Here is a 288,358-nt window from a genome sequence, read left to right as displayed (position 1 = left end):
CGGCACAAAAGACACCTATTTTATCGATAGCTGTTGATGTGAGGATATTTTCTAAAATCTGGAAAGAATTAACATAGCCTTGTAGAGCGAAGACAATCAGGGATTGGACGTATCATGACTTTTTTTTTTTTTTTTTTTTTTTTTTTTTACAATGAGCAAAAAAAAAAAAAAAAAAAAAAAAAAAAGAAAAGACGGAGAAAGGCTAAGCTCCGCATTAGAAATAAGGTGCCTGTCATGTCTAACTAACCGTGTTTATTTTGCTGTCTGTCTTTTTCAGGTTTGACCCTGAGACACCTGCCAGTCTGTGCTTCTATCACCAGTTTATGGTGATAAATATTCTGTTTAAATGTTTGCAAGTCTGATTTTTACTTATGTAGGTTCTCAATTGCCTGAGATATTTGACTCTTAAGAAAACTATGAAGACTAATCTTGTATTTCTAATGTGCTTCTTGTTCGTTTTCCATTTTGTATTCCACCCTTTCAAACAACATCTAATCAGTCAACATAGTCGCTGCAGTTCTGAAACGCAATCGACTAAAACAGAAATATAGCAGCTCTCTCTGCATTTAAGGAGATACGTACAGACATAGACCTGTGCCAACAATTTCGAGACAGGGCGTGTATGCGTGTAAGTCCTCTCTAATGCTCTGTTAATTGCCTGACAGTGTTCCTGCACACACCTCTACTAATGTTCCACTTGCTATTCAGGCTACGCCTGCCCTCCTCCTCTTCTCTTCCTCTTCTCTTCAGCACGACTTGTCCCATTGCAGTGGCACCACCGTTCACTCACGGCTGCACAAGGTTGTAATGATGCCATTGTGTGAATCGGTAATGTGTAAATTTAAGCAGGGGTCAGCCGTGTTGATCACGGTGTTTCAGCACCTCGGACAGCGCCTCGTCTTTCTATGCTGGGACTGGAGTCTCAACGTCCAATAGTCTCAAGAAATCAGAGGATATTTTTCAAAAGCCGTCCCCTATAAGTCTCTTTTAGCTCTGAACGTGCCGCCACTCTCATTACACTCCCTGATTAAATCGTAGATTAGCCAGCAGTGGCCCTGCACACTCCTCACCAGCCGCTCGCTCAATATCAATTAGCGGCTGCACAAAAAGCAGCGTGTCGACCAGTGACCCTTCATCTGTAAGCTTCCAGCACTGGCATTAGTTCACTTAGTTTATAATACTAAAGATGTATCCAATCGTTAGACGCACTCAGAAAGTATAATATTTAAGGCAAAATGCATTCATATGTAACAGAATACAGCTACATACATCAGCAACATTTATTTTACATCGCATCATGTAGGACTATTTCTTGGCCTATCCCAGAGGTTTAAATCAAAGGGCAAAATAGAGGAGAGTAATTCTAGTCCAAGCAATGCAGTATTTTCTCTGTGGAACTCTGGATGAAAAATAATGAACAGTACGTGGACACAGAATGAAAAGCCTTTCAACCCAGCAGCAATAGGTCGTTCCAGCTTAGACAGAATTAATTCACATTTATCCTCCTCTCTGACCTTCCTGTCTGGGTAAAAATGAGGCTAATAGTTGCTGATTTCATTTATTGACCATATCAAGATATTTCTCTGCAACCCTCTCTCTCTCTCTCTCTCTCTCTATCTATCTCTCTCTCTCTCTCTCTCTCTCTCTCTCTCTCTCTATATATATATATATATATATATATATATATATATATATATATATATATATATATATATATATATATATATATATATATATATATATATATATATGTATATATATATGGTTCAGTTTACTTTATTTCTAACATAAAATATAATAATCTTTTGTGAGCTTCCTAATGTCAATTAAACAAATGGCATTCAGTTTGAACTTAACATAATTCATCAGAGGAGTTAGTTGCCTATAATATTTCATTAAGAGTTTTTACTAATATCTTCATGTTGTTCTAGTTTACATTTAAAATGTTGTCTGTGTTTTCAAGCAGTTTGCATCATAGTAGCCTAAAAAAGGTATCCAATATAAGAATAATAACTTTTATTGGTCAGCAGCAGTTGGCTGCCACTGTTCAGCACTCAAGGACCATTCTGGGGTTAATGGTCTTGCTCGGGGGCCAAAAGTGGCAGTCTGCGGTATTCAAACTAGGGAACATGCAGCCATTCCAAAATATAAGCCTCCTGCTCTAACCATTACTCTATAAGTTGTCAGGAGTGGGATCCAAACCCATGCCCTCATTGGAGACTGCAGTTTGAGTGCAGTACCTTGGACCTTAGCATTATTTAATATTTTTTAAATGTAAATATGATTAATTTTGAGCCATATTGATAACAGACATTCAAATTTAAACAATAAAACATCTTAAAGATTAACTTTACATGCTATCATTAAAAGATTACAACACCCCAGGAGAATTTTTTAAGTAATGACCTAGGGCCACCAGGTAGCAGATTAGAGGAGCTCATTTAAGATTCTCAGTAATCCAGGAAATGGCAATCTAAAAACAAATAACTAAACAAGGTTGGACTTTGTTTTTTTTGGCTGAAAACATTTCGTCTATTGTCAGAAGGTTTCTTAATTTAAAATTAGTGAGAACGAATCCCAACTCTTTCAAAGCTTTTCAGGTTGTGTGCTGTTCTGAAGATCTAAATCTATAAGCAATTTGGACTGCCCTCATGCCTTTGGTAGCCTAACTCACTGAGGGTGTTTGGTCACATGCAAGGAGGCATAAATAATTTTTGAACAGGGAATCAAACTTTATCGATACCAAAAAGGGAAAAACTTGTCAGAAATCCATTGTTTACATAACTCTGACATCACCTCCTTATATTATGTTATAAATATTGATTCATGTTGGAGCTATTCTATTTCATTTCCTCTTGTCCTGTACCCTGTTTATTCTTTCTATTATCTTTAGTATACTCTTGTGAATGTAATCCTTTGCAGGTGCCTGAAACTGAATATTTTTCATGTTTATAACTCAAGGTTGCTGTCTCCATTAAGAAATGTATGTGCATTACTATATCATGCTGCAACTAACTCCCCACATATTCCTTTTTAAGTTACAGTGTGTTCTACTGTAACTAGGGTCTCTTTTTCCAATAAAGAGTGAGGAAGACAGCAGAGGTGCTTCAGAGCGGAGGGAGATTGTAACTAATGCCAACTCTGCTGCTCTTGCCATGGGTAAAAATAATCTAACGTCTCTTGTCCTTCTTCCCCAGGTTATTTGAGAAGTGTTTGAGTGTTTAAACGTAACATTTAATTGGTCCTTCGAGCCGGATGCCAATATACAGTAGGATTCCAGTGGATGAGGTAAACTCCGGCTAAAGACTGTGGCCACAGCATTGAGATCCTTTTCCAGGAACAGGGTCGGCCTCACCTGCTGCATTGACAGTCATACCCCATGGTGAACACATCCCAGTCTCTAGAACCCCCTATGTGTTAGAAAGACTGGACTAAATTGTTCAAAATGGGAAAGAGGCAAAGAAAACCAGGAGACAAACTCCAATGTAAGGATTTGTTGAACAGCAAGAACCAGATAAAGTTAAAATAAATGGGTGAAAGAAAATCGGTTTTGAATTTTGAAAATATTGTTAAACTGCAAGAAGCTGTAATTTAGAAAACAAATAAAGATCCAAAATGTTGGACAAAGCAGGTTTCGAAGACACCTAGTATTGAATAAAAATAGCAGTAAAGAAAAGTAAAAACAGTGATTTAATCAATAAATCGATAAATAAAAATAATGAAGAGTTAGAGCCTGTGAGGAGATGTGTGTCGACCGGGCCTCCATGAGAGGGATGTTGTGAAGGAAAATATAGGTGGGGGCAGTGGTCACAGCTTACTACCAGGCGCTCCATACTGAGCGCATTTTTAGAGAAAAAAAAGAAGGATAAAAAAGCTTCAGCTGCTTCTGCTGCTTTTTATCATGGTGATGAAGAAAGAGGAGTAGAAGACATGTATTATCAGGGAGTCAGAGGAAAGTCTGATTACACAGAGAAGGGATTTAGACAAGGTCACAGAGATGAGTAGGTTCAGGAAGGGCGTTTGGCCTGAGATTGTCCTGAAATAAAGCAGGACCAATTTACATCAGCATGACTAGGTTCTGGGCCCTCGCAGCCAGAACTTGTCGAGCCAGACACAGCAGAGCCACTAGGTCTAGTTGAGATTCTTTTGAAAGTCCAGGATCTGTTAGCCATGGAAGTGACTAAACCAAAATTACTTTATTAGTCGATGGAAAATTCATTGCTTTCCTGTGTGACACAGGAATGTGTCGCACCAGATGTAGGTCCGCCAGCGGAAAACTGGCTTTCAATCCAGATTCAGAACCTGTCTGGATAAGAGACGTTTTTATGTTTTCAGACTGTCCAATTAACCTCTTGGGAAGAGAGGATTTACTGTCTCTGGGGTTGACTCGTATTCTTACTAGTGATGGACAGATTGTTGTTTAAAGGGAAGGAGAATTGCAAAAGGAGGACTTTTGTTTTCTCCAGGGGATAGGTCCTCCAAATTATTATAATTTTTTTTTACATTCTCAACAAACCACCATACTGCTGGATAAGGGTAAGAAAGCAATCCATCAAAAACAGAATAAAATGTCTGATCAAGACTTACATACTGCTCTGTGATATAAAAATACACAATGCCAAGATAAAAGGCTATGAAATACAGCTGGGTAAACTTACAACTATCAAAGTTACAATAACTTATGTTTACTCTGATGTAGAGAGTTCATCAGCTGCTGTTGTAACATTATCTTAAGAGCTTTAAAAACTAGGTAAAACCTGGGCACCACCACACGTATCCTTGTATAAAGGAAGAAATTAACAGTGGGCAGATGTGTGCAAAATGGTGCAACGTGGGGAAAATGCCACAGATGGGGTGGCAGCTTCTATAAATACACGGACCAGTTCTTCCACAGGGCTTACTTAAAAAGCTTTAGTTTGGACTGTAACAGCAGTGATCGATGAACAACTCAACTTTAGTACTTAAGTAAAAGTGTTGATACTCAGATACTCAATTATAAGTAAAGTTACTTGGTCAAAACATATACTTGAGTCAAATCGTTAACGTTCTCACTTTTGGAAATACTTAAGTATTCAAAAGTACATGCATTTAAAAGTATTTAAGTATCCAAGAATAAAATTAAAAGTTCTAATACAAGTACATTTCTGTACGATTTTCAGAGTAACTTTGGAGAACCTGTAACTTTCAGAAACTACCTGATGTACTGATGTTTAGAACCACTTTGCTAGAAATTCTACACCACTTGAAAAGAACTTCAGTATGAAAATAAGGACAGTTATTAGGCCCGAGCAGTGAAGCGCTGCGAAGGCTGTTGTAATTCGAATGTTTATTAATGAATTTAATTTAAAGTTTATTTATTTTGTCAGAAAGTTCAATAAAAACTTTAATTTGAAAAAAATTGGTTTTCGGTCAATTTAATAGTTGAGGCTTTATTAAGGTCCAGTTGCAGGTCCCATAATGCAAATTAAAGTTTTCACGTTTTATTTTGAGGTGACTGAAAAGTCACCCATCAAGGAGTACATTTTTAAGCATAAACATTCATTCTCAATTGCAGTGTTTCAATCTCCCCAATCTACAACAGTTAATGGCAATGTGTCTTCATCTTTCTGCAGCTCCTCCAGTGTCACTTTGGGCTCTTGGCTGGTTCTCAGGTTGCCATTTTGCCATTATCTTTAGTACTGGTAACCTAATCCTGTAGTTCTCCCAAATTTGACTTGCCCCAAATCCCACATCCTCCATAACCACCCCGCTCCAGACTGCTTGAACAAAAGCAATGACTACAGTAGTAGCCATTCAGAATTTTCCCACTTTCCTTGATGGGCCCTGGTCAGTTCCTCTACAATTCCTTTTTAAATGGTATTTGTACCAAAATATTTTCACGATTTGTGGACATTAAGATCTAAAGAGAAGCGTCACCTCCTGGTCAGAACCTGTAATTCAGTGAAAGGGTGGAGTCAGTAAAAAAAAAAAAAAATGCAAGAGGTCATTCCAGTGGCTGGAAATTTGGAGGGGATTTCACAGGGAGTTGGGCTGGGAAGGGCCATTTTGAATGGCTGCTACTGAACAGAGTCTTCGGTTCCTCCTTTCTTGCTCTCCTTAGAGTTCCTTGGAACTCAAGAATATGCACAATATTTCTTTCATAGGAGCAAATATTGAGGAAATGTTTAATGATATAATCCAAACTCACCTATAGTATTCAAACATTCTGACCAAACATTTTTGCACTGAGAGTCTTAATCATAAAATTGGTTTCTTTCCATTTTAAACAGCATCTGCAGCCATGCCTGCTCCAAGTTTTAAGATGCACACTTTGACATTGCTGCAACAGGATTTGAAGGATTAAAGCCTTTATGTATAAAATATTTTGATTGAGATGACAAATCTGCTTCCGAATATGCTGGATTAACAAAAGGTTGCATCCAATTCCTCTGGAATATAAAGATATGCTCTAAAAATGCCATTTCAGTTTGCCAAACCAGATCAACGTTCCTTTCGGTGCAATTGCGGATCTTGAGATTGCCAGCTTCCACTGAACAGCAGCAGAGCAAAAAGTAGCTTGGCTCCATATTTTGAGAGGACAAATGCTTGCGTGGAATGGTGGACTTTGAGTAAAGGTGTATTTGGACCTGTTATCAACATGACATGTGCGCCAGTGCTCCACAGGATGTAAGCGAGCAGGGTGGAGATTGACGTGGAACCTGGGGCAATTTCATTTTGTTCACTTCTCAAGAAACCTCTGGGGAGGGGAGTTGTAACCAAACTAAGCTTACATTCAGGTAGACATCAGAAAATATTGAACAGAATTTAATTCTTGAATATCAACTTCAGGATAACTGCCCTTAACTCATTGGGTTAATCAACCATTTCAAAGAGGGACAAGGAACAGTAGAAGAGGGTTTGTTCAAGTTTAATGTCACAATTCATTTAGTTTCCACAGTCAGAGCCTCCTGTCAGTTTCACCTGCAGAGGACATAAAGGTCAGTATCACAGTAAGGTTGTAAGCAGTTCAGAATATTCAGTCCTTACCCAATTAAAATTTCTGGTCTCCTTTAGCCCCAGGGTTTTGTGGTGTTCCAGGTTGAACAGTGTCAAACGTATCCTGGACATATTTTGTGTTGACTTGGTTGTTTCGTGCTCGCTTGTAGCCATTGCTGGTTTGGATGATGTAGGAATATGGGTACACAGGGCGGGGGGAAATCACAGACACAGGAATATTGAAAGCTGAGGTCATGAAGGATTGCTGGAAGCCATTATTGGAGGGACCCATTCTGAGTGTGTTAGCAATCATTGCAGAAATGGTCTCATCTTTTGCAGCTGAGGAGCCTCCATGAGATCCAGCACCAACACCAGAGAAGGGACCACCAATCGAACCAGAGACTTTGCCAAAACCCAAGTCAGCAGCAACACTGGAAACAGACCTAGCTCCACCTCTCATGGAGCCACGATTTCCTGAGAAATAGCCCACATCCATGAGACCTGTGCAAAGAAAGAAAATCCAAAGATGATTGTTCAAACACAAACCCACTCAGTCAAGGCATTAAACCAAAAATAGTTTTCCTTGGAGAAACTAGATAAGCCAGTTCATCCCTGAACATGTATACCCACCTTGTTTAACAGGCACACATGCTACAACATTGAGGAGCAGAAAGCCAACCCAGGAACTCCTATTGAGAAAAGAATGTTTAGAAAGTGCAACACCAAAAGTATCCATAAAAGATTAGAAAGGACAACTCACATGAAAACACACTGAAACACCATGATGACCTCAGATATTGCAACAAAGCTGGACCAGGCTGACCTCAGTAAGAGAAAAGCTTTGTGCTGTAATGGCACTGCTGCTGCAGCTGAGTTTATATCAGTGCCTCAGCTGCTCTAATTACCCTCATCTTGTTCACCTGGAACCTTGTTTCAGAAAGTGGGATTAACCTATTATGAGTAGAGAGCAGTTTTCCTGAGGTAACTTAATCCACCATTTCATAAAACAATGTTATTGTTGCCCTAGACTGTGCACACATTCAGATAACAAACAACTCTAGCCTCCTTACCACCAGGAGAGAAACTATTGTCCCATTATGCATAATTTTTTTTTTTACAATTCTGCTATCTCTCTGAGGCACTTAGAAAGCTGAAAACTTTTTTTGAAAAAAAAGATTTTATTTTTTAGACATCACATGTCTTCTACAGTGGACATCACAATTACATTCATTTGAAACTGAGCCTTGATGGCAATTAGTTACTCAGAGGGAAAAACTTTGAAAATTCAATAGAGCAATGAGTTTCAACAGAACTCTCCATCATCATTTTAGTTTATTTTCGCTGAGCTTATTTTGTATCAACTTCAAAAAGTTATTTCCCTTCTTTGAAACACTCAGGAACACCTTGTATTGAATTTTGTCCTCAGAACTCTCTGAATCATCTTCCTCTGATTCTCCATAAAACATTGGATCTTGATCTTCTTCATCAGACAACTCAATATATGAGTTTTCATCTACAATCTGCAATAAAATTTTAATTTTAATTCAATTCAGTTCAGTTTATTTATATAGCGCCAAATTCACAACACAAGTCATCTCAAGGCACTTTACAGTTCAACCAGATCATACAGTCAAATTGATTCAAAGTGTTCTATCTAAGGAAAAACAAGATTACTTCAAATGTCCACTACAAAGGACTTTTAAAAGTCATAGGGAAGTGACTGTTCTAGCGGTTGTATTTCCGAATTCTCCCAAGTGGTGCCCGACTTTACATGAGAGAATGAAGTGAATGTGATTGGTTGATTATTAAGAGGGCGGGTCTGTAAACTGCCATAAAACACCATGGAAGAAGAAGAAGAAGAAGAAAGAACCCTGGCCTCGGTGGGAGGAACGTTGGTCGTTTGGTGCATGGCGCGTGTTTTGAAGCTGCTCTGCTTGTGGAGAAATGTCCTGGGCCGTGAGTAGTGAGGAAACAGGAAGCGATTCTTGTGGGATGGAAGAGGGAAATAGTGACAATGAAGGTTGGAAGATAGCAGCATCAAAAAATGAGAAAAAGCGGAAAAAACAGAGATCAGTTAAAGGGGAATCTAGTTCAGAACAATCCAGTGATGATCAATCCATACATTCCACAGCACAACAAAATGAATTCAAAGTCATATTCAAAGTCGTTAATCAGGCAGACTCTTTTACAAACTGGAATCCGGTTCACTTAACAAAAACCATCAATAAACTTGTTGGAGAAGTCAGAGGTGCCAGAATTCTGTACAGTGGAGACCTGCTAATTAACTGCAGAGACAGCGCCCAGCAAGGCAAAGCAATACGTATTAACAAAATTGACGGGATAAGAGTTCAGTGCAGCCTAATGGAGAACAAAAAGATCACAGGGAGTCATTGGAGGAGTTCCTGCCTGAAAGAATTCTGAAAAAAGAGATTCTGGAAAACAAACAGCTGCATAAGTAAAACAATAAAACGTTTTCCTAAAACAATAAGCCATTCATCCTGAGAACATGTATACCCACCTTGTTTATACATGCTACTACATCTACAACATTGAGGAGCAGAAGCAACCAGGTAACTCTATTGAGAAAAGAATGTTTAAGTGACACCAAAGTTACATACAAGTTACGAAAGTCACAACTCACATGAAATACCACTGAAACACCATGATGACCTCAGATATTCAACAAGTGACCAGCTGACCTCAAAAAAAAGCTTGTCGAATGCACACTGCTGCAGCGAGTTTATACAGTGCCAGCGCTCTAATACACTCATTGTCACCTGGAACCTTGTTCAGAAGTGGGATAACTATAGAATAGAGATGCATTTCGAGGAAACTTAATCAGCCATTAATAAAACAATGTTATTGTTGCCCAGACTGTGAACATTCAGATACAAGACAACTCTAGCCTCTTACACCAGAGAGAAACATGTCCATTATGCATAAATTTTAATTTTTACAATTCTGCTACTCTCTGAGCAACTTAGAAATGCTGAAAACTTTTTTTGAAAAAAAAGGATTATTTTAACCATCACATGTCTTCTAAGGGACATCCCAATTACATCATTTGCAAACTACCTTGATGGCAAATTATTACTCAGAGGAAAACTTTAAAATTTCAATAAGCAATGAGTTTCAACAGAACTCTCCATCATCATTTAGTTTTTTCAGCTGGAAGTTTATTTATGTATCAACACTTCAAAAATATTTCCCATCTTGAAAACATCAGAACACCTTATTGAAGAAGAAGAAGAAGAAGAAGAAGAAGAAGAGGGCGGGATTGTTGTGGCGAAAGGTTCGCAAGCTTTTTGGTTGTATCTTGGAAGCATCTTGCTAACCAGTTAGCAACTTAGTGCTAGTAGGTTCCCAATGGGAAATTACATTTGGACCAAGTAGCACTAAATTGGTGATTTAGAAACGACACTGTCAAGGAACGCTATGGACAGTTGAAACATGCAAGAGGAGGAGAGTTTTGTGTCGGAGGTCGTGGATGAGTTTCCTCCGTCATCCATTTTTTATTTAGAGGAGGAAAGCGGTGACAAAGCTGTTGTGGAAGAGGACGCCAGGGCGGCAGAAGCTTGGTTTGGTGTAGAAGGCTTACAGCCATACGTGTTTGAGCCCTTGCCTCTCAACGTTGCCAGTTCTGTTAGCTTTACGCCTGCTGAAGACACAGACGTCCATCCCCTTGAACACTGGGATGAAACACAATGGGAAAGTAAATTATTCTAATTTCAACCGTTGTGTATAGTAGATGCGACATATGAATCAAGATGCTTTAATTTTGATTGTTTTTTCTTATTTAAAAACAATTAAAAAAGAAAACAGGAGAGACTTGACTTTCCTCACATTTTCACTCTGGAATAGAGGTTGAAGTTTGATTCTATTACCACAAGGTAACTTTGATTTGAGAACTCATCTTACTGAACAACTAATGCCTTAACAGAATGTATAAACTACAAAATGTGATTAAATCTCTAAAACAGCGTAGTCCAGATTCAGTCCTAAAGCCTGCAGTCTGCCATTTTGAAATTGAATTGCAAGATAGAAAAACAGCACCAGCAGATTAAAAAGCTAAGCTGAGCTAAAAGAAACAAGGAACTAGCAGTTTCCTAGAAATGTAGTGGAGTAAAAGTTATAAGTAAAGAAAAAAAGAAAAGTACTTAGGTACATTAATCAAGTAAATGTTCTTTGTTATATTCCACAAGTGTGTACCATTGCATATGGAAATCCATTAACATTCTCAAAAGGAATGATTGTTTTTGTTAACTGAATGAGAGGAAAAGCTTTTGCAAGTGGCTTCTGAGGGATTGTGTTCTAAGGGGCATTACCAGTACAAATTAGAGCAATCCTAGAGAATAGAAAAAATAGCTATCCTCAAAGCTCCAAAACCATCAGCCAAGAAACAAATGGTCTCATTTTAAGGCCTGACAAACTACTGTAGAAATTGTGTACCAAATTATGTAGAAATAGCTTCGCCATTATATAGGTTAATGTATGAAGAAGATTAAAAAATGACAATCCCTATTGAATTGGACTCCTGAAGCAGAGGAGGCCTTTTGCAGAGTTCAACAAAGCTTAGTGTCTAGCACAATTGCACAAGCAGCTGAACTAGTAGCTCTAACTGCAACATGTAAGTTAATGAAAAGGAAAGATGCAACCATTTATAATGATAGTCAGTATGCCTTATCCACAGTTCACACATTTGCATAATGCTAAAAAAAAAACAGTGGTATGGTTACTTCAACAGGAAAACCAGTAACACATGCAGCATTACTAACGGGTTTGTTAGCTGCTGTGAAATTATCAAGAACCATAGCTATATATACAGATGTGCAGCACACACTTCAGGGATATATATAACCTCTTTAGGAAATGCATTTGCAAATAAAACAGCAAAAGCAGCAGCCATGAGACAAAGACAGTCATTGATTATAGAAGAAAATGGTAATCTAGATTTAACGCTATTAAAAGACATACAACAATAATATCTCCAAAAAAAGCAAAAGATTGGTGGATAAACCTTGGTGCTAAATTACAAAATGGCATCTATGTATGAGCAGATAATAAACCTATCCTTCCAAAGAACTTACACACATGGGCAGATATACTGAGCCATGGTTTATCACATGTCTCAGCAGGAGGGATGGTATCACAGATACACTAAATTCTTATTTAAAAAAAAGTTGCAGTTATTAAAACAAACATTTTTTTGTAGAAGACGAAAAAAGGAGTATCTTTCCTGAATATAAAATCACATTTTTCAAGTAATTCATATGCATTTTATAGAATTAAATCAGTGAAGGGAAGAACTACTGTTTGATCAAAATAGATGCTTTTTCAAATTGGATAGAATTATTTCCAGCTATGCATTCAGATGCGTTGAAGGTGGCAAATGACATTATTCCTAGATATGAAATTCCTGAAAGTATATATATATACACTATATTGCCAAAAGTATTTGCTCACCCATCCAAATTATTGGAATCAGGTGTTCCAATCACTTCCATGGCCACAGGTGTATAAATTCAAGCACCTAGGCATGCAGACTGTTTTTACAAACATTTGTGAAAGAATGGGTCGCTCTCAGGAGCTCAGTGAATTCCAGCGTGGAACTGTGATAGGATGCCACCTGTGCAACAAATCCAGTCGTGAAATTTCCTCGCTCCTAAATATTCCACAGTCAACTGTCAGCTGTATTATAAGAAAATGGAAGTGTTTGGGAACGACAGCAACTCAGCCACGAAGTGATAGGCCACGTAAACTGACGGAGCGGGGTCAGCGGATGCTGACGCGCATAGTGCGAAGAGGTCGCCAACTTTCTGCAGAGTCAATCACTACAGACCTCCAAACTTCATGTGGCCTTCAGATTAGCTCAAGAACAGTGCGCAGAGAGCTTCATGGAATGGGTTTCCATGGTCGAGCAGCTGCATCCAAGCCATACATCACCAAGTGCAATGCAAAGCGTCGGATGCGGTGGTGTAAAGCACGCCGCCACTGGACTCTAGAGCAGTGGAGACGCGTTCTCTGGAGTGACGAATCGCGCTTCTCCATCTGGCAATCTGATGGACGGGTCTGGGTTTGGCGGTTGCCAGGAGAACGGTACTTGTCTGACTGCATTGTGCCAAGTGTAAAGTTTGGTGGAGGGGGGATTATGGTGTGGGGTTGTTTTTCAGGAGCTGGGCTTGGCCCCTTAGTTCCAGTGAAAGGAACTCTGAATGCTTCAGCATACCAAGACATTTTGGACAATTCCATGCTCCCAACTTTGTGGGAACAGTTTGGAGCTGGCCCCTTCCTCTTCCAACATGACTGTGCACCAGTGCACAAAGCAAGGTCCATAAAGACATGGATGACAGAGTCTGGTGTGGATGAACTTGACTGGCCTGCACAGAGTCCTGACCTCAACCCGATAGAACACCTTTGGGATGAATTAGAGCGGAGACTGAGAGCCAGGCCTTCTCGTCCAACATCAGTGTGCGACCTCACAAATGCGCTTCTGGAAGAATGGTCAAAAATTCCCATAAACACACTCCTAAACCTTGTGGACAGCCTTCCCAGAAGAGTTGAAGCTGTTCTAGCTGCAAAGGGTGGACCGACGTCATATTGAACCCTATGGATTAGGAACGGGATGTCACTTAAGCTCATATGTGAGTCAAGGCAGGTGAGCAAATACTTTTGGCAATATAGTGTATATATATATATATATGGTCCCCATTTTGTTAACCACATAGTAAAAAGATAGTAGTACTGTTTCACATAGATTTAAAGAATCATTGTTCTTACAACACCTTAAGTGTTTGACTAGTAAATAGAATGATTGTAAAAAAAAAAAAAAAAAAAGATTACACTGGAAAAACGATCTAGAAATAAGTAAAAAAAAATCTTAAATTAAGCGTATTTACTCTTAATTTGAGTAGGTAAATGAGATAGTTTGCCAATGGAATTTGTGTTTTTACTCTTAAAAAACGATAATTAGATAATATGCACTTGAAATAAGACAATGCAATTGTGTTTTCTTATTTTAAGTGTGAATTGTCTTGTTCCATTGGCAAAATGTCTCCTTTACCTCCTTAATCCAAGAACAAATGCACTTTAAGAAAAAATGACATATCTAGATTTAGATTTTTTTCCAATGTAAATAAACGTATTAAAGTAACTGGGAGATCTACTTGGAATCATCTATTGTAAAAGAGTAATTTTGTATGAAACCTCCGCCAGGGGAGGTGATTAAAAGTCTGGTGGTAAGATGGACTCAGACATTTAGAGTCTAGGTAGATCCGAAAGTCAGTAAAGAAAAAGAGGTAAACCAAACCAAGTAGAGGAGTTGACATTTCAGTTAAAATGAACTGGTTAAAGTGTTGCATGTGCTGTTTTATGTTCACTCATGTCAATAGTTCTTCTTCCTAATCGGATATTTGCATCCAAGAACAGAACAAAAAATTGATTGTTTGTTAACTGTGAATTTGAGCTCTAGGTCTCTGACACCCCCAACATATTTATATCAGTCTCCAATGGGTATGTGGGGACATCTAATGGTGGGGTACAACTGATAAGAATGTAGATAGGATCATCCATTATAATGCTCAAAGACTAGGAAATTGGACACAAAGTGGTTTTGAAGCGGTTCATGATCAGCGGGCTGCAACCTCCTTTATGGCTTTCTAGAGCAGGATTGCAATTGATATGCTGTTAGCAGAGAAGCCTGAGCAGAACCAGACTATTGGATGGTTGTTGTTGGAACTGAGGCAGACGAAGGCTGCTGCTGCTCATACCCAAGCCCAGATGAATGAGAGCCTCCCAGCTGGAGCAACAGCTCTCAGTACAAGATGTAGACGCAGCTGCTGTGGAGGAGTCTCCTCCCTGATGGCTCAGAGAGCCTCGTACTACCAGAACCTCCACACAGAGATGCCTGACTGAGTCAAAGAAAGCCAAAGACAAGCACAACGAGTTAAAAAGAAAGATTGCACAGGCAGCAGCACTTGAGACACAGCTGCAGTGGAAAAACTCAACGCACAGCCTGGCTGTCCTGAAGAACAACTAGCTTGAAAAAAGATTTGCAGGAGAAGATCAGCAGCGTTCAGCCGTACAAGATCCTAATATCCAAGAAGCAGAAAGAGTGCCAGCTGTCTCTGGAGCATTGTACACAGTCCAACCATAACCAGGGGGCTGAGCAACAGTATAGACATGACAGTCTTTTTTCTCTCTCAGTGTAAATGTATTTTACCTCATGATTAACTTCCAGTTGAAAATTATATGAAGTGGGTGTTTGAAGAGAAAATTTGAAGATGGTTAATGCATGATAAACAGGGCAGAAATGTTGGGGCTACTGTATTCTATTTCATTTTATCTTATCTTCTATTAACCTTGTTTGTTCTTTCTATTATATCTAGTAGCATCTTGTGAAAGTAATCCTTTGCAGGTGCCAGGAACTGAATGTTTTTCATGTGTATAACTCAAGGTTGCTGTCTGCATGAAGAAATGTATGTGCATCACTATATCATGCTGCAATTTACTCCCCATATATTCCTTTAGATTTACAGTGTGTTCTATTGTAACTAGGGACTCCCTTTTTCCAATAATGAGTGAGGAAGACAGTAGAGGTGCTTCAGAGCGGTGGGAGATGGTAACTGAAGCCATCTCTGCGGCTCTCCCTGCAGGTAAAAAACATCTCTTGTCCTTTTTTCCCAGGTTATTTGAGAAGTGTTTGGGTATTTAAACCTAAGAATTCATTACATTTTTGTTTTGTTCAAAAGAACTTCCAATATCCTCATTTGGTGTGGTGTATCTGATACAAGTATGAATTAAATGCAGCATGCTCCCCCTAAACAACCCCCAGTGTTCACTAACAGACAGCTTGTCCAATTAAAAGTGGCCATCGATTATAGATAGCAACCTGCTGGCATATGAGGGAGACATTGTTGGATGCTATGCCACTGCCAATATAGGCTACAGTTTGCCATGTTACTAACTGGAGCTGACACCAGCATATTAGATGTGGACCGGGTTAATTCTCCTGCAGTTGGCCTCTGTGTTGGCTCCACAGCACAGCGGTCTACCTGCCCGGTCTAAACACTGATCATTAAGTTGCTTCCAGCAGCCATGATTGGTGCAGAGTGGATTGTATAATTGATTGAAGAAGAAGGCTGATATTGCAGTTATTCCAGCTTCCATCCTGCGTCCCACTGGTCCAGCCAGTGTGGGAAAAATGTGAGATGTATTTAAGATCAAATCAGTTCTGTAATTCATCCTGCTATTGGTATATTCAGTTCTGGTGGAAGTTTATAGATATTTCACACAGATATGAATTCCAAATAACTTTTTCTTTTATTTATTTATTTTTTTTTGCTTTTTTTTTAAGTTAACCTGACTGCAATTTTTTTTTTTAATGGGCATTTTTTTATTTATTGAAGAACGTCTTTTATTCACACAGAGTTGTGCCTAGATGCTCATTACGTACTTACACTCCAATAAATGCCTGTATATGGACATTTTCTTAACCACTGCTCTGCTCAGAAACTGTTATCTCCCAGGCAAGTATTTGGTTTTAAACCATAGCTCATAAATAAATAAGAAAGATTAAGACATTCTGATCCAGAAGCTTATTTTAGCTTACTTGACCCATTAATCCAAGTTTTGATTAGTATTTTTTATTATTAATAGAAAAACCCAATTATGTCAGACATTAAACCAACTCATTCTCACTTACAGGTAGAGGAAAAGAATTTGGATGTAGTGGTTCTTAGTTCCGCTCACCTTGTGCAATGCAGCAATACCAGGGAGCGGTAGAACAAACAAAAAAAGATTTTTCTGCCACCATATTTGATGGAATAACTATGGTTGTCCCTTTGGTAAGGGATTCTTTCAGTCTAGTTGGTGACTGCATGACATTTGCGGTTTCTCTGTAGCAATCTGAGGAAGAGTTACTGATATTAGTGGAGGTGTATGTATACTGTATATTTTACAATCAACCCTCTGCTCTTTAGGGGGACTGCTGCATATCTCCAGCAATCTATGGGTACACCCTGAACAGGTCACCAGTCCATCAAATAGACAAAGAATCACATCAACTAACCTGATAATTTTGGACTGTAAGAGGAAGATAGAGTTCCTGGAGACAAATTGCAAACAGCATGGAGAAAGGACGCTAGGCCAGGAATTGGACCCAGATCTGTGCTATGCTGCATCACCATGCAGCCCCTTATATTTAACCTTGCATTCTTGATAAGACAATAATAACATCCTAGAAAAATGTTGGTCAAAGTAACTGATAACATTTAACTTTTGTAAGTATATGTAAACCTTTGACCAAAACTGTGCTTCAAGGATTTTAAATCAAAAAATAATTTAACACATTACCTTTAGAATCTTTAAATATCTAAATGCAAATAGCTCTTTTCTATTAACAGTGTGAAGTTTAAGAAAATGACAGCACCAATTCGTATGTCTACATGTACGAATAGGTCTTGTAGTTCATACTTATCCCGTGTTCTTTAATGAGAAAGGCTCTAAACCTAATTCCATTTTCCCCACTCTTCTATTTTCCAGCAAGCTGCTTTTCCATTAATTTTGGGAAAACATGGTGGCAGGTTCATTTAAAAGCCTCTGCTCCTCCCTTCTTATAAGTGTCTGGTCTCTGGAAAATAAGAAATGAAAAGCATGCAGGAGGTAATTTCATCATCAGCCCAAAAAGAGCCAGCCTATCCTTCTCTGAATAGAGCTTCTGGAGGGCGGGACATGGGAGCTTTACCTTAGCATATGTTAACTATTACAAGATGTCTTGATGGAACACAGCCAAGTGACTGGTAATTGACACAAAATATGACAAAGTGTTTGAGTCTATGTGAGGAAAGCATCACGTATAATGTGACTGATTAATGAAAGATCGGCCTCGAAGTCACTCAGCTGATTCTGTGAAAAATTACTTTTGTGTTGTCACTCCAACAAGCCCGGCAGGCACGACCGGAAAAGACTATTAGCCTGGAATCATTATCAATAGCCATATTTTCAAACTCTATTATGGCAATCAGGCTGGAATTTATTCAATAGATTTAGTTCATTTGGTTGTAATTGATAAATAATCAAAATTTATCAATGTACTTGCACACATTTCACTAACAATCAGGGAAAACTGCCCCATTTACCAGCTGACTTGGTCCAAATTAGAGCTAAATTGATGATCAATTAATCTTGGGAGGGGTAGTGTGCCGTGTTTAGGAGGGTGGCGGCAGAAATGTGGCAGAGAGAGGGGGAGGGAGGAGAGGAGGGAAGGAAGGAAGATAAAGAGAATGGATGGGTGTGAGAGTTTGGAGCTTGTGTAGTAAAAGACAAGCTGTACAGGCAGAGTGAGGAATGTGCTTAAATTACAAGGAAATTACAAGGATCGTATTTAGCAGCAGTAGGAACAATGCATGGTTTGGACTTTCATGCCACCGGTTTTATCACATTGCTTTCAAACTGCAGGGCTGACTTTTGCCTGCAGGCCTGGCTGTGAGTGAGGGAAGTATCAGGTAGATCAAGTCAGACTGAGCAAGGTCAAAGAGACTGATCCCATTTATTCTTTAATTTGCTGAGGCATTAAATTGCATGATGTGGCTTTGCCGCAGTTTCATAATTACCAGCACATGTTTCTAATTTCAAGCTACTCAGAGGCACTGCTGACCCAAGTCCTCCCACTTTATCTAGAATTTTAGGGGCACAGAATGTGTGTGAGAAGGTTATTCCCAGCATATAGGACCCCATAAATAATAAAATTATTCATAATCAGATCCTGTCTAAAATATTTATTTGGTTTTGCTGTGCGAACAGAATAAGTTTACACATTACATTTACATTAAATGACTTCTTTATACAAATATCTGTCTTATGGCATCAGTGTAATCTTGCAGGTTGCAGTGTGAACTATGGTTTTACTTTGCACAGAGTCTCATTCCCTTCAATGATGCATTAAAGCATTCTAATGATGGAGCTGCAGTAATAGACCCACTAATGACTTAAAAAAGAACATACAGGTGCTGGTCATAAAATTAGAATATCATGAAAAAGTAGATTGATTTCAGTAATTCCATTTAAAAAGTGAAACTTGTATATTATATTCATACATTACATACAAACTCATATATTTCAGATGTTTATTTTGTTTAATTTTGATGATTACAAATGACAACAAATGAAAATCTCAAATTCATCATATCAGAAAATTAGAATATTACTGAAGACCAATAAAAACAAAGGATTTATAGAAATGTTGGCCAACTGAAAAGTATGAACATGAAAAGTATGAGCATGTACAGCACTCAGTATTTAGTTGGGCCTCCTTTGGCCTGTATTACTGCAGCAATGCGGCGTGGCATGGAGTCGATCAGTCTGTGGCACTGCTCAGGTGTTATGATAGCCCAGGTTGCTCTAATAGTGGCTTTTAGCTCTTCTGAATTGTTGGGTCTGGTGTATTGCATCTTCTTCTTCACAATACCCCATAGATTTTCTATGGGGTTAAGGTCAGGAGAGTTTGCTGGCCAATTAAGAACAGGGATACCATGGTCCTTCAACCAGGTACTGGTAGCTTTGGCACTGTGTGCAGGTGCCAAGTCCTGTTGGAAAATGAAATCTGCATCTCCAAAAAGTTGGTCAGCTGCAGGAAGCATGAAGTGCTCTAAAACTTCCTGGTATGTGGCTGCGTTGACCCTGGACCTCAGAAAACACAATGGACCAACACCAGCAGATGACATGGCACCCCAAACCATCACTGACTGTGGAAACTTTACACTGGACTTCAAGCAACGTGGATGAAGTGCCTCTCTTCTTTTCCTCCAGACTCTGGGACCTTGATTTCCAAAGGAAATGCAAATTTTACTTTCATCAGAGAACATGACTTTGGACCACTCACCAGCAGTCCAGTCCTGTTTCTCTTTAGCCCAGGCAAGACGCTTCTGACGCTGTCTGTGGTTCAAGAGTGGCTTGACACAAGGAATGCGACAGCAGAAACCCATGTCTTTCATACGTCTGTGTGTGGTGGTTCTTGAAGCACTCACTCCAGCTGCAGTCCACTCTTTGTGAATCTCCCCCACATTTTTGAATGGGTTTTGTTTCACAATCCTCTCCAGGGTGCGGTTATCTCTCTTGCTTGTACACTTTTTTCGACCACATCTTTTCCTTCCCTTCGCCTCTCTATTAATGTGCTTGGACACTGAGCTCTGTGAACAGCCAGCCTCTTTAGCAATGACCTTTTGTGTCTTGCCCTCCTTGTGCAAGGTGTCGATGGTCGTCTTTTGGACAACTGTCAAGTCAGCAGTCTTCCCCATGATTGTGTAGCCTATAGAACTAGACTGAAAGACCATTTAAAGGCTTTTGCAGGTGGTTTGAGTTAATTAGCTGATTAGAGTGTGGCACCAGGGGCCATCAATTTTGAACCTTTTCACAATATTCTAATTTTCTGATATGATGAATTTGAGATTTTCATTTGTTGTCATTTGTAATCATCAAAATTAAACAAAATAAACATCTGAAATATATGAGTTTGTATGTAATGTATGAATATAATATACAAGTTTCACTTTTTAAATGGAATTACTGAAATCAATCTACTTTTTCATGATATTCTAATTTTATGACCAGCACCTGTATTCTAACAGATGGAGCAGAGCTAAAGGAAAAGTCAAGGTGTCAGAGAGAAGAGGGTATTTTTAAAGGCAGTAAAAACAGAAGAAGAAAAAACTTAAATAGATATATATAATTATAAGAGATTCTGTATGTGCAACATTATATTTTGTATTGTCAAATGTTTTACTTTTAAAGCTGTATTGATTATAATTGTATATGGATCTGTCCAAACTGCTTTTTCATATATTTTTTCTCTTTCAGGTATTTCTTCTGATCTGTATTTTGTATTATTCTAATAAAAACTATTAAAAGGCAAAAAAGGGCAGACATTCAATTAACATGATTTGATAAAAAATTGATAAACTCTATAAATTGACCTATTTTACATTTGAAGCTGCAAAATGGAGGAATAATGTTTCTCTCTAAAGGTCAACATTGTGTACTTAAAGCATATGACCATTAATAATAGGAATAAAGCCATAAGTAGAGGCTTTACTATAAAACATCAGAAACAACTTCAGCCAATAAGTTGCTCAAATAGATTTGAAAGCAGGTTTGTTTTTGGTTCAAATCCAGCATTTTCAAATATGTGTGTTTAAATTTTATTTGGAAACAAGTTCAAAGCCTTGCACATAACTTAAAATTAACATATTAAGTATGTAGGATGCGTAAATATATTTTGCTATATACATTAGAATTGCTTCAATGTCTAATATACATATCTCTAGATCGAGTATAACAATTACTACAGATTACACTGAAAAGTAATAGTGGCCATTAGACTACAATGGATTAACAAATACCTTTGGGTTCCCTGAGTTACATTCACTTCATTTATTCATACATACAGTCATAAACTTAGGATAAAGTCTGAGATTTTTAAGAATATCATTATTTTCTATTGGGCAATATGTTTTATTGTGGTGCATTGAGCTCAGACGTTAGAAAGACTTTTTTTTTTTCAAACAAAACCGACAAAGATAAACACAGACATCTGTAAATAGATTTTTGTAATAGATCAAACAAAGCACAATATTGTATTATATCATATTATATTATAGAGTGGGAGGAAAATGATTTATCTATTTACGTTTTTCAATGTTTTTTTAAAATGAAATGTGTTCAGTTGTAACCTTTTGCTGCTTACTTACTCTAATTTTGCTCATCTACACAATGAAAATCCATTCTTTTTCACAAATTAACTCAAACTCAATGTGAAGCAAAAATTCAAGTGTTGGAAAACATTCCTCATTAAATATCTTTGCCACTTTATTATATGAATATGCTTTGTTCTATGTTTTTTTTAACTTGAGCTGTGGTGCTATGCTTCTGCTGTCTCTGCTGTCCCGACTGGTGACTTGATCCCAATCTCTAGTTTTTAGCAGCTGAAACAGGATTTGCTTTCCTGTTATCCATTATTCAGCTCAATCCACCTTTCCAGCATGTCTGACCAAGTATCCTATTCCTGCTTAGGAAAGCATTCCCATAGCATGATGTTGCCATCACCATGTTTCACCACGGTGATGGCAACGTTATGAAATCAGGATCTCAAAATCCTGATTTCATGCATAGAAGCCTGAAATCAGTTTTAGATTTTAACTTGAAAGAGTTTTGCATAGATGCTCAAATGTTCTGTTTTGGCCTCATCTGACCAGAGTACAGTGTATCCCTTACATGCTTATATACTGTGCACAGGACTTTGTATGGCTTTTTTTTTTTAAACATATTTACCACTCTTCTATAAAGAGCTAATTTGGGGAGTTTATATAGTTAGGATTGTTTTCGTAATTAATGTATGTGCTTGTTAAATTCTTGTGATCCCTACCTGTTATGTGTTAAGGATCATGTTTTACCAAGCAGTTTGTACAATTAGAGCAAGATTTGAAAATGAAATGGAAGTATACAGACAGAGTGGATTATACTTATGAGAGAGCTCTGTCACTTTACATTTGGAGTCTCCTTAATCCAGAACACTGTATTGTTTTGATATGGCTGGGGCTAGATATGTCTCCTCATTTTACAAACATGTGCAGGATGTTATGATGTGACATGCTGTATGTATAAAAGGCTTTTTTAACTAGTACCGCTTTTTTATCTGGACCGACTTTTGAAGAAGCAATCCCAGTGGTAGGAGCTGCCATCTGTAACCTGAGCCATTTCTCTGGTCTGAATATGATTACAATTTTTGTCAAATATTGCTGTCATTTCTCATAGTAATTTGATACATAAACCTTACTAAGGTTTATTTAAAGTGTAAACAATAGGGGACAGAAAGCTTAATGACATAAACATAGAGCTTTGTTTTACAATATCCAGAAAGTATCTTATTTTTAACCTTCCCCAGCTTTATCCCAGACCTGTGATATTTCTCTTTATCTTTATGAGGCCATTTTTGTTCTGTCTTTCTATAATAAACATCTGAGGTCTTAACATAACAGTTACATTTTTATTGAAGTGTCATAATTAACACATTAAAGTTTTATATTAATAACTGACCACTGAAACTAATTGATGGTGGTGTTTTTAGGGGCAAAGGAGCAAAATGGACTGAATACATGAGCGGCATGTCTTTTAGTTTTAAAACTATTTGTTATCCTTTATTTTTGCACTTCACAATTATTCATTTTTTGTTGATCAAATCCTACAAATACTCTGAAGTTTAAAGTTAGTGGTTGTAATTTTGTAAAAAAAAAAAAAAAAAAAAAAAGAAGTTAGGGAATAAAAAATAATACCTAGAGGAGAATTTACCTCTATCACGGTCTTTTCTACTAATCTTAACATTATTTTATCATTATATCCCACTCTAAATTAGTGTGGGACCAAATGTACTCTCTAAGTGTTACTAACACTGCAACATGTACTGTGTGATAAAAGAGTAAACCATAAAAAATATTTATCCACAACCTTTTTCTCTAAAAACTCTTCGCAACCAGTCTAAACTGAATATGCCATTTTATTGATCAAAGATCTCTAGTTTTATTTCTAGTTTATTTCTTACAACTAAAACCAACAAAAACCCCTAAAAATTCTTGGATTATGAGACTGGGGCTGTTTTAGGCCCCCTGTTGGTTTGATGGCCCTAAGCAGCTGTTAAGCTTGTTCATGCCTTTAGTTATATTTGCCAAACATAAATAAATGTTTCAATACAAAATAAAAATTCAGTGCTAAAATTATCCAATAATTTATTTATTTATCTTTATATGGGACCCTATCCATTTTGCATGCCTAAAAACCACTAAACATGGTCAAAGTTTCCATCTCCGTGTGCTAGCTTTGGCTGTCCTGGGGTTATTGGTGCACCCTAAAGATGGATCAGTTGCAGCATGGGGTTAGAAATTGGCATTGGATAATGAGGTATTTCTAACCCTATACTGAGAACACCAATATGTAAAAAAGATCTATTGTAGCTCTCCGTGATATAAAAAAAAAAAATAAATAAATAAATAAATAAAAAACACCCCCACTCCAAAAAAAACTCGTGGCGCGACCACACCACATTCTCCGTGACACCAGCCTCTTTTGTCTCATTAAGGAAATGGCCCTTCTTTGCTGATTATTTTATTTGATGTCGTGATTACCACTCTGTGCTCCGCATCAAGAAAGGAGCGCGCACCAGGCGGAGGGCGGTTGGCCTAATTGAAGCATGAGATGCACCGTGTGGTGCGGCCCAGGTTGGGTGGCCGAAGAGGAAAGCCTATAATGTTTTTTTTTTTGTTTTTTTTTTACTGTATGTGTTTGGGTCTAACTGCAGTTTTGCTCTGCTTTCTGTCAAATAGCCTGCGCAGAAAACCTTGGTATGATTTTCCCCGCGTCCTGTCCCAGTAAATGTAAAATCGATTTTTCCCTTTAGATTTGTATAACTCGGTGAAGGCAGGTGCCTGCAAGGCGATGCAATGGGCCTGGAAACAATCGGCTCGCCTCCTTGTCCACATGTTGAAATTTTGCTGTGGTTAAAAAAAGAAGAAAAAACAAAAAACAAACAGACCCTTGCAACTGTTTTTGTTGAAACACGCGAAGGCCCATATGAGCAACAGATTTAACGCAGAGTGATTGCCAAAAAAGCGTTAGACACGGAATTTCTGATCTCTGAAATTGCTTTACAAAATTGCATTTGTTTTTTTTTTTTCCTCCCCTTTGGTGCGCTTCCATTAAAAGCGTCTCCTCGCTTGTAAACAGCCGTTCCGCACTCAGATGCGCCGCATTAACCCGAGAGGATCGTTGGTGAGTGTGTTTTTACTGGGGAAGATTGATGTGGTCCAGTTAGGGAGGCTGAGTGAGACATAGACCCATTTCGGGCGGGGTGTGTGTCTGTGGGTGTGCGTGTGTGTGTGTGTGTGTGGGGGGCTGTATTCAATGTTTGTTTTCTTTTGTTTGCTGTCTCTTGTAATAAACATGCACAAATTGATAATTTTGAATAATAATAATAATAATTACTATAATTACCACTATTAATATTATTGCTATTATATTTGCTATTTTAACTACATATTAACCCTCCTTATGTGACCTGATTAAAAAGAATCAATCAGGTCACATAATTGTCATCACAACAATATACAATTTTAAACTGCGGTTATCAAAAATTGCATTACTGAACTAAACAGATGATTAGTTGGTCGAGATTAAGCTTAATTAATTGAAAATTATTTATTATACCGCTTCGTTGTTTGGGGATTTTTTGTTTATTTTTTTTTTTTTTTGAAAATCAGTTATCTTTCTCCTCTGCATATCCAAAGCTACTGACCATCTCCCGCTGCCCAAGACCCTTCACTATGAGGAGTTTTGCTCTCCTCTCTCTTCCCACCTCTGTATGTTTGGGTCAAATGAAATCGAGCCTGCTCTGTCGCTGCTGATTGCTTCTCCTGAACCTCCGAGTGTTTATCAGCGCGCTCCCCCATCTCAGTGGACCCACGCGACAACCCATTTCTTTAAGTTTTCACGCTGTTCCATGCATATGGGCTTATACTTCCCTGCGCCACGAGGAGCATAAAAGATAAGCCTGCGTGTGGATCCACGGTCGGACGCCTCCTTTGTGTGGCTGCAAAAAAAACCTATTTAGTCCCAGGCGGTGGGCTATTCACGAGTCTTCCCCTTTGACATCTGCCAGAAGCTTCTTCTATAACTACCACAGTCTGAGGTAGTGAGCACAGATCAATGGCTGTCCGGTTAATTGTATAATACACCTACTCATGGACTTCTACTAAAGGGGGCATAGCCGTTTAGGGTCCAGCACGTCTGATTTTGTTTGAAGCAAACAGGCCTAAATACCTTTAATTGAACCCGAGCTGATGAAAAGTCGATGGGAGTTAAAGCGACCGATCACTAACAGCGCTTAAATCCATCTGTTCTCGTTTATTTATTTATTTCCCCGATTTGTCTCCACAAATCACCTGCCATTGGGGGAAATTGGTGCTATATTTGTTTTGTTTGTGCTCCAAGGACGAGGGAGGGAAGCGGGACTTTTCATGTCTTTAAGGGTGTGACAAATAGTTTATTTATCTATTTCATCTATTTATTTAGTTAGTAATGTATTTATAATGATAAAATAAAATCAGCTGAATAATGACCAAAAATATCTGCAGCTGGTACAAAGCCTAAAATTACATTTATACGTTTTTTTTTACGTTTAATCATTAAAATAACCCCATTTATCTAAGGATTACAATTTAAAAAGCTAACAAAGTTTTGATTTTATGTTGGTGATTAGTCCTAATGGTATTATGTTTTCTCATCCAAATAGGTAAAGTTTTCCCCAATCAGAATAAAGCCATTTTTCATTATGAGCATCTTTATCGTTTTGTCATAGCTTTCGATATGAGATTAAACAAATTATTATGCTGATTACAGTATTATTTCAACAGGAAAAGTTGATAGATCAGTGGATTAAATGGCGAATGATTGAATTGTACTGATTCTGGAGTTTGTTCCTGCATCTCAACGTGCGTACAGGTGTATATTTTTTTTTTTCATTTTTTTTTTAAATATAGTGAAAAAAAATGAGGAGGGGGGAGTCACTTCTGTGACATTTTCAAACTCATGCTCTGATTGGTTCTTATATGAGGAAGCTCGCGGCTTCTTTCAACTAATAGGCACCTCCCCGTCGCTCTAAAGGACATTATAATACAAGGGACCTCCTTTTTTAACCACAAACTGAATTTTCGTTCATTTAGGCGATATACTTTTTTAAATTGCCCCAAAGTTGCAGGATTTTTTCCGGAGCGCCTTTCGCCCTGGAGCGGTACGCTATGCTCTCTCACGCCGACCTCCTGGATGCTCGGCTCGGTGAGTTATCATCACTAAACCCCGGCCCGAAACTCCAGTGTAAGATTTCTACTTCTTGTTTGATGTTAATGTGTTATATAGTGTAGCTAGTTCATTGTATTACAATAATTACATTTTTTGTGATTTATTACTGACCTTAACTTCAATAATATCCATGTTTCATGTCAATTCAATATTCTGTATATATATTTAATTCTACTACAGCATTCAATTTTCTGTCATTTTTGATATGCTTAAGAAATTAGATTTTCCTTATTTTGTCTGAACTTCTACTTCTTCATCATCCTCTCAGGGATGAAGGATGCTGCGGAGCTCCTCGGACACAGAGAAGCTCTGAAGTGCCGACTGGGAGGTGGAGTTCCGGATCAGGGGCATCCGGGAGACATTGCCCCTGGTTCGGACTCCGTAGAGGGAACGACTCTCCTGCCAGGAGAGGATATCACCACCGTAGGGTCCAATTCTGCCGGCATGCAGTTGAATGGGAAACAGGAGCAGGAGAAGCAGCAACAGCAGCAGCAACCGCAGCAGCAACAGCAGCCGCAGCAGAGCTCGGGACAGCCCGCGAACCAACAGAAACAGAAGCGACACAGGACACGTTTCACCCCGGCGCAACTCAACGAATTGGAGCGCAGCTTTGCCAAGACCCATTACCCAGATATCTTTATGAGGGAGGAGCTGGCACTGAGGATCGGCCTCACCGAATCGAGAGTTCAGGTAAACAATAAAGTTTGAAGCCGTTGCTGGGAGCTGCTTTAGGCTTTGTTTCCTTAAACCACCCAAAAGTAATGTTTAAAAACCTGGGAGCTGGTAGGTTAAACTGGAGCATTTTTATTTATTTATTTATCTATCTTTAGTTTGTCGAAGGCTTAAAGAAGATGCCAAAATCCCCGATGCTTTTTAATCTAGCTAATCTATGTAAAACGTTCATTGCGTTCACTGTTTTCACTGACAAAGATTAATGTTAATCATATTACCTAATTTAGTTCAGTGAACCACAAACACTCCGTTATTCGTAAAAATAAATATATATTTTTGAAAGCTAATAGAAATAAATACATTTACCAGTGTGCTTTCAGCCGAGTTAAAAAGGCACCTAAGTTTCAGTACCCAAATGCAAGAACAAAGCATGCCTTTTTTGCCAAATGCTCTGTCCAAGGTGCTGAATTACTTTTTATCTGTGGATAAGAGTGTTACATCCACTCTTATAGTCACAATATTTAATATTTCAGCTGCGTGAAATGTCTTAGGTAATAAAACAAATTAGTTTAATAAAACTATTTTTTTCTTCTTCTTCTTCTTTTTTTTTTTTTTTTTTTTTTTTTTTTTTTTTACCAAAATATATTCATCAGTTTTAACCTAACCATATCCATTGGCATTTTAGGGAAGTTCCTAAATAAACAATTCGTATCTAAACATAAAATCCTTTTTAAATTGAATAAAGAATACAATTATTTTTAAGCTGGCTCTCTAGAACATATGTCAGGCAACAAAAAAAGTCAAACCATTACCAACTCATTTCAGTCTTCTTTATTACAGTGAATGGATTATTAAGCACTGATGTGAAATCCATGTAAATTATTCCTCTGAAAGCAATAAAATAAGACTAATCATTAGTCACCTTAACAACCAATTCTTTATTCAAAGCAGCGCAGATTGTCTCTGCATCCCGGCTCCTGTTGGTAAACAGTGCTGACCGTGCAGGTGTAGCCCCTAAGTGAACGTGCTGCTCACCCTCTGCATGCCTTTGCACTGTCTCTCCTTTAAAATGCTCTATCAGCGACGTCTTAATAGGAACTCGAGAAAATATATTGTACTTTTTTTAATGGAATGAGAAATTGCATTTTCTTTCCCCTCTCGAGTGTAATGGGTTTGGGTGATGTTTCACGGCTGGCTGAGCGGAATGAGAGCGAGATTTCACTTTTTAATACGGTGGCATCGACTCAGGCCTCGCGCGCGAATTAATCACATGCGAGGATGATGAATCTTTATAAAGCTCAGCGGTTGGTGCGCGTGCATTTCTTCTTAAACAGCTTTATAAGTGTAGGATGGGCATAATAAGCGTTATGTTTTATTTTTCAGCTTAAGCTAGTGTTTAGCCGATCATTAGCTACTTTATGGTATAAATTAGAAAAAGAAATAATGCATGTTAATGTTAAACCCCTTCTAAAAGATCAGTGTAAATGAGTTATAGCATGTTGTAGGGAGCTATTAAGCTTTATTTGATTTGAATTGCGCCACATATTGTTATAAAGGCACCCTATCTATCTTAGATGCTTTTATACAAAAACAACACGCATCATGCACAAACACACACACACACAAAGGATATATATATTCCATGTATAAGTATTTTAATCTTATTTTTTTCGTTTTTCATTTATTCATTCATTGATTCTGATTGGTAATCAGTAGAGCAATCACTGATTTTACATTTCATTATTTTTTTTATTTTTTTTAAAGAAAAAAATAAAATAATTATTAAAAAACAAGAACTCGTTTCGGATCTATTAATGTATCAATAAAAAGCAAGTATATCCTTTATAAGTTTTTTTTTTTTCGCTACTGTTGCAAACCTGTGTCTCTTAACAAACCGGGAGCCTTTTTTTTCCCTGTCATGTTCATTTCATTCTTTAAAAAAATAATAATAATCTTGAAAAATAAGAAATGAAAACCACCTGAATCGTCACAAGACCTTTATTATTATTATTATTATTATTATTATTATTATTAAAATCATCATAGGCGAAGTTAGGTGATTTGTTGTAACGGAGCCATAAGTCGAACTTAGTGCAAATGGCTTCAACTGCGCACTCATTTTTTTTTACCCTGTGTTCAGGTTTGGTTCCAGAACAGACGAGCTAAGTGGAAGAAAAGAAAGAAGACAACCAACGTGTTCCGCGCCCCGGGGACACTGCTCCCAACGCCTGGCCTACCGCAGTTCTCCGCGGCGGCAGCAATGGAGAACAGCCTTTGCTCGTTCCACGCCAACGACTCGCGCTGGGCAACGGGGATGCCCGGGGTGTCCCAGCTGCAGCTCCCGCCAGCCCTGGGCCGTCAGCCGGGCATGGCGCAGTCTCTCTCGCAGTGCAGCCTGGGTCCTGGCCCTCCGCCTAACTCCATGGGCCTCTCAAACGGTCTTTCCTCCAACGGATCCGGCCTGCAGTCCCACCTCTACCAGACGCCTTTCCCGGGAATGTCCGCGTCCCTCTCCGGCCCCACGAACGTAACGGGCTCCCCGCAGCTGTGTAGCTCACCGGACAGTGACATGTGGAGAGGGACAAGCATCGCGTCACTTCGACGGAAAGCGCTGGAGCACACAGTCTCAATGAGTTTCACTTAGTGACTCTTCTAATCATCTCCTCCAGATCCTCCCTGTTCGGCTCCTCGTCCCAGTCCTGACATGCGCCTTTCATATGTTTCTACTCCTGCTGTTTAGATCAAAATAAGAGACAGGAATGGAGACTAAAAGGGCAAAATAAAGTATCTGGAAAATTAAGTTTTGAGGTTCTTTATCTTGCTATTTCAAAAAGGACTTTATCAATACTTGATGATAAATGCTATTGTATGATTACTAGACTATAGGTCCTAATTAATGAGAGCCAAACAATCGTTGTATTAACATTTTCACTGAGTGTGTCTGTATACACACTTTAGTGTATCCAGGTGACGTGTTTTGTCGAACAGTTCTTTAAATATCGGTCAGTCCCCACTTCAACAGTGAGTCTTTTGAACTGAATCTCCTGAGTGCTCTCTGGGGAAAATTTGGCATCATGATTTCAAGAGAAATGGGCCCCAACTCACTCTGAGAACCCAAGTGTCGGAATGAAACCAAATCAAACACAGAAATGGGAAGAGAACCATGCACGCTCATTCATCTGCCCCCATACTTAGGATGTTTTGAGTAGATAAAACATTCTTGCTGTACACGCTGGTCTTTTTGTGACATGTTTTAACTTATTGTATGTGCTATTATTACTTGACACATTTCTTAAATGTTTGACCTTACATCAGATTGCACCATATTGACGGGTTTGTACCAGTTAAAAAATGAACAAAACTAATAAAATAAATTTTCAAGAATGTCGAAAAAAGGATTATGTCCTACTCTCTGTTCACTTTAACATCAGTTCACATTAAGATGGCAGCAGCATGCTGTGGGGATGCTTGTCTCCAGTAGGACTGGGAAGCTGGTTGGAGCTAAAAAAAAAAAAAAAAAGAAAAGAAAGAAAAAACAGCTCTCACAGATTGTAGGCTACATACGAGGTAATTACTATTACTCAGAGTCCTATGAGGACATTTTTGACAGATTTATAGTTAAAGCATCTCTGACTGTTCTTATGGTGGTAAGGATGTCTGGGCTGTGCTGTGACGGTCATTGCTTTTAGCCATGACGGTCACCCTACTGAGGATATTGACTGGACTCCAATAGCACAATATGTTCATAAGGAATATAATTTGTAAATAAAAAGTAGATATAGACCCACTGTTATTATGATGTTTTGTAACACAGAGCTAGGCTAACTGGCTCAGTGTATTGCAACAAAATTAATTTCAAAATATATTTGCGAAAAATGAAGCGATGGATAAGAAAAATGAAACGCATTTAAAGGTTCTGCACAGATTCGCATTGTTTAGTTATATTTCTCTCTCATACGAGTAAGATATGCGCTTAGCCTGGGAAATTTTAATTTAAATTATAATTTCCAAGACTTTTTGAATTTTAAAATGTAATTGAATGCATTCGTTTGTCGTTGTATTATGCAATTTTAGACTAGACCTATATGACCTAGCCATAGTAGCTTAAGCTTTTATTTAAGATCACTTTGAACTAAGGAGGAAGAAAGTTAGGACATTGGAATTATACTTAATATTGGCGCAATATATGCACCAAAAACGGGATACAAATTGCACTCAGTAATAACGTGGGGTGCCAATAATTAATGTTTACGCTTCTTGTGAAATCGTAAAAAAAAAAAAAAAAAGTAAAAAGCAGTTTTTAGAATTTCTTTAAAGTAGGCCTATTTCCTTAAGTTCATCATAACAAACAGGAATTACTTTTCCTAAAAATAAATACATAAATAAAAGGCATGCAGACTACTGACATGAATGAAGAAAAAACAAGTTATTTGTCAATGATGAAAACTATAACATTAGATAATTCAACCATTATTTACTGTGTCTGTCTGCGTCTTGGAAAACAATTTTGATGTTTTTTAAAGCCCAAAGGCAACTCTACGGTGTATGACGTCTGAGTCTGTTTGATCATTCGACATTTCCCAACGAGCAAAAATTGATAACACGACGTGATTTACGTCCAAATAACGTCTACATTTAGTTGAAAAGTAACAGATGAAAAGCCTTAATTTTCAAATCGTTGAAAACAATGACTATTATTGGAAAAACTGGGGAAAAAATCAGACCGACCAAACACATTTTAACAATGGTTTGGACTAAAAATGCCGTCAGTCAATATTGGACGTCTAATTGACCTGGTGATAGATAGATAGATAGATAGATAGATAGATAGATAGATAGATAGATAGATAGATAGATAGATAGATAGATAGATAGATAGATAGATAGATAGATAGATAGATAGATAGATAGATAGATAGATAGATAGATAGATAGATAGATAGATAGATAGATAGATAGATAGATAGATAGATAGATAGATAGATAGATAGATAGATAGATAGATAGATAGATGACACTTAATGTTTGATAGATTGGTTTAAAGAACCTTTATGATATAAAAATATTTCACCTGGTCGTGTTTTAATTTCCAACGATCCTGCTGAGACTAAGGAGCGGGTTTGAATGAGGTAAATAAAATTTTACTTCATTATGAAAAGCGGGCGGACCTCGCTTTCTGTGTCAAAGAGCATAAGTGTCAACTTGTGCCAGAAAATTACAGCAGCTCAAATTAATCAGCGTGTTAACCTCATCTCGTCGCCGCGGCGCTGAGGCCAATTTATGGTCACGGGATGGTAATTGATGAGATATGGCATTACCATCAGCAGCCCCGCTGCCTGTAAACTTATAATTGGAGTTTCTGTAACAATGCAGGGAGGTTAAACAAAGGATTAATCATAATTAACTAAAGTAATATTACCTTTTATCTAACTAAAGAGTTGGTTTCCACCTTTTCGATTAAAATACATAATTTTTTTGCAGTAATTTGCTACAATATTGAGAAATACCAAACCAACTATTAACCCTTAAGATGTTTTTACGTATTATACAGGTGCTGGTCATAAAATTAGAATATAATGAAAAGGTAGATTGATTTCAGTAATTCCATTTAAAAAGTGAAACTTGTATATTATATTCATACATTACATACAAACTCATATATTTCAGATGTTTATTTTGTTTAATTTTGATGATTACAAATGACAACAAATGAAAATCTCAAATTCATCATATCAGAAAATTAGAATATTACTGAAGACCAATAAAAACAAAGGATTTATAGAAATGTTGGCCAACTGAAAAGTATGAACATGAAAAGTATGAGCATGTACAGCACTCAGTATTTAGTTGGGCCTCCTTTGGCCTGTATTACTGCAGCAATGCGGCGTGGCATGGAGTCGATCAGTCTGTGGCACTGCTCAGGTGTTATGATAGCCCAGGTTGCTCTAATAGTAGCTCTTCTGAATTGTTGGGTCTGGTGTATTGCATCTTCTTCTTCACAATACCCCATAGATTTTCTATGGGGTTAAGGTCAGGAGAGTTTGCTGGCCAATTAAGAACAGGGATACCATGGTCCTTCAACCAGGTACTGGTAGCTTTGGCACTGTGTGCAGGTGCCAAGTCCTGTTGGAAAATGAAATCTGCATCTCCAAAAAGTTGCTCAGCTGCAGGAAGCATGAAGTGCTCTAAAACTTCCTGGTATGTGGCTGCGTTGACCCTGGACCTCAGAAAACACAATGGACCAACACCAGCAGATGACATGGCACCCCAAACCATCACTGACTGTGGAAACTTTACACTGGACTTCAAGCAACGTGGATGAAGTGCCTCTCTTCTTTTCCTCCAGACTCTGGGACCTTGATTTCCAAAGGAAATGCAAAATTTACTTTCATCAGAGAACATGACTTTGGACCACTCACCAGCAGTCCAGTCCTGTTTCTCTTTAGCCCAGGCAAGACGCTTCTGACGCTGTCTGTGGTTCAAGAGTGGCTTGACACAAGGAATGCGACAGCAGAAACCCATGTCTTTCATACGTCTGTGTGTGGTGGTTCTTGAAGCACTCACTCCAGCTGCAGTCCACTCTTTGTGAATCTCCCCCACATTTTTGAATGGGTTTTGTTTCACAATCCTCTCCAGGGTGCGGTTATCTCTCTTGCTTGTACACTTTTTTCGACCACATCTTTTCCTTCCCTTCGCCTCTCTATTAATGTGCTTGGACACTGAGCTCTGTGAACAGCCAGCCTCTTTAGCGATGACCTTTTGTGTCTTGCTCTCCTTGTGCAAGGTGTCGATGGTCGTCTTTTGGACAACTGTCAAGTCAGCAGTCTTCCCCATGATTGTGTAGCCTATAGAACTAGACTGAAAGACCATTTAAAGGCTTTTGCAGGTGGTTTGAGTTAATTAGCTGATTAGAGTGTGGCACCAGGGGCCATCAATTTTGAACCTTTTCACAATATTCTAATTTTCTGATATGATGAATTTGAGATTTTCATTTGTTGTCATTTGTAATCATCAAAATTAAACAAAATAAACATCTGAAATATATGAGTTTGTATGTAATGTATGAATATAATATACAAGTTTCACTTTTTAAATGGAATTACTGAAATCAATCTACTTTTTCATGATATTCTAATTTTATGACCAGCACCTGTAGGGCAGAGGGGAGAAAGTCTGCATTCTGCATGTGAATTTAAGGACGTTTATCTATAAGAATGATACACTTTTGTTTCTGATTTTAGTTTCTTTTTCTGTTTCATTTAAAAATAGGAGAACTAACAGCCCACATCTTTACCGAGAATGATAAATCTCAACCAGGAATAATAAAAAAAAAGTAAAAAAATAAATAAAAAAAGCTTTTATATTCATCAGTTAATATTTTAGTGTTATTTGACGCTCTGGTTCAAAACGTTGGTAAAGGAAAACTACGTTCTCTTTACTGATATTATATTTTTAGCTGAGGTTCTCTTATTTCTACAGGTCACGCACCCTCCACCAGCATGCAATTATGAATTCCCAACACGAGAGCTGACCGACCATCGCCTGCCCTGCTCTGACTGCTGCTCTCCCTGTCCACTGCAGGTATAAGCCCGACTTTTTGTGTTTGGTTGTCTTTTAATATCTGGGGAATCTAGTTCTAGGTTCCGGTTCAGCCCACCAGATCCAGCCCCATGCCGATTTCTGTGTCCTGGGCTGCAGTAACAGATGTGAAATCACATTACCCAAACGCTGCAATTAGTCTCACTCGCTCGTGGGTTAATGAGTTTGTGGAAATGTGCGACCCATTGCTCATTAGGCAATTTCTCATGCACTGATGAGAGAGGGAGAGAGTTGTGGTTGTAGCAGCTCAGCGGAAATGGTTTATACTGTATCTTGCTGAAGTTTTCATACCCCCGAACCTTTCCACGGATTGTCACGTTAAATTTCAAAGTAGTATTTTACACTGATTTCATTTGACATAACAGAAGTAGAAATTCCACATGATATTGAACCATATTTGTTATTTCAAGACAAAACTCAATGGCTTTATTAACTCTCTCTGCTTTGGTGGAATGAAATCCAAACAGCCAAACTGTGATAATCTATTCGTTATTTGGTGTACTCTTCTAGGTCTGTTGGAAATCATCATTGAAGATACAATTTGAAGACCAAGGGAAACACCATAGGCCACATATTTAAGTGGCCTATCGTGACAATAAGACAATATTCCCAATTTAAGATGATCATAAAACATTTTAAAATGATACTACACCTTTAATCCGTTGTAGAGGATAGAAAGAGATTGGAAGAGTAAAAAAACAAAACAAAAACAAATGTGTCTGTCTTGCTAAAATGATGGAGAAACCAGAGAATGAAATGTAAACATTTTTGTTGAGAAAGAGAAGTCAGTCAGTTTTGAGAAGATGGATCAAGCAATATAAAAAAAAATGTCCCGATTTGCAGTGTTTGTTGTTTCATTACATACATATCAATGTGTAAGCATTGCAATTTGTTGTTTTAACACAACAAAACACAGAAAATGTTGATAGAGTATAAATACTCTTGCAATGTAACACATTTTGTGCATAATCAATGCACAAAATTATTAATTCTAATAAGGCTAATTAAAAGTTTAAATTACTTTTTGAAAATCACCTATAACAAGGTATTAAAAATAATTTTTCTTTCACCCATTATTTATGCATTATTAATATTTTTTTTAATTGGTCTGATGTAATATCCTAATCCTAAATGTCATTTTTTTCATTCAGTATAAGCAGAAAGTCATTATAATTAACAAAAATAAAAGACTGAAAACAAGTTTTTGTGGAATCAGCCCATATAATGTGTTAAACTTAGTTGCTACACTTTTCCATTATATTGTAATATATTGCGAGGGACTATCATTTGGATGAGGCTTGATTACTTTGTATTGATAGTTTTAAGTATGATACACTTTGCTGTGAAGTTAGAAAGCTAAGCACAACAACTGCCTGAGTCTCATTATAGACTGATGCACTCACACCAGCCTAATATTTCCCCTGCTGTGAGGACAGATAGCCTGTTTGTGAACAGAAAACCCTGAGGCAAAGACCTGTCAGGACACAATGGAGGACAAATAAAGTACTAATTAGCAATCAATTACAAGCATGTTTCCTTCCAGCACCTTTTATCTGGTTAGTAATAGCGTAAGGCAGGTTACCAACACTCAACATACCCAGTCTCCCTCAGACAGAGACCACCTGCTACTTATACGCATTTTAATTTGCCTTGTGTGCTGTTGGTATTTTTCTTGTAGGTTTGAGTTAGATGATTTCAGGGATGTAAAGGGTAACCTAGTGATGCACGTTTTTACACATTAGAATGTAACCTCAGCCAGAAGGGAGATAAAGATAGAAAAACCCTCAGAGCGGTCCAATTTCAGCCATTAGAGGAAGTTGCTTTTCATGGAGTCTCTAAGAGCTCAAAGGATACTTATTCATTAGCCTCATCTGTTGCAATCAGTCTCTAAACTCCCCTTTGTTGTATTTCATTACTGCAGTTTAGTAGTGTTTTATTTTACCTCACAAATGTTTTTTTCTTAGTAAGTACCACTTGATAAGATGTTAAATTTTTCCTTTTTGGGGGGTATTTTGTTAGATTTCAGCTACACACTCAATTATATTATAAAACAGATTAAAATAAGGTTTTCTAAAAATGTAGAGGATAAAAAGTTTTTATTTTTAAAATATGTATTCATCCCCTTAATGTTGATACATGCATTGCAAACTACCTGCATTCAAAAGTCATTAAATTACTAAATATATCCACCTGAGTGTCAGAATGTCAGAGTTGAGTTTCAGTGAAGGAGTCAGAGGTTTGCTTGAAAATATTAGAGACAAATAAGTATTAAAAGACAAAACAACACAGCAGACACCTCACAGATGAGGCTGTGGAGAAGCTTATAGGGAAGGAGTCAATATCTTAAACTTTGATCATTTAACAGTACACTGACAATGTATTACATATTGATTTGGAATCAATCATCTGAGAAAGGATTAGGTATTGCAGAATGCAAACCTAGCAAGACACAGAAGGTAAACCTGGTGTCATGATCTGGCCTGTTTGCTCTCCCTTAATTAGTAATTCCTTTCACCTGCCCTCTTCCCTCCCTGCCTCATTATAATTAATTCCTCTCACCTGTTTCCTCTGGTTTATATTCAGTTCAGCCTGAGCATTCAGTGCCAGATCATTGCTTGTCTTTCTGTCAGTCTTTCTGTTCAGTTTTTATTTGGTTCATGTCCTGGATCCTGGCAGCCAGTGGAAAGAGGGTTTTAGTGTTTGTCTCGTCTCCTGATCGTCCACTGTTCCTCCCCTGCGGAGTCCTCTGGGTTTTTGGCTCATTATGGGGGGGGGGTCAGTTTTTATCTAAGTAAGCCTGGCTCCTGGGTGGAGACCAGTTTAAAGTCTGCTTCAAGTTCCGGTTCCACGTCCTGTCTCGGCTACCCTCTTCCACTGAGCCTGCCTGTCTGCACCTGATCCTGTCTGCTCCTGTGCGTGACCACCTGGTCATGCTTCTGGTCCCAGTAAGACTCTGAACCCTCCTGGAAGCCTGTGGTTGCATGGAAGTCTGGATCCTGCCACCTCTGTCTGTTCCTGTCTGTTCTGGATCCCTGACCAGGATCAGCTTCCACCATCACCTCTGGGACTGCAGCACTGGGACACTTGTGGTCTGGACTGTTAAACCAGGTAAGTGACCAACACAGTTAATCTTCTATTGGTTGATCGTGGTCACTTACCTGTGTTTCCTCCCTAGAGTGTCTGAGATTGGGCGGTGCCCCGCCCCCCCTGCCTGCAGTGTCCTCGAGCCACAGCTCCGCTTTTGTTTTGTTTTTATTTTAATAAACCTTTTGAACTTTCCTACTGACTGTCTCTCCTGAATACTGGGTCCATCTGTCCTCGGTTCATGACACCTGGACAGATTGTGCAAGAAGATCTTTTGACAAGCAACCACAAGACCACTGTTGACTCTTATCCACAGCCTATGCAGAATAATAGGTTGACAGGTTAGCTATCAGTAATGTATTCCCTTTACGTGACCTTTAAGGGAAGAGAAGTTAGAAAGTACTGTTCAAAGAAAGTCATACAAAGTTATATTTATCATTAACTAGGTGGAGGGACACAAAAACTGGTGTGACAGAGTATTCTGGTCAAATGAAAATATAACAAAACTTTTCTGTCTAAATGCAAAATCCTGAGTCCCATACATCTCTTCCACATCCCCTTTTTCAGCAGTAACATAGGGATCATCAGAGTCAGTAGGAGAGTGGCTGGGGGAACAGGGGACATCCTGTTAAAAAAAAGACAAAAGTTGAGGTTGCAAAACACTTGAAAATGAAGCATCAAATATGTAGTTCTAGTGGGATAACTACCATATAACTAAAACTACAACTGAATTAATCACATCAAATCATATAATGAGTCAAACTGACCCAGTTCAAGACCAGGCCTAAATGCAATGTTTGAAAATTGGAAATCAGGGTTTACACTAATTCTAAATCCATTCCGATTTAGCTTTCATTTAAATATTATGCAGCACTACGTATTTCATGAATACTTTTGAAAACTAGGTTTCATAATAGAATACAGTGATGGAGAAGATCTCGAAGAAATAATTTGAACATGTGTGCTGCTCATTTCACCATCTTTATCAAAGTGTTTCTCTGTGAAAAATACACACACACACACACACACACACATGAAATGCGACATCTGGGGGAAAGTGTGCAGAGAGAGACCACGAGTGCCCCTCATGATAACAACTCTGCATCTCAACAACCTACATCCATCATCATCACTGCTAACATCTGCTCTGAGCCTCAGCTTTAAATCTCTTTCTTCACCCCCAGAATCCTTTAACTCCTTACTATTACTCTCTATTGTTCAGATTTTCCTCACCAAAATTCACTTTGGACCTACTTTCATCAGCATTTTCTTAAATATGCATGCTTTTTTCTGCATTGCTCAGCCTAAAAAAGAAAAAAAAAATCAATATTTAATGATGATGTTATCAGAGTTCTTATGTGTAATTTAACCAGTGTCAGTATGAATGAGACTCTGTCAGTTCTCTGACGTCAAACATTTATTTTCTGTTAATGGATATTCCTGGTGGTGCACAAACTAAAGCCCAGTGGATGTTTGATTTATTTGTCAGTTTCTGTTCATGCATGCTCTCACAGTCATTGAGGGATGTATACACTGCACATTTTACTTTAAAAGCATACAATATTTAGCGTTCAATAAGCCTTTATAACCAAATGTAACTAACATATAGCACATTTAGCTGTTTGTTTCAAGCCTCAACTAAGTATGGATGCATCATCTGATCCTCGCATTTTCAGCTGCAAAGGCAATTATTTCACCTCTTCAGCTTTGGGAGCCAACATTGTTGAGAGGCAATAATCATGATAGTTTTCTCACTAATTTTTCTTCCAATAACAAGCCATTTTTAATCCAATTAGGGAGTGCTAACGTGAGAGGCATAATACCACAGCCCCTGGGACAGATGAGAGAATATGCAGGACATTTATCCCGACAGTCAATATTGGATTTCTCACTAAGCAGCTGTGCCTGCTTTCTCTGACATTCTCCACCTCTGCACAGCGATCCGTCCTGATTAAACCGTTTTTTTTCTGCTTTATCAACATTCATTACATGAATCGGTCATGCATGACTGCGAAAACAGAGGCAGAAAACTTACATGACTTAGTATTACAGTTTTCTGTGATGCTGCTTTGCACTTAACAGTTTAAACATGGATTAAAAATGACTAAATTTACTAAAAATAGAAAACAACTTTCTAAATAGAATACAAAATTTTAATATTTTTTAAAAGGAAAAAAGCCTATTTCTCACCATGACATCTATCATATAGGCGTAATATGTTAAAGAACAAAAGTTTAAAGGATAAGGCAACAACAAAGACAAGAAAAAGACTGCTTTAATTGCTAATGCAGCTAAAGATCGCCACCGTGTGGCAGATGTTTGTTGGTGACGTCACATATGGGCTGTATAATCTAGACATTTTGTCGATATATTTTACCACATCTCTGCATCATTTATATCTACTATAGCCATACACAATGCTCCAAAAATAATTATTTCATTGGAGGATAATAAAATGCAGAAAATGCATGAAAAAAGCTGATTGCAGTCAATACATTTATGCAGGGAACTGAATCATTGTCATTGAGTGCATTGATTATGTGAACTAATCAATGTTTATTAGGCTGGATAGGTGGCCAGACCACAGTGTAAGCTAGATGACAAAGGGAACACATTTACAAAGTGCCATAGGTCTGCCCATCCACCTTATACTAACTTCAAAGTGTGGGATAACTAACCAGGGAACATGCTGGCGAAGATTATCAGTCATCCAGGCCATAGTCCTTCCTAAAAAATGTAAAAAGTTTAAAAAAACACTACTGGACATAAAAAAGCCTCCTGGATATGAAGTGAAACTATTTCAAACTTGGAAAACAAATTCCTGTGGTTTGTTTTTTTAACTTTTTTCGAAGAACCAGTGTCGCGGCCTTCTGTTCCAACAAAAATAAAGTACCAAAGTTTCCAATGAAGGCCGTGGGTGGTAACAGGTGGTTTTGTTTTTGTACACACTTCCAGCTTGGCTTAAAAGGCAAGAATAAAAAATATATAAAAAAAAGAAAAAATACTTCAAGTGTCTTGGAACTTAGTAGAAACGAAATTTAATGTTTTTAAACTTCCAAAAAAGTGGTCAAAAAATCATTTTTCAAAACCTCCCATCCACACTAGACATTTTACCAAACATCCTCCAACACCTGGTGTGCTCCTAATCACTCAAATTAATGGGAGGGACAAACAATTAAGAACTTACTCCAAACTACTCCAAATGTAAAAAATAAATAACACATTTTGGTCCTAAATTAACTTAAATATATTCTATATACCAAAAGACAAAAAATAAATTTGTAGAAATAACAAATTACAAGAATTTAGCATAAATGGCCACAACATCCCGGCCCCTAATTCATGTCAAAGAATTATAACCAACATTTGTTTAAGTGGCCATTAAAAATAGAAAATGAATAACATTAGACATAACTTTTCAATATTTTTCTGTTAACAAAAATACTTCATTTAAACATTAACTTATGCAGTAGTCAATATTATACAATTTTTTTTTTTTTTTGAGTACATATGTCCTTTTAGAAAATAAAAAAGGCAAAAACAGTCAGTGTTCCATGATTTCCAAGTTCTTCGTTTCTTCATGTGCAAGGTCTGTGTGTGTGTAAAAAGTAAATGTAGCAGAATGAAATGTTTAGCATGTCAGTAAATGAGTATCAGTGTAAATGTAGAGCCAGAGGTTCCAGAACTTAGCTCAGTTGGAGACAAACATTTTTCCTTGTCTCTACACAGCCTCCAACAGGAGACATATTTTGTTGATTGGCTTTTCCAGCTCATTTGTTCTCGTCTTGACTCGAACACGTCGAACCAATCCATTTGCATCTGCCATGGTTTCTGTAATGCGTCCAATAGGCCAAGAATTTCTTGGTGCAGTCTCATCAACAACAAGCACTACATCATCAATGGCAAAGTTCCTGCGAGTCTTGTTCCATTTCCGTCGTTCTTGCAACATAAGAAGATATTCTTTCACCCACCGTTTCCAGAACAGGTCCACAATGTATTGGACTTGCCTCCAACGTCTTCGCATGTAAAGGTCCTCCTTTTTGAACAAACCTGGCGGCAGCACAGGCTTTCCTTTTAACTGGAGCAAATGATTTGGAGTAAGAGCCTCCAAATCATTGGGATCTTCAGAAGAAGGTGTAATCGGGCGATCATTTAATATAGCCTCCACTTCACATAAAACTGTGTGTAAACTTTCATCATCTAGTACTTGCTGGTTTGTGATGGAGTGCAGTACCTTTTTTATTTCCTGCACCAGGCGCTCCCATACACCACCATGATGGGCTCCATAAGGAGGGTTGAAAGTCCACTTTATTCCATCTTGTGCTAAGCATTTTTGAATTTTGCTTTGCTTTAGCTCTAACATGGCTTGCTTTAACTCACGATTTGAGCTGACGAAGTTGGTTCCGTTGTCCGACCGGATTTCCTTGACTTGTCCTCTGCGGCAAATGAATCTCCTGATGGCGTTTATACAGGAATCTGTGTTGAGAGAATGTGCCACCTCAAGGTGAACTGCACGACAGGTTAGGCATGTGAAGAGAACTCCATATCTCTTTACAATAGTTCTTCCTCTCTTCACTTCTATTGGTCCAAAGTAATCAGCACCAACATAGGTAAATGGTGGAAGATCAGTTGAGATTCTGTCAATGGGAAGCTCTGACATCTTTTGCTCACCTGGCTTCTGTCGTTGTTTTCGACACACCATACAGTTTCTGATGATCTTTCTGGCTAATGAATTAGCATGAGGGATCCAGTACTGTCGTCGAAGGGCAGAAAGCATGTGATTTCTTCCTCCGTGTCCAACCTTTTCATGAATATGTTGAAGAATGAGCTTTGAAACATGGTTTCCTTTAGGCAGTATTGCAGGATGTTTTGTTTCTTCAGGTAATGCTGCTTTGCTCAGTCTGCCACCCACTCTCAACACACCATCAATAACAACAGGATCAAGCTTGTACAGACTACTTGACTTCTTCACTGCACCAGAGCTTAGGGCATCCATTTCATTACCATAATGTTTTCGCTGCACAATGCCCACTATGGCTTCCTCAGCCTTGGACAGATCATCAGTTGTGAGCTGATCTGATTTATTGCCCTCTTTATCACACATTTGATTTCCACAGTGTGCAATTAGCAACTTTTTTTGTAGCATTTCTTTTAGTTTCAGGATCCATGCTACACATCTTTTTAGCTTTGTCCAACTAGAAAAGTACATCAAAAGCTTGGTGATTGGACACACTTCTTCCAGCACAGCTGCACATGTCAAGATTGGATCTTTAACCTCTGGATCAGCTTCCAAATGGACAGGTAATTCTTTAACCACTGCTGGCCATTGGATCTCAGATTTTGTGAGGAATTCTGGCCCACTGATCCAGTTGGAAGACTTTAAAAAAGAGCCAACCTTCATGCCTCTAGAGGCTGCATCAGCTGGATTCAACTTTGAGCTGATGTATCTCCACTGAATAACTTTTGTAAGCTCACGAATGATGGACACTCTATTAGCTACATATGTTTTGAACCGTGTCGTTGTGTTTGCAATGTACTGCAGGACGGTTGTGCTGTCAGACCAGAAGACTGATTCACTCAGATTGAGCCCAAGTTGAACTGACAGCATTTTGTCCAGTCGCACAGCTAAAACTGCAGCAGCAAGTTCAAGTCGTGGTATAGTGATTTGCTTTAATGGTGCTACCCTTGCTTTACCAATAACAAAGGAAACACACACTTCCTGTTTGCTATTAGATAGCCTAAGATAAGACACAGCACCAAATCCAGTTTCACTGGCATCACAAAAGTGATGCAGTTGTGCACTTTCTATTTCCCCAAATCCTTTAGGTGTAATGCATCTTCTGACACTAAAGCTATCAAGAAGAACTATGTCTTTGACCCATTGGCACCAAACTTGTGCCATTTCTAATGGAACTGTCTCATCCCAACCAAACTTGAGTTTGCACAAATGTTGAAGAATCTGTTTAGCAGGGAGAACAACTGGAGCTAAGAAACCTAAAGGGTCATAAATAGAGCTGACAATGGACAAAATACCACGTCTTGTTAGTGGTTTGTGCTTGTTTGCAATGCTAAAGGTGAAAACATCCATGTCAACATCCCATTGCACCCCCAAGGCTCTTTCAGTGGGAAGCTGATCCTGGTTAAGATCTAGCATCCTGACACCTGTTGCTCTGTTTTCCTCAGGGATCTGCAAGAGGACAGAACGCTCGCTACACACCCATTTATTGAGTCTAAATCCCCCCTTGGCACACACCTCAGTGAGTTGCTGATAAAGAGAAATAGCCTGCTCAACAGTCTGAACAGACCTAAGACAGTCATCTACATAGAAGCTGTGTCTGATTGTATTAATAACCTCTTCTGGGTACAGATGTTGGTTATCATCAGCAGTCTTTAAAAGTGCATATGTGGCACAACTAGGTGAAGAGACTGCACCAAAAACATGGACCAACATTCTGTGCTCAACAAGCTCTTTTGTGATGTCACCATGGGGCCACCAAAGAAAACGCAGGTAATTTACATGTTCCTGAGCAACTCTGACCTGGTGGAACATCCCTTTAATGTCTGTCATAAGGGCTATTGGACCTTCCCGAATACGAATGAGCACACCTAACAGGGTGCTAGTCAAATCTGGTCCCTGTAACAGCTCTTTGTTCAGTGATGTTCCAGCAAACATTGCAGAACAATCATAAACAACCCGCAGTGTTTTCTTACGGGGGTGGTAGACACCATGATGAGGTACGTACCACACCTTTCCTTCCTCATGTTCGATTTGATCTTGTGGTATGATTTCTGAATGGCCTTCCACATCAACATTATGCATAAATTCTTTGTACTCTTTAAAGAATAACTTATCCTTCTGAAACCGTTTTAACAGACATTGCGCCCTCTGCTGGGCCACCTGTTTGTTATTGGGCATTTTTACTTCAGGATTACGAAAAGGTAACTTCAAGTGATAATGACCATCTTTTAGCATTGCTGACTTTGACATGATGTCTATGAACTCTTTGTCTTCTACAGACATTTCAATAAGCTCATTACACTTGTGCTCTACAAAATCTTGGTTATACTGATTGACCAGCATTTCTTCCAAACTGCTTATAGAGATACGATTCACCTGGATAGAACCTGCAACACGTCCATTTTCTTCACTACCCTGATTGAGTGGACCATTAACAACCCAGCCAAGGCGTGTCAGCACAGCATAAGGCCCACTACCTCTACTGTTAACTATTTTCCAAGGTTCCAAAGCTTTGGGGGAATTTACACCAATGAGCAGCCCAATGCCAGCATCTATTGGTGTTAATTCAACAACTTTTAGATAAGACCATTTTCTTAAGTCTTCCTCTTTTGGGATGTTTTCTTTAGTCACAGGAATGGACTGTTGTGTATAAACATCAGGCAACTTCAAGTACTCATTTTCTTTTAAAGCAGCTACTTCCAAACCAGATACTTTATAGCTACTTACAGGTTTTTCCTGGCCCATGGTTTTTAGCATGATTTCAACCTTTTTTCCAGGTGCATTTAACTGCATCATCAAAGCCTCTGTACAAAAAGTTGCAGAGCTGCCTGGATCTAGAAAAGCATAAGTCTCCACAATCTTTGTCCCTTTTTCCAACTTTACTTTTACTGGGACGACTGACAGAACACACTCACTAGACCCGGCCCCAGTGTAACTACCAACATTCAAAGATACTAGAGCATTTGAGACTGGTGACCCTTTACTCTCAGCCTTAACTGCTTGATACCGTTTCTCTGTTGGTTCAATATGCAGAACAGTAGGGTGACTTTTATTGCAGGTGAGGCATGTTAGACGTTGTGAACAGTTCTTGCTCATGTGCCCCTTCTGTAAGCAGCCAAAGCATAAACCTTTACTTTTAAGGAATTCCACCTTTTCCTTGTTGGTTTTCTGCTTGAATGAGTCACATTTTTCCATGCAATGATTTCTATCACAAAATAAGCACTGAGCTTGAGCTACCTTTGTAACCTCATGGTTAAGCTGAACCTGTTTCTGTTCTGTAGACACTACATCAACAGAAGTGGCAAAACTACTGCTTTTAGTTTTAAAAGGAAGTTTTGATGGTTTTAAAGCCATCTTTTCTTTTGCAGTTTGACCTTCTCCAAAAACAGGATCTAATGCAGCTTTTGTTTGTTTTTCTAAAAAATCAAGAAGATCTTTAAACTTTGCTCTGCGATCATACTTTTCTGCTATGTCAACCACAATTAGTCGCCATTTTTCACGAAGTCTAAAGGGCAACTTTGAAACAAGAATTCTCATATTGGTTGAGTTTTCAAGCTCATCAATAAACCCAGCTTCATCCATTGTGTTGAAACAACCTCTTAAAAAGAATGTATAAGCTCTTAAAGCTGCAGCATCATCAGATTTTAAAACCGACCAATTCAGAGCTTTATCTATAAATGCAGATGTTATTTTTGCTCTGTTACCAAAGTTCCACTCAAGCTGTCTTTTTGCTTCCAAGTAAGCAGTTTGTGGACTCATGTGCATACAACTTCTCACTAGGGCTCTAGGCTGGCCTGTGGTAAACTGTTCTAAGTAATACAGCCTGTCTTGCATGTTATCCGTCTTAGTTTCTATTCCTTGCTCAAATGCCTTAAGAAAGGACCTAAAATGCAAAGGATCTCCACTAAAAACAGGGATTTCTACAGATGGCAGAAGTGACAGTCTTTGCTGTTTAACAAGCATCTCAGTGATTTCATTTTGCTTCTTCATAATCTCTGTTAATGCACTACTATCAGTCTGAGAAGATATTTGTCTGGGGCTTTCCCCTTCTGGTTTCACTTTTAAAGTTTCATTAAAAGGCGACTCCTGGGGCATTGGCAAAGATGCAAGAGTAGACAATCTTTTCTGTGTTCTTTGAGCCTTTTGAGCTGTAGCAGCAGGTATGAACTCAGTAGATGTCGCAGAAACTGCTGTATTGGCGACACCAGCGCTGGAAACATGACTTTTCTGATCTTTCATACTGTTGAAGATTTTCATCTTTGCATCTGCCTTCACCAGCTTGGTTTTTAAGGCCAATGCTTCTTTTCTTGCTTTTATCTGAAGTTCTTCCAACTCGATCGCATGTTTTTCTTGCAGCGCATCCACCTCTGCTTTCAGAGCGGCTCTTTCCACTTCAGCTTCCATCAGCGCCACTGAAGCCGCACGGGAACTCTTACTCTGCGCACTACTTTTACTCACTTTACTGGACGCCGTGCTGGTTTTCTTCATGACTGGTTTAGCTGCGGACCCAGAAAGCCTTTCAGAGTCTTTGCCGATCGTTTGCGCAGTCTGTGAGATGCTGTCATCTGGCTCAATGTCGCTGTCATTAGATGCTGCCTTTAATTCAACATCAAACATTGAACATACTTCATTCTTCTGTGCATCTGGATCGCCATCCATCCATTTTTCGATTTCATCCAAAAACTCTTTAAAACTGATCAGCTTTGGTTCGTACCAATCACCGTGATCGGTTTCTTTTTCATCATCATTAAGCAGTCTTTGAACTGAAGATTGCAAGTCCATAAACTCCGCTAAATAATTATTAAAGGTTATCATATGCTCGTCTATGGAGGATTTTGATTCTCCAGCATCAATTAAAGCATGAATGTCATTTCTCTTTCTTGTCAGCACGCCAAGTTTGGCTCTACGCCTTTTAATTAAATTAAAGAGTTCTTTTTCTTTTTGAAGACCTTCATCTTCTTCCATCTAAAACACAAATTTCGTTTCTCCAGATCCAAAAGAAAATTTTCCAAGACAAACTTTTCACTTTCAGTTCAGCGTCTTTGCTCTTTCCAACAAAGTATGGCATTTACTCACAAACTTTGCAGGTCTTCTCCAAGTTCTTTCCATGAAGTTTCAGTCATCCAAGTCTGATCATCCGATCTTCCAAGCTTTTCCAAAATCCAAACTTTCCAAGCAGGTCCAAAAAACCAAAAATAAATGATTTTTTGACTTAAATGTCGCGGCCTTCTGTTCCAACAAAAATAAAGTACCAAAGTTTCCAATGAAGGCCGTGGGTGGTAACAGGTGGTTTTGTTTTTGTACACACTTCCAGCTTGGCTTAAAAGGCAAGAATAAAAAATATATAAAAAAAAAAGAAAAAATACTTCAAGTGTCTTGGAACTTAGTAGAAACGAAATTTAATGTTTTTAAACTTCCAAAAAAGTGGTCAAAAAATCATTTTTCAAAACCTCCCATCCACACTAGACATTTTACCAAACATCCTCCAACACCTGGTGTGCTCCTAATCACTCAAATTAATGGGAGGGACAAACAATTAAGAACTTACTCCAAACTACTCCAAATGTAAAAAATAAATAACACATTTTGGTCCTAAATTAACTTAAATATATTCTATATACCAAAAGACAAAAAATAAATTTGTAGAAATAACAAATTACAAGAATTTAGCATAAATGGCCACAACAACCAGGGAAACTAAAACTGTATATTAAGGATACAGCACAGGCATGTCCTTAATACATGTTCTAAGTATGTTAGAATAAATGGCTTCTAAGCAAATCAATCAAACCATGAAATAAGTCCCTCTGGCATTGCCCCATTTGCAACTGTTGTTGCTGAAGTGTACTGAACTGTCATTGTTGACTTACAATAAGAAATCTAAAAGGTACTGCTGCCACTTTTTGTGCAAGCGTGTCCTATCACAGGAGATAATCTGCTTTCCACTCCTGGCTGTAGACATGACTGCTGAATATGCTCCAGGAAAGAGGGAATTTTCATACATTTCTTAAGATTTTCCCCCAAAACTGTTTATAACTACTTAGTAATTCAAGCCTCTAGACTGTAGAGGCTTGAATTACTAATTAATTAGATACTCTTAAGTAACCCTCAACCATTTTCTTTTAGGTAGGACAAATATATGTTTGTTCATAGGCCTATTTCTGTGATTGGCAACAAAATTTTCCAATGGGCACATAGCTTGTCGCCAACTAAAGTAAAAGTCTGTCAAAATAGCTCCAATTTACTTATTTCAATTTTGAACTCCTTCTACGTTTAGTCGTTTTAAAATACTCTCATTAGCTACCACACACACATACACAAATCCATCTGTATATAACATAGGTCAAAATATAAGTCAATTGGTCTGGCAGAGAAGGCTGAAGTACCATAACCTGACTCCGCCAGATGGATTTGTTCCGCACATCCATCTGGAAACCTTCCGTTGAAGTAATTTTGGGAAGGGGCGAAAATACTGGTTAGCTGATTGGCCTATGTTGGTGATAGACGGGCCAAATAACCAATCAGATCAACGAAGCATATGACGTAACAGAGCGACGACGAAGAAGAGCCAATTGATAGATCAAACTCTTGCCGAAACCAGTCGGGAGAAGAGCAAAAACATCTTTTCCTCTGAGAAAAGCCTCCAGAGCAGTGTTTTGCTCTTCTTTCAGTGAAGAAATACTCTGTAATTCCGATAAAACTTGCTCGATAGCCACGCTAACGCTAGTTTCATCGGCTGAAGCCGCCATGTTCTTTAGACTGAACTGTCGCGCTTCTCGTTGCGTCACACCTCAACCCGCCTCAAAGCCAACACTGATTAGACGTTCGTTTGGTGAACGACTCCAAATTTTCTTCAACGGAGAGTCTCCAGACTGATTAGCGAGTGAAATCTTGAAAGCCTGTGAGATCAGGATGGTCTCACAAGGCTAGAAGTACCAGCTGGATTCACATTTTACCATGACAACCTCTTCACATCCATGTCCCTTGTAGATGAGATGACACTGACAGCTATGGCAGCTATGGCAGCTGTGGCACGATGCAAGAATATCAGCTCCATAATGTTCCCTTCACAGCAATGTAGAAAGCATGATACTGATAATTCATCAACAGCATCAGATACAAACGAAAAAAGAAGCACTCAAGCATGTTTTTTTTATTCATTTAGTCCTTGGAAAAGCGAATAGAAGGATCTCCTCTTTCCAGAGGCTGGTAGCACACATCCTTCTCGTGAATCACGGGACAATGTAAACCAGTCGGTAGAAAATCTTTAATGGCAGTGGTGTTGACTGAAGTCACAAGGTTTGACACTGGCCCTGCAACACTGGAAGCAAGTGCAAGTGATGCAAGAATTGTAAAGGATGTACATTATTGGTATGTGAAAAGTGTGATGTGCCATTACATGTTGAACTCTTCAAAAACTAGCACATTGTATATATTATTTTGTTGTTATGTAATCAATGTTTATGTTGAAGTTTTTAGAGTTGTTGATTTTTATATAGAAGTTGTGTCATGATCTTGGCGCTGAGGACTAACAGGGCTGCTAATTTCATTCACCTACCTAACTCCATCCATTTTCTCATTACTGTTCATCTGATCCACCTGCTCCTGCTTCTATTTAACCAGCCCTCAAACCATTCATCAGTGCCAGATTATTATTGAGCCAGTGGTGAGAGTGTTCCAGTGTTATCTTTATTTGAGCCAAATATGTGTATTTTTTGTGTTTGGTCACTAGATGGGGCTGTTGGCTCCTGTGTATACCCAAGAGGTGACAGGTAGTTGACAGGTGTAGAACCAAGAAGAGCATACAAGTTTTTGACCACTGTGGCAGAGTCATTGTTAACACTGTGGCCGTTTATCATGGAACAAATGGATTTGTTGCACAAACGGTTCATCTGGCTGTATAACCTTAGCGTTTCTGATTACCTGATCCTGACCTGTTCTTCCTCTCAACCTATGAGCCTGCCTGTTCCCTTCTGATCTGTCTGCCTGACCTGTCTTTTGACTCCTGCTGGAATCAGCCTGTTTACTGAACTTGTAACTGCCTCCTGACACCGACCTGAAATTCCCTTCAGAACCTCTTCTGACTTCTAATCTCCTAGTTCTGAATCCTGAGCTTATCCTCAGCCCTGGCTTTGGCTTCAGATATGATCTCCTGCTTTTTCTCATTCTCATTTCTCTATCTATCTATCTATCTATCTATCTATCTATCTATCTATCTGTCTGTCTGTCTGTCTGTCTGTCTGTCTGTCTGTCTGTCTGTCTGTCTGTCTGTTTGTCTGTCTGTCTGTCTGTCTGTCTATCTATCTATCTATCTATCTATCTATCTATCTATCTATCTATCTATCAGTGAGTGAGCCTGTCTGTGTGTCTGTCTAACCCTTCAATTTGTTTTGTTTTTATTGTATCATCAACCCAACACTTCAAATGCATTATTTAGAGCTAAAATTTAATATGATATTCACGCCAACAGGGATTATAGGTGAAACAGTCTTTTGCAATATACTGTATAAAGGGTCCAGAAATGTAATACTATAAGTAGATCCAATTCAGATTATTCAAATTATTCAGATTATTGAAGATGAACATTTCCTGCAGAATATCACCTTGTTGTTATACTGATATGCACAGGAAACAACAGTTAGTCTGATACACACCGATGAAAAACACAAAATAAAAAGGTGCAAATATGGTCAAAGGTCTGTTGTAATGGTACTCTTCTATTGTTATTGGAGTACAAAGGCGAAATATGTGAAATTGTTTTCCATATCACCAAAGACAGGAGCAGCCAACTTAAACGATTCCAGCTCCAGCTTTATTTTTAATATATTTTATACATATTAAACATTAAAGGAAACATGTTTTGAATCAAGGATCTTGTTCTTTTTTTTTTTCTTTTTTTTTTTACCTTGAGTCAAATCTGATAAGGGCCTGAAGGTAGATAGTTGTAGATGTAATGATCTTTTAGTATTACATTATATGTACATTTTTATTCTTTTTGACATTTCTTACACATCAAGGTATCAATATTATCTATTCTAGTTGTAAAATTTAAGTAAACCAATAGCTGGTAAAAGCAAGGCAAACAAAGTGACCAACATCTACTAGAGTCCCCAGATTTCCTCCGAAGAACTCTGCTGGAAGGTAATTAAAAGACGAGTGCATTATCCATCGCTCCTCATTAATTCATTCTGACTTAACTACTTTCATTGGAGAAGGAATAAGGAGAAGGAGGAGCAACTGAGAAAATCCATGCAGACTTTAAAGTAATCTCTCTCTGTCAGGCCGGTCCAAATGGGGAGGGCCAGCTCATTATGGTCCCCACAGGAGATGAATGGGTCAGTCAGGCATTTAGGAGAGTAGGGCTGGACTGCTGCGTTGACAGACGGGTCCACACAAGAAGCACGAGGGTATGTGTGCAGAGGAGTGTCAGCACACAATAAAGAGCAATGGGAAAATACTTAGTGATATGTGCTATCTTTGCCTAGGAGCAGGTGCACTGAAGGAGGCAGCATGCTGAGCTGTAAGGAAGGGTTAAACGATAATGTCTGTTGTCAACAGTCTGCCTTATTTAAGTCTGGCCACATGGAGTGGCGATGGCCACAGTCAAACGGAAGAGAAAATCATAACACAAAACAAAACAAAATGTTCTGCTTCTATTTTCAAAGCTTTGGAGCTAAGCAGATATGAAGCTTGCAAATATTGCATTCAGCTAAATTAAAGCATAACATCAGATTTATTTGTTTAAATATAAAACCAGTAAAAACCCAATGTTTTTGCTCTAACATTTTCCTCTAGATGGCAGTAAAATCATTCATCTTTTTAAAAAAAGCAATGATGCTGGCTCTTTTATTAATAATAAACATAATGATATATTTTTTATTTTTACCATTAATATTATTAGATTTCTTCAAGCTCTGTTTGTCGAACAAATATTTTTACAAGACAGAACCAAGATGACCCCTACTCATCATGACATTAAATTCAGAAGGAAGACATGACATTTTGGATAAATTTGGTGTATACAGAAGCAGGAGATATGATCGTATTGATACTGGATGAGATCAGTAGATCAACATCAGTATTGTAAGAGATCTTAGAAATGTGTACAATTCTGGGGTGTGCTTTGCTGGCGCAGTGGTTAGCACACACGACCCATGTGGGTACCCGGGTTTGAATCCGGCCTGTGGTCCTTTCCAGCATGGCTCTCCCCCTCTCTCATAGCCCCTTTCCTGTCAGCCTACTGTCCATAAAATGGGCCACTAGTGCTATAAAAACTTACAAAAAAAGAAATGTGTACAAATCTAGTAGAATGTTGCTCTCTTCTTTTAAGATAAAATAGAGGGATTTTTTTATGACACAACTTTGTAACCAGATCATTGGTTCAACCATTACATGAATGCTAAAAAGCAGTGATTTGGAATTTATGTTTTTTTTGTGTGTTTTTGCATAAAACCATAATGCAGAAAAATTGCAGAAAGTCTTTTTGCTCGCAGTATTGATCAAAGTCATTTGTAAATTGGTTTTTGAATTGGAATTTTGGTTATACTTTAGTTTTCATTTCATCAAGAATTTGCCCCAGCTGGAGTTTCAATATGCTGCTTGAACATATTATAACAAGGTGAGGAAAACACATAAAAAAAAAACACTTTTTTTGGGGAGTATTAAGCTTAAGTTTCCTTTTGTTTTAATACGGTATGATATTATATGTAGATACAGTCAGTGTTGTTGACTGGCTTAATTTTTCATTTCATTTACCTGTCCAATTCTGCCTGATTTCCTATTAGCTCTCATCTGATTCACCTGCTCCTGCCTATATCTAGGCTGCTTGCATCCAGTCAGATTATTATTTTTCTCTCAATCCAGTGGTGAGAGTAGTTTTAAGTTCCTTGTTTTTTCTGATTTTCTAATCCTGACCTCTTCAGCATTTCAACCACTGAGTGTGCCTGTCCCATCTGGGTGGTTTGCCTGACCTGGCTTCGGACTCCTGGACCTCTGGGCCTGCCTGTTCTGATTTTTTTGCCTGAGCTTGCTTTGGATTCCTGCATGTTCTTTGGGGCTGAAGCATCTGGGACACACTGGGCGGCACCCGCTGCATCTTTTTGGCAGCCCAACGGATGGATCCTACCTCGTTCTCTGACTATGGACTTGAACTTGTATAGCAGGTTAGTGACTCACATTCATAATCTTCCTCTGTTTTACATGGTCACTAACCGTTGTTTTCCTCTCTCCAGAGTTTCCAGCCTCAGACACCCTAGCTGCTGCTACTGCAGATCCTCAGCCCTTCGTTTTAATAAAGGCTTTTTGAAATATCCCACTGTCTGTCATGCCTGGGTCTTTCTGTTCTGAGTCATGACACATTCATGAATAGAGCTACTTGTTTTTGTTTTTTTTACTTTTACAGTAACTAAGCAATACTAAGTTTTACCTAATAAGCCTGAAGTGACTGGAAATTCAGCTCAAAAAAAATGTTTGGGTGGTGAACTTTGAACAAAATCAATTAATTAGAATCTGGATGAGCAGTATTTTAAACTTGTTGTTTTCTTGTTTGTTTGTTTTTCATATGGTAAGTTGTGCAAACAGAAACTAGGTCACATGCAACAATCAGGAAGGGATGGCTGTCCAGACTGGTAGTGTTTTACATTCAAACACGTCTGTGCCATATAAGTATGTTGTTCATTAGCTGAATGTCTCTGTGTGTGTTCATGTTGAACACACACAGAGACATTCAGCTAATGAACAAGATCACTTCAGATCAAGGCCCAGTGAATAAGAGAAGGGGGCCTGACATCTCAGGGTTGAAGCTCTTTATGAGGTGGCTGACGAGCTTCAACGCATTGCACCTGTAACAGCCAGGGAGACCTGAAACACAAACAGAGAGCTCTCTCATGAAGAGAGCTCCTAGAGGTCAGTGACCGTAACAAACATCATTGCAAAGGTTAAATGTCATTAGATTATCAAAATAATAAGTGTCCTTTGATGCAGTCCTTGAAAGCCATGTATACGCAAAAAAAAACTGACGAGAGCCAATTTTACTATTTGGAAAATAGACATATCACAGTAAACACAAAAGGATTGGCTACCTCTTCATTAACTGTTTTAAAATATTAATCTTTTGTTGTAATACAGTATCGTTGTAGTTTTGTTCATATGCCATTTTGCTTCAGTTACTCTTTCTTAATCAAGTCATTCTCCATATTTCGCTATGCTGTTTGATATTTACCTAAACAAACAGTAAATGTAGTCAGTTCACTCATCACATTTCACTTTTATTTAATCTGTTCTTTTATGCTATAGTTTTCTTTCCAAAAAAGTTGATGACTTGGTTCTGCCTCTTTAAAAGTTTGTGTGGTTTTATACATACACATTACACACATATTCAAGTTTTTCTATTTATGTTGAGACTTCCCCTTGACTTCTATTCATTTAAAATGCATTTCTGCAGCATAACCGTGACCCTTAACATAAAACTAAACATCACAGGTTCATACCCATAACCATAACCGCAACCTAAACTCGATTCACGCTTTTATCCTCAAAGTGACCACTAACCTTAAAATAGCAATTCCCCTTGTGTGGTCCAGGCGTTTGCCCCACATAGAGCAGTCGGCATGCACAATGTGCAATTTCTCCAAAATAAGCCCCAAAATGTGTCAAATATAAGAACACAGATATATTAATTAATCAATAATTAATAACCAAGAGATAGTGTCTGTCTTCAACTTATTGTTAATTGTTATTCTTAAGAAATTGAAATAATCAAATTTTTATTTGCCAACATAGAGCCAATTCACTCCAATAATAGAGACTGGTTCCAAGTCAGTTACATAAAATAAAATTTTATTTTAGCTTTAAAATACTGCAGTCAATTTGCAACAAGTTACCAAGTTTCCTGCATTCACTCCTCTCAACAAGCATCTAGGGACAGTCAATTACATTGTATCATTAAGTCTGTGGCAATCACTCACACTGAGCATGCAAACCTCCAGCAGAAGTTGACTCAGTGTGAGTGGCCATCTGCTGCAATCAACCGGGTGCATGACAGACACACACACAAAACACATAAGCATTGATCCAGAAATACTTTCCATGTTAAAGAAAAGTAAAGTTTAATGGCAGCAGAAGTTACTTTGTAAATTTTGTAAAAGATCTGCCCTCTCCACTTAAAAAAAATGTACATGTAGAACCCTGCACCTACTCCCGGGAGGGAATTACTATTAAATGCATGCAAGAGCATACACAGGCCTAATTTGCCCTTGTACCAGCTCTGTTATAAAGTCTCTGTTCTCATAGCTCATACAAGCTTACTGTGCCCAAATGTCCACCCTAACACATAACCCCCTAATCCCTCAATCACTTTATAGAGCGGGGGCTATATAGTGGACTTTATAGCGAACTCAGTTAACTAACTGGGCAGATGATCACTGCTATGTTCCACGTTGGTCACTTAACTACACCACATGGTGCCTGCGCCATCTTTGTTATTAGTTGCCACTGCCGGGTGGCGACAGCCTATGGCAACAGCGGGCCACTGTGATAGCAAATCCCATAATGTTTTGCGATGAGAGCTCTCCCCGAAAAGTATTCTGAGATATATCTGCCTCTTCTGAGGCCTTTCTTTACTTCTCATACACTTCATAGACACTTTTTCTCTTATGACCCTCTGTCATTTTGAAAGAACCATGGTGAAAAAGGTGGGCTTCAATGACTGTTTTAAACCATATCTCACTACACATATATGTGTAGAAAAAGATACCTAACTGTGGAAGAGCACATAGGACAGCCTTATGTAAACATATCACCTGAATGATTGACAATTAGGAGCACCACTTTTTTAGATGATCTGCCTGGAAAAAGAACATTCTCCACTATACGTTCAATATGTTAGAGCGCGAATAAATAAGCAAGCATAAGGATTTGGGTGACTTTAAGAGGTGCTACACTGAGATAACTAGCACAGATCATTTCTAAAATCATTGCTCTTGTGGTTTTTTCCTGCCTGTTGCATTAGGTATGAAAGGTGGTAGTAATAAAGCCCAGGGGTTGAACAGTGAAAGGTGCATGAGCAACCACATCTCATTGATACACCAGGGGGCGAAGACTCAATAACAATTAATTGAAGTGTATTAATATGACACTTTTTTTTAGAATCAAAATGGTCCATGTTGTTCTTTACAAGTTAACATAAAAAAGGAAGATGTCAAGACAAAATAGAAAAAACATTAAAACCTAAAGGCAACAAAATTGTAAGATAAAATAAAAAAGTTACAATAGTGTGATTCTAGAAAAGTTCTAAGAGCAAAAGGAGTAAAAGGCCTTTTGAACCGATGAGTTTTTAGCTGTCGTTCAAAGATTTTTATATCAGTACTGGATCATAGCTCTGGTGGTAAAGAATTCAATTAAATGCAGTTTATTTATATAGCGTAATTAACAGCACATGTCATATCATGGCATTTTACAGACACAATTCAACCATATCATACAGTCAAATTGTTTCAAGGTGTTCTGTCTAAGGAAAACGAGCTCATTGCATTGACTCCTTGACTCAAAGGCAATCCCTCACACCAAAAAAGCTTTTAGCGACAGTGGAGAGGTAAACTACCTTTTTACAGGAAGACAACCTACAGCAGGACCAGGCTTTGTGTTAGCAGCCATCTGCAGAGGCTGACTGGAGTTCAAGGAGAATGAAGCAGACATAGAGAAAAAAGCAGAGATACGAAAGACAGCTGTCAACCAGCTCCACAGGTGGCCTCATCCAGGAAAAAAACAGACAAGCTGCTCAAAGAAGGCTCCCATGTCAGAGGATGAAAGAGAGAACATACAGTTATTCACAGTCAGAGAAACAGGACTACACTGAAAAACAGGCCAAGCTCCAACATCTATAAACAAAGGTGTTGATTGTAGCAGCACAGCTAACATTTCTCTCCAGGATGGTGTCACAGCCAAACAGAAACAGACATGATGAAGCTACTATAAGCAAAAAGCAGAGAGAGCATAACGTCAGAGATTGAACTAACAAATTGTAGAGTGGGAGAATAGAGATAGAATGAAGCAGAATGATGAAAAAGGGGTTCTTCCCGTCTCCAGCAGTCCAAGCCTGTAACTAACTCATAACTATAGAGATAGCTTAGGACAACCTCAGCCTCTCTAACTATAAGCATTATCAAGAGGAAAGCTTTAAGCCTACCCTTAAAAGTAGACAGACTTTATGCCTCACGGACTAAAACTGGTGGTTTGTTCCACAGGAGAGGAGCCTATTAACTAAAAGATCGGCCTCACATTCTACTTTTAGAATATCTACATGCCCAACTTCTGCATCTAGTACTGGGGACAAGCAGGTTTATAAACTCCGGTAAGTGCAGGGCCCTTATGTGACAAGCAGTTAAAAGTTCATAACTATATGATGGAGTAAGATGATTTATGGCTTTAAAATCAAAGGGCATGATTTTAAGGTCAATCTCAAAGGGAACTGAAATCCAGTAGAGAGGGGACAGAAGACTGATCCATGGTCTAATCGAAACGGCAAGCCTCTAAATCCTGAATTGCTATATAAGTTGTTGCTGTTTTTAGCAGAAACGTCATAAAACAAAATGAGTGTCCATTTTTTTTGTCTATGAAAGACATATTCACAAATGGAAATTATACTTTCAACTGGGTCTAAAATCTTTAAGCATTGTCATGTACTCTATAAGAATGCAAACATGAATCTTTAATGTTTTTCTGTTTTTATTCATCACAAGATCACAACACACAACTTTTTTTCTTTTTTTATATAAATGTAAATTAGCATAATAAAAGGTAAAAATTTAAGAATGGAAGAAAATTTCACTGCCCGAATCAAAATTTACTATAATAAATTCTCATTTGCACACTCTTCACCCTGTTGTTTTTATAAGGTCAGTGTCAATTTATATTTCTTTGAGCTTACAGATAGGGATTTGTATCTTTGCTTGACTGAAAATAAACTATCATCTTTTTAATGCGAACATCATATCACCATCCTAGGTATTCCTATTTCTGCAAATCACAATGTTGAGGCAAAGGATGGTATCTGACTTTTGAAACCTATTCTCACACATTTTTCTGTTTTGTGGGTTTTGATGTGGTATTACTGTAATATAACGAAGCTTCAAGTCCATTGAGACAATATTTATTGTGAATTGGTGATGTATGAATCTAAATTGAATTAAATTAAACGATTACTATGTTACATATCAAATGTAATACATCCTTGTTGTATTACTTTGGTGAGAAAGGCTCAACCTAATGCGTGACATTTGATGAAACTGCCAAAGCATAAATACAAATCTCATAAGATACCATAAAATGTACATTTCCACAAACATCACGAAGCATTGCACTACCATTTCAGATCTTCAGATATTCTATCATCTTTAAGATTACCAAAAACAAAATATGCAACTAATAGGTTCTGACACCAAAGACTCTGTAGTTCAACTAACTATAATTAGTGGTCACTGGCTTTTAAGAGGACAATAATACCCCTTGAATAGGTCAACATCAGCATTGTGAAACAACAGACTGAGGCTCTGTTCCAGTATACATTCATTGTGTTCATTACAACTTTGTTTTCTCTGGTTTACAGTCCTGTGTGTGGCTTGAAAGACCTTCATCAGCGGGAGAAAATGTCAGCCATCATTAGCTGTGTATAATTGCACACACAGGGAGACAAATTTGAGAAAGTGAGTGCTGTTTTATGGGATGCATGAGCACAGACACTGACAAAACGATAATTTCCAAGTCTTTGATGCACCAGAGTTTGACCTTTCATACACACAGCACAAACATGGAAAATTAGTCTTGTACTAATTGGTTTGGAATACGGTTGCAAACTAAATTACATCACAGAACCTGGTTTGATGTTGGATTCTTGATTTTCTTCTTTCATGAATACTCTCTGGTCCTTCTGGTTTGTAATGATCAGAAGAAATTGTGGCTGGTTAACTAATAATTGTATTTATCTTCTGCATGAATGTCACAGATTCTATCACTGGCTTTGGAATATAGCAGATATTTTGTTTTCCAGTTAGTTAGAGGAGTGCTAATGATCTTATTTCTTAATAAGATCAATCTTATTTATCAAGAATCCCATAAAATCATTACTCCTAAGAGTAGGTGGGATGAATGGTTCAACAGAGCTATGGCTCTAGGTGAGTTTGGCAACTGTATTAAAAAGATATCTAGAATTATTCTTATTCTCCTCTATTAATGAGGAGAAATATCCTTTGTTTTACAAAGGATCCTCTTATACAGCAGTAAACAATTTTTCCAGACTAGGTAGGATTCCCTTAGGCATGTGGAGCGCCATTTTCTCTCCAGTTTCCAAGCATTTTCCTTCAGAGTGTGCAGCTCTGCATTAAACAAGGGAGCCAGCTTTCTATTTTTAAGGTATTTCTTTTTCAAAAGAGCTGTGTTGTCTAAGGCCGTACCCAGAGAACTAGCAACCCCATCAACAAAACAATCAACCTGTGTAGGGGAATAAACTAAACTTTTGCCCTATGCAGCACTGCTCACCGTCACAGAGGTGAGAGTTAGTGAAACAGATTCTTTGAAATGTATAACTTTTTGATAATGATTTGCTAAAGTTAAACCGTCTTTTGGGTGAGGAGAAATCTTTTCAAGTAATCCTGATGGTTATTAAAAAGTGGTCAGAGAGGACAAGGTTCTGAGGAAATACTGTTATTTCTTCACATCCTATGCCATATGTCAGCACAACATCCAAAGCATGAAGATGAGAATGAATTGAACAAAGCCAATAGTGTCTAAGATAGCATTAAAGGCTGCACTTAAGGTATCACCTTCAAAGTCAGCATGGGTGTAAAAATCCCCCACTATTATGACACTTTCAGTATTCAACATCAAATCAGAGAGGAACTCTGAAAACGCATATAAAAATTCAGAGTAAGAAACCTGGTGGACTGGCGACGTGTCCAGGGTGTACCACGCCTCTCGCCCATTGACAGCTGCAGATAGGTGCCAGCACCCCTCGCGACCCCAGTTGTGATTAACCGTGTAAGAAAATGGATGGATGGAATGAGTTGCCTCAGTTTTTCTCACATACTCCTTGTGCTGCAGCCAAGTTTCTCTAAGGCAACATTAACCAATCTGATTATCACAAATCAAGTCATTAACTAGAAGACTTTTTGAAGAAAGTGGTCTTATATTAAATAAACCACATTTAATAATTTAAACTTTTTCCCCAATTGGAATTATTTTCATTTTTATTATATTCTCATGCTCTCCTCTAATTTATTACATTTTGGTAATGGGCAAGACACTGTGTGGATCGAGTAATGAGTGGGTAACAGTAGAGAAGCTGCAGAGAGGTGTGTTAAACTATGACTCTGCTTTCTGGTCTGCACCCTGGGTGGTCAGGGTTTTGGAGGACTAATAAATGTGGCCAAATTCCTAGAAAGAAGAGCTGCACCATCAAAAGTGGGGTGAATGCCGTCTCTCAGAATCAGACCAGGCTTTCCCCAAAAGGATTGCCAATTATTATTGTAACCCATGTTGCTTTCAGGACACCACCTAAACAATCAGCAGTTGAATGATGACATTCAACTAAACATGTCATCACTGGTCAGAGTCCCACATTGTCTTGGCAAACTTACACACCGAAGCAACACTAATCTTAGTGATCTCCGATCTGCGTAACTCGGTGTCATTACCGCCCGTGTGAATAATAATCTTACTGTATTTAACCTTATCCTTAGCCAGCAGTTTCAGGTAGAATTTGAGGTTGCCCATTCTGGCCCCCAGCAAACATTTTACTATTGTCCCTGGTGTCTCTAATGCCTCGTTTCTGACTATGGAGCTCCCAATTACCAGAGTGGGCTTCTCAGTGGGTGTGTCAATGAGAGAGGAAAATCAGTTACAAATGTGGACTGGTTGGTGATGACCAGTTGGCAGAGATTCACAACTATTTTTTCTGTGTACCGTTATCCAATTGCCTGGCTGCTCAGGCACTGTTGGAGGACAACTATGTGGGGGGGCCTACTTTAACTCCTGGATGTTCAAAAGCCTTAAGGCTGGATTCCAACTCTGACACCCTCGCCTCCAAAGCTAAAAAACACAACACATACCATCCATTTTCCTTCACGCTTATCCCAGCTGGGGTTGTAAAGGGTGCTGGTGCCTATCTCCAGCAGTCAATGGGCGAGGTACACCCTGGACAGGTCGCCAGTCTATCGCAAGGCAACAGAGACTAACAGGACAATTAACCATTCACACTCTCACACCTAAGAAGAATTTAGAGAAGCCAATTAACCTGTAACCCTGTCATGTTTTTGGACTATGGGGGATAGCTGGAGTCCTTGGAGAGAACCCACACATGCACAGGGAGAACATGCAAACTCCATGCAGGAAGACCCAGGGCTGGGAATCGAACGTTCTTGCTTCAAGCCAGCAGTGCTACCCACTGTTTCACTGAGCAGCCCTATTAAACAAACATTATCACTAAAGGAGGCAGAGGAATAACTGAACATCTGACAAAGAGAGCAGGAGAGAGGAGAGGAAGAAGTAAGAGTTGGAAAAGAGTCAAGAGAGGGAGAGAAAGAAGCCATAACTATGCTAAGCTTCTAGACAGTTAGAGTTACTTAGATACAGAGATATATCACACACAAAAATAACTTTCAAAGTTAGGAAAACTATTAATTCATCTAAGCCTTCAACTTGTATGTTAGATCCAGTTGCAACCAGGTTATTTAAGGAAGTATTCCCTTTGATCTTGTCCTTCATTTTAGATGGGATTAATCTCTCACTGTTACAGGGATATGCACCAAAGGTTTTTAAGGTTGCTGTAATTAAACCTTTACTAAAGAAACAGTCTCTTGACCCAGATGGTCAGTGATAGAACTATATCCACTCTTCCTTTCTTATTTAAAATACTTGAGAAAGTATTCTCCAAACAAGTGTGCGGCCACCTACGGTACACCATAATGAACTTTTCGAAGAGTTTCAGTCTGGCTTCAGAGTTCATCATAGCACTGAAACAGCCCTGGTGAAAGTCGCTAAAGATGTTCTCATGGCTTCAGATAATGGACTTGTATAACTTTGCTCTCAATCTGCAGGTTTACTAGTGGTTCCTAGAATTTCTAAAAGTAGAATGGGAGGCAGATCTTTTAGTTATCAGGCTCCTCTCCTGTGGAAGCAACTACTAGTTTTAGTCTGTGATGCAGACACTCTGTCTACTTTTAAGGGTAGGCTTAAAACTTTCCTTTTTGATAAAGCTTGTAGTTAGATCGACTCAGGTTATCCTGAGCTTAGTTATGCTGCATTAGGCAAAGGCCTAGTCCCATTTGGTCCCTAGCACTCAATTTTGTGCATTCATGTGTAAGGTTAGTGTGTCCCAATAGTTATAAGAGCTAGGGGGAAGTGCCCCCCCAATGCTTAATATGATCCCTTCAGACCGAGTGAGATCGGGAGCCTACTTGGAATGGAGTGGCTTCCCAGAACTCAATCAGTGAAAGGAAAAATGCCGCAGCTGTTGAAAAGAACTGCACAAATGAATGGACAAAAAGTATATTTTACAATATATACAATTAACCACACATTTTTTTTTAAAACATGTTGGGATATCTTATTTAGATGTAAATACAACTGAATTCCCCAAAAGGAATACAACTGTTGTGTTAAAATATGAATATTGCAAAAATACACAACGCACGTGCTAACTTGTTTTCACTTGTATTGATTTTGCATTTCAGAGTTTATTTGCTCAGTAGCTAATTGCTCTGCATACTTCAGTTATAGTCACGTGATACTGCCGCAGTTGAAATTGTAACCCATCAGCTTCTCATCTCTTTGCAGATTCGTTTATTTCTTTTCAAACCATATGCATAGACGCAAATAGTACAACAAAAAAAACAACCCGAGCCAAGTTTTTCTACACAGCCAAACATTGACCTGTAAAACTAATGCACAGCGGCACTTCTGTTTGTTTGTCTTGACTTTTAATGAGGCCGCTTTTCTTTTAATCAAATCATCCACTGTCATTAGTTTCCAAGCCGCCAAGCATACGTAATACTCAAACATGGGTTTAAATAGCAGCTATTTCTAGTTTCTGATTAAAATGATAATTCTGCTCTGAGTAGCCTAGTCGGTGACTGTGAAGTTGGCCTGCCTTTCTGTTTGTGCAGCTATAAAAGCTGCGTACTCTCAGGCTGCGCAGTAACTCAGTCCTTTCTGCATTTCGGAGAACATTTGTGGAGAGACGCTCCTAAGGATGTCCGCGGCTCTGCGCGCTCAGCTCTTTCTCTGTCTTGTTTCCCTGCTATCTGGAATTGGACTCACTCGTTACATCGAGGTACGATCAAACTTTGAAAATGTTAAAATAAATCAGTCTTTAACAAAAACTTTGAAGAATAAACGTTTGTTTGGTTATAATGACTATGTGTGTACCATGCAGGACATCGATGCTTCGGATGGATTGTATTCTCTGATCAGTTTGGCCCAGAAAAGAGACTCAGAGGATTTTATTTTTCGCCGACCTCTTAGTAAGATCCCTTCAGAACATTTGTTTTTCTTTTTTCTTTTTTAAAGAGTAAGAGTTTCTAAACTTGCCGAATTACATTTAATTAAAAAGTATTCCTAATTTTGTAACTACATTTTTTTATGATGATTATGGTGTTTTGTTTCTGCGCCCATTCTGAGGAATTACAACAAAATCTTGTCCAGATATGCATTTGGCAAATCAAATCTGAATGACAATGTAGATATGTCTAAGTCTATTACAAAACTACAAAATGCATTCAGAAATACACAAATATGCTGCAATATGGTAAAATGTCAATAATGTACATTTTCAAACTGATTTACATCAGGAGACAGATATTTTGCCGTTCAATTATTCCAAGGTGGCATGTTGCAGCACATTGATATATATGTGTTTTTTTTTTTTTTTTATCAGCCCTCTCATCAGTCAGATGACTAATAGGCAAGCTGGCTGTAAAAAGACACCATAAAAAGAAGTATAGACCAATGAAGCACTGCAGTTAATAAAAGGAAGTTATTGATAAATAATACTTATTTAATTTTGTTGTAAATAGTGCCATTTGAGAAAATATTTATTTATTTCTTTGTTTATTTCTTTATTGATTCATATAGTATGGTACTTTGTTAATTGCACTGTTTCCCAAAATGCATTATCCAACCTATACATTTTCCTCTACTTCTTTGACCTGATGATAAGCCAATATACAGTATATGCATATATCAATACAACTAATTTCATAGTATTCTTAAACAACATAGCTTTTTCCAAAAAGAGAAAGACAAAATATACAGTGAGGTAAAAACCTGTATTATATTTTAATAGCAAATAGGAAGGAAAAACAGGAACTTATACTCTGCTGTTTATATTTGGAAATGTTTTCTTAGTGAACAAACTATTTTTTTTTATGTTTTGAGGCGTGGCTCACCTATCAAACAAGGAGTTCTCTGATTAAGTAAACAATTTCAAAAAGTAATTAATTTTTTTCTCTCTTTTTAATATAGTATTTGTGGCTATAGAAAGGGCAACTGAAACCTGGGACCAAACTATAGAGAAACCGTGAATTTCATGAATAATCGTGAAACCAGTTTGAAAATATCCTAAATAGGTCAAAATAGTTGCAAAGACTTGCATTGTCTTGTGAATTCCCAGCAAAACATCTCAGAAAATAGGGATATTTTATAAATACAATGCGCTCTGAAGTATTTGAAACTCTGTTTGTGTTTTTTAAAGGATGCTTGGACATGCTGGCAACTGAAGGCTATTTCACATTTGTTGCAACTCGGCCACAGCTGGCTTGTGCTGCCTTCATCATCGCTGAGCCCAGTGAGGTCATCATTCTTGAGCTCTCTGACGTCAGCATTGACTGCAGTGCTGGAGACTTCATTAAGGTGCTTTCAAGCAATTGCCAAAATAACCTCTGTTCTCTGAGCAAAGGGCAGTTAGTTCTACACATTCCATTTCATCACCTTCTATTGAATTAAAACAAATCCAAATAGGGATAAGGCAACGTTTGAGGGGAAAATACCACTGCAAAGCCTCTGTACTTTCCCAAGAGCAAATGTGGGAGGAAAACAGCTTCAGTTGGGGATCCAAGGCTGCCAGTAACATTTCCGTTTTGGTTTAAGCAGGCAAAACTGGAAAACGTTTTTTTGGCAGAGGGAAAGAATGAGAACATGTTTAGACTCTTTGGGTTAAAAATAGGGATTAGGGATGATCTACGGTTTCGGAAAAACAGCTGAATGAAAGACAATATAGCAGCCAGTAAATTAAATCATAGTTTTTTCAAGTGAAAAGCCAATGGTTTAAAGTCCAACACACAGGTTCTCATCTGCTGTTCATTTCATGTCCTGCTGAATGTAAAATAATGCGACGAAATGTTGCAACCCTTATTTAGGTTTATCCATTATCATAAATAAAGATTATCTAATTAATGTCAACTCAGATTTAAAAGATTTTTTTTTTTTCTAGCATCATCAATCCTATGACAACAATCTTCCTTGCTTTATACTTAGCCAATTCTCTATCTGTTCTTGGTTTAGATTTTTGACGGCTGGGTTCTGAAAGGTGAGAAGTTCCCCAGCAGCAATGACCATCCTCTCCTCCCACACGAGCGCTACACAGACTACTGCTCGTCTGCTGAATCAACAGTCTCCGGCCGGTCCTCCCAGAATGTTGCCATGATCTTTTTTCGCATTCATAGCCCTGAGAGTGGCTTCACCCTTGCTGTTAAAAAAGTGAACAACCCTTTCCGTGAGTTTAACAACTTAATATTCAATTCACTTTAGTTCAATTAGAAAAAGCTTCATTGATATGAAAGGGTAATGACAAGTTGTAGTAACTGAAAGTTTTTTTGATTGAAAAATAGAAATATTCCAAAGACATCTACAATTTAATGCCTTTGATCCATGTCATCCAGTCATGTCCGTATAATTAATAGTAAAATAAAAAATAGTGTTACAATTTTCCTTATTGTTTCTGATAGTGCTTGATTTCTCCCTTGACATTTATGCTCCATCAAGCATAAATTTATAATAAGGGAATCATATAAATAAAAATAAAAAGGATGCACTTGTTTTCTTGCAGCTTAAAGAGCACCATGTTAATACTGTGCCAAGCAACATAATCATTTAGACAAAGATGCAAAGATCCCATGAAGATTGCTTTCAGGGGATTAGAATTAAACATTTTAAGGTAAACAACATTAATGTAAAAGTAGTTATAATTAAACTTTCATAAATTTTATACAAATTTGACTGTCATCCGCTCACTTATTAATTTTAGTGGGTGGAAAAAAACTTTCTAAGTTAATCTTTTATAAATTAACTAAATGTTTTGACTACAGCTTGTACCAATGTAGTGTGAATAAACTGTGACCGGTTCAAGCTATGTTTTATCCTAACTTGTCTCATCCCTGGTAACACCCTGATTATGTCCAATTTGTCACATAAGGTATCCATGATTAGTTTCTCAGGTGATGATGAAAATGTTTGAAATCTGAAACCTCTCTTCCTGTTTGTGTTCATGTAAAATGTGTGTCTGTGTGTTGTGTGTGCAAAGCCTGCAACATTATGTCCCAAAATCCAGAGGGCAGTTTCACCATGGTGATACAGCACCAGCGCCGCAACTGCAGCTTCTCCATCATCTACCCAGTGGAGATCCGACTCACAGATCTGAGCTTAGGGGATGCCAAAAACAATGAGATCAGCCCGCTGGTAAGACTCAGATTGACAGAAATACTTCTTGTAGATGAAGGAATAGTTTGAGATAAAGAAAAAAAAAACTTGGCCATTGTGCTGGAGTTCTTTATAAACAAATTATGTTTGTTTGAAAACTTGCTAAAAAACCTTCAACAGAAGGTTGTAATTGATTTATTCTAATTTACTTTTTGAAGCGAACCCTATTCATCAAAGGCAAAGTAACGAGTTGCTGATAGTTTTTGATGTTGCTTAAGCAGGTAAGGCATTTACAAAATCTAAAGACATTTGTACAGTGCTTGCAAGATTTCACAAACCCTATTAGTGCCTGTAAATAATGCACTTTTTTTCAGATTTTGACCTTTAGTCTGAAAACACAACTGACTCATATGTAGTTCTTTTCAAGATTTGTTGGTCACTTAATTATAGATAAATTGAGTGTTTCCAAACACTGTATTTATTAAATTAAACAATAAAATTGATTTAAAAAAGCAGATTAATTGTAAAGATAAAAACATGATAAAAGCATACAATAAAACAAATAAAACAGTTGGACCACAACCTTAAATTAACGATGCCTTATTAAATAGTTTGACTTCAACAGTCAAAGGCAGTTTGAAACGAATTACCTTTTAACTTCGACTTTCTCGGTCTTCTTCTCTGAGTTTGCTCCAGATTAGCAGAGCCTAGGAATTAAATAATGCTTCTACTGTACTTCTGGGTGTACAGATTTATTTTTTTGGTGACTTGTTTTAAGAATTAAAAAAGAAAAAGACATGAACCCTCTGTAGTCAAAAGTCAATCAAGCCTTGACCTCTACTGTTCCCGTTGAATTACTGCCTTTTTTTATACATTGAAATCCTTACAGAAAAATTAGTGAAAGAAAATACATATGGTTTCTTTTTTTTTTTTTTTTTTTTTTTTTTTTTTTTTACAGTGTCCTGTCTGGCAAGGTGGCAATAAGAATAATTGTCTTGATGCCAAAAGGAGCCCAACAGATTTTACTTTCACAAGTGTAGCGGTATCGCAATTGCCATACCGCTCCACTTGTTTCATGTATATAAATTGCTTTATTATAATTATGCAGGGAGTTTTACAGTTCATATGGACACTGCAATGTAAGTAGAGCAGAAAAACAGAAGAAGAAGAAGGAAAAAGAAAAAGAAAAAAACAGGACAAAAGATGAAAGAAAGAGGAGATAGGAAGGACACAATGACAAAACATTTTCAGTCTGCTTCAACACCTGTAATGAGATGGAGAAAAAAAAAAAAAAAGAAAAAAGAACAGCACAACCAAAAAACATGGTACGAGATATACAATAAAGCAAACACCTTGAAACTATCACTAAAGTAATATTATTAAGTCTGACATGTACTCTGTGTTACCTGAAGATATGAATGTGGGGTTTCTGTTTGGAAGTGAATCTCTAAGTACCTGAAGCCTAGCACCTGTAGTTGTTTGTGAGGGTGAACTTGTGCATGTAAAGTTTTAACCATAGAAAAAAATGCTCAATAGTGGTTGTGGAGAGCCGGAGAGGCACACCCCCCAGAGCACTGAGTCCAGCGCCGGGAGACCCAAAGCCCCAGGCGCCCAAGGGGACCCCAGAAGCGAAGGCACCAAGGCGGGGCCAGCCCCGGAAATCAGACCCCACCAAGGCAGGAGGAGAGACAGCCACGAGGAAGACCCCCAGCCACCGCCATGCCGGCGCCCCGGGGAGCCGCGGGGACGAGTCCGCGGGCCCCGCCGGCAGCCGGCCACCCCGAAGTAGGGCCGGGCGCCGAACACCAGCCCCCCCACGGCGCCGACCGAAACGCCCCAGCCCCACAGAGCACCGAAACACGCCCCGCCCCCCCGCACCAAGCCCCGGCGACCGGCCGCAACACCCACCGCGACCGCACCACCCAGGAAAACACTAAGACGGCCCCGCCCCCGGCCGGGGCCCATGCGCATCCGCCGCGAACCGGCCACGAGCGCCGCGGGACCCCCCCCAAAACGCCCCCCCGGCCAAAAGCGCAGCCCCACCCCACCAAGACCGATGCCAACAGCGCGCAACGAAACACACCGCGCACAGAATCAGCCCGAGAGCAGAAAAGCCGCCCGGCGCAAAACCGCAAGAGGAGCAGACCGCAGCCGGCGCAACCACCCCCCCCAGCAGCCCGAGGGGCAGCACAAAGCCAGAGCGGAGCGAACCGCGCCGCCTCCCCCCCGGACGATGCCAAAGCAGCCCAGCCACGTCCGCCACCCCCCCCGCAGCCCGCACCAGGCCCTGACACGCGGCCAGAGCAGCTCCGCCGCCCCGGCCCCCCCACCACACGCCGGTCATAGCCACCCCAGGCCCACACCCGCCCCGCAGCCCCACCCGCCGCGATCAGTGGGAACAGAGCAGCCCCGCCATGCCTCCAGGAGGGAAAACCCACCCGAATACCCAGCCAGCGCAGCCAGCCCGCCCAGACCGGCCCCCCAACACTACCCCCGCCGGAGCCGCCCGGACCCCCACACACCAGCGGCGCGCCGCCAGCAGGACCCCCACCCAGCAGGCCCGCCTGCCCCCCGAGAAAACAGACATGCCAAACCCCCCAAAGAAAAAAAAGAGAAGAAAAAAAAAAAAAAAAAAAAAAAAAAAAAAAGGGGCCCCCACAATGCGACAGCGGACACCAGACACCGACCCGCCCGCAACCGCTCCCCCCCACCGAGGAAGAGAAAAAAAAAAAAAAAAAAATAAATAAATAGGTAAATAAATAAATTAATTAATAATTACAATTAAAATAAATAGGCAAGAGGAGAAGTGCGAGCGGAAAAACCGGAGCCCAAAACAGGACCCAAGACCCGCACCCCACCATGCCGCGCAGCTCCCCCCCTCCCCGAACCGATACCACAGAACCGGCATAGGAAAGAAACACCGCCCAGGAACCGGCATCGTAGCGAAGTCACCGGCACCGACCCCGAAAATCCCCGAACAACACCCAGCCCCACCCCGAAGCGGATCCAGTCCCAGGCCCCAGGGATCCGAGGCCCCAAGGGCACCCCACCCCCAGACAGGAGCCCCAGCAAAGCCCCGGCCGGCCGGGGCCAGTGGAGAGGCCGCCAGGAATGAGCCAGCAGTCCCCCGGGCATCCACCCCCAGCTCCACCAGTGCACCGGTGAGCCCCGACGCCAGCCAGCGGAGGGAGAGCAGGACGGGGGGAATGGGCTCCGCACTTAGCGGAGACTTGAGATGTATTTGGGAGAGGGTGCGGTTGAGACCCCAACCTGGGAAAGAAAAAAAAAAAAAAAAAAAAAAAAAAAAAAAAACACACCATCTCAATCATGCCTTCCCACCCAAGTGCCCCCACTCGTACCACAGGAAAAAAAAAAAAAAAAAAAAAAAAAAAAAAAAAATTTGAATAAAATAATAATAATAATAAATAAAGAAAATAACAACGCAGACACACATTCACACATAACACTCACATCCAATAATACCAGGACCAAAAACCCGGTGACACCGGTGGTCGGTCCCGGGACTATCGGATGACCCCATAAGTGAACCTAAAATCCGGATGTGAGGGGAGGGGAGCGGCGACACCGCCACACCAACCCATCTCTTTCCTGCTTCAAGCCCGGCCCCCCACCCCGCACACGGACCGGACCACCCCCCGCAAGAGCCCCCCCCGGGACCGGGGCCCACCCATCCCGCGCCGGCCACCCAACCAGAACCGCCCCCCCCCCCCCCGAAAAGAACAAAAAAAAAAAAAAAAAAAAAACCTTCAACCAGGCACTTCATGCCCCTCCATCCAACCTTCTTTGGGGAGAGCAGAGGTGACAGCCCCGCCACCAGCAGGCCACCTAGGCCCCGCAGCCAGCCCCAGCCAAAACCACGGACCAGGTGGCCCGCTCTTCCTCCAGGCCCCAGACTCCAGGCGGCAGCCGGAGAACAGGGGTGTGAGAAGACCCCGATCCTCACTGCGCCCGCTCGAATGTGGTGTTGTTGCGTGTTGCTCTCAGATGCAATTAAAACTGGGAGTACCAAGAGGGGGTGTCCGGCACACTCCACCCCCCCTCCAGGAGATAGACGGTGCCAGCACACCCTCCCCCTTCGACAACCCTCAACCCTCAATGTCTAGATGCGAGAGGGGATGGAGGAGGCCGACCGTGGTGAGGCCCATAAAATAAGCCCCCCCCCCGGTGGCCCTGACCCCCACCCCCCGAAAATGCCCTACATAGATGTGTGTTGTGAAAATGATGTAGATGGAAGTGTCTAAAATGCAAAATAAAATTGGGGTGGGGGACGTCATCAGAAGGTGTGGCCCTCCAGTAACGACCCCCTCCCCAAAAACCTACATGTGTGGCCGAGTGATGGAGCAGGCAGAGGGAGGATTTCGGGGATGGGGAGCAAAGGACTGGGGTGCCTGCTGCACTCCCAGGGAGCCAGCTCCCCCGCTGACTCCAATAGGCACCCCCGTTCCCCGAGAGCCCCCCCAGAGAAGGGGGCCCCACCAGTTTCACCACCATAGCCCGGGGGCACGGGACCGGCAGCAGGACCCACCAGCCAGCCGGGCACGGAGCCGACTCCACCCCCCCCCCCCCCCCCGTCCTGTCCATCCAAAAAAATAATAATAATAAAAAAAATAAATAAATAAATAAGTAGATAAATAAATAAAATAAAAAAAAAATAAATAAATAAATAAATTAAATAAAAAAAAATAATAATAAAAAAAAAAAATAATAAATAAATAAATAAATAAATAAATAAAAAAATATAAAAGGAAGATAAGAAAAAAAATAATAATAATAAATAAATAAATGAATAAGGGAAGGGACAATCCCAGCCGGCCAGCCAACGCGCAACACGCAGAGCCCCCACCCCGGACGAAGCCCCACCAGGGGGCAGCACGGACCAGGACCAAGACAGGGAGCCAGACCCAAAGCCCTTCAAAGATCTTCTTCCCTCTATCACCACCCCCCACCCCCCCTCCGGAGATGTAATCCCTCCCCTACAATAACAATCAAGCTACTCACCACACAAGCGACAGAAGACATCCAGGCCGAGATCATACCTACTCCCCCTCCCTCCCCTTCCCCCACTTACAGAGTGCAAACCCGTGAGGGGGTAAGCACTTGCCATAGGTGTTAATGTCCATGCCCCCCCCAGCCCAGCAGGCCCCGAGGCACCCCGGCACACCAGAGGCCGTGGCAGCAGGGACAGACAGCCAGGCGTACACCGGCCCAGAACCCAAGCAGCACTCCCCACAGAACCCGAACCCCCGAACCCCCACCGGGGACCCCGCCCAAGGGCAATGCGCCCCAGGGATCCCAGGCCCAAGGAGCCACCCCAGACCCACCCCGCAGTAGGGCCGGGCAATGCCCAAAAACCCCGGGCACCGGCGCCAGCACCCCCACCCCGACCCCGGCCCCCGAACGACTCCCCCCAACACCGGTCCCACAGCACCAATCCGAAGAAGAAGAAAGCCACACAACCCAGCTAAGCGCAAATCCCGAGCCCCACTCCAAGCCCCGATCCCCCCGCCCACACACCCCCTCCCACACAAAAAACAAACAAAAACAAAAACAAAAAAATTATAATATTCTCCCCCTCACCGGAGAAGAACGGCCGCAAACAAGCCAGTGCCCAACACCCACCGCCACACCACGAGGACCCCTCCACCCAGATGCTCCTCCCCAGAAAAGTCAACATGCCTGCCCTCCCAGGAGACAGGCAAGCCCGCCGAACAGGAATCCCCCCGGCAGCGCACCGCCGGCATGCGGGGGCCCGAGCAGCCCCAACAGAAACAATACCGGAAGGCCGACAAGGACGAACCGACGGCACCAACCAAGCCCCCAGGCGGACTCCCCCACCCAAAAACACAACGAAACCACCCCGCCCCCACCGACCACAGCAAACACAGCCGCAAGGCAAAGCAAAGGACAGAGCAGCCCCACCCGGCGCACGCCAGAGAGCCAGAGCAGCAAGGCCGCCCCAGCCGCCAGAAGCCGGCACAAGCAGCAAAAAGAAAGCAGCAGACGCGACCCCACCACCCCCCGCCGCGCCCGGCGCGAAAGCAGCACGACCCACCCCGCTCCGGCCCCGCACCGCCCACAGGCCGCCGAGAGGAGGACGGCCACGCCGGCCACGGCCCGTCCCCCCCCCGCCGCCCAACACCGAGCAACCCTCCACTCCCAAGCCGCGCACGATGCACCGCACCACGCGTCACCGGCACCCGCCCCAACAGAGCGAAGCCACACCCCGACCCGGGGGCACTCCAAAGGGACCCCCGACGCCCGCAACCCGCCCACAACAGACACACACGAACCCCGGCCACAGGCGCGACCACCCACGCCCCCCCCGGACGACGCAACCATGGCAAGCACCACGGCCAACCACCGAAACCCGGCACCGGAAGACGAGGCACGCCCCGACGCCCCGCAGAGCAGAAGCACCCCGGCCAGCACCACAAAAGAACCGATGCCCGGCGCCCAGCCCCACCCAGCAGCAGCACAGCCACCAGGCCAGTAGCCCACGTCCGCCACCACGGAACCCCCCAAGAGCACCGCACGCGGCCGCCGCAGGACCCCCCCCGCGGCGCCCCAGACCCCGCCCCGACGGGGGCAACAGTCCCCCGGGCCAGACCCGCCAGGCACCCCGCTCCGAGCACCCCCCCGAGCCCCCAGGACCCAAGGACCCCCGAACTAGCCCCCGCGCCCCACAAGACGCCCCATAGCCCCCCACTACACTAAGGGATGGAGCCGATCAAGGGAGCCCAGAGAGATCGGTCTGATGGGGATGCAGATGCTGTCTCAAGATTAATATGATCCAACAACAGATCTCTGTACTGATTGATGTTGAGTTTATCCTTACTCTTCCAATTCATGAGGATAGTTTTCTTTGCGATACATAATGCAGTGAATGCCAAGCAAACCGATTTTTTTCCCATAGAGCTTCCCTCAAAGTCACCCAGCAAGCAAACTGAAGGGGAAATTAGGATTTTACAACCCAGGCACAGTGATAGATCCTTACATACCTGTACCCAGAATCTCTGAACCGGCGTGCATAACCATAGCGCGTGAAAATAATTATCAAGTCGATTGCCTGTGCACTGTGGACAGATGTTAGATTGCGCAAAACCCATCTTGAATAATCTTTGACCTGTATAGTGCACTCTGTGGAGGATTTTGTATTGTATTAATTGTAAATTGGGGTTTCTGGTCATGTTAAAAGTTCTTAGACATATCTGAGCCCAGATGTTTTGTTCAAAGCTGACTGATAAATACTCCTCCCATTTAGTAATAGGAAGAGATATTGTATCATCCAGTTTAGTCAGTGTCCTGTATAACTTAGACAGTAGTTTGGGGGGGGTTAACTCTAGAAAATACATATGGTTTCTAACTATTTATTTTTTTTACTGCACACAAATCTATAATTTACGAAAATAAATTAACTTTTTCAGCTTCTGTCATTTTAACAATTACAAACTATATAATGATTACTTTACAAATGAATAATCAATAATAACATTTTAATTTGATTACTCAACTGATATTTAAGCATTTATGTCATAACTTTTTAAGTTAACATCTTGTTGCGTTAGAGAAGTTTTCAATTAATGGATTTTCCTCTGATGAATATGGAGCAAATGTGTTTCCAAGGAAAAAAGGATTCAAGGCATAGATTCTGTCGTTGTTTTTATATAACTGCTTGATAAAACGCAGATTTTTTGTATGGTTAGCATACCTCAATCCCACACCTGAATATATTTATTTCATCTAAAGTAACTCATGACATTTTCTTTTTTTCCAGTATTGCATTATCATGCATTTGGCTCTGTATTATACAGAAATATTTTACAGTTGTGAATATGTATAACATCCTGTATGCAGCTGTCAATTTGCATGCATGTGGCAGAATGTGCACTACACATGTGTCATTACAACAAAATCAACACAACTGCACCACTAGTATTGACATGACAATAAAAAATAAGACTGCTGGAATGCAATTATGAAGAGTTATTCAACATGGAAAGAAAACAGACAACTCATACAGCATTAAAATTTTATTCTGAGTCATCTTTTTAACATTTTTAACAAAACAAAACTGTGACATCACACATCACAGCCAAACGGATGTGTGCTGCTGTGAAGCAGATGTTTTCTGTGAATCTTCCAAAATGTATACACTGTTCAGATTTTTTAAATGGGAACAAACGTCAAGATTGAACAGCAAGGGACATCAACTGCAAATGATCCACCCTCATAGAAGTACCGTAGTCATTTTACTTTGTGTGTGTACTTTATCAGAGACAGATATGGCCAGGCTGCTCAGGATCTGGTGACTATGTGGAGCTGCTGGGAGGAAATGGAGTAGACACCTCCAAGATGTTCCCTGTAGCCGATCTGTGTTTCTCCCTCAGTGGGCTCGGTAAGTCTGCTACATCCATTTTCATTTCTTTAGCTCACATCACCATCATAATAGCTGCATTCTATTCTTTCATTTTTAACAGAAGCTTTCTATTTTTAATTATACCCTGACTGTTTTGTGTAAAGCACAAAAATGACCGTAATATAGCTTCCTGTTTTAGTTCTACTCTCTAAAACGCTATCAGGTCAGCAGTGAACAATGCTTTTAAATTGCTAGACGATGCAGAAATGGAATCCTTCAAAATGATAACATGCCACATGACGTAAACCCAAACATTTCCAATGTAAATTTTGACATTTTATGCTGGTTTTATATAACCAAAGCACTTATTAATTATTCTCTTTGTTGCAAAACAGATCCAACGTGGACTCTCTGTTGTAAATGCTCACAAAATGTATTATTTATTTTTTGAATAGCAATATGATCAAAGAAGTCATGTTACTATGCGTTTTGCACTGCTAGTAGGTTACATTTCAGATTTATGGAATGGCTCAAAAAAGGAAACATTAAACAATGTTATCTTACAAGATATTTTTGTATTATTTTATATAGAACACTTTGTGTTTCCCTCATGACTATTAGAGAGCAGTTAAAACAAAGACATTTTAAATGTCCTACTATTTTCTAAATAACCCAAACATGTGTCAGATGATGGATGGATGGATGGATGGATGGATGGATGGATGGATGGATGGATGGATGGATGGATGGATGGATGGATGGATGGATGGATGGATGGATGGATGGATGGATAGATAGATAGATAGATAGATAGATAGATAGATAGATAGATAGATAGATAGATAGATAGATAGATAGATAGATAGATAGATAGATAGATAGATAGATAGATAGATAGATAGCACGCACGCACGCACGCATGCACGCACAGTGGAATACTCTGTGCCACATACTTTCAAAGAAGTCCTTAAAATCTCCTTTCTTCTGTATTCTGATGCTCAGTTTAAACTTCTGCCTTATGAAGGGATTTTATTGCCTCTGTATTTATTTCAACAAGCACTTTTGTGTTATGCCATTACAGCGAGTGTCCACAAACAAAAAAGGAAATATATTTTAAACCTGGATGGCTGGAGAGCATCAATTCTATTTTTTGTTTTGTTTTTTTCTCTCTCACTTTTTTCCATTTTTGCTTTTCAGCCCAGATGAAGATAGGTTGTGATAACTCTGTGGTGAGGATGGTCTCCAGTGGGAACTATATTAACCGTATTAACTTCCAGTATCGACTACTGGATCAAAATGAGATTCCCAAACCCAGAGAGAACAGTCTGGAAAACTTCTGCTCTGTGGAATGAAAAGTACCAGCACCAAGGAAAGTACAATTGTGAACTTAAGGAAGACAATCACAAGATTATCCAACTTTTCTGTGGAAAACACAACTTGTGCACACAACTTTACTGTTTAACTCATACCATAAATAATAGCATTGTATTTTCCAAATGTTTTAGTCATTGTTGTAAAAATGCTTGTTTGATAAGCTATTTATTCCATTTTGTTTTGATGTTATTTCAATTTTTTATTGTTTCTTGATGATGCTGGATTGAATTGTTGAATCAGTAATGTGTGACATACTTGCAGGACGGAACTGGTTGCTCTAAGTTTTCATTTGTTTCTGTTTTATTTTACATTTCTTTAGTTCTTCTGCTTTTTTTTTTGACTGACAATATGAAAATAAATATGACTTGCATGATAAAGCACATTTTTACTTTCCGATTTTGTGAGTCCTTTTTCAAAAAAGACCTCATGTACAGAACCCTGATAAAATATTTATTTCAAAAGCCCTAATTTTGAATGAAATCAAAACAGTAAACAAAAAACTAATTCTACAAACAGTTTATGCATCACTATTCATACCAAAGGATTTACAAAGAATAACATGAAATTAAATGAAAGAAAAAATGTACGTATTGGTTTACACACTCGAAAATATTTTTTTAAGCCTAAACTTAGAGACTTAGACTACTTTTATTGTCATTTTGTATACACAGAGTGTATACCAAACGAAATATCGTTTTGTACAGCTTTCAGACAGTGAATGAACAGCAGCTTAGCAGTGAAATAAACATTTCCATTTCATAAAGTGAAGCAGTGATCAAATGTAAACAGTATGGGAGAAAAGACGTGGTGCAAAAATGCACTGATATGGAAGTTCAGTGCATTTCAAGACATATATATATATATATATATATATATATATATATATATATATATATATATATATATATATATATATATATATATATATATATATATATATATATATATATATATATATATATTTATGTCTTGAAATGCTATATATATATATATATCTTGAAATACTATATATATATATAGTGCAAATATGCAGTATCTGCTGGACCTGCATCGAATGATGCTAAGCCCTCTAAAATGCAAATAATATCTACAATCTCTCTGAAACTTATAAGTAACAAACTTTGATCAAAACCTGTAAAGAATATTATTTTCTGGCCTGATTTAAAGGAAATAGCAGTTTCTTTGACTGCTATAACAAAATTTTAATCCGTCATAATATTTTCAGACCCTAATAATTTCATTGTCGCTGATTTCATCAATAATTGATCCACCCAAAATCACTCGCTATGACAACTTGTGTGATTTAAGCTTCACTGGTCATTGGTTTTTAAAAAAGAGCTTTTTCTTCTAAGAGAATGCAGCACTTTGAATAATTAGTTCATGATGACACACTTTGGTTTCCAGGTATTACTACATGAAGAAGACTCCGCATTTTTGAGCAGTACAGTATGAAACATATCGATTATGAAATGTTGGAAGTAATATGGAAGACTGTAAGTTAAGGTGTAAATCTGCTTAGGAAATTCAAGCAGGGACAACAGTTTGAAGTAAATGATGCAAACTGGCCTAATATATATCACAAGATGTTAATAACAGTTTAAGTGCAATCTCTAAACTCATTTTGTTCTTTTTTCAAATGAAAAAAAAGGGTTCGTTTTACCACAGAGCTGCACCTTTGACCCCTCTCTCAAACATAGAGGGCTGATTTTTGAAGCCAAAGTTTGAGATTCATTGTTAGAAACCTTTATTTATTCAGGTAGCCTCATTGACACATATGTTCTCATTTACAGTACAGAAGAGATCTGTTATGCAGCTTCAATAAATAAATATTTTACACATATAAGTCTTTTTCTATTAATATTATTTTAGAAAGATATGATATTTATTCTGCTTTAATCTTTTTGGGAAAAAAACATTACATCATTTATAATTGGGTAACCTTTTGTGTTTGGATGTATAAAAAATACACATACTGTATAAGGAATAATCTATCTTAAAAATAAAATATGTATAATTGTTTTGCTTTAAGTATAATTTATAGAGGTATCTCTTTCCAATAATCAAGAAAACAATCAAGAAAAAAGGAGGATTTCTAGTAATGTGGAAAAGGCCCTTTATATAAATATCAGGAAATGTAACTTGAGTTATTTCATAAACCGTTACAAAGCCAATCATGTCTCTATTTGTGTAAGCCCAGTTGATGTAACTACAACAGTGTATAAAAGCCAAGAAAGGGCCCATCATTATAACGGGAGAATGATTCTAACAAACAAATTGTATTCATGACATAACAACTGAGAAATTAGTACAGTAGCATATTAACTAACTAACCTGCAGTGCATTCTTATTAGAAACCTATTGGTCTGTAATTCCTCTTCTCCAAATAATAAAACTGATCAACTTTATGTCAAGCTCAAATATGCTATTAGCTTGAGTTTTGTTTTGTTTGTGAAATTTCTTGTCTTAACAGAACAGACAGAATATCCTTTCTCCTAACTTTTAAATGCTTCAATTAAGACCACCGATTTCCATTTATCAATCTTCAGGGTTGCAGTGGGGCCAGTACCTATGTCCTGTGTAAAGTGGGGTACACCCTGGACAGGTCGCCAGCCAGTTTCTCTGTGGGAAGAAGCCGGAATACCTAGAGAGAACCCACATGCAAGAAGAGAACATGCATATCTTGGGCCAGGAATCACACCCAGAACCTTCTAGCTGCAAGGCCACAGTGCTCTAAGCTGCACACAGTGCAGCCCACAGTGTTCATTCTTAAATAAGACCAATGCTTTCTTTCCATATAACACCTTCTTTAAAGGAACTCACAGATTTGTTATACAATGAAAAATTCATCCATATTCTCCGACTTGTCCTGTCCTGTCAGGGTCGCGGAGGGGCCAGTGCCTGTCTCTGGCAGTCTATGGGGTATATACCCTCGACAGGTTCCCAGTCTGTCGCAAAGCAACAGTGAAAAATCGTATTAAAATTTTTTTTTTAAATAGGTTTTGACTCATTAGTTTTAAGCTTTGCTGAAGATAGACTCTTGTATGCACCCTGATGCTCTATCTCTCTGGTTCTTTTCCCTGAAAAGAGATCACTCAGGACAAACTCTTTAAATAATACTTCATAACTTATATGTATTAAAAAACAAGGAGACATGACATGAGATTCTGGTAGAAATTGTAATCTTACTCAGATCAGAGAAATTGCTTAGAATGCACAGGAAGCAGCTGCTCACCTCCGGCCTCACCTCTCAGGAAGTGGCCCCGATTAACAGTTAAAAAGGCTTTTATACATCTTCAGTCTGCCACATCATCTTATTTTACATCATACATCATTAGCAGATGATTAGACATCCATGACTTCAGCCTTATAAAAAATATTACACTTCGTTCTATGCTGAAGGACACCGCACTTATTCCTTTTCCAAATCTTTGCCACGTACAGAATAAAGATTATAACTGTATATCCAGAGAGAGGAACTGTCTTAATTAGATTAAAACAGCACTACTTACACGCAACAGGCAGCCAATACCAAGGTGTTATAAACTCACACATTTTCAAAGAAAATTATCCCAACAGCAATGACACATTATTTTCTGTTGTATTCTCTAATCCAATCTGTTCCAGAGAAGGCTTATGAATTCACTTCCACTGCAGTTGGTCAGTACTTATAGTGATAATTCAACAGAACCCAGAATAACATGCTGCAGTGTTCTAAATCAGTGCAATTAGTTTCCTCTCCATTTTACACCCAAATCTCTTCCATAGCTACTGTACAGCAAATCATTTTCTGTCCTGTTGAATATACACTCTTTAATGGGATTATCCCACAAGCCTCAGTGCTCCTATTTCCCTCAACGTCCTTCTCACTGGAATGCTTTTGATCTTTTCCTTAGGAGGAATTAATCTCAAACCTACTCAGCCGTAATGATTCAATTAACTAAGCGGATGTGTTTTTTTAGCTTGTTGGTTAAAATTTAACGTCAACAGTTTCAAAATGCAAACTGGATGTCATTGAACATAACATAGATTATTATTTGTTTATTGCAAGAAGCTCATAAGACACATTTATTTGTTAGATTGATGATCCGGTTTTTTATTTTTATTTAACATCCCTATGTCTTAAAGGTGCCTATTTCTAATTAATCCATAGTAGCCTAATGAATCCATATCAGCATGTTATTAAACATGTTGATATGGTAGTTTACATTAATATAAATGTACCACATATAGTATATAGCTATGTACTATATACACAGTGGCTGTGCATTAATGTAACACAGGATGTCTGGAGGAGCTATGATGGTGTAGCTTCTTAATGCCTCTGATGATATTACCCCCAAAGGTTATGGCAGAGGGATTCACACCCTCCATAACAGATATTTAGATATGGTCAGAGGGCCTTGTATAGCACTATATGGCAGCCTTGCTTCTGTTAATCTGCTCCAAGGAAGCTCTGGCTACAATGTAGCTTTGCCAATATTACTGTGTTAATTATTGAAAAATAATAACACAGAACAGGAATCGCGGGCTGCGGAGGATAAGCGGACCGCAGTGGCTCCAGGGGGGGTTGGGGCGCCACCCATCACTGGCAATCTGGGTGTGGGAGAAACACAGGTTACCTGGTTTAACAGTTCAGTCCATCCTCTCCGAGGAAGGCAAGATCCAGTCAATGGACTGCCAAACAAGATGTGGCTCAGAGTTGTCAAAAGTGTCCCCAATGCAGTAATCCCAGTGAGCAGGCAGGAGACCAATCCAGGTCAGAGAAACAGTTCAGAACTGGACAGTTCCGAGGTCAAGGAGTCCAAAGCCTGACCAAGGGTTCCACCCCGAACAGGAACCAACAGATCCAGGGTTCCAGGAATCCTCAGAGCGTTCAGGCTGGTTCAGAGTTCTGAGTCCAGCATCGAGCTCAGACAGACATGCTCAAATGAAGACAGGCAGGCTCAGTAGTAGAGGGGAACATAGACACAACCAGGAGACAGGAGACAAACACCAAACCCTCTTAATTCACTGGCTTCCAAGACTCAGGACATGAACCAGGACCCTAACTCTAATGGAACAAACATAAATAACTGACACAAAAACATAACACAAATAAACAAAGAATAGACAAATAAACTAAGAAATAGATGAATAATGATCTGGCCCCGATAGCTGGGCTGAACCTTATATATAGCAGAGGAAGAAGGTGAATAAGATCAATGATAATTAGAGAGCAGGGAGGCAACAGCAGGTGAATGAAGTGAGTAATTAGATAAGCTGCCATCATGACAGTGAATGTTTGCATGAATTAGTGAATGGATTAACGTAGTTGTGCTTTGGGGCTCTTGGACTTGTAAAGAGCGTTATAAAACCAGGCCATTGGCCATTTAACATAAAGTCTCTTGGTGCTAACACTAAAACATTAAAGTTTGTTAAGAGTTCAGCCCTTTTAGTCTACAAAATATTCTTGTGCACATTTAATATAATCATAGCATCTATAAAATAAATCCTGATCTCATTTAGGTTGAAATTACTGCAGGAAAGATTCTGTTTTAAAACACAGTCCGAACACACTTACCCTCTTTGTGGTTAACTGTTTCCCACTAATAGCATTAACAGATCGACTGCACGTCATTAATCTGCTGCCAGAAAAGGAAGACAGATTCAGCAATGCTATCTGAGCAGCAGGATATCAAAGGACTGCTTTCTTAGATAATTAAAACATTAATTCCTCCTGGCATGGTGCCTTTATTCATAAAGAAGGATCCGCCCTGGTATTTTGTTGTAAGCCTGTAAACAACAGAGTGGAAATGTGTGGTATTATTAGTCTACCTCTGTTGGACCTGTCTCCTGCTTCTCCGTCAGTTAATGAGCTTGGCCTTTTACTCCCAGATTAAATAGGTTGTGGATGTGAGGGATGAATGTCAGGGCAACCACACGCTTTCCAGCATTAATTGTGGTCTGGCTAAGATTAGTTTCTTTATTTTGTTTTGTTTTTTGTTGTTGTTTTTTTTTTCCCAGAGAAGATTAAATATCACAATGGTTTATGGTTTCATTTAGGATCACCATGTGATATGATTCGTTAGCTAAGACTGTCCCACTGATCTGACTACTAGCATTTTCTTAATTTCACTATATTTGCTTAACAGAAAATTTGAAAAGTGGCTACAGTTTAGGGTAGAACTGTAAATCCTTTCTCTGCTTTTATTATTTATTAATTTTTTTTTTTTTAGGGACATAACAGCAAACCTTTCCAGTGGTTTGGCAAATTATATTGTACTGCCAACTGCTACATCTAAACTACACCAACTCAATGCCAGAAGGATGCCCATCATTTGTCACTTTAATGAACATGCATTGACTGTTTCAAAATCCAGTTGCGGTATTCTTCGCAATGGCACATCGAACACTTTGAGTGATGCTGCCCAGCAATGGAAGCTTGTTTAAAAGATTGTTTAAAAAACCTCGTGACATTTTGGGGTCTTTTGTAATTAATTCTGCAGACAGTTGGTAAACCTGAATCTCAGCATGTACTGACCTTACTCTGTACTCTGACTGATATACTAGTTTTCTTGCTTGTGTTCATTTAGCTAAATAAATAATACTGTAGTTAACTCTGGATAGTTGAGATGTATTGAAATCATATCAGAGATCTAGAGTTTGTGAGAATTATTCATTCTTCTAATATGTTTATAGAGGCAGTTGGGTGCTTGATTTCTACACCTGTGGCCAATTGATCTTGAACATTGACCACCATTTAAGATTTCCCCATTTATGATTGAAACAAGTAAGCACAATTATGTAGTTGTGTAAAGCAATGTATTGTAGTGAGGTAATGATGAAAAATACCAGCTAAGTTGAAAAAAAAAAAAGACCATTATAACTCGGTTCATTTTTTTTTTCTTTTATTTTAATCAGGGTCCATGTACATGTATCAGTTGTACTGTGCATGGATTGTACAGTTAGTATGGTTTAAAATATTATAAGAGCAGGAAATTAAACAATGAACCAGAGGAGCATTTGTTCTTCCTCCATGTTCCAAGGGGAGATGTTTATTTCCTGAACTGAGAGATTGGGGAAGGGATCTTGATGTCCTGACCTCTCTCAAGCCTCTTCTCACACTCAATAAGGTAGTTGACGCCATCAATTACTAACTGTACCAGCTCGACCTGCAGAGGAATCACATAGAGTATTTCAGAGCATGGGCGTAGGTTTGCATAGGGACCATAGGGACATGTCCCTACCAAAATTTTGAACCGACCTAATTGTCCCGACCAATAATTGGATGTGAGCAACGTGTTTATAATTTACAGCAGTAGTTGTTGCAGCAGTGGCTTCTTTTCCTCTTGCAGCTCCTCTGCCTGGTCTCTCCTGTCCCTTTCATGTAGCAGCGCATGGAACTGTGCTGCGCTGTTTAACTCCACTCTCATTGGTTGTTCTGCCTTAAGTTCCGCCTTCTCTCTCTCTGATTGGCTGTTTTCTAGTCCGCGTGTGCTTGGAGCACAACATTGAAAATTTATTCACACTAGAATGCAGCGGTTACTACAATTAATATTAGGCTACAAAACTAGTCTCAATAAAAAAAATGAATATCATGTACACTAAAAAACAAAAACCTTTTTTTTTTCTTTTATAAAACGAAATATTCTGAGTCAGCCAGGAGTTATGAAGACTGCTGGAAAAATGGGCAAATAAAGGCTGTAAGCCATCAACATTTCTGATTCTTAGCCACAGCCAACTAAAAGAGAAAATGTGAGGGTTTCCTTTTTACCGATATTAAGTTGATATTACTGTTTTTATTTTTTTGTTTTTATTTTTACAATTTTGATATGATAACTGATCTAATTGCTCTGTGGGGAAAGGCACATTTTACTTTTATATTACTGTATGTTTTAAAGTCTCTATACTCCAGTTAATGATGAATCACATACTAAATTAGTTGACGATTATTAAAATAATCAATTAATATGATTCATTTTTTTCAGCCCCAGATGAAATACATGATATTGGCTACACAGAGTAACTACAGCCCAGATGTTCAACTTTTATAGTGAAGTTAATATTTTAATGAATGTATTATTTTGCTTGATACAGAGAGAGCTTGGTAGGTACAAATATTAGAGTGGTGTTTAACTCTGCACAATTCTATATCTTCAAAAGAAAATACTGTATTTACCTTCTCTCTTAGTCGTTCAAATGAAACCATTTTCAAAGTGGAAAAAAGTCCTGATTCCACATTCTTCAGAGCCGGTGATACTTCAAACATCTAAGCAGCATCGAGTGTAGAGCTTATAACATTTTTATTAATGGAGCAAAATGTTGCTTTTCTCTTTTAACAATGAATTCCTCTTATCAGTACGGATGCTCACATCGAGCATAAAAAAGGGCATGCATATTGCATAGCACCAATGACACCAGACCAATAGTGTCCCTACCAAAGTTCAAATCAAACCTACGCCCTTGTTTCAGAGGGTGTTCTTTCTGTAGCAATGATTACTTTTAAACCACTCTTAATATAGATGTTTCACTTTATCCCTGAGGTCCAAAAGTATGTTGAATTCAAGTGACTTTATGAAGAACCTTTTCCCCTATATTTTAGGGGGGAAATAGTATTTTAATACTCATCCTTATCTTCTATAACTACAGTCTGAGTTGATATTGCTTTGAGCATTGTGGAATACATTTAGATGAATATAGCAGTTCCTTTAATAAGTAGTTAGGAGAAATTATGTATCATTCCCTGAGATCAGCATTCCACTATTTTCTGAGAAGATAGAGCCCTGACCTTCCACATTTATGATATTTTTTAAGTGTTTGATTAGTAAAGCCTACAACCACACAGTCTAGTTAGATATTTTTCACTACTGATTGAGCAATGGAAAAAATAGTCTTTTAGCCTAAAGAGGCACTTCCCTGCCAGATTTAGAAGTTAAAGAGCAGGTAATAAGGTTATTCCCAGCCAACACCTGCTTGCAATGCAAAATGACCTACAAATCAGTATAAAATGTCTTAAAATAAGTGTATTTAACTTTAATTTGAGTAGGTGGATAATATTATCTGCCTATGTAATTAGTATTTTTACCCTTAAAATAAGACAAATAGATGTTATGAACTTTAAACACGAGACTGCATTTGTTTTTTTCTTATTTTAAATGCAAATTGTTTCATTCCATTTGCAAAGTCTCTCACATACCTGCTCATGTCAAGTAAAAAATACACCTAATTTAAGAAAAACTGAATTACTTAGATCTCATTTTTTTGCAGTTTGCAATTTGTACACTGACCTCAGTCTGCACTGTGAAAGTGATCTAGAAATAAGCAAAATGCTCTTAAATTAAGTGTATTTATCCTTAATTTGAGTAGGTCAATAAGATGATTGACCAATGGAATGAGAAATTGATAATTAAAATAAGATTATTAGACAGTATGTAACTGAAATACAGCACAGATTTTTTTTCCTTATTTTAAATGTAAATTGTCTCATTCTATTGGCAATAAAAGTGTCTCACTTATCCGCTAAAATCCAGAAAAATGCACTTAATTTAAGAAAAATTGAATTACTTAGATCTCTTCTTTTTTTCAGTTTGCGATCAGACCTCAGTCTGACTATACTAGCTGCTTTCTGGCTTTTAACTTTTTAAAAGTTTTACCTCTGATTTTCCCAGACGGTCGAGGTTGGAGATGTCGAAGGTGTCTCCAGTGGCAACAGTATCCACTCCCCCTGTTCCTCGCTTCTGTAGTCTCAGATTCTCAAGGATTTTTTTAAAGCGGGCGTCCTACATTTCAACCAGCACATAATCTTCACACATCAAAGCATTACATAATGGGGTAAGAGGTACTTGTGCAATACTTGTCCAACCTTGCTGAGAAGTGGCAGGCGAATGTGCACGCCAGCCCTGAGCCCCGTGCCGAGGTTAGAAGGGCAGGTCAGGATGTATCCCAAACGTTCGTTCCACATGAACTCCCATCCTCTCTCTTGAATAAGATGCTCCACCTTAAGGTTACAAATAAGTGTATTGAATAAAATTTTAATTTTCCTGTTTAAAAAAAAACAACCTCCATCACATCACACGTTTAAAAATAAAGGATTTTAAAGAGTTAAATGTGTTTACTGTGCGCAAAGAAGTAAATCTATTTCAGACCTGTTTAAGGCCTCTGCAGAACCTTTCAAACACTCGCTTCATATTTCCTCCCTTCTCCATGGATATGATCCTGGTGTGATCCTCCTCATTTATCCAGATCAAGAAATTTTTCTCATTGTTGTGCCTGAATCACATAAAAGAAATCTTGATTTGCACCTCGTCTGTGAATAGTTAATAAGAAATCGGTTGCATTACTCGTCATTAGATTATTATTAAAATCACCTCTATAGAAGAGGAAAGAACACATTAACCCTAAAGGAGTCTCTTCTAATCAGATTACCAGTATTCTCAGTAAGTGAAAATAATACCTTGTGATGTGAATTTACGCCAAATGTGTAAACAGGTTTGTCCTACTTTTAACTCCAGCCATTGAGACCCAGCACAGAAAAAACATTCAATGTCATCCAATTACTTGCTTCAAATTGGAGTTTTCCTAATGGTTTTACTCGCAGAGGGCAATAGATTCTGATGAAAACAATTGATATCGATTGCTCGTTAACTGAAAAATTACTGCAACAGTACCAATAAAAACTGCTACTCAAAATGGTAAAAGCTACATCTAAACTGTTTTCAAACAAGAAAAACAAAGAGAAAAGGTTTTAAATAACTTAACAAAAGATTATAGGATTGCAATAAGTTATTGGTTTCTTGTATTGTCAAATATCGGTGCTGCATCGGTATGAAATTGGTTAAAAGGAACTTTAGGTGGAATAATTTGAACAATTACATGATGGCCTTATCTGGTGGGTAATTATATCTACAGCACAGTTTATCTTTGGATAGAAATTTGACCTGTACTGCTCTTATGCAGTGTCAGGTTAAAGTGGGGAAACACTGTAAGAATAACTACATGAATGAGCTCCTAGATATATTCCATAATCTAAACTAATTCTATTAATATCAATTGAAGATCCAGTTTAGACCTAAAAGGCTTTTAATCATTTTGATTTATTATTAAATTCAATTGGTAGCTTTTACAGATGCCAAATGTAGGGCCAAGCAAACTTCATACAAGTCCATATTGTGTCAACATATGTTTAGATATTTACTGAAATAAGATAAAAGATATAAGGCTGAGCTTGAAAAGGCAGGATTTCCTCTAGACTGTTACATTTTACTTACCAGATACCACGAGCATCAGGCCAGTCTCTGGCCATCCCTGCTGCAGTGAGCAACGGTGATACAGGTTTATCAAACAGGAAGTGCTCCTGATTGGCCGGTGAAGGAACAGAAGAGTTAGTGAAAAATACTAGACAGCATGCTTCATAAAGGATCATGACCAAAAGCAGCAATGTCCTTGTTTGAGTGTCAACTAACATCTATTAGTCGCTGTTGCTCTGCATCAGTCATCTCCCCCAGGCTGTAGTATCGACCAGCTAAGTCTTCTTTCAGGCCAGAAAGAGCTGTGACAACCACACGCTCCACCTCACGGCGCTCAGACCGTGTGCATGCAGGTGGAAGGCTCAGTCCACGAATGCTGCGTCCAGTGCGCACACGAGATGACAACACGTAGCGCTCATCAAACACTCCTGAGGTGATCTGAAAAAAGGAATCATAGGTTACTCTTTGCGGGAGTTTCTATGAAATATTAACAATTAGGAGTGCCACCTTAGAAGCATCCAGATCAGTGGGGTGCTTCATTGTGTGAGGATCGTATCCATTATGTCTGTCCTTAATGACAGGGTCAAAGAGCTCAGCAAAAACCTATTAGGAAGAGAAAAAAATAAGCAAATATCTTTTGCTTAACAAAATTGGCAACAACAAGTTGCTGGGGTACAAAACCAAACCTCGTAGCTTTCTTCATCCCCAGCCACCATGCCGACAGTCTTAATGAAGGGGTGCCCTGGGTTGTCCACCCCTGTCTGGATGCACTGGTCCAGGCTCCAGTTGTTGGGTGTTACCTTGTCCCTCAGGCGGGCATAAATGGTTGGGGTCATGGCTGAAGCCATGCAGTTGTTGTGCTTTCTTAGGGCTGGATAATCAGCACTGTAGAAATGCATTTTAAAAAGTTTGCTGTAATCTGCAGTTTCAAAGAATAAATCAATTAGTGTATATCTATTTAACTAAAAGTATTTACTTAATGTTAGTCTGAAGTCAAATCTAGTACTGCTTTACTCTGAGCCTTTTAAACAATATGTTTTCCAGAAATGCACCTGGGGGGATAAAACCTCCTCCTTTCAGCTGCAGCAGTGTTATCACTGAGGAAAAATGTAGATGCCAAAGTGCCTGCTCCCATGGCCATTATCATGGCTGTGTTGCGGCCGGTGATCATGCGGGTGAAAGAGTTTGCCATGCTTATTTGGTCAAGGTTACCTGGCAAAAAGCAAAAGGTCAAATTCAACGTTTCACAATTCCTTCAGCCCTTGAGTTAGATCACACTTCCCAACTAAGTCGCTGTAGATGAAACATATTATGAATTGTTTGGTAAAAACGTCAACTTTGGTGTATATTTGTGTATTTGTCTTGACTTGAAATGTGTCAAATCATTCAAATAGATGCCAGAATATTAGAGAATTATGTGTGTTATTTAAAATTGTTTTATATATTTAGAAAATATCTAAATTATTTTGAATATACACAGTCCGATGATTGGGATCATTTGGGGTTTCTTTAGATTATGTTGCCAAAAATATTATTATATGAGATTTTTGTGGTGCAATGCAAAAATGTTGAAATACCTTTGACTATTTTAGCACGAATGCCCATAATTGTGGAGACTGCATTCAAGTAATCAGGACATCTGTCCAGTTAGCTGTCTTATCTATGAATGTGTAGCTATTGACCCAGAGTGAAAGACCGTTTAAAGGCTCCGGAAACCTTTGCATGGGTTATCATTAATGTATTTTTTCAAAGTATTATCATTTTCTAGAATACTGAATTTTGGGTTTTCATTATCTGTAAGATTAAAATTACGAGAAACAAAATTTCATAATACATAATTATGTGTAATAATTCTATCAGAGTTTCACTTTTTATTTTTATGCAACATGTCAATTTATTGAGATTTAGATGTATAAGCTTAATATAAAAGCAAATAAAGAAAGAATAGGCACTTAGAGAATGGGTAGAACATTTAACATAAAAGTCTTTTTAAATTAAAGGTCTCTTAAGCTGTTTTTTAAAGGCATCAACAGAGTCAGCCACATGGAGAGATCAGGCAGGTCATCCAATAGCCTGGTGGGGGCTGTGGTCAAAGGGACCAATCTCCTCAAGCATTATATTTTATTACAAACAAAGTAGGAGTGGCAACCTAGTGGTTGGGGCATAGAGTTTAGAATCCTGAGGTTTTGGGTTCAAAAGACTGCCACGCTGGGTCTCTGAGCAAAGACCCTTAGCCCCACAATGCTCCCTGGGCGCCGCAAATGGCAGCCCACTGCTCCCCAAGAGAGAGAATTTTGTTGTGATGTACTTGTGACAATGTAATGACAATAAAACACTGGGGGGAGAGGCAGGTAAAGACACAGAAAAGAGTCAAGATGGCATGCCGTGTGTTAAAGGTTTTCATAGAGTGTAAGAGTCACTTAAAGTAAAATTCCCCCTAAAGAGATTGTTAAAAGGAAGATTAGTTGGGATTTGAATCTTCAAGGTTATACGAGGAGAGAAAAGAGAAGAGGGTGAGACACCAGTGCCCTGTGACCCTTGTTTAAATACAAGAAGTCAGCACTGTATTTATTTATTTTTACATTGAACAGTTGTAGAACAATATACTAAGTTGAATCATATTAATCAAGTGTAGAAGACAAAAATGGAGGTTTGATAAAGATAACATTTCTTACAAATGTCAGCTAACAGATGGCTAACATGTGATCAGCAGGCAGCTTAAAAGGCTCTAATATAATTGGCTGCTGTGTAGACAGCGGGTGAGTTTATCCAATGAGCTACTTTCAGGTGAATGAAAGGGTGCAATCCTATTGAGTGCAGTCTATTCTGAAAATATTACCTTTCATTTATAATTAACATGTAAATCATCAAACTTTTAACACGCAGTGAAAAAAATATGATAACTGATATTGTGGTTGATTTAAAAAAATATATAGTTTTTATTTGTATTAATGGAGTAGTTATGGACTTATTTGTGGATAAGCACTTATTAAGTCTGGATCTATATCATGCTGCAAATTGGAGAGAAGGAAAGATAAATAAGCCAGTAGTGAGAATTTCAGGTGCAGATCACTTACCTTCACTCAGCTAAAAAGAGGAAGAGGTAGAAGGAGGCCAGAGAGTTTCCTGAAGCGAGGCTTGATCTGCAAAGTGAGTACAGACTGAAGAATGTGAAGAGGATCAGCGACGGATGTAGCTACAGCTCCTGGATTAGCCTCTGCCAGGCCATCAGATGGAAAATCCTCTTTCCTCTGTCACTCATAATGTATGCCTTCTTGCTCAAGTTCTATCTACTCTGAAACATGATAACTTCTGCTGTTTGCATAAACGAACTGAGAAAACATTACCGCACACCAAATACAGACCCACTGATTTATGCGTTTTCATTTATCATTCATTCCATTCATAACAAATCATTTCTGCTTCCAGAGTTGTTTCAGTTTAGCATTAGCAATCAAATATAAGACAATTGTTATAATTAAGAACGTTACCAGGTAATTGTCATAAGGACTTAGAATTAAAAACAAATATTCTTTGGTAAAACTGACATTACCTCTGAGTCTTTATTTTTTCAGATGTTTTGTTGTTTTTTGTTTAATTGTTAAATTATGTCTTAAGTTTTCATTAATTACTGAAGCTGATACATTGGGGTGTTTTCCAATATAGCTTATTCCTTTTTATATATTTATAATTCTCCCTTTGTGTTTTATTTTTTTATTTATTTTATTTTATCTTTTTTTTTTTTTTTTTTTTGCTTAATATGTCTTTTGTTCATCGTTTTCCTTGTTCAGCTCCCACTGGCCTTTTTTTATTTACATAGAGTCCCCCATTTCACTCTCCATCACAGTTAAACCACATTCTCCCCATTACACTCAGGGGGGTTCAATGCTGAGCTCCATGGTGGTGCAAAGAAACACTGTTTCTTTGTAGCATGAAGGTTCTATGTTTTGTAACCCACAAGGTTCTTTCTGCATGGTGTTTGCATGTCCTTCCTGTGTCTGTGTGGGTTCTCACCTGGTACTCTGGCTTTCTCCCACAGTCCAAAAACAGGAAAGTTGGATTCTTTGATAACTCTAAATTTCCCTGTGTGTTCCTTTTTGGCCATCTGAATGAGAACCAATTTTCTAATTTTATCAACAAAATGAGGTCCAATTGTTGTAAGCGAGTCCTTTGTTCTTGTCCTCACAAGCTATTTTGCTAGGTTGTAGGTTTAGGGCTTAAGTTTGAATTCAGTTTAGGCTTAAGAATAAGGGGAATGCAGTGGTAATGGTTAGTTTTAAGGCATTGAAAGATTTGAAAATGACTGTGATCAATTGAGGTCAACAGTAGTCAGTTTACTGGTGACCTGACCAGAGTGTACCTTGCCTTTTGCCCATAGCCTGCTGGACATAGGCATGGCCATGATAGACAATTAGTATAGAATGGCTGCATCATTGCCATTTTCCATTCAACCAATGGTATATCTCACTTCTTTCATTTTGTGAATTAAAATAATATTGAAAAAAGTGTTGCAAAAAACGAGTACAAATTGTGTGTAAGGCATTGATATCTGTGAACCTCAAATAGTCAAAGGATTATCATCTTAAATATTCTCAAATTAGGTAGGTAGGTAGGATTGCCCTGTTGTTGGAATGTAGTAAAGAGTTCAGCATGTTGAAGTAATGGAGCTTCTGCAGTGCCAAACGTAGGAGTCGATAATGCCATTATGGCAATTTTCTGTCTGAAAAGCTTTTTTTTACAAAATTTTACAGCAAGCATAGATTGTTTTCAATTGTTACTGTAGATTCGAAGCACTTCATTTGACCTGTAATTAAGACCCTTTAAGGCAGCCATAATAAAGCCTATATGTTAAATATTAGATGTAGCTACGGACTGTTTAATGAAGGTAAACATCCAAAAATGGTTTAAGTATGCTGTCTGCTGGATTGCAAATGCGAATCCCTTTGCACCTTCTTTGTAAATTTGCTACAAGCATGTCTGCACCCGTTTTCAGACACACAAACCAGTACAGAGACATCTAGGTTTAGTTACACCTAAATATGTGTATTAATTTATTAGTCTGATGTATTAGTCTAACATTCTGAGAAATGAACTGTGTTGTGTTCATCAGCTTGAAACAGAGAATCATAACACGATCGAAGAGTTGTAACAGTCTTGTTTAATTATTTTATATAATGTGTTTATCATAGTGAGAAGCGTAACTGACATTAATTATTTAATTAATTATCTTTTCAAAAACTTTCCAATTTACAGAATATGTTAGTTGGGAAAAATAGGTGTGTTTATAAATACTTTTAGGTGTAAAGAAAAACAGTATTTTAAAGACTTAAGCATAAATTACAATTACTTGAATGTTTATATTTTCTTAGTTTCAACTTTTTAAAATTGCTTACTTGCCAATTAGGTGTATTACAATTAGACTGGGCTTACAAAGTGGATCTTTAACATCACAGGTCTAGGTGCCAGGCTATAAGGTCTCCAGGTTACATCCTCTTGTAACAGTCGTAATTGTGTAGTGTCTCTTTAAGTATTGCTACTACACAGCCTCTCTGTAGAGAGCGTGGGAGAGTTGCAGCCCTGGACAGTAGGGCTGCAAATCTGTCAATTATTTTTTCAATTAATCGATTAATAATTGCATAGCCAAAGGTTGCTTAAAGATTTTTTTTTTTTTAAATTAAACCATGTGAAACTAAAACTTTTCTACTGAAGGAGTTCTTTTTATAGCATACTAAATTATATAAAATTGTTGTTTTGTTTTTATCATAAATGCTAATTGCTAAATGCTGCTCTAAGTGGGTTGCTCTGTCAGCTAAAAGCATGTTTTAGAGTTTCTATACTGTAGTAAATGATTAATCGATTACTAAATTAGTTGAGGATTATGTAAATAATCAATTAATCACGATTAATCCGATTGTTTCAGCCCTACTTGACAGATTACCACATAGACCTTAAACATACACTATATTGCCAAAAGTATTTGCTCACCCATCCAAATTATTGGAATCAGGTGTTCCAATCACTTCCATGGCCACAGGTGTATAAATTCAAGCACCTAGGCATGCAGACTGTTTTTACAAACATTTGTGAAAGAATGGGTCGCTCTCAGGAGCTCAGTAAATTCCAGCGTGGAACTGTGATAGGATGCCACCTGTGCAACAAATCCAGTCGTGAAATTTCCTCGCTCCTAAATATTCCACAGTCAACTGTCAGCTGTATTATAAGAAAATGGAAGTGTTTGGGAACGACAGCAACTCAGCCACGAAGTGGTAGGCCACGTAAACTGACGGAGCGGGGTCAGCGGATGCTGACGCGCATAGTGCGAAGAGGTCGCCAACTTTCTGCAGAGTCAATCACTACAGACCTCCAAACTTCATGTAGCTCAAGAACAGTGCGCAGAGAGCTTCATGGAATGGGTTTCCATGGGCGAGCAGCTGCATCCAAGCCATACATCACCAAGTGCAATGCAAAGCGTCGGATGCGGTGGTGTAAAGCACGCCGCCACTGGACTCTAGAGCAGTGGAGACGCGTTCTCTGGAGTGACGAATCGCGCTTCTCCATCTGGCAATCTGATGGACGGGTCTGGGTTTGGCGGTTGCCAGGAGAACGGTACTTGTCTGACTGCATTGTGCCAAGTGTAAAGTTTGGTGGAGGGGGGATTATGGTGTGGGGTTGTTTTTCAGGAGCTGGGCTTGGCCCCTTAGTTCCAGTGAAAGGAACTCTGAATGCTTCAGCATACCAAGACATTTTGGACAATTCCATGCTCCCAACTTTGTGGGAACAGTTTGGAGCTGGCCCCTTCCTCTTCCAACATGACTGTGCACCAGTGCACAAAGCAAGGTCCATAAAGACATGGATGACAGAGTCTGGTGTGGATGAACTTGACTGGCCTGCACAGAGTCCTGACCTCAACCCGATAGAACACCTTTGGGATGAATTAGAGCGGAGACTGAGAGCCAGGCCTTCTCGTCCAACATCAGTGTGCGACCTCACAAATGCGCTTCTGGAAGAATGGTCAAAAATTCCCATAAACACACTCCTAAACCTTGTGGACAGCCTTCCCAGAAGAGTTGAAGCTGTTCTAGCTGCAAAGGGTGGACCGACGTCATATTGAACCCTATGGATTAGGAACGGGATGTCACTTAAGCTCATATGTGAGTCAAGGCAGGTGAGCAAATACTTTTGGCAATATAGTGTATAACCTCATAATTGAGCAGGTGACTTTGCTGTAAGTCATTTTCTCTGGTGTACCTATACAATTATGCAGATTATGTATGTTTTATGTTCACTGTCTTGAGTAATGTATCATGTCCATACAGTGATATTCAAAAGGATCTTCCTTATAGTTGTTTTTCTATTAAAGAAAATATCCTACATAAATAAAAATAAATGTTTTTTCAAAACAAAACAAAAAGCTGTTATTGTTTTATTCCATTTAAATTTACAGAATTTTACTGCTGACAGCCTTAAATTAAACATTCTTTTGGATTCACCTCAACAACATGCAGAAAATAACCTGTAATTAATTTGGACCAGCAGCTTTAAATTAATCACTGTTAATGTTAAAATCTATTTGAATTAGAAAATTATGTGAATATCATCAAAGTTCAAATGCACTGAATTCAAAGAGAGAAAAAATACATAAGGCATGTTGTATTTATTTCCCTGCACCAACAAGTGAAAAATGTAAACATATAAAGTTAAGCATGAAAACAAATACACATAAAAAGTTACAACACAAACATAGCAATCTGCTACAGAGCTACAGACAAATTTCTAAAGGAGGAAAATTCCAAGACATCATTGTGTAACAACAGGTTGGTGTATGTGTGACAGCCCTGGGTTTGGGCCAAACAAGCGACAGACATGCCAGTTTATTTGGACAAAATAATATTTTTATACTTATTTTTTCAGCAGCTACACAGTTTATTTTCATACAGAGAAGCAGTCGATGGAGGTTTTGGGAGATATCCAGTCAGAAATGCACAACATGCAGCTGTTGGTTGTCTGCATGCAACAATATTTATCATATTAATATAAAAACTAAGAATGATCATTCAAATGCTACATTGTTTCAAACTAAGAATACATTTTTTTTTGTATGTTCATGAGATGCAAAACAGCAATTCAATATCATTACTAAAACAAATTAAATAACGTTATAATTCAAATAAAATTAAGTGAAAAACAAAACAAAAGGATTCACAGCATAACTTCTCTTATCAGTCCTATATCTAAGCTGTCATTTTATACGAACTAAATTATAGACAAATGTACTAAATAAATTAAACTGTAAACAAGGATCCCACTATCAGTCAAGCAAAGCTACATCTCAGAGAGAACTGCTCCTGCCTTACATGCAGTCAGCCACACATTCACACAGCGAACAGTTTACCAAAGCCAAAACATTACAATTGCACACAGATGCTGCAAATGCTTTAGGCTTGCAGGGCTAATTACAACAATCAAACAGTAGAGGGCGATGTTTGCTCATGTTTCGATGTTGCATCCTTTGCACAAACATGCTACAGTGCCATTCAACATACATGGCCTATTTTCTGATGAGTGTAGTTTTTAAAAATAAAATTGAAATTCATTGATCTTTTTTAGTGTATATTGGGGAATTACAAAGTGCTTTAACCAGACATTTAGTCAAGTATGCAGAAACTGACCTTCTTAGATGGAAGGCACTAAAAAAAAAATCTAAATTTTTGAATTATTCATCTGGGTAAGAAGTAAAAAAATTGCATTTCATTTGATATGCAATTATGAAATTTAACTCATTTTATTTAGATGCATCTTTCCACAATACATTTGAAATGAGCATAGTTTTTGGTCCTACTAAGATCACCAAGGATGCATATCGCCAAATAGATTCCTTGTGGTTGGAGCATGCTAAGTAGTGGTCTGGTTAAAGGCCATTCAAACAGATACATCCTAAGATGAGATCATGCAAATTTAATGCAGTAATGGTGATAACAGAAAAACATTTTTTTGGGGGGTGGGGCATGTTTACTTAGGGCATGCCATGAAAATGCACACGTGACATAACACAGACCAGAGCACAGAGACACAAGCTCAAACCTCTCTGCATTTCGACCTGTTATGCTACATCTCTGTTATCTTCATTCACTCCTTTCTCTGCACTCTCAGGCTCTCTGAGGAAGAGTGATGTAATGTGACCCACACTCTGTACTGAAGAAACCTATATGCTGTGCATCCGACAGGTTGCATCCAACCTTGGTCTGGTTGAAAACAATTGCTTACACACCCTACCAACCCGTTCTCTTCGCATGCTACCTCAATGTTGTGCAAAACAACTAATTTTCCACAAGTCCTGTCCCAATCCATTTCCACATTGCTCCAAAGACTTTCTTCCAGATTTTTCTTGATGGATTAGGATCAGGTAGGTGTTTGATCCTTCCTCAGTACATTCTCGAAGCTTAAAACAGAGATAATTCATGCAGGCAATCTGGGCTCGATCTTAAGTGAGAGATCATAGAGCGTGTCCTCGTCCATGGTCAGAGTCTTATCCATAAGATACTGAGTGACCTAAGCCAGAAAGGCAAGTGGGGGGGAAAAAAAGTGTTATTCATGCTGGTTTGGCATAGTTGCACCACATAGCTGAGAGAATTACATGTCTGAAATATTTCACACAAAAATATAAAAAATGACATGGGTGATTTTATAAGAGTTCTGTGTATTTCTTCAATAAACTGTTTCCAATGCAGACAGTGGTGATCCCTTTCCAAATTCTCCACATTTTGCTTTCCCAGAGTTGGGGTGGATGTCTTATCAATCATTTAATCCCTAATCCTTGCAATGGAATGAATGCATGTTTTGAATTTTAGCCTTAAGCATAAAAAATGTGGGCAGTTGGATAACAAATGAAGAAATTTTTAATTTAAAAGAAAATATTCACTCCACATCAAGAGTATCTGACAGGCAAGACTTAAAAAAATCTAACAAATACCTGACAGATAAGACAACATTTTGAGCTTATAGCTCTTAGAGAACTATTAAGCTGTTGCTGAACTAACATGAACATTTTAATTAATCCAAAGATATTGAAAAAAATAGTGACAGGATTGTAAGTAGGAAAATAACAAATTTTCCAACTCAAAACTGTCTCATTTGAAATTTGGTTGCATGAAGTTAAAAGTTGCATAAAAATGCTGTAAGGAGGGAGCACAATTACCCAACTCATCAGAGAATACCACCCGTCATAGTATCCAAATATATGCACATATTTTGCACTTTTGAATCTACTCAAAATTACTCTCTTTATTAATAGTTAATAATATTTTCTCTAATGCTAAAATATTAATCAACATTTTTTTTCCTCTGGACAGTAAAAACAACACATTTTCTGTAAGAAATGTCAAATTTAAATCTTTCCCTTTTAATTGAATGCAAATCTGCAACAAATTACTCCAGAAATTGAGACACTGCAGCACAAAATTTAAAAAGAAGTACCTTAGGTTGATGCTCTATTCTGTAAGGTGTCTGCTGAAACTGTCTGATCTCTCGGATGATATGTGATATCTAATGGAAATGTAGAGAAAAAAAATATACTTAATGAACAAAAGAAGCCCAATATATATATATATATATATATATATATATTTTTTTTTTTAATTTTTATTTTTTTTTTTTTTTGCTCAGATTTATGAGACTTTCATGCCTACCATCCTCATTTTGGAGAAATTAACAAGACCCTCCTCAGTAAAATTGGGAGTTCCTTCCTCGATAAAGGCCAAGTCTGTCAGGTACATTCCTAGGTATGGCACACATGGAGGGTTGCAGCTGGATGACAAGCATTTGAAAACAAATCAGTTGAAGTCAGAAGTATGTACACATATAATCTGCATTAATTTTTTTAACAATTCTGGACTTTCAATAACTTCAAAATGTAGCAGAACTTAAAATTAACTTGTGAACTAGATGGACAAGCTTGCATAGAAAATGGATGGATTAAATGGATCGAAATCTGAATTTATTTGACTTTTCCAAAGCTTAAGGTTGATTTCTTAGGAAGGCCATCCCTCATGGTTGATGTTAGATTATGTGTATTCTTCTCAGAACCTGCTAAGTAGAGCTTTTAACCATCTGGTTGTGTATTTGAAAATAAGTTGAAGAGCTTCAACATATATCATAAATAAATAAATATCGGAAAAGGTTTTTAAAGGGCTAAAATAGGCTAAGCTTTGAAAAAGGCTGACCTTGTAGATAATTTGTATATTAATATAACATATTCCTGTCATAAAGCGAGGTATGTGACCCATTCCAACCCTTTTACAACCATGTTCAATAAATTAGACCATTATTAAAAATATAATCCAGTTAAATTCAGTTTGTGAAACACATTCTTTAGATCAACAAAGAGTTTATTTCTGTTCACTATAATTATTTATCAACTGGAAGAAATCCATCATAAATTTATACCCAACTTTGTTTTCAAAAATTACTGAAGGGGTTTGTTATGTGACTAATGAATACTTAAGAACCCACCTTTAAACTAAACCTTAAAACCACCAAACTTAAAATGTACACAAGTTCAGATATTTTTTGGTCTTACTTTTTTAGTGTCTCCCTCAGGTTTTTAAATCTTCCCTCAGACGACACAGTCTTCTGCAGTTTATCCATCAGAGCTTTAGTCTATACAATACCACAAACACATTTATTTAAAAAGAATTACTTCAAACAAAACAAAAAAGACAGACATGCATGCTACATTAAGTTCTGACCCACTTATTTTCATTGCAGTGGTAACAATCATATTAATTGTAAACAGTCTCCTTAGTAGATAACTGGTTATCTGTAGATTGTGTTAAAATAAATAGGATTCACATTGAAAAAGATCCTAAAAGCATTAGGATCTTTTCACTGTGATGTCACAAAAAAAATGGTGGAAAATGTAAAATTATTTTTTACATGTTGCTTGTACCTGTTTGCTGACTTTAGCCCAAGTCTTCTTCAGACGGTAGATGGCGCTGCGATTGAGTGCAGATGTGATCTCCAGCACCCCGTTGTAGTTGTTCAGACAGCGGCAGATGTCTGCCACTGCAATCCACTTTTCAATAGAATTGGCTCTCGAGCCAACATCAGTGTGGCTCATAATCTGAGATGCCACCAGGTTACTCATCTGGAAAGGAAATAAGACGTTTTTAAATGAGTTTGGGGGCCCTAGTGATAAATGAGATATATATTAGAACAGAAACATAAGTTACATCATTAAAGTGTTGACTTGTTTTCATAATGTAGGGAGTCCTTTCATTCTTATCAACCTTCATCCAGCCCTGACCCAGGAACTCTCTAAAACAGGGGAGACAAAGACAAACTGCTAAGATCAGATCAGCTCTTTATTGTATAGCACACCTACCTGGGGGTTTTGCAGATGCTTTCCTCTGGGGTCTGGCTGCTTTTAAATTATTTAAAGAGCAACATTAAGTCACTAAACTCTATGACCCCTTTTGTTTTTCTACATATAACACATGGCAATTTATAGCATCGCAATAAAATGTTTATACTTAAAAGATCCATATCCCTGTCACAAAAAAACCCTGATAAAAAATAGAATAAAATAGGATTTTAACTTAAATAAAGTAATTCTTCACTAGCACTATTAACAGATAAAGAAAACTTTTCAAGATTCAATATAACTTTTATAACTTTTCAAGATCTAATAGCCATTTAAAATAGCTATTATCATTATAATCTTCACGCTTTCATGGCTTGGAACCTGTCTTTCGTTTACAGCCACTTATAAACTACCAGTAGTATGTGCAATATCCTCATTTATATATATGTGGCAGTACCAAAATACTCTGCACGTCTTATCAGTTGCACATGCAATTTTGTAGATCACCTGCAACTTGTCCACTTATTGCAAACACCATGTTTTCCAAAGAACTTAGCACTTCTTACATGGAATTCTTTAAAAATAAGATCTGATTGTCAGATGCAAGATATAAAAGAAGTAAAAACAGAAAAAGCAGCGGAAGTACTGTATAACAAAAAAAACCTTTGCTATGAAGCAAAGTTAACTTTCTCTATTAATAAGTTAAATAAACAGGTTGGCTGATTGAAAGCAAATTTTAAAGGTGAATCTGAAAGTACAGCTCTAGAAAACATTTGATCATAAAAAAATTACTAATCTCAATACCAAAGTACACAGATAATCTTAAGCATGTTTATAATTTTGCAGTGTTTTTCTAAAAAAGAGAAGAAAAGAGAGTATAATGAAAGGACTGACTCATAGGGAATGTTCCTAAAGACGATGTGATCCAGCAGGGTGATTTGCTCAGCCAGCTCCATTGCAGAGAGGGATTCAAAACACTCAGCCTTTGGGCAGTCCGCCTTAACACACAGGTGGAGAAAAGACTGATAAACAAGCACAAATAGCACCTTATAGATATTTAAGAGGGAGACATGATGATTGTCGTCTGGTCAGCAAAGGTTCTTTTTAGCCTTCTTCTAGTGGACTCCAGCTACAGCCTCATACAGCCACAATAAAGCTACCGTCTACCATTGCACTGGTTAGATATGACAGGCTAGAACCTCCCAAAGGTTAAAAAACAGCAGCTAATATAATTTATGTTTTTCAGCCTTTTCAGAATTACTTCTGGTGATGTTGGTGTAGCCAGTTTGTAGGTTAAAATGGGGTATTTTTATGATAGTGTGTAGTGCCTTGAAACCATTTTTTAACGCCTAAATCTTTATACAAAATGTTGCAAGTTACAACAATAAACATCTAATTATTCTGTCCATGCAGTTTTATGTAACAGGCCATAATAAGTGGTAAATATTTGTTAAATGTGGTAAAACATTTTAATGTTCTTAAAGTATACAACTCTCAAAAATGTGGTGGCAATTTCTACTAAGCTACTTTATGTTCAACTTTATGGAACAACTGCAAATACAGCTGGTAGTTGTTGGGGGTATGTCTCTTACAGTACAGCTTTGCTCATCTAAAAACTGAATCTTCAGATTAGCCAAAGCTCAATTAGATATTTTAGAGACCATTCCTGAAGATAAACGTTCATGTCCTCAAACCATTTCTCAGCTAGATTTTGGCCTTTACTTTGACTGGGCCAGATCCTTTAGCACTTTCTTTTCAGGATTTCTCTACATCTAATGCAATTCACTTTCTAATCAACTCTGACATGCTATCCTGCTAAAGAAAAATAATCCTCACAGCATGATGCTGCCAGTCTGTGTATATTAAGGCAGTCTGTTCTTTGCATTTGAAACCAAAAATATAAAACAAAAGAAAAACACACTGGTGTTCTTGTTTAACTAACTGATAACTAACTGGTCCTTGCATGGTTTGTGTATTTTTTGGTCATTGGATTCACTACATGAATATTCAAAGACCAGTTTGTAATCTGTTATGTAGTTTTGGTTCAATAACTGAGCAACAACCAACGAGTGTGTTTTTGTTTTTCTCAAGTTTGGTTCCCAAACGCAAAAACAAACTTCCTGAATATACACAGAATGTTTAATATGTTTAAACAGTCTGTCATTAATATGTTTTAATATGTTTCTACCTAAAGAACTTGGTAAACTTTAAATAGCATTTCTTGCAGCATTCTTTTAACAGCGGCTTATTTCATGCCTTGCTTGCATAAGGGCAGGGCTTACATGTGCAATCATTTTAGAATTATGTTTATACAGTATTTAGCAGCATCTTTTTATAACTTTAAATTGTTTTCTTTTAGCGTACATTATATTTTACATTTTTTGATTTGTGTTTTTTTCACACAAAAACTGTCTTTAAAAACTCTAGTTATCTCACCATCTGTAAAATATCCTCTATCCTCAACTGGGCATCTTCCTGCTCATCTTGAGAAAGGGCACTAAGAAAAAAAAAAAGGGAACAAAATAAAGAAATCTCTCAAAATGTATATTTAAAACAGTAATTGAAATTTAATGACAGAAACCGATTTATTTTGTTTTTCTTCTCAACATACTCTGGTGCTATGTGTTGTGTCGCACCTTAGAATGTTGGCAGTAGCTTTTCTCTCCTGAGGCAGGAGGTCTGGATCTCTTAGCACTTCCTCGAGGAGATAAATCACTGACATCTTCAGCTCCCCATTCATCTCAAAGTCCTAAGCACGAAGACATAAAGAAAACTACACTGAATTAGCTCATATTAAAAACAACTAAGCAATGGATGTAAGTTTATTCCACTTTTTCCATTGACTAGTTTTCCAGATGAGCATGTACAGACGTATCAGCATGTTTCCAACTATAGCAAATCCCCTCAATACAAATCTGTACATCATACTGTACAAGCTTCTTCCTATTCACGTTCAAACAAAACGTTTTTTTGTTTTTTTTTATTCAGCTTTAACCATCTCTTCTTCATCTTTAGCCCCTCTGGGCAAATTAACGTGAAAGCATGTGTAAGTACGGTATGAGTTTGCTGGTGTTAATAAGCCGACTAAAGCTAGCTTGTCATTGCAGTATTTTGTATTACTGAAGAAAAATACAAAACAACAGATCAATGTAGTTAGCCTGGAAGGACCTCCGTTAAAAGTCATCCAATTGGTTGGCGTTCAATCCATTAAATATTCGCCATTAGAAATAGGAGTTGGATGGGAGAGCTGGCTGTCCGGCTGAAACAGCAGAAATATTTTGTGAGTGTCTGTGTGCAAGCAAGCTGTTTACATCTTTTTAGCAGAGTGCAATGGAGCAGCAAGAGAACCCATCAATCACCTGCTTTAATTAGGCCACAAAAATGCATGAACATAAGCAGGAACAATCAGACCTGAACATAGCAGTGGGTGGAAACAGACCTGTGAGTGTTTGGAAACCCAGTGACGCAGCACATTGAGGACTCTGTTGGTGGCAGCTCTGCGGATGATGAACTCTTTATCACAGGTCCTCTCAGAGTTAGTAAATACTGCAAGGGAAAGCAAATACAAACAAAGTAAAAGTAGTTATGCATAACAGTTTCATTACACAGTGTTTTCACAGATTACTCATCTAACTAAAGTGTGAACCTGCCACATATCCCAAAGTTATGATTGTCTTAGTTAGAGAGCACCCCAAGGGAAGTGAAAACCTGTCCAGGGCCCAGAAAAGCAAAAAAAAAAGAATACATTTTTTTTAGAAAATATGTTTTCCAAAATGTCTGGTTTAACATCAGATATCTGTATCAGGAGCCATACCAAGGTGCTTTGGTAGACATAGCAAAGAAAAAGTTCTCTAATCACTGATGTTTATGGATAGTTTTTATTTTACCTCTAAATTGATCCAAATAGAGTATGTCAGAGTATTAGGGCCAGGCAAGAGATTTTTTTATTTTTATTTAGAGACAAAGTTGTAACATTACGAGAATAAAGTCGCTAGGGGAGTATTCATGAAAGTACGAGAATAAAGTCGTAACATTAAGAGAATAAAGTCGTAACATTACAAAAATAAAGTTGTATTTTATGACATCTCTTACAAAAAGCACTTTCTTCCCTAAAATGAGGAATTTCGACGATCATGTGAAGTTATACTTTGACATCAGTTTGAGATATAAGGAAATCTTTTAGTGCACCAGGATCAAATTGTGCAATATGTCAAAGTGGACTCAGGTTGCTGATTGGTGGTGCTGGTCTGCCGTCATATGCTGGTTGGAGCTCAAAGCTTTCTTTCTTTTTTCTTTTTTTTTCCGGAATGGGGGACAATAGTTGAATAAACTCAAAAGGGTATCTGTGCCCTATTTGTTGGTACTCGCCGATACCGATACCACCATTTTAGAGCTGGATCGGGGCCCTGCCTGGTACTGGTACCGTTATCGGTGCAACTTATGATGTAACTTATACATAATGATGTAACTTATGTTACCTAGTTTCTAAGAATAAATTTTTTTTTCTTAATTTAAAATCAATATTTTATTTTACAGAATTTAATAATTTAGCGCATTTTTATGTATTATTACTTTTTAAGTTTTGTGTTATTTGAATTACTATTATGAATGATTTATTATTTTCTTTAATTGGACTGTATGTAAATCTTCAAGCACAAGTATAGTTAGAAACCTGTTCTAAAGGAAGAAGCTTTGGCTAAGTTATACAGTAAATAGAAACAAGGATCTGTTTAAGGCTATGAGCATTTAATCAGTGGGTTGTTAGCTTAAGTTTTTAGTCATCCAGAACATGATGATTCTCAATGCTTACATAGGCAGGATAAGGTTATTTATATAGCACATCTCAGTGGCCAGATGATTCAAAAATGAGGGGAAAAAAAGGAAATGTACATTTCAGTTGAATTAAGAAACACAAATATATAAAGAGAAAAAAGATGAATAATTGAAAATAGAGATTAGCTGGATTTATTTACCACTTTCTTTTTTTCTTTTTTTTTTAACAGTGTCCTGTCTGGCAATGTGGGAATAAGAATTATTGTCTTGATGCCAAAAAGAGCACAACAGATTTTACTTTCACAAGTGGAGCAGTACGGCTATTGCCATAGTGTTCCGCTTGTTTCATGCATATAAATGGCTTTATTATAATTATGCAGGGAGTTTTACAGATTATTTGGACACTGCAATGTAAATAGAATAGAAGATGAAAAACAGAAAAAAAGGAGAAAAGATGAAAGCAAGAGGAGATAGAAAGGATATAATGATAAAACATTTTCAGTCTGCTTCATCACCTGCAACAAGAACAGCACAACCAACCCAAAAGCTCAAAGCTTTCTTTCTGAGAAACTGGTTGTAGTATGATGACTTAATTCTTCTTATTTTTCAACTTTATTCTAATAATATAACAACTTTATTCTCATAATGTTGCGACTTTATTCTTGTATTATTACGACTTGATTCTCGTAATGTTGCGAATTTGTTCTTGTAATATTACAACTTTATTCTCATATTATTACGACTTGATTCTCGTAATGTTGCGAATTTGTTCTCGTAATATTATGACTTTATTCTCGTATTATTATGAATTGATTCTCATAATGTTGCCACTTTATTCTCGTAATATTACAACTTTATTCTCGTATTATTACGACTTGATTCTCGTAATGTTGCAACTTTATTCTCGTAATATTACGACTTTATTCTCGTATTATTACGATTTGATTCTCGTAATGTTGCAACTTTATTCTCGTAATATTACGACTTTATTCTCGTATTATTACGACTTGATTCTCGTAATGTTGCGACTTTATTCTCGTAATATTACGACTTTATTCTCGTATTATTACAATTTGATTCTCGTAATGTTGCAACTTTATTCTCGTAATATTACGACTTTATTCTCGTATTATTACGACTTGATTCTCGTAATGTTGCGACTTTATTCTCGTAATATTACGACTTTATTCTTGTATTATTACGACTTGATTCTCGTAATGTTGTGACTTTACTCTCGTAATATTACGACTTTATTCTCGTATTATTACGACTTGATTCTCGTAATGTTGCGACTTTATTCTCATAACATTACGACTTTATTCTCTTTTATTATTACGACTTGATACTCGTAATGTTGCAACTTTATTCTCGTAATATTGCAACTTTATTCTCGTATTATTATGACTTGATTCTCGTAATGTTGCGACTTTATTCTCGTAATATTACGACTTTATTCTTGTATTATTACGACTTGATTCTCGTAATGTTGTGACTTTACTCTCGTAATATTACAACTTTATTCTCGTATTATTACGATTTGATTCTCGTAATGTTGCGACTTTATTCTCATAACATTATGACTTTATTCTCGTATTATTACGACTTGATACTCGTAATGTTGCGACTTTATTCTCATAACATTACGACTTTATTCTCGTATTATTATGACTTGATTCTCGTAATGTTGCAACTTTATTCTCGTAATATTGCAACTTTATTCTCAAATTAATAAAAAATCTCTAGCCTGGCCCTAATACTCTGTCATAAATAGAAAACATCTATATCAATTAACAGGTGAAATCATATATCAATCTAGTTTACCTGTCTCCTTAGCACATGGAAACATTTCAGCAATTAGAGTGGACTATTTTTGTTCTTCAAAATGGATTTGGTATTCGAGAAAAGCAGATTTGTGTTTATTTTCACAGGAAACTACTACAAGAAACCAGCAGCTTGTGTTAACTTGACGGTATCTGAAATCAGAGCAATAATAATAAAAAAAAGGTTTAAAAGAAGGCAGAACATGGATACAGATTTATTGTTCGCCTTCACACAGTGTTGATGCTTATAAAGCTAAAAAACTAAATCTCCTAAATTCACAATTAAATTCACAATTAAAGAAGTCAAAACAATGCCGCAAACTAAATTGTCCTTCCGTCACATCAGGGTGAAATGCACTCAATAGTTTCAATGGAATTGTGTTTTTAGCCATACAATAAAACACTCGCCTCTGTTTATAGCAAGCTAGTTTTATCATAAACAAAAGAGTATGCTGAAAACCCTTCCTGCTTCGAGACTGTTTCTATTATGAATCTTCTTAAAACTTTGTTTAATGGCATGGCTGTATGGTCTCATTAAAACACCAGGACATTTTATATTTCATCTCTTTAAAACCTACCTCAATCAAAGATTAGATTTGAAAATACAAAAAAATGTTGCACATAGTTAGAGCTGATGCCTAGGGGTAATATTTAAAACTTTTTAATACACATTAACCAGGGATATTAATAACTGTGGAGAGCACTTTAGGTTAAAATACAGTGATTGTTTTCATATTTAATATCTAAGAGTTTTTTATGCTTTCATTTATAATCCTAATAAAAGGGTTTTATTATCTATGAAATCATAAACACTTTTTTAATTAATGTTTCACTCCAAACGCATTAGATACATTTTCGTAGATGATGCTTTAAATTATTTCGGTACCGCATTTCACTTTTACAAATTTCTCCCAAATACATTGTATTTAGACCCCAAAAAAATGTTACTAAAGAATATACCATAACAAGAAAAGGGCCCTGGTGTAATATTGGACAAGATTTCAATTCATACAATTGTTAAATAAAATATTTTATTTCAAACATAAATTGCTCTCTGAACCAGAAAAAATAATCAAATTACAAGTTATATGAGACAGAGCTCTGTTTTTAGTATTCTTCATTTATTAAAGAACATGAAATAAATGGCTCAGTTCAAAGCTCCACAGCAGGTTTCTGTTCTGTGTGCATTTTGCATTTACCTGGCGGGGTACCATGTCCTGCTCCTGCAGTTGCAATAGCAAAGGCTGAGGCAGGAGACACTGAGCAGCGTGAATTCTCCCCAGACTGAACTGCAGACACAGACACATTATTATCAATAGTAGCAACACTGCTGCTGTTTTTTCCTTTTACAATCAAAAAGAAAAAAGGGCTTTAAATTACCACTTATCAGCATATCAGGATTACTGTGGCTCCACATAAGTCTCTTGCTGTTATGAGCCAAACCTTTATTGAAGTCTGAAATAATGTCTGCCGTGAAAATGTTAATCTGATCTGTTGACATTGTTTATAGCCTAAAGATAATTTGCTCTATAAAAAGTTAAATATAATCTATTTTAGCTTAAATTTCAAATTAAAACTTTTAAATTAAAAACAGTTTATCCAACATGAGCAAAAAGGTTCAATTCATTTAAATTAAGTAGTTAAATAATGTAGTGCTATTGTGTATCAAATGTCGTCTCATGGGACCTTTAAAAAGATTTTAAAAGGAAGATTTGGGATAGATCCATTCTCAGTTAAATGTTATCATAAATGTAAAAATAATTAACTTCATAAACGTACATGTGGACCTTATCACTGTATAACTTTACTTACAAAAAGGTGAAAACCACAAACAAAAAACAGTTTGTATTTTAAAAAAAGAATATTTAATAAGGATTAAAAATCTCCAAACTCAGATCATGAGGATAAACACAGAGATCAGTATCACCATCATTCTAACAAACATTAAGTCCCTTTTTACCAGTGCAGTCAATCAATGTCATTCTTGTGTTCCATTTGCAGGGTTGCTGCATTTACAACCATGCAAAAAATATATTCTTGAACACTTTTAGGAACTTGATCAACTAATGCCATCATATGGTTTGAAGTTTGTGATATGTTTCTGCTGCATGGAAGCTGCCACCAAGGTTGCTCTGCTCGGAAACCTGCTTGCAGACACAGCATTGCTCACCTGGCATTGGGGATAAAATAGTCAGGAGTGTGTTTGTAACAAATATAAAGACGCCCACGGACCTACCTCCAGACTGTCTGTAGCGGAGGTGGCGTGGTGTGGATGGAGAGCGACACGGAGACATGTCTCCTGCTTCGCTGCTCTGCGGAGACTCTGGGATGATTTTCTCCAACGACACAGATTCCAACACAGCTAGACAGGAGATCCATTTCAGAAGAAAAAAAGAAATGACAGAATGGGCTATAATAGTGACAACTAGTGAGGTTTTTATATAAGACAGCATTTTCATATGATTATGTTCTGAATTTCTTTTGTAATAATAATTTGTGTTATTATGAACTTTTTTATTATTTTTTTATTATTATTTTGTGTTTATTATTTTAACAAGTTCATAAAAAACTTGAAATTTCTGAGTTATGCATTAAAAAACTGTGCTTGAGTGCAATGAGATTTGAAATAGTTTGAGATATAATTTACTAACCTAACTGTACTTAAGTTACCCAACGTGCTGGGTCTCTTACTCCTTATGGTGTTGTTTATTCACAGATGTGTCTAACAAACCTCTGAGGCACTCATAAAACAGCTGGATTCATACTGAGATTAGGTTATGCAAAGTTTAACTCTAGGTAACCAATGAGAGCACTAAGCTGCACCATATATAGTTTAGAGGTATCAACGTATAGGATGTAAATTGATATCACATTTTAAAGTTGTTAATTTGCAAAACATTCTACGTAAAATAAAAATGAAGGGACAGTCTTATGGTTTCTGCTAATCATATGAAAAAGTATGCGAAATTTAGGAAGCAAAGACCTAACTTATAGCTACATAATACTAGAGGTGAGTATTGGCATGAGTGTTGCGATTCGATACATGTCGCGATACTTGGGTCACGATGCGATATTATCACGATATTGCAGTATCACTATATATTGCCATATTTTCCCCAGCTATCAAAATCAAATGATGAGATAAAACAGCAAGTGCTGTATATTTTCATCAGAAAATATTGATTAGGTATTATTATCCATGTTGTTTGGGGTTTTCTTCCACTGTGACTGCCTCAAATACAGATTTGGTGCTGCACGCACAGTTAAAGGGCTCCACAGCGCTTTCTGCCAGAGTGGTGGTGCAGAGGTAGCCCATTTTACCATCAATGTTTTATGTAACCATTTTTTTTTTTTTAAATCGATACTAAGAAGTGAAAGATCGATATTATATTGGGCAGCCGAATATCACGATAAATCGCCAAAACGATTATTTCCCACAGCCCTACATAATACTGGCAAAAGAAAACCACAAAATGAAAATACATGATGCTAGTTTAGTTAAAAAAAATTACACTATGAGAACTTTTTAAAGGCATATTTAAATTACTGGCGGTGCTGATATACTGTATATTGTAGCTTAGGTGTTTGGAGAGTTTGTTTTTAAGGATATGTGGAAATACTTCTCCTAATGCTCCGTCTCAGTTTTCCACAGAAAGGATCAATCCTAGGAACCTCCTCTCCATCAGCTGCTGGGATAGGGCTCTGGTCCGGCGAGGAGGGAGTCAGAGGAGCTTGATCCTGTGACGACTTGCCGTTGTCCGGAGGAGGAGACGAGGAAGTGGAGGGAGGAGAGGTCGCTGTTGGGGTAGGTGTCTGAGATGTCGGCGTTTGGGGAGTCTGTGCAGAAGTAGGGCTATTTGCAGCAGACTGGGAGCTGTTGTGGTTGAAGTTTGAGTTGGATAGAGGAGATGAAAGGTCGAGGCCTCCCACCCGGCCAGTGAGGGGGGTGTGAAGGGAAAGCTTTCGGGTTCGAACAGGGGAAGAGGTTCGGGACTGGATAGACAATGGAGGAGGAGATGAGAACTTGCGGCAGAGACGAGGAGATCGGTCGTTCATGTTCTCACTGCCTCTGTTATTTTGGTTTGTGGCAAAAAACAACTCCAAGGATCTAGAGAGAGGAGAAAAGCAATATGTTGGTAAAATAATAAGCAACAAAAAAGCAATAAAGAACGAGTTCAGGGAAAATAGGAGCAAAGAAACTTAACTACAGCAGGGTGAAGAAAAAAGTTTTTCTCCATAGTTTTTTTTCTAAAACTTTTTTCAAACTGTTTTTATTATAAGGGGAAAGTTTTATATGGGCTAGGATACTTTCTTCAATTGAATGTGTTACATGGGACTGGGAGGGCTTAAAGCTTGTAGTTATTGAATTTGTTCAGAGTGATTTATACTGAGAGGGCACAGAGTGGCCAGAGGCTGTTAGAGCAGTGACAATTTTTTTTACTGTGGTTCATCTGTATTTCATTACACTAAGCTGGAAATAAAACATACTTAAGGTTACCCTGGTAATACTCAGCTTTATTTCCCTAATGTTTACATACAGCCATTTAAAACATCACAAATATCACTTTGTAAAGCCTGGGTGATAAGTCAGCTTCAACAACATAAATGAACATGAGCTAAATACACCTCAAACAATTCTAAACCACAGACACTTTTCATCAGTTTATCCCTTGGCTCTGAGAAGCTTTATGGCAGCTGTCAGGTTAGCTTGGTTTTATGGCCTGAAACTGTTCAGGATCAATTTCCACTTTCCTTAGAGTTTGTGTTGTGCAGCTTATTTCCACAAAGAACCTCTAATGGGTTGAAAGGAGTTTATACTGGTGCACCCCACGTGGACCCATTTAGCGACACCTAAATGATGACGCTGCTTTAACAGCAAGTGATATAAATATTTTCTTTGAGTAAATGGTCTTAAAAACTTATTAATCTTCATAATACGTTTTTTCATTCATCAAACATAATACACCATACTTAATACATAAAATAGGAAAGCCCTTACTCTTGTATAGCATTTCAAAAGGCTGGAGTTCACAGAGTGAATTTTCTCTGGCTAGATTATCTACAGCAGAGTCCTGTATTTTCTCTCTTGTATTTGTTTCTTAGGCTCCCTAAACAGGTTTTTCATATGATTAATATCTGGGGACCAAGCTGTGGGAGAGGTTTATTTTGTATGTGTCCATTTGGCAGTATGGTCCTGCTGGCCCTCTAACAAGCATCTCAAGTCACTTCAAAGAGATACTGGGCCATAACATAACAGACTCCCCGGCATACTGAACAGATTTTATCTGACCAAATAACACAGTTTCAGTTAATATAGCATCAGAGTTCAAGCCATATGTTTGCGTTTGTAATGGTAAGAAAAATAAATTATGTTTTTAAACTTTTATGTTTACATTGCTGTAATGGTAAACTCTGTGAAAAGGTTTAATGTAGTTATTAGACTAACTGGAGATGTGGTTTTGCTGTTTCTTTAATTATGTTTGCTCTTGCAGCACACTAAACTAAAATCAGTGCAAACATTATCATACCTTAATACTTTTAATACTTATGGTCATGTATCCAATACAGTACATGGATCAGAACTTCCAAAATTTTTGAATTTTTATTTCCCACATATAAAGACTTTCTGAGAATCCCCACGTTTGATACCTGATTCTGTGCCAAAACAACAATAAAGATTAAAATTAAAGTTGATTTTTTTTGCATTTTGAGCATCCACAGGAATGTCTCTTCCCGCTGTTCAAAAGTTGAATGTGTCAAAAAGGGATTTGTGGGTAAAGTATTCATGCAAAAAAAAAAAGACATCTCCTTCACAAAAGTCATATGAAACCAAAAGAAGTTTAATTTTAAAGCAAACATTTTTAAAGCTGAAAGGGGGTTGGTGTGTCAGCAAGAAATTGTATTCTAAAGAGCCACAAGCAGAGTAAGTGGGTTCAAAGTTAAGGGGATCCATTGATGGACATAAATTATTAAAATATCATATAAACATTTTATCAAAAGAAATAAAGAAAAATGCTGAAAAGAAAGACTAAAGGAGGTCATATTGCAGTAACAAAACATGTTTCAATGTTGATGCAGATTTTAAACATTAAAACACATTTGAAAGTTTTACTCTTTTCGGCTCACATGATTCAGTAGAATGTCAGAATCAGATGAAATAGCATACCCAAACAGTCATTCAGATAAAGGGTCAGTCTAAGTCAACAATAAAGCCATGCATAAGTTGAGTATCAGACCATAACCAGAGGAGAGGAGAAGCAGAGAGAAGTGCAGCAGAGACAGCAGAGGAAAGACAAAGTTACTTGGACTGATCCATGGCTATCTTCTTGATCTTCAGACTGTAGTCAGGACAGATAGATGAGATGGATAGACGGTCAAATGAGTGGCGCTGCGCCCTGGAATATGGGTGGACAGGAGAGACGCATGACATTAAATGAATTAATGCTGGGATGGGACGGATGGATTTAGACAGAAAATCCAAGAGGTACAACATCTTTGCAAAATGTTCAGAGGGATGGTGTTACAACAGGGATGAATTATTCTCTTGTGGAACATGTGTGCCTGAGGGAGAAGGAGACACTGTGAAGAAGAGAAAATAATGACTTCTGAGATGATCCGTGATCACGTTTGAGAAAACCCAACACCACAAAGAACAACCTTTTACTTCTAAATTTGTAAATATGGGTTGCTATACTCCATGCTGTTTATGTTTTACATATATTGTATTGCATTCTCACAGGGAATAAGTTGAAATGCAGATGTAGAACATTTGACTCATCTCTCCCTGAGATGGATATGGTTGTAAATTTAGCCATGAAGCAATCAGGAAGTTCCTTTACCTGTACAATTGTAGTCTTTAAAAAAAGGTTAAAAGAATAAAAACATATCTCTAGTATAGGTTGTCAGAAATTTCTCATAATGGCAGGTCAGCTTTTTGTATGTTACCCCATGATATGAAAATGTATTTTTTGTACAGAAATGTACCTTTTAATCCCTATATCTATGTGACTAGTTTAGCAGAGAAGTAGTAAAATAATAAAGATACTGTTTAGCCATAATATATACAAACTGTATCAAGCAGCTTTCATTTAATCTTGCTGAAAAAGCGGGGATTAAAGCTTAAGATCTAGGAAAAGAGACCAGCTGCAGACATGCAACTCTTTCTAGTGCACCTCTAATGCCTAACTGGAACCATCTTCTTCTAATCCTGCAAAAACACATATTCAAGTGGAGTAATATACAAACTATGTCCTTTGCCACAGAAAAAACTTTTTTTTTTTCTAGTTAAAATAAAGAGCTAAGCAGAGATGTGGATAGGGCATAAACATTCTAATGTCACCAGAAATTTCCGGTAAAGAGACTTTATGACAAGTCTCTTTACCGTTTGGCATTGTCATAAAGTAGATCTTTATGACAATGCCAAACTAAATTTGTTGGAGCATCTATACTGTTTGGCCCTTCATCAAAAACATTATTTGTTTGAGCTCAGTGGCTTAATCCTGTAAACAGACTGAAGCACATGGAAGCCTAAAACAGTGCCCAACACCTGACTCTTTTATATAGTAAAGAAAAACAATTCAATCTAATCCCTGCAGTATATGCATGTGATGACCCAAGGAGTGATTTCATTACTGTATTTTTAGGAGAAAACTGTCAGACCTGATGGGTATGGAGGAAAACGGCTTCTTGTAGATATCAGCCAGTTTGTCCATGACCACGGTTGCCGTGGTGAAGATCCTATACGTATGTAGGAAGGTGTTCAGGAAGTCTATAGAGAGGAAGCGCAGGTCGGTCAGCCGCTCCAGCAGCCGCTCCACACTGGCGTAACGGATCTGGGGGACCTTGCAGGAGTTGAGCGTCTTGCTGAAGCAAATGTCAACATCATCTTTATGGAGGCGCACATCAGATCTGATAAATACACACGCACATACAGACACAAACACATACACAGAACAGCATGTGGGTGACTGCAGGGCAGCTCAGAAAGAAAAATACATTAAATGCAACAAAGCAAAAACACGGTCAAGCCAATAAAGAGAGAAACAAAATAAAGATAGAAATGAAAAGAAATACATTGAACTTTTAAGTAATACAAAAAATAAATTCACAGGTATACAGATCAATTAGTGTCAAAATGGTCACAAAGGTTTCAGAAGCAAAAACCACTTAGGTATCTGTGATTAAGATTTTGACATGCTCTTTCATGTCTCAGCATTTTCTTTAAATAAATTAATATAGAAAAGATTAGTCATAATTTTCTTATCATACATATTGTTTTCTTATTGTAATCAGGCATGGGTATCCACTCCAGTATCCTCATGGGATTATATTTCATAGCAAGGTATATACTGATACAGCATTTAAAGCAAAAGAATAAAAGATTATGTAACAATTTTATTTAACTACCTTCTATATATCATATTCTTGGGCAGCGGCGTAGGAAGCGGGGGGGACGGGGGGGACATGTCCCCCCCAATATAAAAGCCAGGTGGATATGTCCCCCCCAAAAATTGTACCGCAAAATATTAGATTTTGACATTTTTTTAACTAGCGTGCTTTTATTTTGAAGGCGCAGCATAGCGTTACGTCACTGTACTCCCCCTCCCCTCTCTGAACTGCTGAGTGTTTGAGCACTCAGTCAGCAGGGAGGGAAACGGCGACACAGAAATCAGAAACTTGTGAAAGAGGTAAAATAGTCTGTCGGGATGCTGCTATGAATATTGCCCATTTATAACGTTTTGTTTTTAGTTCACTTTCATATATAGAAACTGAATCTTTTTGGTTTAGTCATCTTAGTCTTGTACGGAAGAGGATTAGGGCCACTGGAAAAAAAAAGTTAACTGATTTTTACATTTTTTTTTTAGTTTAACATGGGGAAAAAAGTCAGAATTCTGACTTTTTTCTTCTGACTTTTTTCTCAGAATTCTGACTTTAATCTCAGAATTCTGACTTTTTTCTCAGAAATCTGACAGATGATTAATATTTCTAATCAATTTACAGTGTTTTAATTTTTTTTCGGGGGGTACTTATACAGATACATAAAAACAAGTAGGTCTAACTAAAAAATAACCAGAATATATGTTTAGAGTAAAGATTGACTAGTGTTTACACAAGCACACAATTTCAAATCTGCTGAGCTTGCTGTGCAAGAAAATGTAAAATATACGTATAAAGAAATATAACAGGAAGTACTGCTAAAACATAAACTAAATGTTAAATAATGTAGATATTGGTTTAAAAAATTCTTCAGATTTGGAAATTTGGAAGGAATACATAATTTTGAAATTAATCAACAAATCTGGTAAAAAATAAATAAATAAAAAATAAAAGTTGCACTTTTTTACTTGAGGAATTTGTTGAATAACTTCATAATTATGAGTTTAACTAGTTGGAGGTAATGCTACACTTCTCTGCTTCCTGTCCTGCTCATAAAAGGTAAACATTATAAACCCACCATTCATTTTCTACATTATTTGGAAAACACAACACAAATGTAATATAACAAAAGTATGTTTAAAAACAAACATGTTAGCATCAAGCCATAGGCATGTCTCTTTTAGAGACTAGCTCTCTTGTTTTAATGACCTTCTGCTCCTCCATTAATGAGGGGACCCCTCGGGTACGTAAAAAGTTGCCTAATTCTGTCATTTTCCACCAATGTGTCACTGGCCACCTCAAACAGCTCACATCTTTGTCAGTGAAGCTGAGTGCTCCACATCTCTGCCTTCATGGTGCCCATCTACATTAAGATCCAAAATTCTGAGATTAAAGTCAGAATTCTGAGAAAAAAAGTCAGAATTCTGACCTTTTTCCCGTATTAAACTGAAATTAAATTTAAAAATCACTTATCACTTTTTTTTTTTTTTCAGTGGCCCTAATCCTCTTCCGTAGTCTTGGGCTGATCACTCATCCAATATTTAACTGCTAACTTTCTCTAGACGTTTGCTACGCTAGCCAAAATGTTTTTTTTTTTTTATATATCTCATTTCAGTACAATGCCACCACCAACTAAAAGGCGGAAACAGCAGTAGGACTTACTCAGATTTTTTTAAAAAGAGAAACGTCAGTGCGAGTAACAGTCACCTAACACAACTTGTGTTGAAATTAGCCCGATCTGGGCGTGCGTTTAACGAGGATTTTTTTATTTTTTGCGTGGTTTTGATTCGCCGAAATTGACAGATGTTATACCTGCCGCGCTCCTGATCGTTAGTTAAAACCACTAATTAACCAACTAATTAACTTCTGCATCTTTATTTCCTCAAATAAACTGCTGGCTCCTCTTTTTACACTATAAACAGATTAACACAACATTGACAACTCTGTAGTTTTCTCTGTTCTGTACTGCAAACTGGAATTAAAGGCGCCATTTCTACCAAAGGTCTGGACAGACTGGCCACCTGTCTAGGGTGTACCCCGCACCAGCACCTCCCGACCCCACTAAGGGACAGGGTGCACAGAAAATGGAAGGATAGATGGATTTCTACCAAAGGTTTAGAATGCGATTTTGAACCAGATGCTTCAAAGCGCCCTGTCCGTAATTCTTCACCACACTGTCAGCTCCCTCTGTCAGTCAACCTATATAAATTCATTTTTGACCATTATTGCAAGTTTGACAAAATAAAACATATCAAACTTTGCACATGTGTGGCTTAGTGAATTGTTTTTAATCAAACTGAAATATTTGATTTTCTAGTGCGTATGCGGACACTAAATATGCTAAGGGTTGAAGCCCTTGAAAGACACCTCCCTTTGCTTAATAAAAGACTCCAGTCATTTTGTTTGGTGATATGCTCACATCTTATGAACAAATGCATTATGTAAATTTTAAATGCATTATTTTTGCAAGACACATTTATAAAGGAATAAAGTAAAAGATTAAATAGCCTTTTTTTTAAGTAGCATACTTAAGATATGTTTCTGTTGAATACGAATCTCAGATTTGCGACATGTGTCCCCCCCAATAGTAAACATATTCCTACGCCCTTGTTCTTGGGGGAGTTTTGGTCTGTTTGTTATCCAACATATTAGATAAGGAGTTTCACAGTTTCATATTCACTTTGTTGTAAAGTGATCTTCTAATAGCTGTAGCTATATTTATGTATGGAAGTGCAAAAAGATTATTGCACTTAGAGTGCCACAATTTTTCAGATTTAATAGGTTTAATTGGCAAAATTCAGAGAGTAGAAGAGCAATCAGTAAAAGTAGCATGAAAAATAAAATATTTTCAACATTTATTGATTTGATGCTGATTTTTATTTCAGTTATTTACAGAGATAAAAGACATGTTTAAAATGTAGGGGCCTGATCTTTAAAAATATTTGCTTGTTTTGAACCACTTTCAATCTTGTTTGCAAACCAGTTTTTGCTAACTTTACTGCATGTGTGCCCTCAGGAATATGCCGATCATATCCTAATAAGCAAAAACATTCTATGTTTTTGGTGGAGGACATGAATTTAAAATATTTACCAACCCTAAAGCAATTTATGAAGCCTAAAACTGAATACATCTATTTATAGTCTGTTTAAAATCTGCAGGTTAATCCAGACTGCATGAGTGCAAAATGTTTTTGTATGCTTCTGGTAGAACCACATTTTTGATTTATGAAATTATAAAAGGCTTTCCTGGTTTTCATTATTTTTGGTGAAGATGGAGGAGTTAGTGGAGGTAAATCCAGATCTTTAGAAAGTAAAGTCACTATATATCTGACTAAGGGGAGCAAACAAAGTCAGCTTTTCCAGGCTTAACATAAAATATCTTTTCAGTTTACCTTTTGTTATTTTGATCCTTTTATTGCTTTTATTTTGTAGCACTTAAGAGATACCTATGATAACTCATCATTATTAGTTAAACATGAATCCTGTCCAACTCCATGGTAGAACTTCTTTATGACCTCTCTAAAACTGCACATGCAATTTACTAACTGTAATGGCATTCCCCGATTCACCCATTGTGGCAAATCTTTCTACATGGAGGAGGTGGAGAGCGGAGCACTCAGCATGCACAAGGGAACACCACCAGCTCACTGGATCAGAGATGTATATCACAGTTGAGTCAAAATCCAAAGCCAAAAAGCTGAGGCTTTCAACAACCAAATTCATTTACATTTCACTTGACCGAAACATCAAATTCACCAGAGAGGACACCAGGAACATGTGAGAATATACGTATGACTCATGAGTTTCTGAGAATCTCAGGAGGATTTTCTCTGAAAATAACATACCAGGGAATTTCAAACCCTAGAAGACACTTAGATAGAAACTGGCTATTCCCAAAGACAGAACACCCAAACCAAGCTGAGCAGGGTTATTTATGTGTTCCAGCAGAGTGAGGACAGCTCAGACTCCTAAACTGAATAAAGCAAAGAACTACTCTAACACATTGTACAGCACAGGAAAGCCAGTAGTTCTGGGGAAGATTTTGCTGTATACTTGCACCTGAAGAACAAAAGACAGACCTTTCATGACTAAACATCCAAACTGTTTGGACAGAGAGGACAGATGGTTGGAAACAGGAGCCATTTAAGACATCTTTGTTAAAAGATGAAAATCCATCCTTGAACAGAGGGGAAGGGTTGCACTTCACATTCCCAAGCATCTCCAACTCTGTCCTAGAAATTTTCCAAAGAGATTAAACAAGCACACTCACCATGGTTCAAATGGCCAAACACATAACCCATACAAAACTACCGACTCTTAAGAGTCTGCAAGTGACTATTTGGGAGGAAGGACCTCCAGGTGCTTGAAGGACTGCTCTAATGCAAGCCAACAAATACTCCTGGATAGGTGTCCAGGTGTCCGAAAAACTGTGTGATAGTCCAGCTGCCTTCAATTTCGCATGTTTTGTGGATTACGTACATTCGTTCATACAGACATCCACACTCTGATGATGGCATGCTCCAGCCACAAAAGCCCCAGGAGACACTGACAATAGATGGAACTAGGGTTTGAACTGCTGACTCCCTGGATCTGCCACTGTCTGCCTGGACCTGTTTGCTCATGATCCTCTTTGCAGACACACCACAACAAAGCTACTTATTGCCTATGCATTTTTTTGAACAATGTAAATAAGTGCTCCTTGTTTGGAATTTTTGAAAATCAGGCCCTTGGGGGCTATTAGTTGTATGACACAGACTTGCATTTTAATTTTTTTTTCAGATAAATATTTATTTTGAAAAGCCAGGACTGAACAACTTCCTATTGCAAATAGTGAGATTTAAGCCTATTTCCCTATTGATCGTTTTTAAGGGGTGAAATGCTAGATAAATTCATGTTAAATTTAGGAAGAATGAACATGTTCATTGTACAAAATGGAATATTTTTGTCACCCTGCGGTTTAGATTAACATTTTACTTTCCTTTCTTCCTTGTGTTTTCTTGCAAATCTTACTTGAACTACCTTCTTATGTTCTGTCTTTTCTAACCTTCTTGCATATTTCTTTCTGCAGATTTGATATTTAAAAGATGAGAAAATATCTTCTATAAAGATATACTGAACTGCATTTTATATTCCAAAATGAAAGACTCTGAAATCTTGAATGGATTGGAGTATGGAATTTGTGAAAGAAAAATGTCTGTGACCTGAGAATGGATAATAATGGCTGCATAGCATAACATTTGCTTAATCAAGATAATGGGATGGATTCTTTAATTGTCTTTCATACCAACCGACTTGTCTGTAAGTAAAAGAAAAGTATTTAAGGGAAAAAGTTTGCAACCAAATACTGAAAATGTAGTCTAAGTTGAAGGTAAAAACTAGCATAAAACTCATATTACTCTGGAACTTTCTCTGTCATCAGATGATCATTATTGGGAAATCCAAGAAACTTTAAAGTTTGATACCTCTGTTTAGAAGCTGACCCATGCCTATTTATAACCCAGACTTGTGTCAACTTTGAAACTAATGTATTTCCATAAGTACTTTGCTTTTAACATGCAGATCACTCCAGCTGTAGAACATGAGGATATGCGTTGCTATTTTCACACAGAAATACTTACTTGATCATATGAGGCACAGTGACTTTTGAGTTTTCCTCAAACACACTGGTCATCAAGCCATTACAGCGGATATTATCAATACACTATAAATATGAAGAGAAAGAAAATTAATCAAACAAATGAAATGATTTGGTGAAGATTAGGTAGACAACTGGTGGAAAAAAAAGCAATTAATACCATCCTAATGTGGAGCAACTGTATCAAATAACAGTGCTTCATTGCTTTCTTATTTTTCCTGCTTTTAAATTATTACAAAAGTAGGGTTAATAAGGGAACGATAAGACAAGAAAGCAATTTATAAACATGTCATTGTATTTTGTGTTGCATGAATTAATCCAGTGTGACATGCTTGTCTGGTGTTACCTTGTTTGCAAGTAAAGAGGCGGCAAGCTGTAGTAAGCCCAGGGGTACAGCACCACACACTGTGTTTACTCATCACTAAGCCCCCTCAATGCCCAGCGGAGACATGCTCTTGCTGTTTGGCAGTGTTCTTGTTACTATGTGTTTGTATGGATCTATGTTGGTGTATTACCTGGCTTATATCACTGGTCCATGCAGCCTTCTCCTGCCGTGATGGTGCCAGCAGCACCACAGTAAATGAAGGCGAATCTGTTGGCTCCACCACCAGCTTAAAGTCCAGCTGACCAAACACCTGGCCAGCTGTTCTACCTGCATCACAGAGAAAAATAATCAGTTTTAAACTGTAGCACATAGCTTATTGCAATGGTTCCGAAATATAAAGCAAAAGCACAGAAGGTTAATTAAGCAGACCTTCTCCTGTTCACTCCTGACGATTATACATAAAACAGAGCATGCATATCCACATGAAGGCTTCACTCTTTATATTTATAGGCCTAATTACAAATCCTCCTAAACGCAAAAGGGATTCATGGGGAAGAGTTATCCTTCCTTAGTATTGAAAGATCAAAATCTGGTATTTAAGGAGATGAATTACTGTTCAACATCTAATTAACCTTCTAAAGTGATGAAGAGTCTATATAACCTAATAGTAGGTACTGAAGTAAAAAAGGAAACACTTTTCTTACATTCGTCATCATTAGCATCTGGTTCCTCTATGAGTGTGCAGTCGATGAGGGACAAAACACCACCTTGCTGTTAAATGAAGAAAAAAATAATCATTTTTTTTTCCAATTTCCCACTTATGTGTTGTTGCAAAACACGGTGTAACAGTGATATCACCTTTAGAAGATGCAATTTTCCACCAGAGCTGCGAGTGCAAACAAGGCAGTGTTTTGTGAAGAGAAAACACTGCCGCTCTCCCTCTTTCTTTAATGACAGAGAGCCCAGACGGACCTTGCTTAGTTTTCCTCGCTCCACAGATGGCAGCTGGATTAGAGAACCTGTGGAGGGCCACATGATTATATTATTATAACTTTTCATCAAACTGGTCCTATGCTCGGAGTTCACTGTATCAATCTTCTGTAGTATCAAAAATATGTGCAAAAAGGAAACATACGGCTGAACTCAGACTGCAAGAGCTTTCAGACTTTTAAACTGATATAGGGCTGCAACTAATGATTATTTTGCAAATCGATTAATCTGTTGATATCTTTTTTTTATAATCGATTCATATTCCAATAGCCAAAAGTTCTTTAAAGAAGACATCTTACGAAATTAAACCAGGTGAAACTCAAACCTTTTGAATTGAGGAGTTCCGAATAGAGTATATTGACAGACAAACATTTTTTTTTTATCTTAAATGCAAAATGTTTGCATATTTTTTTTACAATCTTTGTTTAATTACTGCTCTAAGTGGGTTGCTCTGTCAGCTAAAGGTATATTTTAGAATCTACACTCCAGTTAAACGATAAATCAATAACTAAATTAGTTGACGATTATTTCAATAATCGATTAATCATGATTAATACGATTAATTGGTTCAGCCCTAAACTAATACCAATGGTATTGACATAAACTTTATTCCAGACTTTGTCAGAGCCATGCTTTTTTTATTGCATTTTAGTGTTTGCATACAGAAAATCTCAGTCTGATTTCATGTCCAAGGCATTTTTCTGTCTTTAAAGACTTATCTCCTGGTTAACAGGCACAACGATAAAACCACTGACAGACTAATTACAATAATTATCTTGCTACAGCGCAATCTTCTGCAGTAGAATCTTGGATCGTGGCATTCCTCACAGTTGAAAGCAGATACACTCCCAGATTTCAGCGCTCCTTCTTAGCAACTCATTGTGTTTCAAAGCATAGCAGACTAAGCTTAGTAAACATAAGAACCTATTCGGTGGGATTAACTGGAACAACCCAGATCATCAAAGGGGAAATCCTGCAACCCACAGTCACCTGCTGCCATTTTCCAAGTCTAAACACCATACAATATTCACTCTGGTTCTATCTATATACTGCAGTGGGTCACAGCATTTTTATCAAAGCACATAAACAAGCAGTTTCACTATCACTAAAATAGAAATGTTCACAAAGTTGATCAGTTTGAGGTCATTTGATGATCTATTAACATGAAACTGTATGAAGCTTTTATTGTGTTTCTGGACTTTCAGTTAGAGCATCTGTGACAAACAATACTGAATCCATATTAAGTACTTAAAACTCAGTAACAACTAAGGTTCTGAAAAGTATGTTTTTATAACAGCAAAAGCAGTAGTTTATTTAGTTTAAAACATACAAACCCAGGCTGGGAAAGAACCACTTTATCTTGAAAAGGTAAAGATGAGACCATCTTTATGATTTTAACTTAAGATCTCGCTTTAAACACTGCAAACAGGATTTGAGACATGACGCACCCCTGGGTAAGTCCAACCTACAGTCCAAACAAGCTCCTTTTTTGGTGAACAGGAGATGCTGTTTAGCCGACCTGAGCGGCTGAGAAGGTAAGTATAGATGAAAAAGTTCAAAAAGTTAAGTTACTCAAAATTGAAATAAGAAATGTAAAATGATCTCCAAAATGCACATGCAACCAGAGGAGTTAGGATAGGGTGGGTGTCATGTGTTCTGTTTTTACAGTACTAGTTGTATTCAGCAGCGTTTTGAACAACCTGCAGGCAAGACAGTAATTACTGACTCCCCTAAAATGAAGCCCATTACAGGTGATCTAAGCGAGAGGAAGCAAAAGCATGAATTACATTTTTACAATCTCTTTGAAAATGGTATGACAGCTAATCAAAGCTTCTATTCTATCAATCTAAAGTAAACTTTATTTGAGGCCTTTTAATTGTCATTACTCAGCACTCATAAAACATCGGCAACTTATACCCACTTTTGATAAATGTACTTTTGTGAACTTAAATAATGTAATTAAAATTAATTTATCATCATCATTAAAAATCAAAATAAACTATAAAAAAAAAGTAAACTTGGTCTAAACCTGGGTATAATATGGATGTAAATGATTTTATTTACAATGGGGATCAGAAAGGAGAAAAAAAAGCCTTTCTAGTGGAGCAATAAGGTTAAAACTTTGTTAGCAAAGCATTTTTTAATCATTCAAACTAGTGAAGGTCAGTAAAAACAGATAATTTCTACAGAGACATTAGACAGCATCACTATGACCAGATGAGCCTATCATAGGGCAATGCAGATACAAACAACCATTCATGCACACACTCACATCTTAGGAGATTTTAGAGATGCCAATTAACCTAACAGTCATATTTTTGGACTGCGGGAGGAAGCCAGAGTACCCGGAGAGAACTTAAGCATGCACAGGGGATGCCAGAAATCAAACCCAGAACCTTCTTGCTGCAAGGTGGCAGTGCTACCCACTATGCCACTGAGCAGCCATGTAACCAGGATGGTACTTTTCAAATATGGAATAAAAAACTCTAAAACCGAGAGTTTTACCATTCCTCACAGAAATATGCTCATATGTAAGATCATGAATATTTAACTGAAACAAACGTGTTCAAAACAACTTCTGGGCGAGGTTCAGAACAGAAACAGCAACTTAAACTTTGAGCAGTGGTGTAAAGATTATGTATGCCTTTATTTAAATGAAAAAAGCATGTACAAATATAGCATTAATTGTAAAAGTGCATTATGTTGTACTCTATTAGAATTTGTACCGAAAAAAAGATAAGGTTGGTATGACTTGTAAACAACAAATACACAGTTTCTCATGTAGACCCCATCCAACACAGATCTGGTAATATAGTCACTACTCAAATATGCAATAAAAATTTTATAAACCTACAAACTGAAACAGTGCAATTCCATGATTTAAACCAGTCTTCGAGACTAGTGGACTTTTAAGAATGCAGGTACAACATTTATGAAAAAAAAAAAACACATAAAAAAATTAACAGCTTAAACTGTCCAACCATTCTCAATGATACATAAAATCTCTACTAGATATTTGAATAAAGGTATCTGTTTTTTTTTTTGTTTTTTTTTACCAAATAACATATATCTTATTTGGCAAACGATAAAAAAAAAACAGGCAACCTTCTACTAAGATTAACTGGAACCCACTGCTAATTCTTGGCATTGATGCCACATTTTCATACCAAGTCATGAATGCATTTAGGAAAGCAACTTCAAGTTCAGTGTGTTTACTTTTGAGCACAGTTTAAATCCATATATCAGTCCAATGAGCATTGATCAGGCTTTTGCAGTACTGTTGCACCCTGCACCCTGTGTGATCCTGTAACGTCTGGACTCGGAGTAAAGTTTATGTTGTATTATTAGCTTTATGTACATACTGCTATTAAACATATAAGGAAATCTAAGTAAAATTTACTCTCTCTCCAAAATTCATGTATTCAATTGAAAAAAAGGTTCAATTTTACTTCAGAAACTCTAATTTTTACAGAAAATAAATTATAGTTGTGAATACTCTAATGGAGTTTACTGCACCAAAAAGTTAATTTTTTCAGTGTAGGAGACTCTGGCTCTGGTCTGCAGCTGTCCAGCATGCAAGGTTTACAGATGTAACTGTTGATTCAAGAACTAAAACTTTCTCCCCTACAAATGTTTGCTCATGTTATATTAAAGGGAAAAAATATAGATCACAATGAATGGTTTGCCTATCAGGTAAAACACACTCCGTGGATGAGCAGTGCTGTGCACTGATGAAGACTCACCCTGTCTAACGAATGTCTGGCTGGTGTCCAGCAGGATATCGCAGCCCTCAACAATCATTCTCTCAATGGCCAGATTCTTCCGGATGTTTTCTGTGTCACTGACCTCATCATGCATCACTCTGGACACATAAGTAACAAATAATCTTAGTCTAAACAAGTAGTGTGCATCGTAAAATCAGAAAATGTTGGTAACACATACCTTGACAGTTCCTCTAATTTAGACTTGGCAAATTCAAGACTCTTACGTTCCACATGTTCGTGAGGTGTGTGGGCCAGCAACTCATGTAGTGTTATGATGTAACGAGGGATCTTTTTGGAGGAAAGAGATGGAAAAGCAAATATAGGACATATATATATATATATATATATATATATATATATATATATATATATATATATATATATATATTAAAACACACGATTGACAACATTTGTGATCTACCTGGAACATTGGGTATGTGAGAAAGGTCTCAAGCATCCTTCCCTCGCAGGCAGCGTTGGACTCATACTGCTTTAGCAGCTTGTCGAAGTCTCTGTTCTGCTTACAGTTGGCTAAAACTTGCAGGCTGTACTGATGGTTACGCACAAACTCCTGGTATATGTTTAGCATGGGCAGCAGGATGTCAAAAAGATCAGCTGGATAAAAAAAAACATACATTAAAAGTGTACAGGCTGCAGGCATAACCCTTGGAAAGCAGTACCTGTGTACTCTATTTAGGACATTTTATGTATTCTAAAAATAATTTCATTTTTCCAAAAACATCATCTGTCTTACTGATACTAAATTGTTTTCCATACAATGAATACAATAATTTTATAACTATCTTATGACCAGACCCGAATTATGTTTCATTAGATTTACTAAAAGTTTTTTTTTATATTCCTTACGAGACCACAGCCAGCACATCATTTATGAAGCTTAAAGATTTACCAAGAAGTCATCTAGGGAAATCGATGATTTTCAGCTTAACCAGCCCTGACCACCTGGAATGGCACATGGCATGTGCCTACATAGAGCTTTGTGAATTCCAAGGTCCCCAAAGTGCTTTACAGTACGTTTAGTCATTTTACCATTTGTAAACGCATTCACACAGTAAAGGTGGTGAGATAATTGTAGCCTCAGCTGGCCCGGAGCACACTGACAGAAGGAGGGCTGCCAAACAATCAACACCACCAGGCCTTCTGACAACAAACAGCCAGCAAGGCATGTGAAGTGTCTTGGCCAATTGTACTTCCTGGTATAGAAATTAAGCAGAGATTTGTTAGAAACTATCCAAAAACAAACTGCTTTCTGACAAAAATATTTTGAAGTCGCTCTAGTTAGTCTGTCTCTTTGAACATAGTAATTTAGTTTAGTTTAGTTTCATTAGTTTCATTATACAATTATATTGAACAGAAGTTGTGGTGAATTTATTCCATGTATGTGCAGTATTATCTGTTTGACCATGATTTCAGCTCAAATCACTCTTTCATTTATTGTTCTAACAGACAGCTAGTAGGGCGTGTGTTCATGAACAATACATATCAGCCCAAATTATGTTTGGTTAAATAAGGTATTTACCACCCCTACCGAGGAGGGCAATAAACGCTTTAAAGGATCAGAAAATATGAATTCCCAGCTGGCTGGGATATATAACAGTTATTCACAACATTAATATGGCGTCCAACCTGGATGGGCATTGAATTCACAAGATTTGTAATGTTTTTCCTATATCTTCTGGGGCTAAAATCTGTGTTGGCTGGACAAAACTATATAAAAGATAACAAAATATAAAACCTTCTATTCTTATCAATAAAGGCTTTTAATATGTAATGTAACCACAATTAATTTTCAATAATAGGCCAAATTGCAAGAAACAAAAATAGAAGACAAAAAAAAAAAACAACACACCTCTTTTTAGCGACAAACAAATTAGCTGCATAATGAGGGGATCTATTATAGGGTTTTGATATGAAAGATGCTGGAGATAAAAGAGTAGATTCTGCCTGAAAGGAAGAGTCACATCAGGTCGACAAGTTTAATCAGCGCTCTCTTCCCCTGTTGTAATTTGTCACTAGTGATTTCCCACCACATCTGTCAGCCTCTGTCTCCAGGGTGATGCTTATCTGCTCACGGCTCTTTTTTTAGGGGGTGAGATGGTGAGATGGATTTGGTGTGGATTGTTATTGTCTATCAAGACAAAGAGTCTGCTCAGTGCAGACTGAGATAGGAACATGGGTATTTTTGTGTATAGGGCTGAGTGACATCAACAGTGACGTCTGATTGAGAAATACTGAGACGGAAATCACTAAAATGGCAGGCTTCTTGTTACCCACCGCCTTCTGATAGTGAGAGCATGCGCTGTGTTTGTACATTCAGTGCCATATGTGAAGCCAAGTAACAGCTTACCCAACACCAGAGTTGGCCAGTTGGCGATCCTAGCCTTCAAGCCTTGATGGAAAATCTCATGTAGGAACATGATGGTCTCACTAAATAGGTAATAAAAACATCTTATTATGTGCTTTTTTTTTTCTCTTGTGTTACTGACATTAGAGAAAATTATATAAAAGCTGAGAAAACCTTTTGGTTTCATTTTTCACACGATATACCAGCACACCTGTTCAGGAAGATGCTACTGACATCATCATGACTGATTGGAGGTTTCTTTGAGCTGGCAGCCATTCTCAGAGGTCTAAGGAAACAATTGACCAGGATATAGAGCTGGTGGACATACCTGTTAAATACATATACATAGTTAAACGATGGTGGCTTAACAATAGTTCATAATAAGCAATGTTGATTATCTTGTGTCAAAAAAGTATATATAACAGCATGAGAAGCCCTATTGTAAATACAGAGTGGGATGCAACTGCATCCTGAGGAACAGGGCTCCAAACTGTGGTGACGTGGAACACCTCCAAATTGTACAAATAAATTGCTGGTGGTTGAGAAGACTGAAGAAGGTTATGGGTTACTTTGGCTGCAGCTATAATGTAAAACAAATTTGTCAGCTTGCAGACCAAGGAGGGAGAATAAACCTCAAAAGTTTGATTGCACTAGCCACTGGACTCTAAAGAAGTAAACCGATATGGTAATCTGATGGACTTACCAGTAATTGGTGGTTGCCTGGAGGACAGCACTTGTCTGACTGTACTGTACCAACTGCAAAGTTTGGTAGAGGGGGGGTTATCCTGTGGGGTTGTGTTTCAGGAGTTTAGCTTTGTTCCTTAGTTCCAATAAGAGAAACTGATTGTTTCAGCATTAGGAATTTACTGTGAGATTTATAATGCACAGCTGTTATACAAGAGTAAATTGTAAAGTCTGGAATTAAGAGGATTTCATAGCATTTAAAGTGATCATTTACAGAAATGTGTATAAATGTAACTTTAAGAGCTTAGCATCTAAATTCGGCAAAAGTGGAGCATAATTTGAAATGAACTCAACCAGCTCTAGCAAGAGCATTCAGTCTTATTGCAAGTCAGACTTTAGTTCTTAGTTTTACATTTATGCAAGAGTGCTTTGCTTTGGTAAGCAGCACTTGAATAAAAATGAGACAAATAAGGAGAAAAGGGATTTACTGAAATTGGTTAAGTTCAATTTAAATAAACTTTACAACAGAATTTAAATTGCCTCTACATTCACAAGGGAAAGATTTAGAAGTTAAAGGATTTTGGTATATTTAACAACTGGAATCTGTAAACTACTGTTTCAAGTTTAGAACAAGGACATGCAGAGGATTTATTTTCCTTTTATAGCTGTTAGTTTGCTGGGTTTAAAGATTAGAAGGACCAGGTGGACAACTGATGCCTTCTAGTCAATTTTGAAATCTGAGGCTGATACATGTCGTCAGGTCTACATTTAGTACTACCCATAAACATTTTGTCAGTTGGTGTTCTGAATATCCTTAGTGATCATTCATCAATTTTAATCAGTAAAACAAAGGCCCCAGGGCAGAACATCTGATATTTATAGTTTGCCAGGACACCAGATAAGCCATCATATTAGCAAAAAATAATAGGAATCACCTCGGACAAAAGTAATACAACATTTTATAATTGTAAACAAATTAATTTGCAAAATATATTAATATTACAATAAGCTAAAACTGTTCTCAAAAAGTCTTGATATATTCTTAAACAAACCTGCTTCTTTTAAACCTTAACTGTGCAAATTATAATTTATATTGTATGATATAAAATAATTCGATCAAAGAGCCATCTTTAAAACAATTTAATGTCAAATATATGTTTAGCTGCTTCTCCTAATTTAACTTATTTAAATGTATATAATTCAATCCAAAGTAAAATTACATTTAAAGAGCTCCAACATTGTTATCACAGTATTTCCATTGGAGATAACCACACAAGGGTGACAATTTAGATACAAATTATACTGTTGCTCAAGGCATAATGTATTTACATACTCTGTCTCTGCCTCCACCATATTGAAGACAATCTGGTTCCTCTTCCTCATGCTCTCTGCGTGAGGAGAACAAATATAGTCCTGGACAATGATTTTCCACTTCCTGCGACACAGCCAGCCGCGCATGAAACTTTGAACCTGCAGACAGAAATGTTGACAAATGTCAAGCTTTTAAAGGTGCCTGTAGATATGGAAAATAAGAAATAACTCTGAACATGATAGCATTTACCTTTCTGATCTTTTTGATGTCAGGATCTTCATTCTCGTGGTAGATGTGATAAGGCCGCATCCGCTCCTTAGTTTTGTTTAAAGCTACAATCTTTTAGGACAAAGCGTTTCAGATTATGTCACTTAACAAGCAGATCAATAAGATATATATTCATAATTTCTTACCAAAGATATTGCTAAGTTAAATAAATTTTTTGAAGGGGCTGATGGTGAATATTTGCATTGACGTAAATATTGACAGAAACCAAAAACAGCTGCCAGCTTCAGTGAGTGTTTAATCATTTCAACACAGATTTAGAGCTAAATCTGAAGCCGACTACAAACCTCAAAAGTAATCAAACTATATGCTAACAATGATAATGAAAACATTTTTGACATTAACTGCCTATCTGAAATAATGTTAAGTTTGACCTGCGGGGGTGAAGTTTAACCCAACAGAGATGAGATAATACAAATCTCCCTAAAGGAAGTTCTAAAAGCCTGGCCCACAGATTCTATCTCCAACCTTTTTGATAATCGAGATTTCGTGACGTTATCAAAGACATTTATGCAGTGTATGATCCTTGCTTTCTTTTCCAGTGTCAAATAGCCCAAACAAGTGCAGAGGGCTGAAAGGAAAGGGGGATCATGAACAGGCACAATGTCAAACCTCCAATTAATTGTCATGTCAGAGAAGTAGTCTGAGGATCCGATTCTCTCATACAGAAACACACACTTTTTTAAACAACAGTATTTCTTTAACATGCAAATGTGCTGTAATTCCAGAGCAATATCTAATGGAAGAAATGTGGGTGCTCCATTTTACTTTGAGCTAATTGGCTGAAAATCACAGTATGTACTCAGTTAGAGAGCACTCAAAGACATGTTGTGTGTTTTCAGCAGATATCAATCAGATTTCCTCCTCACTGATAAAGCTTGGACCTTCATTCCGAAAGAGAGCCAAGAAAGAAGCCGGGAAGCAAGCCTTTTCTGGCTAACAGCAAGCAAATCCTGGCTTTCATTTGGAGAGTGAGACTCAGAAAGCATCAACCTGTTCTGCATGTGACAAAAAGCATATGTAACTGATCATATCATTAGGAAAAAAAATAAATAAACATAAAATGGACAAAAAAAGAAAAATATTCCCTTAAATAAGTATTTGTTTGAAATAAAGCAAAAAACACATTTAACAATGGAGAAAACAAATGCATTTATAGAAAGTAGCTGGTCTGTTTGCTGAACTCTTTAAAACTATGTTCACAAAGTGATAAAAATTTAGCATTAGAACAGACACTGCAAATAAAGCTACCTTCATAGTTTTTATCACTCCCTGTTAGGGTGAGAAAAAGCACTTGAAATTTGATTGCATGCTGTCTTGCAAAATTTAAAAACTAATCAAACATTTCACTTTAAAAAAGACTGGATTTATTCCATGACATAAAAACCAATGTTAATGAATAATAAACCGTTTGAAATCACAGATGGCAGCACTTACTAGCAAAACAGCTGTTATTACTTTATATCACCCTGTAAAACCCCTAGTAGGAAAATAGCTCTTATTTTTTACTATAACATTTACTATAACAGCCAAAAATCTTTGCTTTGCTTCTGTTTTTTACCACAATCCCTGTAAATCTAGAAACAGGATCCGCACAGTTTTCTCTCACTTCACTGTATATATATTTTTTAATATAACGATATTGCTGTAATTCCCTTATCTAATTACCAATAAACTCTTCCCCTTGAAGACAAGTTTTGTTCTTGGTTTGGAGGTTAGTAGGGCTGGGCATCAACCAAAATTCAAAAACCTATTTGAATCAAAATTTCTTGATTCAGAATTATCTTGATTCTTTTCAATGCAGTCAGATCTCATATCGGATTGCTGTCATCAAAAAACATTTTTTATAGCAGTTACATAAATTATGTGACTGTCTAAGTATGCAACAAATAGATACCAGTATCAATATGGAAACATTAATCAGTAAATGGATAAAGCAATGTGTGAATTAATTGTAGGTCTGGTTTAGAGTTAGGCATGCACTAGCAATGGTTAAGAGATAAGTAGAAGGCTGGATTGAAGTACATTTTTTGCGTAAGGACATGGACCTGCACTTATGTTTGACATTACTAAGGCTTTTATACATCTTTATCGAGCTGCTAAAAAAAGATGGTGTTGTATATTTAAAGATGTTGTGTGGCTTTAGAATAAACTGGAAGCAGCATAGAAATAAACTCCTTATTGATACTCTGATTCCAGCGTAACATTTTTCACCCTCTTTGTTTCTATTTTCATCCTAATTAACAGCATCGTTTCCTCAGTTGTTTGGTAAAGCTTGATAAATAAGAGCAAACATATTTTCTGCCACACTTCTTGATCTTCATTTTCCCATTCACCAGAGCAAAGAAGAGCCAATCTTCCAAGTCATGATAGTAATAGTAGCTACTTTGTTTAAATATTCATGAACTCCAAGCAACACACATGTAGTACAAACGAAAACAAGCAACAAACAACACTAGTAATTCTTAATTAGAGCAATAACCAGCTGCACATTTCCTCTTAAGTTCTAATCCTTTTTTCATGAGCAGCTCTATTAAACATGCAGATGTTTTCTACAGAAACATACATTCATCAGCATTTTTCTTTGTTAAGCCAGGATTCCTTAAGTTAGACAATGAGTTTCACCACAAAAATACACATTAATGGAAAGTAGCACACTTGTTGCTAGAGGGGAAATTTACAACTGCCTGTGTGTTATTTCTTTTCAAAGACAAGATTGCACATGCAAGTAGGGTGTTTAGACAAGCCATTACAGGCACAAATGAGCAGACACCAAATTGGAAACCACAGAGAAGCTTTGATTTATGGGGAGTTTACCAGCTGCCCATTAAAGGAATAGTACACCCAAAACATGATTAGCCTTCATTTTCTACTCACCCCCATGCTGAACAACACTCTGGAGTACTTTTTTGATATCTCAAATGCATCTGGAGATCTGGGAGGCTTCTTGCTGTCTGCTGACATTCAAATAATGGAGGTCTATGGTGCCCGAGACAGAAAGGTCCATAAAAGTCCACAAAAAACATGTCAATATTCCTCCATACTGCTCGTCCAATGTATTCCAAGTGTCCTGAGTGGGTAGCATCCAGAATTTACTCGAAACGAAGTCATTTAGAATGTTTTTAGAGCATAAACAGTAGTGTATAGGATTTCCTGAAAGCGCGCACCTGCACGTTCATGACGCTACGGAAGCCGGCAGACCAAACCAGATGAAAGTGCGCATTCAGCGTCTGCTCTGCCAATAATGCAAGCGTAGAAGAAGAAATGTGCTGTTTACCTGTGCAAAGAAAGAAACAACGAAAGAAAAATGTCTGAGGACTTCAGTGTTGAGGAAGAGCATGAGTTCTTTGCCGAGCTGAATGTGCACTTTCATCCGGTTTGGTCTGCCGCGGTTTCCGTAGCGTCGTGAACGTGCTTTTAGGAAATACTATACACCACTGTTTATGCTCTAAAAACATTCTAAATGACTTCGTTTCGAGTAAATTCTGGATGCTACCCACTCAGGACACTTGGAATACATTGGACGAGCAGTATGGAGGAATATTGAAACGTTTTTTGTGGACTTTTATGGACCTTTCTGCCTCGGGCACCATGGACCTCGATTATTTGAATGTCAGCAGACAGCAAGAAGCCTCCCAGATCTCCAGATGCATTTGAGATATCAAAAAAGTACTCCAGAGTGTTGTTCAGCATGGGGGTGAGTAGAAAAGGAAGGCTAATCATGTTTTGGGTGTACTTTTCCTTTAAGCAAACAGCATTCCAACTGAAAAAATAAGACACTTCTAAGAGCAAAATTGAATTTGAAACGTGTCTCTGTGAAAATAAGTATAACTTTGGAGTTCCTCCTGGTTATGTCAGGGTCATACGTGTATTTTGAATAGTTAAAAGTAGGACAACAATCAAGAACTTCTTTATTATTGTTCTCTAAGAAGCATATTGTTAACTTAAATTCTTAAAAAGTCTTTTAAACAGCCATTTTTTTGCTGTTACTCTGCATAATAAATAAGGTTCATCTGGTATGGTATAGTACTGGCAAACTTCAAATAATTAAAGGAAGGATGAATGGAAAAAATGTAGAGGGACATCTTGGTAAAAATCTGCTGCCATCTACCAGGATGAGGAAGATGAAACGTGGGTGGACATTTCAGCAAGACAATGACCCCAAACACATAGCCAAGGAAAGTCTGAATTGGTTTCAGAGAAAGAATATAAAGCTGCTAGAATGGCTTAGCCAATCACCTGACTGGAGTCCAATAGAAAACCTATGAAAATAAATAAAGATCAGAGTTCATAGTAGAGGCCCACGAAACCCTCCAGATTTGAAGACTGTTGTTGTGGATGAATGGGCCAAAATCACACCTGAGCAATGCATGTGACTACTTTCTCCATACAGGAGGCGTCTTGAAGCTGTCATTGTCAAGAAATGCTTTTGTACAAAGCATTAAATAAATTTCTATCTGTGTTCACTACTTTTTCCCTGTGTCATATCACTTTGCTACATATAACTTTATGTTTGGGCATCTATGGTTTCTGATTTCTTTGTATGTGTGGATTGCATGGATTGTTACCAGTATCTGGTGGAAATGTCTCTAGAAATATATTTATATTTACTGGGAAAAATGGTGTCATATTTAATACTTATTGACATTTAACAATCACACAAGCATCACCACGCCCTCCGACCACCATCAGTAGGCAATAGTCTTTCCCAAGGACACAACGAGAATGAACACAAGAACTGAGGTTTGAACGACTAATCCTCTGGTTGCATGTTCAACTCTCACACACAACGCCATTGTCCCCCCAGATTAGTACACCAATGAATAAGCAACATGGCGTGCAGGTTCTGGCTGGGAGAGAGGCAGCTTGCATAGCTGCTTCTGATGATTGCAATTCATCTAAGGGTTTTTAATCAGATAGCAATGGAAATCAGTTGCAATGAACCAGAGAAACCTAAAAACTGCTGGACAGCAGGCCTCGAGGACCGATTTTGGGCAGACCAGGTCTAATTCAAGGGACATGTTAAAGGTAGTTCTAACAGAAAATTGACAGGGTGCACTGAATACGGAGGTCCGGTCCAGTCAGGGCACCAGTACTTGCCATCACTAAAAGCTCCAGCAGTGTGCAATCACACCTAGGCTATGAACACAAGCAATGGAAGAAGTTATTACAAATTGCCCACATCTCAAATTTGAGATGAGAGCTGGTTTGGCAACAAAAAGGGGGGGTGTATGGATACTCTATCCATCAATTTTCTGACACGCTTAATCCCAAGCAGGTGCCTATCTCCAGCTGTCTACGGGCGAGAGGTTGGGTAGACCCTAGAAAGGTCGCGAGTCCATCACAGGGCAACACAGAGACAAACAGGACAAACAACCTTTCACGCACTCACTCACACCTAGGGAGAATTTAGAGAAGCCAATTAATCTAAAAGTCATGTTTTTGGACTGTGGGAGGAAGCCAGAGTACCAGGAGAAAACCCACACATGCTCAGAGAGAACATGCAAACTCTATGCAGAAAGACCTCAGGCCAGGATGCGAACCTGCAACCTTCTTGCTGCAAGGCAGCAGTGCTACCCACTGTGCCACTAAGCAGCCCAGGGGACACTCTATAATACTGGAATTTTAAAGGTTCTAACTAAGACTAATCTGCAAAGGTTAATTTGCTCTGCAGATTGGACTCACCTGCTTCAGGGCAGAACAAATACATGATATAGAGATCATTTGCTGACTCCAGATCTCTGGTAGATGGCATTAACTTTGTACTGTTCCTGCCATTAATATGCTTCATCAGTTCGTTTTAAGATTTACTTCAGTATACACAGATAAGACATTGCTATTGGGCATCACCATGACGTTCTAAACCTAATTTACAGCAACATACCCAGTCATGTTTGCTCAGGTTTGCTGACCTTTTGGTGGCAGTGCAAAGATAACCAACAAAGCTAAAGGTAAATGTAGTCTTTGTAAACATCTCTCACAATTAGACTGTCGTGATGTTTGATTTTCCTAATCATTACAATACCTTTTTTTAATAATCCCACCTCAACACATTTAACTTATTTTTTTTCTTGCCTTAACAGTTTCAAATATGCTTAATTTAGAGAAAGGAATATTCCAACTGGTTTTGACCAGGGCAAAAGCATTTGTTCAACAAAAAGGATCAAAACACATGTTTTTTTTGTGTTTTTTCTTTTGCCAGGAATTCTTTTTTTTTTTTTCATTGTTTGGACTTTTTTTTCAATGGTTTTTAAGTATTAAGAGCAATTATAGTTTACTAAAGCAAAATGGGGAAGATCATCTAATTATTGTAAACTGCTAACTAGATTCTTTTAATGTGTTTGAGGGGCAGAGGAGACAGGGGAATTATTTTGATTGACAATGTGGTAAGGGTCTGTTGGGTTTTATGTGTACACATGAATGTGATTTACTGTGCAGCAACAGAAACAACGCATGTTTGAAGAGTTTGGCTATCGGAGTGGAGGCTGATCAGCTATCTTTATTGAAGGCCTCCTACACCCAGAAACAGCCAAACACTGCTCACGCCCACTCGCTCACTGCAATGAACAGAAAACAACCTACAACATAGACAGTGACACTGATATATACAATGTATAGGTTTCTTTATAGGCGCCTTTTAGCTTAACCCTTTCTGATTTGTAAAACCGAGACAGAATGCAGTGCTGTGTGGGCAGGTTGGTGAATATAAAACATGACTGAAAAATAGTGGGAAAAATAATACTTATGCAAGAGTCCTACATAAATTTTATTTCATATGCTTCACAGCAAACTAAAAAGGTCCTGAAAACTCAAAATCAGAGTATGTAACTAAAAATTAGATTAGCAGGCCTAAATATTACAATAGAAAACGCATTGATCAAATCAAACACAATGAAACTTAGCCAAAGGAAAAAGGCTGTTGATAGTGATGCATCTACAAATTAAGAAAAGGTGCAAACTAGTGCTGCATGATGAAAGTGCTCCAGACCGCTAAGAGGAAACAATCATTAACTCATTTGGGACCAGACCCTTAGTAACAGCATAAACAGGATTCTAAGAAAGATTAGTGTAAGTGTTTAGAAATATTTAAAGAAAAACTTGGTGAAAAAAACTGATGTCTTTTAGAGAGAATGCAATTTGGGGTCTGGTTGGCTATCCAAGTTGTACCCTTGCGGTCTACGGCACTTTCATTGTGCGAAACCAGTTTGCAGCTTTTCTTAACTTGCACTTGTTAATACCTCTTGTAGCCTTTTTTGGCTTTGTATGTGTTTTATGTGTTTATGTCTTTGCAACATCTATGCATTTGTAACGGGATTTGTGTTTACAGTATGTTTCCACTTTGCTGTTTTTTGCAATATTCACTGTGGTTGCAGCTTTTCTTGCAGTTAACTTGCAGTGTTTGCTATTTGCAGGATTTTACCTTTAAATGTGTTTTGTATTGTAGCCTAACGTTTGAGTTTTCTAGACACATTTTTAAGCTTGCAGGACCTTTTGAGTTTATGGTAACAGAATGTATTTACACGGCATTTGCACCCCTTGGCCACCATACGTAAGTGCAAAAAAGACAACATTTTGGTTGTGGCCGTTTGTCTGAAGCATCTTAATTAGCAGTTATCAACTTAGTGCAAGCAGGTTCCCAATGGTAAATTACATTGGGACCAAGTAGCACTAAATTGGTGACTTAGAAACGAAACTGTCTAGGAACGCTATGGACAGCGGAAACATTCAAGAGGAGGAGAGTTTTGAGTCGGAGGTCGTGGATGAGTCTCCTCCATCATACATTATTTATTTAGAGGAGGAAAAATGGGGATAAAGATGTTGTGAAAGAGGATGCCAGGGCAGCAGAAGCTTTGTTTTGCGTAGAAGGCTTACAGCCGTACATGTTTGAGCCCTTGCCTCGCAACGCTGCCAGTTCTGTTAGCTATATACCTGCCGAAGACACAGACATCTATCCCCGTGAACGCTGGGACGGAACTCAATGGTAAAGTAAATTATTCTTATTTCAACCACAGCATATATTAGCTGCAACATTTGAATCAAGATTTATATGACCGAAAAAATTTGATTGACAGATGACTGTTGATATACGATTGGCCGAATTTAGGTGTACAAGCTGACATATAACTAACTGGCCTGAATAAGATAATGAGAAAAAAACCCCCACAGATTTTAAGACAGGATATTTTTTTAAATCGAAATTTTCGAACTTTTCGGACAATATATTCTGATAAAGAGTACATTTATATACATGTTTAAGCCCGAATGATTTGAAATTTAGATATGACTTTCCTACGACTTAAAGTAATTTAATAATTAATTTTGACTGCTCTCTGTATTTATTTTTTCTAATTTATTTCATCTGTAAAAGAAAGACCAAATTGTAATAAATTCATTTCAATGATTTATTATCAAAACCACTATAAGATCACATTTCACAAAAAGAAAATATGTTGTCAAAACTCACTGTAAAAGGACCGTGGACCAGTAGGGAAGCTCACTGCCCTATTTGGGTGTTGTTGACTTCCTCTTTCAGTAAATGACATAAAATCCAATCAACTGGTCTCCACATGTGCATGATGGGATGGGTATTGGAAGCTATCACATATACTAACTTAACTTGAGGGAAGTTGAAACAACAAATGTAAATTATGCATGCATCTATGGACAGAAAAATGTATGACTTACCTCAGATTTAAGCCTTTCGATCTCAGTGTCCTGGTCCTCCAGCTGAGTCCGCAGCTGATTGGCAGCCACCTTTTCAGTCTCCACAATTTGCACAAGGTGGATGTACTTCTGCATCAGGACTTCTCTTTCAATTATGATATCTGAATAACTGCAAAACAGGAATATTTTATATGCAAACCACAGTTCTATTAGCACACTATGTTTTTAATCTGGAATAATAACACAGTGAAGAAAAATTCCAAAAAGACAAACACATCATAGGATAATCTGATCTTTATCATTTCCTAACTATTGAAATCTTTGGAGAAAACAGTAGGTCAGGAGACAATTCCTTTTTTCCAAAGATCCAGCCTCAGTTGAATAAATATAATAAACTGTGTTGAAACTGTACTGAGATTTCAGTAGCATTTGGATTGATTTTGTAATAGTGATTAAAATTTGCTTTAAATATGATATGTGAGCTGAAACATTAATGCACCTTAGGCCAGTGTTGGGAAAGTTCTCTTTCTACGTGAACTAGTTCAAAGTTCAGTTCACACATTTTAAAATGAACTAGTTCAGTTCATAGTTCACAATTCCAAAAAACGAACTAGTTCATAGTTCTTTTTTTTTCATTTTTTTTTCATATATTGCTCAATTACACCATAGCCTACTGTAGAACCACAGACAGCAATTATTTTATCAGTTGTAACTCTGAAACTGTGCGTCAGATTTCATCTTCATATCCAGTTTTGAATCCTTATCCAACCAGGGTTTACATTAGCATTGAGGGGACAGCATTTCCATTCACTTCACACTAGTAGCAGCTGCAGTTTTCACCCCTACAGTATATTCTCAAAAACATCAGGAAAAATGTGCTGCTTGAATGGTCTTTTTTATGAGTAATTATTAAAAGAAAAATAGGAAAGTAGTCTTTAAGGTGCAAATGTTTTTTTTTTATTTTAATATTTTTTTCCATTTGAAATTCCATTTCAATACATACTAAAAAGGAATCCTGGAAAATTATACCAGGCAGGTTTAACAAACAAGTTACATGGATAGTAAAACCCTCAAGAACAGGGGTCTTCTTTTCCAGACCAAGAACCCCCAAACTGATGGCGAGATGGAGCGGGGACCCCCTAACTATATATATTGTATGAAATTGTGTCCTATAGTCACTCTATTACAGATGGAGTAATGTAAAGAAATTAATTTCTCCCTGGGATTATTAAAGTTTTTCTGATTCTGATTCCTGGTTGATGGGACAGGTGTTGTGAAGGAAACGGTGCCCAGCTTGAAAGAGCTCCTGTGTGTCGCTGAATGTGAGCATTGATGACTGAAAGACATCTTTTGTCTCCATTTATCTGTTTACTACACTGTGTTGATTTCATGTTAATGAGTATTTAAAGACATTTCAATTAGTGGGGGGAAAATGCGGGGGGGGGGGGGGAATATAAAAATATCAACTAACCATGCAGACCCTCATGCAGTACCTCCGTAGACCCCCTAGGGGTCGCGGATCCCCTGTTGAAGACCTCCGCTCAAGAAGATTTTACTAACACAAACTGAGGGACCAGGCTGAGGTAGGAATTTAAGGTTACTGAAGTGCGGATTTTTTTACTGAAAGCCGGCGGGCAAACTTGTTGCCATCATCCTCACCGACCACCTGGTCATAAACCTGTTTTAAGTCGCCTCCATGCTGCTGTAGCTTCAACGCTGCATTTTGTTTTGATGACGCACGCGGCTGTAGGCTACGAGCCTGGTAGCTGCTGTTGCCAGATTGGGTGTTTTTCCCTCTACATATTAAGGCCTGTTTACGGTGTGATTTAGCCGGGGTTTCGCCTGGAGGGCTTTATAGAAATCTGGCAACCGATTGAAAGGAACTGAACTGAGAGAGCGTGCCGTTCACAGACACCAGAATGAACGAGTTCACAATAACGTTCATCAGGCAATAATGCAGTACGTTCAGTTCACGTTCGCCCAAAATATGAACGAGTTCATGAACTTTCGTTCAATGAATGCGTTCAGGCACAACACTGCCTTAGGCAAACATTAAAGGAAAAAACTAATGTAGAAAATGTAGTATATTCCTTCTAAATTACAGGAGTTAAGAATAAAACTGACAAGAATTTGATTTTAGTCACAGCATACTATATTTGGTTTATTGTGGTTTGATGGTCAGGAGCAACACAGGTCAGGTATAAGAAACTGTCAATCTTCTGTAATTAAAGCCATCAATTTTAGATCAAAAGTTCCCTGAAATCCTTTATTGCTATGTCAAATGCCAATAAAGAAGCTCAACTTAGCACACCCTCTGTATTTTTCTGGGAACAATCTTTATCTTTAATGTGAGAAAAGCCATTGCACAGATCTGTGATCAGAACAGACAGACAATTAAATGTGCTTTTTAAAGAAACATGAAAGATGTTGGGTTTTGAACAACAAAATAAGGCAAACCATCCTGGCTTTTAATAAGTTGAAAGGGTCAACATTTTTGAGTGTGTTTCAGTTAATCAGAAACCATAAGACTGGCGACTAGAGTCTGTTTAAAGATGCTTTTGTTCTTGAAGATCTAACAACTTGTGTGAATCACAGCTTTAGTATATTGTATTTAGCTAAAAACAGTGGCACTCGGCATTTTCTTTACTAGATATGCACTGATCCAGTTTTTGTTTCCGGATCCAATCCAATAGAATTATCTGGGTTGAGCGTATCGGCCTATATCTGATATCAATCCAATTCAACTGTTGGATAAATCAACGATATATCTTGCCATGTGAGTGAAGTCTTAAGCCTTTACATAAAGATGGTTAAAAGGGTAACAAAATGACACAGATATAAATGCACTTTCTATTGATGAGCAACAAAAAGGCACAAATAACAGTAAGACAGCATAAAGTGCTTTGTATTGGATCTCTAGCATTCGATTTCAAATCACCAATATCTGATCCAGTTGATTAGCTGATATTTGAGCAGACATCCGATCCAGGTATTGGATCGGTGCATCTCTAGTCTCTACCAGTCTTACAAGTCTATTTCACCTGTAACATCAGAATCACTAAATACCAGTTATTAGATCTTCACTTTTTTCATAAACAAGATGAAAGAATCCATTAACTGCATCAGTAGTTTCAACAGTACTCAGATCAGCAAATCTGGGTTCAACCAACATACAGCATTCTCATTCATTTACCTCTTTTCTTCCATTCTGACTCATGTTTTGAACTTTAGGAATAGGGTCAGAGAATCACTGATGACTATAATGTTTAATCACAACAGAAATCACCCTTGTATGTATGATTTAACCTTATGTACAGTACCTTGCCTGCTGGATGGCCTCAACCCATTCATCACACTCATTCTCCTCATCCGTCCGCAGCTCCAGAGGTTTCTGTCCATCGTGGCCAAACACAATGAGGAAGTAGTGCTAAAAGAAAAAAGAAAAAACACTCAATTAGATAGTAAATACTAGATCAAATATTTTGCTTTATAGCATTACTTTTTCCGCTTCATAGCAATAAAGATTTGGGTTTATCAGTCGGGATGAGTTTCAATCATTAGTACATTTTATTTGCAAACAACTTTCCTATTCAGGTTTTCAACCGACACAATTTCAGCAATAAGCTGGGTGCACACTGTAAATATTGCAAATGATTACAATATCAAATCAAATATTATTAATGTCCCATAAGGGAAAGTGAGCTGATATTACAAATTAGGTTTATTTCCACTTTGGTGCTGTGTGTGGATATGTAATGGGAGGGTAGGTGGGAATCTGCGGGGTATTAACATGTGACAATGATAAGAGTGCAAAGGATTATGGGGTATTAGCTACAGAAGAGATCCAATATCAGCTGTGTGATTTTATTTATTTTTTTGTAAAATTTGAACAGGATAGGTTAATATATATGGTTTCTGCTTACGTTGGTTTCTGCGTATGTTGGGTATCAGGGCTGAAATCAACGTTAATGTCGGATACTGATATAATCATAATTATGCACTAAGCATCAAAAGTTTACACTTATAAAAGTCACATATTTTTTCCATTTGTATTAGGCAACAAACAAAATTAGTAATACATTTTAGTCAGAAGTACCTTTCAAGAGGTTTCTTCACAAATACGGATGTGGTTATTAGAGTAAATGCTATTATATAAAAACAAGTGAAATAAACAAGTAAACTAAAGGTCGTGGAGAATGTTGAAAGTAAAGATGTCCTTAATAACATCTATTCTTTATTATACCAGTCTGGGTTATTTAAAATGCTTCCATAACAAATTCGAAATCGGAAAAGCTTTTCATTCAACTATGTTATTTACCGTGTGTTTTCATGATTATGATAGAAGAGGCTGGTGTGAGGTTTTAGAAGTATGAACAATGTCAGGCTGAACAATATGGAGCGGAAGCATGAACAGCATAGGCGAGTCAACCAAAAAGCATTGCACCTGACATCTCCTGACTTTTTATCTTCTTGGCATTTTATAACTTGTGTCTCTGATGTTCCCCAATTAAGCTAAATACCAGGTGCTGCAGCAGAAATTCTAGTGTCATGAATGTCAACAGCTTGTAAGCCTAAGACACCAATGGTAAAAGCTTGTTTTAGTTTAAAAGGTTTCTTTGCATAATATTGTCAGCAGTTAAATTAAAATGCTTTGATGTGCGTAACTTAAGATTACTTACCAAATTCAATTACATCTTAATTAAAATAAAGTGCTTTCTTTTATGAATTACAGTGCTTATATTTTCTTAACTTACAACATTTGCAGTATTCCAGCAGGGGATCTGCTTTCATTCAGAGTGGAGAGGAAACTTAGCAGGAACCTAGCAGTAGTTACAGTATTATAAATTATTTACATTATTTCCAAATAAAAAGACTCCTATAGATGTACTGCAAAGCGAAGTCTCAAAGATATGTTTTGAAATTAAAGATACCAATTAGGTTATGCATTTACTGATATTAAATCCCTGATTACCTTGACAGCAATATAAATTTTATCCCAATGGGAATAGCGACCAAACCTGACCCGGTGACGGTAGGCGCGCCCCGTGCTTCCCCCAGCCTGCCTTACCGGGCAGGTGGGGGGCAGCTGCCATTACCGGGTCAGGTTCGGTCGCTCCATCCCCCACTGGCTCCCTCCCCATGCAGGCTAATCCAGACCCAACCTGATTTAAAGCATTTATAAATTACTCCATGTCGTCTGACGACATTGTCTAAATTCACTTGCCCCGCTTCTCCTGTTAATATGGTAAGGCCCTCCCAAGCATCTGGGACCAGGCTGCACATGATGCAAATTAGCCAATGAGCTGTCAGTATGGGTTGCTGCTGTGAGCCAATTTTAGACACAGCAGGCAAACCTGTGGCAAACCAGGCAGTGAGAAAGGAGAAAACGATAAGAAAAAGTGAGCAGAGAAAGTGTAGACTGCTGCAAGAACTGCGGTGAACTGGTGAAAGAAAAATGAAATGACCCTGCACATTTTGAGTATGTTTGGCTCAACTTGGTGCTGTGAAGCAGGATTCTCCACCATGACCATAATCAAAAATAAATATAAATCCAGGCTCAAAATTAGTACTTTGATATGTGCTTGAGAATAGCTTTGTCACCATTCAAACCCAGGTTTAAAAGCCTTGCAGGGCAGCCTAAAACCCACTGCTCTCATTAAGCCATATAAAAAGGAAGAGAAAACAAACAGTTCAGGTGTTTTATAAAATATGTGAATCAGGAAATTGTCTATATACCAATATAATTTTTATTCTTTTCTAAATTGTCTAAATTGACTATAGAAAAGACTTCAATTATATCAGGACTCTGGCACAGATTATTTTAACATGCAACAATAGCACTGGAAAGCTTGGAAGCAATGTATTGATAAACAACAAAGAGGGGTAAAGGGAAAATCAAGATTTATAAAACAAATGTTGGCATTGGATGATTATTTAAATAAAGAAAGACAAAGTGAGGTAGGACTGATGATTCAACACAGTCATTTGCTCACTGAAATAAACATTGTGTCGCCTGCGCTTCCCCTCTCTACCAGTCTATTATCATCACCATCAATTAGCCTGTTCTCAGCTGGCCTCTTCCCTCTCTATCACTTTACTGTCTGTCTGTTTTTATCAATATGAGTGTGAACGTGTTTTAAAAAAAACACAGGCACATGCCATCACAAACAAGGACAGAGACACACACCTACAGTAAAAAACACACACATATAAGCACGATGTGATGCAATAGAGGTTTTTATTCAAATGGCTGTGTCCTGGGGCAGTGGGTTACCAGAAGAGCTGCTATTCTTAGTCAAGGAAAACAGAGAAGACTGAACTCTTCATGGACTCTCAGCGCTCTATCCTCACTTCATCCATCTATATCCTCCTCTCTCTCTATGGTTGCAGTTCACCTATCTTCCCACTCTACCTCCTCTGCATTGCTCAGGCGGTATCCTCGCCCCTCTTGTTGTCAAAACCTACTCCTCCTACTCCATCTCCTTTCATTCTTTCACCTCTTTATGTTCCTTACTCTGAAATAGAACTCAGTGAAGCAAATGGGGTTCAGAGAAAGGACGTTTGCCCTGTAGGGTTATAGACGGACTTAGGCCCTGCAGTGGGGAAGCGCTGAGAACTAGGGAAAGATCACTGAAACGTGAAAATTTAGAGACCCTCCTCCATCTTTATCTACATCTCATTTGTCCTTATCCTGCTTATTATGTATCTGTAATACAATTCAGCATTCAGCTGCGTGTTACTACATCAATAATAATATGAGATGTGCTTGGAAGAGAGAGAGAGGAAAGAAGGGCAGAGATACACACAGTAATATTTCCTAACCAAGTATATATTTCCTAAATCTTCACTGACCAATGAGGAAATATTCCCATGGCAAAGCTTCATTTAATTCTTTTGTTGTGTTTTATACTTCCATTTTCTGCTATTTGATTCCACCATTCATTTTTAATCCACTAGTTTCAGAAATTAATGGAAAGCAGAAGCTTGTACTTCCATTGCTGTCTCAGTTGAGTAGGATGTCTGTCACTTCTTAGTATCCACAAAATCCATATTGAATTCCCAAACTGATTGTTTGAAAAAATTGACCCATTGAACATGGGTTGATGTCACATCCGCCAAACAGCATGCACGTTTTTGACCTGAAGTAAAAACTACAGGATTACGTCGATGTCTTACGTAATTTCTGTGATGGCTACTTTTTACTTTTAAAAATATGATGTAGTAATGCTACTCCTACTTGAGAACCTTTTTTTTTCAGGTACTTAATGCATTCTCACAGAATGTATCATGGATTGCAATGGCAAAGAAAAAGAGAGACATATTCAGAACATGGTAGTGAGAGCTGCCTCACTGCTTCATGTAAAAAAAAAAGGACAAAAAAGATTTTAAAAAAGTTATACTCTAGATTTACTTTTATGCTTTAGCAAGTAAACAATTTCTTCTTTAGGTTTAAACCTCAGTGATTTTGAGTGTAATATGCTGTATATACAGTGCTGTAATGACTAAAAAACTGTATCTGTTTATATAAATCCAAGTTGCTCTATCAGATCAAAAGTTGCTCCAATATATTAGGCTCCAAAATACAAAATCACGTTAATCCATCCCTCCCTACCTCTTCTCCCGCATATTACGTCAAGGTCACGGTGGAGCCGGTCCTATCTCCAGCAGTCTACTGTCAAGTGTCGGGGTACACCCTGGACAGGTAGCCAGTAGCAGGGCAACACAGAGTCACAGAACCGTACACACAAACATTCACACCCAATTTAGAGAAGCCAATTAACCTAACAGACATGTTTTTGGAATGTAGGAGGAAGCCAGAGTACCCGGAGAGAACCCATGCATGCAGTGGGGGAACATGAAAACTCCATGCAGAAAGACCCTGTTCCGATAACCTAAGATCCTTTTGCCTCAAGACAACAGGGCAACAAATTGGTCAGAAACCATAATTAAAAAAATAAAATAAAATATGCAATTATCTCATAGTTTGGCAAGGATTTAATTTTGAAATTCAAAACTTATCTAGAAGAGTTTGGAATTACGTCAAATTAGCTTTTACCTAATTTAGAGCGATTAGAAGGTGTTAAAACCAATTCAAAATGCAAATCTTAGACGCAAATAAAACATTATTTGGTAAAATAACATTTTGTTAAATTATTTGCTTAATCAGAAATCAGTAACCTTTTAGAGAATTTTCTTAATCTTTGGTAATCACTGCTGAGCAAACAGTTAAGTGTTAAGTTAAACAGTGGAGCTAGTAGCAAGCAGAGACGAGGAGACTCAATTAATAAAAATGGACCCTGATATGCTCATTACATTTGATTACTAAAGTATGAACATATTTTGACAGATGCTTACAAGAGGTGTTCAATAAGTTTGATCTACCTGAAATTTTGCATGTGCAATTATTTATATATCTATAGATCAAGTGGGAAATTACAGCTCTGAACTAACAGGCTCCGTTTCAGCCTTGACTCTGTTCAAACAACTGTAAATCAGAAACCACAATTATCCTGGAGCAGTAATTTTCCAATTAATCTTTAGAGATATAAATAATAATTTAGACTTTTTAATCAGTTGAAGAATGGCCAAGCTAGACTCGAATCTGACATGATGAAACACACGCTTTTAACAGATAAATGGATTACTATCAGTAACTAATCTGGACAGAATTTCAGAACTAAAATCTAAAAAACATCTTTGTTAAAATTGTGATTAAAAGGGTCAGTTAAAGATCAATGAAGCTGCGTTGTGTCTGAGGACAAAATTAAATAATACGTAGATATCTAAAAAGTAAAATGAGAACAGTGAACAGGACCAAGAGTAAAGAATCAGACTTCCATTCCTCTTAGATACAAATGTTGGTCTGATGTTCTAAGTCTGAAATGCTGATTTAGTTTGACCCTAATTGTATACCGTCTCTTTCTTGCTGTTGAATGATAAACACTGATTTTAACAATTGGAAGTGTGAAGAAGATCTTTTGTGACCTTTTGATAAGTTGATAATGTGCTCCTCCTGTGAATTAGTTAGTAGGCCACTTTTGGATAGGTTCATACTTCCTCCGTTTATAAAGTCCACCTTCGCCTAATCTGGCTTCTTTTAGCCCTTCATAGGGCCAGTAACTGTTTTGGTTACTTGCTGACCCATTACAAGTAGAAGCACAAGATTTATATCCAGGAATTCAGCAAAGATATTACTACGTGGCAGTACACATCATTTTGGCGTTTGATCAATTAGTTGAGCCATTGGATGTGTTAAATTGTAAAAAAAAAATTAACTGTAAATTAAGCTGGAAAAAAGCAAATAAGTTACGTTAAAAAGGTGAAAAGCTAAGTGAAAAGGTTAAAAAGCAATTTCAAAAGTTTAAAAGTAAAGTTAAAACATAAATAATGTAAGTGCCTGTGTCAGCATTTATTTAAGGTTATGTTCTAATAAAACGATGTGCTCTTTCATTTGTTATATTTTTTTTTAACATACTAGGCCAAGAAACTGTTTGTTGTTATTACATTGACCTTGATATCTGCCATAAAAAATCTCACAGGGGTAACTTTCTGAAGGACTGGTGTGGACAGTCCCCACCAATAATCTCTGCTTTTTTCCCCTTTCCATTCATTTACTTTAGCCAAAGGTAACAGAGGTTGGGTGCAGCTAACTGTGTTCATAGTTGTAATATTCTACCTCTAATAAACTCAAACGGACTACAGAATACACTGTTCTAGCCCAACGGGGCTATAGGTTTATTAACTCTTAACCAAAACTACAAAAATGCGTGTCTTCCCTGGCTCAGTCACAGATGTAACGCACAAAAGAGTCCGTGCGGACAACAGTTCCCATTGATACAAGAGTTTTTTGAGTCCGTTTATTTTATCCAATCTCATGCTGCTCCCTTGTCCCGTCTCTCAGTGTAACATCATCGGATCTGTCGCTTTGAGACATCTGATTTGCGGTCGCCTTTCCCTGTGTACAAAGTAGCAACATGGTTGGAGGACAGACACACAGCAGCACTCACTGAATATTAACCAGCTGCTGCTTCAATATTTAAGAAAACGTTAGGAAAAGGGTTGGTTAAAAAAATTAGAGACCACTAAAAATCAGTTTGTTAGACATACAGAGCTTTTTTAGCTAAAAATGGCAGCAGACTGTAAGTTTAAACAAGTTAGTAATATAATGAAATAAGCTTCAGAAAACATAGTTTAAATGTTGTGTTCTTCTTTACTAGTTAAAAAAAAGCTTCTCAGAGGACCAGACTCCAAGTTACAGGTTAAAATGAACACATATATGTTTTATTATTGTACAGAAAGAATCAGACTGCAGAGCTTCTACATATGTTGAAATTTTGTTTCTGGCATCATTATATTAGTAAAGAGGTTGATGAATCTTTTTAAACAGAGCACAGGGAGAAGTAGTATTTAAAGGGGAAAGAGATTTACTGGCATATGCAACCTGCAATAAAATATATTTGCCAAGTTAACCAGAAAGTTTACAGGAAAAAAATATGCGATGCTTAAATAAACTCAACATATCTTTTTGTCTTTTGTAGTTCAGCAAGAATCAGAAATAGCTGTGCCAGCCAACCCAGAGACAGCCAGACTCAAAGGACAAAATGTGAAAATGTAAATATAAGAAACCTGCAAGCAAATACTAATAGAGCAAAAATCAGGGTATAAATCATTTTTGAAATATAACTATTAATACATAGACTTTGTCTATAATTGATATGCAAAATTTGATTTTGCTGCTTGTGAAGAAGGATAATCACTGATGCAGCTTAAAGGAAAACCATCCATCAAACCATATTTTTCTGGGCGGATGGAGGGAATTGAAACTGTGCATTTAAGGGATGCATGATATATCGACTTTGGCATCGGAATCGGCTGTTATTTGTTATTTTCTTATACATTTATGTTTTAGGGCCCTATATATAATGCACTAAAAGGCATCTATCTAACAAATATAAATATCAGTGTGTTATGGTTCTCTTGTGTTGTCAGCAATAGGAAAGCATTTAATAAATATATGTTTGAGCTCATTTTCGGAAAATACAAAATCTAATGAAAGCGTATGGGTCGAGTAACTGTAGGTCCATCAGCTAACACCCTTAGACTGTTCCCACCAACTTTCATTACAAAGTTACAGCCCTGTAAAACATAAAGAGTTTAAATAGTGCATAAGGAACAAGGTCTTGTCCTGTCCTAAAATAACACTCTTAGTTTAAAATTTAGATTTTCAAAGTATTCCAGTTTCCTATAAAGAATTAAAGAGGTTATTTAAATGGGAAGAGATACAGGTAGAGGTAGAGAAACAATCAAAGAAGGGAAACTTTTGCTACAACTCCCACTCCTACACTTAATCATTGTTATATCAAACGCTATCTCCTCTGTAACACAGAGTTTTTTTGCCATGGCCATCTGTCTGACTGCTAAAGCTTGGTCAATACCGGGTTATGCAAGCCAAGATGCAATTCTGGAAGGAGTGTGGGCAAAAATTTCTCAACAACAACAACATAAGGGATTAACAAAGTCACGCAGAGAATATCTATGTCAATGTTTCTGATAAGGGGGGTTAAAAAAAAGGACCAGAACTATGGGCTGCACTTAGCTGAGACAGTGTGGAAATTGTGGTAAATATTGGTACACTCGTATACCTAAACTATTTTAATACCCTTTAAAGACCAGATAATTCTTTGTTTTTTCTTCGAGTTAAACTAGGTGTTTTACTGTTAAAATCGCAATAACAGCTTGCTAAATTATTATTTTCACATGATATCCCCCATTTGAGTATTGGTTAAATTGATACAGCATATATATTTCTATAACTTATTCACACTTTTTAATCCAAATGGAAAAAGAAATAATTATGTTTTATTTTCCCTAAATATCGTGTTCCATCTAATTTGAAAAGGAATCTGCAGGATCAATCGATTATTTTATATCTAAGTAAATCTAATGAGAAGCTTGGAGACATGGAGAATGTTGCTTCTGTTGCAGAGTAGAATCACGACAGGTTTCAGTCAATCACAAGGCAAACTGCACCGTACATCTACAGTAAGGCTGTGCATGTTTTTACAACATTGACAGAAATGATATGGCCTGGAGGAACAGCATCCTAGCACAGGGGGAACTTCCAAACTCGACACAGAAAAGTCGAGATTTTAACAAGAACCTTTTCGTTTCGGTTTTGAGGGAAGAGTGCACTGCATCAACATGATGCTCTACTTCTATTAGTATTAAACAGAAAAACAGTGTGGTATTGTTATAAATGTTGGATGTAACCTATAAAATCCATTAGAAAGTGCATATTTTCTATTAGAGAAATATGTAACATCCAGAAATTTTGCTTATCATCTCTAAAGCCATAATTCAAAATTGGCAGACCTCAAATAGGTTTCATTGCCTATTGCCTTATAAGTAAGAATCATGAATGTATATAAATTCGTAACATATTTTATCTATAATAATCCAGTAATACTGGAATATAATTCTCTAATCAGCAGTCAAGTTTATCTTTAACCAATTCTTCGCAGCAGCAGTGACCAAACAGCCCCAAGGCAGTCATTAATTTTTCATGTTGCAGCACCCCTTGCAGGAGTATCTGCATCATAGTGTAACACAGAAGCTTTGCAGTGCAAAGGTTAATGCACCCATTCTGTGCAATGTCCCTGTCAGACAAAGGTAAAAACCGAAGAGAACTTAGCTGTTTCTGTGGAGATAGTAAAAACATAGTGAGGTATCTGAGCCTTAATCAGACTGATTTGCTTTGCTTTCCAGCTCTACTGCTGCTTTCAGGTCTACCAGCTCTTTTCCCTTCACATCAGCTCAAGCATATCTTCCACTCCTTTAGGCTCTGCTACACAGTAGGAAATTTCACTGAGAATAATACAGAAAGGGAGAAAAGGTTAAAAAAGAATAGTTGAGACCTTTCTCTGCCCTTTTTAGTCGTCATGTTACAAACAACCAATTTTACACATGAAACTACCTATTGCATCTGATCTTCTAAGCATTCATATAACCAGAGTACTGTGACAGAATGACATAAAGGGATGTGTCGTACCACCACAGGGTCGAACAAGCACAATAAATGGCAGAAAACTTTATTATTCACAGTCAGCAATGCATTAGTGATTTTTAAACTACCAGATGTAAGATCAGTTAAAAAGATCTGTGACAGAAAAAAAAACTTTGTTTAAAATTGCTTCAATGCTCAACTTATTAATGAACTCAAAGAAAAATTAAGAATTAGTAGAATTTACATTTTACACAACATTACTCCTTTATAAAGAAATAATAGGAATATGTGAAGCAATGCTGGGATCCACAAATGATAAATACACCAGTGATGCAATAGTGCCGTCTGGTACCCTGGTACCACAGATGGACCTTTTTTTATCCTCTGGCTCTTCTTCAGAATCTTAAAGAAGGACCCATTTTGCTCATTTGATTTGGTTCAATTCAGCAAGGAGAAGGTTGAATATTTAGAGTTGAAGGTTTGATCAGAGCTAACTGTGTATGCAAACCCCATAGGCTGTTCAGACAATGGTAAACAAACTGCCATAGAGCATTTCTAGCAGCTTTATCCATCCATTTATCCTTGGTTCACAAAATGTATGTGTTTTAAACATTTGCATATTTTTTGCTGAACAGTATGAACTCCTAAAAAAGAATCACAGAACATAGAATATTCAAAGGTATTGTGTAAGATTTTGATGAATTTTTGAAAAGACCCGCCCTCTCCCCTTTAAAAAAAAATGCGCATGTACAACCATGTACCCGCCCCCAAGAGGGAATGCCTATTAAACGCATGTGAGAGCCTGCACGACTCCCATTTCACCTCGTGCACACTCTGTTTAAAAGTTGCTGTTTGCATCGCTCATACAAGCTTACTTTCCAAACGATCTGCAATTTTTCCACTATGTCAGACTCACCACTGGTAAGTGAAAATCGGGACGAGCACCTAGGACCGCCTTAAAGCTACAGTGTGTAATAATTACAGGGATATACAGTCAGAAATGTAATATATTATACACAACTATGTTATTTTATCATCATCTACGAGCTCAGCCTCTTAACCTTAATATTTGCGTTGCCTTAGAATTAGTTATTTATAATTACATAGGAGCGGGTCTCGCAGCCATGGAAGCAGACATCTTTGTGCTACGGCAGCGCAGAGCCAACAAACTAGTGATTGCGAGATCGCCAAAATGTCACAACGATGTAGTAAAAATAACGGGTATATTTATTATCTTAAGTCTACATGAAATCTATACCCTACACAGACTAATGAAATACTATCTGTAAAATTATCTATGTAAACAAACCTCATCACTTGAGAAGGTAGGTGATGCGGACGTCGTGGAAGACATTTTGTCCCGTAACGCTCGCCGTACTGTTGGGGGGGAGAAGCGGTGGGGGGGAGATGTTCATCTTGCTGCAGTCTGCAGTCTGGCCGCTAGATATCGCTAAAAGTTACACACTGTTGCTTTAAGTAAACATATCACCAGAATGACTGACAATCAGGAGGACCACTTATATATTGATGATCCACCTGGAAAAAGAACATCATCCACTACCCCTTTAAGTTTTAAAGTGACACAGAATTATTGTGAAGGTAGTTGACCCCTGATTATTTCGCATACTTTATTAACTTTAAACAGCAATTTTGTCAGAGCCAAGGGAACATTAGAAATGTGCGGTTGCTTCACATACTTAATGATCTCCAAAAAGCTAAATCTTAGCTTCTCCTGTCTAGAAAGATATTTTACTATCAAGATTAAACGCAACAACTAAAATGGATGACTCCCAAAAGTGGAGAAAGTCCCATACAGTTGCAGCGCATTCCTTCATAGACAGAAATTTGTTTTTAACCAGTCAAATCTGGCCAACTTCTTTGTCTCTGCCGAAGAAAAGGGTTTGCATAGCATGATGCCACACCATCTAGCTCCACTAAAAGAAAGTTAAATGTGCAGTTACCTTTCCGTCAAAAATGCCATTTACATAGAAACCAAAAGTTCAGCATGTTATAAATGGAACAGGGTACCTTCCATGTTTGCTGTTTCCCCTATATGACCTGTGGCAAACTTTGAACAGAATGAATAATGGCTGTCTTTCAGCAATTCTTTTCTTCAGCCCACTCTTCCACCACTGTGGACTGTAAGCCTAAAATTAATCAACAGATTCTACACCTGAGTAATGGATCTCTGCAGCTCCTCCGGAATTACTTTGGGCTTTTTGGCTTCTTCTTTAAATAATACTATTTTTGCCATCTTTGTCAGTTGTGATGGATAGATTGTTCTTGTAGTGTTTAGGTGATAGAGACCTATGGAGATAGATTTGTCTCAGTATTCAATCAAACAAACAGTAATCTCTCTATAAAAAAAAAAAACTTCAACAGATTTGGAATTGTAATTAAATATGTTTGTGTTATTGAGGTTAAAACTTCCAGAATTATAATGAAATATATTTCTTAATGGAATATTATTTTTTTAAGAAAAAAAAGTTTTTGCAAAGAAAATTTTTTTTAATTCAAATGACTAATTTTTTTCTCACAAAGAGAGTAAAAGTTATTTGCAAAACAAACTTTTTTGAGCATGTCATAAAGCTTTGGTTATGTTTCTTAAACTTTTTGTCATGATCTTGGCACTGATAAATAGCTTTATGGTTCTTTCCATTCACGTACCTAGCTCCATCTAGTTTCTCATTACTGTTCACCTTATCCACCTGCTCCGGCCTCTATTTTAGCTGCTTGCTCCTTGTCATCAGTGCAAAATAATTTTAGTCTTCACTGAGAGTTTTCTAGCGTACCCTCTGTGTTGTTCTGCTTGCCTAGTTCGGGCCTTTGGACTCCTGAGCCTGCCTGTTCCCGTTCTGATCTGTTTGCCTGACCTGTCTTCGGACTCCTGCTGTGGTCTGTCTTCTGACCTCGACTTGTATTTCCCTTCAGTACCCTCTTTGAACCTCTGATCTTCTGCCCTGGACTCCTGTTTACCTCGTCAACACCGGCTTTGATTTCGCCTTCTAGAAACTCCTGCCCCCTTTGTCTGCTTGCTTCTGCTCATCAGCCAGTTCAGCAGCCTTCTTGGCTTCGGCTCCTGGAACTCTCCGCTGTTGGAAGTCATCCAGCTTGATTCCACTCATTCTTCTGGGCACAGACTAAACTTTAAAAGCAGGTTAGTGACTCACACGCTCGTAATTGTCCTCAGTCAGATTTTTGCAGTCACTAACCTGAGTTTTTTTTACCTCTACAGAGATTCCGACCTTTTCCGCTCTAGCTGCTGAGTTGCAGACTCAACAATTAATAAATAAATGCTTTTGTGAATCACGTCTGTCTGTCTGTTTGAAATTCTGGGTCCACGGTTCTGAGCCCTGACACTTTTGGTTTTAATGCCTAATTTTTTTGGTTTAACTCAATATTTTGCGAGTGCTGGGAACATAAACATCCTGTTTGGGACCTCCATACAAAAATCTAAGATATGTCACTGCTGGTTAGTGCTAACTAAAGCTACAGACCACTCCAACTTCATAGCTTTTCCTGTTAAAGCTTCAAAGCTCTTCCGTTTTGTTCTTTTAATTCAAAAATCTTCATTGGTCAAAACAAAAAAAACAAAACAAAGCACTTGTTTAAGTTTAAGTTTAGGGATACTCCGATCAGGATTTCTGCTGCCCATCCCGGCACAAATCGCCCAGAGGGCTGATCACAGCTGATTACAATCACTGTGATTCACATATATTGGCTGTTAATTTTTTGATATAGGTTTAAATGTTAGAACTGGCTATCTGATCTGGCAAAACTGAATCATAAAATCACTCAATTTGGCAAAACATACAAAGAAAACTTGCAGGCACAATGAAGCAAGTATTTAGTCAAAAGGGCATATTGAACATCAACTAAAAGGCTTGTTACAGTTATACACATATAACTGTTTTCATATATAAATATCAGAAATCTGCAATATCAAATAATGTCAAAAAAGAGACCTCTAAAGAAGTAACCATAAGTTACTATTACTAAATCCAAACTGTCTAAGAGCCTGGCTTAATGGATGTGCAAACTGTTGTGCTGTTCTGGTTCCTACAGTACACTGTGTCAAAGAGTGAGGGGCTAAACCCTCCTCCTGGCTCTGATGTACTGTTTTTTAACAAAGCAGGGCAGATTACAGGGAAGAAGTAGATGAGCTTGATTGTTTTGTCTCCATAGATTATCTTGTCATGTTTGGACATAGCAAAGGTTTTGATACATATATTTAAATGCTTGTGTGATGAGACACATCTTGCAGCTTAAAAGTCATAGGGAAACGGCTATTCCAAATGTTGCAGTTCTGAATTCTCCCAAGTGATCCACGACTTTACACGAGCAAATAAAGTGAACTTCATTGGTTGTTTATCAAGGTGGCGGGATTGTTGTGGCGGAAGGTTCGCAAGCAAGTTTGGTTGTGGCCGGTTATTTGGAAGTATCTTGCTAACGACTTAGCACCTTAATGGTAGTAGGTTCCCAATGGGAAATTACATTGGGACCAAGTAGCACTAAATTGGTGATTTAGAAACAACACTGTCAAGGAAAGCTATTGACAGCGGAAACATGCAAGAGGAGGACAGTTTTGTGTCGGAGGTCATGGATGAGTCTCCTTCATCATACATTTTTTATTTAGAGGAGGAAAGTGGGGACGAAGTTGTCGAGGACGCCAGGGTGGCAGAAGCTAGGTTTGGTGTAGAACCGTACATGTTTGAGCCCTTGCCTTGCAATGCTGCCAGTTCTGCTCTATGCCTGCTGAAGACACAGACGTCCATCCCAGTGAACACTGGGACGTAACTCAATGATTCTTATTTCTTATTTCAATCATGGCTTATATTAGCTGCGACATATGAATCAAGATGCTATGTCTGAAAAAATTTGATTGACAGATGACATAGATATATGATTGGCTGAATTTAGGTGTACAAGCTGACGTATAACTAACTGGCCTGCATATGATAAGGAGAAAAAAAACACAGATTTTAAGACAGGATTTTTTTTTTAAATATAAATTTTCTACATTTTGGGACAATATAGTCTGATAAAGAGTACATTTATATATGTCATGATCTGGCCTGTTTGCTCTCCCTTAATTGGATATTTCTTTCACCTGTCGTTTTCCCTCCCTGCCTCAATTATCATTTATTCCTCTCACCTGTTTCCTTTGGTTTATATGCTGTTCAGCCTGAGCATTCAGGGCCAGATCATTAGATGTTTTCTGTTCAGTTCTGTTTGTTTCTAAGGTTCTTGTCCTGGATTCTTGCGGCCAGTGGAAAGAGGGCTTTGTGTCTGTCTCGTCTCCTGATCGTCCACTGTTCCTCCCCTGCTGAGCCCTCTGGGTTTTTGGCTCTGTACGCGGGGAGGTTCAGTTTTTATCCCAGTAAGCCTGACTCCAAGTTGGAGACCAGTTTAAAGGTCGTGCATGAAGTTCTGGTTCCACGTCCTGTCTGTGCTACCCTCTTCCACTAAGCCTGCCCGTCTGCACCTGATCCCATCTGCTTCTGTGCGTGACCGCGTGGTCACGCTTCTGGACTCTGTTTTGGACTCTGAACCTGTCTGGAACTTTAGGATGCCTGGAAACCTGAATCCTGCATGTTCTATCTGTTCCTGCCTGTTCTGTATCCCTGACCAGGATCGGCTTCCTGCCTCAATATCTCATCATACTCCATCAAGTATTTGTTTTTAAATGTCACATTGGATTTTTTCTATTGATGCATTTGGACCTGCTTCACCTTAGGGGAATTTTTCCATTGCAAGACACAAACTTCACATTACTTTCGAAGTACAAAACTTCCGCATGATACTGCTTAGGATTTCCTGTGAAGGATGTAGGGGACTCTATGAGCTGCAAAGTGAAAGTGATTGGTAATCATCGATCAAATAACTTTAAAAAAAAATCAGAAGTCTGTCCCAGAGGGAAGTCGATGAAGTATTGAATTAACTTAGGCTTAGGTTTTTTATCCTTCAATGTTAGGATTAGGTTTAGACCTCAAGAATTATATAAACCCTGTAGACCCGGCCCTGGCCAAACAAACAGAAGAACTACTAGAAAACATGATGAATTTCTGTAAAAGAGATATATCAAAAAATACCTCCCCTCCTCTTCTTGAAATCAAAATTTAATCCACAGTTCAATGGATAGCATTTGTTGATCTAAAAGCACAGATTCATTTGTGAGCTGTTAGATACTTAAAAGAAATAACATGCTTCCAGTTTTGCTAAGGGTTAATAATTACACAAAGATCTGCAAATTAGCAAATTCAAACTTGGGCATATGAGGGTGTTGAAGAACACGTTTCATATGCGTATAAGGGAAATGACGCTCTAGCCTTGAAGTGTTGGGGAATAAAATTGAGACAACAAAGATATCCATGTGACAATCAGGAGCAACTTTTGAGTAAATTAACATGCTGCTTTAAGATCTTATTGGTAAACACTTGTCTGACAAAAAGGAAGAAATAATTGGCTCCTTATTAAATATATATAAGAATTATTAAGGTTTGATAGGACCATCAGTAATGGGTCTGAAAGCAAATAGCATGAAGGAAGACAGAGGCCATTTTAGAAATACAAAAGAAGATATAACACAATATTGAGACTGATGAAAGCTGTTCACTGCCAATGCTCAGAGGTTTTGTTAATATACACAATAACAAACCTTCAGCAGTTTGAAGTAAAAACAATACCATACAATTGTCACTGAATGTATTAGGAGCACCATATATCAAGTTACTGGGCTGAAATAAAGAGACTCTCCCCTGTGAATATCTCTTTGATTTCTCAGCTCCTGTTGTGCTCCCACAGGTGCAATAATATGCTGAACGAAGCTTTATAAAATGCTCCATGGACAAGAGCAAAACAACCAAACCACTAACATAATGAAATCCTTGTGGACTCAGTAATACACATTTGAACCTATTTACTGCACTATCATAAATCATACTTGCCAATAAGAATAATGCTTTAGAGAGATCTGAAGCATGTTCTGCTTTAAAGGTAACAATTGCTCAATTAAAATGTAATTTGATCCATCCCAGGATTAAACTCAGTCACATATTTGGGTACTGGGTAGCACTGCTGCCTTTCAGCAAGAAGGTTCTGGGTTTGATTCCTGGCCCAGGGTCTTTCTGCATGGAGTTTGCATGTTATCTCCTTCCAATTCTTAAAGATAATTAGAGGTGTCTCATGGCTACTGAGGAAAGTGATCCACATTTATGGTACAAATGTCACAACCTTCATATAAGAGCAAAAAAATAGTTTTGTTTTAGCAGCTACAGTAATCTCTGGTCATCGTCATATATCTCCAGCCTAATAGTCCAATCTGCCTCCTGTTATAGTTCTTCTTTCCCAATAGAGCTTAAAGTCACAACACAACATTTTGCTGCTTTGATGCCAAAGTTAGTGAATATTAAGAGGTTTTTTTGTGTGAGTCCCACAGTGTGAGATAGGACATAATCAAAAGACCATAAATCTGTTTTATGATATTCTTGGGAATGGTTCCTAACCTGATCTAATAAAAAATAGTCCTCAGGAACCCAAACAACAAAACCATACTTGTCTTGATAAAATTGGTACATCATTTTCAACCTGCCCCAAATGTCAAAACATAATCTGATTGGCCTCAGCAACAATATAAATCACAATTAGGAGAGAATGTTCCGCAAAGATCACAAATCCTTAGTTATCCAGTGGTCAAGAAAGACCAGCAGGTACCGAGGAACAGAAAGCAGATATATTTAATTAGGTGAATTTAATAGCTTATTGCCTTGAGATGTTGTTTTTCTTTATCTATCTAACACACATAACCTATAGCTGACAGCTTGTTGACCGACAGAGACAACAATTAATACCTATTCCAAAAGGTTTGTCCGGATAAAGGCACACTATGTATTTATTCTAGCTTGCAGGAAATAAAAAACAAAAAAAACTTAATAGGAATATTTTCGATGAAAAAAAAACTAATAACGATTAGTTATTAGTTTTTATTTGGAGGAAGGAAGTTATTTGGAGGAAGGAAGTACAAGTCTGTTTATGCAGAGCAACTATGGGGAAAAAATGGAAGGAAAGTCTTGGAGAGTCGAGCAACGCAGTAATACCTTAACCAACCATTTTGTAGATGTAGAAGTCCTGAAGACACTTCACAATTAGGCACAAATGCAAACAGAATTGTAGAAATGAATGAGCGAATTAATAAAAGTTTTTCTTCGTGGTCTTTTCAAACTCCTCCCAGGCCCATGGTCTTGCCTCTGTGACTGGTCGGGCAGGAGCATGCTTGACCTCAAGGTACATGCTTGCTGCCTTGGGAGTCCCACAAGACAAGTACTCTTGATAGGACTCTTTAGCATGACAGTATCTCTCTCTGGGTTTTGGGATTGCCGCCACAACAGGCATCGCAGACCTTAGGACTACAGCTATGGGCATGTAATTGCTGTTCTTCTGCCACCAAACTTTTTTTGCTACTTATTTCCAATTGAATAAGGTAGATATTTATTGCCCAAAATCATAATTCTAGTGAAGCCTGTTTTTTTTTTTTTTTTCAATGAAATAATATTTTAATGAGTATACTGTTTTGGGACCAAGAGCTTTTCCTGTAAAGTAATACCCTCCCTTAGTGCAATCTGGACAGCTTTAAATTTTAACTCTAATGAAGCCCATAATGGCTTTAACACTTGAGAAAAAAACAAGAGGAAATTACAAACAGCCCTGCAGAGGGAAACAATCAGGCACTGGAAATAAATAAAGAATCAGGTTCAATTAGTGCGTAGCAGAGAAATCTCTAAGCTGGGAAAGAATTTAGTAGTGCTTCATAAAGACAACTAATCACATGCTCATGCACATGTAAATATTGCCCACTCAATACATCAGCAATAGCTGTGACCCTTCTTAAGTGTCTCACCTTTCTCTTGCATTATACAGTGTCCATTATTTTAACTGTACTTTTTTTTTACTTTCATGTTACAACCTCAAACGTAAAAGAACGTTATTGGGATGTTCTTTAACATACCAACAAAAAGGTGGGCTTTATTTTTGAAAGGCATGAAAACAGTAGATTAGTTCCAAATCTATAACAGACAAAAATACGACGAGTGTGGCCTGCATTTTTATTCAGCTTTAATGAGACAATGTGTTGTAGACTCACAGCTGTAATTACAGCTGCATGTCTTTTGAAGTAAAGCATATCTCTACCAGTTCAACACTTCTGATTAGATGGAGAGCTTTAATAAATACAATTGTGTGGGCGTGGTTTCATCGGCCCTACCGGACACACCCCCAGAATCTCATTGCAGAGAAAACAGATGTTTTTTCAATTACTTCTGGGAGCTGATTTTATATGCTTCGTTGCGCTTTTAGTCATTCAAGTTTGGATAATTGATTAATAAACATTTCCATGGTTTTACAAACTGAGAACACACATTTTTTATACTTTATGTCATGGATGAAATTTTGATTTCAGAAGTGGGGGGCGTAAGTATCTTTCAATATATCTTCAGGGTGTTTGACCATCCAATCACAGACCCAATTCAGTGGCGCATCAGATGTTTGTAAAGTGAGCCTCTCAGGAGTGACAGCGGTGAGAGCCAATCACACAAGAAAAGACGGTGGGCCAATCAGGAGCTTGTGGGCGGTCTGGACTCAGGGAAGCGGGTTTCAGCTTGAGCTTTGATTTTCCACTTGGTCCTACAAGTGCTCGACAAATATCTGTGTGTCTGTTTTTGGAAAGTAAAAAGTAAAGGGGACTAAAACAAACGTTTGAAAAAGTCAAACGTAACCCCCCAAATTACATCTTTACTTTACAAAAATATAGGATATAGCTCGATAAATTCCACTTAGACATAAAAATAAAAATAAAAAAAAATTTAAAAAAAAAGGAAAAACATTTTTTTTAGAGTGATCTTAGGTAAGAACATTGCTCTGTAAAGCTAAAATATCAGATTGGTTCATTGCAATGTGGCAAATTGCAAAAGTACTCTGATGTTTTCTTTGGATTGTTCTCCATGTTGCCACTGAGCTATAGCTGATCGCCGACCATACCCAGAGAGAAAGGCTGCCTCCAGGGGCACATTGTTATGAATACCCACTGCTGTTTACTATTTAGTGAAGCAAACACAGTTAGAACTCAGTCTGATTAAATCTAACTGTAAATATTTAGCATATTTTCATGTTTCATATGCAAGAGGGATTTTTTTGAAGAAGTGGAGCAGGCTAGAGTTGGAAATGAATTAGTCTTTATTTTTTACTTGCTGTTCATACTGAGATTATTATTTAAAAAAATTGCAACCTGACTGCAGAACAAGCCTAAAAAATTAAAATCTGATAAAAGAAGCCTATTACACCCTTAAGGCGAAAAGATTTTGTTTAGAAATACATTTGGATATTTTACTTTTTATTGTTTAAGATCTATATTTCTAGAAACAATATTGTTAAAAATAAATCATAGTTAAATTTATATTCAATGAATTATCAATATTAGCAATGCTAAATAAAGGAGATTGGCAACAAGAAGCAATAAAGACACATTCTATTTCTTATATGTTCAAGCTGTAGTGTTATGTTACAAATTATGAAATTTTGCAAGTTTCACCATCATTGCACATTTCAATGATCATATTTCTCTCGATTACAAGGGCACTTGATTTTTGTGTTATTAGTTTTTGTTTCATGTACCAACCAGTACATTTCCTTGAAGACAGCCTCACACCTAGCAACAGGTTGATCCTCATCTCCTGATTGAGATAAGACCTTTTTTCTCCTCCTCAGTAGGTGTTGCTCTCAGCAACAAGCTGAATCCCTCTTAAGTTAAACCGGCAGGATTTTTAAAGTAAAGTTAGCCCTTCGCTGAGGGGACTATAAGAACCTTTATGAATATGGGTCATGATCTTCAGTCAGAATTATTTTATCAAACAACTGCTCTATGAAAACACTTTCCTTTTCAGTTGGTCCTTCTGCTGAAACCATGAAGCAAATGTCCAAGTTGAGGGAGAAATAAAAAAAATATTCTCAAACTGATCAGTTGTAATTATTACCCCCTCCCCCATGAATTTCACATTAATATCAACTGTCAGAAAATTTTGATGTAAGAGCATTTATCAGGAGAAAATCCTGAACCCCATAAGTGTCATCTGTTCTTGGTGTCTGGGCTGCCTAAGCTGTGTCAGATCTATTGGCCCCTTTACATGCTTGTTCACATCAGCGATGCATACCCGTAGTCGCTGTGGAAACCATTCAGACTGCTGCAAACGCTTGCCAAATTATCTGAAGGGTCTACGTCTCTCTGAGAGCAAAACAGAGAGAAAGGAAGGAAGGCTAGGGCTGTCATTTGTGTAGCTTACTGTGGGGGTGTGATGTTGCAGGTTGCTGCCAGACTGACTCCACTGCATAGACAAGCAGTGACTGAAAAGAGCAATGGACAGAACGAGAAAAGGCCTTCCTCTGGTTTTGTTCTGTTTCACTCAGACAACTAGCACTGGGTAACTTCTAAAATGAGGATTGATTAACACATGAGCTAAAACCAGATAAAACATCATTCCATCACTGTAGGGTCACTAGTACGTTTGTAGCCAAACACCAGAGCCAAAGATTTTTACCTGAGGACAAATTGAAAATAATCACAATTAATCCACACAGCTGTAGCGTCAGAGTGAGAAAACAGTGGGAGCCAGTGAAAAAAGAGAAGGGATCAAATAAGACATCACTGCCAAGCTCTGGAACATCAGACAGACAAAACAGATTTTACGCTCACATCTGTGCCAGCAACAAAACAGCTACATGGCAATTTTCTCTTTTCATCTTCAATAGTAACTCCATTACGAAGTGATTTTATATATATACTCTAATAAACTGTCCCTTGACAGACAATAATGTTAACACATCCAATGTTAAAGCTGCAGTCTGTTACATTGAGAAGAGAGCAGACTTCGACTGAAAATTTGAAGAAAAACAGGTTTCACGCCACTCCCCCACCCTCTCTGCTTCACTCATGCCCCACCTCCAAGCTCCACCCCTCTCACAGCATCTGCGCGGCTACCGCATGCGACCAGAAGCGTCCAAGCAGCGTACGCGGCATGGAGTGTGAACCGGTAAGAGCGATAACACTCACCTCCAAGCAGCTAGATATAAGATGCTGGTTATACCGAAGTTTGCCGTGTAAGCAGTTGTCGGCAGCGGCAGTAAGGGCAGCTTCTCTTTCGCTGGTGCCTGCCGCTCCGCCATGACTTCCACGCGCGTCCTCCTGACTGCGGCAGCCGGGCGACAGCGGCAGGTTCAGCGGATTCAGCGTGTGTGAGCTGTGATTGGCACTCCATCAGACGCTCCTCTGGCTGTGATTGGTTGTTTTGACTCGTCTCGAATTATTCTTTCCAGATTGAAATACAGGCAGTATGCGGGACCAATTGAAGTAGTTTTTTTCACAGGTCACATATCACATGTACTGCTGTCTGGGCATAGTGACAGTTTTAGCCAATATGACAAAAAAGTGATTTTTAAAAACTTACAGACTTCAGCTTTAAAGTAGGCTCAAGACAGAAAATACTTAATTGCAATGACATCTTTCGACGCCCTAGCTGTGTTGCACAATGAATTGAACATATTTGATTTGCTTTTCATTGTTTTTCTAGTAAAAATGTAAAAGCTGTTGTAAAAGCTGTGTCAAAGAAAAACAAAACATTTCCTTGCTCCTCACACTAGGGTGACTACACTCACCACCCACTTTATTATTAACAAACTGGACCCATTTGAGTGCAAAATGACCTGTGATTGACCAGATTTGGAGTGCAACCACATGCAGTGAAATAAAAGATTCTAGGGACTTGGAAAGGGTTCCACGTATTTTTGCAACACATTTGATGCCAAAACCTCTGGTCATCTCAGAGGTTAATGTGTCTGTTGATTATCTCCTTTAGTTCTATTTTCAAAAGGACGTGCACAGACACTTTTCCTGGAGTAAACAGAAAACAAGTTCCTATAAAATGTTAACAACTTAGATAATGTAAAGGTAGTTTTATTTGATTTTCTATAAAATAGGTAGAAGAGTGAAGAAAAAACTTTTTACTTTTTACTAGCTTTTTACTGAGAAAGATAACGTGTGCAAATTGTGATTTGCTATGCTCCAAGGCAAATGGCCCAACAGTGGAGTAACAGAGTTGTGGAGAAGGTCCAGGCCACAACATTTCAGTCCAAATATCATTCTGCATATCACTACATTACTGCACATAGAACTGACCCAGAAACATTCAGCTGCTGGCTTGTTACTACAAATCCAGGTTACATAAGTATAAATTATTAAAATCTGCAGTGCCTTCTTTCAAATTTGTAATTTAGATCAAAAAGGCATCCATTCCTCTTTGTCACTAAGCTGTAGTTTGGCAATTTAAATGGGTCCAAGCATGTCATCAGATCTAAACATTGTCCAGCAATATAGGGAATAAATGGAAGGCTTGTCGCTGACATCCCTGATAGACCTGCTTGGGCTGATAAAATGCAAGACTGTGCATTTGCATTCACTGTGCAGTGATTGTAAAAGAACCGCTTTATCTTAAGTTTTAGCAGAAATAGCGCTGTGTCTCACATCACCATTTGCTGACTTGAGAAAGTAGGAGTGTTACTTAATGGCCAGACATGGCACCTCCAAGACAAATAATTCTTGAAAAAGGTTAGTAATCACTGTTTGATGTATGATTGTAATGGCTACTCATTTTTCCAAAATAGGGAGAGGCTGCTTCATGAGAATTACTAATACATGCATACATTAAGCAATTTATAGTTGAAATGAAAACAATAAATGTATATATATGTATATATATATATATATATATATATATATATATATATATATATATATATATATATATATATATATATATATATATATATATATACCGTAAATTCTCTAATATTGGCCTGTATTCCAATAGCGGCCTGGACTCTAACATTGGCCGGTCTCGCTGTCAGAGGAGGTAAATAATGGCCGGTCTCTAATACAGGCCGGGGCTATAAACGTTTTTTCTGGGCATACCTCAACATTATACTTGTGGTAGTAAGTAACAAACAAGTACCACAGCCCTGCGCAGCTGGACGAACGGCCCTGACTGCTGCCCGTCTGCGCGAGGAAGAGAACAGACACGCAGCAGAACAGGAGGAGCGAGAGTGATGAGGAGATTAAAGGGAGAGATGAAGAGGAGGAGAAAAACTGAGGAGGAGAATTAAACAGAATTGGAGGATTTTTTTTTTTTTTTTTTACTTCAAACCAAGCGAGACATGGTAACTGTACTTTTTCAATAAATGAACCTAGTGTTTTATAGACACAAAATCTCATTTTTATTAATTCCACTGGTAGTCTGTTTTGCTCAAATAGCAATAGAGGCCTGTCTCTAATTCTGGCCTCTATCCAATAAAGGCCTGGACCGCGATGCACTTGAGTGAAATAAAGGCCCGGGCCTATATTAGAGAATTTACGGTATATACATATATATACTATATACACATAAACATTTTTCAAATGATGGATGGAACATTCCTCTGTAAGAGGTCTAAAGCTAGGGATATGTGATAGGACTTAACACTACCATGAATTTTATTGTTTACTGTTTTTAAAAGGAGAATATTGGTTACTTTGCAAGCAAGATGAATTGTCATGAGATTTGTGAATTCACAAACTAAATCTTGTGAGGAGCCAGCAGATGCATTAGCCTTGATACAGAAATATTTCAGACCAATGAAATTCAGTGACATAAACAGTCAACCAAAGATGGAAAGTTAAAGCAAAACAAACATGGCTGTGCCGGTTTTAGCTATTTCTTTTTGAAAAGCGAGCAAAGGAACACAATTTTTGCCTTTGTTGATAGGAAGATGTTTGTCCGTTGTCCAATTGGATGTGTTAAGGATTTGATTTATCAGTTACCTCCTCCAGTTGTGAACCAAATCCAGCTGCTACTGCTGCTGTGATTGGCTAAAAACTGAACTTGGGTTATTGAAGATGACCTTGAAAGTAAGATCAAATTTCACAAGATTTGTGATTTCACACATTTATTGTTGATTTGGCTTAAGTTTTATTTATCAGTTATCTCTGTGTTGCCTTGTACAGGAGGACCAACATTAAATCTGCCCTTCATTAGTCGGATGAACGGGTTTATAGTTACCCGAACTAGGGAAGTGCTGGTGTACAGTGACTCCAGTGACAACAAAGTCAAGTGGAGTGACTGCGGTGATTTTGTTGTGGAAGACTCCCAAGGGGTCAATCAGGCTGAAGCGTGGCTAACACAGAACAAGCTGGTGGTAACAAAGGCAGTTGGACAGGCAGGTCTCGAAAGCAATCTGAGACCTCTCTACAAAGACACCAAGAGAAAGTGAAGACAGCAGCTGATCTAGGAGGGAGTCCAAGCAGGGGTGAAGGACATCTGCCGCAATAGGGATGTGGAAGCAAGGTGCATGGACCCAATGGGAGGAGGCAGCTGATCAGAAGATCTCGTGATTAGAAGTATGGAGATCTGAGCCACACCAGATCAAGTTAACCATACAGTCCGTATGATGTGCTCGGAAGCCCATCCAATCTCTTCTGCTGGGGCTTGACCAAGACTCCACTATTACTACTCTACCAGCAAGCTGGATTGAGTGGAGCACATCTGGCCCCTACCTGCCGGCCAATAAACAAAAGATACAACACTGATGGTGTGTCTAAGTTGCACCAAGAGTGCTTGTAAGAATGTCTGTGGTTAAACAAATCAAGAATATGATACATCACAGCTATTGCTGCTGCTATTGGCTAAAAGCCTGAAATGGGAGGCAGGTGCCACGGTGACTTACTCAATCAGCTTAAAAAATTGTACCAAATATCACTTCCTTTTGAGAACACTTCCTAAAGAAGCCTTTCCAGATACCATTACACCACTGATTCCATTCTTACTTGAAATGTGTCCAACTTCAAAGTACTTCAGTGTTTGTATGGCATCAGACAACAGGGCCTCAGTAGGAGAATCTAGATCACGGATGGACAATTCCAGTTCCTGAGGGCCAGTATCCTGCAACTTTTAGATATGCCTTTGGTTCAACACACCTGAATCAAGTAATTAGATGATTTATAGTACTCTGGGGGAACTGACAGCATACTGAGGAGGTAATTCAGCCATTTGATTCAGGTGTGTTGGACCAAGGATGGATCTAATAGTTGCAGGATACCGCCCCCCAGGAACTTGAAATACCCACCACTGATCTAGATAAAACCAACTCCAGTTGGATTTAAGTACTGTATAAGGTTGCATCTGTGCTTCTCAGCAACACTCTGCTGCTGAGGTGGAAAGTTGCCGGTTTGATAGCAGCTCTGGAATTGAGAAATGCAAACAAGAGACTATAGAACTCTGAATCGTGCCTTGGAAATACTGCAAGTGCAATGTACCACATGGCAATAGCACTTTGCTATTAGCGTGTCCTTCATATGGATTCAAAAGTTAAAAGCCCCTGCTCTTGATTCACAGAAGTCAGTCATTTTTGTTAGCTGACTGTGCAAGGATGTAAATGGCAGGCAATGTTCTACGTTGTGAAGCACTGCGGAGACAGAAATGGACAGATAAAGCAATATCAACAATGTGGCACTGCACTAAGTTGTCCAAAGAAGGAGCAAAGGAAAATGGGATTTGTATTGTATTGGAGACATACCGCTGCACAAAAACAAACTGGAACCTGTGTTTACTAATAGATTTTCTCGAGAGTTAGAAGCAAATAACCTGTGCACCTACCTCTCTTAGAAATTGTGAAAACCATTTTCTTGCAAGAAAATAGCCTTAAGCCGAAAAGGTTTGGCTTGTTTCATGTGATATGCAAGTGTGATTAATTAACCAAGCTTTCTGATGCACAACTCACAACAGCAAGAACTTATGTCCTCAGATATTATGAGGCTCACAAGCCAAAAGTGAGCATGATTAATACCAGAACAAAAGTGGAGGCTCAATGCAGCTCTACTTAATACTATACCTGCTCTGGACATGACTCCCAAGGCAATTGTCGAGGCAAACAGCCTTAATAAATGTAATTAGTCATCATGAACCTTAATATCTGCTCATATAACATAAGGGAATAGACGTTGGGCACGATGAAGCTGGTATGGATTCCTGCCTTGTTGTCAAAAAGCTTTTGGAAGGCTGCAATTTATTGTGAATGTAGGAAGCAGTTATATCAAAGCAGGATTTGGAAAGGCTGAACTCCATTCATAAAGACTTTTATGGAGCAGGAGAATCCAACATTGACTTTTGTGCCTTCACACCTGGTGGCAGAATTCTTGCTGGTGTGGCTGTGCTATGTTATAAGAAGTTTGAACAACTAATCAAACTAGTCAGGCTGAATGTTGACTGGGTCATTGGTCTTGAGTTTTGTTTTGGAAACAGAAAAATCCCCCTACTGACCAATTACACCACTTACGAGTGCTCTGAAAATGAGTTTGAGTAGATCAATACACTGGCCCATATTAGAGTTTTTATACAGGACAGTGAATTAAACACTATTTTCATTAATGGTGATATAAATGGTGATAATTTCAAAGGTCTATATTTGATAACCATTTGAGGAATTTCTGCTTAGATTGTTCGCTTCTTCTCTCCAATTGCTCAACAATTGTGAAGATTAGATTTACCGCACTGCAATATATACAACCCATGTGTGAAGGCACTATTTAATGAGCCCTTTGAAAGGATTAAATGCAAGATATAATGATGTTATATGGATACTATCAAGTCAAATGAAATTTACTGTACATTTTAAATGATTAACAAACCATAATAAGCAGCCCGAAAATTTTATTTCAAGCTGCCCATGCCCAAGTTAAATCTCAAGACTTTTTTTATATATAACCAAGTCAAGTTTAAGTCAGGAGCTGCACAGTAAAGCAGTGGGTAGCCCTGATGCCTTGCAGCAAGAAGGTTCTGGGTTTAATTCCTGCCCTGGAGTCTTTCTGCATAGCATTTGCATGTTCTCTCTGTGCATGCGTGGGTTCTCTCCAGGTACTCCAGCTTCCTCCCACAGTCCAAAAATATGACTATTAGGTTAACTGGTTTCTCTAAATTTTCCTTAGGTGTGAGTGTGTGTATGTGTGTGTTTAAATGTTGTGTGTCTCTGTCTTGCACTGCGACAGAATGGCAACCTGTCCAGGGTGTACCCTGACTGGAACTGGAAACCTGACTGCTGGAGATAGGTACTGGCCCCACCTAGACCCTGATAAGGATTAAGCAGGAGAAGATGGGTGGAAGTCTAAAGTCAAATTCTGAGCTGCAATACTAAAAAAAAAGCTAAAAAAAACAAACAGTTAAACTGGTTCAGGACTGGTTAATGTGCTCCAGTTAAATTCATAAGATGCATAGTATTATGCACCATAAGATGGGGGTTAAACTCTTTTGCAGCCTTTTTTGCAACATTTGGGATAATAAATCTCACTTGTTTAACACATGAATAAAACGTCAGTGACCTCCTCAGCATGCAGTATTTAAAATACCATTACAGATTGGATAAGGTGAATGATTAAAATTAATAAATATTACAGTAAAATACAACAAATACCATTAGAAAGTAAAGTATTTAAACATGGCAAATAAAGTAATAAAAAATAAAGCAAACTTGGTGGCATTAAAGAAAACAAACCTGCTTTAAAAAAAAAGGTACAAGACAGTTAATCCCCACACTCCAGTCAACAAGCATTGGATCCTTGGAGGAATATTTCAAAAAAGACAATGCATTTACTTTGATTTAAAAAGAATGCTATGTATAGATTACTTACATTTAAATTAATATATGACAAGAAAATATACTTCTGTTCTGACAATAAGTTCTTAAATCTAATTAAAATTGGGGATCTGCATTATATACTTCATTAATGCAGCATGGCGTGGATGGGTTTAGCCTAATGCTCTGAGGAAGCTCAGTTCGTGGTGATCTTCAGCTCCTCTGCTTTGCTGCTTCTGGCTAATCATAATTTCTTCTGGGCCATACTTCATATATTCTCAGTGGGGACTTAGTTAAGTCAGGTTGCCCACAGAATAGTGACACTGAAGTGATCAAAGCCTGCAGTGGTATTTTTGGCAGTGTAGGCAGATCCTAAGTCCAGCTGGAAAATAAACCTAGCTTCTCCATATAGCAAGCAGAGGGAAACATGGTGAGCTCTAATATTTCCTTGTAGAAGACTGTACTAAACTTAGACATGATAATGTAAATGGGACCAACACCAGCAGATGCCATGACCCTCCAAGACATCACTGACAGGAAACTTCACACCTTCCTCCAGCTATTTTGATTCTGTGTTTCCTATAGACTCTGCGACTTCAATTGAAATGCAAAAAGGACTTTTACTGGAAAATGCATTTGCACAGCTATGCAACAGTTGATCCCTTTTAATGGTGTGCACCCATAGAGCTTGTATGTTACTTAAATACATCTAAGGATACCAGTGGAAAGTTAAATGGAAGGTAATCTTACTTAAATGCATATGTATACTAGTGGAAAGCTAAACAGAAGGAAAAACTGGGACATAAAAAGGTGCACAAATGACATCCGTTTGGATAATATTCTACATAATGTGTCACATGATGCATAATTTTAACATTTCTACACTCTAAATACTTAAATGTTTGGGATTCTTTACAACCATTTAAGGCAATAAAAATAACAACAATACCTTACCTGTTTCTCCAGCGCCTCCTTCCCTGTCGTGGATATCTTTGGCGCCGGTGTGCGCTCGCAGGTGCATCCTTCCAACAGGTAAATCCCAGCTGGTCGTGCGCTTTGCTCATTTTCAAAGTAGAACAATACATTCTGGTAGAGGGCGAAGAACTTCTCTGACCATCGGCTGTTCTCCGCCGTCTTCTTGCTCAGGTAGCCGCGCTTAGTCCCCTCTTTACGCGCCACCGCCGACAGAAACAGTGCGTGTCCTTCGTTGTAACGAACGCTCTTCTGCATTGTTGCCTCACGTCTTGGAAGGCAGAGAGAAGAAGATGGAAGTTTTCATTGTATGCCCATGATCCCAGCAGGGTTCATGCAAAACTTTCCCCACCAAGAGGCTCTTCAGTGCCGCGATGGCGTGCGAAAAAGTTGCCACGGTGATGAGAGCGCAGCGGAGGAAGAACTCATTTTGGAGATGCGCCGATCCAACAAGCACCGGTCAGTAAAGAAACGCTTCTCTCCTCTATGAGGAGAACTGAACCAGGAGGGAAACCCCTCCAGAGGAGAAACAGAGATAGGATCACAGGGCGACAAGCTGTAATCCGCTTTGGCGGTTGTTAACTCTCTCCCTCTTGCGCTCAGAGGCGCAGTGTCTCCATCGGTCTCCCGCTCCGTTATGCGCACTGATCCTGGAGTTGGTGAATTAAAGGCGGAGCGAGAGTTGCTCGTTTCATCAGGAGAGATATAGAGAAGAAACTGCTCTGCTTAATAACAAGTGAAAAGATTGAAAAGGCTTTTTAACGATATTTTAATTAGACTTTTATATTTGAGCTGGCCGCTCTTTACTCAAATATCCCGAAACAAATTCAACCTGCCTTGGTCTCAGCACAAATGTACCTGCTTTGAAAGTTTAAAAGGTTTAGCAGAGAACAACAGGGAAAAAAATTAATAATAATAGCAAATAGTCCGAATAAACACAACACACAGAGGTGGAGATAAGTTATAAAACATAAAAACTCTTAACAGAGCATAGTTAAAACTACTATGTTTAACTAGAGTAAATAACCTGCAAACCAAAAAAGAAACATGCAACTCTGAAGGAGCTAGATCAATAGCTCATGTAGGAATATGCAAACTATGAACTTTGGACTCTACAAATTATTATTAAACAGTTGCACATCATCTGTTCCACATAGAAAGGCATGCTGGTGGTAGCATCAAAAGATGTTCACAAATAAAAGGAATAGATTTGTCTTTAAACTCACAATTATTCACTTCTTTATTTTGAGCTGGCACATAAAATCTCAAAGTGCATACAAGTTTCTGGTTACATTTTATGTATTTAAAGTCCAAGGTTTCCTTCACATTTTAGTTCAGAACATGTTTTTTGTTTAACATTTGTGTAACTCTTTCATAAACAGATCTGATGTAAAGTAACGAATGATGTTATTATTCCATAAAATACAGGGCCTTTGTTAACTTTCCAATCACTTCAACATTTTTAGGCCTAAGAGCTTTTTCTCAACCAATATTTGAGAGAAAAATGTATTTAATAACAATCTCCTCTCCCACCCTACCCTAGATTTAAAAAATAAAAAAAATAAAATTTTACATTTTTAGCTGCTTTACTTTTATACGGACTATTTTGTTCTTGCTATTGTAATGGCAGGTATTCCTCGTGTTTTCAGGCATAAGATGTCTAACTAGTTTATTACTTGAATCAATTCCTCTGCTTTGGGATTTACCTTAAGGTGGTGCCAGGTGTCTGTCCGCCAACCTGTTACCAGTCTTAACAATACAAACCATTCTCATTTCAGTTCAGTTTATAAACATGTGCAGTTCCTATTAGGAAATATCTTAATTAGATAGAAGTGACATAGAAGCTGGTCTATTGTCTTAATGGTATAGTTTCAGATATGGTGCATAATATTAAAAAAAAAAATTAACTTCATGCCATTTTTTTAATCGTATGAAATCCACTTCCACCTACTCATGTTTTATGGATTTAGATAAATTCACATTTTATGCACCAATCTAGCCTTCACCTGTTACGAATCTTAAATTTGAAATATGAAATAAATAAGGTTGTCACTTTGTTTACAAGAGTTTATCATTGAACATAATTCTACAAAAAGAAATATCAGATTTGTCTTGTTGCATTCAATGGTCTTTAGATTGGGGGATGGGGGGATGGGGCATGCTGCAAAGGTCAACCACCATGTATATTAATCCATATTTTAATATAAACCAAAAGTAAGTGATCTATTTTTATTCAATAATCAAGCAACTATAAGTTAAAAGTCATAAAAGAAGACAGGTCAAGCATTTTTATTTATTTTTCCACCAAACACACAAACACAACTGAGTTTTCAGTAAAAATATGATCAATTAGTTCTCAACTGACGTGATGACAGGTTACAGTAGCAAATGTTTTTAAATCATTACCATATTCTGAAAATCCAAATACTATAAAATCAACAAGCTTCTTTAGGGAAAAGGATAGTGAGCATTTAGAAATGTTCTCCAGGCATGTTCAGCTTTTGATTGCATAATTTACTCCTTCAAGTGTTTATAGTCCAATGATCATTGGATGCTGAGACATCAAGAGTTTGACTGCAGCCACTTTAGAAGGGAAGATTTATCAGAGATGCTCCAAAGATCTGAGAGCAGTTTCTTATACTTCCTAAAGAGAAACACAAAAACACAATAAAATGTTAAACAACTTGAAGCAGAAAATCAAAGCAAAGTCAGAAAACTATACTCAACTCCTTTGAGTATGATAGATGAGTTGGTCTAACATAGACCAAACATAAAATAAAAGTTTACACCAATGACGTATTTGGTATGTGTGCTGACAGATATTTTACAGGGTGGAAAGGAATGAGAATAAGGAGCAATGATACGTTTTAATAGACATAAGATAATATATAGGAGACATAATTTATTTTTCTACAGGTAAAGTATAAACCTCGATTTATACTGTATGTCAATCTTCTGTCAGTTCTTAGTGGAATCCTGGGGTGCACTCCTACAGATAACCCTTATGCATCAGCATCAACAACTGATGGATTTTAAAATTTTATATATAAACTTAGTGATGTAGCCAAAGTCATTCCAAACATTTTTTCTCTTCAACTTCCTTCACTGAGAGGCATTTCTGTCAGAAAGCTGAAACCTTCATATCGGCAGTTTCCATATTCATTGCAGGTAAAATTACTGTGGAGTCTGGGGTCTTTATCTTCAACACTGCAATTGGCAAATTAAGGCAGTAAAATATTGAGTCTCAGTTATCCATTTTTAATTTCAGCATTGCTCTTCAAGGAGGCAAAACATACATAGTTATCAGAAATTATGAGCCCTTTTAGCTTTACACACACACACACACACACACACACACATACATACATATATATATATATATATATATATATATATATAAATATTGTTGTGCTTCAAAATCTAAACAACCTTCCATTAAAGACCAGCTGCACAGCTGAATGCCAGAAAGGAGAGAATAGCACAACAACAAAAAAATTTTTTTAGCACAGCAAATTTCACATGTAGTTATTCAGTACTGATGCAAAAAAATAATAATTTAAATTGACAATTGGAAAACTTGTACAGGCAACATAGACATGAGAAATGTTGATCTAATTTCATAAGTCCTAATTCAGTGTTCATGTCTGTTTATATAACTTTTGCCCATTTTCAAACTTGTTTTTCCTTTTTTTGGTCACACATTGTTTATATAATTATCAAACAGATCAGATCCCAAAATGCAATTAAAACAAACATTTACATGCATTAAAAAAAAAAAAATTTCAAAAAGTTTAGGTAAACATTACATTGTCCCTAACTATGATTAAGCAGACCCAGTTCTCATTACTGACAGAGTTGAAAAATCAAAAGATTTCTTCAATAGATCCTGAAAGAAAACAGATAGTAGGCCAAACCACAATTAGAATAGAATCTGTTTTAATGGGGTTAAAACATTTTTTAAGGGATTATACCCGATTCTGCACAGGTTAATTAATGAGCCCTGACCCCAACTGCTGTTTTTCCCCCCTTGAGAAACGCTCATTCTCTATGACATTCACAAGATTATTCATGTGCCTCAAGCTAATGTACCATCCTATGGAACCACATTTCTATGTATGTAACAGAGGCAGATAAAATGTTACTAAAGCATAAAGTAACACACAGCTATGAGCTGCTAAAATATATTGAAGTTACCTAGCAGCACTAGAGTCTGTTTTGAGCAATCTAGTCCAAGGCAGTACTATAATGTTCTCCACCTAGAGTAATTTATGGCTACATTCACATTAAATGTGTTTATGCTGCGTCAATGTTATGCTTCAGGTCCTTCTTCTCTTCGTCTGTTGTTCTGTTAGGCTGTTAAGAAGCCTGTGGGTGCAATGACAGGCAGGGGAGATATAGCTGCTGTTCATCCCCTTGAGCTCTGACAGTTATGCTGTTCTGTACACATAGCCTGTCTGGCACACGCTGGAGGTACTGGTGCTGTAGAAAAGGCTCTGTCTTTGTTGTTGTGCTGCTGGCACAGAAAAGCCATCGCAGGTTGTCGCTGGTTATGAAAAGTCCAGTCTTCGCCCATCATGCAATTAATCAGTCAATTGTTGCTGTCAAATTACTTCTTTTAACTCATAGTACATTAGGTAAAAATAGTTTTTCTTATCCAGAAAATCAGGTATAGCTCTTTTAAGGCTTTAAGACTTCAAGTAAGCACGTTCAGAGCTATTAACCACGAATGCAGAGACAATGTAACAATGTTAAACCTATTTATAGCTGAGGTCCAAATTATTTAAGACTGCATCAAGAGTTCATCCAGAAACCCAGGTTAGCAACTAAAGCAATGACCATGATTCAACAACTAGGAAGAAACTGGGCAAAAGTTGAAACGAAGATATAAAAAAAAAAAAAAAAGATTAATTGGTTTGATAAAGAGAACTTGAAGTTGCAGATGTGCATCCTGTTGCATCTGTTATGAAACTGAGTTTTACAGTAGTATAATGGTTTGGGATCCTTGGACATTTAAATTCTGCTCCCTAGAAAATAATTACCTGTTTGTGACCCTAAGCTAAGGTGGTTCAAATTACTCAGTTAGTTCAAACTTTTATATTTGGGACAAAAAAGTAAAATTAAGGTTTTGGAATGGCCTAATCAAAGACGAGATTGTGTTCCTGTGGAATGCATGACTGTAAAACAAAAAAAATCTTTTAATGAAGTTGAATCAAAGAAATTAATCTACAAAACTTATGGTGAGCTGCTGAAAACACTTGAATTGTTTCCCTAAAGTCTGGACCAGTTTGGTTTAGTTATTCTGAATTAAAATGACCATATGAAATCTGCTCGTCTTCATTCAGTTTACTTTTGTACAATTACAATTTCATTGCTGACTTCAAAAAAGTGAATGTGACAAAACAGCCAAAACCTAAAAATCTATTAACATTTGTGATACTTTCCACTGCACTTATGATACATGGCTGAATTCAATATAAAATCCGATAAACTGAACAAAAATTAGACTGGATGAAAGGACTGCAGCAACTAATTAACCAAGATACATAAATGAGAAATCATAAATCTAAAAAGAAAATATTTATTTGATGCCGTTCCACATATGTGAAAAACATGTCTAGCAGGCAGAAAACGCATGGTAGTTTCAGAGACTTTTAAAGCCTCAGATAAATTAATAGTTCAAAATAAATCCTTGATTTTTATTTGTATGCCTTTCTTTTTTCATGGTACAGTGACACATTTTGCAGCTCAAATGCAGGAGCTCAAGTATGAAATCAAGTGCATTTAAGTGTAAAAGTTTGAATAAACATTAGTTTAGTAGAGATGAGTCTCTGTTTATGTCTAGTAAATCATTTCAGAGCTGAATCTTAGCTTTAAGTATCAATTCTCCATCTGGCTTCACATATTTTAATCACTTGTAATTTGGATATTTATACTGAGATTAACACTAAGCACATTTGAATAAATGTGCTTAGTGTTAATCTAAAAGCAAGATTTTGTTCAACAGTTTTAAAAAGGTAAAAGTATACAAACAGCTCACTGTGTGCACACATTATAGAACAAAGACTGCATTACTGTCCTGATCTTAATGTGCAAAATAAGTGCACCCTTGAAGGAAATGTCAAAGTGAATATATGTGCTATATATACCTCCTGGCATTGACCATAGTCTCCAGCTCTCTGGCTTTGCGAGAGGCGGTGTGTAGTATCGGATCAGGAATATCAGCCAGCCGGGCAACGTTGAGACCATAGCTTCGCCCTGCAGCGCCTTCAGTTAACTGATAGAGGAAGGTGATGAACTCTGGCTGAACCTCTCCATCTGTCAACATACACAGTCATATACAAGAAAGTATTCAAGTGCACCAAATCCACCCTAAGATAATCTTGACCATATTTTGCACATACAGCATGAAAACAATTGGTGAGGTAAGCAGAAAAGTGCAAACATACTGTCAGAGTCAGTGTTGGTGTCAGGTTCATTAAGTAAGAAAGCCATATGGAAGTTGGACACATGTTCAGGGTATACCTGCTCCAACTCACACAGGGGAGGATAATGGGTCACAAACAAGGTGAATGCTTTCACCTGTGAGGAAAAAAAATATATTTTGTTTGGTTAGCATTAGGCATAGGCCATTTAGCAGTATCAAAGTGTCCCCTGTATGAAAAACACATAGTTATATATATATATATATATATATATATATATATATATATATATATATATATATATATATATATATATATATATATATATATATATATATACATATGAAAGCCAAAGCAAATGGAAGCTATGAAGTTTTTTAAGAACTAAACAATATGTAGGAAAAAAAAGCAAGAAAAGAGCTTCAACTTGAACATCGTCTTGATTCAGTCCTACTTCATCTCTGTACCCTGCAGCCAGAATATTGAAATAACAACCAGTATACTCGTTGCATACTTATTTATTTTTTCACCTTTCAGTGTTTCAGCGCTTAAGTTGTTTTAACACCCAATTTGGCTCTCCTTGCAACCTAGCTCATTTTTCTGCCTTTGCTGCAAACACTAACTTTAGCTTTTCAAACTCTGAAAAGATCAACTAATGGAAGACAGTTCTTCACCTTAGCCAGGGCTGAAATAGAGAGGCAAGATGAATGAACTCTGGAGTTAATAGTTCAGAATGAAAAAATCAAAGTAAGTGGTCAGTCTCTTGGACTGCTTCAGTCATCTGTATAAAACATTTTATCTGTTATTGCTGCTCCATGAAGATGGCTTCTGAAATCTCTTTAGTAAAAACAGATGCATTGCCTTTACTTTTGCTTCTATTAATAACACAATCAAGTGAATAGAAATGTAAATACATATATGATACATGTTAGAAAATGTGCCTCCTATATTTAATTGCTCAAACAAAGTAATCACTGGCTCACACAGTTTTAAATCTCTGCACTCAAGTCTGTAAAAAAAGAAATCTCAATTTTTGAGGTCTAAATGAAGTGAATGTCATCTTTTTGACAACCAACCAGTAAACATCTTACTCTTTCCCCTGTTACTGAAGCTGCATCCAAGCCACTCACTGACAAGGGGACTTCTGACCGTCATCAGTACGCAATGCAAGTGAAGTGTCTAGCACATGGACACAATGAAAAACAAATCCTGGGCTGGGCCTTGAACCGACAACCCTTCGGTCAGAGTGCAAACTCCTGTAAAAAAAACTTAGTAATACACCTTATGTCAAAAATGATTGATGACTAATGACCTGACCTTATGACCTTTTGACCTCACCCCTCCCCCCTTCCGGTCCCCTCCCCCCCCAAATGATTTATGACCCACCCCTCCCCCACAAATGATTTATGACCCACCCCTCCCCCACAAGTGATTTATGACCCACCCCTCCCCCCACAAATGATTTATGACTTATGACCTTTTGACCTTACCCCTCCCCCCTTCCGGTCCCCTCCCCCACAAATGATTTATGACCTTACCCCTCCCCCACAAATGATTTATGACACCCCTCCCCCCATCCGGTCCCATCCCCCATCCTTCTGGATCCCCCAAGATTTATGACCTTACCCCTCCCCATTCTGTTCCCCATCCCCCATCCTTCCGGATCCCCAAGATTTATGACTCCATCACCCACCCTCCTTCCCTAAGCTAACCAATGAAAATAGGAGGGTGGAATTATGTCCTCTTTAAATATTGCTGGGGAGAAAAGTTTTTGTATTTTCAGCAAGAGAAAAACACTTACATTCCTACCGACAATGTCAAGAATTCCGAGAGCTATTCTTAAAAGCAGAGAATTACGCTCTGCATTGGAAAAAGAATCGGCTTTACCTGAGCAGCTTGAAGTAGGTGTAAAGAACGAGATCCGTTTTTCCGCCTGCAAAGAAATGGAGGACGCGATGGGAGAATTCGGGATCGAACCTTTGGTGAAAGATGCTTCAACTTCGACAACCCTGGACGCTATGGAAGACTCTGAGACCATGCCTTCCCCAGACATTAGACCGGCCGAAGAAATGGAGGACGCGATGGAGGTGAATAAAAGATCTGCGTTGCCGAGCGGAACATCTTTATTATCCGAGACACCAATTTCTGTATTCCAAGCTTCGAACCACCCCCTCGAAGCTCCCAAGAAATCATCGTTGTATCTATGCCGGGTTCAGCACCCTCCCTTAGAAACACTGCATGAAGAATGGTCTTTAGAGGATTCTGGCATGGTTGGGGCGTGGGGATACATCTTCAAATACGAATCCGGTGAGCTCTACCTTTACCAACTGGATCAAGAAGAGAAGCTCACACCCTTCTCCAACACATGCAACCTTACCTATAATGACTGGGCAGTGCTGAGGTTGGTGGTCCCCTACAATACAGAAATAAGCGGGGAATTGGCTACACCAGATCGGTCAGAGTTGATCGGTTTTCCATCCGATGTTGAAATCGTCAACGGAGAGATGCTTTTTAGCGCAGTTTGGGAAACAAAATCTACCACAAACGGGTCCTGGTCTCTCCGAGCGAGCAGGCGACGTAGCTACGAGGCTTTTTCCCCCGACCTGTTTGTTTTAGAAGTTTTCAACATAGAATGCGGGATCTTTAGGACCATGCTGGCGATACCTTTTAGTGTATGGCGCCAAAAAATGATCGAAATTGGGGATCGGATTTCCAACCTGTTCCGGAGTTCGCGCTGCTGGCTTGACATTCTGACTGTGAAAAAAACCCTCTTTTAGACACGCCCTCCACCCTCCACCCTATATATATTTAGCGGGAGGAAGCATACTGGCACACATCTCTTCAAGAAGAGGCGAACCTACAGCTGATAGAATGGGGTCGTACTGGGATTTATACTCTCCTATTTCCCCCACACCATTTCTCCCACCTTCACCACCCTACCCTCCATCACCGGTGCTTTTTCCAGACGAAGCTAATCATCCACCATCACCAGCGCCTTTTCCAAGCGAGACTAACGAAGCAAATAACCTGAAGGAGGAAAAGAAATTGCTTCCCACTCTTTCCGAGTCTGAAGAAGACAGGGCGGCGGGAGCCTCACCTGATTCGTCCGAAGACGAGCAAACCAGCCTCATCGTGCATCCGGCGCAGACTCCACCGATTATAAACGGGGAGGTGGACGAGGAATGGATCTTTTCCTCTCACATTGCTATAGTAAAAACAGCCGTGCTTCATTTGCTTAACAACGTCGCTTTGGAATATAACCGAGAGACTTGTTACGGATGTCAAACAGACCACCCGAGTCAACTACAGCATCATTGTCTCGAAGCATTGAAAGAAGAATTCTATCAGACTAACTTTATCACGCTTCAACGTCGACTCAAAACACCGCATCTCATTCCAGCCATTCAACATCTGATGAAAGAACGCGGACAAGAAGCGGAGGATTTCAGGGTGAAGATAATTGTGGAGACTCTTTTGTACGAACTCAGATCTTCGTTCGGACTGTGTGCTGCTGTTGAAGAAGTGTATCGGAACAACAGAGAAATTTACAAAATCAAACAACTCTGTGCTATTTCAAACATCTTTGGTCGCACTGGATGAATGATGTGCTATTTAGTTGCTTGTTTATCTTCTGTATCACTTGGAAGTGATTGAAAAAAAAAAGAAAGAAAAAAAAAAAGATTTAAAAAAAAAAAAATAAACGTTTTTGTTTTTTACATTTCAAGTTTTTACATTTTGTAGATGTGATTTGAAAAGTTTTTGTTTTTACATTTTGTAGTTTGTTTTTTACATTTCAAGTTTTTACATTTTGTAGTTTGTAGATGTGAATTGAAAAGGTGGAACCTTGTTTTCTTGTCAGGCACAAGTATTTTTTTACTTGTAGGTAAATTACATCTCATAATCTAATGTGGCGAAAGTCAAGTCACAATCAATAATCAATAGTATTAAGAGTAATCCTTTCTATTAAGATTCCATTCATAAACAAGTATATTTCTGAGAAGAACTTTTACCCTGCATTGTGTGCTGATGCTCATGAAAACCAACCCCCACCTCTGCTGTAGATCCTCACTGCTTGTTCACACTTTGCTTCATCTGCCGGCCCAATTCTGCTCTGCATACCCCCCAACCAAACACTATTTTCTTTAGAGTGACCTTTGACCGTGCTAATTCAACTGTAGGATAAGTACCATTGGTTTTATGTTTGTCTGCATTTTTATTTTTCACAGTTTGTTGATGTACAAAACTTTACTTTTTCTTGTTACCGAAAATGCTCACGTGATAAAAGCGGGTTTCACTTGAAGAATGCATCATTCATGAAAACATTTCGGGTTGTGTATGACAAGAGAAGACTGTTTAATTGCGGTAAAACCCTTCCTTTTGGCTACTAGATTGTAGTGGAAAAAAAAAAAAAATGTCTTGTTTTACTGAGCCAAAAGAAGTTCATTTTGATTTTAGACTAAACTGTCCTTTTTCTGCAATCATTTCTGGCCCGTCTGGAGCGGGTAAAAGCTTTTTTGTCAAAATGTTGATGGATAATCTTGAAGATGTATTAAACTGTGTACCAGAAAATGTTGTCTGGATTTATACTTCATTTCAAAGTTTGTACGCTGATTTGCAAAGAAGAAATAAAAGAATCAAGTTTGTGAACGGTCTCCCATCTTCATTTCAAGACGAGGAATTATTTCCTCCGGATCAATCTCATCTGGTAATTCTAGACGACCTCATCTTTCAGGCTGGAGAAAGTGAACAGGTGGCCAAGATATTCACACAGTTTCGACACCACGCCAACATGAGCGTAATACTAATTACGCAAAATGTGTTTCAGCAAGGAAAGTTTAGTCGAACCATTAGCTTGAATGCTAACTATATGATTCTATTTAAAAGTCCGAGAGATAAACTCCAAATCAATATATTAGCCCGCCAAATTTTCCCATCCCAGAAGGATTTTTTCCTGGAGAGTTTTGAAGACGCTACCAGTCAGCCTTTTGGATATTTAATCGTAGATCTTACACCAAAGTGTCCAGATGAGTATAGACTGAGAACAGGATTACTTCCTCACCAGTGGCCCGTCATCTATCTCCCCAGATCAAAGTAAGGTGGTTCCTATCGATCATGTCCGCCCGTATAAAAAGAAACGCGCCTTTATTAAAGGCTCTGTACCACGCTACTCCTCAGAAACGTAAAGATATATTGGCACATTGCTCACCCGACTTTCTCCAAGCTCTGTGTGAAATTTCTCTCAATATTTTAAAAGGAAATATCAAGTTATCTCCTTCTCAACATCAAAAATTGAAAAAGCAAAAAAAGATAGTCAGACTACTGGCGGATAAACGGGTAGGAATAAAACGAAAGCGGACTGCCCTCAAATCTCAGAAAGGGGGTTTTATTCTCCCAATCTTGGGAGCTTTAGCGCCTCTTTTGGGCGAATTATTGGTTGGAATTGCCAGGAAATAATGGCTCTTAGATCATCCCAAAAAATGTACCTGGTTTCACCCCACCAGTTTAAACGTCTGAGCCAGCCGGATACTTCTATTAGACAGACGGCCGAGGAAGAATTGGATATGAAAATGAAAGCGGTTTTGAATGAATCCGGGTTAACCCCATACGAAAAAATAAAGAAATATGAGGCTTTGCTACAGCGGTATCTGACCTTGATCAAGCAAGGTCGGTTAGAGGAACCTCGTATGACTATTTCTCTTCGGCGCGAGGAGGCAGAAAACGAGCCGGCCTCCGTACCTGTAATCGATTCAGGCCAGCGGTCCGAAATGGATGAAACAGCCGGCGAAGTGATAAAAAGCCTTCCGCAAAAGGAGCGGAAAAATGCCGAGTACATTTTAAGAAAACTTTCTCAGCATAATGGGGGATGGACCTCGAAAGGAGAATTTATTTTTCAAGACCGCCCCGTCAAAGGGTCCAATTTAATAGATCTAATAAAGAACCTTACACTCCCTTATAAAAAAAAGACATTACAACCAACGGGATGGAAATATTTCCTCAGTACTTTGGATCGATTAAACATACCGGTATCGTCTGTGAATAACCCACACGCGCGTGAACAATACCGTCGTCTCAAGATCGAATCAGAAAAAACAGAGGAGGAGGAGGAGGAAGAGACACCGACGGTAAAGAGAAGAAAGAAATTTATTCTTTCTCCTCATTTCTCCGGAACGAAGGAGGAGGATGAAGCGAGAAAAGAAAAAAGAACGACCGAGCGTCAGAAAAGAAGAAGAAATCCATCCGCCTGGATCACCTTTTCCCCATAATCTATGCATTTAAAAAATAACACCGTACGCTCTCTGATTATCAATAAAGAAATTTATTGAAATTATTTCAAGCATTCATTCGATTATTTTCTGCAAAACATCACAATTTATAACAATCTTTAAACATTTTTAAAGAACACGTGCCCTGGTTAAAGGAGCTGAATGTATGATTTTGAATACAACGTTGATATTTTTTGACAAAGTTTGAAACCATTACATCATTTTTTAAAACATCATCATCATACAAGCTTAACACTTCGCTCATTGAAAAACCGCATGCTCTATGACATAGGTAGAATACACAATGCTGACCACAAACGATGGAAAGAATATGTTGTAGTTGCTGATCGTGGTACATTATTTTAGACGATCTTTCTTTCAAAAATGAAAAAATGCTGGGAGGGTAGAAGCCTAAATTAGGCTGGAAGCCGTAAGAATCAAAAAAAGTAGATTTTCCGTTCTTTTCCAGGGTCAGAGCCAACCAGTGTTCCCCCGGCATGTGTGAAGGGTGGGTGTTAACGATAAAGTATAGCGGTCGCGTAAGATGGCGTGGCAGCTGGCTGAGTTGATCGCAGGCCCAGACTCCTCCAAACACGTCGCCGAGGAGATGAGAGAGCAAGGAATTCAATTGATGATTATTCATATTTAATAATAGTCCACCAAAACTTGTCTCTTTGAGTCAATCTCCAGTATAGAATCGTAACAGGCGTAAACAATGAGTGTAGTGGTGTGAGGTAGCGGTTCTCTGAAGCGCATTTCCAGCCTCAGATTACCGTGAGACACTGGAGATAGGGCCTCGATATCGCCTCCCGGATTAAGATTAAAAACAAAAAGTGTGTATCCGTTATCAAAGTCCTGTCGAGTGATGGCGAGTGGATGATCTTTCAAATGACGACCCGTGGAGGTAATCATACTGTAAAATTCCCTCGCAGAGTTCCCGCCGTTGAACTGGGGTTGAAAAGCTTTAGCCGGGATCTGTTTTCCATCTCTGCAAAGCGCCAGAAACTCTAAATTCATGTGCCTGAAGTGAAAGGGGGATAAATCTCTCCTCCCGGTAAAGGCCTCGTGATGTACTAAGCCCAGAACCACATATTTAGGTATGGCCCCCAGAAATAGATTCTCTTGGTTGCAAATTCTTGAATTTTCCGGGATAGAAAACGTCTTCACATTAACTCTCGACAACGGATAAAGAGCATTACCGCGCATCAACGCCGAAGTGTGACCTAAGCGTATGGCGGGAGAGACTGAGACCTTTTTCACAAAAAGAGAAGCCCCTAATATCTTTAGTCGAAAAGTAGAATCGCGAGCCCCCATTAAACAAAACGCGTCGCTGGCTCGTGTTAATTTAATTCTCATATCAACAGAATTCAGAAGGAGTCTTTCGCAGAAAAATATATCCCCGTGCAGAGCTCCTATCAGATGAACCTCTTTAGATTCTGCCGTAAAAGCGGCTCTCCGATTCAATCCATGGTTTGGTCCGTTGGTGGTGACGATTGAATCAATAGCACCGGCCGTATCTTTAAAAAAAAGGCCTGCGCTAAATTGACTCTTTAACGTATCTTCTGAATAGTTGAGCAACGTTTCAATTATACATCGGTACGGGTGAGTAGCGCTGGATTGGGAAATAAGTCTATCTCCCAAGGTCACATCGCACTGACTAAAAATGGTATTTAAAGGATAATTAATTAATCCGACGGGAGCGTCCGGAGCTAGGTCGCTACCATCCGCGTTAGTAATTTTGAGACGTAGGTGGATCAGTGTGTCGTTTAGATCCAAATATTTATCGCCTTCGCCGCAGATAAAAAATTCGATAGGACCCGTCTCTGTAAGAGCCGAGAGAGGATGAATTTCTGTATAAACCTTATCTTCTATAGACAGTTGCGTCATCGGAGCGGAAAATAAGTCCAGTTCCGTCAAACTGCATTCCGGGGACTTTTGATGCAGTAGAGCCATGTCTTCTCCTCCTCACTGAAAAATATCTCCGCTCCTGACAGACTTCTTGCTCTTAGCCTTGCTTCTTCCTAATGATTTCTTTCTTTTAACGCTCTTGCGTTTTTGAAAGTTCCAAACACGTTCTCCGGGCGGACGCTTTTTGTTTCGTCGCGATAAAAGCAACAGCCCCGAACCATCCTGTTCATTTCCGGATATCTTCTTCATAGCTTTTCCGATCACGTCCGAGGCTATGCCGCTCGCCGCTCTTTTAAGATGAGGTTTAGCTATAGAAAATCCGCTTTTAAATAGGGGTGAGACAAATCTGAATAATCTTGAAAATATGGCTCCGATCCCACGCCCGTATAACACGGGAGCGCCGGTGAATCCTCCTAAATCGCCTCCGACCTGATTTTGGTAATAATGTATAAACCTATGGGGATCCGTATTCAATCCGATACGCGCCATGGTGTGATTTTTTTTATTTATTTGCTTCTCTCCGATGCAGCGGGGTAAAATAGTTCAGAAGGGGAGTCTACGGTGAAGTGACGATATGAACGTTGTTCCCAGAAATATATATCTTGAATGATCGGTGAAAATTACACGTTGTATTGTATGTCTCTTCTCCTCATAGGCTTCGAAGAGACGGGTCTAAAATGTAGTTTAACGACGGTCTTTCCGTAGGTGAAATTAATCGGTACGTTTTGATCGGATTTTATTTCTACGTGGATATTTTCTATATGATTTTTTGAAACGGGTAAATAGTGAGGAGGATTGAAATGTTGTGTGATAATATCGCCGTATCGGCCTTCTATTTTCACGGTACGTAAGAGAGGGGCATAAGCGTCGCCCACCACCTGTGGAGCGACTACGTCGCTGTAGCAATACAGAAGATCCATACCGCCTTTTAGATCAAAAGGGTGAGGAAGGGTTCTTTTACTAGCCAAAATCCATTTCCCCGGCTCTGCCCCCAACATGTACGCTATAGGAGGATGAAAGCGTATATTGTACCGACCCCCTGCTTGACAAAATATCCTTTTTTCGATCATATTTAACTTTAAATATATATCACTTTCTATTTTTCTCAGATGGTTTTCAATCTCCGTTTTGAATCGTGACATGTCATCGTAATATCCGTGCGTTATATTCTGCCGAAAGAACTGCTCCCGTCCAGCTTCCCGCCATTCAAAATAGGCCGATTCTGCAGGGACGTTTAACCACGTGTGGGGATATGAAATCTCTACCAAGGCAACCTGCCATCTACCTTCTAAATTTATATGCCGCCCCAAATTTACGCGGAAACTAGATCCGGTATTATTTTTAAATACGTCCACGCTGCTGTTAGACGGTAATGTAATATAGAATCCGTCGTCATCGCTCACCGGATCCATGGTAAAGTGTCGGAGGTGGGTTCAATGCAGGGGTTTTTTATACATCTCTCAAGTCTGCCGCTCTGACCCAACTGTTAAATTTCTCCGGCCAGTTCTTCCATTTTACAAACACTTGTTTTTGACCTCTGAGCGTACGTCGTTTTAATATCTTCTCCACATGGTATACCTTGTCTTTGGGTATTTTGACTCTCTGTATTTCTTCTTCGTAAAAAGACCCCTCGATCTGCTCTCCATCATAGTCCGTTAATTTATACACAGGAGGAGAACGATCGACGCATTCGGATACGGTGAAGATTTCATCCGTAAAGCTTTGTTCGTATTTCTTATCAAACACCCCTCTTAACTTTGAAATTCTAACCGGGTCGCCCTTCTTAAATTTCCTCTTTGCCGCCTTCTTTCTTTCTCTCCCCACCTTCCGACCGTAAAGATTCCTCAGGACTTGGTCTTTATTTTCAAAGGAAACCTCCATAGGGGACATTTTGATGCTGGAATGAAAGGACTCATTATAACTTTTTACAAGATCTTGAAGCACGTCCAGATATCTCCGTGTGTTATTAGCGGTGAAATATCGCCACATTCTCGATTTGAGGGTGCGATTAAATCGCTCTATGACGGAGGCCTTCACATCGCTGGCTGTCGCAAAATGGATAATTCCATATTTTTTCATTAAGGCCTTAAAGTCTTTGTTAAAGAATTCTTTCCCTGCATCGGTTTGAATCTTCTTAGGAATTTTACTGTCTTTAAACACCGATTCAAACGCCCTTACTACTTCTGAGGCAGTCTTTTTTTTAAGAGCTCGGACAAAAGCCTTTTTGGAAAACAAATCAATTACCGTTAATAAATAATTGTATCCGTCATTTTGATCGGCTAAAGATTGCATGTCACAAAGATCTGCCTGAAATTGTTTCATCGGCCCCGAGACAAAAACTCTGTTCCTTGGAAAATGAAGTCTTGCCGGTTTGTGGAGAGTGTAAGCGTCTTGCTCCGACAAAAAATCTTCAACCTCGGCTACCTTAATATTTTCCCCAGTTTCATTCTGCAAAGCTCTCCTTAACCTATCTATTCCCCCAAAACTTCCAGGATTGGAAGGGTTATAGTAGACTTTTCTTATAGCTTCCCGGTCAGACATCCTATTCCTTACACCAGCACTCAAAAAATAACGAGGCTTTTTTTATTCTTTTCTCCTTTATTTACATCGGTTAAATGAGTAAAACAACAAAACACAAAAACCAAAAAAATTCTTCATAATGTAACTCTTTTCAAATCACATCTACAAAACTACAAAATGTAAAAACTTGAAATGTAAAAAACAAAAATCACATCTACAAACTACAAAATGTAAAAACAAAAACTTTTCAATTCACATCTACAAACTACAAAATGTAAAAACTTGAAATGTAAAAAACAAACTACAAAATGTAAAAACAAAAACTTTTCAAATCACATCTACAAAATGTAAAAACTTGAAATGTAAAAAACAAAAACGTTTATTTTTTTTTTTTTTAAATCTTTTTTTTTTTTCTTTTTTTTTCAATCACTTCCAAGTGATACAGAAGATAAACAAGCAACTAAATAGCACATCATTCATCCAGTGCGACCAAAGATGTTTGAAATAGCACAGAGTTGTTTGATTTTGTAAATTTCTCTGTTGTTCCGATACACTTCTTCAACAGCAGCACACAGTCCGAACGAAGATCTGAGTTCGTACAAAAGAGTCTCCACAATTATCTTCACCCTGAAATCCTCCGCTTCTTGTCCGCGTTCTTTCATCAGATGTTGAATGGCTGGAATGAGTTGCGGTGTTTTGAGTCGACGTTGAAGCGTGATAAAGTTAGTCTGATAGAATTCTTCTTTCAATGCTTCGAGACAATGATGCTGTAGTTGACTCGGGTGGTCTGTTTGACATCCGTAACAAGTCTCTCGATTATATTCCAAAGCGACGTTGTTAAGCAAATGAAGCACGGCTGTTTTTACTATAGCAATGTGAGAGGAAAAGATCCATTCCTCATCCACCTCCCCGTTTATAATCGGTGGAGTCTGCGCCGGATGCACGATGAGGCTGGTTTGCTCGTCTTCGGACGAATCAGGTGAGGCTCCCGCCGCCCTGTCTTCTTCAGACTCGGAATGAGTGGGAAGCAATTTCTTTTCCTCCTTCAGGTTATTTGCTTCGTTAGTCTCGCTTGGAAAAGGCGCTGGTGATGGTGGATGATTAGCTTCGTCTGGAAAAAGCACCGGTGATGGAGGGTAGGGTGGTGAAGGTGGGAGAAATGGTGTGGGGGAAATAGGAGAGTATAAATCCCAGTACGACCCCATTCTATCAGCTGTAGGTTCGCCTCTTCTTGAAGAGATGTGTGCCGGTATGCTTCCTCCCGCTAAATATATATAGGGTGGAGGGTGGAGGGCGTGTCTAAAAGAGGGTTTTTTTCACAGTCAGAATGTCAAGCCAGCAGCGCGAACTCCGGAACAGGTTGGAAATCCGATCCCCAATTTCGATCATTTTTTGGCGCCATACACTAAAAGGTATCGCCAGCATGGTCCTAAAGATCCCGCTTTCTATGTTGAAAACTTCTAAAACAAACAGGTCGGGGGAAAAAGCCTCGTAGCTACGTCGCCTGCTCGCTCGGAGAGACCAGGACCCGTTTGTGGTAGATTTTGTTTCCCAAACTGCGCTAAAAAGCATCTCTCCGTTGACGATTTCAACATCGGATGGAAAACCGATCAACTCTGACCGATCTGGTGTAGCCAATTCCCCGCTTATTTCTGTATTGTAGGGGACCACCAACCTCAGCACTGCCCAGTCATTATAGGTAAGGTTGCATGTGTTGGAGAAGGGTGTGAGCTTCTCTTCTTGATCCAGTTGGTAAAGGTAGAGCTCACCGGATTCGTATTTGAAGATGTATCCCCACGCCCCAACCATGCCAGAATCCTCTAAAGACCATTCTTCATGCAGTGTTTCTAAGGGAGGGTGCTGAACCCGGCATAGATACAACGATGATTTCTTGGGAGCTTCGAGGGGGTGGTTCGAAGCTTGGAATACAGAAATTGGTGTCTCGGATAATAAAGATGTTCCGCTCGGCAACGCAGATCTTTTATTCACCTCCATCGCGTCCTCCATTTCTTCGGCCGGTCTAATGTCTGGGGAAGGCGTGGTCTCAGAGTCTTCCATAGCGTCCAGGGTTGTCGAAGTTGAAGCATCTTTCACAGACAGCGCAGTCTCAGAGTCTTCCATAGCGTCCAGGGTTGTCGAAGTTGAAGCATCTTTCACCAAAGGTTCGATCCCGAATTCTCCCATCGCGTCCTCCATTTCTTTGCAGGCGGAAAAACGGATCTCGTTCTTTACACCTACTTCAAGCTGCTCAGGTAAAGCCGATTCTTTTTCCAATGCAGAGCGTAATTCTCTGCTTTTAAGAATAGCTCTCGGAATTCTTGACATTGTCGGTAGGAATGTAAGTGTTTTTCTCTTGCTGAAAATACAAAAACTTTTCTCCCCAGCAATATTTAAAGAGGACATAATTCCGCCCTCCTATTTTCATTGGTTAGCTTAGGGAAGGAGGGTGGGTGATGGAGTCATAAATCTTGGGGATCCGGAAGGATGGGGGATGGGGAACGGAATGGGGAGGGGTAAGGTCATAAATCTTGGGGGATCCAGAAGGATGGGGGATGGGACCGGAAGGGGGGAGGGGTGTCATAAATCATTTGTGGGGGAGGGGTAAGGTCATAAATCATTTGTGGGGGAGGGGTAAGGTCATAAATCATTTGTGGGGGAGGGGACCGGAAGGGGGGAGGGGTAAGGTCAAAAGGTCATAAGTCATAAATCATTTGTGGGGGGAGGGGTGGGTCATAAATCATTTGTGGGGGAGGGGTGGGTCATAAATCATTTGGGGGGGGGACCGGAAGGGGGGAGGGGTGAGGTCAAAAGGTCATAAGGTCAGGTCATTAGTCATCAATCATTTTTGACATAAGGTGTATTACTAAGTTTTTTTCCTGTATTATACAAAATACATCACTGAAATAAGCACAGGAGACTGGGGAGGATTTTGTAAGTTGATGCACTTTATAATGCCATGTTTTAACAGAGCTCTGAGGGAAACCAGAAGGCCCAGTTTAAAAGCAATCCTAACAACACAAAGTCTCTCCCAGCATTGAATGCTGGATTACACTAAAAACGAAGAGCTATATCACAGTTAGTGTCCACTTCATTTCAATGAAGTGGAAACTAACTGTGAACTGAATAAATATATATTTTTCATTTAAAATTTATTTGATTACTTAGATATTTGTCAGCTAACTGCAATCCATCCCTTGGGGAGCAATCTTTTTCTAGAAGGCCAGCGCTATGAGTACTAGGCTACCACTCCCCCATCATGCTGTAGCTCTCTTTTTTTTTGCCAGTAAAACATGTGGTTTCCACATAGAGTGCAAGACAACTTAGAAAGAGTACCTCCACACTGACCAAACTTTGCCTCTGGATGGTGCCTATAAAATATAAAGACTAGCAAGGTTAGCTTGTGCATCCACATTGCAAGAATGTGTACAACTGAATGTAAACTTGGAGGAATTAAGCCAAGCTATGAAGTTAAGATTTTTATTTTGGGGATGCAATTATTCAAAGGGTTCTTTTGTGACCAGTTGTACGCATATCTAAAATAAGAAGCTAGCAACTTAACTGCACCTCATGTTGAGGTATAAAAACAAAATGTACATTCTTCACAGCCATATTATCTTCAGACAATTGTTGTATCAAGATAGAACCCCAGATCAACAGATCAGATCAGTCTGATGTATCCTCTGTCTAGGACCACAGAACAGAAAGTCTGGATCCTTCAAAAGATTCAAAGAAAAGTGAAGAAACCCTTTCTGAATACTTTAGCAAATATTTTACATTCTCGTTTTCTTTTGTTGTGGGTTTACTGTATGACTGGATTGGTAATTTATCATTCTTATCAACATGGAGGAGCAATTAAATAATTTGTGTCTAACACAAATATGGTTTCACTCTGAAAAGCAGAGCATTCCCTACAAAGGTACAAAAAGAACAAATCAATAACAGACATGGACAAATAGACAAATCTTTTTCTCCTCCTGCACTGAAGGCTACAAGTAAAACTGTTTTTCCAACACGAGGCTGCAGTCAGAACCATAATCTGATTGGCTTCTAATGGCAGCTCATTACCAGACCCCTTAGGGTGCCCCGAGAGCTTGGTTCGTCAGAGCAATAATCTGATCACATTAGTGCTGAAACAATTCATTGACTATACAGTGATTAAAAGCCTACTGAAAGAGGAATTTCAATAACAAAACGGTGGTCTTATCACATTTAAGGCAAAATTTTACCTGATTACAGATGTGTTCTGTTGCAGTAAACTAATTTTGGGAAAACAGTTTCAGGACAAATTCCTCCTCTGGTGCTGTGGTTCCCAAACTTTTCTTGCCAGGGTTCCTTTTTTTACAAGCAAGATATATTGCACAATAAAATAAGCCACAATTTTCTCTTAATAACAAAACAACAAGCTTTTAAGTGCAAGTGTTCTAATTGTTTATTTCCGGGTGTAACAGAATTTAACCATCCTATAAATAATTTTTTTTTTTTTATTCTTCTCATATGGGACACATTCATTCACCTCCTTTCTATCACGCCCCCACCGCAATTACACTGCATGCTTTCAACTTTGGAGTACCAGTGCTTTAGTGTAGGTGCTTTTTCAACAATTAAGAAATACACAAGATAATTTTAGATTCTAAGCTTGTGTATTCATGAAAGATCAGATGAAGGCAAGATGTTCATTTAGAAATATTATATTATTGTTTAGCCACATCTGCTTTGTACCTAAATAGAAAAAATGATTATTAGAGCGTGAGAGAGGAAATCCTGGTGTGTTCAACAGTTTATGGATTTAAATAAAATAGCTCATCTGGAAGAACCCTAATCTTCCCCCGCTGGTATACATTAAATTTATGAATCTGTGCCGTTAGAAGTACAATTATTTATCTACCATAACCCATTTGTCAAATCACATAAACATAAAACCAAGTCTCGGGAGTAAATTCAAACTTTTGATTTTTTTTGTTTTTCCATTCTTATTTACTGAAATTATCTTTTCACATAAGTCTAGATTCTTATGCAAATCATACCAACCAAAAAGTGGCACATAAACTGTATTAAAACCATATGCAAAAAACAAAAATATTTTAAAAAATGACTGTCAGTTTAATTGCTGTTCTGTTTATCAGTCTGTTTTAAGTTTGTTTAGAATAGCTTTCTAATTGTTCTGTGCACTAATCAGAGTCATTTAGGAATATGTATCTACCACACTGAGTATAAGCCCATTGTTTTCAGCGTAGACTTTGTCTTAAGATTTATTTATTGCTTGAAAATGCATAAAGTACCTTAAGTATCCTTGCTAAATCTGTCTCTTCAACAAGCACAGCCTTGGCTACACCAATTTGGTCTAAGAGTAACTTGCATTATGGGACATGTAGTCTAAATGCCTCTTGGAGAGTGAGGGTGAGAAGTCATGAAGTCAGCAAGTAAGAACCCTGGAGAAAGCTTAGACTGGGGAGGCTTTTTTTCTCCTTACATATAATTTTTGTGGCCTTTTCTTTTCTTTTAATAGCAATGTTTTATACTGGTTTTACATTAATATTTTTTTTATAATGACCTACAGGGTTTTCCAAATATTAAAGTATCAGGAAAAATCAAACAACATAAAGACACATTCGAAGTATCAACATTTAAGTGTTGCGCACTGCAGGCACAAGGCTGTGAAAAGAGCTTAGATGTAAGTGCATCAGCATGAGCACGTCCCACCATTTACTCCCACATGCAGGGATATGTTACACAAGATATCTATCCATTAGTGTGAAGCTCTAGGTTTCTGTGTTTCCAAGAACATGATTCCATCTTTGTAACATTTGTGTTGTCACATATAATGCTGAATCATGGATTCAATGGTGAACAGAAAATGAAAATCTGGAATCAAGTCCAGACAGCATTGGATTCTAAGTAGATCCCAGAAAATAATGTAAGGTTCTTTAAAGTGAATATAAAAAGGAGAATTAAATCAAATAGACAAATAATTAACTAGCATCCTGCCAGTTATAAAGCAACTTTTAAAAGCTGTGTTATTTAACAGATTCTCACTTCTCCCTTCAAAGGTAAGATGTCTAATAATTACAGGGATATACTGACACAAATGTAATATATTATCTATAATTATGTTATTTATTATTGCATATGACCTGAAAGTCTCAATCTTTATGTTTTCCTTGATGTAGAAATAGCTTTTTATAATTTCATAGGATAAGGTTTGCATTTGTGGAGGCAGACATCTTTTGCACTACTGCAGCACAGAGCTGACAAACTATTGACTGTAGAGCTCACCATTACAATGTGACTGCGGCAAGTTAGGCCTGCATACCAGTGTTGTTCTTGTCAATGATGACAATGAAGAAATTATCTCATTGACGCTCCTTTTCTTAATGACCACGAGAACTGATGAGCTAAACATGAATCTTTGATGAGGAAAACGTGACAGTTAACATAAGTGGGTTGTCTCTCAGATGTTTAAAATGCGTATTTGTGTTGTAATCTGTTAGACAAGCGAAGCCGTATCAGCCGTGCTGCTGCGTCCTGTTTGGTCGTATCACCGATGCACATTCTGCATGACCACAGATGGATTATGGCAGCAGTGGCATGGGAGATAATAAGCCGGAATGGTCAAGTACTACGCGCTAACTCTGACATACTATGCTCTTCCAGCTGTGCTAAGGCACAGCGCTTAGCTCCGAATCACGCTCCACACGCTCCACACTCATGGTTGGCTCTCAGCAGTATGGCTCTTCCTGCCCTCGCTACTTAATTAACTATATGTGGCTGATCATCCTCTGCTAAGGGTAAAAAAATCAGTATCTATCAAGATTTGATTTCTTCTAGCTCACAAGAGGTGATGCAAAACCTGGATAAAGACCCAGGTAAAAAGGTACATAGATCTTTGAATATTTCTCTTTCATAGTTTTTGTTCCCATCTATACAAATATGATATAAATATTGATCTGTGTGTAATGCATTATTCATATTACATCAGAAAGTGTTTGCTTTGGGATGGAAACCTTATATGTCTAAAACCATTCCTTTATTGTACATTTTTGTTAGCTTGTCTGTCTGCTATTTAACCAATATGATGTGTTGAACTAGATCTGCTATATACCATCCTAGAAAGACTAATAAAATAATTTAAACTAGACTTACACTGGCCATTGCCCAGTTATAACGTAGACAACTGATTTCAAGTGCAAGTCTGTGGATTTTGTGTTTATTTTCTTGAGTGAACGCATCTTTTCGCCCAAAACGGTGACATATCACCTGGACAACAGAGGTAAGGGGAGACAGCTTTCCGAGCTCAGGAAAGCGTGGCCGAGAATCAATGTCAGAACAGCAGCTTAGACAGCTCCAGAACCAGGAGGAGGTGGCCAACTAGGCCATCCTCAATGGCTAAGGAACGGTGGTAGAGGCGCTATTAGCATTTTTTAAAAGCCGCTCACAAACCTCTTTAGAGCGCGGGGCTTAAAAAGCTGCACTGATGATTGATATTGGGTATTGATATGAATTTAATCAGTATTTTAATCTATCCTGAGCTGTATATCAGGAAGAATTAAAGGTTTATTTCTTTAAAAACTGAGATCAAGGAGGAGTAGTCCACCTTTTAACATTCATCATCTGCAAGGCAGGAAAAAGGAGGGGAGGGACTAAGAAGTCATGAAGTCAGCATGTAAGACCCCAGGAGGAAGCCTAAGCAGAAGGGGCCTTTTTTCTCTTACAACATATCTTTTTGTGGCCATTTGTTTTCTTTTCTTTTGATAGCAAATTTTTTTTCTGACAAATCAAAGCTGTTATGCAAGCTACCAAGCTCCCTCCTCTAGCCAATAACAGCGCCCTGCTGCATAAACGGCTAACAACACATTTTCATTCTAAGTTCTGCAGAATTATGTAACAATGATTTTATCCAAGCCTAAAGCAAAATGGAAAACACAATAACTCGAAATAAGTTTCAAAAGATTTGTCCTTATTCATCAACTTTTGAATGTTGCAACCAAGGCATATTGTACACGGCTCTCAAATAAACAGAATAAACCCATAATAAAATACCATGACTGATTTTATCCAGCTGTTCGGCTTTGATTACACATTAAGGAGAAAAAGAGTCAAAGTAATGAAACCAAAGAAAAGCAGCTGTGGCTGTAGAATGAGGCGACAGCTGCATTCTGGGATATAAAGTCGTCTTTTTAGCAACTTTCTTTATACACAACAACACTGAGAATGACAACACAAAACTTCATGTCCAGAGTACTGACAGAGTACTGTTTCTAGGACTGAAGAGAGTGATTCAAGAATGCTGCAACGTTTTGTAAAAGGTTGTTGTGAAAAACCTACACTCCAACTATTCGATTCTATTTGCATAAGACCTGAAGCAGTTTTGTTAGGAACTGGTGGAATCTAATTAAAGTGCTAAGCTGCAGTCAAACTGTTTCCTTTCTTGCAAGGTGTATTGGCTTTTTGATTAACTTAGGTAACTGGTCTAAAGGTGAGAAAATGAAAAGGCTGTGCTACTGTTCTAATCAATGTGTGCATCAGAATCAAGAAAGTAGAAATTACAGCAGTCAGTTCCTTTGGGATAACGAAAGTTAATTTTATAGCTGTATCAAAATCTCATATTTTGTTTAACCTTCAAAGATCCAGACTATGATTCAGAAAATACGATATTCAGTCTGTTTCAAGCATCAAATCTCCTGTGGTGAGTGAATGTATTGCTTCACACAGCTTTCATGTAGTAATTTTTTGAACTAGTATTTGGAATAATCACTTAAAATACAAAAAAAATGTATATTTGATATCAACATCAACTAACAACCATGTGTCCCACACAATCTGCTCTGTGCCATCTTGCTGCGTAGAGCTTCAGCATCCAGCAGAAATATGAAATACATTCAACGCCCAACACTGAGAAATTAACACTGAATACATTTAAATTTCTAAATTTCATTTTCAGTTCAATACATCAAGTCAATCACATTAGTAATGCTCATTCAACTGGTGGAAAGTGACTGACAACCTGTAACGACCAAGTTTAACTTTGGTTCAATATTCCCTTGCATCTGAGTAGTACGCTGGGCTGACATATTTTCTCATAAAAATGCATGTTTTTCTAACAGTCATCTTAACCTCAACCTGCTCTCATTCTCCACATGTAGCTTGAAGAACTACACATGTAGCGAGAGTACGTGTTGACGATGAAACTCGGCGTGGAGATTCCCAAACCCTTGAGCTACTATTATATTAAATAGCCGTACTCTTGGCTCTTCAAATATAAAACACCCCGCAGTTTTGTGGGAGACCTAAATCATCATCATATAGTCAGTTTTAGTGTCATTTATTTTTAGTTTATTACGTCGTTGGTGGTTAATTCTGGTTGCTTTTTGTGGGTCAAAACCCCACAGTACAGTACTGGATCATAAAAAGCTGGCCTTAACATGGTCAACTGTTGAAGGGTCAAAGCCACATTTGATAGACAACTTGATTTACACCGCACAGGAATTCACAATTCATTCCTGCGGTATATTGTGAGCACATAGTAAATACATATGTTTACTCATGGGACAGGAAGAGATGTCACAAGTCACACTTTTACTTTAATTGCCAAAATGTGCACACACACAAAAAATAATTTAAAGCAAGCTTTAAAGGCTACATTTCAGTGTTTCTGTCTCTACAGGGAAATTTGCGTCCCTGCATTATCAGGAGTGGGGTTTTTTTTGTCATTATGTAATAACACCAGAACTGGTCAGTCAGAACAAAGAATTGCAGAACAAATACCAGCTTTCAAAACATTTCTTTACAAATAATAAGGAAAAAATATAATAAATAGCATACAAATTTATTCAATTGCTAATATATATCACAATAACAACCATTAACCACATAAGAATTTACACGGTTACTGCCGTGGTGACAAAATAAGTCTAAAGAAAATAGGTAAACGAGACGTTGGTGTTCAACCAAGCAATAATTCAATAAACAACTATTATTTTTCCAAATTCAAGATCAGATGCTCATTCTGGTTATTTTCGGCCATCCGATTTGGCAAATCCCCTTTTCCCAGAGTGACTGCTGCATAGAGGAAAATGCTACGACAAGCAAACCAGTCAACTGTTTAGAGCCCAAAACCACAGAGCATCTGGACTACTGTTAAAATATTTTGTGTATAATACATTTAATCAAATATCTGAATATATCTTTGTGGATGACTATTAAAAAGAAAAATAGACATTATTGTCTTTTATCTTTTCTTGTTTGTTTTTGGGGTTTTTTAAAAGTCTTTTTTTTTTTTTTTTTTTTTTTTTTACAATCTCATCCCAGACCCTTCACTTTGGATCTGGTGTTACCCCTGGCAACTCCATAGCATTTCCTATCAAGGTCCTGATCTCCGCATTTCACAAACTTGGATTAACATATACAGAAACAAATCTCACCTCTTTTACTGTTCCCTCTATGTATGTTATTGTACTTGAGCTAGTGTATATTTATGCACATGCGTTTTCTGCAACTTTCACAATTCTTTTAAAATGCGTATCATTGAGAGCATGTTACAGTCTGTAAAGCTGCTGAGATCCCTCAATGTTATTTTTCTACATTTTTTACGTTTCATGATTATTCAGTTTTCTGAGATTTGTCCAAAAGAAAATACAGTCAGATGTAAAGTCCACGCTTTATTCAAACCTAAACTCTAGGCATGCTCCTCATTCCGGAAGGGTTTTGATTTTTCAATTTGTAAAAAATAAATGCAGTAAAGCTCTATAACAAATCAATTCAATATGGCTCTACAATGCCTTCTGCTTTGCACACACTGACAGCAAAAGTATAAGGCTCACTTATATTTCCACTAAAGAAAACTGATTTTAGTGATTTATTTGAATGTAAAGACTGTGGAAACAATAATGGTAAAAATGGGTCGCAGAAAACTACAGAGGAATCTGGAAAAAATTCCTGTTGTGGAAATCTGTTAAGACTTTTTTACACTGAATGAAGTCACACATTTAGACGCAGTTTAAAGCTTCATGTATCAGACTTTTCTTTGATGACAGATATGGTGGCATTTGTGGAACCTTAACTGCAAAGATACGTTCATTGTGATAACTGTTTGTACCGTATCATTACTACAAAGAGCACCGTAGAAAACATCATTTTTTTTACAGTTGTGTTTGAAGTGTCAATATATTGTATTGCATACCAATTATGTGTCACTGCAGAAGAAACCTACATTAGGATTCAATAATATTTAAATTCAACCATGAGCAGTAATGGATAGATGGGATATAAAAAATAAGCAGAATATTAGAAATGGGTGTAAATACTTGTAAATCTATGTATCATATCTTTTTTCTACTTACTTTTCTATGACACGTTTCTCTCTTATTACATATTACAGTGCTAATTTTCAAGCTTCACTGCATATCTATTTATTGATGTGCTCCATTTCTAAGGGGCTCTTAATGCAAAAATCCTGTAAAACTTGCAAATGAATTATTTTATGAACACAAATTACATTAAGAAAGCAAGTATTGTAAAAATGATCAAAGATACCTTTATGTTGTTCCACACACAGTGATGAAAATGAAACAACTTACATCTCTGATGAAGTATTCCAGGGTAGCATAGGCTATGGCAATCCCATCATGGGTGCTAGTTCCCCGTCCGAGTTCATCGAGGATGACCAACGAGCGTTCTGTTGCTTGAGAAATGATCTGCGAGGCCTCTGTCAACTCTTCCATGAATGTGCTGCGGCCTTTGAAGATATTGTCTGAAGCTCCCATTCTAAATGTCAGGCAGAAACATCAATTTTATAGCAAATTGACTGAACACAGAAATAAGTTTGTCCAGTTCAAGATATTCAGAGCATCATTTCATTATGTAATGCTGACAGTCAACAAACAAAAATGCTTATATCTCACCAACAAAAGAAGATGTTTGTTCGCATCACCATTACCAATTTGTCTCAATTAGTAGAGTCAAAAAGAAACATTTTCCCAATTTTATTTATGGGCAAACACATTAGCTTTGATTCATGTTTAACAGGTTAAAGTAAGACATTAGCCCTGAAAGTGGTTCTGGTCATTAGAGTTGTTTTGCTTTTGTTTATGCTTCTTTTGTAATTGTTTTAGATCATCAAGCTAATTTTGATAACACACAAAAATAACCTATACACATACAATGATCAAATTTTAAAAGCTCTGCAATTCCTGGAGCAATTAAAGATGTACACCTTTCCACAGGAGCTGTTGATCTACAAACTACACTGCTTAGAGGATCATCAAGGTCAGCCTTCCTTTATCCAGGACTTGTACAGGTCAAGTTTCAGGGAAAAAGCAGCTGACATCTCTGCAGACCCCTCAAATCCTAGAGACAAATCGAATCTTACATTCAGGCAGATTACAGAGCTCCGTTTGTCAAGAATCAGCCTCCAAAGACAGTTTCCTCCCAAAAAAATGCCAACCTTATGTACAGTACACAACTTCTGTATTTGTGAAACTGAAACCGGACCGTGACTGACTGCCATGAGGGAGTCAGAGTGAAAATCCCGCATGGAGCATTTATATCATGGGATATATTTTTAGATAATCCAGTGTTGGTCCTTGGACAAGACCGTTAAGGCGGTCTGTCTACTTCATGATGTAAAATGGACATACTGGCTACATCTGTGTACATATGAGGTGTGAAAAGTTGTTGCATTATTTCCAAGAAGACTCATGACTGTACTAGCTCAAAAGGGTGCTTTTACTCGATACTGAGAAAAGGGTCTGAATACTTATGAAGATATGATATTTCAGGATTTTTTTTTTTTTATAAATTGCAAAAATTTCTTCATTTTTGTTTGTTTCAGTCAAGCTGGTGTGTTGATGAGTGTAAATCATTGAGAATAAAATGAACGTTTTGGGATTTTAGCAGATGGCTGCAATGAAACAAAGAGAGAAAAATGAAAAGGCGTCTGAATACTTACTGAATACATATATTAATACACACACACACACATATATAAATATATACACACATATACATATACCCGTATAGTTAAACATATTGTATAGATCTGGCTACTCTGAATGAGCCAAAGCAGTAAAAAAAAAAAAAAAAGTCCATGTTAATGTTTTCAGATTAGTGAAACAGCATACTGAATTCTTTCTAGGGGAATGAATCGGATCTCCGTCTGCTGTTTGATTCATCTGAAACAAACACATAACCAGATCTCTTTGCCAGTCTGCGCTTTGTGCCTTGAAATGAGCCGTTTTTCTAAACCGACTTTCATCTTTTCCTGTGAATGAAACACCAGCAGTCGTTACCATGGTTGCACCACACATGCCTTACAGGAAGGAGGCATGTCAGGTACGCTGCTGCATTTCATTCGCACGTTCTGTGCCTTAATTCAGGCCCGGAAATATGGCGAATCCACACTGGGAGAAAGAATAGATAAACATTATCTGACACCAGTTGGTGTATTGGTGAAAGGATGCTCAGCAGAAAACACAGCAAATCTCTGCCAACTTAAAAAAAGACTCTACCAACTGGGTGTCCCGCTGCTTCGAATGAGTCCCTCCTCACAGAAACTCAGTTTTTAAAAAAAGGCTCCATTTGTCAATACCCTACGCATCTTAAAAAAACTGCATTATGCCAATTTTCATTCATATCATCATTTTATATAAAGCTATAAAATGTTTCCATACCCAAACCTTTAAACAAACAACTAGCCTAGCAGAAGAATCAATTAAGAAATTTTCTTTCAAAGCAGTATTATAATCATTGACCCCTTTATTAACTGTTTAATTAATATCTAGTAAGCATTTCATCAAATGACATTTTAGTAATTTAAAACCTTCAGGCATCAAGGCAAGGTAAAGATCACTTGCTGAATTTTAAAGCAAGGAGCAAAATCGGGTGGAAAGGGGACTTGAGTTAACCTTGAATGTTGGGTGCTTATAAGTGTCAAGAAGGCTGGTCTGAGTTTTTCAGAAACTGCTAATCTACTGGGATTTTCAATGGTAATCAATTCAGTGGTTCAAAGCAAATTGCCCTAAGAGGTGCAGATACATCCAGTGTTCAGTCTAAAGTCTAAATAAATATGCTTTTGTACTGTGAGAGATAAGCAAAAGATTAACATACTGGTTTAAGACGACAGAGTGGCCACAGTAACTTGAATAGTAACTAATTTTAACCAAATAATTAAAACAATATGCATTTGTTTTTCTTTTACTTTAAGTATATAAACTGCAGCAGAAGACCACATCTGGAGCCAATCCTGTGAGCTACAACTAGGAAATTGAGGCTATAATTTACACAGTTCAGGCTAAAATGCCAGAGTTTGGTCAGTATCTGCAAATCGAGAAATAAAATCAAACTCTAGTAGCTAATATAAAAAAGCTGAGCTAATAAGAGAAGGTCAGTTACAAGAAACAAAGTGGAGAAACATGCCTTAAAAAGTATTCATACCACTCTGAGTCAATACTTTCAATAACTACCTTCTACTGCCATTACAGCTGCAGTTCATTAAGGGGTATGTCTCCATCAGTTTTTCAATATTCAGAGGAGATAGATTTGGCTAATTCTCTTTGCAGAGTGGCAACTGATTTTATTCTTTGTCACATGACGATCCTGAACATAGACATGAGCTCCTTTAGGCTTACAGGCTTGTATTTCCACATGGTGCATCGCATCATGCAGCCATCACACTAGAGCAGGTAAAATCCAGACAAATGGATTTGTGTTTTTCCTCTGGGCTTCACTTCGGGCTACATAGATATTAAGTGCCATTACTTGAGTTTTTTCACATTGTGGGCTTTGAAAAGGCTTTTACTTGTAATTTCACCAAAGAAATCAAGGGATTTTAGTTCCCATCCTGATAAATCTCCCTCTTACCCTTTTAGTTTTTAATAAACCGGTCACTTTATTAGGTACACCTGTCCAACTGCTCGTTAACACTTAGTTTCTAAGCAGCCAATCACATGGCGGCAACTCAGTGCATTTAGGCATGTAGACATGGTCAAGACAATCTCCTGCAGTTCAAACAGAGCATCATTATGGGGAAGAAAGGTGATTTGAGTGACTTTGAACATGGCATGATTGTTGGTGCCAGAAGGGCTGGTCTGAGTATTTCAGAAACTGCTGATCTACTGGGATTTTCACGCACAACCATCTCTAGGGTTTACAGAGAATGGTCCGAAAAAGAAAAAACATCCAGTGAGCGGCAGTTCTGTGGGCGGAAATGCCTTGTTGATGCCAGAGGTCAGAGGAGAATGGCCAGACTGGTTCGAGCTGATAGAAGGGCAACAGTGACTCAAATAACCACCCGTTACAACCAAGGTGGGCAGAAGAGCATCTCTGAACGCACAGTACGTGGAACTTTGAGGCAGATGGGCTACAGCAGCAGAAGACCACACCGGGTGCCACTCCTTTCAGCTAAGAACAGAAAACTGAGGCTACTATTTGCACAAGCTCATCGAAATTATACAATAGAAGATTGGAAAAACGTTGCCTGGTCTGATGAGTCTCGATTTCTGCTGCGACATTCGGATGGTAGGGTCAGAATTTGGCGTCTACAACATGAAAGCATGGATCCATCCTGCCTTGTATCAACGGTTCAGGCTGTTGGTGGTGGTGTCATGGTGTGGGGAATATTTTCTTGGCACCCTTGGTACCAATTGAGCATCGTTGCAACGCCACAGCCTACCTGAGTATTGTTGCTGACCATGTCCATCCCTTTATGACCACAATGTACCCAACTTCTGATGGCTACTTTCAGCAGGATAATGCGCCATGTCATAAAGCTGGAATCATCTCAGACTGGTTTCTTGAACATGACAATGAGTTCACTGAACTCAAATGGCCTCCACAGTCACCAGATCTCAATCCAATAGAGCATCTTTGGGATGTGGTGGAATAGGAGATTCGCATCATGGATGTGCAGCCGACAAATCTGCGGCAACTGTGTGATGCCATCATGTCAATATGGACCAAACTCCCTGAGGAATGCTTCCAGCACCTTCTTGAATCTATGCCACGAATAACTGAGGCAGTTCTGAAGGCAAAAGGGGGTCCAACCCGTTACTAGCATGGGGTACCTAATAAAGTGGCCGGTGAGTGTATATTGAGAGGCATTTATTTCAAAGTTTGTGGCAGAAGCTTTATGAATGTAAGACGATTGAAGGTGGGAAAATAATTAATATAAATCATTTAGATAGAGACTTTTTTTTACCGCCCATTTAACTTTCTTTTTTTTCTTTTTCAGAAATAAAACATATTTTAGAGGATACCTCCATGCCACTTGAGAGTAAGCACAGTCAGGGTAACACTACAAATGAATCAGTAGGTGTAAAATAAGTCCTTTTATTTTCTCACTGGCATGTAACACCCACTTGCCCCTGTAGGTGTTTGTGTTACCCACAGACTTCTTGGCAGCAGAGAACAGACCAATATTTATTTACTGCAATCACATTCTTGGAGAATTACAGTGTTTTTTTGAAACTCCAAAACAAGAAACAAGTCATTTTCTAAACGAAGGCAAGAGATTAGCACAGAAGACGGTCTAATCACAGCTTGGAAAGCATTGTCAATTAAAGGTCGCTTTAAAACAGAGTTTTACATCCTGCTTCCTCTTGCTGTTTCCATAACAACCATGGAGACATGGAAGAATGCGCTCTGTAACCTTCAGGACTTAATACCGTCAAGCCAGCACAGCAGCTGCATACATGCACACACGAAAAGCATTTGTCAGCTAATATGAAATAAACACATAAACTGTACTACTGTGTGTGGAAAGGGCAGAAAAATGATAAGACTCTGCGAGGCAGAACACTATTTTAATCCAGATTATTTTCTTTGTCCTCATTTATAATCAGTCATCTGGATCAGTCCGGATAGGATTTGATATTAGGCATCAATGCACCATTCCATTACTTCCAACTGAAAATGTCTGATCATTCCTCTCAAGCACAAATACACAATCTCTTCACAATATCTCACAAGCTCTAATTTATATCTGCTTCCCTAATGTGACGAGGCAATTCCAGCTGCTGCGTCTATTATGGCTGACACAGCAGTGGAAACTGATTAATCGTTTATCATCCCGACAGATTTACCCCAGCATCATAACCTCTGATAGGGAGCATCAATAGTCTAGTTAGTTCACAGTATCCCTGAAGCAACGGATAACGAGAGGAGAAAACAGCAGATACATGGTGTGGGTGTATTTTGCCTGTGGAAATAGTGTACTTCTTCCTGATAAAAAGACTAAATAATATTTTAAATCCCCAGAGAACTAAAGTATGAAGGAAATCACTCACAACAGAGAAACTTCTGTCTTATTTCTTAAGATTTAACTAAGAAGCAACCTCTATATAGCTTAAAACTTACAGCATTGGCCCCGAAAAAGATTGAACTATAATCCTCATAAAATAATTCGTTTTTTAAGAGTCTCCACATATTTTTTGTAGCAAAATGCCTTCTAGGCACTTTTTTAACATTTCAAATCCAGGAACAAATAGGGATTCCTCCATCTATGCAAAAGGTGGTCATTGCAAAATAACCCTTTAATGGGGTGTTGGCCTAGTGGTTAGAGCAGTGCGCTTGTGCAAGTTACAAGTACCCGCTTTGATTCCCACATTCTCCTCTCTGGGTTCCTGAGCAAGACCCTTAACCCCACACTGCTCCCCAGGCGCTACACAATGGCAACCCACTGCTCCCCAAGGGGATGAGTTAAAATGCAGAAAGTGAATTTCCCCATTGTGGGACAATAAAGGGATTTACATAATGTGAGTTCATAATTACTGATCCTTATTTCTACAAGTTGCACCTCCTCTACTGTTGGATCTAGCTAAACTGTGTAGTGCAATGTTACAGTGTAAAGTGAAAAGATCCCGCTTGGGAAATCTCCTCATTGCTGAATATTCTACAGTAAACAGTTAGGAGTGTTTTAATAAAGTGGAAGCAATTAGGATCAACAGCAATTCTGCCACAAATTTCCAACATCACTTTACAGAGAAAACTGGGGACTGAGATGCAGAGGTTGTTAGTGTTAAAGAAAAATGATTATTTTTTAGACTTTAATACAGTTAATCTTATGGCATGTGTAAACACTCTCACTTGAACATATTTCTTAATTTTGAATAAGGCTGTGTTGATGATTTAAAACTACTAATGGGTAAGTATTTAGAGCACCAGGCAATAGAATGAGTATCTCCTGGGGGGTGAATAACAGTTAAGCCTGCAGGAGAGATTTCTGCTTGGTTTACAGAAGGTCAAAAGTCTTCCAGAATAAACAACCAGGGATGGTGTGAAACTGAATCAGGAAAAAGGCCCCCGCATTCCACAAGCTGTCTGTGGAAGCTTATCTTGTGTTTTATAACTTTAAGAATTCTAGATGCCAGGACAAGCTTTCCGCCTTTTCTTGTTAAAACAAAGAAGCAAATGACCCCAGATGTTTGCAGTAAATTAGGTAAAGTTTTAGGCAGTGTCAGAGATGGCTTTTGGTTGGAGGACCGAGGGCCAGCCCTTTTTGAATGGATTAGATACAAGAGGATAAAGCTTTCTAAAAAGAAGTTACAGATCAGATTTGCCCTTGCAAACTCTCCAAAGATGTCTCTGTACTCTTTGCTTTCTTTCCTCCTATGTCAGGTAATGGAATGTATGTCTCTGTTGTTCTGCAGTTTTGTTGTTAATTCATAAGTTGTTTTTTGTTGGATTAAATTCTGTGATTCTGTGACGTTCGCATATCTTGCTGGTTTTCCTTGGGGGCCACACGCAGCTCGCTGAGCGCACCTGGGAGAGGAAGAGAAACACCCAACCTTTTTCCAAAGTTAACTATTTAGAATATTTTCTTCCTTAACATTAGCTTACTGCAGAGTTACAGTCCTGTAAAATGCATGTGGCCTTTAGATGAGTTCACAAAAAGTGCACAGTTTCATGGAGTAATGTCTAATGGCTGAGCAGCTGCATCCAAGTCTTATATCACCAAGATTATATACATCTTAATAACCTGAGAAATCCTCTGCTTCAAAGCTTTTAATGCAACATTTAAGAGCAAAACACATTAAAATGGGGCTGGCTGGACATTTTTCACTCAGACACATGCTTTTTTTATGTGTATATAATATATCAAGGCTTACATATCAAAGTGTTCTTAGGCACGATACTAAGCACCTTCCTACTCAATGAGTTTCATTTGTTTTTAAGCTGGTTTTGATGTAAATGTAAAGTAGAAAACCTATGTTGTGACAGCCAAACATCATGAGACCAACCTTTAGAAGTAACAGTTATTGAACAGGTTTGAGTGCATTTATATTCTTATTTGACTTAACATCCTCAAAGCCTTTCTCTAATTCTCAAAGGAAATTCCAAATAAGATTTCAAAAATGTTTCTGCATAAACTTAATATTCAAGGAGACAAGAACGAGCCAATATAGGTTAGAAACTCCAACACTCCCCCTGATCTCAGGCTCCTCCTTGTTTAAAGCATGCATACATGCTTAAATAAAAGAGAAAATATATCAGTCTCCACTCTCTACTAATATTCATAGAGCACTGGGGGGCTTATGGCCACTCTCATCAAGGTAGGTTTAATAATAAAAGAAAAAGAAAAAAAACTAAACAAAAAAGCCTTATTGTCTAGTTTGATAGAGAGAGCCAGATGGAGATGTATTAAACTAAGATGGAACAATACAGTTAGAAACCATTCTTGAACATTCTTGTACTCATGTTACATACCTTCTTTGTGGTAAGCAATAAATGGATTAGATGGGATTTGTCTGAGTTCCAGGTCAAAAAATAAACTAAGTGATGTCACTGGATGGGAAAGTGAGATTTGATAAATGAGAAATTCAGGTGGAGAGTGACCTTGTCTTCTTCACTGGTGGCCTCCTGGTCAATAACTAGAAAATGGTAAACTAAAAACACAATTTAGATGTGAAGTTCTTAGCATCAGGGTACACTAAATAAGTAAGTGTGAGTGTATTAAATGTCCTGTTTGATAAAATTGGAGAAAAATCATACAATCACATCTTGATGTTGCAGCTTGAGGCCTTTAATTTCGCATAAATGGTTGATCAAGATTACCATTGATTTAAAACTCAATAAAAGCACATTAAACATCCTTAAAATATCCAAAGTCCTCTTAAGGTGACTCTTACATTTAAAGATGGACTCTGTCCTTGGCTATTCTAAATCATTTTTACTGGGGACACCATTCTTTAGTTGAAAGACTTAAATAAGGTATCTATGAGTTTATTTCCTCTTAACCTGTAGGTATGCACTTGCATGCTGTCCTTTAGCCAACCTTTAAGAAGGACAAAGGATGTTAAAAAAAAAACCTAAACAAAAAAAAAAAAAAAAAACCTGGAGAACTTTTACAAAAATCTGGACATTTTTAGCAAGATTTTACTTAAATGTACTTTTATAGTGTTTTTTCAAGTCAGAGGACATGGCCAAACGTGGCGAGCTTTATCAGCATGAGTTTCACCCAGAATAAATAAATGCAGAAATCAAATCATTTTAAGGACTTGCAGACTTGTGCATTGAGATTGTTGTATTTCTTTTTTTTCCTTTTACACTTTTTCAAATGCAAATTTATCCTCCAAGTTAAAATATAAAATATTTATGTCAAATAATATTTTGACATAAATATTATCGTTTGCAGCAGCTTTTGTTGTGTACAGGTGCTGGTCATAAAATTAGAATATCATGAAAAAGTAGATTGCAGGGGCGTCTCTAGGTTTAAGACACAAGGGTGGCTCAGCCCCTAGAAGATAATGCCGAATTTTTTCAGTGCACCTGCTAAGGCGTTGTCTAAGACAAGGGTGTAACTTTGTGTTGAAAGTTGGTGGGGACGGCTCATAAGGAAAGTGAGCTACCTGCGCGACGCCTTTTTTTTTTGTTGGAAAGGATAAAGCCAAAAAAATGCGAATAACATTTATCAATTTAATGCTTAGTTGAAAACATAACTGTTACAATATTCACTTATATATTTTGTGCAAAAAATATCACATAAATCTAAGCAGACAGTACAAATCAAATAAATATATCAATTTTGTAGAACATTTATTGACAGTCAATTTTGGGTCACTTTTTAAAATTAATTTACTTTTAAACCAGGACTCGGACAAGATCTTATGGGACCTTAAGCAGAATATGATTAAGCAACTCCGTCTTTCTGTCAAGAACATCCACTAGCAGGGTATCCAGGGGGGGATTTACCATTAGGAAATACTAGGCAGTTGCCCAGGGCCCCAAGTTCTGGGGGCCCCATAAAACTCTGTTTCCATGTATGGTTAATACAACTAATCCTTATTTGTGCACATTAATTATATTTTTGATAAAAATCCTTTGGCTAAAATGCCATCAGAACGCTGATAAATAGAGAGAAAAAAGGGACAAGAAGAGAGGGACAAAACCTAGAACAGATAATGGATGTCTATTCTATTAACATTTCTCTATCTGTAGAATGGGTCTGTTTTATGGGTTTTCTTCTCAGGGGGCCCCCTGCCTGTCTTTGCCTAGGGCCCCAAATTTCCTAAATCCGCCCCTGAGGTTATCAATACTGATTTGATAGAATCTGGGAGAGCGGACTATGTTCAACCATCCATTTTCTTTAACCTTATCCCTCAGTGGGATCAGGAGGTGCTGGTGCATATCTCTAGCCACGTTCTGGGTGAGAGGTGGGATCACCCTGGACAGGTCACCAGTCTGTCGCAGTATGTTCAACCAGCTTAAAAGTAATCGGTAATCAGATTTATTATTTGCACTTTTACTAAGTGAACTTTCTAACTCCCTTAAATCTGAAATTCCAATGCCAAAATTGTTTAAATCTTTTATCTTTGGACCCCCTACAGAGTGACGTCACACCTGCAAGATCCTATCCTTACCTTCCTGCTAGATTGCAAAAAGCAGCTTGCTCATGAGTTGTCAACTTAACACGCTAAATCTTAAATGTACGTGTACATATAAAAGAAAAAGGGGCGCAGTGCTTGCTACTGAATGGCAACACTATCAAAGTCAGGAAAAAGTTTTAAGTAAAGCCGGGATTAAAACAGTAGCTACAAGAAGCTTCAAATAAAAGGTGTTCTTTATGTTCAACCTAAACACCAACTCCGATAGACCATCAGTAGAGCAGGTGTTTAAATTAATCAATCACTGCTGCGAAAGCTTATAGCAGTGAAAGCTAATATACCACAGCCATCACTTAATAAACGCAAAATAAACAACCCTCTAAAAACGGAAAACTGTAATGGACTGAAAGTCCTGTTTTTTATGTGGGAAATTATTTGCGTGTGTTTTAGTATAATTCTGATATATTGGCGCTGTTGTCTGTTTCTATGGCAACGATACTGAATGTAGTGTAGCTTAGAGACCTGCATGGGTCGAGTTTTACCAACCCGCACCCGCCCGAACCAGTTAGGATGACTACCGAACCCGACCCGTCACCCGCGGATATCTTCAATTCAAATGTTATGGGGAGAGGGCGGAGGGGGGTGATGGGGAGAAAGCGAGAGGCAACAGATTATTTTTTCTGAGTTTTTTGTCGGGGTTTGTGGACGGTGAGCAGCGGGGAGAACTTTTTTTATTTTCTTTCTGAGGAGCGGCATGAATGGGGTTTTAATCAGATATACACAGCACCGAAAGCAAAATACGTGTACAAAATATTGGTGGGGACATGTCCACACCAGTCCTTAAGGAAGTTACGCCTATGATTGTTCAGATTAACTTGTCTTCTTTATGGCTTTTATTCGGTGCTTTACTGCATTTGTTTTGGGAAAATATGAGGAAAAAATAAATACAGAAAAAAAATATATATTTTTTAAAATCGCAAAATAATTATAGGGTGGCTAATGCCAAAGAAAGGGTGGCTGAAGCCACCCTTAAATAGGTCTAACGACGCTTATGGTAGATTGATTTCAGTAATTCCATTTAAAAAGTGAAACTTGTATATTATATTCATACATTACATACAAACTCATATATTTCAGATGTTTATTTTGTTTAATTTTGATGATTACAAATGACAACAAATGAAAATCTCAAATTCATCATATCAGAAAATTAGAATATTGTGAAAAGGTTCAAAATTGATGGTCCCTGGTGCCACACTCTAATCAGCTAATTAACTCAAACCACCTGCAAAAGCCTTTAAATGGTCTTTCAGTCTAGTTCGATAGGCTACACAATCATGGGGAAGACTGCTGACTTGACAGTTGTCCAAAAGACGACCATCGACACCTTGCACAAGGAGGGCAAGACACAAAAGGTCATCGCTAAAGAGGCTGGCTGTTCACAGAGCTCAGTGTCCAAGCACATTAATAGAGAGGCGAAGGGAAGGAAAAGATGTGGTCGAAAAAAGTGTACAAGCAAGAGAGATAACCGCACCCTGGAGAGGATTGTGAAACAAAACCCATTCAAAAATGTGGGGGAGATTCACAAAGAGTGGACTGCAGCTGGAGTGAGTGCTTCAAGAACCACCACACACAGACGTATGAAAGACATGGGTTTCTGCTGTCGCATTCCTTGTGTCAAGCCACTCTTGAACCACAGACAGCGTCAGAAGCGTCTTGCCTGGGCTAAAGAGAAACAGGACTGGACTGCTGGTGAGTGGTCCAAAGTCATGTTCTCTGATGAAAGTAAATTTTGCATTTCCTTTGGAAATCAAGGTCCCAGAGTCTGGAGGAAAAGAAGAGAGGCACTTCATCCACGTTGCTTGAAGTCCAGTGTAAAGTTTCCACAGTCAGTGATGGTTTGGGGTGCCATGTCATCTGCTGGTGTTGGTCCATTGTGTTTTCTGAGGTCCAGGGTCAACGCAGCCACATACCAGGAAGTTTTAGAGCACTTCATGCTTCCTGCAGCTGACCAACTTTTTGGAGATGCAGATTTCATTTTCCAACAGGACTTGGCACCTGCACACAGTGCCAAAGCCACACCAGTACCTGGTTGAAGGACCATGGTATCCCTGTTCTTAATTGGCCAGCAAACTCTCCTGACCTTAACCCCATAGAAAATCTATGGGGTATTGTGAAGAAGAAGATGCAATACACCAGACCCAACAATTCAGAAGAGCTAAAAGCCACTATTAGAGCAACCTGGGCTATCATAACACCTGAGCAGTGCCACAGACTGATCGACTCCATGCCACGCCGCATTGCTGCAGTAATACAGGCCAAAGGAGGCCCAACTAAATACTGAGTGCTGTACATGCTCATACTTTTCATGTTCATACTTTTCAGTTGGCCAACATTTCTATAAATCCTTTGTTTTTATTGGTCTTCAGTAATATTCTAATTTTCTGATATGATGAATTTGAGATTTTCATTTGTTGTCATTTGTAATCATCAAAATTAAACAAAATAAACATCTGAAATATATGAGTTTGTATGTAATGTATGAATATAATATACAAGTTTCACTTTTTAAATGGAATTACTGAAATCAATCTACTTTTTCATGATATTCTAATTTTATGACCAGCACCTGTATGTATCCTTTCCTCATAGTTAGGAAGATAAAGTTTATTTTATGCCAGTGTGACTACTTGCAATTTCTGCACTTCTGAATTCTAATAAACATCTCCATGCATGGATTTCTATTACCTAGTAAGTGTAAAATTAACCGTGCGTGAGTTTGTGCCATACCTGGTGTAAATACCATCCAGTACGCTCAGATAGGCCTCACAGGCCGGAACGTATGACCCTATTTGAGCCATAACACAGATAAGAGCCACCTGACGGATGTAGGAGCTCTTGCCCCCCATATTGGGCCCTGTGATTATCATAGTTCTCCTGCCGTCATGCTAAAACAAACACAAAAAGAAGAAGAAGACAAAAACTGTGACTAGAATGATATGTTGCACGCACAGCTGAGGAGGTGGGAGGACTGAAAAAGCTTGGCTTCCCTTCCCACTGCCTTGTGCTTCTGTGGCAAGATTAAGCTACACCCACTCAAGTACTGAGCGATGAAGTCAGTAGGAGGGGATCTTTGTGTGAACATGTGGCGTACAAAGCTCTTTGTCTCAGAGTTATTTGAATGTCTGTGTGCATATGTCAGTACCTGTAATCTAGTGTCGTTGGGGACATACTGGCTCTGCTCTCCCATCAATAAATCAATTGCAGGATGTCTGCCATCAGTGATCATAATCTGCTGCCGACTTTCACACACCTTTGGCCTGAACAGAGAACATCATTAAAACACAACAAAAGACACAATCTTGAACAGTTTTACTTCTCAAGAGAGAAGTTGAGTTCTCACTAGTATCCCAACTCAAGATTTGCCTATTCTAGACCAAAAAAGGAAAACAAAAATGTGACATAACCAAAACTGTAAACAGATATCTAAAAATAAATAAATAAAGAAAAGATTATTTACATGTCAAGACTTTGTTAATTTGTTAAGACAGAAGAATTATTTATAAACAAAACAAACATTTCCATTGGGGAACTAGTTCCCCATTTTTATCATTTCATTCAATTTTGGTAGATATGTAAAAACTCAGAACACAAAAATGATGAGGTACTAAGCTCCAGATCAAGATTAATCTATTTTCCTATTGAAGGTTGATTTATAGAAACAATAAATAAAAACAGTTGAAGGTGATTCTAATCTCTTACCATAAAATGCTTAAGCAGATTTGGACAAATACAAACATCTAAAAGAACATTTAACTTTATTTTCTCTAAATTAAGTAGCATAAGTCAATGTTTCTGTTTTTTTAATAGAGAAATCCAACATTTAATTTGAGCAAATCCCTTTAGTTGTGAAATTTAAATAATTTTGCTATTAGGAAAAAAGTTGATGGCAAAATTTTTGTTTTTCCAATCAGCAGTCTGAAATAAATGTAAATGGAGAGTTAAGAGCTTCTGAGATAACAGTAAAGAATATGTAGAATACCACATTATTCCTAAAGTCAGCTACAGTTAAGGGTTCTCTCACACAGTAAGCCTTTTTGATTTTTAATTGCCTATGAAACATTATTTAAGTTAATCAATCAGTAATTCTTTGAGATATTAGGAGATTCTAAAAAAAAAATATTAAATAAAATTATTGCAACTTCTGCTTAAATTCCTTAACATGTCAAAGAGGGTCATTCTAATAGAAAGTGGCAGTGTCCGAATGTCGTCCTAACCACTATATAGGGCACCATATAGTGGTTAGGCCATTTTAGATGAGTGTCTGGTGGATGAAAAAGTAGTCAACTCGAAATTTCCCACAATGCACCTTGAAAAGTAGTGATCATCCATGGTCACTAGATGAGCAGATATCCCAGAATGCATCATGGGATTTGATGTCACAGCAGCCCGCCTACAGCTGTGGCTACCTGACAGAGACGACAAAAGACAAAGATGGTGCAGGCACCATGCGGGGAGGCGGAGTTATGTGACCAACGGGGAACAGCGAAAAGTAGTGATCATCTGTCAGAAATGGTCAGTTAGCTATGTTCACTATAAGGTCCACTATATAGTTCCAGCTTTATATAGTGATTGAGGGGTTAGGGTGGATGTTTGGACACAGCCAGAGTGTTAAATGTATTTTCTGACTTCCAGTTTCATGCATCGCAGTCTAGAGATGTGAACAACGTTCAACTGAAACCATATGAGACAGAGGAGCAGCAGGTTTCCATCTCTCACAATCCCTAAGGCTCATCCTGACACATTACAGAGCCCCTTTAATTCAGGTTGCTTTGGCCATGACCTTTGACGGATGAAAGTAGTTTAGGGGTCAAACACAAATTAACCTGTAACTTTAGAGCTCTGTGACTTCAGAGAGGTTTAACATTGGACTTGTGCAATGGGAGAGCTTTCTTCGGAAATTCCACTCAATTTACTTTAAAATATTTGCAGATTCACACAGACTTTTATCATTATCCTTAACAACTGAAAGTAACATTGAAAAACAGTAAAAGTAATAAATCTAAGGGGAGCTGAGGTTAAAAAGAAGCTCACTGAAAAAAAAGCAGCATGGATGGAGGAAAAAGCTGAAATCTAATGTGCAGAAATAGACTCTATAAAGATGCTTGTGTGTGAGTGAGTGGGAGCGATGTTGGTGTTCTGGCAGAGCACGGTGCTCAGCCCGGTGCATACACCCACATACAGCCTGTTGGAGTCTATAGGACACGACACAGGACAACCCCTCCCCCCTCCCCCTCCCAGCCAAACACAGATATAACACACAGAGTAACAAACAGTCCCCGACTCACACAAAATATACACTCAGGCGTGTGCTTCAATATTTATGGTTGGCATAAGAGGATATCACCTGCAATAATTCCCTTGTTTAGCCACCTCAGCCAATGAAAGCAGGCAGTCCATGGTTGCTAGGTGACTAATAGCCCTTTTCATGGTGTGGTAGTGCTCCCCAAACTGACTACAGAGAGAGGGAAAGAGAGAGAAAACAGGATTTTCAAGTGTAAATTAAGCTCAGTGCATACAGGTTCCTGAGCAGACAGTGCTGACAGGGTGCTTGACTTAAACAGCCTAATTCTAGCAGGCTGAGAGCTGTAGAAGCATACCTCTGAACCGAAGACCTGTTATGTGTTTTAAAAGCATTTTATTTAGATTCCTAAAAAGAAGTAAGTGTGTGTGCAGTTGCCTCTGTCGTACTTTAAAAATCGGGTCCACTCCTTCTGGCAGTCCAGCTGCAGCTGCTCTCTGAGCTGCTGCAGCTTCTTGTAGCGCTCAATCAGGAACGGAGAGTGATACCTGCCGACAGCTTTGGTGCTGTAGTGGACATCAGAGGAAAAGGAAGAAAACACACATTAAGTTCCTGATTCTGAAAAACAGCAATGACTTGATCTCATTAAAAAGGGTTTTATTTCATGTGTCTCAGGCTTTGTATGTGTTTAAATATGTTCCAAGCCACACCCTTCACTTTTAACACATGCTTACACATGTCTATAAATGTTTCTATACTATATTCAGAGGCCCTTATACCAGCAGTATTAACTGGCTAGCAGAACTGATGCAAAAGGTTGTAAACCTTTTTAAATAAATACAAATGTAAATTAATCAACTAGAAAAAATAACACTGACAAGTTTCTTTATTTTCTATTACTGCAAACTAAGGCTGCAACAACAACTATTTAAATAACCGATTAAACAGACAAATAGTTTTAAAAGTAGTAAAAAAATAGCAATAGTAAAAAAATAGTAATTTTCCCATGACAATTTTTTTTATTTATATTGCACATAAATCGAACACAGGAGACCTATAAAAACTTAAGAGGAATGGGTAAATTTAAAGTTCTTTAGAATAAATCTAAGATGCTTTTGATTGTTTTTATGTTTGTTTTTGTCTTTAGAAAAACACTGCATAATTTTCTCTTCCAGGCCCTAATAAAAAATAATAAAAAAAATAATCTGCGTTTACTTATTCTTTATTCAATTTCCATAAGAAAAATAAAGTAAGTTTTGAAAAAACAATATTTTTGCATCTATAAGGCATCACTTGTATTCAATTGGCCCTACTTTTTAAAAGATTAAAAAGCTTTTAAAGACTCTTTTAAAATAGTTTTAACGTTTTAGCACAAAGAAAACAGGCAATGCCATTCACTGCCATTGGTTAAGATTTTAAGCAGAGCATTTAAACTGTTTCTCCTCTTTTGCATGTGGAAGTGGGTTTTAAATCTGTATTTGGTGCAATTTTAGGTATAAAGGATTTAAATACTGCAATTTATTTGACATTATACGTTTTGTATTAAAACGGCGCAAACAGATATAAAATGCAGAGATCATACTAAAACTTAACTTTGGAAAGATACGGAATTTTACTAATGAAAATCCTGTAGGAAAATCCTTCAAAAGGAGTCTAATTGTATGTCGTCATCATCAATAAGTGAGCTGACCTGCTGATTTTGATCCAGTCAGGCGGAACAATTGATGACAGCGAGTTCTTCACCTCAATCAGAAACTGAAATCAGAGGAAAAGATGATGATAAATCAGAGTGGAGCAGGCAGGACAAACAATACACAATACATACAAACGGCTGGAATTTATACCCATGTGGCCAATAGGTCTTCTCTCCTCCCACCTTCCATTTCCTCTATTAAACAAACAAACATGCACACATAGGTGGTACCTCCTGTCCAGAAACAGTAGTGTACTCCAGTGCGGGGGCTTTCAGCACCAACCGGACTTCTTTGCGGTGAACTTGGATCTCAGAGAGGACAGACTGGATCTGGTTCATCCTTTCCTGCAGCACCAGGAAGCCGGACAAATCTGAGAAAAGCTCCGTCTTATTTCCCGACCTAGAGAAAAACCAAATTCAAATGTGACAGCTGTGGGCAGCACCTCACTCTGGCAATCTGATGGGCCTCAGTTTAAAGCCAGTTTGACAGTCTGAACCTCTCTTCCTAGCGTAGGAGCATCAGCAGGCGTTTATTATTACCACCTGTGAAACAACTTGGGTAAATAATATGAGACATTATAAATAAACTGTATTAAGTCAGCACAGACTATCTGCTTCAGAATTTAGGACAATTTGAAACTAATGCATGAAGTGAGCAAAAATTATTGAAATGCCATAAAAAGATTTTAGGTTAACTCAGTTCACCTCAAAAGCAAACATCTGAATATAATTTTTAGCAATTTAATTAATCAAATCTTGGTAAACTCACTTTGCTGCCTTCTCATTGAGCACCTTGAGGAAGCCATGGGCCGGAGCCAGCAGGTCAGGAGTGTCCAATAAGAGACTGCGAAGCAGTGTGGAGCGGATCTGTGACTGGATAGCTGGGAGCAGAGCCTGCAGTTCCAGCCCCAGGCGAGAAAGACTGCTACAGATGAGGTAAAACTCCTGTGTGGAGGACTGGGAATCATAGAGACAAAAAGACTCGTAGGTCAACAAGGTGTCAAACATGGCATTATTTAAAGGATCTGTGAAGGTTTAAATGTATGGGACAATACAGTGCAAAGGAGATTTATTCTGTTTTTGTAACACCAGATAAAGAGAACTAGAGGACACACTTATACAACAGGTAAAAGGTTATCCAATCAGAGTAAAAAAAAAATAATAATAATAATAAATACAAATAAAAAAAAAAACTCCAGTTTAAATCCCAAATAATTTGTTCCATACTACATTTTTGGTTTCAATTTCATTACCCTCCCTCCATCCTGATAGCTGAAAGACTTAAAATGAAGAAAATAAATTAAAAAAAATCTTTTCAACATTATGACTCAGTATTATCAGAAACATTTATTTTATCAAAGAAACTTTTTTTAACAGGAAAGTAAACACAAATAAATCTGTTCCTTTTCATTCATCAGATATCATTATGGCTGAGACACTATTTTTTCCTAAGTAAACGGTTAACCACTATGGGATTCTGTAAAAACAATGTGATTAATCTTCATTATTTAAATAACATACAACCTATCAACACTGCATCTATTTCTCAAGAGAAAAAAAACAAAACTAAAACAATTATGTAAAAAAATTATCTTTATTATCAATTGTTGCTCTTGTTTTATAAGCGCATGTGAGATCGTATAAGAAATTTCTGCAGACGACAAGATCCAGACAAATTAAAATAAGTCTTGATTTATAACCCAATTTGAGACCAGATACAAGCCAATGCTCCGAATCCTGCACTCTCTGCACCAAAGAGAAAATAACTTGGACAAGAACAACACTGGATATTGGCTGACTTAAGCTAAGAGCAAATATTGTGAAAGATGAGATCAAAACAGAAGGTCAGTGAGGCGTTTTATTATAAACATCCAGAAGGTTTTTTAATTTAGCTCAAGAGTTACAAAGACATAAATTATAATCTAAGCTTCTCCAGGTAGTTTAAAAGCATATTTATCTCTTCATAAATGTAATTTTCTTTTAAAGAATGTAACCTTCCCTTGTTATTATTTTTACCAAACATAAAATCATTATTTTGCAAACAGCACTACTTTAAATCTAGCCAAAATCTTTCTGATATTTTACCCAGGACGAAAACAACAATTACTATAAACACCAGAGCTTTCCATCAACAGTATCTGAGTCCAACTTTCTGATTTCAGACCTATTAGTACAAAGCGGAACTGCTGTGGTGCAGTTTGTAGCCTGTGTTTACCTTCTGGTTTCTGAGCCAATCATACCAGAGTTCCCAGTGTTATAAAATCAGAGCCAAACATTTTATGTTTGCTAAAAGAGGAGCAGCCAGCAAAAGAACCAGACCAGAAATAGTCTCAATAATACCCGTATTATAGCACTTTGTCCATGAAGCGCTTCAAAGCAGCAGACGACTAAAACAAATAGCTGTAAATATGCCTCATCAGCCAGTAATCAGTATTTTTACCTTTACCTCTCGCACCTTTTTTTTTTCAGTTGTGTACCCTTTGGGCATTTTGTCTTACCATGCGTACCCCTCTCAATCAAAACTATTGATGATTATCCAAAAGTGGAATTTACAATAACTGATTATAAAATAAAAAACTATTTTTATAAATCTTTTAACCTGAGCATTTCATTCTTAGGCATTTTATTCTTTCCATCTCAAATAAAAAACAATATAAATATGTTGCCTTGAAGTTAGCAAGGAATCAAAATATATACAAAATAAAATCATATTATAAACCTGTATTTATAAAACTGGAGGTTCTCTGAGCCTCGCTTCTGTCAGTGAGCCCCAGGGCAGCTGTGGCTATAATGCAGTTTGCCACCATCGGTGTGTGAGTCTGTGCATGAATGGGTGAATGACTAAATGTAGTTTGAAGCGCTTTGGTCAAGTCTCCTGACTTGGAAAAGCACTATTTGAGTACAGGCCATTTATCATTTATTTTACATGTCATATTGAATTTAGCTGCACCATGTACTGGTCTCTCTTGACTTGGAATTGTCACTAAAGTGTGTTGTGTTGTGTCTTGTTCTGATCCAAAACAATGAGTGCCAATATAGCTTATTGCTCTTTTAATGTTAGACTTTAAGAAAAAAAAAGTACCTTAAGTCTTTTGTACACTTTATGTATGTAACCATCTGGTTTCTATTGCATCTCTCCAATGATGGACTTATATGTTGTTTATGTCCAATCCTAACAGGAGGCAGTGTCGAGATGACAGAAAAGAAAGAAGGTGGGTTATTTCTAACCACTATTGTTGATATCGTCAGTCCCACTGAAGACTTGTGCATCTAAAAGTGTAAAATAATGGCATCCCACAAACTAAAATGCTGATTCCACTCTAAGCAGACATGGGCAATGTGGAGTCAACAAGTCATCTCCATGTCATGTATTTAATCTACCCAGCTAATTAACCAGGTGAGTCCAATCTGCACAGGTTAATTCACAGTGAAGATTGGACTCACCTGCTTCAGTGGCTGGGTAGAACAAAAACATGACATGGAGATGACTTGTTGACTCCACATTGCCTATGTCTGACTCTAAGTAAACCTTTAGTTGTGCATAAAGGTAAACCGTTTTTGCAACAGCAAATCAACATTATAATGAAGATAAAACAATTCCACTTCAAATAGAAGCAGCTCCATTTTCTGTCATCACCATCAATGTTGCAACATCAGATTCATAAAATGTTAATAAAGTCCATCATTTGCTTGGGATGGCATCTGATAAGAGGATATCCAATAATATTATCGCATGGTAACATGGCAAAAGTGGAGCTAAAGCCAATGCTGCAGTTTGCATGTACCATATCTGCAGCTCCCTTGTTGCTCTTTTGTGAAAAACAAACAGAGAGCAACAGAAGACCACAGGCATGCCCTTCCTGCCAATATGTCAATGGTGCCATTGAGACACGGACCATTACACACAGACCCATTTATCTACAGAGGGGCAACATGGCAATTAAGGCCCCATTCTGTGTGCTCGTTGTGTGTCCACGTTTAAAGACATCACATCATTTTCTTTTAGCGGTAAATGAAGGAGACAGAGATGCGAGCACAGAACAAGAAATGAAGCCCAGACTCATGTGCTACAACGCTATCCGCACACAGACACACATACATAGACAACTATACAGATAAAAGGAATTATCGTGGCATTTAGTAGATGGGTCTGGGGGAAATGAGATTGTGTTGGGCAGTCAGGTAGGTGCCTTCTTTTTCCTGTAAATCAAAACTGCCATAAAAATGGACAAGGTGAAAGGAAAAAAAAAATTATAATTGTTTTTCTGCCTTTTGTTTGGTTAAGACTATATATTCTGGTATTTTATAGCAAGATCTGCACAGAAAAGCTATAAAGCATACATGGGTAAAAATGTGAATATGAGTGTATAAATATATATAAATTAGAGTATATGCATGTCAGAGTTTTCTATTACCTTTCTATGATATATGCTACAGATGCCTCTCTCCAGATCAGGCAAATGTGACAGCAGGGATCTTATAGAGTTCAGAGTTGGAGAGTCTGACTCCATTATTTCCTGCACAGCATTTTGTCTTTCTGATATACATCTGTAGGAAATAGAAAGCAAGAGACAAGGAGAGAGAAAAGGGGTGTAAATTACAAGGACAGGCTGAAAGGCGAGGAGTTAAAGCTATCAAACCTTCAATCCACTCAAGGAGCTAAAGACACCTTAAGAAAAGCTGAATCAGCTCTGATTGACATCATTGCTGCTGACAAGCAACCCAAAGGCCCATAATAGCTCTGGAGGAACCTCAGAGGTCCAAAGCTCAGGTGGAGGAATCTGTTCAAAGAACACCTGTGTACAGCACGGGTCATGTTCATGGAAGATTGAGTGGAGGAAGGAAATCAATCTTGATTTAAAAAAGGAATATTTAATTAACTGAAATGGGTGTCACATATAGGTGCCCTTTCTGCGTTTTTATAATTAAGATAAATAACAAAATGTCTATGAATTCCACTTTTAGCTTATTTTTCTTATCTCAGGATTTTGAAAAATTATCTGCGTTAAGCTGCAAAGATTTATACACAAAGTGTAAACTAAACAGAACACTGCATTATTTAGTGTTTTTATATGCAGTCAGTTATGTTCTTTTTCCCCAAAGTTAGTTTTCCTTCTTTTACAGATCTCTGCCTCTGCAGGAACAGATTCCATTAAGTTAGATGATGACTTAAATATATTTAAAGTGTTAGAAGAAAATTAAGACATAAAATAATAAAAGTAGATTAAAAACTGAATAGGTCTGAACTGTGCATAACTGTGACATTAAAAAGTACAGAACATTCCTCCGAACATGAGCATTAAAAAGCACCAAAGAAACAGATTGGAACGGGTTTAGAGACGGTGACCTGAACGTCGTACTCAGAACAAAACGTCAAACATTCATGTATTGTGTAGCTTTGTGCCAGAACATCAGAGCATTTTGCTAATATGCAGTGTGTGACGAGGACTTAATCTGTCATGACATAATCTGGATTTGATTGATGTCTACATTCTGCAGAGATCTCATCTGTTTAATCTGAAAAGCGGTGCCCAATCAACATCTGTAATCCCTGCACAGCAAAGAAAGAGAAACACAGAACTGACAGACAATTTGACTGCATAAAAATAGAATTACATTGCCAAAACCTGGTGTAGTGATTTCATGATATAGTAGTTTATGGCAGAAGAGCTGAGTAACCCTTAAAACGTACTTATCAAAAATTTTACATATTTTCTTATTGCTGCTCTACAGAAGAAGGAATAGCTACACATCGCCTATATCGGCTCTGTAATATATTATTAGTAAAGTTATTTGTTCTGAATTTGGCATAGTTGAATACTTTAAGTACATTTTTATAAATTGCTTCTAAATGTAAGATGCTGTATTTTCCTTTTAGAGGTGGAGATAATACATGTCTTTTTTTTTTTAAATGTCAAAATAAAAGCGCTACAGATACTCATGTTGAATATTTACTGTGGGCTGGAATTTGCAGAAATGTTAGTGAATGATATAGGTGTATAAATACAGATATAGTTACAGTGCTAATGTCAGGATTTTTTGTTTCTTCCCTTGCAGCAAAAACACCTTCCAAACTTAACAACTTAAACGTGGCAAAATAAAGAGGAATTGGAAAGCTACTGTAACTGTAAACCTACATTGTTTAATCTATACCCTCTGCAGAGACAGACTTTTTCTGCTACACCCTCCAGCATATTTATTCCATCTTATTTTGGCTTATAAAACAAAACAAAAAAGTTGCTGCCCTTTCCTGCAGGGCTTTTTCCTTATTCAGTTTCAACTTTTAGAGCTACCTCGCCTCAAATCTGGAATAACACAATTTCATGTTTCTCATAGTGTCAGTGGTTGACAGGAATGTTTCTTGGATGAATACCATGAAAAGCTGAAGCCCTGCACATCTCCTAATAAAAGAGTCTTTTTGTTTTCATGGCTGGGCTTTATAGCAAAGGTTTTTTGGATCTCAGTGGCTCAATGTCTACCAGGGCAGCCCTGTAGTGCTTGCTTATGATCGTGTCAGAGCAGATAAGTCTGGAGTAGAGGATAGGAAAAGAAGGCATTTACACTGTGGCACCAAAAAAATAAATAAAAAATAAATAAAAATACATGACTACAAGGTGGAGGATGACAGGTCCTCCACAGGCTGAAGCAGCGGACCACCAGGGAAATCTCTGTTATCACATTTGCTTGCCACTGTATCAAAACTGCACTTAACCCATTTACTTTTCCATTTGTATTGTCCACCTTTCCTCAGTATGACCTGACTCATATCAGAAAATTTGTTAATCATCAATCAACAATTCGATTCATAGGGTTTTGAATCGATACTGAAATGTGAAAAGCTTAACTGCAATTATGAGGCTGTGCCTTTTGGCTGAAAACTTTATCACGATATAAGCCTCTCAGATCAGGCAATATAGATATTTATTGTTTTTCTTTTTTCCTTTTACCCATTAAATTAGAAAAAAATAAGGAAATGTAAGCTCTAGCCTTAAGCCTTTTTAAACATAACTAATTTGATTTGGAGTTCACAAACATTATTTGTATTTTTTTATTGATACTGATTAGATCTCTGTCATGATATTGATATTGTTTTTGCACCAAGCCCTAAATTTGCAATTACTCGAGGAATCTATACTTTTACTCCTATTAGTGCAGTACAGGTGCTGGTCATAAAATTAGAATATCATGAAAAAGTAGATTGATTTCAGTAATTCCATTTAAAAAGTGAAACTTGTATATTATATTCATACATTACATACAAACTCATATATTTCAGATGTTTATTTTGTTTAATTTTGATGATTACAAATGACAACAAATGAAAATCTCAAATTCATCATATCAGAAAATTAGAATATTACTGAAGACCAATAAAAACAAAGGATTTATAGAAATGTTGGCCAACTGAAAAGTATGAACATGAAAAGTATGAGCATGTACAGCACTCAGTATTTAGTTGGGCCTCCTTTGGCCTGTATTACTGCAGCAATGCGGCGTGGCATGGAGTCGATCAGTCTGTGGTACTGCTCAGGTGTTATGATAGCCCAGGTTGCTCTAATAGTGGCTTTTAGCTCTTCTGAATTGTTGGGTCTGGTGTATTGCATCTTCTTCTTCACAATACCCCATAGATTTTCTATGGGGTTAAGGTCAGGAGAGTTTGCTGGCCAATTAAGAACAGGGATACCATGGTCCTTCAACCAGGTACTGGTAGCTTTGGCACTGTGTGCAGGTGCCAAGTCCTGTTGGAAAATGAAATCTGCATCTCCAAAAAGTTGGTCAGCTGCAGGAAGCATGAAGTGCTCTAAAACTTCCTGGTATGTGGCTGCGTTGACCCTGGACCTCAGAAAACACAATGGACCAACACCAGCAGATGACATGGCACCCCAAACCATCACTGACTGTGGAAACTTTACACTGGACTTCAAGCAACGTGGATGAAGTGCCTCTCTTCTTTTCCTCCAGACTCTGGGACCTTGATTTCCAAAGGAAATGCAAAATTTACTTTCATCAGAGAACATGACTTTGGACCACTCACCAGCAGTCCAGTCCTGTTTCTCTTTAGACGCTTCTGACGCTGTCTGTGGTTCAAGAGTGGCTTGACACAAGGAATGCGACAGCAGAAACCCATGTCTTTCATACGTCTGTGTGTGGTGGTTCTTGAAGCACTCACTCCAGCTGCAGTCCACTCTTTGTGAATCTCCCCCACATTTTTGAAGGGGTTTTGTTTCACAATCCTCTCCAGGGTGCGGTTATCTCTCTTGCTTGTACACTTTTTTCGACCACATCTTTTCCTTCCCTTCGCCTCTCTATTAATGTGCTTGGACACTGAGCTCTGTGAACAGCCAGCCTCTTTAGCGATGACCTTTTGTGTCTTGCCCTCCTTGTGCAAGGTGTCGATGGTCGTCTTTTGGACAACTGTCAAGTCAGCAGTCTTCCCCATGATTGTGTAGCCTATAGAACTAGACTGAAAGACCATTTAAAGGCTTTTGCAGGTGGTTTGAGTTAATTAGCTGATTAGTGTGGCACCAGGGGCCATCAATTTTGAACCTTTTCACAATATTCTAATTTTCTGATATGATGAATTTGAGATTTTCATTTGTTGTCATTTGTAATCATCAAAATTAAACAAAATAAACATCTGAAATATATGAGTTTGTATGTAATGTATGAATATAATATACAAGTTTCACTTTTTAAATGGAATTACTGAAATCAATCTACTTTTTCATGATATTCTAATTTTATGACCAGCACCTGTATATTCTGTTATCATACAATCCTCCAAGCAGGAAACTTTTCAAATCTTGGCTCCATCAAGTACATTTCAGAGCTGAGTTTAAAAATGCTATATTGATTGCAAGAATGAACTTCAACAAGAAATTATTTCTGCTTAAGATAAGCCTAAAAAAGAACCAATTAGTATTTATGTACTAATGTGTACTATTATGTAACTGTTACATGTATTCATTTTTACACATTATGAAAAGTATCAGCTCTTCAAAGAACAGTTTGCACTACAGTTACATTTGACATAGTATATACTTTCTATAGCCCAAAAATTGCATGAAATTTTTGTTCTAGTAAATGTCTTAAAAGGTGTAAAAAAGTATTGTGGTAAATTTACAAAGACACCAGAGGCACATCCCTGTTAGCGACTGCAGCAGATTCTGCCTTAGGCAGCTTTTCTTTTTTTTTTTCCTCCAACAAAACTTTAACATCGAAATAATGACTGAAATGTATCTTTTTAATAGCGGCATAAATGGCCCATTATCTGGGCAAAATAGTTGCAATAAACCCAAAGCAGCGAGGCATTGGTTCTGTTAAATAACTAAATAGTGAGAAAATTATATTTACAATTAACATAGAGAAATTGAAAACTGCTTCAGAGTCTAATTACTAAAATCCTCATCTAAAAGACAAGAATGAGATCATGCGGATAATTTCAGATTGAGGTAGATACAGTTTTTGATTAACAATGGGACAGTAAGAAGTGGAAAGATTAGCAGGCAGGAGATTCCAATTCATTCATACCCTCATCTGAGGACTGAATAAAAAGCTGGGCACACATACACACCAGCTCTCTATAACATAGCCATACCCCCACCCCACAGCTTGAAAGTGAAATATATACGATGAAGATATGTGCAATTCATTTATATCCATTGTTCAGTAAGTGAATTGTATGTTAAGGAAAGGCAGGGTTTTTTTTTAGAAAAAAAAACTATTTCAAAACAAGACAACTCAAAGTGTTGTACATGAACAAAGCTTTAGAAAAGAAAGCAGAGGAAAGTATTTCATCATGTCATAATAGAGGTAGATAAAGAAAAAAAGGATTTAAACTAATAATATCCCTGCTATCAGCATAACAGATCAATCAAATGACACTCTATTAAGATAAAATAGGATTCCTGATTACTTTAGCATAGGAACTGCTTCTCAACGTCTGGCCCTGGTTTTGGGAGCAGAGTTGCTTTGTCTGTAGAGTGGACTTTATAGGACCTGATAGGTCTTTGTGATTGACACACTGACAACAATTCCAACTTATTTTAGTGCTAAGTTATTCAGTGAACTATAGACTAACAAAAATGTTAAAATAGTTTTCCTCAGATACAGGGATCTGATGTAAGGACTTTAGAGCTCTAGCTTTAGAGCTATGTGCTCTATTTTCTCAACTTATTGAGGATGCTGGCAGCAGCATTTTGGTATCTCTAGTACTGATGTTTATGCTAAATCTAGTAATTTGCTCATAAATATATGTATTGCTCTTATTGTTACTGTTTCTTACTTTCTTGAAAGTATTTTTAAAACTATAAATACAACATAGATGCAAGCTCCTCACTAGCTTCTAAACTGCTTTATACTGCTATATGCCGTTATTGTTGCTTAAGCTATAACATACTCATATATACTCTTGTTGCCTGTTTTTTTTTTTTTATTATTATTTTTAGCCCAGGTACCAATGTAATTTCATTGTAATGCTTTCAACAGTTGTGAAAGTGACAGATGAATTCTAAGCAGAACCCAGTGATAGACAATGAAAGTGAGTTTTAAAGGTGTCCTGTACTCACTGCAGGTCTGTGAGGGGTTGGCTGACCCACTTCCGCAACAGTCTCCTCCCAAATGCAGTGCGAGTGTGGTCCAACACCCACAATAAACTTCCCCTCACACTCCCATCTGTCTATGATGCAGAGGGAGGAAAAATTAATAAATAAACATTTTATTCTTTAATCCAAATGCAGCCAAGCATTTGGGGATAAGACCACAAAAGATAACTGGAATAAAATTGCCAGCCACAAGGTGTAAAGCTGTGTGATTGACATGCCAAGCACAAAACTTTGACTTCATTGAAAAGCACAAAAAAAAAAATAAAAATCTGAATATAATTTAACAGATATATGAATGAAGGGATACAATAAAACTTAAGTAAGCAGTATTTTGTGCTTATAGATCTTTCAAAAACACACAAAATGCATTATGTCTTGCAGCAAATGTTAAGCGTAAAGCAAATATAAAGACAGCCTAAAGCAAATCAATTATCATTATTATTCCCACATACAATTTTATTTGTGCTTGAGACATGGTAATGATAAAAAGATGGGGAGAGCATTTACCTGATTTTTTAGGATTTCCAGGTTTCTGAGAGTTGCAGCACTAAGGTTCATCCCCTCCGATTCACAAGAAAAACGGCGAAACAAGCTGCATAAAACAAAGAATGGCATTAAAACACAGAGTGAAAAATACCTCCTATTGTTAGGATCGCATCAAAGAAACCGTAACAAGAACAAGTTATGGGTATATGTGTTATACAAAGCTGTTTATGCTCCAAATTAAAAGGTTGCATTTAAATCTAAAAAGGAACATGCGTGCAAGCTAATATAGCCAGTGAAGAGTCAGTAATCCAAAGTCCCTGTTTTTGTACCCAAAGAAAGTACTCATGGTTCAGTTATTCTGTGTATAGCTGTGTTTCATTTCTAGATGGGTCGAATAGCAGACCTATTTCTGTCATTACCTTTGCATATTAATAATTTTTTGTTTTTAAAAAGTAATCCGTTCTCAGCATGTTTCTAAGGAAGAAACATTGAGGCAAATCTCTGCTAGCTTAATTCTTATCACCAGTATCCATTTCCTTGAAATAGTCATTCATAGTGATTGCTCCCATCAGCTCCGTCTATTCCCTTTTATCTCTAGGTTTACTTTTGTTTTACAAAGTACCTTTAACCAAGTTTAATCTGTGTTTTGTCATGCTAAGGATAATAAATTGTTATTACAGCAAGTGTTCAATAAAATCCGCTTGGCTCACTCTAAAACAAAATTTTACTTAAGGATAAACCGAGTTAATTTGGATTTGATTTGATTACATGGGATTCTATGCACTTGTTTGGAATTATATCTCTTTGTCTTTAATGGGATTACATGTGAATTGGAGCAAAATGAATAAGCATAATTCAATAGATCTAATGTAATGTTTATTAAATACAAATTATTTAGTTTTACTTGTAAGTATAAATCAAAATGTTAGGCCATGAAAAATCCTTTTGAAATTTAAGTGATATCTAACTCAGGATCTATAAACAGTAATGCTTAGCAAAGACAAAAAGCAACATTTTCCTGTAAAAGCTGCAACCATAAGGTGTTTAAAATAATCACCTTAAGTTGGAGAAGTACACTGAATATCTGACGACATATTTCTCTCTGGATGGCAAACATCAAATTTGCAGAATATGTTACAAAGCCTGTGAGAACATCTAGAGTCGTGTACCCTTCATTTCGAAGAACTCTCTCCAGATTAAATTCTTTGAGGTACTGGATGAGGGGCCCAAGGCAGCAGATGACCGCGCTCTCGAAAGAGGCCACACTCGACAGAGAGCGCGAGTCTGGAGTAAAAACAAACACACAGTCATGTTCAGAGTTTCATCACTAAAACAGAGCCGTGAGTCATAGCTTATCAGGCACATTCAGCGTTACTGCTGAGTAGCTGTCATGGTATTAATAGCAGGAAGCAAATAGAGAAACATGCGCTGGCTGTAAAAGGTTTAAGTGGAACATAAAAAAGCTGAAAAGAAATATCCACCTTTCTCAGGGACATGGCAGTAGAATTGGACAACTGTGTTCATTGCAGACGTGAACTCAAACTCTGAGCTGTCCCTTCTCTCAACTCTGAGCCGGTCATCAGACTGAGTACTAGAGGGGAACAACAACAACAATAAATTTAATTTATTACTGGTATAACAATCACATGTTAGCATTGATCCAAGAAGGCAGTGTTGCTTGTGACTATTTGAACTCAGACACTCAATATGTAATCTCAGTTTTCCTTTTAAGAAAAACGTAAGGGAGGCTCCTTGTTGTGTTAAAGCTGACTCTAAAGTGATGCACAAGCCTCAGTCAGGCATAAAACCAAATTTTCCTCTGCATCTCTCTGGTGCACCATCATATCTCTCTGTTGCTCCATCCACTCTCTCAGTGTTGCAGCTCTCAAGGACTCTGTTGCTTTGTCTGCCGTGTTGTTGCCATGGTTCTCTACGCAGAACTGAAGCACTTCCGTTCTTCGCTTTTCCAGCACTCATGCACAAACACACAATCATCATATCTCAGTTCAACAAATGGTTTGTCCAGGAGCTTAGATTATATAAAACCAATCAATAGATAGCACATTGTGCTTGAAAAAAAAGACTGGAGCAATTAATCACTGAACCAGTCAGCTGCACCAAATTACAAGATTTACAAGAACAGCGAGTAAAGCAGTTATTGATCCAGGGTTGGTATTGCAGGAGCATTTCTGCAAAATCCTGGTGGGTCCCAAGCATTGTGAGGATTCCTTTAGGGAGGCTCAGCCTGATTTAAATTATACAGAAAAGTAATACAATTGATTCTGGTTCATCTTTATTCAAACAATTAAATAGATGTTCAAATGAAAACTGCAGATACCCTAGGTTATTGTGTCTTGAGATTTGCTTTTCTTTTTTGATTTTTTGAACTAAAAACATAAAATACAAAAGAATTGCAAACATTCACATAAAAAAAGGGATTTGACCTAAAACACACGTGCAACTCAAACAGCCATTAGCTAATGGCTCCAATTATAGCCATTTATCTTTACTGTTAATCAGCGCTGAAACAATTAATCGGATTAATCAGATGAATCGATTGTTGGAATAATTCAGTAATAGATTAATCGTTAAGTAGAGTGCAGAGACTTTAAAACATGCCTTAAGCTGACAGAGAAATCAACTTAGATTAGTAATCATATCAAATGTAAAAAAATAAAAATATGTAAACATTTTGGATTCAGACAAAGAAGAACTCATCTGTCAATATGCTCTTTCTAGAACTCCTCAAGTGGAAAAGTTTGAGTTTCATCTGGTTTAATTTTGTAAAAAGCAACATTTTGCTATCAGATTATAATTGAAGAACTAATCAACAGATTAATCATTTGCAAAATAATTGTTAGTTGCAGTCCTACTGTCAGTATAACATGAAGAATTAAAATGCAGAGAACATAAGTTTCTGACAACATCCTATTGGATGAAAGAATACATTATATTTTTCTCGTGTTTTCAGATTTTATTCTGTTCATGTGCGTGACCTTTAATTGTCTTACTTGAATTATGCCTTTCATATTAAAGCTTCACCTCAGTATTTGCAATGCATCCCCCTCTTTCAATGCATGTCTACCCTTTTATGTCCTTCACATGATAAATTAAGTACGTAATACAAAAGAAACATAAATAAATAAAACACTTTAAATAATGTAAGTCTCCCTAAGGTGGAAATTGTTGTGCCCAGTTCTCTGTCCTGTTATCGCCTCCCAACCTGTCCTGACCTAACAACAGCTGGAGAGATGCAACTTGACAAGTTGGTTTGCCATACATTTAGTTATTAATTTATTTGGTCATTTAAGAATTTGCTTACTTTTATTTCAGTTTGAATATTTATTCATTGACATTCTGTTAATTCATTTATTAAGTTTGACATTCTGGCCTTAAATTATATCTTATGATTGTAATCATCATGTCATAATAATTATCATTCCATAAATAGTTTCTGCTCAGTGCTTATTTTTCATTGATTTGCAGTGTTTTTGAAGTAACATGTTATCACGAATTGCAATACTGAAATTTGGTGATATTTTAACATCAGTCACATTAATGGTTGGGGCCACTCTGACAGCTATAAACAATAAAACCAAATATATGGTTAAGTAAGAAACACTCAAAGAACATTATTAATGTGTGCCCCAGATATAGGGATTTGATTAACACCTGTGGTGAAAAATTAAATCCCCTTAAACACACAGTTTTAAAAATAATTTGAAGTTTTATTTATGCTTTTATCTAAGTCCTGATAAATTCAGGACATTTGCATCTAATATTAAGTCACCTTAAACCTCATGGTAACATGTTAGCTCCCTCTCAGTCTGAGGGAATAAAGCTACCAACAACGCACCCAGTCACAATCAACCTCTCAGGGACTCATTACCAGCCACTACATGGACACAAGCTTGTTGTCAGGGGTCCCGTCTCGTCATAACACCCTGGAGACAGAAACACCAACACACTGACGTCAACAGCCACAAAAATCCCTCCATTCAGACGCTCTCCTGGGTTGATCCTTTAATGTTAGTCATCCAAACATTTGTCTCTGAAACAGTGGTGCACAATGCATAATTTCTTTCAGGTTCAATCGTTAAAAACAGTGAAGACATAATTAGTGATAAAATTTCTGTCATTAAGCTTCATTTGCTGGTGATGGGTAATAAATTCATCTGAGACAAAAGAGCCCAAAGAGGAGTTTTGTATCTGATAGTTAACTCCCAGAGGAACCATGATTATTAACAAAACGAAAAAAGAGAAAAAGCAGCTGCAGAAAAGATTCAGGAGAAGATCAAGAGCAAAGGCCATCAAGAAGTTTAAGACAAAAGGCGCAGAAAGGGGCAAACATTTCTCCTGGTTGTCTAACTACTGACTTACTGTAGGTAAAGTCCGTTAACTTCGTCTCTTTCTCTCATCTATATTTACACCATTTTGGGTCATGGCCGGCCTCCAGAGGACGTCATCGGCACCGATGTGAACATGAAGGACGGCATGACAAAGCAGCTCAACGTCAGCAGTGCTCGCCATGCATCAGTCAGAGAATTAAAAACAAACCTAATTTCTTTGTCCGTTTTATTCAATAGCTGAGAATAAATCCTGCTGATGTTAAAAAGAAGTTTGATTTTGTAAAAACTGAAGTCATACATTGACTAAAGAATGCAATCACTAAAAACCTTGGATGGCTGAGGCTCATGCGGTGAAACAAAGCCTAAGCTTTACGGTTTTAGAATATTTTCACAGTGTTTAAACTAATTCCTGACTAAACGTTGATGTGAAATATTGATTGTTTCTCCTTTATATTGTAAGTTTATAAGAAGTGAATGTCAGGAATATAATTTTTCTGCACCCTTTGTTTGAAATAAAAGGTTTTGCTTCATTTAAAAAGTGTTAGATTAATTATTTCTACAAGGCCAATTGCTATGAATTATCTTGATAAACCTCATTAACTACTTTACTAATTCTGCAGTAACTGCAACAAGCATTTTCTCTAAACTTTGCTTAAACTCAAGAATTAAACTCAAGACAGAATGACATATTGTGTTACAAATCTATAACTCTATTTATTTTAAAATAAAAAACTCTTGCAAAGTAAATTAAAAAGTTGTCTGTATGAGGAAAACTTGTCGACACACTTAAAAAGCAAATGAATCTCAGACCTGCTGAGATCTGTGCTCTAAAGTCCCGATCTCATAACCGCTAACTGAGCTCCCATTGATTTCCTCCCTAAGCCCAGAGAGCTCCACAGCGTATAGCCATCCTGCCTGGGGAAATATAAACACAATGCCTCAGAATGAAATAGCACAAACTCTCAGAGCCACTCAGCTTTTTTGAAGCTCAGACCAACGGAAAAGAAGTCTGTGATGCAGGAGATGGGGATCTGTCGCCCCCTAGTGCTCTAACAGCAGATTACCTGGCATTAGCAATACTGAGGAGCAGTTTGGAGGTTTGCTCTGAAAGGTCTGAAGGCACCAGGACCTCAACTGGGTTTATCTTCAGGATACGGCTCTCCAGCTCAGAGCGAGACAGGCCATCGGTGAAACAGTCGAAGTACACATCTCCAGTGGTGGGCTGAACTGCCTACATGCACAAAATCCAAAAACAGAAGCTTACAAACAGGAAAACTAGTTTGATCATATAATAATAATAATAATAATAATAATTGAACTTTAATGATCTCACGTTGGAGAAATTTGTCTCTGCATTTATTCCATCCCCTTAGGGATGCAGTGGGCTGCAATTGTGCGTTCCCCAGGGAGCAGTGTGGAGTTAAGGGTTTTTCTCAGGAACCCAGAGAGGAGGCTGTGGGGATCGAACCGGATACTTGCAACCTTGTCAGAGCACAAGCACATGGCTCTAACGAACTAACCCAACACTCCCCTTAATAATCTATATTTATATCTATATTATAATTATATTCATAAAATATTTTTTTTTTAAAGTTTCAGAATCAGTAATTGATCAATTTATTTTTTTCGGCCTAGCATTTATTTTTCATTACAATTTTGTAGCTGAACTGGAAAGACTTGCTGAGACAGAGACACCATGCTTTGGTTCAGTTCTCCTAATTATCGTTCACCTCCAGCTAGTGTTTTCGTCAAGACTACACCAACCAAGACCAAGATAAGACCATATAAGGACTTGGTCTTGAATGCAACACTAACACCTAAATGGGATTTTTTTTGTTTTGCATATTTTCAGCAATATGACATGTTCATAGTTTTTAGCTCACAGGTCATGTTCAGTCCTTCTTTACACTGCGAAATACATGGTGACCCCATCCTGAAAAGTGGTGTATGAATGAACTTCTTCCTTCCTCTCAGTGAATGTGATGATAAAAAAATTTGCCTTAAATTTAAGACCCTATGTAGTGAAGAACACGCCCATGCAATCAGCATATGATAGCATTTCAATCTATTCAGATCAAGCTTGAAAAGTTAAGTTTAGGCAACTAGAAGTGAAGTTTTCTAGAAGACGTTTAGCCTTTCATCCAAGAGGCTTCTTCATTTCTAACTAGTGTATGGGAACACAGAGTAATATATAGATGTAACAAACGAATTTGGGGGGGGGGGGGGGGGGGGGGGGGGGTTATCTTTAATCACTTCACTGGATGCACCATTTTCCAGGTAAACAAAGATGGCTTCCTTAACCCCTCTCACAAACCATCTGTCTTCCTTGGCCAAAATATGGACGTTGTTTTCTTCAAACAATTGTCCTTTAGCCTTCAGGTTTAGGTGAACAGGTAAGATTGGTCCTGAGGAGCTGGCTGACCCTCCTGTGACCTCCATGGCCCATAGATGCTCTGACATGGATGACTAATAATCTTCACAGACAATAAGATATTTCCCAACTTTTGGACAAAATATACTCAAACAACAATATAATTTGTAAAGTTAGGTATATATTTATTCAATTGTATAGTTTTTTACAAGATTTACTGAAAAAACACAGCAAAATCTAATTTTTACTCAGCATTTGTTCTTAGTTGTACTTCTGATATCTGTGGTCATGTATTTAATTACTGACATAATCGAATCAATAAATATGAATATTAACACGTCACAGATTTAACTTAACATAGACAATTCATATTCATCTTTACTTCTAAATTTGAAAATCAAAAAACTTTGTTTGATTTTCTTGAACTACTTTTTATCCAGTTGCCTTATAAATCTGCAAATAAAGATTTCAGTATAAAAAAAAACAGCATTAATTAACAACTTCACATACGGTTAAATTGAAAAACAATATAAATTTTTGGGGGCTGGTAGTAATCTTTAATTTTAGCTGTAGGTAGATTACAAGGGGGGAAGTCATTAAAGCTACAGTGTGTAATTTTCAGCGACATCTAACGTCCAGCATGCAGCAACATGAACATCTCCCCCCCACCGCTTCTCCCCCCCAACAGTACGGCGAGCGTTACGGGACAAAATGTCTTCCACGACGTCCGCATCACCTGCCTTCTCAAGTGATGAGGTTTGTTTACATACATGCCATCTATTGTTCAGTACCGTCTCAGTTCATCTCTCTCAACTTGCCGTAGTTACTTTCGAGCGTAATGGGCGATCTCGCAATCGCTAGTTTGTTGGCTCTGCGCTGCCGTAGCGCAAAGATGTCTGCCTCCATGGCTGCGAGACCCGCTCCTATGTAATTATAAATAACAAATTCTAAGGCAACGCAAATATTATGGTTAAAGGAATAGTACACCCAAAACATGATTAGCCTTCATTTTCTACTCACCCCCATGCTGAACAACACTCTGGAGTACTTTTTTGATATCTCAAATGCATCTGGAGATCTGGGAGGCTTCTTGCTGTCTGCTGACATTCAAATAATGGAGGTCCATGGTGCCCGAGACAGAAAGGTCCATAAAAGTCCACAAAAAACGTGTCAATATTCCTCCATACTGCTCGTCCAATGTATTCCAAGTGTCCTGAGTGGGTAGCATCCAGAATTTACTCAAAACGAAGTCATTTAGAATGTTTTTAGAGCATAAACAGTAGTGTATAGGATTTCCTAAAAGCGCGTTCATGAGTCTACGGAAACCGCGGCAGACCAAACCAGGCGAAAGTGCGCATTCAGCGTCTGCTCTGCCGATAATGCAAGCGTAGAAGAAAAAATTTGCTGTTTACCTGTGCAAAGAAAGAAACAACGAAAGAAAAATGTCTGAGGACTTCAGTGTTGAGGAAGAGCATGAGTTCTTTAACGAGCTGAATGCGCACTTTCATCTGGTTTGGTCTGCCGCGGTTTCCGTAGGCTCGTGAACTCGCAGGCGCGCGCTTTCAGGAAATCCTATACACTACTGTTTATGCTCTAAAAACATTCTAAATGACTTCGTTTCGAGTAAATTATGGACGCTACCCACCCAGGACACTTGGAATACATTGGACGACCAGTATGGAGGAATATTGACACGTTTTTTGTGGACTTTTATGGACCTTTCTGCCTCGGGCACCATAGACCTCCATTATTTGAATGTCAGCAGACAGCAAGAAGCCTCCCAGATCTCCAGATGCATTTGAGATATCAAAAAAGTACTCCAGAGTGTTGTTCAGCATGGGGGTGAGTAGAAAATGAAGGCTAATCATGTTTTGGGTGTACTATTCCTTTAAGAGGCTGAGCTCGTAGATGATGATAAATAACATAGTTATGTATAATATATAAAATTTCTGACTGTATATCCCTGTAATTATTACACACTGTAGCTTTAAGGACAGGTCACCAGGCTGAGACACCAATCTGAGACGGCTGCTTCGAGGACCAAGGACTCAAAACATGGGTGGCATGGTTAACGCCCTTTTATTGCATTTTCAATTATAAATGTGGAATTAAGACTAAATCTCAAACTTAATATTTCAAAAATACATTCTTTTGAACCATATTGATAGGTTAAGAATATATATTTCACAGCTGAGAAAACTTGAGTTTTATTGGCACAGACTACTGAGGTTATAAAACATTGACTTATGTTAACTAGAAGAACATTTGCATCCCTGAGGCCAAACAATTTGTTTTCATTGTTTTGTTTTGTTTTTATTTAACTGAAAAAGGAATGGCTAAAATGTTCTTACAGTTCTAGAGTTCCAATAATTTCAGTATCAGTATGCTTAAAATTGTTGGACATAATACCAAGTTGCTTGTGTTCAGTTGTAGTTTATGTTAATGCGACTTACCACCACCCCGACAGAGAGCTGCTTCTTCAGTTTGTCCCAGTTCTCACTGATGCACAGCAGGAAGCTGTCAGGAGGGTCTAACACTACATCTGCAGAGCCCCCCTCCTCCGTATCTGCCACTCCGCATACCGGGTTTACGTCTGAAAATAATACCTCGTCAAGGTCATCTCCAAGACATGCTGGCATAACAATTTGAAGGACATATAGAGAAAGACAATGTCTGTAAGGGTACCTTCTCCCACCAGAGTGGACTTGGTGTACAAGGCGCTAAGCTGACGGCTGAACAGAGCATTTCTGTTGCTCCCTGAGGCCTTCAGCGCAGATGTTTCTGTCTGTTTCACAACACCAACCTAATAACCACAGGCAGGAAACATAAGACAAAACAATCTCTGCTAACAGTGTGGACTGGAGAGCAGAAAACGTTATAGAACAGCTATCTGATACCTTGTATCCATGAGACACCAGACGTCTGACATGGACAAACAGGCGGTGAGTGGGGATGCTGGACGTCATGAAGTTATGATCCAAGTGACAAATTATATTCAGCTCTTTTGCAGCAATCTGTTTAAATGGAAGCATTCAAATGATTACTCCACCTAAATCTGATTTTTATTCTCTCCACCTCCAGCAAATCAGAAAAAAAAATACTGGAGCTAAATTTCCATTTGGTTACTTATGTATTACCACAATGTTCAAGTTCCCACCTCTGCATCTTCTCCAAAGAACCTGTATTTGTAGCCACACTCCACTGCCAACAATGCATCCTTGTGCTGTTGTTTCAGCTCTATGACCTGCTGCTCCAGGGGTGTGTAGGTGCTTCTAGAGCGTCTGCAGGGGGCGCTAGAGTCTGATGGAGGACTCGCCTCTGCAACCTTGTTTCCTCTTAATCCTCCTGACTTTGCAAACAGAGACAAGCACAGTCCCTGCTGGAAAAAAGGCACACCCAAAAAAAAAACAAGACAAGCTGTGGTTAAATCAGGAACCCAAAATTAGAAAAATAGAAAGAACCATCCAATTCTGAGGAGAAAATAATATTTTTTGCAAAATAAATGTATTTAATATGTTAAAATTTAGTTATTTTGGTTTATTGAGGTGCTGAATACAAAGGTTAGGCCCTTTTTTCAGAAATGGATCACATTCCTCAGTTACATTTAACTGTTTGCTGCTGATTTCACAGTTTGCTGCAGGTTTTCACCTGTTTGCAAAATCATTTTTGTTTGTTTCTCTTTTGCCTTTGTTTTCTGTCCTTGAGTGTTTTGGAGTTTACATCACCCATTTCAACATTCACTGTGCATTTGCACTTTTCGGACACAGCAATAAAATGCTTAGCCAGACAAATTGTGAATTTGAGAAGCCTTAGATCAGCAGGGTTATCAGGAGAGGAAATTAAACTCTCAGAAAAATGTGATCTAATCTCTTTGTCTCTTTAAAATATGCTTTTTCAAAAGAATAGGTTTGAAATGGAAAAGTAAAAAAGAAAAAACACTTGTTTGAAAGTGTTCTTCCTCAGATCAACAGATTGGTTAAAAGTATTCAGTCATCCACCCAAATACAAATCTGCTCATTATATGCATCAAAAAGCATGACTGGTTATGCTGTATTAATAAGCCAATAGATCAAAGATGTAAAGAACACACTCCCTGCATATTCAGCTTGTGAACTGGAGTCTTACCATCCCATTAGAGTAATATTGTTTTATTGCTAGGTGATGCAGTTCTAGCTTTAACTGTCCCCATCTGAGAGAGTAAGTCTATGTAGGGATCTATGGAAAGCAGCTCCTTTTCATCCTTAGATCTTTAACTATTAACCTGTGTGCTCTAAATGCATTGAAATGTCTTTTCTACATGGTGGGAAATATCTTGTGTACCCGATTAAAGGCAGCCAGTTCTGAATCCTCTTCTTCTTTATTGTCTCCTGCATCATCCTCTCGCTCATTCCACGTCAAAGGTGTGATAGTGGCTTGCTGGTGAAAATCCCCAACAGAAAGTGAAACACTGCTTCTTTCATCAGACCTTTTATTGTTATGGTCATCTTTATTTTTTTGATCCTGGACGTGCAGAAGAAAAGGCTCAGCCATGCAGGAGAAACCTTTCAGCTTCTCCAATGTAGAGGAGCAGAGACCACCTCCTCTTTCTTGTGTTGGTTTAGCCTCTAAGGAAACAAAAAAAACAAGACTTTCATTTTTAAATGTGATAAAATTGTGAATTTGTATATTCATGTGCTCCATGTTCACCTTTAACCATCTGAGATGGTGCAGCTTCACACCCCAGATCTTCCACCTGCTGATCTGTCACTGTTACTTTGGCTCGTTTAGATGGCAATCCAATTTCATCACCAGGGGAAAGCTTCAGCTGCAGCAAAGAACCAGTGGAGGTTTAATAATCTCAGCTGCATTAAATTAAATGCAATTCATGCAAACCCAACTTTTCAGAGTTTTTAAGTTATAATGCTCTTTCTACATCAAAACCATTGGTATTTCACTTGATTTATTCATTTCTGTGTAATCTTTGGTCTGTGCAGAATCCTCTCCCTGTTCAAGAAAAACAAGTAGCAATGATACATTATTATAGAGGTGTCTCTACCGTGCACTCAGGGAAGGACCTACATTAACCACATTGCACCTGAACAGTACCTTGGAATATTCATGTTTGGTTATTTTTAAAGTCTTTCTTATTGGTTGGAAGAAAAACAACAAATAATTCACAATAAAATAAATGTAGAGTTAAAGCCAATAATTAATCACATGCATGCTTAGATTGATTTTGAAAGGCTTAGAAAATATCAACTAAATATAATTGAAACCTTTATCTATGCTAATGTTTGATTCAGAAAGTGGATTCAATATAGATCACTTTAGATTAGATATATTTTAAAATTTTGCAATATTTATACACACATGGTGTATATTTTACTTTTCTTTCTTTACATATGGACAATAAAAAATATATCTAATACAGAAGTGTTGATTCTCTGACATGTATGTCCTTATTCTGTATAACATATCTTTTGGTCATGATCCAGATTTCATGACCATAGGATAGGAACATAGAGCGACCAGTAAACTTAAAGCTTTGCCCTCACTCAGCTCTCTCTTCACCATAACAGACTGCTTCAGCGTCTGCATTACACAGTGAGGAAAAAAAGTATTTGAACACCCTGCTATTTTGCTAGTTCTCCCACTTAAAAATCATCAAGAGGTCTGTACTGGTCATTATAGGTGCATGTCCACTCTGAGAGACCTATTCTACAAAAAAAAAAATCCAGAAATCACAATATATGATTTTTTTAACTATTTTTTGTATGATACAGCTGCAAATAACTATTTGAACACATGAGAAAAATCAATGATAATATTTGGTACAGTAGCCTTTGTTTGCATTTACAGAGATCAAATGTTTTCCGTAGTTTTTGTCCAGGTTTGCACACACTGCAGGAGGGATTTTGGCCCACTCCTCCACACAGATCTACTCTAGATCAGTGAGGTTTCTGGGCTGTCGCTGAGAAACACAGAGTTTAAGCTCCCTAAAAAGATTCTCTTTTTAGTTCTGGAGACTGGCTAGGCCATGCCAGAACCTTTATATGCTTCTTCCAGAGCCACTCCTTGGTGATCCTGGCTGTGTGCTTCGGGTCATTGTTGGAAGACCCAGCCTCCACCCATCTTCATTGCTCTAACTGAGGGAAGAATGTTGTTCCTCAAAATCTTGCAATACATAGCCCTGGTCACCCTCTCCTTAATACAGGGCAGTCGCCCTATCTCGTGTTTAGTAAAACACCCCCAAAGCCTGATGCTACTTCCCCCATGCTTCACAGTAGTGATGGTGTTCTTAGAGGGGGAACTCATCGTCTTCTTCCTCCAAACACAGTTATTGGACGAACAAAAAGTTCTAATTTGGTTTCATATGACAACATGACTTTCTCCCATGACTGGACCGGCTGGGCATGAACCCTCCAGCATCCCGCAGAGAGTGTAGAACAGGTCCACAGTTCCACAGCCAGGAACAAATCTGCACAGCTCCTCCTGAAGCTCAGGTTCCACAATCAGCCAGTTTTCTGAGGCAGCTCTAAGGATTTCTTTGCTAAAATACAGTGAACAACACCAGCAGGTAACATTGTTACCTAAATCTTTACAGACAGCTGAAACCTCAAAATGGGTGTCTCCTCCAGTCTTCCTGCAGTCATTGAATTCCAAGTGAGAGGATTTTAACCAGTGACAACAATCAGATGTTTTTGATTGGACTAAGCCAAAGGAGCACAATAGTAAATCTATGTGGAGGCTTTTGAAGCTCAAATTACAGCTGCACATCTTCCAAAACTCTGTTTGGTTGGATTCTAAATCCTCCTATGTTTTGGCTACCACTATTGTATTACATATCCTTTTGTACTGGGGATAGAGAATCAAACTATAACAATTTGATTCTTTTGGCCAAATTTTTCATACATAAGTGTCGATTTCAAAAAATTACCCCATCTCCCAATATTTTTAAAAGTGAGATACTTTTATTAAAAGAAGTACCAGCCCATTGTAAAAAGCCTAAATCAATGATGCAATATATTGAAAATTTACTTTAAAATTCAAGAGTCCTTTTTTGTTTTGTTTTTTTCCTTTTCTTTTTATGTAATTACTCTGTTCTACGATCTGATATTTGTGTTTTCTAATTGTATATAGGTTCTCTATATGATTCTATTTGTTATATTATACATACTCTGCTCAGCTTCTTAAGATATTCAATTTACAATTTTGTATGATTGTTTTGATATACCTTTTAATACTTTGATTCTTCAATAAAAATTAAAAAAACAAAACTTTTTCCTTCCACCCAACTTTCCATTACTGTAACTTGATGCAGCAATATTTCAACACAGCAAAACATCTAGTTTGTTTTCCTCTTATCCTTTGTGGTATACAATCAATGTTTTGTCAATAAGTGCGAAACTGAATTCTATTGAAGTTACATAAAGACAGTTAAAGGTGAAATGTTGGTGGTGATGATAATATTATGATACAAAAGCGGACCTCACCTTTCCTCTTGAGAGCTGCTGCTGTTCCGCAGGATTTGGTCTAATCTCACACTGCTGTCTGCTGCTCTGCCCTCCAAAGTACCTGCTGATGGAGGTCTGAGTCGTGCTGAGCTTTTTCACAGACTTTGGCATGATTACATTTCTTCTCACCTTCGACTAATTATAAGGATTAAAAAGAAATCGATCCAAAGGTAATCAAAGCAGTGGGGAAAAACTATCCCGGCTGTTCAAAACATAGCGGCGCAGGAGGTGACATCAGGCAGGCGCGTAATATGACGCTATTAATCCGGTTCCGGTTTCGTATTTTAGAAATAAGAGTCTACTATCGGAAATATGCAGATAATACAGCTTCCATTGGTCATTTTTAATCAGAAAAACCGAAATAAATTAGATACTACTAGACATTAAACTATTAATAGAATCTATAATGCTGCAAAATCAAAGTTGGTGCACAGATTCTTCTTTTATTTTCACGAAGCTGAAGTTGGTTTCCGATTCTAGTGGTCCGTGGGAAGTGGGGGAGCTGCAGCGGCCCCTAGTGGCCAGAAGGAGACTTACATTTTTTGTTAAAAATACTTGTACAAAATGTATAAATTTCTTATGAATATTTTGGAATATTATTAAATAAAAAAATGTATTTTACTATTGCGTGTATTTGGATTTTACTTTCATTATTTTGAGGCCTAATCAACACAAGTTCACAAATTTATTTGCGAATAACTGATTATTGTAATAATTGTCAACTAATTTAGTAATAAATTAATCCTTAACTTAAGTTTAGAGACTGAAAAATATGCCTTTAGGAGACAGATCAAAAACCTTTGAGCGGCAATTATACCAAAATTGTAAACAAATAAGAAAACATTTTTTATTTAAGATAGAAAAGCTTTTAGTTAATCGATTAATCAAAATCGATTTGCAAAACACTTGCAGCCCTAGTTGTTATTGTGTTATTGTGAAATTTAATTAATAGCGCATATATATTTACCTGAGAACTGATTATGTCTGTATGTTACAGACCCTGGGGTCCCAAGTTGGACATACGGGATCACTGTTGGGTTTTTGGAGCGTTTGAGTGCCAGTGTGGGCTGAGGTGGGCAAAACGGGTGGTGTGTGTGACATGATGTGGGTTCTGGAGAACCAGGGGCTGCTCCACGGAAGTTGATGCGGGCCCAGAGTTTTCCGTCTCTGGGGAGAGGAGCTCCATTTGCTCCGCTGGTTCTGGAGGCGCAGTGTGTGGATCCCAGTGTGTAGATAAAGTCTAATTCTGAATTTTAAATGCCCACCTACGTTCCCCTTTAATCTTTCCTATTTAAAAGTTGAAGTTGAAAGCCGGTTATCTCACAGGATTGGGAACATTACAAAGTTCTCTAGGGCCCGCTTCATGGGCCCCCCTGGTTCTGGACCGTGGCTCTGGTTAAGCAGGCCCTGCCGATCACTGTCCCCATGGTGTCGACACCTGTCCCACTGGTTCTGAACCGGGCCCCATGGTTCTGGAGGCCTGTGGAGAACCAGGGCGGTCCAGGGCCCGCTGCATGGGCCCCCTGGTTCTGGAGGCCTGTGGGGAACCAGGGCCCGCTTCATGGGCCCCCCTGGTTCTGGACCGTGGCTCTGGTTAAACAAGCCCTGCCGATCACTGTCCCCTGGTGTCGACACCTGTCCCACTGGTTCTGAACCGGGCCCCATGGTTCTGCGGTTCTGTGGGGAACCAGGGCGGTCCAGGGCCCGCTTCATGGGCCCCCCTGGTTCTGGACCGTGGCTCTGGTTAAGCAGGCCCTGCCGATCACTGTCCCCATGGTGTCGACACCTGTCCCACTGGTTCTGAACCGGGCCCCATGGTTCTGCGGTTCTGTGGGGAACCAGGGCGCTTCATGGGCCCCCCTGGTTCTGGACCGTGGCTCTGGTTAAGCAGGCCCTGCCGATCACTGTCCCCATGGTGTCGACACCTGTCCCTGGGGTGTGCACTGGTTCTGAACCGGGCCCCATGGTTCTGGAGGCCTGTGGAGAACCAGGGCGGTCCAGGGCCCGCTGCATGGGCCCCCCTGGTTCTGGCCCAGGCCCTGCCGATCACTGTCCCATGGTGTCGACACCTGTCCCACTGGTTCTGAACCGGGCCCCATGGTTCTGCGGTTCTGTGGGGAACCAGGGCCGTCCAGGGCCCGCTTCATGGGCCCCCCTGGTTCTGGACCGTGGCTCTGGTTAAGCAGGCCCTGCCGATCACTGTCCCCTGGTGTCGACACCTGTCCCTGGGGTGTGCACTGGTTCTGAACCGGGCCCCATGGTTCTGGAGGCCTGTGGAGAACCAGGGCGGTCCAGGGCCTGCTGCATGGGCCCCCCTGGTTCTGGACCCAGGCCCTGCCGATCACTGTCCCATGGTGTCGACACCTGTCCCACTGGTTCTGAACCGGGCCCCATGGTTCTGGAGGCCTGTGGGGAACCAGGTCCCGGTCCATGGGCCCCCTGGTTCTGGACCGTGACTCTGGTTAAGCAGGCCTTGCCGAGCCCGTCTGCATGCAGGCGGTGCGCTGTCCCTGGGGGGAGGATCTCCATTTGGTCCCCTGGTTCTGGATGCAGTTCTGTGGGGAACCAGGTCCCGGTCCATGGGCCCCCTGGTTCTGGACCGTGGCTCTTGTTAAGCAGGCCCTGCCGAGCCCGTCTGCATGCAGGCAGGCGGGCCTGTGGTGCTCTGTCTCTGGGGAGAGGATCTCCATTTGGTCCCCTGGTTCTGGATGCGGTTCTGTGGGGAACCATGTCCCCTGGGCCCCCTGGTTCTGGAGGACAGTGTGTGTTGAACCGGGTCTGGCCCATGGTCCCTGGTGGTCGTGGAGGACCAGGCTACAATTTATCTATATTTTTATAAAAATAAAAACCTCCAGTCACATTTCACAGTATAGTTCAAAAAGCACAACCGGGAGTTGAACCCCGCACCGCCGCTGGGGAGGCGGACATTCTACCGCCGGACCAGTCTGGTCACGTGACCCGGAAGTGGGGATAGTTTTAATTTATTCAACACCTTCACCCTTGAGTGGTGAAGAGAGAACCAGCTCCGGGAGACGAACGGAGCTCCGCCAGCTGCACGCTTGTTTACCAGACTTTCCGCCGTTTACCAGATTTTCAGTCTGGTAAACAAAAATGAAGTTACCTCACCCCCCCCCCCCCCCCCCCCCCCCCCCCCCCCCGTCAAACGCTCTGAAAACACCGTAAAAGTACTTAATACACACATCTGGCCCTCTTGGGTCCCCTTTGTCTCCTCCCCCCCCACACACACACACAGGCTAGAAACCGTTTTTTGCTATGTGTTGTCATAGCAACAATAAGACTTACTTTACCCATCGGAGCGACGTAATGGTAAAGGTTTTTCTGGTTATTTGGCTTTTATCAGAAAGAAAGACAGAAAGAAAGAAAGAAAGAAAGAAAGAAAGAAAGAAAGAAAGAAAAGAAAGAAAAAGAAAGAAATAAAGAAAACAAGAAAGAAATAAAGAAAGCCCTCCCTCCCGCCCGGCCCATATAACCTACCATTACCAAATACCAAAACGAAAAGCCCAACCTTAAACTTTACACGGTATCTACAATAAAAAACAAATACAATCCGCACACCTCACCCCCCATATGAAATCCAATCCTCAAAACCACAACAGCCCCCCACCAACCATGTCCCCCAATTTCTCGACCACTTCCATTGCTACCCCCGAATTAGGCCGACCTATTGAACCAACCATACCAGCAACAAGATAAACCAAAAGCAAACATACCCATACCCACCCCAACACTAAACCCCCAACAAACAAAAACCCACTCCCCATATACCCTACCCCCCCTTCCCAACAAACCACCCAAATCACCTCAACACTAGCCTCCGCCCAAAAACTACCCGCATCTTCCCCCACACTCACACCAAAAAACCATACCCCCCGCCTCATAAATATCCATAAAAAAAAATCCCGCGCATCACCCCCCACTCCCCCCCATCTTCCATACACCACCCCACCAAATAACAACATCCAACAACCATCCTAATTCCTCCCGATAAATACCCTCAAATGAAAAATAAAAATCCAAATACAAATTCTTCACCCTTCGTGCCAATAAGATACTAAGGCACAAAAACGAACACGAGACGGCATGCCTTAATGCTCAATTTCCGATTTTTTTGATAGACATCGTATTTTTTTGGCATGTCCGTTCACACTTCCAGAGGTATATGCGACTTGTAATGTGATCTACTGATGTGAACTGAAGAACTTTCAACCGAATTGATCCCGCATTGCGCACTCGAGGACGCGATGACGTCACATGTAGCAAGCGTCCTCAGTGTTTGCGGAAGTAAACATGACTCGTAATACCGCAGCGTATATTGCGTTCTTTAAGTTCTTCTCCAACAGGAGCAGGCACATTACGAATGAAATCTTTTTAAGAAGATCAAAAAGAAAGAGAGCCAGATTTCTTGCAATGGCGTTTTGTGGGGCAGTAATAGCAACGTCCGTACAGAGCTCTCACTGAGCTCTCTATTGACTGCTCTCTGTGTTATCTTCCGCCATGGTTGTTAGTTTTTCCCACCTCCGCTTAGTAGGACGCAGATTAGTAACGTTTAGTAACATTTGTCAAGTATCAATGACGTGTAGGTCGGATGAATGCGACCTGGCCGTACAGACACAGGTCGCATTTGAAAAGATCAGATACGTATCGGATTCAGGACCACATATCCAAGTGGCCTGGGTCGCATTTGAAAAAATCCGATCTGTGTCGTTCAGACTGTCATAAAAAGATCAGATACAGGTCACATATGGGCAAAAAAATCGGAATTGGGTCACTTCAGGCTGCAGTGTGAACGTAGCCTTATATTGATGATGCATCATAATACCCCCCCAAACACCAGACGTCATTTAGACATTGCTTTTTAGGCTAAATTTGGTTGGTCCGCCATAATCTTGATTTAGTCCTGAAATGGCTAAAAATTGGGCTGTGTTGGGTTGGTCTGGTTTTGTCCCACTTTAGTCCAATAATAGATGTTGAAATGATTTCCCATTGAAAAACCAGATGGGTTGGCAGTATAGCCTAATGACTTGTATTCTCAGTTTAAAGCAGATCCCAACTCACAAGATAGTAACCATAATAACAAGGTTGAAATGTATTAATAATGGCAATATTTTTATTACAGGCCGACTCTGCCATGATCGCAAAAAGGAGGCTCTCTTCTGAAACTCTGATGATTTCAAGTATTTTGAAAACTTGCGCCAGCGAAATGGAGATTGTAGCAGCTCTACCCAGCATCCTCCAGTTTTGTGCTTCGTCTGCTGTTGTTGACGAAGAGTTGAGAAAGCTCCTTCAAATGCATCAGGAATCAGTGGAAAGACTGGAAAAGCTTGAATCTCAGCAGCAGGAGACAGATGAAGCAAAGAGGAGCGAGTTGCTTCAGCTTAGAGGGAGCATAGTAAAATCAGGCAAGGATGTCGTTATGTTTTTCCAGCTACCTCCGGATGTTTTTTTAGGCTTAAAAAAACAGATTACTATGGAAGCAGGTGAATACGAGCAGAAGATCATCAGGATGCTTCAGTTGTATCACAAATATTGGGTAGAATATTCGCGTTCTGACAGAGAACCGGATCCAAGGGCTGATTTAGTTCTGGACAAATTGATTTCAGCGGAAGCAGAAGAAGCTGCAACATCGAAAGAACTAACTGAAAAGGTGAGCTTTTAACATGAATTTTGTAAGCAACTTCTCTTTAACAGTTTAGTTTGACACATTAAACATACTTTCACCTGTTCTGTCTTTTTGCCTTTCTTGCAGCTCCGACAGCTGGACATTAAGTTAAAGCAAGAGGAGAACATTTTGGCTAAGGATGAAATAATCGCTGAACAGGAAAGACGAAAACACGAAAACACGAAAACAGGAAAACGAATTCAAAACGGCTGAACTGGATCTTCAGCTCAGCACCTTGAGGCAAGAAAATTGGAAGAAACAGATGAGTCTGCATGAGGTGAGTTCGCTGAGAAAGTTTCAGGACTTATACTACTCTGCAACCTATGACATGAATTTTTAATGTTACACCAACAGAGAGTCATGCATTTTTGTGATTTTTTGGGGGAAAAGCCAGACATAAGAGTGCATAACTCTGAAGTAGTGTCAAACCCCAAATTTAAACTAGGATCTATTATCCCCAGATTTTGAAAAAAAGCTCATTCTGCATATCCAAGCTAGAATCTAGACTGCTTGTTTTTTCTTGTCTGTTGCATTTAGTAGAAGGCTTTCACCCTAAAAACTGGGGGGTTTGCCGAGTCGCTCTTGTTTTTAACATGTTTTTACTTTGTAAAGAAAAAAAATAAATAAATATGTTATTATTGAAACACTATCTTTTTTTTCCCATCTTACTTCACAATAACCCAATGTTGGTGTGGTCACAAAATATTCTAATTTAAACTTAGCTTTTGTTAAATGACTTTTTTAATGAGGTAAAAAGGTGTATATATCGACTCCAGGTATTAGGGACTGCTGTTGCTACTGGTGCTTGTTTTTTGTTTTTGTGACAAAAAATGAATCGATGAGAAGAGAAAATAAAGGACCTTCTAAGACAGTTTTTGAACCAGGATATGACTAGTGTTTCCATGTAAAAACCACAACAAATTTCCTGCTAGCAAGACCAGCTAATTTGAACTCTAAGAAGTTATTCTTGTTTTATTATATTTTATAAACCATTCATTACATCAATCTTCAGACATAATTCCTCTCCGTAGAGGGAAACTTATTGAGATAAGATTTTTGGCTGATAGGATTATTTTAAATCGCAGTTCATAAATCCCCCCCATCGAAAACAACTCCCCCAAACAAAACCCCACCTAGGATAAAAACAACAAAACACAGACAAAAAACCAAATAATAAAGACCTCCACCGGCCACTTAGTACGCACCTACAACCGGAAAAAGCCCCATCCCTTTTTCTCATCATGAGCAGGCTCACACCAAAACCTTACCACGCGCAGCCGAAACAAATACTCACCCATTCTCCCTTCTACCTTCCTCCTCTGCCTCCGAGGTACCATAACCGACCCCCTCTTCACTAAAGTAGTAGCCCGTGCATCACATCCACGAACCACCCCAGCCCCGTAGTCCTTCCGTACCAGGCAATTCAAAGGACCTCCCCGAAACCCAATAAAACAAGACAAACCTAAATCCAAATATTAATATTAAAAAAAAAAAAAACAAAAACCCCCTTTTGATTAGTTAAAAATGTCTGTATAGATTTTTTGTTGCTGCTCATCAAACTTTTCATTTTTAGTTGTTTTTGGTTAAACACGTTGAATGAAAATGCTAAACTTACCTGTAATTGAGAAATAGCCCACAAGGTGCACACTAGATAATTTAATTTCAGATTTAGCAGCAAGTAAAGTAGCTGTCAAATTGTAGTTTACTTATACATTGAATCCTGGTAATGTTTAAAACTGGTGTTCCTTAGTGGCATAATAAATGTAATGTTTGGTGTGCAATTGTTCTGCTGTCATATTTTATGAGTTGTGTCAAATATTTCCACATACCTTTATCAAGTGAGTCAAAAATGCATAACCAACGTTAGAATTAAGAATGCCATACAAACAGAAAGAAGTCATTGAATAATCTCCTACCGCACCCACAACCATGTAGTGATCATTTTAAACTACTTTGTTCATATCGATGCAGCTATTTGCCTTTCAGAAAGAAATTTTCTAGATGGAGTCTGCAAGTTATCCCCAAGAATAATGAATCGCTCCAGGTACTCTGGACTCCAAAAACATAACTTTAAATGACCTGTATGTATGCATTTGTTTATGCATGTTTGTCTGCCCTGTGTGTGTGTGCATTATATTGCCTTGTTATGGACTTCAACTCTGTCCAGGATGTATCCTAACCCCTGTCAGCTCACTGCAGTAAATAAGCACAAGCATATCCCATGGGTTAAGGCCACATTTTATGACCCAATCATTGAGAAGCTAAGGTAAGGTTAATCAATCTTACCTAACGTTAATATATATTTTTTATTGTTTATGGCAAGACATGAGGGCTGCACAATGGCACAGCTTTTAGCACCGTTGCCTTGCAGCAACAAGCTCCTGAGTTTGATTCTCCCAAGCCCAGGGGCTTCCTGCATAAAGTTTGCATGTTCTACCCATGCATTTGTGAGTCCCCCCTGGGTACTCTGGGTTCCCACAGTCCAAAACATGACTATTAGTTTAATTGGTATCTCTAAATTGTAGGTGTGTGTGTGCTTGTATGTATCTCTGTTGCCCTGTGTATCCTGCCTTTCCCCCATAGATTACTGTGACCCTGACTAATAAGCAGGAGAAGATGGATGGCAAGACACGTTGAAAAACAATATTTAAAAAGGCCCTTGTGATTGATAATGTTATTTTATAATGTTTATTTGTTTTGAAACAATTTGCTGGATGATGACGTGATTGTGTTTTTAAAAAAGGTCTTTGGTACAAACCCAAGCCAGGATTTCTTTCCACGTATATAAAATATCCATCTTTGATACCTTGGGTGTGTCTTCACTGTGTGAGGCTTTGCATTCATGATCATGTTTTTGATACCTTGTACATGCTTGTGTTTGTGTGTGTACTTGGTAATTCAGAACGTTTTATTTGTATTTTGCCTGTGAGTTTAAATGCAAAGTGATTACCTTTTTTTTGGTGCAAACTTTTTTGTTCGAATCTAGGGGTTAGTTTAGAGCTACAAGATGTGAATTCGATTGAGGTTCAGGCCATAGAAAGGGTCTAAAACGCATGAAAGTCAATAAGTCCATAAGTCTGTAAAACTACACTGCAAAAAGTTTCATTGTAAATTTACATAAATAATTGGATAAGCTTTGCATGGCCTTCGCTCTATCGATTACAGCAATATTCTTGAAACATACAGCAGTATACCCTCATTTGCTTTCTGTGATATTACAATACATGGCTCTAAAGCACAACTGAAGACTTTAATATCACAGCTTTATTTTATATGGCCTAAGCCAGACCCTTACCCTAACCCACAATAGGGGACTGAGAGAGTTTTTTGCCAGGAGGAGGCAATAAACTGCCTTTTTTGAAAAATTTTAGGGGCCAAACTAAAGGTCACAGGGTCACGGGCCCGGGGCCCCATCAAAGGGCCAACCCTCGTGACCCTTATGCCCGGGTCACCCGATTTTAACGCCCACTCTGAGCCCGTGGCGGACCCCCAAACAGGACAAAGTTTCACAAAAAATAAAATTTTAGAGCAGGTTAGGGTATAGATGCACCGATTGACCACCAGAGGGCGCCGGGACACTTTGTATAACTCAGTATAGGACAATTGGCTGGGGACAACCCGCATTATTGCATATTAGACATTAATATGGATCTAACTATGGGACAGCCCGGTAGTTCTTTTCATTGAGCCAACCCGGGGCACCGAGACATTGCACATGTCTGAGGATCGAGAAACTATGGACAAGATGAGGCATTTGGCGAAGGACAAGATGAGGCATTGAGGGTTGAGACATGTCTTGGGATGAAAGAACGTGCCAACCCGGCGCATTTTGAATGAGCCAAGAGTCAGCATGAACCCAATTTTTGCCTTACCAGGGGCACGGTCACCCAGAGGCACTAACTGATGGACACAGGACTATACTGAAGAACTGGACATGTCTTGGGATGAAAGAACGTGCCAACCCGGCGCATTTTGAATGAGCCAAGAGTCAGCATGAACCCAATTTTTGCCTTACCAGGGGCACGGTCACCCAGAGGCACTAACTGATGGACACAGGACTATACTGAAGAACTGGACATGTCTTCGGAGCAAAGAACGTGCCAACCAGGCGCATTTTGAATGAGCCAAGAGTCAGCATGAACCCAATTTTGGATTTTTTTTTCAAGTTTTACCAACTTACCTGGTTCACAGCGACCCAACAGCAACAACAGATGGACATCTGGCCATATTGAAGCACTGAGACAACCGTCAGCATGTTAAAGCGGAGATTTTGAAACATTTAACCATTTTTGGATTTTTTACAAGTGTGGCCCCTTTAACAGTTGCACCACCACTCAGCAGCGTTAACCAAGGGACATTAAACCACATTAAACCATAGGGACCAAATGTCCAAAATAGGAATAATAAAGGAAGACATTTCTTAACCAATAAATATATTTATTAAAAATAAAAAAGTTTTATAAAAAATTGAGTTCCGGGGGCCCATGGAGCGCCCTGGTCTGGTGCCCCCTGTATGGATGGAGCCTGGATGGATGGGACCCCTTGGATGGATGCTGACCCCTGGATGGATGGTCACCCCTGGATGGTGACGCCTGGATGGATGGGGCCTGGATGGATGCTGATCCCTGGATGGATGGTCATCCCTGGATGGATGGTCATCCCTGGATGGATGGGGCCTGGATGGATGCTGACCCCTGGATGGATGGTCATCCCTGGATGGATGGTCACCCCTGGATGGTGACGCCTGGATGGATGGGGCCTGGATGGATGCTGACCCCTGGATGGATGGTCATCCCTGGATGGTGACGCCTGGATGGATGGTCATCCCTGGATGGATGGTCACCCCTGGATGGTGACGCCTGGATGGATGGGGCCTGGATGGATGCTGACCCCTGGATGGATGGTCATCCCTGGATGGATGGTCACCCCTGGATGGTGACGCCTGGATGGATGGGGCCTGGATGGATGCTGACCCCTGGATGGATGGTCATCCCTGGATGGTGACGCCTGGATGGATGGGGCCTGGATGGATGCTGACCCCTGGATGGATGGTCATCCCTGGATGGATGGTCACCCCTGGAGAGTGACGCCTGGATGGATGGGGCCTGGATGGATGCTGACCCCTGGATGGATGGTCATCCCTGGATGGATGGTCACCCCTGGATGGTGACGCCTGGATGGATGGGGCCTGGATGGATGGGGCCTGGATGGATGCTGACCCCTGGATGGATGGTCATCCCTGGATGGATGGTCACCCCTGGATGGTGACGCCTGGATGGTGACGCCTGGATGGATGGGGCCTGGATGGATGCTGATCCCTGGATGGATGGTCATCCCTGGATGGATGGTCATCCCTGGATGGTGACGCCTGGATGGATGGAGCCTGGATGGATAGCGTGGCTGGAGCACCTTGGCTGGAGGTCCTGTTTGAGTTTCTGAAATATAAAAACAATACATTTATTAGATGTGAATCATTCTGTATGACTGACACTTAATGCTCATAACATAACACGGTTGTCCTGCTGCAGCGGCCAGTACCATAACACACAGGCCCGCTTTTATTCTACCGGGCCCACGATCACAGCAGAACCCCGGTACCATAACACACAGGCCCGCTTTTATTCTACCGGGCCCACGATCACAGCAGAACCCCGGTACCATAACACACAGGCCCGCTTTTATTCTACCGGGCCCACGATCACAGCAGAACCCCGGTACCATAACACACAGCCCCGCTTTTATTCTACTGGGCCCACGATCACAGCAGAACCCCGGTACCATAACACACAGGCCCGCTTTTATTCTACTGGGCCCACGATCACAGCAGAACACCGGTACCATAACACACAGGCCCGCTTTTATTCTACCGGGCCCACGATCACAGCACAACCCCGGTACCATAACACACAGGCCCGCTTTTATTCTACTGGGCCCACGATCACAGCAGAACACCGGTACCATAACACACAGGCCCGCTTTTATTCTACTGGGCCCACGATCACAGCAGAACACCGGTACCATAACACACAGGCCCGCTTTTATTCTACTGGGCCCACGATCACAGCAGAACCCCGGTACCATAACACACAGGCCCGCTTTTATTCTACTGGGCCCACGATCACAGCAGAACACCGGTACCATAACACACAGGCCCGCTTTTATTCTACCGGGCCCACGATCACAGCACAACCCCGGTACCATAACACACAGGCCCGCTTTTATTCTACCGGGCCCACGATCACAGCACAACCCCGGTACCATAACACACAGGCCCGCTTTTATTCTACCGGGCCCACGATCATAGCAGAACCCCGGTACCATAACACACAGGCCCGCTTTTATTCTACCGGGCCCACGATCACAGCAGAACCCCGGTACCATAACACACAGAGCTCTTGGAGCTGAGCTAAACAGCCGGCTACATGCTACCCCGCAGCAAAGAGCCTCGGGCCGGCTGAATACACAGCAGTCACCCGCACACACACACGGTCCGGCAGATGAGCTACCTTATTAGCCTCTGTGATCCATCCAGAGCTCCGGTAGATCGCCTCCCTCCTTAGCCGCTGTGATTCGTTCAAAGGTCTGGCAGATAAATACAGAAATAAATAAATGCTCAATAAATAAATAAGCATACAATTAATTGCCACCAAAAATACAATCAACAAATAAATGTAATTAGAAATTATATTATAATGGCAGGCAGAAATGTTAAAAGGGCAGGCAGAAAGAAATAGCGGCGAAGAAATAACTAGGGTAAAAAAATACAAAGGAAGAATAAAACAGACAAAAATATGATAACATGCACATAAATAAATACTTAAAAATAAAAGTAATTAAAAAATGAAGTTGAAGATAATAAATGACAAAAAATAAATAAGGTAAATATTAAAAACGCAAAGAAATAAAGAAGCCAATTAAAAGAGTTATATACCTTTATGACTAGCTGTATAACTTAATTTCTACTTACATTTATTTGTTGTTTGTATTTTTGGTGGCAATTAATTGTATGCTTATTTATTTATTAAGCATTTATTTATTTCTGTATTTATTTTTAAATATGGCAGAGTTGGTCCTCCATACTGCTGTATCAACAAATCAACAAAAAGGCGGGTTCTGTATGTTACATCAAAATCTCCACAAATCTGAAAAGAAGCAACATAAAAATACATTTTGCTTGTGAGTAGGTTCATACAGGTCATTTCTGGATAGTTTCATATTATATATACAAAAAAAGAAACAACAACACTGCTTCATATTAAGCAGGATTTACACCAGTATCACATTTTTAACTTTTAACACTTTTGGTTTTATTAAAGGAAATATCAGACTTTCTCAGGTGCTAAAACAAAATGTAACAGCTCTGTAAAGGCTCACCAGAGAGCATAACATAAAGTTAACATGACTATAACAGCTGAATGCAGTGATTTCCATGTTGCTCAGCAAAACGCTTCACTAATGTATTTAGATCCAAAGCCTTTGTGCGTTTTGATTTGAGTACAACCAAACTTGATAGTCTCTGTTCTGTCATAGTTGACCGCAAATATGTCTTTATGAGCCTGAGACGTCAGGCCTAACTAACATCATAGATAGAGAAATAACGTTCTGCAACCTGATTTTTATCATCTCAAAATCAACATTGCAGCTATGCTAGCAACATTGAGCTTTCATTATGATTTCATTTCTCAACAGATAGTTAATCAGTTTTTACCTGTTTCATCCCGTTTCTCCTCTCCCCATCACCCCTGGCTCCCTCGCTTTGCCTCATTTGGTTTTCAAAACAATCAGTCTCAGTCGCTCTCACGTCATTTCGTGCTGCATTCACTGCAGTCCGGCATTGGAAATTAGCGGTCGTAATTCTCAAATGATCCATAATTTATAAGCCTCGCCACCCCTACAGCCAACTGGGGTGGCAGCTGGGGTGGCAAGGCTGTCATTTAGGGTGGCATTTGCCACCCTATGCCACCCCAGTAGATCCGCCTATGCTGGTTACGTGCACTGAAGTGTAAATGGAAATAAAGTAGTTAACCTAAATCTATTGACTTTTTACTGTATTTCAAGTAGGCCTATAGGCTCATAGGTCTTTTGTCCAAAAAGAACAAAAACAATTTATAGCACCCCCTGTTCAAAATGACCTCCAGTGGCCCTGGCTTCATCGTTTTCATTTCTGCTTTTTATCTTCTGTGGGGTTTTTTTTATTTATAGTGTGACATTCTAGGGCTGTTTCTATTCAGATCACATGGGGAGGAGTCTTGTCATCAAAAGCAACTGAACAAAAAAAAAATTGAGAGAAACGTTTCTGCTCTACAGAGCTGAAGTTCAGGATGCAGCTGTATGGAACTCTTGTCCTAATTTTAACTTTCTCTACTGGTAAGATTGTCTCTCACTTTTAATATAAAAGGAAAATGTAAAACAGGCTTTATTTAACTAATTGGGGTAGTTGTTTAAAGTTTAAAAGTATTATCCGACTCTCTGTATTTAATGTTGGCATGAATAGTTTTAGAAAATTTTTTATTTATTCAGGTTTTATACAAAATCCATAGTGTTATTTTAAATGGAGTTCTTGATTTGTTCATTTCTTTATAGGAGAGTAAAGACAGATTGTAGTCAATAATTAACACCAGATCATTCTTGTTAAATAATCACATTAAAGTGCTTTAAAACAAAAAAAAATTATCAGACTGAAAAACTTGACTTAAAACTTTTTAAACATACTTGTAAATATGAATCAGAAATAGTTGGTCAAGTTTGTTGTCTTATTTGTTGCTCATGTGGAATTTTTGCTTTTAAGTTGTTGTTTCTCTCTTTGTTCTTTACTTAGCATGTGGATTGAGATGCTACTCGTGTAGCACAGTTGAGTCATGCACAGATATCCAAACCTGTCCTGAGCAATTTAACCGATGTTTTTCTGTCAAGATACAAGGTAAGATGTTATTTATCTGAAGAACTATGTTATTAAAAAACTTCATTACCAAAAACATGTTCATATTGTAATCATGTTTTTGTATGAGCACTTTATGGCCATTATACAGTTTATTCATACTGATGAGTTTCCTCTTTTGCTTTTTAAGGATTGGTTACCAAAAGCTGCATGGCCAGTGTAGCATGCATTGGTGCCATGAACTGCTGTGAAGGGGACCTGTGCAATGGAGCCATACAAACCGGGCCCGGTCTCATCCTGCTGCTTCTGTCTTCAGCCCTGATGATGCTCTTTGTTTAAGGCTTCATTTTATTTTGTTTGTTTTTTGGTGTTGTTTATTTGCTATTGTTTGAACTCTTGGCAGCTAAGCTGCAGGAAGCCAGTACGGAATTGTGGTATTTTTATTCATCATGTAATCTTAATCAGTAAGAATATGTAAGCCACAAATTAATAAATTGTTTACTCAACAACCATGTCTGTATGTTGATAATTTTAGTGTTATAAATTAGCAAGTCTAATTTTCAATATTCAAGTTTTAAAATATGAAGCATAGCAGATTGTTTCAGTGGCTACAAACCTATGAAATGTTTACCTCTTGCCAACAACAAATTATGTTTGACGTTTGTTCCATCATATAGTCTGTGTGAATGAGGGGTAAGAAGAGCAACAGCGACGGCAGACATTAAACTAGAAGAATCTAATAAGACAAAATACCGTAACCATAGAGGAGTGCACTGATAAAGCAACACCATACTTACAGTAATAAATACGGACAAAAACTATTTAGTCAAGACAGGGCATTGCAGGAAAATTGTCAAAATAGAAATATGGAAAAAAAAACCTGCATCATAACTTGAGGGATCTTAACTCTAAAAAAACAGACATGGAAAGTATTTGGGCTGACATTTTTGATATGAACCTGAATATTAAGCAACTAGGGATTTCCAAAAAGACAATAGTCCAAAAAACACACTTCCTTTTTTCCTTATGCTGCTGACGTTAAGTGTAGATGTAAAGAAGTTTTCCTGCTCCAAATATTTAAACTAATAAACAAAGAGCTGACATATAAGGACTCTATTGTCTCAGTTTGTTCAAATCTTAATCAACAACATAAACCTTCAGCAAGGTAAAGAGCAAACCTTAAACAATTTGCATTTTTGGTAATATTGCACTTTTCTTTACACACTTTGATTTATACCAAAGGTTTGGAGTGCATTACCTGGGAATAACAGGGGGTTGTGTAAATACATGCTGAGTTAAGTTCATGAAAAACATGACTGAAATTAAATTAACTAAAATGAATGTATCAGGTCAAGTATATTAGGTTAAGACAAAGTCAACAAAGTTAAAACATCTCTTATTTTTTACATTATTTTGTACAGCAGCAGGATCAAATCAGATCAGAAAGTGCATGAAAAATTACACAGCCTAAGATACTTTAGAAGCTCTTGATAGCGCAGATGAAAACGTTTTCTTTTTTTTTTTATCTTAAATGAAAAATGTTCACACATTGTTTTACAATGTTGGTACAATAACTGCTCTAAGTGGGTTACTCTGTCAGCTAAAGATATATTTTAGTGTCTCTATGCTCCAATTAATAATTAATCCATTATGAGTGGACGATTATTCAATAATTGATTAATCACGAATAATTCGATTAAGTGGTTCAGCCCTCAATCTGAACATAGAACAACTAGTTATTACCGTAAAAGACAATAGTCCAAAACACACACACATCCTTTTTTTAGTTCTGCATTTTTTTTGTTACCGTGAGAAAAAAAATGCAGAACTAATCTCCAAACATCATGTAGCAAACAAGCAATAGTTTATCTTTGACGTAGCCTATATTGTTTATTGTTCTCTAGTTTGTTTCTTCAGATCTTCATCAGAAACATAAACCTTAGACAGCCTTAAACAACATAAAAAGCAAACCTAAACAATTTTTGTTTTTCCTCAGAATTTACTGCAAATCTGATGTATTTAATTTACCAAAAGGTCTGATGTGTATCAAATTGGGAATAATGGGGGATTACGTGACTAAATGCTATTTTAGTTCATGGAAAAATTTACTGAAATTAAATGAACTCAAATTCATGTATTACTGTAGGTCAGGTATCTCGTATCTGAACAAAGTCAACAAAGTTAAAACCTGAAGTGTTTTTTACATTGTTTGGCACAGCAGCAGGTTTAAATCAAATTAGGAAAGTGCATGAAAAAATGACACAGCTTAAACCTCACAAAAACATACGCTGATGTCCTACAGCATTCCTAAAACTGAATTTGGAATATGACTAACAGATTTGGACAAAATAATTTTCCTAGTTTTTTTTTTTTTTATTTATACAAACTATGTTCATCATATTACAAGGATGGACATATGCATGTATGCTGAGGCTTAAGGCAGGTAAGAGAACAACATATTAAAAACAGAAAAAGGAGGAATTAAACAAATTCAGTTCAATTCAGTTTATTTATATAGCGCCAATTCACAACACATGGCATCTCAAGGCACTTTACAGTTAAACCAGATCATACAGTCAAATTGATTCAAAGTTTTCTATCTAAAGAAAACCAGTTGATTGAATCGACTCATTGACTGGGATGCAATCCCTTAGCAGATGACATTATAAATACAGTACGAAATTCTATGATAGCGGATTAGGAGGGCATCAGGAAATGCAAAGAGGTCACCTGAGAGGGGCAGCCAGTGATCAAGACAGTCTGTACACCATTATCCAAAGCAGGGTTCCCTCAGGGCCCACCATGTTTCATATCCATTACAGTTGATGTGTCTCTACACGAGCACACCCAATTTAAATTATTGCATTACCTCCTTGGCAGCCACCAAATGCTGCAAAAGCCTATTATTCACCTTTTTATTCAAGTCAGGCTTGTAGAGGCAGGGAAACACCTAAAACATGCAGGACAGAATACCACTACCTATTCTTGGCTTTGAAACAAGTCAGAGAAGCTCTTATGATTTAGATTAGAAATAAAAAGACACAGTAGTTTATTGAATGGAACATTGGCAAAACACTTTGCTTCAGATTGATGAGCTATCTCCTAAAGTCGAAAACAGTAAAGGTCCTGTTATTTCTTCTTAAAGAAATAAAACAGACTTTTTCAGGTTTACAGTGAACAACAGTGATATCAGAATACTTCAAAAGTGAGCTGATTTGTGCCAAAGTAAAATAATCGGTTCTATAAGGAAGGAAATTCATCTTTTTGATTGTTTTAATTTTTTATCATACTTGTTAGAATTTCCATTTAATTTTAGATTAGCATGTTTTAAGAGGAGCTCATGGTGAACTGTTTTGCTAACCTCAGTTTTTGCAGCTTGTTCGATGAATGGAAACTATGGGGTGGTGGAACGCTGTTGGTGTTAGTGCCCCACAACCACATGTAGAAGTAGGTTCCCATAGGAAATATCTGATTCTCACAGAAAAAAAAAAGCCTCTGTGGCAAACATATGTTTTTCTTTTCTGACTCACTTAGGAAGTAATGAGTTTAAAAACTGGATTTGACTTTTATTGTTTTAATGTGTATCCACTGCAGGAATTTATGGACCGGGGCAAAGTTAAACTGAACAAAGGCTGTAAAAACTGTTATACACCTCACAAATGAAAACGCCCACATGTTTAAGTTTTGGAACCGTGGTAATTATTTATTTATGACAAGTGTTATATTTTCTAAACACCATACACAGAATCAGTTTCTATCAAACCTGTGACATATGAGAGTGTAGCAGCTGGTTTGGTCTAGATTGGAGGTGCTTCACCAGTGCTGTCCCTAAAATGAAAAGCGAGCTTGATCGTTTCAATAATCAGTGAAACAGAAACTGTAAATTCTAAGACTGAGAGAGGAGCATGTTTGAATAATTATTCAATGGACATGTTTTATACATTTATTTAAATACTTCTTAAAACCCCCTTTCCTTTAATATGTAGCTTTAAAAAATGAGATATCATCAAGTGAAAATCTTGCCACTTTCTTTCATTTTGTGGCAATAATTTTAGGAAAATCCTTCGGGAATCATTTTAGAGATTGAGATTAAATAAATCCATTAAATCTTGAGAATGTGGACACTGTATTAGTTCATCTACTGCTTTATTCACTTATTGTATTACAAGTACAATGGATCTATTTGTTTTAGGTTATGAATCTTATTTATTCTTCTGGAAATGATCCTCTAGATGTCTACCTGTTTTGCACCGCTCTGCTCTGCTGTTGTTTAGTGACCCCCATTAATAATGAGAACACAAAAGTACTGTTTTCTTCAAAATCAGTTAAAGACCTGAGAAGAATCGGTTTCCTTTGGTCATGGAAGATTTTGCTGCCAGAGAGAGAAAAACAGCATAGTTCATCTAAGACCAGAGATCTAGACGATCAAATTGCAGGAGTTGGCCATCAAAGTGTTGGGATCCTCAGGCTTGCCCACCAGAGGGCGCCGAGGATCCTCTTCTGCTCTTTGTTACTTTCTTTTAGACTGGAGTCTGGAGCTTTACCACATTCCTCCAGCAGAGTGCGCCGTGGGTCTCCTGGAGCTGGAATCTTCCTGCACACCTGTTGTTAATCTACTCATCAGGAGACCTCCCCTTTATAAGCTCCTGCCAGGCCTTGCTTCACGCCGCAGTGTTGATCTTAGTTTGGTTAGCTACCTGAACCTCTGTTACTGATAGAATCTTAGTTGTCTCTAGTATGAGATCAGATTCTAATCTCTCCTTTGTCTGTGCCTCACAGGAAACCTGTCTCTGGTCTGAAGCTCAGGAAGAGCTGCCTCACTGGAACCCTGTCTCTGGCCTGAAGCTCTGGGAGAGCTGCATCACAGGAAACCTGTCTCTAGCCAGAAGCTCTAGGTGAGCTTAACCTGCTAATCTGCCCTGGTGAGCCAACCTGAAGATTCTTATGTGGATTTAACCTGAAGACTTCTATGTGGAGTTTACCTGAAGATTCCTATGTGGAATCAGCCTGAAGAATCCTATGTGGATATTCCCTGTTGTTCTCTGCAATGAGCTGGAAGCTCAGCCTGAAGAATCCTATGTGGATATTCCCTGTCGTTCTCTGCAATGAGCTGGAAGCTCAGCCTGAAGCATCCTATGTGGATATTCCCTGTTGTTCTCTGCAGTGAGCTGGAAGCTCAGATCTTGGTCTGCCATGCTAAGCCTGAAGCTAGACGCTTAGCTTCTCATGAACTCTGCTAACCAACAGTCTCCAGTCACAGTCAAGACTTCAGTGAAACATTCTCAGAACTTGTTTATTCTCTCGTGTTCAGGACTTTAATAAACATTTGAACTTTTTCCCTGCCTCCTCCGTGTGTGTTCTGCATAAGGGCTTGCTCCCTTAGATCCATCATGACAGAGGACTCAAAATAGGCCCACCAGTTACACATCAAACTGTTAGAGTTCCCTGCCAGCCTGACCAGACACCTGAACCCGTCACCTTGGTTTCTAAACCTGTTCCCATGCCTGATTTTTTAGCCTCAGAACCAGTAATCCATTCTGGAACTCTTATCTTTCAACCAGTTAGCCTTTTGCCAGAATCAGCCGGTAACCCTGTTAATTTAGCTCCTAAGACCCCTCGGCGTAAGAAACGGCGTCGCCTTAGATCAGCTCTGTGCCGTCTAGAGACCCCTGGGTCAGCTTTGTGCCGTCTAGAGACCCCTGAGTCAGCTCTGTGCCGTCCAGAGACCCCTGAGCCTGCCCTGTGCCGTCCAGAGACCCCTGAGCATAAACTTAAGCGGGCTTCAGAGTTCGAAGTCGGTGAAAATATGCCTCCAAGAACCTCTCAGCAGGGGCCACAAACCGCCAAGAGCCCTCTACAGACGCTTCAAGCCACCTCAGAGACTGAACATGTGCCTCCATGGGTGGTTTCCCCAGTTCCTGAGGTGGAACCACAGTCGGTGGTTTCTCCAGTTCCTGAGGTGGAGCCACAGTCAGTGGTTTCTCCAGTTCCTGAGGTGGAACCACAGTTGGTGGTCTCTCCAGTTCCTGAGGTGGAACCACAGTCGGTGGTCCCTCCAGTCCCAGAGGTAGAACCACAGTCGGTGGTCTCTCTAGTTCCTGAGGTGGAACCACAGTCGGTGGTCTCTCTAGTTCCTGAGGTGGAACCACAGTCGGTGGTGTCTCCTGTTCCTGAGGTGGAGCCACAGTCGGTGGCCTCCCCAGTTCCTCAGGCGGAACCACAGTCGGTGGTTTCTCATGTTCCTGAGTTGGAGCCACAGTCGGTGGTCGCCCCTGTCCCTGATGAAGAGCCACAGTCAGTGGTCTTCCCTGTTCCAGATGTGGAGCCACTGTCGGCGGGCTCCTCAGTTCCTGTCCAGGAGCCGCAGGTGGCAGTCTCCTGTGGGCCTGTTCCTGGGACGCGGTCGGTGGTCCTCCCTGTTCCTGACCCGGAGCCGCAATCGGCGGGCTCCCCTGTTCCTGACCAGGAGCCGCAATCGGCGGGCTCCCCTGTTCCAGATCCGGAGCCGCAATCGGCGGGCTCCCCTGTTCCAGACCCGGAGCCGCAATCGGCGGGCTCCCCTGTTCCAGACCCGGAGCCGCAATCGGCGGGCTCCCCTGTTCCAGACCCGGAGCCGCAATCGGCGGGCTCCCCTGTTCCAGTCCGAGAGCTGCTGTCGGCGGTCTCCTCAGAGCCTGTTCCAGCGCCACAGTCGGCGGTCTCCTCAGAGCCTGCTACAGAGCCCCAGTCGGCGGTCGCCACAGAGCCTGTTCCTGAGCCGCCGAAGAGGGACGGGGCACCCCGTGGGGGTACCTACTGAAGGTTGGGCGTCATCCTCCTGAGAAGCTTCTTCGCCTCCGGCCCCGCGGCCGGCCCCCAGAGCGTCGGCTTCGCCTCCGGCCCCGCAGCAGACCCCCGGAGCGTCGGCTTTGCCTTCTGCCCCGCGGCAGACCCCCGGAGCGTCAGCTTCGCCTCTGATCCCGCGGCAGACCCCCAGAGCGTCAGCTTCGCCTCCGACCCCGCAGCCCGCCACCTAAGACTCTGCTCCGTTGCCGGATCCTCGGCCGGCCTCCAGAACCTCTGCCATGCCTCCGGCCCGGCGGTGGTCCACCTAAAGGCCCATTCATACCTCACGTAAAAGACGGATATGGATACGTGTGGAGTGTTTCATACGTTCTAACCGTCGATTTCGTCCGTACTTTGACACGAAAATTGGGAGCTTACGCTTACGGACGAAACGGATCAATACGGAGCAGTACTACCGGAAACGGTGGGGGCGCTGTTGAGTTTTTAGTACAAAATGTCAACAGAATCAGGTCTTGGACCATCGCCATGTTTTGATCAATGACGAATCATTGGTGCCCAGCACTGCCACCTAGAGGAAATACGGGTTATTGCGCACCTCAACGGACGGAGGTATGAAGGAGTCAACGGATAGAACGTACGGACAGAAATACGGACGTGCAGGCCAAACGTGAGGTATGAATGGGCCTTAAGACGCTGCTTCGTCTCCAGCCCCGTGGTCGGCCTCCTGAGCATCTGTCTCGCCTCTGGCCCAGCGGTAGGCCCCCTGAGAATCGGTCTCGCCTCCGTCCCAACAGTCGGCCTCCTGAGCATCTGTTACGCCTCCGCTGCCGGTCCCTCGGCCGGCCACCTGAGACTCTGTCCCGCTGCCGGTCTCTCTGCCGGCCACCTGAGATTCTGTCCCGCTGCCGGTCCCACGACCAGCCACCTGAGACGTTGCCCAAGAAATGTTCTGGGTTTTCTTTTGTTTTCATCCACCGTAAGTTGATAGTTTTCTGTTCTGGACTCTGTTTTTGCCCTCCTGGCTTGTTTTCCCCTTCGCCCACTCTGGGTGGGTTGTTTTTTGTTTTCTGGACTCTGTTTTTTGTTGTTCCTGGCCCTCCTCACCCTAGTGCCCCCTCCGCCCACCCTGGGTGGGTTGTTATTTGTTTATTTTTTGGACTTTTTCAGGGGGCGTCTGGAATCCGCCCTTGCGGGGGGGGCTCTGTTGGGATCCTCAGGCTTGCCCACCAGAGGGCGCCGAGGATCCTCTTCTGCTCTTTGTTACTTTCTTTTAGACTGGAGTCTGGAGCTTTACCACCTTCCTCCAGCAGAGTGTGCCGTGGGTCTCCTGGAGCTGTAATCTTCCTGCACACCTGTTGTTAATCTACTCATCAGGAGACCTCCCCTTTATAAGCTCCTGCCAGGCCTTGCTTCCACGCCGCAGTGTTGATCTTAGTTTGGTTAGCTACCTGAACCTCTGTTACTGATAGAATCTTAGTTGTCTCTAGTGTGAGATCAGATTCTAATCTCTCCTTTGTCTGTGCCTCACAGGAAACCTGTCTCTGGTCTGAAGCTCAGGAAGAGCTGCCTCACTGGAACCCTGTCTCTGGCCTGAAGCTCTGGGAGAGTTGCATCACAGGAAACCTGTCTCTAGCCAGAAGCTCTACAGGTGCTGGTCATAAAATTAGAATATCATGAAAAAGTAGATTGATTTCAGTAATTCCATTTAAAAAGTGAAACTATATTCATACATTACATACAAACTCATATATTTCAGATGTTTATTTTGTTTAATTTTGATGATTACAAATGACAACAAATGAAAATCTCAAATTCATCATATCAGAAAATTAGAATATTACTGAAGACCAATAAAAACAAAGGATTTATAGAAATGTTGGCCAACTGAAAAGTATGAACATGAAAAGTATGAGCATGTACAGCACTCAGTATTTAGTTGGGCCTCCTTTGGCCTGTATTACTGCAGCAATGCGGCGTGGCATGGAGTCGATCAGTCTGTGGCACTGCTCAGGTGTTATGATAGCCCAGGTTGCTCTAATAGTGGCTTTTAGCTCTTCTGAATTGTTGGGTCTGGTGTATTGCATCTTCTTCTTCACAATACCCCATAGATTTTCTATGGGGTTAAGGTCAGGAGAGTTTGCTGGCCAATTAAGAACAGGGATACCATGGTCCTTCAACCAGGTACTGGTAGCTTTGGCACTGTGTGCAGGTGCCAAGTCCTGTTGGAAAATGAAATCTGCATCTCCAAAAAGTTGGTCAGCTGCAGGAAGCATGAAGTGCTCTAAAACTTCCTTGTATGTGGCTGCGTTGACCCTGGACCTCAGAAAACACAATGGACCAACACCAGCAGATGACATGGCACCCCAAACCATCACTGACTGTGGAAACTTTACACTGGACTTCAAGCAACGTGGATGAAGTGCCTCTCTTCTTTTCCTCCAGACTCTGGGACCTTGATTTCCAAAGGAAATGCAAAATTTACTTTCATCAGAGAACATGACTTTGGACCACTCACCAGCAGTCCAGTCCTGTTTCTCTTTAGCCCAGGCAAGACGCTTCTGACGCTGTCTGTGGTTCAAGAGTGGCTTGACACAAGGAATGCGACAGCAGAAACCCATGTCTTTCATACGTCTGTGTGTGGTGGTTCTTGAAGCACTCACTCCAGCTGCAGTCCACTCTTTGTGAATCTCCCCCACATTTTTGAATGGGTTTTGTTTCACAATCCTCTCCAGGGTGCGGTTATCTCTCTTGCTTGTACACTTTTTTCGACCACATCTTTTCCTTCCCTTCGCCTCTCTATTAATGTGCTTGGACACTGAGCTCTGTGAACAGCCAGCCTCTTTAGCGATGACCTTTTGTGTCTTGCCCTCCTTGTGCAAGGTGTCGATGGTCGTCTTTTGGACAACTGTCAAGTCAGCAGTCTTCCCCATGATTGTGTAGCCTATAGAACTAGACTGAAAGACCATTTAAAGGCTTTTGCAGGTGGTTTGAGTTAATTAGCTGATTAGAGTGTGGCACCAGGGGCCATCAATTTTGAACCTTTTCACAATATTCTAATTTTCTGATATGATGAATTTGAGATTTTCATTTGTTGTCATTTGTAATCATCAAAATTAAACAAAATAAACATCTGAAATATATGAGTTTGTATGTAATGTATGAATATAATATACAAGTTTCACTTTTTAAATGGAATTACTGAAATCAATCTACTTTTTCATGATATTCTAATTTTATGACCAGCACCTGTAGGTGAGCTTAACCTGCTAATCTGCCCTGGTGAGCCAACCTGAAGATTCCTATGTGGATTTAACCTGAAGACTTCTATGTGGAGTTTACCTGAAGATTCCTATGTGGAATCAGCCTGAAGAATCCTATGTGCAGTGTTGGGAAAGTTCTCTTTCTACGTGAACTAGTTCAAAGTTCAGTTCACACATTTTAAAATGAACTAGTTCAGTTCATAGTTCACAATTCCAAAAAACGAACTAGTTCATAGTTCTTTTTTTTTTCATATATTGCTCAATTACACCATAGCCTACTGTAGAACCACAGACAGCAATTATTTTATCAGTTGTAACTCTGAAACTGTGCGTCAGATTTCATCTTCATATCCAGTTTTGAATCCTTATCCAACCAGGGTTTACATTAGCATTGAGGGGACAGCATTTCCCCATTGTTGCTTTAATGCTTTGTTGCTGTCCATTCACTTCACACTAGTAGCAGCTGCAGCTTTCACCCCTACAGTATATTCTCAAAAACATCAGGAAAAATGTGCTGCTTGAATGGTCTTTTTTATGAGTAATTATTAAAAGAAAAATAGGAAAGTAGTCTTTAAGGTGCAAATGTTTTTTTTTTTATTTTAATGTTCTTTTCCATTTGAAATTCCATTTGTGTTGCCAGATTGGGTGTTTTTCCCGCTACATATTAAGGCCTGTTTACGGTGTGATTTAGCCGGGGTTTCGCCTGGAGGGCTTTATAGAAATCTGGCAACCTATTGAACGGAGTTGAACTGAGAGAGCGTGCCGTTCACAGACACCAGAATGAACGAGTTCACAATAACGTTCATCAGGCAATAATGCAGTACGTTCAGTTCACGTTCGCCCAAAATATGAACGAGTTCATGAACTTTCGTTCAATGAACGCGTTCAGGCACAACACTGCCTATGTGGATATTCCCTGTTGTTCTCTGCAATGAGCTGGAAGCTCAGCCTGAAGAATCCTATGTGGATATTCCCTGTTGTTCTCTGCAGTGAGCTGGAAGCTCAGATCTTGGTCTGCCATGCTAAGCCTGAAGCTAGACGCTTAGCTTCTCATGAACTCTGCTAACCAACAGTCTCCAGTCCCAGTCAAGACTTCAGTGAAACATTCTCAGAACTTGTTTATTCTCTCGTGTTCAGGACTTTAATAAACATTTGAACTTTTTCCCTGCCTCCTCCGTGTGTGTTCTGCATAAGGGCTTGCTCCCTTAGATCCATCATGACACAAAGGAGCAGTGACTGCATTGGAGAATAGTCTTTAAGACACTGAACTACGAGATGTTTAGCTTCAAGCCTGTGCACGTACAATTACAATTTTATATATTTATCTGGAGCTGTTTAATGTTTAAATTCTATGTCATGAATTTACTAACCTTCCTTGCTAAGTTATTTAAGAGTTGTACTTGATTTTATTTTTATCAAAATGGTAGATAATCTTTTAATACTGCATATTGTCTGTATACAAATTAATCTAAAGCTGTGGAGCATTGATTATATGTGTCTGTTTTTGAGCACCTGCTCTTTTAGTGGTTTCTGCAAAGCCCTGGCGTTGATTCTGTGGCATTTCAGGGTGGGCTATAGTCAGGAAGGGGTTTTCGTTGCAAAAACAAAAAAGAAAGAAACGATAGGTTTTCTGCTGAATTCAGGATGCAGCTCTACGGAACTCTTGTCCTAATTTCAATGTTCTCCACTCGCAAGATTGTCTTGAATTTTAATATACAAAGAAAAGGTTTTCAGGTTTTATGCATAATCCAAAGTGTAATTTTGATTAAAGGTCTTCATTTCCTCATTTCTTTATAGCAGAGAAGTAGTAAAGAGAGATTGTGCTCAACAGATAATACCTGATCATTCTGAGTACATAATCAGATATAGGGGCTTTAAGAGCTTCATTTTTTGTTTTGTTCTTTACTTAACATGTGGACTGTGATGCTACTAGTGTATAGCAGTTGAGTCCTGCAAAACACCCAAACCTGTCCCGAGTCATTTAACCAATGCTATTCTATCTAGATAAAAGGTAAGCAGATAAAAATCTGAGGAACTTGTTCTTTACTTAGTACAGTATGTGAATTAAAATGCTACTTATGTACAGCAGCTAATGCACAGACATCAAAACCTGTCCTGAGTCATTTAACCAATGTTAGAGTGGTGGCATAACCCCTCAATCACCCAAACTCCTTTATGCATGAAGCCTTTTAATTCAAATGGAAGTGATTTTAGTCAGCTTGTTAATCTCCATCAGCTTCTTGGTGTAGATACTGGGTCTTCCTGTTGGGATCTGGAGCTCTACCACCTTCCTCCAGCAGAGTGCACCGTGGGTCTCCTGGAGCTGGAGTCTTCCAGCACACCTGAGACGCACCTACTCATTAAGAGACCTGCCCTTTATAACCAGCTGCCAGACCTTGCTTGGACGCCGCAGTGTTGACCTAGTTTGGTTAGCGACCTGAGCCTAGAACCTGAAGAATCTTAGCTGTCTCTTGAGAGAGATCTGATTCTAACTCTCCCTTGTTTTTGCCTCACAGGAAACCTGTCTCTAATCTGAAGCTCTGGATGAGCTTAACCTGCCGAGATTGCCCTCCTGAGCCAAACCTGAAGATTCCTATGTGGATTCCCCAGCTGCTCTTACTAAGAGCTGGAAACTCTGATCAAGGTCTGCCATTATAGTCAGAAGCAAGACGCTGCAGCTGCTCTTGGACTCTGCTGAACAAACAGTCTCTGGACCCAACGGTTCCCTCTCTCTCAAAGAGAAGCCCTGACTCTTTCAAGACTTCAGTGAACCAGCCCGGACCAGTTCCTGATCCAGTTCATGATCTTGTGTTTTTGTGCATACTCAATAAACTCTGTTAAACTTTTACCCAGCCTCCGTTGTGTTCTGCATATGGGCTAAGAACCTAAGACCCATCATGACAGAACACTGCGGCCAAACACAAAGCCCAGCAGATCACCTCCTTCGGAGGGTTGAGGAACAAGACGCTCAGATCCATGGACATGCGCAAACCCTGAGTTGCATACCAAAATTGAACACCAGAATCAAATCCTTCAAACATATGCCAGCTACATGGGCAATGCTAACGCCACGCCAGCGGTACGTCCAGTTCCGGATCCACTTCCTCCTCCAAGGTCACCAGTAGTGACGTCATTTCCTGAGTTCTGTCCCAGTCTCCCTGAAAAATTCTCAGGTAACCAGAAGGATTGTAAGTGATTTTTGTTCCAATGTCGACTAATCTTTGAACATTCTCCTGGCAGTTTTCCAAATGATAGAAAGATGATATCATTTATTTTGTCCCAACTCACTGGACGCGCACTTGAATGGGCGGAGGCAAGGTTCTCTTCTGAGTCCAGTTTCACGTGTACTTTTTATTTTTATTATTATTATTTTTTTATTTTTTAGTTTATTTCAGAATTTTCCCAGGTATTTAACCATGACTCTGATCAAACAATTGACTCCCGAGCTCTGCTGAATTTGAAACAGGGAAATTCCACAGTGGCTGAGTTTTCCATCGACTTCCGGGTCAAAGCCGCAGCCTCTGGGTGGAACGAATGCGCACTTAAAAGCGCTTATTTTAAGGCCCTAAATGATAACATCAAGGATGAACTAGCCACGATCGACGAACCAACTAGTTTAGAGGATTTAATCCGCTTAACCATCAGGTTGGATAACAGACTCCGAACCAGAAACAGCACTAGACAAAGAAGTCTAAATTTTTCAGTGCCTGCCCCTGCATTAAATAATGCTTCTGTTTTTTCTGGATCCACAGAACCCGTTTCCAAGCCAAGATCAAAGAACCAGACTTATTCTGTTCCTGTCCAAGTCTCTCACTCAGATGGAGCGGAGGTAGAACCCATGCAGATTGGTCACACAAGGCTAACTCCTGAGGAAAGACAGCGACGTTTCAGGGGCAATCTGTGTCTATACTGTGGTGAGACTGGCCATTTCATAGCTTCCTGCCCGGCTAAGTCAAAAGCCAGGGCCAGTCAGAGGAACTGAGGAGTCTGACGGGCCATTTGAAAACTGAAAAGGCTCCTCATTTGATGCTACCTGCTACACTTTTTTTTTCTAACCAGAATCTCACCTTGTCCGCTTTCATTGACTCTGGATGTGAACGTAATCTCATTGATTCTAACCTGGTTCAGCAGTTGCAGATTGAAACAGTTCCGTTATCCAAGTCTCTCAGAGTATCCGCTATTGATGGAAAGAAACTCCATCAAGTCACTCATCAAACACAACCTCTTGAGCTGTTGATCTCTGGAAATCATCGTGAGACATTTACTTTTTTTGTTTTTCCTTCTGCATGCTCTCCTTTGGTGCTTGGATTCGAGTGGCTGGAACGACATAATCCCCATATCAACTGGGCTGAACGCCACATTGAGTCTTGGTCCACTTCCTGTCACGAGACATGTCTTCGTTCTGCAGCTCCCGCTGTTCAGTTCCCTAGAGGTAGGGGGGAGATGGACTCTCTTGACCTTACTTCTGTTCCTCCCGAGTATCATGATCTGGCTCCAGTCTTCAGTAAGGTCAGTGCTACGTCTCTTCCACCTCACAGACCATATGACTGCGCCATAGAATTATTACCAGGAGCTCCCCTGCCCAGCAGTAGACTTTATAACATCTCTAAGCCTGAACGTGAGACCATGGAGAAATATATAAATGAGTCTCTGGCTGCTGGGATAATCCGTCCATCTTCTTCTCCTCTTGGTGCCGGTTTCTTTTTTGTGGCAAAAAGGATGGTTCCCTACGACCCTGTATAGATTACAGAGGCCTTAACCAAATAACCGTCAAAAATAAGTACCCACTACCATTACTGGCATCAGCATTTGAAGCTGTTCAGGGGGCAACAGTCTTCACCAAGCTTGATCTAAGAAATGTTTATCACCTTCTTAGGATAAGAGAGGGAGACGAATGGAAGACAGCCTTTAAGACCCCCTTAGGCCAATTTGAGTATTTGGTCATGCCTTTTGGTCTCACAAACGCTCCTGCCTGTTTTCAAGCTCTAGTCAATGACGTCCTCAGAGATTTTTTTGAATATATTTGTGTTTGTGTACATTGACGACATTTTGATCTACTCCAAGAACCTATCAGAGCATAAGGAACATGTCCGTCTGGTCCTTCAGAGACTTTTGGAAAACAAATTCTTTGTGAAGGCAGAAAAATGTGAATTTCACCAACCATCTGTCACTTTTTTAGGGTTTGTGCTCGAGGGCGGGCAGGTTAAGCCATCCGAAGACAAGATAAAGGCAGTTCTGGACTGGCCGACACCTGAAAACCGCAAACAGCTTCAGAGATTCCTTGGTTTAGCAAACTTTTACAGACGCTTCATAAGGAATTACAGTCAAACAGCTCTACCTGTCACAACCCTGACTTCGGTAAAGAAGACCTTTCAATGGACACCTGAAGCTCAAAACGCTTTTGAGAAATTAAAGACCCTGTTTTCTAGAGCTCCCATTCTGATCCAGCCAGATTCCTCTAAGCAGTTTATCTTAGAGGTGGATGCCTCAGACTCCGGTGTTGGAGCAGTTTTGTCTCAACAACTTGACTCAGACCAAAAGATTCACCCCTGTGCCTTCTTTTCTCGTAGACTCTCACCACCGGAGCAAAACTATGATGTTGGAGACCGAGAACTTCTAGCCATCAAACTCGCCTTGGAGGAGTGGAGACATTGGCTCGAGGGGGCCGAACATCCAGTTTTGGTCTGGACAGATCATAAGAACTTGGCTTATCTCCAATCCGCCAAACAAGCGAACCCACGTCACTCCAGATGGTCTTTGTTTTTCTCCCGTTTCAATCTTATAATCTCTTACAGACCTGGTTCCAAGAACATCAAACCCGATTCTCTCTCTCGTCTTTACTCTGCTGATCAACCTGAGACGCCCGAGCCTCTTTTTCCTGCCTCCTGTACTGATGGAGTGGTTTCCTGGGAGATCACAGATCTCATCAACTCTGCCCTAGCCTCTGAACCTGACCCAGGTAACGGTCCTCCAAATAAAACCTATGTCCCTTCTTCCGTCAGATCCCGTTTAATCCAGTGGATGCATACAGCTAAGTTTTCCGCCCACCCGGGAGTGAGCCGAATGATTGCCCTGATTTCTAGACGTTTCTGGTGGCCATCCTTACACAAGGACGTAAAGGAGTACGTGTTGGCATGTTCCATCTGCACCAGAAACAAAACTTCTCACCAACCACCTTCAGGCCTGTGGCATCCTCTACCTGTTCCAACCCATCCCTGGTCTCACATTGCCGTCGACTTTGTCACTGGTCTCCCGATTTCCAGAGGTATGTCCACCATTTTAACCATCGTCGACCTTTTCTCCAAGTCTTGTCATTTAATACCCCTCAGAAAACTTCCCACGGCTTTCCAGACGGCACAGCTTCTGGTGAAGCATGTCTTCCGGCTCCATGGCATCCCACAGGAGATTCTCTCTGACCGCGGTCCACAGTTCATCTCCCAAGTCTGGAAAGCCTTCTGTTCAGCATTGAACTGTAAGTCGTCGCTCACCTCTGGTTATCACCCACAGTCTAACGGGCAGACGGAGAGGATGAACCAACAACTAGAATCCACTCTCCACTGCCTGACCTCTAACAACCCCACTGACTGGAGTCAGTACCTTACCTGGATCGAATACGCCCACAACTCACTCAAGTCAGCTTCCACCGGTTTATCCCCGTTTCAGGTTAGTCTTGGTTATCAGCCTCCACTTTTCCCTGCAGACGAGAGAGAGATCTCGGTCCGTTCAGTCCATCATCACATTCGCCGTTGTCAGAGAATCTGGAAGGACACCATCACCACCCTCAACCGTTCCTCTGTTTCCTCCAAACGCTTCGCCGATTCCAAAAGACGTCCAGCCCCTGACTACGCCATAGGCCACGAGGTATGGCTCTCCACGCGAGAAATTCCCCTCAAGGGGATGTCTCGAAAACTGTCCCCCCGATTCATTGGTCCCTACAAGGTAGCTCAGATCATTAACCCCTCTGCTGTACGTTTACACCTTCCTCCGAGTCTCCGTATCCATCCCACTTTCCATGTCTCCCAGATTAAGCCAGTTGTTTCTAGCCCCCTGTGCCCTCCATCTGACTCCCCTCCACCCGCCCTGGACATCGATGGACATCCTGCCTTCACCGTCCGCCGGATCGTGGACTCCCGTCGGCGAGGTCGCGGTTGGCAGTACCTCATCGATTGGGAGGGCTACGGTCCGGGGGACCGCACATGGGTGCCTGGCTCTTACATCCTCGATCCTTCACTGATCGAGGAGTACGAGAGCTCCCTCCCGTCGACATCTTCTGGACCACCAAGAGGCGGTCGTTGAGAGGGGGGTACTGTTGGGATCTGGAGCTGTACCACCTTCCTCCAGCAGAGTGTGCCGTGGGTCTCCTGGAGCTGGAGTCTTCCAGCACACCTGAGACGCACCTACTCATCAAGAGACCTGCCCTTTATAACCAGCTGCCAGACCTTGCTTGGACGCCGCAGTGTTGACCTAGTTTGGTTAGCGACCTGAGCCTAGAACCTGAAGAATCTTAGCTGTCTCTTGAGAGAGATCTGATTCTAACTCTCCCTTGTTTTTGCCTCACAGGAAACCTGTCTCTAATCTAAAGCTCTGGATGAGCTTAACCTGCCGAGATTGCCCTCGTGAGCCAAACCTGAAGATTCCTATGTGGATCCCCAGCTGCTCTTACTAAGAGCTGGAAACTCTGATCAAGGTCTGCCATTATAGTCAGAAGCAAGACGCTGCAGCTGCTCTTGGACTCTGCTGAACAAACAGTCTCTGGACCCAACGGTTCCCTCTCTCTCAAAGAGAAGCCCTGACTCTTTCAAGACTTCAGTGAACCAGCCCGGACCAGTTCCTGATCCAGTTCATGATCTTGTGTTTTTGTGCATACTCAATAAACTCTGTTAAACTTTTACCCAGCCTCCGTTGTGTTCTGCATATGGGCTAAGAACCTAAGACCCATCATGACACTTCTGTTTCTGGAAGACCCAGAATCTACACCAAGAAGCTGAGAATTCAACAAGAGACAACAGTTGACATTTGAACAGTTTATTAAAATATGAAACTTCCTCAGGTCGGTAGGGATTCACCAGACCCAGCAACTTCTGGAAGGTCTTCTTAAGATGCTGTGTGACCACACTGGTGAATCTATGAGAATTCTTGATTCTGTCCAGGTTGGTTTGGTGGAATCCTTCTTTGACAGTTACTTGTTGATCAAGGGCAATTCACAGGGTCAGATGTATGAGAGTAGAGACAAGCAGAGTGATCAAGGGGACAAACCAGGGTACATAATCTTAGAGCCATTCCAGAGTCAAAGCCAGGTGATCCCAGAACCAGACACAATCCGGGGACAATCCAGGAGCAAGGTCAGGGTATAGAAAACAGGTCAGAGATTCAAAAAGACACTATGACAGGTCTGATAGGGTTCAGACTGGCTCAGAGAGCCTACCCCCACAGATGGCTCGTAATAATCTGGCACTAGTGACTGGTCTGAGAGCTGGTTATAACATAGACATACATATAAGATATGATTTGGTGGCGCCATCTTGGGGCGGTCGACAGCTACGCTCAGTGTAATGTATTGAGCAGGGAGAGAAACAATGTTTAACAAACTTTAACTCATATACTAATAACAAATTTTCAAATTTTATTTTTGTTTTTGTTTTGTTTTTTGCTCAAAACAAACAAATGGTTCAGTACATTTAAATATCATTAGTGCGTGAAGAGTTATCAAATATTTTGATAGGATGCATGTTTTGTACATTTTCATAATTTTTTTTAACTACAAACACAAAAACATTAATACATTTATACACAAAAATATATACACACATATCTCTCACTATATTAATATCTCTCTCTAGGCCAATACCTCTCTCAAAAACACACCCCGCACAGTGCTGAGGCCTTCTTCTTCTGTTCTGCTTAAACCAGCAGGTCAGGGTAGCAGGTTGACCTCTCCAAGATGGCGCCTGTAAAAACTGTGCCATGACCATCAATGCAGGGTCTACTCATATGTATGTCTATGGTTTATATAGCCAGGTGAATCCATTAAATCTTGATTCTCACAGGGGGAAAAAAAGCCTCTGTGGCAAACATATGTTTTTCTTTTCTGACTCACTCAGGAAGTAATGAGTTTAAAAACTGGATTTGACTTTTATTGTTTTAATGTGTATCCACTGCAGGAATTTAAGGACCGGGGCAAAGTTAAACTGAACAAAGGGTGTAAAAACTGTTACACACCTCACAAATGAAAACGCCCACATGTTTAAGTTTTAGAACCGTGGTAATTATTTATTTATGACAAGTGTTATATTTTCTAAACACCATACACAGAATCAGTTTCTATCAAACCTGTGACATATGAGAGTGTAGCAGCTGGTTTGGTCTAGATTGGAGGTGCTTCACCAGTGCTGTCCCTAAAATGAATAGAGAGCTTGATCGTTTCAATAATCAGTGAAACAGAAACTGTAAATTCTAAGACTGAGAGAGGAGCATTTTTGAATAATTATTCAATGGACATGTTTTATACATTTATTTAAATACTTCTTAAAACCCCCTTTCCTTTAATATGTAGCTTTAAAAAATGAGATATCATCAAGTGAAAATTTTGCCACTTTCTTTCATTTTGTGGCAATAATTTTAGGAAAATCCTTCGGGAATCATTTTAGAGATTGAGATTAAATAAATCCATTAAATCTTGAGAATGTGGACACTGTATTAGTTAATCTACTGCTTTATTCACTTATTGTATTACAAGTACAATGGATCTATTTGTTTTAGGTTATGAATCTTATTTATTCTTCTGGAAATGATCCTCTAGATGTCTACCTGTTTTGCACCACTCTGCTCTGCTGTTGTTCAGTGACCCCCATTAATAATGAGAACACAAAAGTACGGTTTTCTTCAAAATCAGTTAAAGACCTGAGAAGAATCGGTTTCCTTTGGTCATGGAAGATTTTGCTGCCAGAGAGACAAAAACAGCATAGTTCATCTAAGACCAGAGATCTAGATGACCAAATTGCAGGAGTTCGCCATCAAAGGAGCAGTGACTGCATTGGAGAATAGTCTTTAAGACACTGAACTACGAGATGTTTAGCTTCAAGCCTGTGCACGTACAATTACAATTTTATATATTTATCTGGAGCTGTTTAATGTTTAAATTCTATGTCATTAATTTACTAACCTTCCTTGCTAAGTTATTTAAGAGTTGTACTTCATTTTATTTTTATCAAAATGGTAGTTAATCTTTTAATACTGCATATTGTCTGTATAAAAATTAATCTAAAGCTGTGGAGCATTGATTATATGTGTCTGTTTTTGAGCACCTGCTCTTTTAGTGGTTTCTGCAAAGCCCTGGCGTTGATTCTGTGGCATTTCAGGGTGGGCTATAGTCAGGAAGGGGTTTTCGTTGCAAAAACAAAAAAGAAAGAAACGATAGGTTTTCTGCTGAATTCAGGATGCAGCTCTACGGAACTCTTGTCCTAATTTCAATGTTCTCCACTCGCAAGATTGTCTTGAATTTTAATATACAAAGAAAAGGTTTTCAGGTTTTATGCATAATCCAAAGTGTAATTTTGATTAAAGGTCTTCATTTCCTCATTTCTTTATAGCAGAGAAGTAGTAAAGAGAGATTGTGCTCAACAGATAATACCTGATCATTCTGAGTACATAATCAGATATAAGGGCTTTAAGAGCTTGGTTTTTTGTTTTGTTCTGTACTTAACATGTGGACTGTGATGCTACTAGTGTATAGCAGTTAAGTCCTGCAAAACACCCAAACCTGTCCCGAGTCATTTAACCAATGCTATTCTATCAAGATAAAAGGTAAGCAGATAAAAATCTGAGAAACTTGTTCTTTACTTAGAATGTGAATTAAAATGCTACTCATGTACAGCAGCTGATGCACAGACATCAAAACCTGTCCTTTAACCAATGTTAGAGTGGTGGCATAACCCCTCAATCACCCAAACTCCTTTATGCATGCAGCCTTTTAATTCAAATGGAAGTGATTTTAATCAGCTTGTTAATCTCCATCAGCTTCTTGGTGTAGATACTGGGTCTTCCGTTTCTGGAAGACCCAGAATCTACACCAAGAAGCTGAGAATTCAACAAGAGACAACAGTTGACATTTGAACAGTTTATTAAAATATGAAACTTCCTCAGGTCGGGAGGGATTCACCAGACCCAGCAACTTCTGGAAGGTCTTCTTAAGATGCTGTGTGACCACACTGGTGAATCTATGAGAATTCTTGATTCTGTCCAGGTTGGTTTGGTGGAATCCTTCTTTGACAGTTACTTGTTGATCAAGGGCAATTCACAGGGTCAGATGTATGAGAGTAGAGACAAGCAGAGTGATCAAGGGGACAAACCAGGGTACATAATCTTAGAGCCATTCCAGAGTCAAAGCCAGGTGATCCCAGAACCAGACACAATCCGGGGACAATCCAGGAGCAAGGTCAGGGTATAGAAAACAGGTCAGAGATTCAAAAAGACACTATGACAGGTCTGATAGGGTTCAGACTGGCTCAGAGAGCCTAAACCCACAGATGGCTCGTAATAATCTGGCACTAGTGTCTGGTCTGAGAGCTGGTTATAACATAGACATACATATAAGACATGATTTGGTGGCGCCATCTTGGGGTCGTCGACAGCTACGCTCAGTGTAATGTATTGAGCAGGGACAGAAACAATGTTTAACAAACTTTAACTCATATACTAATAACAAATTTTCAACATTTTTTTTTGTTTTTGTTTTTTTTTTTGCTCAAAACAAACAATTGGTTCAGTACATTTAAATATCATTAGTGCGTGAAGAGTTATCAAATATTTTGATAGGATGCATGTATGTTACATTTTCATAATTTTTTTTAACTACAAACACAAAAACATTAATACATTTATACACAAAAATATATACACACATATCTCTCACTATATTAATATCTCTCTCTAGGCCAATACCTCTCTCAAAAACACACCCCGCACAGTGCTGAGGCCTTCTTCTTCTGTTCTGCTTAAACCAGCAGGTCAGGGTAGCAGGTTGACCTCTCCAAGATGGCGCCTGTAATAACTGTGCCATGACCATCAATGCAGGGTCTACTCATACTGTATGTATGTCTATGGTTTATATAGCCAGGTAAGCAGGTGAATCTAAAGAAGTGCAAAGTGCCAAGAATCATGACAGTTTCTTTTAGTGCGGTATTGCTGCACCAGTCCAGTCAAGCTGTTCAGTATAAAGTGGAATCTCACTGGCATTTGCAAAAGAAATCCTGCAGAGCAAAGCCATGCTAGAGGACAAGCATGAAGTGATCTTTGTCCAGGCTGGCATTTTTTTACACCGTTTAATCGCAACAAGGATACAGAATGCACTTTATGTGGTTTTATTTATAAATATAAACACCAGGAAAAAAACCTCTTTAAGTTATCATCTAAATAGCACCCATTTAGCCGTGCTGAATGGAGAAGCAGATTACAGATGTTTGTAACATGATAAGAACAAAAATTCTAGCAGTTAGCATGGTACTGTTGATTGGTGAGTTAATGCACTTCATGGAGACAAGGTTTAATATTTAGTCTGAAAGCAACCAGAACAAGATGTGCTGCTAACAGCACAAAATCTCTTAGATCATACTGAAAATATAGATCTATACCACAATTAGTGTCAACTTCATGACTTCATTAAAACAAAGTGACAAGAACAGTAGTCTGACAACCTGTCAGAGCGACATACCTTGTGCTTTTATAATAGTTTTTATATCTCTGTACATTGGGAGAAAAAGTTTTTTTTCGACATGTTATTAATCTTTTTTATTCATTAACCTGAAATGTTCTGGGTTTTCTTATTATATGTCTAAGTTGAATGTGTAAATTTTTTTTTATTTATTTTGTGAGCATTTAATTCAGTTGGCCCAAGTTTTTCTTAAAATAAAATGTGCTATATTTCGTTTGACTCAGTATATTAGCAAAACAGTATTTACCCCTTCATGCTATTTGAAATATCCCTTGATACAAGAGGAAATGTCCCCTGATCAATTAATCATCATCAACCAGTAACTATCATCTTTAATAAATGTATTAACCGATAACTGGACTCTCTATTTCAGACATTAACATTGTATATACAGTATATTACCCAAATAGCAATGACATCCTGCCTCACTTACTTATTATTTTTACTTCAGAGCAGAAAGAAAGAAGTTTACATTTAATTACATTTGTAATGCGTTAGTTTCATCTGGATTTATAGACAGATATAGCTGAATATCATCAGCATAACAGTGGCAATTAATCCCATGCTGTCTAATAATTCTACCAATTGGAAACATACATATATATACACTATATTGCCAAAAGTATTTGCTCACCTGCCTTGACTCACATATGAGCTTAAGTGACATCCCGTTCCTAATCCATAGGGTTCAATATGACGTCGGTCCACCCTTTGCAGCTAGAACAGCTTCAACTCTTCTGGGAAGGCTGTCCACAAGGTTTAGGAGTGTGTTTATGGGAATTTTTGACCATTCTTCCAGAAGCGCATTTGTGAGGTCGCACACTGATGTTGGACGAGAAGGCCTGGCTCTCAGTCTCCGCTCTAATTCATCCCAAAGGTGTTCTATCGGGTTGAGGTCAGGACTCTGTGCAGGCCAGTCAAGTTCATCCACACCAGACTCTGTCATCCATGTCTTTATGGACCTTGCTTTGTGCACTGGTGCACAGTCATGTTGGAAGAGGAAGGGGCCAGCTCCAAACTGTTCCCACAAAGTTGGGAGCATGGAATTGTCCAAAATGTCTTGGTATGCTGAAGCATTCAGAGTTCCTTTCACTGGAACTAAGGGGCCAAGCCCAGCTCCTGAAAAACAACCCCACACCATAATCCCCCCTCCACCAAACTTTACACTTGGCACAATGCAGTCAGACAAGTACCGTTCTCCTGGCAACCGCCAAACCCAGACCCGTCCATCAGATTGCCAGATGGAGAAGCGCGATTCGTCACTCCAGAGAACGCGTCTCCACTGCTCTAGAGTCCAGTGGCGGCGTGCTTTACACCACCGCATCCGACGCTTTGCATTGCACTTGGTGATGTATGGCTTGGATGCAGCTGCTCGACCATGGAAACCCATTCCATGAAGCTCTCTGCGCACTGTTCTTGAGCTAATCTGAAGGCCACATGAAGTTTGGAGGTCTGTAGTGATTGACTCTGCAGAAAGTTGGCGACCTCTTCGCACTATGCGCAGTCAGCATCCGCTGACCCCGCTCCGTCAGTTTACGTGGCCTACCACTTCGTGGCTGAGTTGCTGTCGTTCCCAAACACTTCCATTTTCTTATAATACAGCTGACAGTTGACTGTGGAATATTTAGGAGCGAGGAAATTTCACGACTGGATTTGTTGCACAGGTGGCATCCTATCACAGTTCCACGCTGGAATTCACTGAGCTCCTGAGAGCGACCCATTCTTTCACAAATGTTTGTAAAAACAGTCTGCATGCCTAGGTGCTTGAATTTATACACCTGTGGCCATGGAAGTGATTGGAACACCTGATTCCAATAATTTGGATGGGTGAGCAAATACTTTTGGCAATATAGTGTATATTAAAGAGAATTGTCCCTAGTACAGATTCCTATGAGACTCCATAGGTAACCCTGGAGCATGAAGAAGATTTATCATTAATGTGAACAAACTGAAATCTGTCAGATAAATAAGTGTCATGATGGGTTCACTAGTGAGACCCAGTTATGCAGAACACCACGGAGACGGAAACAGAAGTAAAAGGTTTAACAATGTTTACTGTCACAAGCACGGTATAAATCACTGGTTCTGGTTCAGGCCTGGGGAACTGGTTCACTGGAGTCTGCGTGGGAGACAGTTCAGTTAGCGTTTGCTCAGAAGAGTTTGATTCAGACAGTTTCAGATTTGTACCTTGAGGGTTCTTGGGTAAAGCCTTGAGAGGGAAACTGTTGGGTCCGGAGATAGTTTGTTCAGCAGAGTCCGTTAACTGCTTCAGCGTCTTACTTCTTGAGAGAGAGCTGACCTTGGCTTTGAGTTTCCAGCTCTTGGTCCAGAGCTGCATGGAAATCCAGAGAGAGACTTCAGGTTTGGCTCAGAAGGCAGGCTCGGCAGGTTAAGCTCTTCCAGAGCTTCACAGGAGAAAAACAGGTTTCCTGGAAAACAGAGACAAAGGTTAGAATCCAGTCTGGATTCAAAAGTCAACGAAGGTTCTCAGAGATACTAGGCTTAGGTGCTAACCAACTGGATTAAACACTGCGGCGTTGAGGCAAGGTCTGAAGACAGCTTAAATACTGTGGATCCTCTGATGATGGGATGAGCTTCAGCTGTGCAGGAGGCTCGGCTCAGGAGAATCCATGGCGGACTCTGCTGGAGGAAAGTGGTACTTTTCCAGCTCCCAACAATAAGATTTAAATGAGCCTAGTGCTGTTCCCTTAATTTCCACAAAATATTCAAGTCTTTGTAAAATAATAATTTGGTGTACAGCATAGAATGCAGCACTGAGATCTAACACGACAAGTACAGATACAAGTCTATTATCTGAGGCCAGGAGAATATCATTAGTGACTTTCACCAGTGCTGTTTCAGTGCTATGATGAGCTCTAAAACCAGATAAAAATTAAAAAATTTCATTATGTTGTAAGTGGTCACATAATTTTTTGGCAACAACCTTCTCAAGAATTTATAATAAGAAATGAAGATTGGATAGAGGTCTATGCTTAACCAAGTAATCTGGGCCAAGAGACAGTTTCTTAGGTAAAGGTTTATTTACAGCAACCTTAAAAGCCTGAGGTACATATCCCTGTAACAGGGATAGACTAACCAAATTTTTAATGTTTATTCTTTTTAGGCACATGCTGCAAAATATGCTGTCAAAGTCATGTACAGAATCAGATTGGTCATTTGTCAAAGATATATTATTTAGATTTTTAAATGTTTTCAGATGCTGAAATATCAAAATAAAGATAAAGCTTTGTTTTCACTACAGCCCTTCAGGAAGTCTTTCTAGGACAAAACCTGATCCAAATCAAAGTGGTTTAATCCAAAAGCATTACAATATTCAGATTAATTCAGTCTGCAATGTCTTTAACAGAAGCTGAGTGAATGATAGTGCAAAGCCCTGGTTGAATATTTCACAGGGGGAATAAAATAGTAAAGAATTGGTTACACCTTACCTAAAGTAACTATTCCATGGTTAAAAGATCTGAACTAAATAATGTTGAAGATACATTTTTTTGGTTTTAAATTACTGTTACATCCACTGCATGAAAAGTGAGATTTTCGTCCCCGTAAACCCCCGTAAACTCCCGCAGATCTGCCTGATTTTCGTCAGTTTCCGACAATATGCAACCCGTGCTTGTCCGCGTTTGTCGTGCCACAAATTGTCGGAAACGGACTCTGACGTATGTGGAGAGCGATCAGCTGTACTAATGGCCCTAATTAGCATATGAATGCAGCAAACCCGCGCGGCTGGCCAGGTCTGGCTTGAATAACCTTCTCAGTATTGGCTGAAACCACTATTCTCAAACAAGTGAAATCGCTCGTGATTGGCAGCAAAACCACACGTGGCCACGCCAGGCTTTAATTTTCTTACTGAGTATTGGACGGAACCGCTTCCTTTTAAACAAGTAAAGTCGCTCGTGATTGGTTGGCATATATATATATATTTACATATATATTTATTCATATATATATTTATTCATTCATATATATATATTCATATATTTATTCATTCATATATTTATTCATTCATATGCTGTGTATTTATGTTATCCTACACTACTACACAATTATTATGCTACCATCAAGGACATGAATGAATTTATACAGGAAATGAAGATTTGCCAGGAAGCTGTTTATGCAAAGAAAGAGCTTTATTAAAACACACCCAACTATATACAACGCGTATCCAAACACATGCGTATCTAAAAATTACAACTCCGTGAACGGTCCGTTTGCTTCCTCGGGGTTGGAGGTAACAGGCAGCATTCCCTCCGAGGCAGGTCCGATGTGCAGACGCCTACTGTGCGTGGCCCTGTACTTCGGCATCGCTTCTAACCGGGACTGCAGCTTAACACAGAGTTCAGTGAGATCCGGCCTACGAAATGGCGGCGACCGTACAATCCATCCAGAGACACCGCCGACGACGCCATCTTCTTCGTCGGACATGAGGTCGACGGTGGCGGACTTACAGAGTTCCACTTCCTCATCTGATAGCACACTCTGCCTCGCCTTCAGCAGCTGAAAAAAAAACAATGAATCAGCGCACTGCACATGGACACAACACATCTATCAATGCACCTGAAAAATAGTCACCAAATAAAGTCTTACTCTCTTTCTTCTGGCCCGACTCCGAGCAGATAGCCTGGCGGCCTCCGCACGCAGCGTGCTGGCTAGCAGCGTGTATCTGAAGCTCCTGCATACCGTCTCATAATACGTCTTAAAGGCAGCTGGAAAACAATTAAATGAGAGTGGTATGAATAAAAAAAAAAAATCAAACGCAAGTCACAGTAACAAGGAAGGAGAAAACATTAAAACAAGTCACTTACACACAATGTCGTCTTTATCAACATCGTGCAAATCCGAGCAAATAGGAGGTCACCGCCTCATTGTGAGGCGACTGTAGTCTGTGAAAAAAAAAAAAAAAAGTACAGCTATGGTCGGTATCCATCCGTATCCATGTCCTTTTACCGCATATTCTTTAAACCTTACCCCTGCTCCGGTTCATAGCGCCTGCAATTAGTTTCCGAGTTGTTAAGACGGCATATTGCTTCCTGTGAATCACAAAAAATACACTTTAATAAAGCTTTAGGCTAGGCTGCTTTTAGCTTACCTAGCTAGGCTAGGTTGTCTTTAGCTTGCCTAGCTAAGCTAGGCTGCTTTTAGCATAGCTACCAGTAATCGAACATATATTTACCGCTAGCGTGGCGTTGTTCACCCGTCTTCTCTTCCTCGAGTTCGTATATCCTGCAAAGTTGCTCGACTGCAGAGCCGCCATCTTGTCCTCTATGGACTACAACCTGGAGCGCATCGAATTCTCCAGCTGAGTGAGGCGTTCATTCATGTCGGCAGTATGTTGGGCAAGCTGACGAGACAGTCCGCTGATAGCAATCAGCAGTTTCTTCTCGTCAGTCTGCGGGCTGGCCGAAAGTTGTGGACTAAGAGCAGTTGGAGGCGAGTTGAACGCGAGACGTCGTGCAGCCATTGTTCACGTAACAACAAAATACAAACACGGTAAATGGAGATGAAGTTCTTCTAAGTGTAGTAACACAAACATGTCTGCTAATATGCTGGTCTCGCGAGAAGTCGTAGTGCACAAAAGCTCACACGTGATTGGACGATGGGGCCGAAGGCTGATCAGGCTCCTCCAATCACATACGACGTCATTGTTATACGGAAGGACTCGCGAGAAGAGCTCGCGTCGCTCCATTCTGGAAGGTGGCGGTAATGCACCTATAAATTGTTTGCAATTGCAATTGTTTGTCTCCATAAGATTGAATTTGAGCAGGTGGACATTAGAGATAATAAATGCAACAACAAGTTTTTGAATCAATATTCTATAAATAATATGTACCCAGGAAGAACAAAAAGCACAGCTCTCTAACAAAATTTTAAGAAATCTATGATAGTCAAAATTAGGACAAATTATTTGAAATTCCCAATTCCTCCTAAATATAAAGAATTACAATTTAAAATAATAAATAACATATATCCTTCAAATTAGTTTTTAAGAGAGAGATTTAAGTTTAATGTTGAGAATTGTGGCTTTTGTACAACTCAATTGGAAACAACTAAACATCTTTTTTATGAATGTAAAGAAGTATTAAACTTATGGGATCAACTTCGAACCTTTCTGTCTTCTAAAACAATAAATTTAGATTTTATTTCCTGGCAAAACATTCAATTCGGTTTATCCATTAAAGAAAAAAAATTTGGAATTTTTAATCAATATTCTAATAATTGTAACAAAGTATTATATCCATAAATGTCGCTATGCAAAATGCTCCCTCTCAATCTCTGCTCTCAAAAATGAACTTTCCCTTTTCAAAAGATGTCTGAGAAAGATGCAGAAATTAAATGCAATTAAATTGTTTGAGTTAATTGAAGAATTTCAGTTGGTAGTCCCCACTGATTAATTTACTTTAAACCCTATTATTATTTTATTTATTTTATTTTATACTTTGTTCCAGCCTGTGCATTTAATTTTATTTTTCAAAAGCAGGAGTTGTGATATTTCTTCTTGTATTGAAATATTTGTTATTGACTTGTTGTTTGAGATTGTTATTGTTTTCTTATATATTCAATAACAAAAAAAAAAAAAAGTGGAAATCTAAAAAAAAAAATTAACCATTACAGCCAACTGATTCTGATTAAAACTAATTTTTGAAGTAAATTATTTTGTGTATTTTCTTTTACATAACATTTGCATACACAGTAATCTAGCGTACTTTAATTAAATAAATCAATTCAAGCTAAAATGTAAGAGTCTATAATTAGGCTATACTGGGCCTGATCTATTTCTACCATCTATTTGGAGGATATTTATTGCCACACTTTGGGCCACTTAAAACCAATTTAGCATGCTGACCTATGACCTTATGACCACAGTGTACCAATCTTCTGATGGCTACTTCCAACAGGATAATGCGCCATGTTATAAAGTGAATCATCTCAGAATCATTTCTTGAAACTTTTCCACTTAAGTAATTGTGAATTGAGCATATTGACAGACAACATTTTATTTTTTATCTTAAATGCAAATTTAAAAAATAATAATTAGTGCTCTAAATGTATTGCTCTGTCAGCTAAAGATCTGTTTTGGTCTCTATACTTTAATTAAATAAATCAATTCAAGCTAAAATGTAAGAGGCTATACCTGATCTCTTTGTATCAGAGATT

At 38.8% G+C, this 288,358-nt stretch overlaps 7 protein-coding genes across 8 annotated transcripts; 4 read left to right on the top strand and 3 right to left on the bottom strand.

Annotated features, from left to right (window-relative positions):
* The first annotated feature begins 26,686 nt into the window (after positions 1–26,686).
* Positions 26,687–30,941, top strand: LOC119798614 (homeobox protein orthopedia B-like). 2 transcript variants are annotated; one of them, XM_038308163.1, is made up of 3 exons: positions 26,687–26,847; positions 27,140–27,561; positions 29,684–30,941. In XM_038308163.1, exons 1-3 carry the CDS (start codon positions 26,811–26,813, stop codon positions 30,185–30,187), a joined length of 963 nt encoding a protein of 320 aa, XP_038164091.1. In that variant the 5' UTR covers positions 26,687–26,810; the 3' UTR covers positions 30,188–30,941. The 2 variants fall into 2 exon arrangements, with proteins under 2 accessions (XP_038164091.1, XP_038164089.1); XM_038308161.1 differs by having other exon boundaries at positions 26,692–26,886.
* A 33,189-nt stretch (positions 30,942–64,130) lies between these two features.
* LOC119798537 (corticotropin-releasing factor-binding protein-like) lies at positions 64,131–77,772 on the top strand. The gene is made up of 7 exons (XM_038308050.1): positions 64,131–64,286; positions 64,389–64,476; positions 65,706–65,863; positions 66,515–66,725; positions 67,533–67,687; positions 75,944–76,064; positions 77,223–77,772. Exons 1-7 carry the CDS (start codon positions 64,206–64,208, stop codon positions 77,375–77,377), a joined length of 969 nt encoding a protein of 322 aa, XP_038163978.1. The 5' UTR covers positions 64,131–64,205; the 3' UTR covers positions 77,378–77,772.
* Positions 77,773–84,265: 6,493 nt separating this feature from the next.
* LOC119798519 (creatine kinase U-type, mitochondrial-like) lies at positions 84,266–91,830 on the bottom strand. The gene is made up of 10 exons (XM_038308030.1): positions 91,702–91,830; positions 89,677–89,836; positions 89,311–89,509; positions 89,132–89,227; positions 88,841–89,062; positions 88,646–88,731; positions 87,524–87,647; positions 87,241–87,375; positions 87,032–87,157; positions 84,266–84,550 (listed from the first exon to the last, which is right to left on the bottom strand). Exons 2-10 carry the CDS (start codon positions 89,814–89,816, stop codon positions 84,434–84,436), a joined length of 1,245 nt encoding a protein of 414 aa, XP_038163958.1. The 5' UTR covers positions 89,817–89,836; positions 91,702–91,830; the 3' UTR covers positions 84,266–84,433.
* Positions 91,831–96,259: 4,429 nt separating this feature from the next.
* On the bottom strand, positions 96,260–173,277 carry rasgrf2b (Ras protein-specific guanine nucleotide-releasing factor 2b). The gene is made up of 28 exons (XM_038308146.1): positions 172,632–173,277; positions 143,296–143,402; positions 139,997–140,144; positions 131,276–131,365; positions 131,048–131,184; positions 129,242–129,358; positions 129,034–129,113; positions 127,087–127,280; positions 126,844–126,953; positions 126,645–126,763; positions 122,770–122,930; positions 122,616–122,682; positions 122,102–122,238; positions 121,570–121,652; positions 115,235–115,483; positions 111,196–111,683; positions 109,812–109,937; positions 108,775–108,864; positions 104,422–104,528; positions 103,619–103,731; positions 103,419–103,479; positions 101,877–101,980; positions 100,852–100,936; positions 100,569–100,766; positions 100,200–100,279; positions 99,310–99,427; positions 99,098–99,166; positions 96,260–98,173 (listed from the first exon to the last, which is right to left on the bottom strand). Exons 1-28 carry the CDS (start codon positions 172,905–172,907, stop codon positions 98,081–98,083), a joined length of 3,807 nt encoding a protein of 1,268 aa, XP_038164074.1. The 5' UTR covers positions 172,908–173,277; the 3' UTR covers positions 96,260–98,080.
* Positions 173,278–174,905: 1,628 nt separating this feature from the next.
* Positions 174,906–244,106, bottom strand: msh3 (mutS homolog 3 (E. coli)). The gene is made up of 24 exons (XM_038308134.1): positions 243,852–244,106; positions 241,066–241,183; positions 240,700–240,983; positions 239,537–239,755; positions 239,277–239,393; positions 239,065–239,182; positions 238,833–238,972; positions 235,073–235,239; positions 231,141–231,250; positions 230,829–230,943; positions 229,681–229,765; positions 229,138–229,247; positions 222,985–223,117; positions 219,339–219,526; positions 218,801–218,969; positions 218,567–218,631; positions 217,326–217,442; positions 216,982–217,089; positions 214,780–214,894; positions 214,365–214,522; positions 201,336–201,522; positions 179,096–179,228; positions 178,796–178,964; positions 174,906–175,293 (listed from the first exon to the last, which is right to left on the bottom strand). Exons 1-24 carry the CDS (start codon positions 243,981–243,983, stop codon positions 175,212–175,214), a joined length of 3,339 nt encoding a protein of 1,112 aa, XP_038164062.1. The 5' UTR covers positions 243,984–244,106; the 3' UTR covers positions 174,906–175,211.
* A 4,880-nt stretch (positions 244,107–248,986) lies between these two features.
* Positions 248,987–249,765, top strand: LOC119798554. The gene is made up of 2 exons (XM_038308072.1): positions 248,987–249,537; positions 249,640–249,765. The coding sequence occupies exons 1-2, from the start codon at positions 248,989–248,991 to the stop codon at positions 249,763–249,765; spliced, it is 675 nt and encodes a 224-aa protein (XP_038164000.1). The 5' UTR covers positions 248,987–248,988.
* Positions 249,766–257,797: 8,032 nt separating this feature from the next.
* Positions 257,798–258,939, top strand: LOC119798606 (CD59 glycoprotein). The gene is made up of 3 exons (XM_038308155.1): positions 257,798–257,919; positions 258,371–258,472; positions 258,621–258,939. The coding sequence occupies exons 1-3, from the start codon at positions 257,874–257,876 to the stop codon at positions 258,767–258,769; spliced, it is 297 nt and encodes a 98-aa protein (XP_038164083.1). The 5' UTR covers positions 257,798–257,873; the 3' UTR covers positions 258,770–258,939.
* The last annotated feature ends 29,419 nt before the right edge of the window (positions 258,940–288,358 follow it).

The sequence above is a fragment of the Cyprinodon tularosa genome, unplaced genomic scaffold (assembly GCF_016077235.1).
Source record: "Cyprinodon tularosa strain WSP-4 unplaced genomic scaffold, ASM1607723v1 ctg63, whole genome shotgun sequence".
NCBI lineage: Eukaryota > Metazoa > Chordata > Actinopteri > Cyprinodontiformes > Cyprinodontidae > Cyprinodon > Cyprinodon tularosa.
The sequence above is the reverse complement of the archived record's forward strand: the minus strand, read 5'-3'. Positions and strand labels throughout refer to the sequence as shown.

Excerpts from the sequence above, each read along its gene's own strand:
- rasgrf2b (XM_038308146.1), bottom strand. The coding sequence starts at position 172,907 with ATGCAGAAGAGCGTTCGTTACAACGAAGGACACGCACTGTTTCTGTCG. Across the intron at positions 143,403-172,631 it reads AGGAGGCGCTGGAGAAACAG|CACTACTTCCTCATTGTGTT; the intron begins GTAAGGTATTGT and ends TTTTTCTTTTAG. Across the intron at positions 122,683-122,769 it reads GAAAATTGCATCTTCTAAAG|CAAGGTGGTGTTTTGTCCCT; the intron begins GTGATATCACTG and ends TTCATTTAACAG.
- LOC119798537 (XM_038308050.1), top strand. The coding sequence starts at position 64,206 with ATGTCCGCGGCTCTGCGCGCTCAGCTCTTTCTCTGTCTTGTTTCCCTG. Across the intron at positions 65,864-66,514 it reads GTGCTGGAGACTTCATTAAG|ATTTTTGACGGCTGGGTTCT; the intron begins GTGCTTTCAAGC and ends TTCTTGGTTTAG. Across the intron at positions 66,726-67,532 it reads AAAAGTGAACAACCCTTTCC|CCTGCAACATTATGTCCCAA; the intron begins GTGAGTTTAACA and ends GTGTGTGCAAAG.
- msh3 (XM_038308134.1), bottom strand. The coding sequence starts at position 243,983 with ATGCCAAAGTCTGTGAAAAAGCTCAGCACGACTCAGACCTCCATCAGC. Across the intron at positions 239,183-239,276 it reads TGGTGTCTCATGGATACAAG|GTTGGTGTTGTGAAACAGAC; the intron begins GTATCAGATAGC and ends TGTGGTTATTAG. Across the intron at positions 218,970-219,338 it reads CTCAATGAGAAGGCAGCAAA|GTCGGGAAATAAGACGGAGC; the intron begins GTGAGTTTACCA and ends GTTTTTCTCTAG.
- LOC119798519 (XM_038308030.1), bottom strand. The coding sequence starts at position 89,816 with ATGGCAAACTCTTTCACCCGCATGATCACCGGCCGCAACACAGCCATG. Across the intron at positions 87,158-87,240 it reads GCCTGCCACTTCTCAGCAAG|GACGCCCGCTTTAAAAAAAT; the intron begins GTTGGACAAGTA and ends GTTGAAATGTAG. Across the intron at positions 84,551-87,031 it reads ACCGTCTGGGAAAATCAGAG|GTCGAGCTGGTACAGTTAGT; the intron begins GTAAAACTTTTA and ends ATTCCTCTGCAG.
- LOC119798614 (XM_038308161.1), top strand. The coding sequence starts at position 26,811 with ATGCTCTCTCACGCCGACCTCCTGGATGCTCGGCTCGGTGAGTTATCA. Across the intron at positions 26,887-27,139 it reads CCCCGGCCCGAAACTCCAGT|GGATGAAGGATGCTGCGGAG; the intron begins GTAAGATTTCTA and ends TCATCCTCTCAG. Across the intron at positions 27,562-29,683 it reads TCACCGAATCGAGAGTTCAG|GTTTGGTTCCAGAACAGACG; the intron begins GTAAACAATAAA and ends CCCTGTGTTCAG.
- LOC119798554 (XM_038308072.1), top strand. The coding sequence starts at position 248,989 with ATGGCAATATTTTTATTACAGGCCGACTCTGCCATGATCGCAAAAAGG. Across the intron at positions 249,538-249,639 it reads CGAAAGAACTAACTGAAAAG|CTCCGACAGCTGGACATTAA; the intron begins GTGAGCTTTTAA and ends CCTTTCTTGCAG.
- LOC119798606 (XM_038308155.1), top strand. The coding sequence starts at position 257,874 with ATGCAGCTGTATGGAACTCTTGTCCTAATTTTAACTTTCTCTACTG. Across the intron at positions 257,920-258,370 it reads AATTTTAACTTTCTCTACTG|CATGTGGATTGAGATGCTAC; the intron begins GTAAGATTGTCT and ends TTCTTTACTTAG. Across the intron at positions 258,473-258,620 it reads TTTTTCTGTCAAGATACAAG|GATTGGTTACCAAAAGCTGC; the intron begins GTAAGATGTTAT and ends TTGCTTTTTAAG.